The sequence below is a fragment of the Rhinatrema bivittatum genome, chromosome 6 (genome assembly GCF_901001135.1).
Source record: "Rhinatrema bivittatum chromosome 6, aRhiBiv1.1, whole genome shotgun sequence".
NCBI lineage: Eukaryota > Metazoa > Chordata > Amphibia > Gymnophiona > Rhinatrematidae > Rhinatrema > Rhinatrema bivittatum.
This window is the reverse complement of record NC_042620.1, coordinates 285,669,384-285,916,905: the sequence shown is the minus strand read 5'-3', so window position 1 is coordinate 285,916,905 and position 247,522 is coordinate 285,669,384. Positions and strand designations below refer to the sequence as shown.

Here is a 247,522-nt window from a genome sequence, read left to right as displayed (position 1 = left end):
ACGAACAGGGGCCGCTTTCGCCCGTGCAGGCATCCATCTTCGCGGCAGCTGCAGTCGTCCTCGCCGATGTCCGTCTCCGGAGGGGGGGCTGCAAAAAAAGTAAGTCGCTTCGTCGCTTTACACTGCCAGTCCTCTCTCCCCTCCTCATGGAGCAAGGCTGCTTTTCACGCCTTGCCTCGGGAGGAGGGGAGAGGGGATTGGCAGTCCCGAGCGTAGGATTGCCCGTCCTCTCTCCCTCTCTCTTGCAACTTTTTTTTTTTGCTTGTTGCTTCGGGAGGAGGGGAGAGAGGGCTGACAATCGCGACGTCGGAGAACTGTCCATTCCTGGTACCTGTCATTTCAAATGTCATTTGAAATGACATTTGAAATGACAGATACCAGCGTGTCCGTGAAGCGTTAGGCCGCGCACCCAGGTTACTGTATAGGCGCTGTATAGCGCTCTATACAGTAAAACAGGTTGCGCGGGCCTAACGCTTCACGGACGCTCTTAGACGCAGCTTGCATTTGCAAGCTATTTACATACAGGATCGAGCGGTAGGTGAGCTGGACTGTGCGTGCGGCAACCGCGGGTGCGCCGGGCACTAACGCAGCTTCCTACCACTCGTTACTGGATTGACCTGTATGTGTGCTGCACAAAGTAGGGCCCAGCTATCTATGCCTTGCATGCTGTTCATTAATTACCAGACTCCAGGGCTTAATCTGGAAAGAAGAGACAAGCATGATTACACATTCTCAGAAAGGAGTTCCCATGCATTTAAGAGCCACCGCTGTTTCTTGTTGCTGCAAGGTGCTAAGAGCAGAGCCCAGGGTGCAGGTCTGGATCTGGGCAGTAGACCATGGTGACTTTCCTGTAGCACACCTGATCAGGTCTGAGAGCACACTGGGTCGGAGACATTGATATACTGTGAGCACATGGTGTGCATGGCACAGTAGGATTTCAAAGTTTCCTACTTAAGAATAAATTACTAATAAAACAAAGAACATTAAAACAATTACTTGCATTAATAGATTAGTTCCATCAAGCCCCAACTCAAATACAGATTAAGTGAACTTTACAGATCCAGACCTTTTGTTCTTAAATCCATGAGATGATAAAATATCCAGTGCTAGGGATGCATCCTGGCACTTGTCAGGATGTTCAGTACTCAGTGTATATAAAGGCATCTGATGGTGGAGAGAAGCATAAAAGCTGAGTTCGACCTCCTAGAGCAGTGGTTCCCAACCCTGTCCTGGGGACCCCCCGGCCAGTCGGGTGTTCAGGATATCCACAATGAATATGCATGAGAGAACATTTGCATGTTATGGAGGCAGTGCATGAAAATTTTCACTCATGCATATTCATTGTGGATATCCTGAAAACCCGACTGGCTGGGGAGTCCCCAGGACAGGGTTGGGAACCACTGCCCTAAAAGCTCACGTATATTGTATATCACAGATCCAGACACAGTGCAAATAATTACTGTTCTGCTAAAATAGGCAGAAATAAATTAAATAACTTTTTCGTATTCTTCATATTTAGCTGTAGAGAAACTTATTTAACCAACTCCTTCTTCCTCCTCTTCCCCCCCCCTCCCCCCCGTCAAAACAAAACAAAGCTTTCCACTAAAGTTCAGCTGAAAAGTGCACAAAGTCTGTGTATGGACCACTACTGACCAACCTCAGCATTTACTTCATAGTAGATGTTTTTGCTGCAAATGCATTTAAAAAAAATTGCATTGTAAAACCATGGATTAGGAATAGCAATGAGACTAGGCATTTTGTCCTTAATGGAAGGGAGTCCACAACGGGGACAGCAGTAGTCAGATACCGCCAGACCTGCAACCAAAGTCTTTAATGCTTAGGATCTAAATTACACAAGTTCTAAGCACATGTTGTTCGTATTCACACTGAAAGGGGAGGTATCAGCTCTAATCAAAATAACATAAGCAGGTCCATCAGCATGAGCATGCACCCACCTTTTGGGTCTGACACAGGAAGCCGTAAGGGCTGATATTATCTTACTTTTGTGTGTACACCCTTCAGTCAAAGGGCTGAGCAGAAGTACACAACCTACAATCACAAAACTCAGTTCAGAAAGTCTCTCAGAGCCACCATTACTGGTGGTCACTAACTATAAATACCACGAATTGTTAATTTATTCATAACTCAGAATAACTGAGGTTCTAAATCTAAATTTTGTTCAACAGAATCAGCTGCTAAGTCTTAGGGAATCTGTGTACACACTAAGCCCTCTTGAGCACAGTCCACTCCTGTGCTGTCCCTAGCACCATATCCTCTTTGGGCCACTGTTTTTCTTTCTGCAGAACTCATGATTCCACTCTGAAGCACCTTTCCATTTTATTCCTGAATCTCTGGTATTTCCAATTTATTTGGATTCCTGTCCATAATTTCTGGATGTCAGTTTTTTCAGTTCTGAGCGTTCAATTACCTTTTGCTGTCAACACTTCTAAAAATATACTAACGCAGTACCCCCATGCCTCACAAACGACTCTTAGCGTCATGGCTCATGGGTACCTTTTGGGTCGCACTGCAGATCTTGTTGAGCAGTTGGATTCTCTATGTTCTTAAACAAATCATTAGTTCTACATGGTCCGACCAATTTGTATACACAAAAAACTTCCACGTCTCCTCAGATGCTGGGATGTATAGTCTGTTGAATGAAGACGTCATCTTCTCCCATGTGAATCCTCTGATGCCGAATGAGATTGGACTGAACACTAAAGCTCTTCTTACATTCAGTACATTTATATGGTCTTTCCCCTGTATGGGTTCTCTTGTGTAGAACAAGATGTGCGCTTTTGCCAAAGCTCTTCTCACAGTCAGTACATTTATATGGTCTATTTTCTGTGTGGAATCGCTGATGCTGAAGAAGCTGAGAATTTTTACTGAAGCACTTCTCACAGTCTGAACACTTGTATGGCCTCTCTCCTGTGTGAATTCTTAAGTGACGAATAAGATTGGAGCTGTGGCTGAATCTTTTCTCACACTCTGTACATTTGTGGGGTTTCTCCCCGGTGTGCGTTCTCCGGTGGGCAATGAGATTGGAGTTCTTTTTGAAGCACTTCCCACACACAGTACACATAAAAGGTCTCTCTTCCTGGTAAGCTCTTTGTTCTACAATAGGGAGAATGAGTTTACTGAACTCTGTTTCATAGTCAGTAGCTGTGCCTTGGCCCCCTCTTGACATGGTTGTTTCCCGCCACGCTGATTTCAGTTGTCTGCTGATGGACCACTGGATGACATTCTCGGCTGGGATCTCGGACAGTGGCTCATTCATTTTCTGCTTTTCAGCAGACATACCAAGAGGCTTCTCTTTCTCACACGACACAGGTTCATCCTCTGTGGGAATAAGAACCAAAAAAAAAATATTAGCAGTGATCTGTTTCTCAGATATTGGTATTATAAAATTTTATTTAAAACAAGGCACAGTTAATACACAACTTGCGCAGAAAAGAAAATACGTGAATCAGAAAGTATAATACAATATGCACAGGGAAAATAAATACATTAAGATTCAACCCTCCCTCCACACCATTCCCAATATGGGGACCAAATCTCTTTATAGATTATGCTTTGTTCATGCAAACAATGAGTCATTCGTTCCATAATTGCAACTTTGATTTCCCAACACAAAACAGTAGGAGTTTGTTCTCAAAGCTGTGCTATAGTAAATCGAGCAGTATGTAGTAAATGGTCAGTTTTTAAGACCCAACCATACAAGATCTTTCTCTCCAGAATTTCAAAAGACAGATCTTTCTAACAGATCTGATTAATGCAGGCTAGGACTTGTCTCCAAAACTCATCCTCCTTCACACACTCCCATCACACATGGAAGTAGGTTCCTTTTTGCCCGCAACCACTCCAAAATAAGGGACTATATTCCAAATCTGGAAAAGAATAGGGGAGTACGGCATAATCTATGAGTAATTTGAATACAAATTCTCAGCGTTTAATACTAAAGGAAATCATGCTTAAGGCTCAGCAACTTTGCCTCCTGTCTTTCCAATCTAGATCGGAACACAAGTCCAGATTCCAGGCTGAAATGAGACTAAGTGAGGTCTCCTCTGAGCACAACAGATGCCTAAGGCACAAATAATGGTATTATTAGAATGACTGATAGGTTCTTCTAAGACCTTTTCTCTCTGCAAAAGTGCTCAATAGGAATTTTGTCTTACCTCCATATCACACAGGTTATGCCTTCTGTTTTGCAAGTTAAAAGACCAACAAAATCCTCCTCACCACATTATCTAGCCCTGCTGCTCGCCCTCTGGCTCTAGTTGAAAATGTTTAAGCTTCTACTAGGAAAGTAATAAAACAGGAAAAAGAAATATCTGGTTTCAAGAGGTGGCCAATAAGATAAGAGCAAAAAGATTACCATGGAAAAGGTAGAAGACATCTCACAAAAGAAAACAATCAGGCCGATTCAGTAAACTGCGCGGGAGAGCCGGCGCTCCGAGGCGAGCGCCCGCTCTCCCAACGCGCACCCAGGCCACTCTCCTGGGCGTGCGATTCAGTATGCAAATGAGGGCCCGCACTAATAAGAAGGCGCTAGGGACACTAGCACGTCCCTAGCGCCTCCTTATTGGCGGAAGCAGCAGCTGTCAGCGGGTTTGACAGCCAATGCTTAATTTTACCGGTGTCGGTTGTCAAACTCGCTGACAGTTACGGGTTTGGAACACGGACGCCGGCAAAATTGAGCATCTGTTTTTCAACCCGCGGGCTGATTTTTAATTTTTTTTTATTTTTGGGGCCTCCGACTTAATATCGCTTAAAATCGGGTGTACATTTGTGCGCACCTGGTAGCGCGCACAAATGTACCCCACACACGCAAAATTTAAAATCGGCCCCTTAGGGAAGAGTAACCCAAATTATAGCTACATAATGCAAAGTTCCAGATTAGGAGTCATCACTCAGGAAAAGGATTTAACTGATATCGTTGAAAATATGTTGAAATCTTCTGCTAGTGTGCAACAGCAGCCAAGAAAGCAAATAGAATGCTAGGGATTACTAGGAAAGGAATGAAGAAAAAACAGAGAATATCATAAAGCCTCTGTATCGCTTCATGGTGCGACCTCATCTTGGGTATTGTGTGCAGTTCTGGTCACCATATCTCAAGAAAGATATAGCAGAATTAGAAAAGGTACAGAGAAGGGTGACAAAAATGATAAAGGGGATGGAACAATTCCCCAGTGAAGAAAGGTAGGACTCTTCAGCTTGGAGAAGAGAAGGCTGAGGGGAGATATGATAGAGATCTATAAAATAATGAGTGGAATGGAACAAGTAAACCTTAATCAGTTGTTTACTCTTTCAAAAAGTACAAAGACCAGGGGAAAACAATAAAGTTACTAGGTAATAAATTTAAAACTAATAAAAGAAAATATTTTTTACTCAACGCATAATTAAACTCTGGAATTTGTTGCCAGAGGATGGGTGGTCCGGGGGCAGTCCAGGGTCGGAGTGTGCAAGGGGGTGCACACTTGTGCACTTTGCACGCGCCGAGCCCTAGGGGACCGATGGCTTTCCCCGTTCCCTCCAAGGCCGCTCCGAAATCGGAGCGGCCTTGGAGGGAACTTTTTTTGGTCCCCCCTACCTTTCCCTCCCTTCCCCTATCTAACCCACCCCCAGCCCTACGTAAATCCCCCCCCCCCCACCTTGTTTCATAGAGTTATGCTTGCACCGGCTCGCTAGGCCCTGACACAGGTCGCTGTGTCGGGGCACTCGGCCATGCCCCTGGACACGCCCGGACCGAGGCCCCGCCCTCGTACCGCCCATTTTCGAAGCCCCGGGACATACAAGCGTCCCGGGGCTTGCACGCGCCACCGAGCCTATGCAAATAGGCTCGGCGCGCGCAGGGTAGGTTTTTGGGGGTTACGCGCGTAACCCTTTGAAAATCTACCCCTAAGTGCGTCACTTTGCATTTATCCACATTAAACTTTATTTGCCATTTGCATGCCCACTCTCCCAGTTTTGCAATGTCCTCTTACAATTTCTCACAATCCTCTTGCGATTTAACAACTTTAAATAAATTTGTGCCATCAGCAAAGGAAAAGACTAAGGAAAGCTAATTAGGGCAGCAAAGATACAAAGTAGAGGAAAAGATAGCTAAGACAGTTATGCAAGGTGACAAGACTTTTTTTTTAATAGGTTAGCGAAAGGAGGTGGGACTGTAAAACAAAGGTGAAAAGGAGGAAAGTGTGGTGGGCAACAAAGAAAAAGCAGAAATACCGAACAACTATTTGTGTTAAGTGATCACCACAGGTGCTGTCCCACAGATAGAAGGCAGAAGAATAGAGAGATGTTACTGGAAGATGCGTACTTCAAAGGAGCGAGGACAATGAAAATAAATAGAACAATCCAAAACATAAAGCTAAGATATGCTGCACTTGCAGATCTTAAATTCATATCATTCAATATAAACTGAAAACAATAGCAGATGCACAAACGTTGCAAAGCTATGATGAAAACAGGCAAAAATAAATATTTACAGAGAACGCAAAGTGATTCTACAAGGAACTGAAGAAGAGCATTAGTGCAGCTGAAACATCACCAATGAAAGAAGCAACTGAATAGTTCAGGAAAAATTTGTATGAGGGTCATGTAGAGCATAACAGAAAAGCAGAACGGCTGCCCAGCATACACTAGAATATAGAAAAGGAAAACATAAAAAATGCTGAATGGCTTGAAGTTGCAATTGAGTTGGAAACCAGGTTAAGTGGAGCCTCAAATTTGAAACTGCCCTGGCCCTGATGGAGTGCTCAATAAGAACATAAAATTTGCCATACTGGGTCAGCCCAAAGGTCCAGCAGAGGAAGGAAGCACTTAGAAGCAGCCTTAAAGAGGGAGGAGGGCAGAGAGAGTGCTATAAATTGTTTGGCACTTTATAGGGGTGCCTTAAATGTGCTGCTGCAATCTGTTGTCTGTTTGTATTTATATGAGTGCCTTGAAAATGCTGCTAAAAACTATTGTGCTGAGATGTTTGTATATTTATCTAATTAGTCCTGTGCTGATTTTACTGAGATGTGTTCTATTCTTAGTTCTGTTGTTGACTTATTTTGAGTTTAATCCTGTTCTACATTTTACCTAGTTAAGTCCGGTCGGTCATTGATAGAGATCAAGTTTAGTTCTTAATGAAGTCTCCTTCACACTGGTACTGTTAGGTCTCCTGTATGTTACCTTTCAAATATGTCGTACCCCACCCTGGGTGAATTTCTTATTCAAAAGTTGGGTAATGAATCTAAATAAATAAAGAGCACTTGAGATGGGACTAAGGGGAGAGGACCAGGAAGGGGCTGCAAGGGGAAGAGGACAAGAGGCAAGGCACTCAAGAAGAGGCTATGGGGAAGAGAAGACACTTGGGAAGGGATCATGTGCAACACTTGGAACAGGGCCAAAGAAGAAGGACAGGAGGGAGGCAGGCACGCGGTGGGGGAAGCACTCAAGAAGGGGCCTTGATGGGGAGGATTAGGGAAGGGAAGGCACTTGGGGAAGGGTCACAGGAAGAAGGTAGGACAGATAGAACCAGAGAAGGGACTGCAGGGAGGAAAGAGCAGGAGGGAAAGCACTCAGAAAGAGTCTGTAGGTGGAGAAAAGCAGGGCAGGAGTGGGCCAAGGTGGAGATGGGGAGTAGCACTCATGAAAGGACCATAAAGGGAGGGCAGGAGGGAGAGCACAATTTATATCAGAAACCATTCCCTATTTAATATTAAGTTTTAATCATTACAAATGATTATGGAATGTATATTATTATTATCTTAATCTGTTTTCCATATGGCGTTATTTTTTTGTAATTAATTTTATTATCAGTTTCATAACAAGAGGATAATATGTCACAAAACGCATAACTCATATTACCATTAGCCAAAGCAATCCACCGTTTGCAAATAGATAAGTTGCTACAATCTAACATTTTTCTCCACACTTCTTCCCCTCATACAGATCTTGCTGCTGTATTGCCCTCCTACAAAACTCTTGTGGAAAGCTATATATATGAAGTTAGTTAAAGTGGACTGGAAGAACTTTGTATGCACAGCTGGGCTAGTGGAACAAAGCAATCATCAATAAATAAATGAATAAATGTAGGTCAATATGAATTTGCACAAGAGCTTAGTATAAGACATTGTAGCCGTGAAATTATAGTATGCTGTCTTGCCTCTTTTCCTTAGTCTAGTAGTAACAAGCTGAGATAAGAACAAGAAACATCTGTTTTTCTTTCTGATAAAGTTTTTGAACTGTTTGGAGTCACGTAGTACCAGGATGTTTCCTAATTAGGGCATAAATCTTGCTGAAATTGAAAGTTCTAATTAGAACAACTGGCCTTGCAAAACCTGAACCAGAACCAGGAAAGAAGACTATAAAATTGTAATTAATAGTACTCTTCAGATTCATCAGAGAAAGAGCATTGTTAGCCCATTTCTTGATGCTTCTCCAGGCTCGTGTCCCTCGATTTTTTCACAGATATGTTGACTTACAACAGAGGGACTATGAGGGAGGTCTCGCTTATAAATCTTTACTTTCTTTGTATAAATCTTTATCTTTCATTATTGTAATGCTGTTTGTTTTTAGTAATATTTACTGTGATACTATTTGCCTTTACTGAGTTTTATCATATTTTACAATATTTAGTAAACCAAGTATTTGCTTTTACAAATCTGTGTTGTGTGTTCTATGACATAACATACCTTTTCCATGGTTATTCCATGGGAATGGTTAATAAAACGGAAAATGTCATAATGCCTCTATATCGCTCCATGGTGAGACCACACCTTGAATACTGTGTACAATTCTGGTCGCCGTATCTCAAAAAAGATATAGTTGCAATGGAGAAGGTACAGAGAAGGTACAGAGAAGGGCAAAATGATAAAGGGGATGGAACAGCTCCCCTATGAGGAAAGGCTGAAGAGGTTAGGGCTGTTCAGCTTGGAGAAGAGACGGCTGAGGGGGGATATCATAGAGGTCTTTAAGATCATGAGAGGTCTTGAACGAGTAGATGTGACTCGGTTATTTACACTTTCGAATAATAGAAGGACTAGGGGGCATTCCATGAAGTTAGCAAGTAGCACATTTAAGACTAATCGGAGAAAATTCTTTTTCACTCAACGCACAATAAATCTCTGGAATTTGTTGCCAGAGGATGTGGTTAGTGCAGTTAGTGTAGCTGGGTTCAAAAAAGGTTTGGATAAGTTCTTGGAAGAGAAGTCCATTAACTGCTATTAATCAAGTTTACTTAGGGAATAGTCACTGCTATTAATTGCATCAGTAGCATGGGATCTTCTAGGTGTTTGGGTAATTGCCAGGTTCTTGTGGCCTGGTTTGGCCTCTGTTGGAAACAGGATGCTGGGCTTGATGGACCCTTGGTCTGACCCAGCATGGCAATTTCTTATGTTCTTATGTTCTTATGTACTTTTACATAGATGTAAAGTGTCATTATTGTTTTCTTAATGTGTTTTTTTTATGATCCAGACTACAAGGCAAAAAAAAATGGCATTTCTCACAACCCTTATAACTCTGTAAGTCAAATCATTTCAATTCATTTCAAGTCAGACTGGGTAGTCTTCTTGGTTTTCTTCTTTTGTTTCCAATGTTCATATGGTTTCCAGATGTCTTCAAAGGCCTTTTGCCTGCCCCTCTTTATTGCTGTCAGTTTACCCATATAATATATTCTCTCCATACTTTTTCTTCCGATGGGATCGTAGTTTTCCTCCAGCAACATGCTAATTTACATCTGACTCTATAGCAATTTTCTGTAATAATGCTGTCACTGAAGTATCTAGATCCAAGACAGGTATATTTAATAACAAAAACAGGTCCCTTGCTACCCACTTCCCTACAATGCCATATTAACTGCATGCAAAAATTAAAGAGATAGATGTTGGGGTTTGCAAAACTTTTGGATGTTGAAAAAGGGTCTATGCTCCCAAAAGTTTAGGAACCCTTGGTCTAGATTTCTGACCTTCAAAGACCAACCTGAATTGCTATTCTTTGAATCCTGAAAACAATTCCGGGAAGATGCTTTATGGAACAGCTCTTTCAGTTTATCCTCTACAAGCCTAGGCACCTTCAACTCCCCCAAGCTTTCACCATCTTCAACGTCTTCACCAAAGAGTAGATTCCCTTTAAAGGGAAGTTTAGTCACTTACATCTTAGAAATTGAATTTGTTGACTATTTCCGAGCCACAATAAATATCTGCACGTCAACGAAGAGTAAGTCAAAAGAATCATCTGCCACAAAGGCCACTCTGGGTTCCAACTGGGTCTCATCAGTGGCCCCCTTCCCTCTAAGGAACCCTCTTGAACTAACTGAGATAGATGCAAACCTACCTTTGCTACTGGTAGGCACATGCTACCACCTGATGCAACATTCTGGAAGCTTGAAAAGTCTGCTTAAGAACAGTCTCCATCTTCCTATCCTGTACATCTTTAAGGACATCTCCCTCCACAGGGATAGTAGTCCTTTTCATGACAACACAGATCAGAACATCCACTTTCAGGAGTTTCACCTTTTTCCTTTCCTGCGACATAAGCAGATAACTCTGCTGAGACTGTACCCCTTTAAAATTAGCTTCAGGATAGTCCCAGTCCAAAGAGATCAAATCTTTAACTGATCTATACAGTAGAAAGGATTTATTAGACTTCAGTAAACTATTCATAATCAGATCTCAGCAGAACTAAGATCTTCTTCTCCCTTTTCCTCAGCAATATTTAATACCCACAAGGACTGAGAAATTAAGGAAGACAGTTCATCCGTGTGGTAAATAAACCACTGCAAAGCCTCAGGGAGAAATTCCCCTTCCTTTAACTTGCCCTTTTTTGCACTGTCCCGCAGAGCTTTAGAATCCTGCAGGAACCCATTCAACTTAGAGGACCTCACTTCTACATCCTTGTACTCCCTCCTCACTCTTCCATCCTGTTCCCCCTGTAACCAAAAGTTGAATTCTGCCTCATGCAGAAAGCTTAAAGCAAGCACTTTAAAAATTCCAGAGATTGAGGCCCAAGCAGAAGGAAGAACCATCCCTGAAGTACAGGAGGCGGAAGCTGTTCCTTTAAGAGCAGCTGATAGCATGGTCCTCCACCCCCCATCCCACCCCCTGGAGAACATAGTTGCCACCTCCTGAACTGTGGGAAACAACAGGGGGAGGCCCAGGATTCAACTCCCTTCCTTGCCATGGTTCCAAAATGGATGCCGTTCCCAACGCAGCAGCAAGCCCTGACGGCAGGAAAAGTAAAAAGCACCAATCCCACAGATGTAGTCCTCTACCAGACAGATAAATCTATTTGTTGCCCATTCTCCTGCTCCTCCACACTTGCTCTACAAAGAATATGGCCCTTCCCCCCACTGACACATCCTGCAGGTAGTGCAGAGTGTGGTTCTTTTCCGAAGCTTGAAGGAAGAGGCCATTTTTCTTCTCTGCCCCCTTAAACCCAACTGTAAATGGCTTGAGATAGAGGATCCCCTAGTTACTCACCCCAGGGCCTGCTGGTAAACTGATCTGGACAGGGAGTTCCTCTTCAGTTTCTATTTTATTTTTTTTGTAAACTTTACTGCTAGACAAACAGGCAGACAGAGGAGGAAATATCAGGCTAAAAATAAAATACCCCCATACCAAATCTACTTTTTTTTTTTGCTTTCTTGGGAAGGAGAAGCCTGCAGGAGAGCAGAAAAAAACACAGGCAGAAATGGGGAAGAGGAAGGGGAAGAACATAGACCAAGGTCCGACCAGCCCCATTCCAGCACCTGGAAGCCCCCTGATCTAAGGCTATGCTCAGTTTTTCACCTCAGGAGCTGCCCAGTCCTAATTTTAGTCTTCTTCATCTGGCCTTAGCTCACAGCATGGGATGCTCACCTACCATCTGCTGGAGACGGAGAATACTGGCAGGATGAGGTCAGAATGGGAGCCTGTAAGGCAGGGCTTCCCAGACTGTGGGTTAGGACCCCAAATGGCATCATTAAACCTTCAGCCAGAGACACAAGTGCCTCAAATGGCAGTGCTCTTCAGGTGCCAGCAGCAGCATCATTAGTAGTGGAAGTCAGAGTGGGGCCTGCAAGTCAGTACACATTCAGGCCCTGAAGCGACACTGCCCTGGCATGAGTTTCTGTGGCAACAGGAAGCCCTGTGCGAGGAGGGATCAGGGCTGCTAGAGGGCCCTTAAGCTGACTTTCATTAGTAATGCTGCTTCCACTTGCATATCACTGTCTGGCTTGGGATCAGCCATGAGTGAAAACCTGGGCTAGGTGTGCATGAGCTAGTGGAGATTGCTTGAGTTCCTCTCTCCTCACCCATCACTGAACCTACCCAAGAAAATAATGTTACCCCTGTCATTAGTCTGCCTTCTCTTCCCACCAGTTGTCAACCAATTTTGGCCCAAGGCTCAAAGGAAAATGCTGCTACTGACCTTGTCCAGAGGGAATGTTTGAAAGGAGGGATCAGATGCAGGAGGGGTTTGAGGATTGGATCAGGTGGACTGGATGGTGAGAGCAGGAAAGTGACAGTTGACTGAGGGATGTAAGAGAGGAACTGGGATTTAGAGGATATCACTATGGTGTGTGAGAGACAGGTTGGAGGGGGAGAGGGGATGGGGATGAAAGTGAGGAGGGAATGACCAAGGATCAGTTGGGGGTTATAACAAGGGCTTGAGGTGAGAGAGGATCAGCTGGCAGGATGCAAAAAGGGCTGGAGGGAGTGAGAAAGAGGAGATGGATTAGGGAGTTGAGATGAGCTGTGGGATATAAGAGTGGATTACCTAGAGGAATCGAGGCTGAGAGGGGGTTCCTCTAGAAGGAAGGAGGTTAAGAGATGATCTCTGGACGAGGTGGGGACTGAGAGAAAGGATTGACTGAAGAGGTGGAGGTTGAGAGAAGGAATCAGCTGGAGTCAGGGGAAGGTGAGAGTGGAGTGATCGTTAGAGGGGAACTGCACCCCTTGCTAATTTGGTCATCTTCTGGAATCATGTGAATTTTCAAGTGCTAAAAGTTTGGGCAGCCATACTATAAGGAGTGACATTGGCAAACCTGTTAGCCTGTCTCCATCTGCTGGTTGGTGAGCATAACCCATGTGTCTGGACTGGTCTGGCTGGAAGAGGAGGAAACTAGAGTTAGAATGCAAGGTGCTTAAGAAGACAAACATAATAGGCATCAGATATCTGGGCAGGAGAAGATAACCAATTACATCAACATGATCAGGCAGATCAAATTGGTGGAGGGATGGCCTATTTGTTAAGGATGGCAAAGCATTAAGTAGGATAAAGTCCTGCAGGAAACAATCCACTAGTGGTTAGAATAGCAGGCTGCAAACCAGGGAAGCCAGGGTTCAGATCCTGCCGTCACTCCTTGTGGCCATTTCATGCTCCATTCTCTCAGGAACAATCTTAGATTTATAAACCTTCTGGGTACAAGGAAAAAACTTACATCTAGTCCACTTCTCAGCTTTCAGGCATGCCTTTAAAATATGACTGGATCTCACCAGTTATGTGCTCTACCTACTCAAAGCTTCTGAAAAGCCAGTATACACAGCCTCAATCTTCTCATTCAAAACTGCATATGATGAAAACTAGTCTTTCCCCAAGAGCTTTTGCATAAAAATTATTGTAGGGCTTTGTGAGATTCCACACAGATAAGCATTCTTTTGGTTTTCCTTTCAGCTGACAGCACTTTCCCTTCTCTGCAAGGATCTTTCTAGAATGCCTTCCTTACCTGTGCATGGATTATCCATACATTCTTCTCCATCTGAGCTATGGCTATCTCTGAAATATGGCACATCCTCTTGTTTAATCCACAAGGAAAGATCTGGATTGAAAACTGGATGACCTGATGTTAAAACAAGAAACAGATATATTTTAAAAAATGGTTATGGTTTATTGAATTGAATACACCACTCTTCAATACATAACCAAATCTGTTTCCAGTAAAAAAGCATATCATATAAAACAAAAAACACATTACAAATGTCCAAAGGAAAACCCGTATCCTTCAAAAGAATCTATGTGGTTTCCAAAGACTATGAACACCATCTTTGGAGAATTATGTTGGTCTAATATCCTTATTTCATTAAAAAAACTACTTGACTGAAAGCAGATAGATCAGTTGATGTCATTCAGAAAAGTTTTTTTATTCTACAAAAAACAGGGCAGATCCTCCTCAGAGCCTCAGTTAACAAAAGAAGTGTAATTTTTGGACAATCTCCTCCAACTCTGTAGCATCAAAAATGTCCATTTTTCTTCCATGACGCTTCTTCCGAAAAACAGAAAATGAAACTGCATAAACGCTCATTTGGAGCAGGTCCTTGACAGGATGCAGAATGTGTCTCATCACGGAACAGGACGTGCTGCTTCCAGCATTTCTTCATTTTTGACCCTCAACCCTCTTATGCAAAGTCCCATTAATGTAGCATTATTTTTGTAGAACACCGGGCCATATTGTTCATGGCCTGTAGTGAAGCACGGTGCCGATGCATTCAAGGAGGCATTCAAGGAGAACCTTCAGCCTTGTACCAGCCCCCCCTCCCTCCAATTAACTTGCAAGCCAACCCAATGCCCCCCCCTGACATTTTAATAATTGAACTCAATCAACACCACACCACCATCCCTCTTCCCACAATGATCATATTTTTCTTTAATAATAAATTTAGTTTTAAAATATAAATAATACATGTTTAAAAAATCATGTCACATTGTCTAATGAATGTGTCCTCTGTAATTTTGGGGGGATAAACTGCAGGAAAAAAAAAAGAGACGAAATAAATGAATTCACAAATTAAAAGTAATCCATACTGCCCTGGTTGAAGATAATCTTTGAAATGGTTTGCTGGTTATTTCCCCTTACTTCTCACCATACAAAGAAAATTCAAATTCTGTTGTCACTTTAGTAACAGTGTCAACGTCCTTCCATTACCAGGTACTTTGTGAATTAATATAAAACCCTTAAAAAGAAAGACACTCAGAAGCTATAAGCAAACTCACCATACCAAAACAAAACAAATTCCCAGAACTCAAATAGCAGCAATCCTACTTAAGAAAGACAACACTGCAAATATATCTCACCCTAGAACACCAATGCACCTCCTGTTAGGAAAACAAAACAAGCTGGATTGCTTTAGACCCCTGGAAGAATACCTCAGCTTGGATACACAAATACAGAATTAAGGACTACAGACTAGAAATATGCAGACAAAAACTGAACCCTCCTTTGTTCTGCTCGGTCCTCTAAAGCCTCACCCCCTCATTCCTGTTCTCAGCAAGAGAAGAAGGTAGGGGGCAAAGCAGAGAGAAGAGTGGCTGGATTAGGAAGCAATGACTTTTTTTTGCTCTGGTCTGTCAATTTCAGCCTCCCACCTTCACCTTCTGCTTCCTGCATACTGCCTGGGAGGCAGGGGCTGGAGCAGGAAGCATAGGGTTGTTTGAGATTTGGGGCCCTGGCTAAAAGTTATTGGGGTAGAGCTCAGTGTGCCCATGCCTAGCAAAGCCTCTGCTGCTTCCCCAAAAGCTTTGCTCTAGGCAATTGCCTGGTTTGCAATTTGGCCCTGGCTCTAATGGAACAACCTGTCCTGCTAAAGTATGTGACAGCAAGGCATGGGGCTTTAATTGAGACTGTATGGACAGAGATTGTTGCTAAAGTGATGTTATGGCATGCAACCAACCACTTAGGCAGAGGAATAACGTTATGAATCACAATTTTTAGAAAGGCCTCCAGAGATGATCCGGGAAACCACAGACCAGTAAGCCCTGGTGCCAGGCAAAATAGTAGAAGTTATTCTTAAGAACAGAATTGCTGTTATTTGTGTAGGGAATCTTCAGTTTTACTAACTAAAAAGGAGTGTCCCAATTGTTTTGGGAGGTTCTGTGTAGAAATTAGTGAAAGAGGTTTGGATTTTGCTTCCCCGTGTGGGAGCTGCAGATGGTGTCAACTAGCTGTTTATCATCCCAAGGCACCATCTATCCCCGTGGATTTTTAGTTAGTTTCAAGCTGACAGGAGCCCTCTGACTCCTGCTTGCTATTTTTCTCCTAAGTTATGGGAAAGGAGAAAGGGTCAGCCACTCATTGACTTGTCTATCCAGCCTTTATTCTTCTTTTGGACAAGGCCAGAGGCGTTCCTTCTCCTCATCTGATCTGCCTTGTCCCCCCCCCCAGCATATGCTAAAATGGGCACCATTCCCATGTTGACCTGAAAAGCCTGGCTGGTCGCAGCTGCGGAGCGAGTTACACGTCTGACCGCAACTGTGGAATTCCCAGCACTGGAACTGCCTTCATCTACCGACTTGCAGCCCATGCATAGCCCCCGCCATGGACAAGAATGACTGCTGCTCTCCGCAGATGCAGCAGTCCTTCATGTACCCAGAGGCTGCCGCCATCATGTGCATTGGATGCACTACCGGCTCTGTCGTGCTCCCCGAGCTGCTGAAAGAATGCTCCAGCTTTAGCAGCATGATCCCACTCATTACTACCCTCTTAAGCTCTCCCAAGTGTAAGGGCCACTCTCCCGAAGGCACACTGTCCTCCTCAGAGTGAGCCAACTCGTGGTTTATTTGTTTTTTTAACCGGAACAGTAACTCTCAACTGCAGTAACTCTCGGAACTGCAACTCCAATATTTAGAAAAGGCTCCAGGGGCAATCTGGGAAACTACAGACCAGTGAGCCTGACGTCAGTGCCAGGAAAAATTGTGGAAAGTGTTCTAAACATCAAAATCACAGAACATATAGAAAGACATGGTTTAATGGAACAAGTCAGCATGGCTTTACCCAAGGCAAGTCTTGCCTCACAAATCTGCTTCACTTTTTTGAAGGAGTTAATAAACATGTGGATAAAAGTGAACCACTAGATGTAGTGTATTTGGATTTAAGAAGGCATTTGACAAAGTTCCTCATGAGAGGCTTCTAAGAAAAGTAAAAAGTCATGGGATAGGTGGCGATGTCCTTTCATGGATTACAAACTGGCTAAAAGACAGGAAACAGAGTAGGATTAAATGGACAATTTTCTCAGTGGAAAAGGGTAAACAGTGGAGTGCCTCAGGGATCTGTACTTGGACCGGTGCTTTTCAATGTATTTATAAATGATCTGGAAAGAAATACGACGAGTGAGGTAATCAAATTTGCAGATGATACAAAATTATTCAGAGTAGTTAAATCACAAGCAGATTGTGATAAATTGCAGGAAAACCTTGTGAGACTGGAAAATTGGGCATTCACATGGCAGATGAAATTTAATGTGGATAAGTGCAAGGTGATGCATATAGGGAAAAATAACCCATGCTATAATTACACAATGTTGGGTTCCATATTAGGAGCTACCACCCAAGAAAGAGATCTAGGCGTCATAGTGGATAACACATTGAAATCGTCAGTTCATTGTGCTGCAGCAATCAAAAAAGCAAACAGACCAAGCTAGGCCGGACCATGCGAAAGGAGAGTCGCCTAGACCATCTGGCAGAGAAATGGACTACGGAACTTGGCCTGCCCATCACTCCACAATATCTAGAACAATGCTTTACAGCGGGTGCACCGGCAGATCCCAGACATTGGACTTTGGGAGGTTCAGTTTAAAATCCTGCACGGCATTTATTGCACAGATGTCCGACGTTTCCAGATGGGGTGCACGGACACCCCCTTGTTTATAAAGTGCAGGACCGTTGAGGGCACGTTCACACTGTTGTGGACTAGCTAGACAGTGGACCCTTAGACCGGCCTGAGGGAGACCTGGGGTAGTTGGACTATGGTCTCGGGGCAGCAGGCCGGTAGGCAGACCAGGCTGGTGTAGACAGTAGGCTTCACCCGGAAGCTGGTGCTCCCCCGGGAGGAGCCCGTAGGAGCCCAGCCGCTTGGGACTCAGGAGGTTCACCCTGGAAGCCGGTGTCCCCCCGGGAGGAGCCCGTAGGGACCCGGCCGCTGGGACTTAGGTGATCTCTGGTCTGGATCTTGAGTAGGCTGGAGCTAACGCGGATGAAGGAGGCCTGGCAGGAACTGCGGCGGGCCGAAGTCAGGCAGCGTGAACCCAGGCAGGAACTGCAGCGAGCTGAAGGCAGGCAGAGCGAAACCAGGCAGGAACTGTAGCAAGCTGAAGGCAGGCAGAGCGAAACCAGGCAGGAACTGTAGCAAGCTGAAGGCAGGCAGAGTGAAACCAGGCAGGAACTGAAGCAAGCTGAAGGCAGGCAGAGCGAAACCAGGCAGGAACTGTAGCAAGCTGAAGGCAGGCAGAGCGAAACCAGGCAGGAACTGCAGCGAGCTGAAGGCAGGCAGAGCGAAACCAGGCAGGAACTGTAGCGAGCTGAAGGCAGGCAGAGTGAAACAGGCAGGAACTGTAGCAAGCTGAAGGCAGGCAGAGTGAAACCAGGCAGGAACTATAGCAAGCTGAAGGCAGAGCAGAGAGAAACCAGGCAGGAACTGAAGCAAGCTGAAGGCAGGCAGAGCGGGGGCCAGGCAGGAACTGCAGCGAGCTAAGGCAGGCAGAGAGAAACCAGGCAGGAACTGTAGCAAGCTGAAGGCAGGCAGGCAGAGAGAAACCAGGCAGGAACTGCAGCGAGCTGAAGGCAGGCAGAGAGAGAAACCAGGCAGGAACTGTAGCAAGCTGAAGGCAGGCAGAGTGAAACCAGGCAGGAACTGTAGCAAGCTGAAGGCAGGCAGAGAGAAACCAGGCAGGAACTGAAGCAAGCTGAAGGCAGGCAGAGCGGGGCCAGGCAGGAACTGCAGCGAGCTAAGGCAGGCAGAGAGAAACCAGGCAGGAACTGTAGCAAGCTGAAGGCAGGCAGAGAAACCAGGCAGGAACTGCAGCGAGCTGAAGGCAGGCAGAGCGAAACCAGGCAGGAACTGTAGCGAGCTGAAGGCAGGCAGAGTGAAACCAGGCAGGAACTGTAGCAAGCTGAAGGCAGGCAGAGTGAAACCAGGCAGGAACTGTAGCGAGCTGAAGGCAGGCAGAGAGAAACCAGGCAGGAACTGAAGCAAGCTGAAGTCAGGCAGAGTGTAACCAGGCAGGAACTGTAGCAAGCTGAAGGCAGGCAGAGTGAAACCAGGCAGGAACTGTAGCAAGTGAAGGCAGGCGAGAGAAACCAGGCAGGAACTGAAGCAAGCTGAAGGCAGGCAGAGTGAAACCAGGCAGGAACTGAAGCAAGATGAAGGCAGGCAGAGGGCCAGGCAGGAACTGCAGCGAGCTGAAGGCAGGCAGCAGAGAGATACCAGGCAGGAACTGTAGCAAGCTGAAGGCAGGCAGAGAGAAACCAGGCAGGAACTGCAGCGAGCTGAAGGCAGGCAGAGAGAAACCAGGCAGGAACTGTAGCGAGCTGAAGGCAGGCAGAGTGAAACCAGGCAGGAACTGTAGCAAGCTGAAGGCAGGCAGAGTGAAACCAGGCAGGAACTGAAGCAAGCTGAAGGCAGGCAGAGCGGGGCCAGGCAGGAACCTGGACAGGTGCTGAACCAGGCAAGAACTGAGAGGTTAAAAGTGCGAGCAAGTCACGTAGTAGACCAAGCAGGCAGGCAGGAACGGTGTGCGAGGGAGTCACACACTGGGGCTCAGGGCAACTGGGCACCGCAAGGGACCCAGTTGCAAGGCGTCGTAGTGGGGTCCGCGGGGAGTTTAAGTAGGACTGGGCGTCTGACGTCAGGAGCGGGGGCGGAGCGCGCTCTGGCGGGAAACGGGCTATATCAGTGCCGTGACGGCGCGCGCGCGCCTAAGGAGCCCAGAGTAATGGCGTCTCCCCTGCGGAGATGCTCACGGAGCTGGTTCAGGCATCGAGTGGCCCAGCTGGAACTTTGAGGTAAGGGCCGGACACGAGGGTCGCGGAGGGGACCGCAACACACACATCGTCTTTTTCAATGTCGGACCCTGAGTAGTTTTTGGGACTTGATGGAAGATGTCATTGTGCAGTGTACCGCCACCTAAGTGCCAGCAATGGGCCAATTTCTCCTGTCTAGTCCACAGGCCTGTTCTTCTGTCATATGTCACTCCAAAGACAAATTTAGTAGAGTGGCCGTCCTGTCATGCAGCACGGTCCTATCCGACTGGGCGGCCCCGGCCCGGATGCAGTCCCATCCGGGCTGGCTTGGTTCCAACGAATGGCCTTGTTTCTCCAGCTGGAACACTTGGACTTTGTTTTGGGTAAGCGGAAGCTGGACAAACTATACCGGGCCTGTTGACAGACTTGTGTTCCCCTGATGCCGGCAACTGTTCAAGAAGGACTGCGGGCCGGTGGCTATGAGCCCGACTGATGTAACCCCGGGTCTCGGGGGGGGGGGGGGTTGGGGGCGAAGAGATGCATATGGTGGTGTGAGTGGCGTGTGGTATGTCTGGGGATGAATGAGGTGCAGGAGTTGGCAGTATGAGGGGGTGGGGTTTGGGTAGAAAATGAAAACGCGATGGGATGTATGCATGAGGGCAGTTCTTGGTTGTTTGTTGATATAACCAATTTGTACTATAATGGTTATCTAATATGTTGTCTGTTATTTACTCAGTGAGAGACTTACTGCCTGTTCGTGTTTCACCTCAATAAAAATTATTTTGACCAAAAAAAAAAAAAGCAAACAGAATATTAGGAATTATTAGAAAGGGAATGGAGAATAAAACGGGAGGAAATGGCATAATGCCTCTGTATCGCTCCATAGTGAGACCGCACCTTGAATATTGTGTACAATTCTGGTCGCCGCATCTCAAAAAGGATATAATTGTGATGGAGAAGGTACAGAGAAGGGCAACCAAAATGATAAAGGGGATGGAACAGCTCCCTTATGAGGAAAGGCTAGAGAGGTTAGGACTTTTCAGCTTGGAGAAGAGAAGGCTGAGGGGGGATATGATAGAGGTGTTTAAAATCATGAGAGGTCTAGAACGGGTAGATGTGAATCAGTTATTTACTCTTTCAGATAATAGAAAGACTAGGGGGCACTCCATGAAGTTAGCATGTGGCACATTTAAAACTAATCGTAGAAAGTTCTTTTTCACTCAATGCACAATTAAACTCTGGAATTTGTTGGCAGGGGATGTGATTAGTGCAGTTAGTATAGCTGGGTTTAAAAAAGGATTGGATAAATTCTTGGAGAAGTCCATTACCTGCTATTAATTAAGCTGACTTAGAAAATAGCCACTGCTATTACTAGCAACATTAACATGGAATAGACTTAGTTCTTGGGAACTTGCCAGGTTCTTAAAGCCTGGATTGGCCACTGTTGGAGACAGGATGCTGGGCTTGATGGACCCTTGGTCTGACCCAGTATGGCATGTTCTTATGTTCTTATGGCTGTTCAGCTTGGAGAGGGATGGCTGAGGGGAGATATGATAGAGGTGTTTAAAATCATGAGAGGTCTAGAATGGATAAATGTGAATTGGTTATTTACTCTTTCGGATAACAGAAGGACTAGGAGGCACTCCATGAAGTTAGCATGTAGCACATTTAAAACTAATTGGAGAAAGTTCTTTTTCACTCAACGCACAATTAAACTCTGGAATTTGTTGCCAGGGAATATGGTTAGTGCAGTTAGTGTAGCTGGGTTTAAAAAAGGTTTGGATAAGTTCTTGGAGGAGAAGTCCATTACCTGCTATTAATTAAGTTGACTTAGAGAATGGCCTCTGCTATTACTGGCATCAGTAACATGGGATAGACTTAGTTTTTGGGTACTTGCCTGGTGCTTGTAGCCTGGATTGGCCGCTGTTGGAAACAGGGATGGGCTTGATGGACCCAGTATGGCAATTTCCTATGTTCTAGGGAACAACCCACCCCACAGGGAAGAAAGCCAAAAAGAAAAAGTACTTCCCTGCACTGGTCCCTCTTACATGCCTTCGGGAGAGCTCTGTGGGAAGGAGGATGCTGGACCAGTGGCTCTCACCTCCCCACTGGCTCCGGGCCAATACACACAAGGCATACAATCTCCTGCTTGCCCCGCCCGGCTGCTGGTGCTTTACACCTCTACCATCTGCTGGAGTCAGAAATAGTGAGGGACTGCAGGCGGCACACTGCCTAAGTAGTAGTTTTTCTTCTCTGTCTCCATCTGCTGGTAGGGATGCAAAACCCAGACATCTGGAATTGATCTGCATATGAACAGGAACATATTTTTTCACTCAACATACAAATCAACCTGGAATTTGTTGTCCCAGATTGTGGTCAAGGTGATTAGCATAGCTGGGTTTCCAAGGGGTTTGGGCAAGTTCCTAGAGGAAAGGTCTATAAACAATTATTAGCTAGACAGACTTGGGAAAGCCATCACTTATCCCTGGAAGTGTGCAACAAGGAATGTATCTACTCTTTCAGATCTGCTGAGTACTTGTGACCTGGATTGGTCCAACAATGAATTTTGACAATTTTAATGTTAAAAACAATATCCATTATTGTAAGCAAAGTTAAGCCTTTGTGTTGGCAGCTTGCAAGCTTTGCATATGGCAGGATTGGATGTCTGCATGGGTGCAGGCTTTCTATGATAATGACAGTAGAGCTGATTTGGGAGAGGCAATTTTCACACTTGAGGTTAAGCAAACAGGAAACAGCCATCATAAGACCTATTTGTAATGCAGCTTCTGAGCTGGCTACTAGATACTGTGGTTAATAATATAATAATTAAATAAGTAAGAGCAATAGTTGACTCGGTAGCTGCTGTGAGCTCCCATTTGTAACCAGCCATCAAACCCAAATACCAGGCTTCCTGCTTGGCAGTGTAGAGTGATAAGCACTAGGGTGCCACTTATTCTCATACCTTAATAGCTCTGAATGTTTCCTTAGTGTGAGACTGACAAGGTCTCCAGGGATTTGGCATGGTGAGCAGAACTCAAAAAAAGCTTAAAAACTTGGCTCTTCAAAAAAGCATTTCACAGTAAGGTCACTGAATAGCAACATATACATACAGCTGAAAGTCATCTATTAAAAAAGATTTAATTATTTAATTATTTTACTCATAATTAAATATGAAATTGAAAACAGTCTTCACATATATGATTATCCCAGCAATCATATAAATAGTAACTCCAACACACTTCTCATTTAAGAGTATACTATTGAACTTTGTAACCGTAAAATATTGGCACCCTATGGATAACTTAGAAACCAAACCAAACCTATTTCGTGCCTAAATGTAAACCGTTGTGATGGTACATTACTAAACGACGGTATAGAAAAGTTTTAAATAAATAAATAAACTCTAGTCCTCACTGCTGAGTTGCAGTGCAAACATGGCTACCATTACTGTGAATCAACCATGAGCGACTGACTGAGGTCCAAGCAATACCCAAAGTGCTCCTGTTACACTTGCAACTGTTGGAGGCAAAGGGAGATCATGAGATCAGCAGGGCTCTGAACTCTCCTTCACTGCGTGGGGGCTAATCTTAAAAGGAAGACAGCCACCTATAGGCTGCACACATTAAGAGGCCTGCGGAGGCCAAGCCTTCCCATAAAATAAATGTTCCTAAAACATTTTATTTGATTTATTGATACTGATCACATTTCTTACAAGTGTAATCAAAGCAATGTACACATAAAACTGTGAAATATAAATAGTAAAACAAAAAGTACAGCAAAATTTATAAAAACAAAAATGGATAAAACGAAAGAAATTGGAATACACAAAATAATCTTATAATACAAAAATAAAAATAAAAATTTAAAAACAATCTTCAAAGAAAACAAATTCAACAAATGTCATAACAACATTTGATAGTCCAACAGCAAAAGCTAATATGGGAAATCTTGTGTAAAAAGGAAAGTTTTTAGGAATTTCCTAAATTTGTTGTAATCTTTCTCTAGGTACACGGCTAGAGGAAGGGAGTTCCAAAGGCCAGACGCCAGAAAGTTATTCAGTCTAGTCACCTCTGGTGAAGGCAGAGTCATATTCCTGTTGGGAGGAGCGCAAAGTGTACATAATCTGAGAGGGGAATGAGAAGATTGAAGAGATATGAGGGAGTAACCCACCAAAAAAGCTTTGAAGGTTAACAGCCCAGAAACAAAGAATGCATGCAATTAGCATGAGAATGACTGTAAGACTTGGCCAGTGCAGAGAGTGAGAAAATATTTGACCCGGCAAGTTCTAGAGCAGTGCACAGAAGAGACATTAGCAAAACAGGACTGTGTACCACATCTGCACGCCATCTGGAGCCTGCAGGACAGACATCGTTCATGCAAGACATGGACTGCAAGGCTGAAGGATTGGCAGTGGCAGGAGTAGCACTCGAGACTGCCCAGGTGCCTGCCACCAAAGAGAAGAGGTGAGGTAGGGCAGCCTGATGGAGCCAATCCTGTGGCACTAGCCTCAACAGTTTTCCATCTGAACTGTCCAGCACTGGATGAATATTTTTAAAACTCAAGGGTACAATCAGGAAATTAACAATGTGCCCCCGAGTTTTACAAGCACTCGATTCAGTGCCCGGCCAGCTCAACCTCCTTGAACAAGAGACTCCAATACCAGCGAGGCAGTCGATCTTAGAACCGAATCAGTCACCGCCATCGACTTCAATGGTCTCACCCTATGAAACATCACCATTAAAACACCAGAAAAATCTCCCTCATTAGTGGCTCTGCAGAGGTATGGTACAGGGAAAGTGATTAGCCATGGCAGATTCCAGTACATTCTATTCCTGAACAGGGACCCTCACAGACCCCAAAGTCATTAGAACTTCTTACTCACCTGTAGTGATGCTGTTATGGCTTGCATCCCTCTCCATTTCAGGGTTATCTGAATATGCTGCTTCTTCTTTGCTTAATTCTTAACAAAATGTCAGGTTTCCCAACAAAGCGGCCTGTTATTACAGAACACCACAAGAAAGCAAAACAAACGCAGAAATTATGTCCTATTTCTATTAACAAGCCCTGCATACTCTGGCTGGGATATCCATTTACAGCTCATTCCACATTATTGTATGTGCCAGATAAGAAAACAATTTGCCCCATCAAAAAAACCTACAAGTCTTAGGTGGAGGGGGTCAATATTCAAAAGATTTCCCCAGCTAAAAATCTATCCAGTTAAAACTATGGCCCCCTTTTTTTTTTTTTTTTGGTGAAATATGTTTATCGATTTTCCAAACTTCTTTAGCAGGCAAATAGTAAAGTACATCTACAACAACTTGAAACCTCATGCAACCAAACAGATGAACATTGCAGTGTCAACATAGGGAAAATGTCAATCCATAAATAAGGAGCTGCCCAAATTTTAGCTAGGTGAAAAAGGGTTGGAGTCAGAGGTGTTCCTGGGGCACGCTTTCACATTTAGCCAGGTAGCACAATATTCACTTCCAACAGGCTATAAATGTAGGTGGGTAACTCCGGCTACACAAATAGCAAATGTATGTCTTGAGTGGAGGAGCAGCATTACCGATGAGACCTGCAGGCTGACAACCAGGGAAGCCAGGGTTCAAATGTTGCTGCTGCTCCTTGTGACCTTGAACAAGTGGCACACCCCTCTATTAACTCGCATAGGAAAAGTTAGGACCCTATTTACTAAGGGCCGGATTTTAAAAGGGTTACGCCCATAAGGTACGCGCGTAACCCTTTTAAAACCACCCCTGCGCGCCGCCGAGCCTATTTTGCATAGGCTCGGCGGCGCGCGCAAGCCCCGGGTCACGCTAAGTCCCGGGGCTTGCAAAAAGGGGCAGTCGGGGCGTGGCCAGGGGGGGGCGTGTTGTCGGCTCAGGGGCGTGTTCGGGGGGCGTGTGGGCGGTCCAGGGGCAATGGCCGAGTGGCCCCGACACAGCGGCCTGTGTCAGGGCCTGCCGCACCAGCAGACAGCCGGCGCGCGTACATTACTACTGCCCGGAGGCAGGCGTAACTTTTCGAATAAAGGTAGGGAAGGGGTTTAGATAGGGCCGGGGGGGGTGGGTTAGGTAGGGGAAGGGAGGGAAGGTGCGGCGGGGTGGAGGGAACGGGCAGCGCGCGCAAGGCTCGGCGCACGCAAGGTGCACAAATGTGCACCTTGCGTGCGCCGAGCCCGGATTTTATAAGATACGCACGTAGCCCGCGCGTATCTTATAAAATCCAGCGTACTTTTGTTTGTGCCTGCTGCCGAACAAAAGTACGCGCGCGTGTAGATTTATAAAATCTACCCCTAAGCTTTCTTCTCCTACACACAAAATGGGAGAAACAGCTTTAGTAAATAGGCTCTTTAGATTGTAGCCTTCTGGGAACAGGGAAATACCTACTGCACCTGAATGTAAATCACCTTGAGCTACCAGTGAAAAGGTGTAAGGTAAATCTAAAAAATAGCCACACAAAATGTAAGTGAGTAGATTTAAAAAACAGAAATTCAGTCTCACAGTTAAAAAATAACTGGGTAACATTTAGCTGCTATCCTTCCTGTTGTGGATGATTTTTTTTTATTTTGTTTTTTTTTTTAACAATCCCCGAAGCTGGGGTTAAGTTTTAAAGCTCCTAAATTTTGAACTTAAAAGCAGAAAGAACTGCTTTCTGCGGATCCTCCAACTTAATATCGTGGCAATATTAAGTTGGAGGAACCACTGAAAGCAGCAACATGAAAAAAAAAAAAAAAAGAATTAAAAAAAAAAATGTCTTGACGGCACGGGCACAGGTTAGGAAACAGATTCTCAAAAAATTGAACGCCCGTCTTCCTACCCGCACACACACAGCCACTTTCTCCCGGGGCGCCCAATGCCGAGAAGGTGCTAGGGATTCACAATTTCCCCTAGCGCCTCCTTTTTAACACAGTGGCTCATTTTCCTAGTGCGCCACATTCTCGGGAGAGACGGATGGGTGCGCATTAAGAAAAGTTTTTCCCGTGCGGATATTGCATCGGCCTGGTAGTGAGCTACAGACGTGGGCTATAAGCGCAGTGGCTTCTCTATAACATTCACAGCCCTTAAGGAGCCCCATTTGCTTCTCAAAAGTGACACCTACTGTCTGGTTCGCAAGCGTACCTGGGCCAGATTTTGGAGGGAGCCGGGATTTCTGTCTCTCAGAAACAGTGATGATTTGCCGCATCACATCACATTCACATCTATTCCCATATTGCAACAATACATAAGCGAATACACCTTCTTTGCAAAACAGATATGTAGCAAAATAACACAAAACAAGCTCAGAAGCTCCCACCTCTGATATTACAGAGAAAAACGGAAGTATGTCCTGTAAACCAGGCCCTACAATAAGCCAGTAAATAGCACAGAGACTAGGTAAGCAAGGGAAAATGCACATAGGAATAAACACGTTCTAAAATCACCCTCCTGTGGAAATGAAGTTTTTCAGTATCAGGACACTATGCTCAATGCTTCTTCAAGGCCACCTAGGAAACTGTTCCTTCATCACTCTTTGTGGTCTGTGTCTGTCACAGTCTAACAGCAGCACCTCAATCCACCAAACCAAAACTTTCGCAGGTTTATAGCGCTAAATGCAGCACCACAGATTTAAAACTTTGATTAATCTAACCAGCAAGTACCATGGACTGAGCAGGCCACAAACCATGAAAATAAATAATTTTGCTGTAATTCCATAACTCAGTTCCCAGGTGCTCGCTAAAGCTCCGCTGGGCCCACCGAAGTAGCAGCTTTGGGGATCGGGGGAAACAAAGTTCTTAATGTTGAATAACTCCCAAATCCCTTAAAAATGCACTCTTCTCCTGCACAAAGGGGTACAGAGCTGCACTTCAGCACTGTACACCTGTGCGGGAGGCGACTTTAAGACAGCTAGGCTTGTAGTGCTGCTTTCCAGGAGACGTATCGGGACTGTACAGTCTTATAACACTCTAGTTATCAATTATGCCGGCGCCAGGGCCACCAAGGAGCTCAGCTGGAGTCATGACCAGAAACCTAAGGCCTAGCCGAGCCCTTCTGACAGGTCGATACTCTAAGGCCGTGGTAGAAAGAGTGCGGCAGTGCCTGGCGCACCCTCGTTCCCCGCACGCACAGTTCTCTTCACCTACCGCTCGATACTCTCTTCTAACTGCATGCAAATGCATGCCGCGTCTGCGAAGTGTTAGGGAAGCGTTAGGCCCGCGCAACCCATTTTACGGTATAGAGCGCCTATACAGTAACCTGGGTGCTCGGGCCTAACGCTTCACGGCCACGCTGGTATCTGTCATTTCAAATGTCATTTGAAATGATAGATACCAGGAAGTCGGGATTGCCGTCCCCTCTCCCCTCCTCCCGAAGCAAAAAAAAAGTGAAAAAAAAAGTTGCGAGAGAGGGGAGAGGACGGCAATCCTACGCTCGGCGACTTACTTTTGCAGCCCCCCTCCGGACATCGTGGCTTCCCCCGTGCCAGTTCCCCTTCCCCTCCTCCCGAAGCAGGGCGCGAAAAGCGCAAAGCGACTTACTTTTGCAGCCCCCTCCGGACATCGGACGACCTCTCCTGCCTCCAGCTGCTCGCGAAGATGGACGCCTGCACGGCCTCTTCAGGCATGTGACGTCACGTCTTCAGCGGCCGTGCAGGCGTCCATCTTCGCGAGCAGCAGGAGAAGTCGTCCGATGTCTGGAAGGTGCTGCAAAAGGTGAGTCGCTTCGACGCTTTACACTGCCAGTCCCTTCTTCCCTCCTCCCGAAGCAGGGCGCGAAAAGCAGCCTTGCTCCGGGAGGAGGGAAGAAAGGACTGGCAGTGTAAAGCGGGTGAAGCGACTTACTTTTTGCAGCACCTTCCGGACATCGGACGACCTCTCCTGCCTCCAGCTGCTCGCGAAGATGGACGCCTGCCACGGCCGCTGAAGACGTGACGTCACATGCCTGAAGCCAAACGTCGTGACGTCACGTCTTCAGCGGCCGTGCAGGCGTCCATCTTCGCGAGCAGCTGGAGGCAGGAGAGGTCGTCCGATGTCCGGAAGGGGCTGCAAAAGTAAGTCGCTTCACCGCTTTACACTGCCAGTCCTTTCTTCCCTCCTCCCGGAGCAAGGCTGCTTTTCGCGCCCTGCTTCGGGAGGAGGGGAGGGGGAACTGGCACGGGGGAAGCCACGATGTCCGGAGGAGGGGGGCTGCAAAAGTAAGTCGCCGAGCGTAGGATTGCCGTCCTCTCCCCTCTCTCGCAACTTTTTTTCGCTTTTTTTTTCTTCGGGAGGAGGGGGGAGGACTGGGGCTGCCCCGGAGGCCAGCATCCATGGACGCGGCCAGGGCAGGTGAGAGGGGGCTGGGGGAAGCTTGCCGCCTACCCTTACCCCTGCCTCTAACGCAGGGGTAGGGGTAGGCGGTAAGTTAGCAGGTTAAACGCGGGGCAAAATGGCAGCGATAGTCGGGGCGCGCGTTACAGTATCGGAGGGGAATAGCTAATTCCTTCATTATACAGCTAATTCGTTCATTTACATATCATATACATGCTGCGTGCGGAAAGGGTTATGCGTCTGTTTTAAGAAGCGCTAAGGACGTGTGAAACTGGAGACTGTATCGCTGGATCGCCTTACGCGTCCGAATTGTGTGCTCCCAGCACGTTACAGACGGGAAATCTTCAACCGCACGTTACAGTATTGACCTGTTAATGGTCAAAAGGAACATACTCATAGGCTGACAGGGCAACTACAGCTAGAAACAGCTCTTAAAACTGATTAACAGGCTGTTGGCATCAGAATGAATAAGCAGACAAAGGCACATTATAGTTAAGAAATGTCTTCCTAGCTGAGATGAGATTACTTAGAGCAGCTTCTAACAGTCTCACTTACTGGAGGTGGGATCAGCATGATTCGATCTTTCCCTTGGCGGAGGATGCTCTTTAAAATGTTGCTCCTCTTCTGGTTTAATCAGGAATAAAACCTCAGGGCTGAGAATGGTATGACCTGTTATCATGAAAGAGAAGGTAAACCTTTACTCCACACTTGCAGACAAACAAAGCTGGCCAGTTCTCAATCTTGTTTTACCAGACAAGCATGTACATCACTAAGGACGCTTCACCATTTACTATTTATTTTTTTTTTTTTTAAGAATCTCCAGTCAATAAGATGTGTTTCAACTGTTATGGCTTCCAAGAAGTGCGTTTATGTGTATTTTCTTTCTAGGCTGCAATACCTTTCACTGGAAACACATAAGAATCTAGAAAAATGGTGATGGTGAGGAACACGTGCTTTTGAGATCATATAGCTCCCTTCTCCAGCTGTACAGCACTGTCTACCTTTAGTGGCACTACAGAAATGATTACCCGTTGTGGTAGATGTCTGTGTCTATCTGTGACATTGTGGGTGATTCACCCCCAACTGGGACTTAGGAAATTTTCCAGCAAAATACATATATTCACCACCAGGAGCAAATAGCCATATTCATTCAGGGTTTAAAACAACCAAACAATTATGCAGAGAGGCCCAGTACATCTCAGCAACCCTGACTAAACCCTTTTGCACAGGAATTTAGGCCTGCCACCCTCACCCTGCTCCGACGCCTGCTACATTACTGACCTCATTTAAATATGCACGACACCCATCACCCCCTTCTGAGCACACAAAGTTTCTCTCCTGACGTCAGTAACATCAGAATATTACTGCTTCCGGCTATTTGGCTTTGATCTTAACTAGTAAGGTTGCCTTTCTGACGCCGCTGACCCGTGTTAAGCCAGTTTCACATCGGTCAAATCTTATTGGCCAGAGATGGCCCTGCTGCATTGCTGGACTCCAATTCCATATGCGGGGCTTAAAGTTCCAAACCCAAAACAAAGAAATTAAGGAGATGCCCAGCTTGATGAAACAGTTGCGCATGATAGTCATGGAGCCCATGTGATCCCGAAGATGGATACAAGAGGTAGTGCCTGAGAGGGCACTGTGGGAGTGCTACATAAGGCCAAGGGAATGAAAGCAATCCAGGAGCCACCTTGTACAAGTCACCAACTGGATACACTCCAGAAATACTAAACAACTTAACTTTACCCATTGAAACCAGGACTTTGTGGACTTCCTTCATCACGTTCTTGTAAACATCCTTCTTCCACTCCTCTAAGATTGCCCACTCCACTTCAGAGAAATAGACGGCAACATCATGGAACGTGACCGATGCCTAAAAAAGTAAGTGGGACATGCTCAGAACCTTCTCATGCGGTGTCTTCTCTAGTGGGTGCAGCTCACTGCTCAGGGAGGGTTTCCGAGAGAGTAAAATTCACAGCGATCAGTCACCAGGCTCAACAAAATATTGTACGTGTGAGAGTCTGTATGAACCAGACTGTTGGCAGCAAGTGTAACCCTCCTTAGGTTTTCAGGGTTGGCATGGATCCCTTGTGAGACTGAAGTCACTGAAATGGAGCCTCTTAAGAAGAGTTAGCACCATTAAATTTTCATAATTATGTAAGGGGCTACCAAAATCTGCCCCTTACTAGCAGTGGTTGCCCTCATATTTTTGGTGTCACTGGCCTCATCTGGCCTGCTACGCCAGCAGTGCGAGTCAGGGGTCTCAACAGACCCTGCCCCTTTATGTGATGTCTGCCCATGGGTGGGCTAGCGAGGTGGGCCACTGACACAATTTTTGAGACTGTGAGTCAGCACGGGGCTGCAGTCTCTCCATGCAGAGGGCGCTTGGTGGGTGTATCCTATCACAGGACTAGAGCCAGGAGGAGCGAGGCCTCTAACTGAGCAAAGGGGTGCCTGGAGATAGGAAGAAACACAGGAGCCCAGGAAGGGCGAGGTCCTGGGACTCCAGTAGGTTCTGCAGAGAAGTGTATCTGGCAGTTATGAGTCTGAAGGTCCAGGGAAGAAAGGATCAGATCAAAAAGTGAAAAGTGAGAGTATTATCCTTTGGGAGCATCAGAAGCTGCTTGCTAGGGGAAGAGCCAAAGGAGCACCCGACTGACCAGGAATTCAGAAAGAAGCGCCTTGTAGTATGGCTCACAAAAGAGAGACCAGAGAAGATGGCCTGCTACTGAAAAGGTAGAGGGATGGCCCAGGGAAGAAGGGTTCCTGTCCAAGTTTACTATGTGTTGGATTTTACGAAGTGCTTTGAAGGAAGACAATTCATTTTTGTATATTATTTTTGGCATTAAAAAACAGTAATGACTTTTTTGTTTACAGAACTTTTGAGTCCGTGGGCAGATATATAACACACACACATGCACACATATTTAGAACCAAAAGGTTACTAAGAGCCAAGAGTAACAGAAGTATCAGAGAAATTAAAAAAAAAAAAATGCAAAGCTTGCTGGGCAGACTGGATGGGCCGTTTGGTCTTCTTCTGCCGTCATTTCTATGTTTCTATAATTGCCCTGATGAATCATTCCTCATTCACACCGCTTCTAAACTCTCTATATTGTTATGCATTTATAACATGTATATATAACGACATAAAACATTGTCAAAATATAAACAAAGTGCTGGGCTTCAAGAAAGATACTTTGTGAATTGCAAATGAGTCACCTGGAAGATACCTTCATTAAAAAGGGGATATAGTTGAATCTCAGTCCACAAGAAAGGATACTTTGTAATTGTTTCACGGGACTGTTCTTCCAGTGATGTTTCTGTAGTCTCTGATCTACTTCTGCTATATCCTGTATTCTCTCTGTCCCTATAGATGCCTCTGTTTCGCCGTCCAGGCTTCCCCAGGGGAAAATATTGTTCAGAACTATTCTTGTGTTGATACCATGGACTGTATTTAGTGAAGAGAAATCGATCTCTTATTGTTGATTCTACTTTATATGTCGCTTTGTCAATTCAGTGTCTCAAGAGTTCAACTGTTAATTAACAGCTTGCTAAATACAACATAATCATCTGTGAATTTCCACTGTCTTCTTAGCGTATTGAAAAACCTTTTAAGTCTTTTGCTGGAAATGTATTTGGTTCCCTTGATAGTTAGTAGTTGATGATCCTTTAAAAAAGGGGGAACAGAGGTTTGGTTGTTGATGGAACTGTATTTGGAGCAGACTTCAATGGCTCTTTGTAGTACAGATGCTGTGAAACATCATTGGAATAACAGTCCCATGAAACAATTACAAAGTATCCTGAGATTCAACTGTGTTCCCTTTTTAATGAAGATATCTTCCATGTGACTTATTTGCAATTCACAAAGTATCTTTCTTGAAGCCCAGCTTTATTGCAAGTGTGTCAATGCTTCATTACAAGCACTTTGTTTATATTTTGACAATGTTTTATGTTGTTATATATACATGTTATAAATGCATAACAATATAGAGAGTTTAGAAGCGGTGTGAATGAGGAATGATTGACTAGGGCAATTGATAAATATATGTGTGTGTTATTGTGCCAATTTTATTTTTTGAAAATGTTTTTAATAGTTTTAATAGTCTTTGCCATTGTGTAATAAAACTTGAAACATTAACCATCTTTCAAATCATTTAAAACATTAGTGGTGTTACTTACCCTATTTTAGGGTTCTCTGACAGATAGATATATATATATATATTATTAAAACTGGCTATGCCTCTTTGTCCCAGGCCAGTTTACAATTTGCTGGGGAACAATCATCGTCCTGCAGCATCAACATCCCTGCTTATTATTCTTGGGCATATGAGAAAAAATAAAGGTTGATTTTTTTGCTACTGACTGAATTGCACTGTGCTTATGTCTTGGAGAAACTTTTAAGATTTTTCGGTGAAATGTGCTGTTGTGTGCAACTTAATTGCAGCACAGATAAACTGTGGATAGAAAGATTTCCCGAGGAACATTGATTCTAAAGTCATTTCCATAATCACATCTTAAATAATCAAATCAGTTGATATTTCCAATACTACACATGTGTGCCTGAGAACACTCTATAAATTATACAATATTAAGAGCCCCTGATGCAGCTGAAAGGGTGAAACTCGGCCAGAGTTGGACAGGCATTGTTGTATTGAATACATTTTCTTTCCAAGGCATCGGTTTTGTTTTTGTTTTTTCTCACATCTGTGGCTACTCTAGACCGATTACCGCTTTGTTTTTTGGGTATTATTCTTGGGCTACATTTAAAGAATAATGTACAATTCTTTTTTTTTTTTTGCATAAACATTTTTATTGGTGAAGAAAATGTATTTATTTTATTTATTTTAAAGTTTTTTTTATAACGACATTCGTTTGCACATCACATCGGTTCAGGGGGCATAGAGTTCCAGATTGAAGGTCCTGCAATAGATATTTATTTGCTGTTTGAATCCAATTCCCCGTTACCCCCATGCTTATCAGTTTCCCACACTAGCCCTTATTGCTGTTGAATCCAATTCCCCATTATGCCTTGCTGTTGAAGCAGAGTGCATCAAAGTATCAGTCTTATTGGTTAAGGATAGTAACCATCGATTAAGCAAGTTACCCCCATACTTGTTTCCCCAGACCGTAAAAGTAGAAGTCCTTGGTTGCTAAACAAATCCAATTCCCCTTTTCCCCCTGCATTAAAGCAGAGAGCAATGATAGAGTTGCATCAGCAGTATCAAGGCTTATTGGTTAAGGGTAGTAACCAGAGCATCAAGTGACTTCATATATTCTTTTCTTCATTTTCATCCCTTAGCCTTTAGGGATCTAAAACCTTTAGGTTTTAAATTGATCACGGACAAACCAACACACAAAGCAGGCCACTCATTAGATCTAACCTTCATTAACAGTAGCCTCCTTGAAAACATAAAAACCGAATACACACAAATCCCATGGTCAGCCCACTTCCTCATTAACTCCCAGATCAAGTACACAGGAACAATAAAAAAACAAAACATGGAACCAGCTGAATTCTCATACCGCCCCCCTTACAATACAGATATTCTTAAAGACAAATTAACCGATGAAATAACACACATCAACTACATAGATAGCCATAACGCTACAACTGACTGGCTAAACAGAATCACTTCTTTAGTGAACGAACTAAATCCTCTCAAAATGGCCCACATTAAAGAACCAAAGTTAAACAATCCATGGTGTAGCGAACAAATTAAAGAAGTAAAATAGATACTTAGAAAAAAAGAAAAAGAATGGAAAAACAACAAATCAACTGAAAATCTAACTAAGTACAGAAAACAACTAGCATACTACAAAAAAAACAATCTTAGACACCAAAAAGAAATACTACAGCTCAAAAATAGAAAAATTTGCAAACAACGCCAGAACCCTATTTAATATAGTAAACAACCTAACATGTGATAATACAAACAATCACTTAATCCCTACAAGAAAATCAATGCAATGATGTAGCCCAATTCTTTAAAGACAAAATTGAGAATCTAAGAAACAAAATCCCCGTAACTACAAAACAAAAGATTAAGATGCCCACTAGAGATGTCAGTATCTGATAAGAGTTTGAGGAGGTGTCACACCCTGAAGTAGAAAAAATGACTAAGCAATTGAACCCTGCTACCCACATAATCGACACCATACCCATTACAGAATTAAAAAAACTAGCGGACACAATAACCCCAACATTAACTAAAATCATCAACCTCTCACTAGATGAGTAATGCCGGACACCTTGAAAGGAGCCATAATCAAACCAATTATTAAGAAAAAAAACCTCGACCCCTTAAATCTTAGCAACTACAGACCCATCTCCAACTTACCCCTAATAGCTAAACTAATCGAAAAAACAGTTCAAAAACAACTATCAAACCACCTTGAAAACAACAACATACTATACCCAGCACAACATGGATTCCGCAAACACTACAATACAGAAACACTGCTATTAGCTTTAACAGATAATATCTTAAGAGGATTCGATACAGGAACACACTACATTCTGGTTCTATTAGATCTCTCTGCAGCATTTAACACTGTAAATCACAGAATACTAATCAATAGACTAAAAGAAATAGGACTCACTAATAAAACAATTAAATGGTTTGAGTGATACTTAAACAATAGATGTTTCCAGGTACAAATCAAAAATACACTTTCAGATAAAGTCACACTGCTAACTGGTGTCCCACAGGGATCAGTCCTGTCTGCAACACTCTTTAACATTTACCTCCTCCCAGTATGTCATTTACTAGCAGGACTGGGAATCATACACTACATTTACACAGATGATATACAATTACTGTTATCCATTGTAAACACCATAGAAGAAACAATGAAACTAGCCAATATGTATCTAGAAATAATCAAACAGCTCCTAAACCAGATGGAATTGGTCATAAACATTGACAAAACTGAATTCTTATACCTTGAACGTAAAAACACACACCATACACAACCAACATTCACAATCAAAAATATTCAAGCCGCTGAGTTAGCAATAAAAGTTAGGAATCTAGGAGTAATAATTGACCCTGAGCTAAACATGAAGCAACACATCTCACAGAAAATAAAAGAAGGATACGCGAAACTAATGATCCTGAGAAGACTAAAACCTCTACTAACGCTTAACAATTTTCACACAGTTCTACAGGCAATGATATTCGCAAGCACAGATTATTGTAACTCCCTGCTTTTAGGACTACCTCAATCTACAATTCGGCCTCTGCAAGTATTGTAAAATTCCGCTGCCAGAATTTTGACTGGCAAAAAAAAGAGTGACCACATTACAGGAACACTTGCTGAACTTCACTGGCTTCCAACTGAACAAAGAATACAATACTTTGTATTGTATAATCCATAAACTAATCCACGATGAAAAAGCAGACTGGTTTAACACTGCTCTGCGCGTGCATGTACTACAAAGAAACCGGAGATCTGCAAATAAAGCTCTACTAACTGTCCCCTCTGTCAAATCAGCACATCTCACGCAAGTAAGGGAACGAGCACTGTCCCTCGCTGGTCCCGTACTATGGAACACCATGCCACTCGAAATAAGACTACAGACAAATCTGAAATTATTCAAAACTAATCTGAAAACCTGGCTTTTTAAACAAGCATTTTATAAGATAAAGAGAAGGAGAAAAATGGTTGATAGATAAGGATGCACCAAGCTGAAGTTGTTATTATTAACCTACAAAAACATATTAATGTTAAATCCAAACCGCCTTATTTGTACCTAACAATCAGGATTAACTTATACACTTAGGGGTAGATTTTCAAAGGGGTACGCGCGTACCCCCCGAAAACCTGCCCCAAACACCCCCCTGCACGCGCCGAGCCTATGTTGCATAGTCTTCCAGCACGCACAAAGCCCCGGGACGCGTGTAAGTCCCGAGGCTTTCCTGGGGGGTGCGTGTCGGGGGGGGGGGCGTGTCGCGATCCGTGCGTCATCGGGGGGAATGACGCAGCCAGCGCGTCATCCGGGGGTGGGGCCGCGGGCGTGGTTTCGGCCCACGGGCGTGGCCATGGCCTCCGGACCAGCCCCCAGAACGGAACATGGCGTGTACATGGTAGGGGGGTTGGGTTAGGTAGGGGAAGGGAGGGGAAGGTGGGGGCAGGCCGAAGGAAAGTTTCCTCTGAAGCTGCTCCGATTTTGGAGCGGCCTCGGAGGGAACGGAGGCAGGCTGCGCGGCTCGGCGTGTGCAGGCTGCCGATTTTGGGCAGCCTTGTGCGCGCCGATCCCGGATTTTAATGGATACGCGTGGCTACGCGCATATCTATTGAAATCCCACGTACTCTTGTTCGCGCCTGGTGCGCGAACAAAAGTACGCGTTTGCGCAAGTTTATGAAATGTACCCCTTAGTTTATTATTTTAAATCGTTACCGTACTATGATGGCACACGATTAATTTGTAATCTATACCACCCATATTTCTCATTATCGTGCCCTTCTGTAAACCGTTGTGATGGTTATTTAACTTAACAAGGGTATAGAAAAGTTTTTAAATAAATAAAAAATAAAACAGTATTTATTCCATGCCTTTTTGAATTCTTTCACTGTTTTGATTTTCACCACCTCCTCCGAAAGGGCATTCTAGGCATCCAATACCTTCTCCATGAAGCACTCCTAACCTTATTGTAATCTGCTTTGAAGTGGCAGTACGAAAGCAGAGCAGAAATCAAATATGCATGTCCCACCAGACAAAATCCCAAATTCAAGCCTCTTGCTTCACAGCGCAGCAGCCACATGCTATTTCAGGCTCCAGATTTAGTTACAAAAATGAAAAGAATAGTGGAGTCAGAAACCTGTTGGCCATTATAATGTAGCCCGATTTTTGTATTCCTGGACCATGGAGCATAATCTTAACCCTAGGAATTGCCCCACTGGTACGTTATCCCTCAGCCACCTCGGATGATGACTGGTGAATGTTACGCTTAGGCTGTGTTCAGGGGTAGTGAACACCACCCAGAAGGGTGGCTCCAGGTGGAGAGAGACAGGAATGGCTAGAAACGGTGTCTGGGTCCAGGCTGGGTCAAGGCAGGCGGCAAGTAGCAGTGTCTGGGTCCAGGCTGGGTCAGGGCAGGCGGCAAGTAGCAGTGTCGGGGTCCAGGCTGGGTCAGGGCAGGCAGCAAATAGCAGTGTCTGGGTTCAGGCTGGGTCAGGGCAGGCGGCAGAGCAAGGCAGGTCAGAAGGCCCGTAGGCCACACACACACAGAAGACCCGTAGGCCACACACACACACACACACACAGAAGGCCCGTAGGCCACACACACACAGAAGGCCCGAAGGCCACACCCAGTAAGCGGCAAGGCAGGTCAGAAGGCCCGTAGGCCACACACACACAGAAGGCCCGTAGGCCACACACAGTAAGCAGGGCAAGGCAGGTCAGAAGGCCCGTAGGCCACACACACACAGAAGGCCCGTAGGCCACACACAGTAAGCAGGGCAAGGCAGGTCAGAAGGCCCGTAGGCCACACACAGTAAGCAGGGCAAGGCAGAAGGCCCGAAGGCCACACAAGGCAAGGCAAGGCAAGGAATAAGGCCCAAAGGCCGCGCAAGGCAAGGCAAGGAATGAGTCCCGAAGGCCGCGCAAGGCAAGGCAAGGAATGAGGCCCGAAGGCCGCGCAAGGCAAGGCAAGGGATAAGGCCCGAAGGCCGCGCAAGGCAAGGCAAGGCAAGGAATGAGGCCCGAAGGCCGCGCAAGGCAAGGCAAGGCAAGGAATGAGGCCCGAAGGCCGCGCAAGGCAAGGCAAGGGATAAGGCCCGAAGGCCGCGCAAGGCAAGGCAAGGTCCAGGGACCAAACGCACAGCAAGCAAGGAAGGAAGGCTAGAGCAGGGAGCCCAGGCGAGCTCGATGCCGAAGCACCGAGGGAACTGTCAGGCAGGGTTATAAAGGAAAGCCCAGAACATAGAGTGGACAGGGGAGATGGACTGGGCCTGCCAGGAGAGCCAGCACTAGAGGGACCCCTGGTGGTGAGGCGGTTGCACAGCAGCCATAGCCGTAACAGTACCCCCTCCTCAAGGCCTCCCCCTCCTCCTGGGTCCCATCTTTGCAGGAGGTACTCAATAATAACGTGAGACCCCTCCGGGGGCGATGCGGCAGGTTCAACTCCTTCCCGAGGCAGTAAGACAGTCCATAACCCCTCCTGGGGTGATAAGGCAGACACAACCCCAACCTGGGGCAGCAAAATAGTCCATAACCCCTCCTGGGACAAGGCGGCAGGGTTAGACCCCTCCTGGGGTAGCAGAAGCGGTGCAGATTCCCATAACCCCTCCTGGGGTGACAAGGGGAACACAAACCCCAACTGGAGCAGCGAAATAGTCCGTAACCCCACTTGAGGCGACAGGGCAGGTGCTAACCCCTCCTGAGACGACAGCAGGGCCGGTCCGGACCCCTCCAGGGTCGGCATCAGGACCGGTATGGACCCCTCCAGGGTCGGCAACAGCAGAACCGGTTTGGACCCCTCCGGGGACGACATCAGGTCTGGTATGGGCCCCTCCAGGGGCGGCAGCTGGACCGGTACAGCAGGCTCAGATGGTTGAGTAACAGAGTCTGTTGGCAGGCCCGATTCGGACCCCTCCGGGGACGGCAGCAGAACAGATTCGGACCCCTCCGGGGACGGCAGCAGGGCCGGTTCGAGCCCTTCCGGGGGCGGCAGCAGGGCCGGTTCAGCAGGCTCAGAAGGCTGAGTCAGAAAGTTTGTTAGTAGGACCGGTTTGGACCCCTCCGGGGACGGCAGCAGGACCGGTTCGGACCCCTCCAGGGACGGCAGCAGAACCGGTTCGGCAGACTCAGATGGCTGAGTCAGAAAGTCTGTCAGTAGGACCGGTTCGGACCCCTCCGGGGACGGCAGCAAGACCTGTTCGGACCCCTCCGGGAACAGCAGCAGTACTGGTTTGGACCCCTCCGGGGATGGCAGCAGGACCGGTTCGGGCCCCTCCGGGGATGGCAGCAGGACCGGTTCGAGCCCCTCCGGGGGCGGCAGCAGGACCGGTTCAGCAGGCTCAGAAGGCTGAGTTAGAAAGTCTGTCAGTAGGACCGGTTCGGACCCCTCCGGGGACGGCAGCAGGGCCTGGTTCGAGCCCTTCCGGGGGCAGGCAGCAGGGCCGGTTCGAGCCCCTCCGGGAATGGCAGCAGAGCTGGTTCGGCAGACTCAGGCTCTTCTCGGGGTAGTGCAGCAGGCCCGGACCCCTCTTGGGGCGAAACAGCAGGCTTGGACCCCTCTCGGTGTAATGCAGCAAGCTTGGACCCTACTCGGGGTGATGCAGCAAGCTTGGACCCTACTCGGGGTGTTGCAGCAGACTCGGACCCCTCTCGGGGTGATGCAGCAGGCTTGGATCCTCCTCGAGGTGAAACAGCAGGCTCGGACCCCTCTTGGGGCGATGCAGCAGGCTCGGACCCCTCTCGGGGCGATGCAGCAGGCTTGGACCCCTCTTGGGGCGATGCAGCAGGCTTGGACCCCTCTTGGGGTGATGCAGTAGGCTCGGACCCCTCTTGGGGCGATGCAGCAGGCTTGGACCCCTCTTGGGCTGATGCAGCAGGCTTGGATCCTCCTCGGGGTGAAACAGCAGGCTCGGACCCCTCTTGGGGTGATGCAGCAGGCTCGGACCCCTCTTGGGGCGATGCAAGCAGGCTCAGATGGCAGAGCAGCAGGTTAGAAGCAGTGCACATGGAAGACACAGATTGCACTGCTGTGGGCTTGATACCTCGAGCCAAACTCTGAGGCTCCTTATTTTGTTTCTGGAGGAGCAGTTTAGAGAAGGCACAGGCAGTTCTAGGACGTCTAGGGAAAGTGCTCGTTATTGTCTCAACAGCAGCTGTGGGAAGCAGAGCCCTGCTAGAGTTAATCAGCTCTCTCCGTTTTAGAGAAACCTGTTCCCGAGGGTCTAGCACTGGTATCACAGAAGCCTTCTTGGTCAGGTAAGTCCTGGGTTTTTCTTTCCACAAACTGCCAGCTAAAATGTCTGTTTTAGTTGAGCCAGAAGCAGAATACCGGTTAGGAGAGCTGATTATTTTTTCTAATGGAACAGCTGGTCCTAGAGCAGAACAACAGGGGCAGGGTTTGCCTGGTGGTAACAGACACGGAACACAGGAGCATTTCCACCACCCTGGTTTTGGAGTTAGACAATTTAAACATTCCTGATAGACCGAGACGTTCCTCTTATGACAACTGCTGCAAACCCAGTGCTCTTGGTCTGAGAGTTGACATGCAAGACAGTTCTTGTAACTGAGATAGTTCAAAGTCTGGCAACAGGCACAAACATAAAAACTTGGAGGCTGAGGCATAATGTGAGTAGAGGTAAAAGAAAAATTGGCTCACCGGTAGTACCAAGACCTATCTCTTCCCCTGGAAATTGGTGGCTTCGGCATACTGTTACGCTTAGGCTGTGTTCAGGGGTAGTGAACACCACCCAGAAGGGTGGCTCCAGGTGGAGAGAGACAGGAATGGCTAGAAACGGTGTCTGGGTCCAGGCTGGGTCAAGGCAGGCGGCAAGTAGCAGTGTCTAGGTCCAGGCTGGGTCAGGGCAGGCGGCAAGTAGCAGGGTCGGGGTCCAGGCTGGGTCAGGGCAGGCAGCAAATAGCAGTGTCTGGGTTCAGGCTGGGTCAGGGCAGGCGGCAGAGCAAGGCAGGTCAGAAGGCCCGTAGGCCACACACACACAGAAGACCCGTAGGCCACACACACACAGAAGGCCCGTAGGCCACACCCAGTAAGCGGCAAGGCAGGTCAGAAGGCCCGTAGGCCACACACACACAGAAGGCCCGTAGGCCACACACAGTAAGCAGGGCAAGGCAGGTCAGAAGGCCCGTAGGCCACACACACACAGAAGGCCCGTAGGCCACACACACAGTAAGCAGGGCAAGGCAGGTCAGAAGGCCCGTAGGCCACACACACACAGAAGGCCCGTAGGCCACACACAGTAAGCAGGCAAGCAGGTCAGAAGGCCCGTAGGCCACACACACACAGAAGGCCCGTAGGCCACACACAGTAAGCAGGGCAAGGCAGGTCAGAAGGCCCGTAGGCCACACACACACAGAAGGCCCGTAGGCCACACACAGTAAGCAGGGCAAGGCAGGTCAGAAGGCCCGTAGGCCACACACAGTAAGCAGGGCAAGGCAGAAGGCCCGAAGGCCACGCAAGGCAAGGCAAGGCAAGGAATAAGGCCCAAAGGCCGCGCAAGGCAAGGAATGAGGCCCGAAGGCCGCGCAAGGCAAGGCAAGGAATGAGGCACGAAGGCCGCGCAAGGCAAAGCAAGGAATGAGGCCCGAAGGCCGCGCAAGGCAAGGCAAGGCAAGGAATGAGGCCCGAAGGCCGCGCAAGGCAAGGCAAGGGATAAGGCCCGAAGGCCGCGCAAGGCAAGGCAAGGTCCAGGGACCAAACGCACAGCAAGCAAGGAAGGAAGGCTAGAGCAGGGAGCCCAGGCGAGCTCGATGCCGAAGCACCGAGGGAACTGTCAGGCAGGGTTATAAGGGAAAGCCCAGAACATAGAGTGGACAGGGGAGATGGACTGGGCCTGCCAGGAGAGCCAGCACTAGAGGGACCCCTGGTGGTGAGGCGTTTGCACAGCAGCCATAGCCGTAACAGTGAACTGGAGCAGATTATTTCTATCAGTAGTATTTTTGTAGATTGTAGTAGAGAAACCATCTTTTGTTTTACCAACCATAACATCTGTTCCCTACTGCTCTGAAACAGAGACCACAAATATTCCTTCCTTATCGTTAAACAAAAAATATTCCTGCAAGGCAATTTTTCACAGATTTGGGGATTATTCGATAAAGAGTAATTCAAGCGCCCCCAAAAATTCTAATGTTCGAATAAGTGTCATGAGATTTAAAATAAAAAGTATAATCCCTTGTAGATGGATTATAAAGTCTCCAATCATTAATAAAACCCAAAGAAGAGCTAAAAACCTTAAGATTACATCTATGTAATTTCAAAAGATTCCTCCTCCACCCCCACCCCTCCCAATTATAGAGTGGACAAGTATTCCAGCTAAGGTTAGTGAGATAACTTGTCCCATATATTCAGCAGGATAAAATGTCCCCTGAATATACTTGCTTAAAGTTAACTGGCTATATGTAGCCAGATAAATGGCTATGTTGAATACAGCCATTTAAGTTTTTAAGTTATCCAACCTTGTGTGGCTGGATAACTTGCTACGTACCTGGATATAGTTTGAAGAGTGCACGAGTAGCCTAGTGGTTAGATCAGTGGGCTGAAAACCAGGGTTCCAATCCCACTGCTGATCCTTGTGACCTTGGGCAAGTCACTTTATCTTCCTTTGTCTCAGGTACAAACTAAGTACCTGATTCACTAAGGGTTTTTCCCATTGACGACAAAATGGGAGAAAAGCCTTAATGAATCCCTTAGATTGTAAACTTTCTGGGGACAGGGAAATACCTGAATGTAATCCACTTTGAAGTGCCAATAAACAGAAAATAAACAAACTCATAAAAAATATCCCGGTAAGTAGCAAGTTATCCAGCCACACAAGGCCAGATAACTTTAGACCTACTCGGAAGCAGATCGAAAGTTATCTAGCCAACTTAGCCAGATAACTCAGCTCCTCCCCAGAACGCCCTCTTTTCTATCTCACTATAATTTAGTTGGATAAGAGGCTGAATATGCCAATTTTTTCATTTAATTGGATAACTTTTGAGCTATCCATTTTAAATATGGACCTCCTTATTACCAGATAAACTGTTCAAGACAGATAATCTTTACTAACTCACTATCTATCTATATATATATCTATATATATATATCTGTATATATGATACCCCCCTGAAAAAGCAGAATAACACGGCCCAATTCAGGAAGCTTTGCAACCAGGAAACTCTCAGCAATAGGCTATCTACAGAACTTAACCACCTAGACCTCTCGGACGCGGACTCAGCCGCAGCCTCCTGGACGAACATCACCAAAAAAGTGGCAGATACCACCTGTCCAACAATCACCAAAGTCACTCAAGCAAATAAAGACAACAAAAAACCGTGGTACACATCAAAACTAAAATCCACAAAACAGGAACTCAGAAAGAGAGAACATCTTTGGCGCAAAAACCCATCAACTACCAACCTCACAGCTTTTAAATCCATGATGCACCAATACAGAATCTCCATCCTCCACTCAAAAAGAGAATTTTACTCACAAAAAATTCACCACTTTCTCTTTGACCCTAAGGCGCTTTTCTCCTTAGTTTCGTCCCTCACCAAACCACCCTTGACATCTATACCAGATGATAAGCTGCAAGCAAAGCTGAGGAACTTGCTACCTACTTCAAAAACAAGATCCCGAATCTATTGCCTCCCGCCAAGGAAAACAAAGATACTATTCCTTCAATACCCCTCGCTGACACATCACAACAAAATGCAAGCCTTGGGGAATTTGAGCTTACCTCGTCTTTAGAGATCGAAAACGTTCTAAAAAAACTAAAACCAGCTTCTCATCCTCTAGATGCCATCCCAACCAACCTCCTCATCACCTGCGCCAAAACCATCTCCAAACCTATCGCCCAAATTATCAACTGCTCCCTATCTCAAGGGCTAGTTCCGGACCCTCTTAAACTGGCCATCCTAAAACCTCTCCTAAAAAAACCAAATCTCTCTCCAGATAACCCGGCCAATTTTCGCCCAATAGCAAACCTGCCCCTCATCGCAAAAATTCTGGAAAGAATTGTAAATAAACAGCTAACAGAATACTTGAACAACAATAACATTCTTTCCTCTTCGCAATTCAGTTTCCGCCAATCCCGAAACACAGAAGCTCTTCTTATCTCATTAACGGACTCCATTCTACTGAACCTTGAAAAAAAAACAACTTTCTCTACTCATCCTCCTAGACCTAACAGCAGCATTTGACACGGTAAATCATAATATAATGGTAGATCATCTGTCAGACATTGGCATCAAAGGCATCGCCCTCAACTGGTTCAAATCTTTCCTTCAGAACAGGCATTTTAAGGTCAAGGTCAACAGGTAGGAATCTCAACCAGTCAACTGCAGTCTGGGAGTCCCACAAGGCTCTTCACTATCACCAACTTTATTCAACATATACTTGCTCCCACTCTGCCAGCTCCTCCTCAAGCTAAATCTAATCCATTATTTATACGCTGATGATGTTCAGATTCTGATTCCAATTACGGATTCACTTCACAAAACACTGGACTTTTGGAACTCCTGCCTACAAGCCATCAACAACCTGCTGACAAGTCTCAATTTGATTCTCAATCAAAATAAGACAGAGTACCTACTCATTACCCAAGATGGAAATCACCTACTACACAATACAAACCTCGCCTCCCAATTAATCCTATCCCCCCAAGTCAGAAACTTGGGAGTCATCCTAGATAACCAAATGAACTACAGATCTTTCATCAACAACACCGTAAAGGATGGATTTTTCAAACTACAAGTCTTAAAAAGATTGAGACCCCTCCTTCATTTTCAAGATTTCCAATCAGTATTACAAGCAATCATTCTCTCTAAAATTGACTATTGCAATTCACTGCTACTCGGCCTCCCCGCTAACTCCACAAAACCTTTACAGATGTTGCAAAACGCTACAGCAAGGATTCTAACCAAAACAAACAAAAGAGACCATATAACACCCATCTTAAAGAACCTACATTGGCTACCCATCAAATTCAGAATTCTTTTCAAAGCCCTCTCATCAATCCACAAAGCAATACATAACATCACCCCACTCAAACTCATGATCCCACTTCAACCTCGCACCTCCGCCAGACCGGTGAGACAAGCATATAGAGACAATCTTCAGGCCCCACCGATCAAGACAGCATTAAGTAAAAGAGCTTTCTCCACAGCCGGTCCTAAACTTTGGAACTCTCTTCCATCAGACCTCAGACTAGTACAATGCCCAACCACATTCAAAAAAAGATTCAAGACCTGGTTGTTCAACCAAGCATTCTCATAACTTCAGTATCTTATTAGAACCCCAACCAATGAATCCTTTCATTGGTAACTCCCCCAAGAGAACGTTCTATCTATTTATCTCTATGCAGTCAAAACTTAAAAACCATGTCCTACTCTTAACATCTGGTCTTAACTCCAGCCTACATTAGGCTCCTTAACTATTTTATTTTATGTTGTTATTCCCAGTTATTTGTATCCAAGTTCGAATCATCCTGTTTTTTGTAAGACAACTTATTGTCATGGTTATTGTTTTGAATGTAAACCGACTTGATTAGTAATTCTGTTACTGGAAAATCGGTATATAAAAGTGCTAAATAATAATAATAATAAATGTATCTGTGGTCTAGTGCAGTAATTTATTTATTTATTTATTTAAAAATATTTCTATACCGTCTTTTCAAACTAGTTTGATCAAGACGGTTTACAAGTATCAATTATATAGATCGAGTTAACCAAAAGATAATTTAAATAAAATAAAATAAAATTAAAATTAAAAAATAAAATCAATCTAATCAACAAAAAGTTAAAGAGAAGCACAGAAAGAAGAAAAATACATTAAACCATCATAATCCCTACTCATAAAAATAAATATACTAATTTTTTTACAAAAACAGATAAAGAAAGAAAGGAAATAAGTAACCCTAAAACTTTAACTTATACAATCCAGATTCCTGATAAGTGTATAATCAAACAGTCAATAGCTGCAGAGTACGTGGCTTGTAAAGGTGGGATGTTCAATTTTCAAGATGACCATATGCAATCTTAAATAGGTAAGTTTTTACTGCCTTCTTAAATTCATTATGACTGGAGATTTGCCTTAAGGTGTTAGGGAGAGAATTCCACAACAGCGGCCCTGCCACTGAAAAGGCCCTTTCCCTAGTCATATTAAGTCTTGCTAATCTAACTGTGGGGACATCAAGCAAATATTGCGATATTGATCTGAGATGTCTCATTGGTTTGTACAATCGTAAAGATGTACAAAGCCATGTTGAATCTTGATCATGAATTAATGAATGAATTATAGAAAGAACCTTATATTTTACTCGAAATTTAATCGGGAGCCAATGGAGCTTATACAGAATAGGAGAAATGTGATGTCTCAGAGGTAATCCTACTAAAAGACGGGCCGCTGAGTTCTGTATTTGCTACAATGGTTTGATCGCAGAATCTGGAAGACCCAAGAACAAACTGTTACAATAGTCTAAACCAGAAAACAGAAGAGACTGAAGCACAGTTTGAAAATCATTTTTGAAAAGTAAGGGTTTTAGTCTTTTTAAGGTGTGCAGCTTGAAAAATGGTGATGGCATGAATAGCAGTCTTGATGAGAAGATGATGCTTGCATGAAGACATTCCCCTGAAGCAGAAGTATGGACTGCTGGGCAGTTTATTGGTGGAACTTCGGAATAGAGTTAATAAGTGTGTTTGGGTTGAAGATCTTTTTTTTTTTAATTTATTTATTTAAAGACCACATTGTGATACTATTGATTGACTCTTTGGAAGTATATTTTTGAGCACAACTGTTTTGGAGCACAAGTTTATTTAGTAAGCCACAAATGTGACCTGCGACTACTACCACGAAGACTGCGACACTACTTAGGTACTTCCAATAAGTGTCAAGTTGTACCTAAGTGTATGAGGGCACGTGGTTTTCAAAAATTGTAAATGTGTCCTTTTGGGGATCGACTGGTTAAATAGAAGAAACCAGTATGTGCCAGTACCACAGACTGCCGTGTAGGTGCAGATAGGCATCACTAACAAAATAAGGCAAAGACGTCTAACTACTCATAAGGCAATTCCAGGTACTTTCATGGCACCCAGAAAACACTGCATAATGCTCTGTTCCCTCGCTCCCATACATTTTTCTTCCTCACTTTCTATGACCCCTCTGCACTATCATCGCCCCCTTTGCTTTCCAGCTTTCATCTGCCTCGGGTCTACTTGTATCCCCTCTTCAGCATCAAGCCTCCAAAATTCCTCCTGCAGCTGTGCAGCAAGGAAGGAGGATCAGGTGTTCTCTTTTGCCTCCCCCTCCCTCCTTTTTGTTCTCCTGCTATTTAAAGAGGTACCGCACATTTATCTCAAGCCCTGCTACTGCTGCCTCCTCTTGCAGTCTACTGATTATTCACACTCACAACAAATAAACAGACAAGAGGAGAGGAGAGGATATAACAGCTTGGGAGATTAGCACTTCCTAAAACTGCAGCAGGCAATAAAGAGCCATTATGAAGTTTCTCTTTTACACCTGACCATCAACATTATCCACTCCTCAGGGCTATAAATTTTAATAAGGTCCAAATATTCTGGCATCAGATGAGCTGCCACTTTAACAACATAAAAATACACGTGTGAACATCAGAGAAAATCTCTTACCAGGGCAGGCACTGTCCCACTAATATTCCCTATATTTAATTCCAGGTGCTGCATGGGTGTCCCAGTTGTCAGGCATCAGATACTGAGGAGGAATAAACACACAGGGGCATTGTCAGTGTCCCAGCTGAAATGCAGCTGATGCTGAAAATGGGAAATAAAGACATAGGGGCAGTGTCAGTATCCAGACAGACTGTAAAATGAACTTACTAAAATTTGCCAATCCGATTACTGCAGTTTGATTACAAACACATTGGTTATACCCACTTTACCACCTCTATATTTATTTAAAATAGTATTAGAAATTGGTAGCTTAAAGTAACAAAAATCATTGTGCTGCTCAGTATCAAAGCCTCATTTAGAAGTCACACTGATGCATGGAAAATATGAGCACAGCAGAATGATTTTTTTCAAAATAAGGGGTGCGATCCCGATAAACTGTACACTTGGACTGCCATCACTGACTGAATCTGTTCCTGGAGGTTTCATCATATGATATGACAATTAAGGGCTGGGCTTATTGAAACTTGTTTACCAGAGAGCAACATACTCACAATCAGGCCGATACAGTACGGTGCGCTCGGACGAGCACACCATTTAACACCCGTTTGGACGCGTGTTTTTGAAAATGCACAGCCAACCCCCCCAGCGGCAGGCATTAAGTTTGAAACAACCGGGAAAAGTGTACAAAAAGCAGAAAAAACTGATTTTCTGTACACCCTCTGACTTAATATCATTGCGATATTAAGTCGTAGGAACCTAAAATTTAAAATAAAAAAAAATCTAACCTGCCGGTGAGCGGGTTAGAAAAACGGACGCTCAGTTTTGTTGGCATCTGTTTTCCTAATCCATTGCTGTCAGCGGGTTTGAAAACCGATGCCGGTAAAATTGAGCATTTGTTGTCGGACCTGTTGACAGCTGCCTCTACCACTAATAAGGAGGTGCTAGGGCGTTATTATCCCTAGCACCTCCTTAGTAGCGCGACACCTAATTTGAATAGTGAATCGCGTGCCCAGGAGAGAGGTTCCTGGGCACGCGTCGGGAGAGCGGGCGCTCAACACGGAGCGCCGGCTCTCTCCCGCACATTTTACTGAATCGGCCTGAATGTGCTGCCAGTAGAGAGCACCTACAGTGTCTACAGTGTGTGTCAGATTTTTCTTGTGTATGCAAAGTTCAAGCATTTTACATAAAACAAAACTGAAAAAAAAATCATTAGTAATCCTGTTAATTTTTTTACTCTCTTTATTCTATTTTTCAATATTAATAAGTAAACATGAATATCAAATAGTATGAGAGATATCAAGGCAGACAAACAGAAAGATAATATGAAACAGAGTTATACAATCTAGATTAGACACTAAGGGGCCAATTTACTAAGCAGCAGTAAAAATTGATCACTATAAGATTCATTATTACTGCACGTTAACTGCTCATTTTAATGAAGCCTATTTACAAAAGCATGTTAATGCATGTTGTTGTCATGCAGTAAAGCACTTTAATAAATCAGTTCCTAACGTTACATCCTCAGATTGAGGGAAGAAGCAAAGTAGATAGACAAAAATATATTGCAAAATCCAATCACAAAATGAGCAAAAATGCTACCCCAAAGCAAGCCTTGTTAACAAGAGTCTCTTAAACATAGTTGCTTATAGAATAAATATCATTCTAAGGCGGAGGTTCCATAGGATTCTGCCTCAGAGACCTTGGAAATGAAATCAGAGCTGATCTGGGTTCTAAGAAAACATATATATTTATACTCCAGCCTCCTAAACTTAATACATTTTTCAGGGTCATTTAAAGTACACCTTGTACCTCCCTTAACAGCCAGAGGAAAACTTCGACATTTTTCCCCCTCCTAAATTGGATGAACCCTCTGGGCACAGGGCGATACCTACTATACCTGAATGTAACTGGCCATAAGCTACAAATGAAAGGACATGAGCTAAACCTGACAATTTTAAAATCAGCATATCTGTGACTTATTTTTAAAAAGCTGACATGGTTTACTTTATTGTTTAGAACATATTAATGGTATGTATGTGTGAATAATTATCTAAAAAGCATTCACTTATTCAAATTTGTTGTTTTCTCTCATAAATGCAAACTTAAGCCAGAAGTATCTATAACAAGACTACTCATACCACCCTTGCATTTTGGTAACTTGTTTACTTCATATACTTCGGGTCACCTTTAATCATTAAGTATTGCTATGAGTTCCTAAAAAAAAACCAAAACAACTTTTTAGAAACAGCACATACAAATTAAAAATCATAGAAAGAAGAACCAATTACTTCTATCTGCAAAGAGATGTTTTTTCAATGCGCCATATTCATAAATTGGTTCTTCTTCCTATGATTTTTAATTTTTATGTGCAGTTACTAAAAAGTTTAAAAAAAAAATAAGACACACAAAGCAAGACTTTATGATTAAAGGTGACCCGAAGCATATGATGTAAACAAGTTTCCGAAATGCACTGGTGGTATGGATAGTCTTGCTATAGATACAATTCTTCTGGCTTAAGCCTGTATGTAGGAGAGAAAACATCAAACTGAACAAGTGAATGCTTTTTTAATGTAAATATTATACAAGTGCATTTCACATTTTTCTGACTCCGTGGCTGGGGTAATTTTATAGGGTACGTGTTCATATAATTACACTGCTATAAAACAGGTAAAAATAAAAACCGGATGTAACTCACTATTTGATATCCCCTCTTTTATTGAGAATCCCCTGGGAATTTTCTCCAGGATTGCTCCCAACACTGCCTTGGAGGTGGATCCTAGTTACTGGACAGTTGCCAACCGGTCCGAACCGAGAGACTCAGAGAAGGGGCAAACACTAAGCCTAACCTGCTGCCGAGCTCCAGCTGCACTTTCCTGGATGTCACTTGGCGAGGGCCAGATTTCCTCTTATCCGGATTCCTGTCCCCACTAATCTGCAGCACATCAGGCCGGGAATCCAAAAACTGCAGTCACTGCTATGGACGGCGGGAACTCCACGAATTATAACAATTTTCACTGGAAAATGGTTTCTTGCTTTTCCGTTCCCTTTAAGGAGGAGGCAGCTCCAGGCACAGAATGACATCACCATGGCCATGCGCACGCGCAAAATTAGTCTGGACCCTTCAGTCCGTGCACTTTAGGAAGCAAAGACACGCGCGTATTTCGCACAATAACATAACAAAAGGTAGTGGCATTTTCTTAAAAAATGACCGGACGTGATGACGTTCATCATGCTCCCAGCATGCCACGTGTGTGTGTGTGTTCATGAGAGAATAATAATTTGATTAGGAGGTATATAGGGGTGTAATATGCATTAGGTAATTTAATTTGTCATTTTTTTTTATAATATATGGTATTTATGGATAGTGTATTGTAATTATTATACTGGGATTTATATAAATCATAGGGATTTTAAGAAAAACCTTTATTATGTGATGCCGTACAGTACACCAAAATCATAGGGATTTTATTCAAATAGGCTGTTTATATATAGAAAAATGTATGACTCGTATTTTCACAGGAGAGAGAGAGAGCGAGACCTCTTTACAACTCTCTCAGGTCAGGCAACTATTTATACCACTATAGGAGGGTCAACTAGTAAGTCGAGGTGAAGTTTTGGTGGGGCACTCGCTACCTAGGTGCTATTAAGTTTGGGCGAGAGTACATTGTAGAAATTTCATCTTTGTGTTCCTTTTCTTGTTCCAAATCACATCAAATATTCACTAATGTGTACTCTGCTGTTCGTACATCTGGCTGTGCATGTAAAACTGGCCCCCAAATCCTAGATCACCTCCAAAACCTCACTTTTTGGCTGATTCAGTAAAACATGCAGGAGCGCCCGCTTTCCCAACGTGTGCCCAGGCACTTCTCCTGGGGGCGCGTTTCTCAATTTAAATTAAGCATCGGCACTGACGGCGGCTGTCAGTGGGTCCGACTGCCGATGCTTAATTTTACCAGCAAAATTGAGCATCCATTTTCGAACCCGCTGACTGGCGGACAGATTTTTTTTTTTATTTTTGGTGCCTCCGACTTAATATCACTATGATATTAAGTTGGAGGGTGCACAGAAAAGCATTTTTTTATGCTTTTCTGTACACTTTCCCGGTGCTTTCTAAGGTTAATGCCTGCCCTTGGCGTTAATTTCCGAGAGTAAAATGTGCGGCTTGCTCCTGATAAAATCCCAAACATAAACAAACATACAAAAAAATCTCTCAAAAGCATCATAACTTTTACCTGATAGCAAGGTTAGTAGCGTTGACTACTGGTGTTGTTGTTAGAGCAATCCAGAACACCTCCAGGAACATGGTACAGACCTCCAGACAGGGTTTGGTGAGGGTTTCAGGTGGGGCGGGTTTGTGGTAGGTGGGCCAGATGGAATGGGGGAGAAAAGGCCTGGATCCATTCTTTAAATTTTAAATTGCTTTGGGGGCGGGGGCAGCAGAGGTATTGTGCTGCTATGGCCCACGGTGTTTAATTCTTTTGCGGGTAGAGGCCAGGATCAGAAGATATATTCTCACATAGTTTTTATTCTTGTAGTGGGTTGAGGACGAAAGGCCTGCTGGCTATTTTTTTTTTCTTCTTCTTCATCGGCTATATTAAGTATATAGCCAGTTAAATTCTAAATCAGGGCTTCCCAAACTTTTAGCTAATGTGACCACAAGACAATAACCAAAACCAATCAGCAGGGGGTGGTCTGTCTCCAACAGTTACTCCACGATCATGCTCTCCATACTCCAGGAGTACTCTTCTCTCAACTTCCACCCATTCCAGAGGACCTCCTCCCATTCCAGCTGATCCTCTGTTGTATCCCCCAGCTCCTCTCACCCCTTCCCACCTTTTGTACATCCCTCCAACTGATCCCCTCTCACACTAAAAGCCTTCTTTTAACTCTCTACACCTGATCTGTCATCCTCTCCCTGTTATCGCCTCCTCCTCCTTACCTCTATCTTACTTCTTCCTCTTCAACATTTCTTCCATTTCATCCTGCCACACCAGTTGCAACTGTTGTACTTTGGACATTGAGGCATGGGCCCTTGGTCGCTGCAAGAGATGGCACCTCCCCAGGGTGGAGCCCTGCAGGGAGGCTAGCTCCGAGCAGAGATGGACACAGAGAAGTTAGTTTTTATTATACTGCAATGTAGATGGTAACCCGAGGAACGGGTAATGATCCCAGCCAGAAGAGGAGATGTCTGATGGCAATGTTCCATCTGAAGGCTGCAGAGTGGAAAAGGCAGTTCCACAGTCTCACCAGGTCCCGAGAGGGAGATGGGTCCGGTAGTGGTCCATGAAGTGGGGTAGGCCGAGAACCCAGGCCTAGATGGAAAGGCCAGTGAGAGAAGATCCGATAGTGGTCCACAGTGCGGGGTAGGCCGAGGATCTATGGAGAGATGAGACAATGCAGAGACAGAACTGGAGCGGTAGTACTCACTCTGATGCTGGCAGTTGTAGTAGGAGAGAACCCCTGAGGAGCGGCGGTTCAGGATGAAATAAGGCCCCCGAGGAGCGGGTACCTTAGGCATCCTTGTAGGTGGTAGGCAACCCCAGAGGTTAGACAGGAGCGAGGCAAGGTCCCCGAGGAGTGGGTACCTTAGGCATCCTTGTTGGTAGCAGATAACCCTGGAGGGTGTAGAGGAGCGAGGCAAGGCCCCCGTGGAGCAGGTACGTAAGTCGTCCTGGAGCAAGAGTACACAGAGCGGAAGCGTCTGGTAACATAGAGAGATCAGCATGGAGGATTCCTTGCTAACTCGTATTAGGAATCTTTTTTTTTTTTAATTTATACTTTATTGATTTTTCATACATATAACAAACCCAACAATGCTGTTTAGTATATTAACAATAAATCATTGAACAAAACAATCGTCGGCCTGTCATGTCTTTCAGTGGTATGCCAAATGTCCATTCACGGTGTTCTTCATCCACTGCTCTTGCTCTTTCCGTTCCCTTTATTTCCTTTATACCCCCTCCCTCCTTTCCCTCCCCACTCCCGAGCTCTACCCTTGGTTATCGTTATAATTACCCATGGATATAAACAAGAAGATTAAATACCATTGCATAATACAACATAGTCATTCATGTAAGTGGTATATAGGCAGATTAATCAAATCAGATGAGGAGAAGTATCTTGATAAGGAAAGGACCCTTGTGGTTCTTCCTGGCTCCTGACTCTGGTTTGGCTTCGGTGACTTCTGGCTCTCGACTCGGCTTGGCTTTCGGTACTTCTCTGGCTCTTGACTTGGACTGGCTGACGACGATCCCCTGGCTCTAGACGCGGACTGGCTGACGGCGATTCTCCGGCACCTGACCCTGGCCTGGTGAGCAACGACTCCGTCGGTAGAGATCTCCTAAGTCCCAGCGGCCGGGTTCCTACGGGCTCCTCCCGGGGGGACACCGGCTTCCAGGGTGAATCGCCTAAGTCCCAGCGGCCGGACTCCTACGAGCTCCTCTCGGGGGAGTACCGGCTTCCAGGGCGAAGATCCTCTTCCACCGGGTCAGCCTCTCCTCCTGGCCCTTGGTCGCATAGGGCCCTTCATGTCTTCCTCTCAGCTGTCCGCGAGCCTATCTTCGCCGCCTCCCGGTTGGAACCGGTGTCTCTACCTCTCTAAGGTATTCCATCTCCTGGTTCCGATCGGCCCAAGGGTCTATTTGGAGAGATAACCAACATATTCTGGTCGGATGTGCCTAGAAAAAACAGGGCAAAGTAGCTACCATCAACATCATCGGGTGAACCATTGCTCCAAGGGATCCCATATCTTCACACTCCCCTGTTTAAGGTTTCTTAGCGTAGCTATCCCCAAGTGAGTCTTCCATAATTTGTGTAATCTTTGCCTTACACTATCCTCAGAAGGTAGATTACTAGTTTTCCACAATTTTGCCAGCTCACACCGGGCTCCAATTAAAATAAGATGTGCCAATTTCCATTGGTCAGGTGTAATAGCTATGGGTAAATTTAAGAGAACATTCTCAGGTTTCAGTACAATTGAGGTCCCTATGATTTGGGTGAGAATTTGCATAATGCAGGACCAAAAATTGGCTACCCTGGGACAGGACCGCCACATGTGATAGAATGTATCTATTTGTCCGCATCCCTTCCAACATAAGGGACTATGGGAGGACGCAAATTTGTGGATTTTATCAGGAGCAAGGTACCACCTAAGCAATATCTTATAACAATTTTCAGCTAAAGGAGTGTATTCAGATCCTTTCTTAATAGCCATGAAAATACTATCCCAGATATCCTCTGTGGCCAATTTACCAATGTCAGCTTCCCATGCTTTCATGTAGGCCGGCTTGACAGTGGGTTCCTTATTGAGAAAATTGTAGGACCGGGAGATTCCCTTTTTTAAGGAGTCTGCATGGTCACACCAATGCTCAAATTGGGTTTTCCCCAACTCTAGGTCCTTGCTAATCCCCTCCATTAAAAATAGATGCCGGACCTGTAGATATGCAAAAACATCATTTGGGGATAGCTGGTATTGCTCCTGCAACATCTGAAACGAGATTATAGTTCCCTGCACCCAGAGATGTCCGAAGCTAGTGATTCCTCTTGCTTCCCATGTTTGAAAAGAGTTCAACTGCCCCCCCCCCTTCTGTAAGAGGGTATTAGCGACAATACTGGAGCTATAGAAATATTTTCTGTCCCCCACTAAATGTTTCTTTCACGTCTCCCATATGGAAAGTGTGGTTTCGACTGGCATAGGAATGTGTCGTAATGGGATCCATGACTCCCGAGGCAGCCACATGAGGGTACGAAGTGGCATTCTACCCACCAGAAACTGTTCAACTACCCCCCATTGTTTTTTCCCCCTTTCTATGCCAATCCAGAACCGCCCTAAGTTGAGCTGCTGCATAATACCATCGTAAGTTGGGTATGCACAGCCCGCCCCTCAACTTAGGACAATACATAATCATTTGGGATACCCTTGGTGGTCGACGCCGCCAGATATAGGAAAAAATCTGTTACCATTTTTTAAGAATCACATTGGATATAGGTATGGGAAGAGATTGAAATAAGTATTCCAACCTGGGTAGGACATTCATTTTGATGGATATAAGACATAAGACATAAGAAAATGCCATACTGGGTCAGACCAAGGGTCCATCAAGCCCAGCATCCTGTTTCCAACAGTGGCCAATCCAGGCCATAAGAACCTGGCAAGTACCCAAAAACTAAGTCTATTCCATGCTAAAGAGGTTAGGGCTCTTCAGCTTAGAGAAAGGAAGATATGATAGAAGTCCATAAAATAACAAATGGAATGGAAAGTGTGAATGTAAATTGGTTTACTCGTTCAAAAAGTAGAAAGACTAGGAGACATGCAATAAAGTTACTAAGTGGTACATTTAAAACAAAATGTTTTTTTTTCACTCAGCACATAATTAAACTCTGGAATTTGTTGCCAGAAGAGATAGCAAAAGCTATTAGTATAGTTGGATTTAAACAAGGTTTGGACAAGCAAAGTCCATAAACCATGACTAAGGTGGACTTGAGGAAAATCACTGCTCGCTCTTGGGATAAGCAGCATGGAATCAGTCCACCCCTTGGGATCCTGCCAGGTACTTGTAACCTGGATTGTCAACTGTTGGAAACAGGATACTGGGCTTGATAGATCTTTGGTTTGATCCAGTATGGCAAATCTTATGTTTTTAAGGTTACGCGCAGATCTTCCCAGTATGCAGTGCACCTGTTATGTGCACGACCGGCAGGGAATGCTATATTTCTGGTAAACCCAGCCTTAGGATCTAGTCACACAGGTTTATTTGTTTATGTATTACTTAAAAATGGTCCATAATACTGTAGTTTAAATTGTATTAGGGCGACTGTGTAAGAGGTACTTGAATTGGAGTGCTACTTGATGGGGTTAGTGATGCGCTGTCATAGTACTATTTAAAAAAACCCAAAAAACAAACGAGACAAACACTTAGTGTGGCGATATAAAGCAAATAAAAAAATTTAGTATGTAGATGCCACTGGATCTACTGAAGTGGAAAGAAAGACAGGCGAAAACAATCAACCCTCTTTGATATCTATATCTGTTATGTCCAAGCAGGAAGTGACAGGGGTAGCCAATCAGACTTGATATTTGTGGCGACCAATCAAGAGCTACTCTGATGACCAATCAGGAATCTTGTTGTGAGGCCTACCTCGAGGGAAAATCTGTTGCGGCCAATCGGAAGCTACGTTTCAAGGCTGTTTTCGTTTTGATACGGTGTGGCGTCAGGGTTTAGCTGTGTTCTCGATTATGCCCCCCAAAGGGAAGGGTGGTGGTAAGGCCGGGAAAGGTAAGATGAATGCCGAGGTGAGGCCTTGGAGTTGTAGTTTTCTGACTGGTCTGTTGCTGGGGTAGAGGAGATGGAGGTTTATTCCCTGCAATATTTAACGCCGATCTGGCAGTAGAATCCTCCCCTACTAAATTCCATTTTTCTTTTCAGAACAGACTGATCAGGTACTGGTTATAAGATCGTCATCCGCCTGGAACTGTAGTCCTGCTTTCCCTAAGAAAATCAGAACTAAAAGTCTCAGTATGCCGCTCAGATAAAACAAGGACTGGCCTAGTTTATTGTGAGAAAATAATTACACTAGATGGGAACTCTAGCGAGAAGGGGTAAACGTGGTCGCAGCAGCAATAATGAGGGAGGTGGTTAAGAGACAAAGAGTTTCTGAAAATAGTTGACCAAAGCAAAGCTCCTAGACTCCTTTTCTCTGGAAGATGCAAAATAATAAATGTATATGTATGCATGTATATAGATATTAAACCACTATTTTTTAAAAGACTTTTCACAAATGATCTGCCTCTTCAGCTGTTATCATATCATGTGATGTCATAAACCTATCTAAACACTGAATAAACCACAATTGTGAGGAATTTCAAAATCTTTAATAATTTTTTCTTTTTATATGAAGGGAATTAGTATCAGATTTTAACGTGCTCACATATATACAGTCATTTGGCTCATGCAATGAGCGGGCAAGAGCCAAATGACTGTATATATGTGAGCATGTTAAAATCTGATACTAATTCCCTTAATATAAAAAGAAAAAATTATTAAAGACTTTGAAATTCCTCACAATTGTGGTTTATTCAATGTACAGTGAGGATCTGTTAGCCTAATTTGAGAGATTGATAGGTTTATAAAAAAAAACTATGTAGGACATCAGCATAAATTATTAGGTTAGTCCGAAAGAGTGGGCAGAGATGGTCTGCATAAGTAAACAAAGGATTTCTTAGGACCCTTAGTAACCAAAGAGGGCTCCCAGTCATACTTTTTGTTATTTTTCACTGGATTTTCACCCCTATAGCTAAACTGGGGGAAGAGGTAGCAGTTAGTGAGCAAATGCCATGTGAGCCAGGGTCCACTTAGTCTCCACCCACTCCTGCATGGCTGCTGCTTCCTGCTTCTGCCGATGTCTTCTTAACAGGAGTTTTGGACAACACCTCCAAGAGTTCTGTTTAGGGTCCCCATTGGGCTACCACCACCTCTGGGAGTGGGACCAAAGAGCTTTCTGAAATTTAAGTTACAGTTTGTGTCAGGAGTGAAAAATGAAGCCAGACATAAAATGGTAAAATGGACAAGCTGATGGGTTTAACTATTGATAGGATTATTTTGATAATACTGCAACTAATGCTGCTGCTTGTAAGTAACGGAGATATGTTATGTTTTGGGAAGGTGGCGCATCAGGGAGCGACAGCGCTGATAAAAAGGCACAAGGTCCTAAAGGAGGTGGAAATGCAGTAAAGGTAAGTGGTGGTGCACCATTGTAGGCATAAAGCATGGTGGTAATGGGCTGGTGAGTAGAAACAGGAAGAAGAAATAGAAGGATATATGTAGCACAAGTTAAATGTAAGACATTGATAAGACAGGCTAAGAGAATTTGAAAAGAAGTTGGCTGTAGAGGCAAAAACTCACAGTAAAAACTTTTTAAAATATATCCGAAGCAGAAAGCCTGTGAGGGAGTCAGTTGGACCGTTAGATGATCGAGGGGTTAAAGGGGCACTTAGAGAAGATAAGGCCATCACGGAAAGATTAAATGATTTCTTTGCTTCGGTGTTTACTGAAGAGGATGTTGAGGAGGTACCCGTAATGGAGAAGGTTTTCATGGGTAATGATTCAGATGGACTGAATCAAATCACGGTGAACCTAGAAGATGTGGTAGGCCTGATCGACAAACTGAAGAGTAGTAAATCACCCAGACCGGATGGTATACACTCCAGAGTTCTGAAGGAACTAAAAAATGAAATTTCAGACCTATTAGTAAAAATTTGTAACATCATTAAAATCATCCATTGTACCTGAAGACTGGAGGATAGCAAATGTAACCCCAATATTTAAAAAGGGCTCCAGGGGTGATCTGGGAAACTACAGACCGGTTAGCCTGACTTCAGTGCCAGAAAAATAGTGGAAAGTGTTCTAAACATCAAAATCACAGAACATATAGAAAGACATGGTTTAATGGAACAAAGTCAGCATGGCTTTACCCAGGGCAAGTCTTGCCTCACAAATCTGCTTCACTTTTTTGAAGGAGTTAATAAACATGTGGATAAAGGTGAACCGGTAGATATAGTATACTTTGATTTTCAGAAGGCGTTTGACAAAGTTCCTCATGAGAAGCTTCTAGGAAAAGTAAAAAGTCATGGGATAGGTGGCAATGTCCTTTCGTGGATTGCAAACTGGCTAAAAGACAGGAAACAGAGAGTAGGATTAAATGGACAATTTTCTCAGTGGAAGGGAGTGGACAGTGGAGTGCCTCAGGGATCTGTATTGGGACCCTTACTTTTCAATATATTTATAAATGATCTGGAAAGAAATACGACGAGTGAGATAATCAAATTTGCAGATGACACAAAATTGTTCAGAGTAGTTAAATCACAAGCGGATTGTGATAAATTGCAGGAAGACCTTGTGAGACTGGAAAATTGGGCATCCAAATGGCAGATGAAATTTAATGTGGATAAGTGCAAGGTGATGCATATAGGGAAAAATAACCCATGCTATAATTACACAATGTTGGGTTCCGTATTAGGTGCTACAACCCAAGAAAGAGATCTAGGTGTCATAGTGAATAACGTATTGAAATCGTTGGTTCAGTGTGCTGCAGCAGTCAAAAAAGCAAACAGAATGTTGGGAATTATTAGAAAGGGAATGGTGAATAAAACGGAAAATGTCATAATGCCTCTGTATCGCTCCATTGTGAGACCGCACCTTGAATACTGTGTACAATTCTGGTCACCGCATCTCAAAAAAGATATAATTGCGATGGAGAAGGTACAGAGAAGGGCTACCAAAATGATAAGGGGAATGGAACAACTCCCCTATGAGGAAAGACTAAAGAGGTTAGGACTTTTCAGCTTGGAGAAGAGACGACTGAGGGGGGATATAATAGAGGTGTTTAAAATCATGAGAGGTTTAGAACGGGTAGATGTGAATCGGTTATTTACTCTTTCGGATAGTAGAAAGACTAGGGGGCACTCCATGAAGTTATCATGGGGCACATTTAAAACTAATCGGAGAAAGTTCTTTTTTATTCAACGCACAATTAAACTCTGGAATTTGTTGCCAGAGGATGTGGTTAGTGCAGTTAGTATAGCTGTGTTTAAAAAAGGATTGGATAAGTTCTTGGAGGAGAAGTCCATTACCTGCTATTAAGTTCACTTAAAGAATAGCCACTGCCTTTAGCAATGGTAACATGGAATAAACTTAGTTTTTGGGTACTTGCCAGGTTCTTATGGCCTGGATTGGCCACTGTTGGAAACAGGATGCTGGGCTTGATGGACCCTTGGTCTGACCCAGTATGGCATTTTCTTATGTTCTTATGTTCTTAATTGTGGAGGGTGATGGGGAGAGCAGGGTTGAAAGGGTAAGTGGGGGCTTAGGAGAAGATGGTGTTGGTTTGGGAAATGGGAATGTGTATGCTCATCTACACAATGGAAGAGACCAGAGATGAAGAGACTCAAATTGAGCAGAGTGAATCTGCCACTTGGTCTTTCTCTGCTGTTATTTTGTGATGCCTCAGTAATAGGTATTCTTGCCTTGTTTGCAGTACATGTTGCTAGTTCTTTGTGCCTTACCTCACTGTCTTGCCCTGTCTGTCTGCTTTGATCTGGTTATTGGAGTCTTGCCTTGCCTTGCGCGTCTTAGCCCGATTCTACGGTTCTGACCTCTGCCTTGAATTCTGATTTCTCTCCTGGATCACTACCTGCCTTGACCGCCGCCTGTATCTTGACTTCGTCTGACCACCCCTTACAGGACTTCTGCCTAAGACTTGTCTGCCCCCGGAGCGCAAGGGCTCAACCTGTGAGGAATAGGGTTGGTATAGGTGAAGCTCCAGTTCCTGTCCCAATAAAGGCGATTCCACTAGCTGTTGGCATGGCGTAGCAGGTTAGCCTGCTAGGCTGCGTCAACCACGCCACAGCCCAAAGGCTCACATCCATGACACTTTATAAAAGGGCACTTTCTGAATTCCATGTTGGATCTCTTGCATTCAGATTGGAGCATTCATCACTTCTAGCTGTGAAGTCATGAGTTGCAGACGAGTGATCTTCTGAAAAAAGTATTCCCTAGCATCCTATGGCTGCTGAAAGTGATCAAGGAATATATTCTGAAACCTCTCAGTTGACTATTTCAGTCCCCTTGTCATGAACTACAGCGATGTATTTGGTGCCTAATTTATGCTTGGCCAATGAGGCCAACAGTTTACCTGTCTTGTTATCATATTGAAATAATTGGTATTTATAATAAAACATGAACTTCTGTCTTTGATGGATCAATGAATTGAGAGCCATCAAAGATGAGAGATAATTAGTCCTTAACAAATCTGTTTGCTGTTTAGCAAGGAGCTTTCTATCTTTGCAAACCTTCTGCTCCAGGCATAGTACTTTAGAATCCATAACCTCACATCTGTGTATCAAAAGGCAGCTTTCTCGCCCCAGAGCACTAACTTTGCTGTCTCTCTTATTATTTTCCTGATGCTCCAGCAAAGCCTGAAATCCAGGATCTCTGGCTACATAAGCTTGGAACTTCCATTGTCTTTTTCCTCTCCAAATGTCTGCCCAGATAAACGTGTGGTCTGAGATCTCAAGGGTTCCAATTTTAGTGCCAGATGCTTTGGAAAATATTGTGGAGGTAGATAGTAGGAGGTAGTCAATTCGACATTGAGGTGCATGCGCCCGTGAAACATGTAATTAAGCTCAGTTGGAAAAAGGATGCACCATGCATCCAGTAGGTCCAAATATTTACATAAAAGGGGTGTTCCTTTGTGACCATTATCTTTCCAGCTGTCTCAGGTTGAGATTTGTCCAGTAGCAGGTCATGCACTAGATTTAAATCACCACCAAGGAAATGGGACCACACTATGAATCTCGGATTGTGCGAGAGATTCATAAAAAAAAAAAAATGTGGCTATAACTGTTAGGAGCATAGACATTACAAAGGGTTAGAAGCTTCCTTGAGAATAAGGAATCGACTTCCCGGGTCTTTGATGGTTGCTGTAATCTGGAAGGACAGGGTTTTATTTACTAAAATTGCAATGCCAGCTTTGTGTTCCCAAGGAGGCCCAATAGGCTTCTCCAACCCACCACCTGCACAACTTACTATGCTTTGTCATTTAAATGCATTTCTTGTATCAGAGCTATGTCTGTCTGGGGTCTCTCTTTGAATTTTAATATCTTTTGTTGTTTAATTTGGGAACCTAGACCAGAAACATTCCAAGAGACGATTCCAATACTCCTTTTACTAATAGAGACACTTTCTTTAAAGTGATCTTCTCAGCAGTAACCTGTGCTGAGAAGGGACACCTTCAGCCCATGGCAGCCCTCTGGACTTCACCATTGGCCCTTTGTCCCTATAAAAACAATCCGGGCAGACAGGTGGTATCCAGTATTTGAAATCTTTCCCTCACAAGATATCAAATCCATACAACCCAACTCCCCCTCCATGTTCATATTTAGCTTCCTCCATCTCTTACCTGCCCTGTTGCGCATCCGCCATCCCCATTGCTCCTCCTCAGTCAGGACATTCTCCTTCATGAGGTGAACACGTACATGATGCTAGGGGGGGCTCCCTACCCCCAACACCGCAGTATCAAAAAAAGCATTCATACAACAGAGCGTGCAGTGAAAACCAGAAGTTTTTCCCACAGTATGGGAGCAGTGCTGCAGCTGCCCGCTCCTGCAGGTCCAAGAGGAGACAAGTTTGTGATGCCATTTCTGAGGTATATTTTTGTCGTTTTTAAACGTATGGTACTATGATACAGTGATGAAGAACTGAAACTATGATATTCACAGTCATAGCAATAAGACCAGCCACCCCCCCCCCCCCCCCCAACTGCTCAAAAGAGAAAAGTGAACACAGTTACCAGGGATAGGGAGCAAAACAAGGCCAAACACAGCTTTGGAGCCCCTCGCAACTGCAGACCACCATGGGCAGCCGCTGTTGCGGTTGGGCCAGCCTATGATTCTTTGTCTCAACTCGTCCCCATGTCCTGCATTTGTTCCAGTCAGGTAGAACACTTCAAAAAGTAAGAGAACACACTGGATGGGTAGCTTCTGAGAGTCCTAGAATATTATTGTCTCATGTAGCTCTTTTAGGGCCATGAATATAAATTTGTGTTTAACTGTGTAACTCAGACTCAAATGTTCACTGGCATTGTATTCCAAAACCCAGACGTTTAATGATAATGCTACCATACCCCCTAACAGTTGTAATTATAGTCAGTGATGGAAGCCACGTAGACCCTGTTCTTGGTGGCAGTTGGTCAATCCTCTCTTTCCTAGCGTGTAGACAGATGGACTATGGACCAGTGGGTTATGCTCCCCTGCCAGCATATAGAGAACAGAGCAAGCTCATGTCACAGTATTTATAGCCCTGCAGTGACCCCAGCATGCCAGTATTTTCCGTCTCCAGCAGATGGTCGATGTGCATCTTCCTATGAGGATTGCTTCAGATTTTGGAAGGAGAATTTTAAATTTAAATGGAGAAAAGCTCTGCTCTCATGCGGTGATACCAAGGGTTCTCTCTCCCAGTTGAGAATTTCTGAGGTGATTTCCATGGTCCCTCAGATGTGTGCCTTGGTCTGGTAGCTGGGTTTCCTGGCGTGGACTTAGGTGATTGTATAGCTTAAAGGCAGCGGGTGCAGAAGGCACCCGCTGCCTTTAAGCTATACAATCTCTGTCTAAGCCGGTAGTGCTGAGTTTTGTTTTTTTGGTTTTTAAAAAAAAAAAAAAGGGAAGGAAGAAGTTTTACCTTTGGAAACAAAGACATTCAGAGGGCTTCGTAGGACTTCCTTCAGTCTCTGCTCGGTGTGCTGTTCTGACGTAGTTCCTGCTCCTGTTGGTACTTTGGGAACTGGGCAGCCTGGCGGGTTGAGTGGTCCTGGTGGCCTAGGCCCTGCAGTTAGGCTATTTGCCTGCGCGCCTCATGGTAGGCTGAGGCGGTGTTTTCATGCGCTTCTGTGCATGCGACCACATGAAGAAGAAGATCGGTAAACACCAAGGAATTTATTAATATTTCATAGTAAAAAGCCCAACTCAGGCCGAGTTGTGCTCTATCTAGATGCTTCAGGGGCGGTTGAATAATGAAAGCGGTGTTGCCTGTATACAGCACCTCATGCGGATGTAAGGTCCTTATATTCCATATATTGTACTAAATAACTCTGTTTAAGCACGCTTATGAAAAAGCCGGAGGTAGTCCATTAGATGTCCATCCGAATTCCTTGCTATAAGACTTAGATTCCTGCAAAAAAGCATCCTGCGTCCACTGCAAACACAACATATTTGGTTTTTACTATGAAATATTAATACATTCCTTGGTGTTTCTTCTCCTCCTCCTCCTCCTTCTGTGTTTGGAAGGGATCTGGCTGCTTTTTCTTGGGTGGAGTTTTTTTTTTTTCTCCAGAGTTTACAAGCTTTTCTTTAGGAACAGTCTTCAGCTTCGCCCAATCCTGTCAGGTCGGATCCTCAGCTGGTGGACCCTCCCTCTTCCAGTCCTATGGTTAAGCGCCGGGCCATGCCTCTGTGTATTGTGGATATTCCCAACAGGAACCGGATGGCACTGATGAGGCAGATCCTGATTCCCTTGAAGATGGGGAAATTCCTCTGGGGCTGGAACGTTATCGGACCATGTTACATTTCTTTCATAGAAATGAGCTGCCAGTCCTGATTTCCCAGACTTTGAAGATACTGGGTATTGCTGGTTCGGATTCCTTGTCTGAGCAGAAGAAGAATCCATTTTGGTTTCCTTGCATAAAGCCTCTTGTTTTTTCCCTGTTATGGACACCATTCAGGAATTGAGTGATCTTGAATGGGACACCCCAGAGGCAAATGTCAAAGGGGGTAGGATGTTAGAAGGCCTGTACCCCCTGGATCCAGCTGTGAGAGAGGGTTTGCGTCTTCCCAAAGTGGATGCTCTGGTATTTGCCATCTCTAAGCGGACGACTATTCCCGTGGAGGGAGGAGCAGCCTTGAAGGATGTGTATGATAGGAGGATTGAGGCCATCCTTAAACAAGCCTTTGAGGCAGTGGCAATGACTTTACAGATAGCTTCCTGTTGTGCCCTTGTGGCATGATCTTGTCTGCTTCTCTCTTAGGAAGTTGATGATGCTGGAAGGAATTCCAGAGCGGTCATGGAACCCGCTGCTGGTTTATTTTTTTTTTAGCAGACACGGGTTGCAATTTGGTCCATACCTCGGCCAGAAGAGTGACTTCGGTAGTAGAGGCCTGGCGTCAGCTATGGTTGCAAAATTAGTCAGCTGACACAGCCTCCAAAGCTAATCTTATGAAAATGACTTTTAAAGGCTTGCTTGTGAAACTGGCCAGTAAGTGGGGCAAATCACCAGTCCCTCGGTTGCCAGAGGTTAAGAAGCAAATGCAGCGCCCCTTTAGTATGAGGGATCATCTCTGGGGTTCCAGGCGGTTTTGTCCCTACAGAGGACACGGCCTTTTGGTAGGTCTCAGTCCTTTTGACCCAGACAGCCCAAGAGAGGAGCGGGCTTGTGTGGTAGATCTTTCTGAGCTTCCCAATGAAGGTTTGCTGACCCACCTTTGGGAACAAGAGATAGGGGGATGCCTTTCTGTGACGGGGTCACTATGCCAGTCTGAGTAGGTAGAATAACGCCAGGAACAAAAAACTCCCTGGAACCAAAGTTCTAGAAGGAGGGGGAAGAAAACCCAGGTGACACAGAGTCAAGGATATACACTGGCTTCCCCTGTAACCATAGAGACAAACACACAGGTGTGGGAGGTTAAGGGTGGGACTTCCTCAGAGCCAATCAGCTGGCAGAGGAGGAGGAGTTACAGAGTATAAAAGAGACTCCCTAACCCAGCAATTTCAGTCTCCTGCTGGGGACTGAAGGAGAAGGACCATGCTACCTGCCGCTCTGCCAGACTGGAACTTTGGTGCTCCTGCTTAGATGGAAGATGGATGACTGGTGTGACTTCCAGGAAGGTGAGCCGGGAGATACAGGCTGTGTGACTATCTGGATGTGCCTACTTAAGGATATTGTTTGAGAGACTGCCAGTGGGTGGTTGTACCTTTGGGGAAGAATTGATATCCCAGAGGTACGGAGGGAGGTGGCAGTTAGGCCCATGGGGCCAGACTTTGGACTTGAGATGAACTTCTGAAGCCAGCCTTTGGAGATTGAGTCGCTGGCTCAGTGGGGAGGGCTTCTGCCTTCCATCCAGGCCGGGAGGGTTCAAACCCTGCCTGAGGACTGGGAAAGATAAATAACCTTGAACTTCTATTTGAGTTTTTGAGTGGTCAGGAAAGCTCATTCAGGGATTGGACCCTGGAACTGATGCAATTGACTGTGTACGGACCGGTGAAAGCGTCACACTCTCTCTTATTAGAGATGGGTCGAGATTACATCGGACCAGTTGATCCTGTAGGTGATACAAAAAGGAAATGCCCTGGAATTTTGCAGTATTCCTCTGGACATGTTCATAGTGTCTCTTTGCCACTCCCCGCAGAAGAAGTAGGCAGTAGAGTCTACGCTTCAAAGGCTCCTCAGGCTGAGGACTGTGGTTCCAGTACCCACGTCAAGTATGAGGTGCTATTCCATTATCTTGTTGTGCCCAAGATGGAGGGTTTGTTTCATCCCATCCTGGATCTCAAAAGTATCAACCGTCATTTGACGATGACTCATTTTCGCATGGAAACCTTATGCTCTGTGATAATGGTAGTGCAGTCGAATATAATTTGACTTCCCTGGATCTGTCTGAGGCCTACCTTCATATTCCTATCCATCTGGAACACCATTTTCTCTGTTTGCGGTGTTGGGGTGCCATTATCAGTTTTGGGCACTGCCTTTAGTCTAGCCACCACTCCCAGAATGTTTTCCGAGGTTATGGTGGTAGTAGCAGTGGCGTTGAGAAGAGAAGGGATCCTGGTGCACCCTTACTTAGACGACTGGCTGATACAAGCCAAGTCTCAGGAAGAGAGCCACCTGGTGATGCACAAGTTGATATCCTATTGCAGGAGCTCAGTTGGGTGGTGAACCTGTCCAAGAGCAGTCTTCAGCCTTCTCAGTCTTTGGAGTATCTGGGATTCAGTTTGACACAAGACAGGGCAAAGTTTTCCTGCCAAAAGTTTGAATTCAGAAATTGATGTCTCAGGTGGTGAACAATATACGCCCGACAGTATGGTCCTATCTACAGGTTCTCGGTTTGATGTCAGCAACCCTGGAAGTTGTGCTGTGAGTGAGGGCATATATGCATTGTCTTCAGTGCTCCCTACTGTCTCGTTGGAACCCGCAGTCTCAGGACTGTTCGGTTCAGCTCCACTTGCCGATGGCAATATGCTCTCATCTCCAGTGGTGGTTGCAGGAGCCTCATCTAAGGGAGTTTCTTTGTCCTTCCCGACCTGGTTGGTACTCACAACAGATGCGAGTCTCCAAGGTTGGGGAGCTCACTGTCAGGAGCTGACGGCCCAAGGACATTGGAATGCCAGGGAGTCCCTCTGGAACATCAGTCGCTTGGAAGCCCAGATGATCTGGTTGGCAAGCTTGCAGTTCAGCCACAGGTGGCAGGGTCAAGTGGTCCACGCTATGTTGGACAACGTGATAATGATGGCCTACATCAATCGCCGGGAAGGAACCAAGAGCTAGCAAGTATCACAGGAAATAGACCAACTTATGGAATGGGCGGAAGGACATCTACACATGATCTCAGCCTCTCACATTGCAGGAAAAGATAACTTAAGAGCACACTTTCTCAGCAGAGAGAATCTGGACCCAGGAGAATGGGGGTTGTCAGCAGAGGCATTTCAGCTGATATGGATCAGTGGGCCTTCCGTTCCTAGACCTGTTGACGACTTCTCGCAGTGTGAAGGTTCCTTGATTCTTCAGTTGTAGGAGAGAACCGTGGTCCTTGGGCATAGATGCTCTCATACAGGTCTGGCTGGAAGACAGATTGCTTTATGCCTTTTCTCCGTGGCCCTTGTTAGGCAAGATAATTCGCAAGATTGAAGGCCACAGGGGGCTAATACTCCTGGTGGCACCAGCCTGGCCCAGGCATCCCTGGTATGCAGATCTGCGAAGACTCCTGGTGGAGACCCCCCCCCTTCATTTTCCTCTGCACATGGATCTGTTGCAGCAGGGACCAGTTCTTCACGAGGATCCAACTCTGTTGTGTCTAATGGGTTGGCCCTTGAGAGGGCTCGCCTGTTGAAGCGTGGATATTCTTCTGAGGTGGTTGCCATCTTACTCTGAGCTAAAAGGTTCTCCACTTCCTTAGCCTACTTTGGAGAATATTTGAGGCCTGGTGCGAGGAGAGGGGTATTCTTCCTCGTTCAGATCCCGATCATTCTAGACTTTTTTTGCAGGATGGATTGAATAAAGGTTTGGCCCTTAATTCCTTGAAGGTACAGGTTGTAGCTCTTGCCTGTTTCCGAGGCCCATTAAATGGTGATTCCTTGTTGTCTCATCCTGAGTGGCCCATTTTTTTGAAAGGGGTCAAGCATCTTCGGCCTCCCTTGTGGTTACCGGTTCCTTTGTGGAGTCTTAATTTGGTGCTGGATTTCTTGGTGGACCCTACATTCTGACCGCTGCATAGCTTTTCCTTGTGGTTATTATCCTTAAACAGTGTTTCTGGTGGCTATATGTTCTGTGTGTTGAAATTCCAAGCTGCAGGCCTTGTCTTGCCAGGAGCTGTTCCTTCGGGTGACTCCAGGAGGGTTGCAGCTGTGTACTGTTCCATCTTTCTTGCCTGAGGTGGTCTTGAATTTAATTTGAATCAGTCCCTTTCCTTGCTGTCCCTTGATAAGGTCAGGGACATGAAGTAGTATTGCCTTCTGTGTCCCTTGGATGTCAGGAGTCTTGTCGTGCGGTTTCTGGAGGTTTCTAAACCTTTCTGAAAGACGGATTGCCTGTTTGTCCTTCATGGTGGAAGGAAGCGGGGCGAACCAGCTTTGCAGGCTACTATAGCTAGCTGGATTAAGGAGGTGGTCACAGCCGTGGATGTGGAAAAGCCGTTGCCTACTCAGGTTAGGGCTTATTCCACTAGGGCTCAGGCAATGTCATAGGCGGAGGTTTGATTGTTGTCTCCCATCAATATCTGCCAAGCTAGGATGTGGTCGTTCTTACATACTTTTTTCAGTTTTTATCATCTGGATGTGCAGGCCTGGGAGGATGCAGCCTTTGCATGTGTGGTGTTGACTGGCCCGCAGGCAGTCCCTCCCCCACCCTGTTTGGGAGTAGCTTTGGTACATCCCACTGGTCCTGAGTCCATCTGCTACACGCTAGGAAATGGAGAAATTACCTACCTGATAATTTTGTTTTCCTTAGTATAGACAGATGGACTCAGCTTCCCGCCCTTGGGTGCCAAATCATTGGGTCAATAGTCCTCCTGTGGGGTTCCGGGTCCCAAGGGATTCTTGGTAAGTGTTCATCCAGTCCCTAAATTGGGTACCTATGTTCTTACTTGAGTTCAGTGTTTTTGTTGGTTGAGTACAGTTTTGGTTGCCTGTTTTTAATCAAGTTTTTTTGCTAGTCTGTCCACAGTTGCTTTTGAAGAGAATATTGGCAGGCTGAGGGCACTGCAGGAGTATATATACTGTGATGTCAGTTTGCTCCATCTGCTGACAGGGGAGCATAACCGACTGGTCCTGAGTCCATCTGTCTACACTAAGGAAAATTATATTCAGGTAAGTAATTTCGCCACTAATGACTGTAGAAAATGCCATGCTTCCTCCAGTGTGATTATATATTGAACTGCTGCCAGCATGGGTTACTCTGTTTAGTTGGACATTGGAGCGAGAAGCGAACCTTTTTCTGAAAAAGAATACTGCAAATAAGGGAGAATGCTCTGCACAGCCCAGCTAGTTTAACTGAGTAATCCTGAAGAGAAGGATTTTTCTCTCTCCTATAGCAAGCTGGAGGCCCTTACGTATCGCCTATAGAACTGCAGTCTTGTGATTGAAGTTTAGGAAATGGGCGATTTCCACCCGAGACTTGTCTCAATTTTCCTGCCTGGGGCCAATACGATGTGCTCTATCAGGAGCGGACCCAGCGACTTGTGGAGCTGGAGCACTGCCGGCAACCACTTCTCTAGGAACTCCCTCGACTCGTCCAGTGTTTCTGGGAGCCCCACAGATCTTAAATTGTTTCAGCGAGAGTAATTTTTTTTTATATCTTCTATTTTGGCTTCTATCACCTCAAGCCGCTCCCCTGTTTTACTCATGATTGCTGTTGTCCCACAGGTGCCATTTTCTAAGTCAACCACACACTACTAAATCATGTCCAGCCTCTGCGTAGCCATTTCAAGGACACCCCAATAGTGCATTGAGCTTGGGGAAAATCGTCTTGAATTTCCCGTCAAACTTGGGATCAAGAGCCACTGCTCCAGTGACCGCTGCAATCAAGGCACCTCTGTCTATGGTTTTAGCTGTATTCAGTTTTACTGTTGTCTGCCATCTTGGATTCTCCCGGTTTAGCCTTATCTTTATTTTAGCTAATCTACTTGACATGACCCATTCCAAAACCCTGTAGATCTGTGCTATTTTCCACCTCAGATGGTTTAGTGCTCAATTCAAAGTCCATCGTAGCAGGATGAGGTCTGTCGGAGTGGGGGGGGGGGGGGGGTGCTGGAAGAGCACAATGATAAAATGTCTGCTTCCTTTCACAGTGATCTCAAGTGGCTTGGATAATTTTTATGTGGAATTTCTAGATTGTTAATGAAGTATTTTTGTCTTATGGAATTATATGGTGGGGTTAGTTGTTGGGATCGATTTTACAGGCTGGGTTTTTATTTTAAATATTTGTTGTTATTATAATTCATTATGGGAGATTTTGGATGAAAAATAGACAATTTTAATAAATTAAATGAATGCTAGAGTATCATAGGACCAGCTCTACGGCACACAACTTACTCGGTCTGGAGATACAGGAAATTTATCTGCTGGCAAGAGCAGAGCTAGCATGCAAGGGATAAAATCCCTTTAAAATGTTATTTACCTTTCAAGTGTGTTAAGCTTGTAAGTAACTCCCTGGGTTGCTCTGTGTTTGTCATGTAAGGAAAATAGGGAGCCATGTTACATTGTCTCTGCCCTTACACAACTTCCCTTTGCTTAAGAGAGAAAAAAAAAAAGGTAGGGAAGGCAAAAAGCCTCCAGGAAAAAACTTTAGTGTTGCAGATCTACTATTTAATTTTATCTGTCTGTCAGTATATAAAATGTCTAAATAAATAAACAGTTGTTCCATGTATAGATCACAACGGTTTACAAAGTAACATTCATAATTATAATTCAACAAAGAAAGATTGGTTACAGGGTGTTCATTTCTATCAAGTGAAACTTTCTAGTACATATTAAAATTGATCTAGTACATATGACAAAGAGTACAGATAAAAAAAATTATATTTTTCACATCTTAGTCAGTGGGTTGTTTTGAGAATCTTACATTCTCTTGTTTAATTTATTCTTCATGATTCAATTATTCTCTTTTGTCCTTTTTGTGTTTGTGGTTCTGTATATTTTGATGTTTTTAAGTTAAATTATATGTTTTTTAATAGCTATGTTTTTTTTATTTTTTTTATTTTTTTTTTAATTTTTTTTTTAATTTGTAACTTTTATTGGCAAAATATAAAACAGCTGTGCAACACGTACAAAGTCCAATGTAATCATAAGTGAACAATGTGTGCCATTATACCAGCGAAGAAGCCATTTCACTCTAGTATATCCCCTTGGATTCCCCCCCCCCCCCCCCCCCCCCCCCATATAGAGTAAGCTAGCCTATATCATCAATCATATAGCAGAAAGACACATGGTCAGCAATTCGCCTGATAGTGAACAGAAAAATGCAAAGGCGTGATTAAGAAAACATCGTGGCAGAACAGCGGACCACCAACAGCATAGATTCCCCATGACATCTGCGTTCCCAGACCAGCTACAGAAACACCAGAAAACACCAGTCCTGAGTTCCACCAATAGGAGTCACTGTGTTTATCCATGATTGGTCACTGCGAAACCATAGGATGTCGTAGCCAGTGTTCGTAGCGACCCCAGACCTTGTGAAAATGCAGGGACGATTTGTTGCGAAATGCGGTAATCTTTCCCAGGGTGTGCGTATGAAGAACCAACGCCTGAACCATGGGTAATGTTGGCACCCCAGGGTCCTTCCAACACCGTGCTATAGCACATCTGGTCGCAGTCACCACAAACGTAATAAAATAATTATGAGATTTAGATCTATCTTGGAGTTCAGCATTCAGGAGTGCTTGTGCTGGTGTGAGTTGAATACAGTCATGCAAAATCGTAGAAATCCAGGTCGATATCGTTGTCCACAGCTGTTGTATTTTGGGGCATTGCCACCATAAGTGGAAAAAAGTGCCCCGCTCCCGGCAAAGTTTCTAGCAAAGCCCTTGTGTGTTTGGCGCGTAATGCTGAATGAGACTTGGGGTTACATACCATCTGTAGTATAATTTGTATCCATTTTCGATATGTTGTGTTGATATAAATCCCTTCCGTAAACTTTGAAAAATTGTCAGCCAGTCCTCCCTTGTCCAGGTACATTGTAAGTCCGATTGCCATGCTCGTATATGTGACGCAGACTGGTCAAAGTCATCGCTCAATAATCCATAGATATTAGTAATATGTTTGGTTACCATGTGGGGATGTCTACACATGCTCTCAAATGATGAAATACCCTTTGCAAGGTCAGCTTCAATCCGATTGCTAAGAAAAAAGTGTCTAACTTGGAGATAGCGGAAAAGTTCCGCATGACCCAGCTGAAATTGGCGGCCAAGGGTAGGAAAGGATAACAATCCCCCGGGGGACCAAACATGTGACCATTGGGAAACACCCTTATCTATCCAAAATTTAAACGCCCGCAGATTGCCAGCGGGCCGAAACCCCCGGTGGTAAAATAAGTGGGTGCTATGGAAGAAGCCTTGGGAACCCACTAGGGCTTTCTTCCACCGGTCCCATACGGTCAGAGTAGCTTGCACTGTCTCTGGTAAGGGCAGTCTGGGAAACCTAGAAGCCTGGGTCTGCCACAACAATGCGGAAATCGGAAAAGGTCCTATCAGGGCCTGCTCCAAGCGTACCCAAGGTTTGCTCCTTTTGCTGTCATGCCACTCTATGGCTGCTTTCAAATGGGCCGCCCCATGGTATCGAGCTAAATTAGGCATGCCTACCCCTCCTCTATATCTGGGCAGGTACAACGTTTTCAGAGCAATCCTAGGCCTTTTTCCCTTCCATAGATATTTGTTTAGTCTCCGTTGCCATTTATCCAATAGCTTAACAGGAATGACAATGGGTAAAGTCTGCAGTAAATACATAATCCGGGGCATGACATTCATCTTCAGGACAGCTAATCTCCCCAGCCAAGAAATGTGGTATCTGTCCCACTCCTCCAGGTCTTTATATATCCTCCTCAAAAGTGGGGCATAGTTTAAGTGAAAGAGATCGTGCTCCGTTCCCAGATAGATCCCCAAATACTTTAACTGGTGCTTGGCCCATTTAAAGGGAAAATCCCTTACAATTTGGCCTATTAATTCTGATGATGCAGTAACATTTAGCAATTCTGACTTTTCCCAGTTAATCGAAAACCCCGAGACCCTGCCAAATGCGGCCAGCTCCTCCGAAACTGCCCGCAAAGATTGCAGGGGGTCAGTGAGAGTAAACAAAATGTCATCTGCGAAGAGAGACAGTTTTGAGGAAAAGTCTCCCACACTCACTCCAGAAATTGAAGTATTACTCCGGATACGGTGCGTGAAGGGTTCTAGAAAGAGTGCAAACAGCAGTGGGGACAGTGGACACCCCTGCCGGGTACCTCTTCCAACCGCAAACGAAGAGGAATATCCCCCATTAATTTTGAGACAAGCCGTGGGCGCTTCATACAGTTTTTGAATCCATGTAATAAACTTATCTCCCAAATTAAATAATCGCAAGGTATGGAACAAGAAGGGCCAATGCACATAGTCGAAAGCCTTTTCGGCATCGATGGCTAATAGCAGCAGGGGGACTTGATGGGAACGGGCCCACCCCATGATGTCAACCGTTTTGCGGACGTTGTCCGACGCCATTCGGCCCGGTATAAAGCCAGATTGATCGGGATGTACCAGGTCCGGCAGAGAAACATTAAGCCTGTTGGCTAAAATTTTGGCCAATATTTTCATGTCTAAATTAATTAAAGAAATGGGTCGGTACGAACCGCACACCGTGGGGTCCCGGCCTGGTTTCGCCAGGAGTGTCACCCCGGCCATATTATCTTCCGGGGATATCGAAGCCGCCCCCTGCAGGGAATTAAATAAGGAAACCAGCGGGGGCACCAATAGTACCAAAAATTTCTTATAAAAAGAGGCAGTATAGCCATCGAGCCCTGGCGACTTGCCCACTTTCATGGATTTTATGGCCCAAGTCACTTCCGCCGCAGTAATATCCCTGGTAAGAAATACCTGGGTCTCAGGGGGGACCTGGGGTAATGTAAGATGGTGAAAATAGGCTTCCAGCTCATCGGGATTTATGGTGGTTTGTGCCCCATATAATTCCGTATAGTAACGGAGAAAGCGTTGCCGGATATCAGCATTAGAAGTTAACATTTTTCCGCTTTCATCCTTTATTTTAACAATATTTGACTGGGCCTGACGGACCTTTAATTTTCGTGCCAACTGTTTACCCGATTTGTTACCCCCTTCATAGTATTGCTGCTGACTGCAAGTTAGCCGATGCGCGATTTGAGCCGCCTCTAGATCTGCCAAATGCTTGCGTAGCGTGTCGATTTGCAGTAATAAATCGGCCTCCCCAGTAGTGGAATGCACCCGCCCTAGCCTCTGTAAACGCATTAACGTATCAACCTTGTCTTGCTGTTTGCATCTCTTTACATAAGCCCCCCTAGCAATAATGCTTCCCCCTCATCACCGCCTTCAAGCAATCCCATAAGGTAGTGGGAGAGGTGTCAGGATTATCATTAAACTGCAGGTATTCTTGAATGTCCCCGTATAACTGTGTACAGAACGCCTCATCTTCGAGGAGGCTATCATTAAGTCTCCAATATTTTCGCCCCTTGTCGTACCCCGAGAAATGGAAATCTAAATACACGGGACCATGATCAGACCAAGTAATTGGGCCCAGGGACGGATCTAGAACCTGGTTACAACAGCCCTTATCCACCAACAGGTAGTCAATACGTGAATAAGAGTTATGCACCCTAGAGTAGAAGGTATAGTTCCTGGATGTGGGGTGCCATACCCGCCATACATCGACCAGGCCATGATGTCGCAGAAAGCGGCGAAACGCCTGCCTGTCTGAGCGCCTGGTGGGAGAGTTCTGATGGGAGTTATCTAGGCGGGGGTCCATTGTCAAATTAAAGTCCCCACCGAGGATTATATAACCCTCTGCCCACAAATCAAGTAGCTGAGAAAGACCTTCCATATAGGCGCCCTGCCCCGCATTAGGTGCATAGGAACTGACCAAGGTGTATGTATCCCCTCCAATAGCAATGACCAGCACTAAGTACCTGCCTTCTGGGTCTGACTGGCAAACCAATTCATCAAATATCAGATCTTTATGGATAAGTATTCCTACCCCTAGATATTTATGGGCCAACGGCCTAGCAGCCCAATATTGTCTGGGGAAACTAGGGTGTTTAAGTAAGTACTCATATCTCCGCTTCAAGTGTGTTTCTTGCACAAAGGCAATCATGGTATGCTGAAGAATCAAATCGTCAAAGAGGGATTGCCTTTTTAATGGGGTATTTAGTCCCTTCACATTTAGGGACAGAATGTTAAAAGTAGTCATGGGGATAGATATGAGAAAGTTATCAGCCCAAGGGGCAGTGTCAGCCGTCCCAACCACTGCAAGGAGCTGCCTGGTTTACCCGCCCTTGAGTACCATGTGTACACTATAGACTGAAGTCGATAATAGCCGCTACTCTCTAGCTTCCCCCCCCCGCTTTCCCACCTCCCCCACAGCTTGATCCCTTTGCCAGGGCCACGCTGTCTGGTTAAGGGAGGAGTCAATCATCCCAGCATTAGTCTACCCCTAATGACATCCTATATGCTAATGGTAACAGTGTTTGACAACAGAGCATCACTAACAGTATAACAGTTTAGCTCAGGTCTTTACGCCTTAACAATAATACAAACAGTAACCATAGGTGAATCAAACTTAATAGCGAACAATGATGTATACCATAGAAACCAGAGTCTAATCCACAGGTCCAAAAGTAATGGCCCAGCCTGGGCATTACCGCGGATGAAAATCCGGCGAATGAAAGAATCCCCTGCAGGAACTCCCAAGCTCTCACCGGTCCGAGGCACCGCGCTGCGTGGGTGAATCAGTTTGTCGCCGCAGCCTTTTGTCGCCTCTGGTCACACGTTGCCAGCGCGGCGGTCCCTCCCGCCGCACGGTTGGTTTTGGGGCGGCAGGTAGGCCCACGAGCTCCGGGTAACCCACGTCCCGCAAAATATTGGAGGCCTCAGCCGGTGTTTTCGCCCGGAATGCTTCGCCTTTCAAGGTGAAATTGATCCCAAAGGGGAACATCCACCTGTATCGAATAGTTTCCTTTCGTAGAAAATCAGTAATCGGCTTGAAATCCCGCCTTTTCTTTATCGTTGTGGGCGAGAGGTCCGTAAAAATCATGACCTCATTGCCCTGCCACTTCCAGCTATTCTGCTGCCTAGCTATATTCGCAATTCTGTCTTTAACGGCATATTCATGATAGCAGGCGATTATGTCTTTGGGCAGGTTATTAACCCGGGGACCAAAAACTCTATGGGCTCTTGCAATTTTTACCTCCTCCACCTCAGGCGCCGTGGAAGTAGAAGTGGAGCCCGCTCCGGAAGACAGAAGCATGGCGCTGATCTGGGCCACGGTGGCTATACAATCTGCATATTCCGGGCCCTCCGGGATGCCCCTGAAGCGGAGATTCTGTCGCCTTGACCTGTTTTCTAGGTCTTCCATCTTCTCTTGCATACGTTCCATTTCCTCCTGCATGCTATGGATTTTATCGTGCTGATCCTTGAGGTCCGCGCTGTTAGCTTCCGCCCGGGTTTCGACCTCAAAGATGCGGCGGCCATTTTCAGCGATATCCCCCTTCAGCTCCTCTATAGAGGACATAATGATCGCAGTTTTCGCCGCTATTTCGGATTTAATTTCGTCGACCCAGCCCTTCATCTCCGCTTTCGTAAGGAGCACTGTATCGGCTGTGGAGTCTCCCGCGGCCATCTCCCCGAGATCCGCGGGCTCGTTGCATGCCCCCGCCATGTTGTCACCCGGAGGCTCACCTTCCAGCGGCAGTTTACTATATGAAAACTTTTTTAAGTCTACCGTTCTTCGTCGGTGAGACATCTGCCGGGGAGCCCGAAGTTAATAGGCGTATTTTGGCCACTGATCGCTAGTTAGGACGCCCGATGTCAGAGGATTTAGCTGACGCCGAGGGGGAGATTCAAATTTAGTCCGCCATCTGCTGGGATGACGTCACATCCTCCTTAATAGCCATGTTTTTAGTTCTATTTAGTAAAATACATAATGTCTCAGGCATAGAATTCCAGAGCTTTGGACTTGCTATGGAAAATACTCTTACTTGCATCAGATGTGTGCTCTATATTGTGGGATTAGTCAGTAGTCCTTTATTTTGAGATCTTAGTGTTCTCTGAGGATTGTAAGTTTGTAGTGTAATTCCTAACAAGCCGATGTTGAATATTAATGTTGATACATTACAGTAGATTCTGGGATTGTACAGGTAACCTATGCAGTGAAATCAGCGAGGGTGTAATGTGATCATATTTCCTGGTCCTAATAATATTCTTGCTGCAGCATTTTGTAAGTGTTGTAGTGGTTTTAAGTAACCTGCTGGAAGACCTAATAGTGAGTTACAATAGTCAAGATTTGAGAAGATTAGAGTTTGCAATACAGTACAGAAATCTGCAGAAGTTGTCTGTGGTTTCAACTGATGTAATATATACAACTTGGCATAACCTGTCTTAATTTACTGATGTGCATTTTCATTGTGAGGATCTTATTTAGCTGTGTTTCTATTCAGCTAAATGATTTCAGCCTTTATTTAATATTAATTTTATTCTATTTTAATATTCTTATTTTTCAAATGATAGTAAAATTGTCTGAAGGACATGTAGCCAGAATTACTGGTATGATACATGAAAGACGTTCTCTGTGAGCAAACTAGTCTGGGGTTTTGTTTTTTTTAATTTATTTTATTTCTCTTATTGGACAGGTGAGACACATCCTGTGCGAGAAACACAGCAAAATCACCGAGGCCATGGAGAAGCTCAAGTCTGGAATGCGGTTCAGTGAGGTGGCAACACAGTACAGTGAGGATAAAGCCAGGCAAGGGGTGGGTAGCACACCACAGGGCAGAGAGAGGGAGCTGGGCAAAGGAGGTGAATCACTGCACAGGGGCAAGGAAAAGGAAAGAAATGAGCTTGGAAAGTTGGAAGAGTGAGAGGAAGTTTTTCAGTTAGTGGTTCTCTACCCAGTGCTTGGGATGCACCCAGCCAGTTGAGTTTTCCAGATACCCACAATGGATATACATGAGGTAGATTCACATGCTTTGCCACCATTGAATGCAGATCTCTTTCATGCATCACATTTATTGATATCCTGAAAACCTGACTGGGTTGAAAACCCTGGTTTAAGGCATGGGGGTGGTAGATGAAAGGAGGTGGACATCTTTATAGGAATGCTTGAAACAGCTTTTGAAAGAAGTGAGGAGTTAGCAGGGGTGGCAAGTTGTAAGCAGAAGTGATTTCAGACTTTAGGGCTTCAGGCTTTGTAATGTGGGGTGTTTAAATAGTTATTGGATAAGCTTCTGTTAATCATAAGAAACTGTTGTATATGTTTCACTGTTTATAAAAGTTGATGTAAAATGTACTCAATAGTTATTAGATAAGCTACTGTTAATTGTACGAAGTTGTTGTATCTGTAAACCGGAGTGAAGGCATCTAGCTATACTTCGGTATAAAAAAACTCTTAAATAATAAACAGGTCTATCCAGTACTGAGCGGTAGGAAGAGCTGCGTTAGTGCCCAGGGCACCCGCGGTTGCCGCACGCACAGTGCAGCTCGCCTACCGCTCGATCCTGAACAGTAATTTTATGCAAATGAAAACTGCGTCTAAGAAGGGTCCGTGAAGCCTTAGGCCCGCGCAACCCATTTTACTGGATAGAGCGCCTATACAGTATCCTGGGTGCGCGGGCCTAACGCTTCACGCCACGCTGGTATCTGTCATTTCAAATGTCATTTGAAATGACAGATACCTCTCCCCTCCTCCCGAAGCAAAAAAAAAAAAAAAGCGAAAAAAACGTAAAAACAAAAAGTAAAAAGTAAGTCGCTTTGCCGCTTTCCCCCAGCCCCCGCTCACCTGCCCCGGCCGCGATCTTGGGTGCCGGTCTCCGGGGCAGCCCCAGTCCTCTCCCCTCCTCCCGAAGCGCAAAAAAAAAAAAAAAGTCGCTTCGCCGCTTCACTGTCTCTTCTTCCCTCCTCCCGGAGCAAGGCTGCTTTTCGCGCCCTGCTCCGGGAGGAGGGGAGAAGAGACTGACAGTGGCGAAGCAACTTACTTTTTGCAACCCCCGATCGGAGCTCTCCTGCCTCCCGCTGGCGACTTACTTTTTTTGCAGCCGTCCGGCCATCTGGAAGAAGGTATCGTGGCCTCCCGGGGAAGATGGATGCCAGCACGGGGGAAAGCGGCCCCTGTGCATGCAATTGGCTGCTCAAGACGTGACGTCACATGCCGTGAAGCCAAACGTCATGACGTCACGTCTTGAGCAGCCAATTGCATGCACAGGGGCCGCTTTCCCCCGTGCTGGCATCCATCTTCCCCGGGAGGCAGGAGGAGGCAGGGGAGCCACGATACTTTTTTTTGCGGCCATCTGGAAGAAGGTAAGTCGCCAGCGGGAGGCAGGAGAGCTCCGATCGGGGGTTGCAAAAAGTAAGTTGCTTCGCCGCTGTCAGTCTCTTCTCCCCTCCTCCCGGAGCAGGGCGCGAAAAGCAGCCTTGCTCCGGGAGGAGGGAAGAAGAGACTGACAGTGAAGCGGCGAAGCGACTTACTTTTTGCTTTTAAGTTTTTTTTCGTTTTTTTTTTTTTTGCGCTTCGGGAGGAGGGGAGAGGACTGGGGCTGCCCCGGAGAACGGCACCCATGATCGCGGCGGGGGCTGGGGGAAAGCTTGCCACCTACCCTTACCCCTGCCTCTACCGCAGGGGTCAGGGTAGGCGGTAAGTTAGCAGGTTAAACGCGCGACAAAACGGCAGGGAAAGATAGCGATAGTCGGGGCGCGGGTTACGGGATGCTAGGGAATAGCTAATTCGCTCGTTTGCATGCAATATACATGCCGCGTGCGGAAGGGGTTGGCCGGGGATTTTAGGACGTGGTAGGAGTAGGTTAAAGTGGATTCGGGATCGCAGGAAGGGATAACGCGGCCGGAAAGTGAGTAGAACGCGGCTTAGGAGCAGGGTAAACGCGGCCGCACTTTACAGGATAGACCTGAATAGCAGCAGGTTCGAGGTCACTTCAGTAGAGAAGCATAAAACAGAGCTGTTTTATGCTGTTGTATTTAGCATGAATGCAAGATAGCTGGGAACCAGTAGCTGTTAAAGGACTGGATGTTCGTTAGAGTGTAGCACTATGCTGATGAGATTCTCAGCAGACTTGGCTGATCTAACACTGTCTGTCTCTATCCTGCAGGGAGACCTGGGCTGGATGACCCGAGGATCCATGGTTGGCCCTTTCCAGGAAGCAGCGTTTGCCTTGTCAGTTAGCACCATGGACAAACCTGCGTATACAGATCCACCCATCAAAACCAAGTTTGGATACCACATCATCATGGTGGAAGGGAGGAAATAACTCCTCACCAAGGACATTTAATAAGCAGCTTTTTATACTCCTGTGTGAATGTTAGATCCTAAACCAAATGTGTCAGCCTTCAGCCCAGGACCCGGATTATACTACCTTTTCTTGTTAGCATACTTGGTAGGCAAGGTCTGAGAGCACATCTTGCATTCATAGTCTGAATTAGAGTGGAGGGAATGGGCAGACTTGTAGAGGTTTCTTCTGAGCTGTCTGTAATCAGGCAGGGGAGATTGGAAGAAGGTGGGATGGCAGGGATTAGATGTTATCACCATATCACCCCCATCATGTAAATAATCAGGGGAAAGCCCTTCCACTTCTAATTATCTCTTTCAAGACGGTGGACTAGTGAGCAGAGGTGGCTGGTTCCCATGGATCACAAGGTGACATTTTTCTGCCAGGTTTGGTTTGGTATAGAATGTTCTTGTCCTCTGAGGATTGCAGGGTTAGCTATTTCTTGCCAAGTTTGATACATAGCGTTGCCTTGCCTGCGGATCACATTTGCCAAATTATTTGGGTATTGCTGTGGAGACTTTGTATTCTGGAAGTTAATAGTGTAGTGCTGTAATGAGCTGGGGCCAGTAGGATGGATTGCGACTGTATTTCCACATCACAGGAAACTGCTGCTAGCCTCTGTACTGCACATAAGAGAAAATAAAAACTGCCTCTCTTAGTATGAGTCCATTCATGAACAGTTCCAAGAGGGAGACCTACGGCACTAGAAATTCTCTCACCTCTGATTTCTAGCTCTCGGGCTATTATTTTAGCAGCATATAGAGCTGCCATTCACATCCTATGAGAGCAAGTTCTGACCTACAAGCAATAACCATTTCAGTTGAAAAATCCTTGGTGCCTGTGAGTTGCTGATGTTTGCTTAAAAAGAATGCTCGTTTCCGATTGACTGCAGCTATTGCAAAGGGAATTACTGTAAATGCTGAAAATCAGGCTAGGATTATAGCATCTCCACTGATAGGACAAGGGAACACACACACACACACGAACACACACACACCCCTTTTCACACACACACACACACACACACACACACACACACACACACACACACACCCCTTTTCCTTATGTTGTAGAATTCTTTTACATAATCCACAAAATACAAAGGAGAATAAACTCCACACTTAGCATGTAAACCGCAGAGAGAATGAGTGCTCCCTGTAAGCTTGTATGACTACTGATACAGATTTGCTACCTTCATCTGTTTGTCCCTCCCGACGCAGCCTTGTGGTGAAAGACAGGGTCCGTGTTGGGGGACTCTTAAAAGTCAAATATATACTATATAACGGTGGAGTTGCCGTATGAAGTAATAAATTCAGCTATTGATAAGATATGTGTGGACTGATAATCTTCTCTGCGCTCATTCTCTCTGTGGTAGAATTATTTTACAGCATTTTTCCTACTAAAAGTCACTGTCAGGAGTCCTTTGAACACATGCAGCAATATATTAAACTAATGCAATTGTGCACAGAAACCATAGAACAGGTTCATGTAAATCCACTGCTGCTGCCTTACTTGTAGAGTAAATCATTTTGAAAATTGTATCCCACCTGTGAGATGCATTCATCCTTCCTGTGCCTGGTGGTGGGAAATTGTGATGCAATTTGCTTCAGCAGAGTTTGGGAAGCAGCGCCCATCAGTGGTGACTATGTGCTTCCCACTTGGCAGTGGCACAGTGCAATTTCCAAGTTGGTTTACCGACAAACTCTCTTTAAAAATAAAATGTCTAGCTTGAAAGGCACTTGTATCCAGGGGTAGTCGAAGGTGGTCCCTTCCCTCCCCTTGAGATTAACAAGCAGTTTCTGCCATCATGAGGGCTACCAAAATCCCATCCCATCAGTATTCTGGAAGAGGAAATGATGGCACGGGCCGAGCTTCCTGACTGCCCTCCCTAAGAATGACCATGCTTGCACCTAGCTGGACCCCAGAAATGCCTTTTAAGGTAATATAAATATATGGGCTACAAGAGTGTATTATTCTCCTGCTTTTCTGAATCCCCCCCCCACCCCCATGCATGTTCAGCAGATGCATTTGCATACCTATAACCAAAGCCCAAGGCTAATTTGCAGCATGTGATTACTCTGAAAACTGCAGTTAAGCATCCTGCCCTCCTGTATGTTCTCATGTAGCTCGTTACTCAAAAAGGGGAAAAAACAAAAAGGGAATCAGGAATGGTGGAAAAACTTCCTTGTTTCAAACTGAGGAGATAATCTCTTCAACAGGATACTTAAATTTGAAACTCTTTTGCATTGGGTCACCAGACAGATATATAGGTCTATCTAGGTCAGTGGTTCCCAACCCTGTCCTGGGGGCCCACCAGCCAGTCAGGTTTTCAGGATATCCACAATGAATATGCATATGAGAAAATTTGCATGTTATGGAGGCAGTGCATGCAAATTTTCTCTCCTGCATATTCATTGTGGATATCCTGAACACCTGACTGGCTGGGGGGGGGGGGGTTCCAGGACAGGTTTGGGAACCACTGATCTAGATAGAGGTTTGCTAGAGTCTTCCCTACCTATCTAACATATGCTCTAATCATACAGAGGGGGTACCAAGGCTCTCACAGGAAAGTCTACAAAACTAGGATTACCAGAGCAAAATAACACCAAACTGGCACACAGATCCTCAAGAGAAAACCAGATTCCACTCCCTTCAAGAATTAGGCAAAACAATGGGCAGGAGACAGTGTACCTGTCCTCTTGAAAGGTTGTGGATTTTTAGTTAGCCTATCTAAATAAAAGGGAAAATTAAATCCACCAGGATTGATAGTGCATGAAGATGATGAACAGCAAGACCACCCCATCTGCCACTCCACATGAGGGAGTAAAACCCAAACCTCTTTTCACTAGCACTGCCTTTGAACCTTGCCATGCTTGTTCATACATTCCTTTCAATAAGAGAAACCAGAGGTTTCCTACATTTATTTATTTATTTAACACTTTTCTATACCGACCTTCATGGTAGAGATCATATCAGATCGGTTTACATCGAATTGGGGAACTGAACCAAGAACAGTAACCAAAAACAATAGGTTGAACATGAAAAAACAAAGTTACATTTAACAGGGAAATTAAACTTGGAAGCATAGACTGCTGGAAGGAAGGAAAGGCTTGAGATAGCGGAGAAATTATTAGTATAAACAAGGCAGAGTCAGGGGGCTCTTAATCTGGACTTAGGGGTAATATGGAGATCCATTGCTCCTGAAGGAAGTTCTGTCGGCTATTGTGTGTCATGGGTATCTGAGAAGGCTTGGCGGAAAAGCCAGGTCTTAAGTTTTTTCTTAAATGTTGGTAGGCAAAATATGACATATTACAGCAGTATTAGAAGTGGAATTTGTTAAAAGCATCAAGGCACAGTGTGGCCAGATTTTAAACAGGGTTTATAGCCCAAAAATAGCTCAAGGAAAGTGGAGTCCCAAGCCCAAAAGTAGTCAAATCTTCAAAAGTCCAAATAAAGGCTAATATAAATTGTATTTGCAATAAGAACATAAGGCTTGCCATATTGGGTCAGACCAAGGGTCCATCAAACCCAGTATCCTGTTTCCAGCAGTGACCAAGCCAGGTTACAAGTACCTGGCAGGATCCCTAGGGGTAGACATATTCCAAGCTGCTCATGCCATTGATAAGCAGCGGATTTTTGCAACTCTACCTTAATAATGGTTAATGGCCTTTTCCTTCAGGAACTTGTCCAAACTTTTTTAAAAATGTGGCTACTCTAATAGCTTTCATCACTGTGTCTAGCAATGAATTCCAGAGCTTAATTATGTGTTGAGTAAAAAACAATTTTCCCTTATTAGTTTTAAATGTATTATCTAGTAACTTCATTGTGTGTCCCCCCTGAACTTTGTACTTTTTGAAAGAGTAAATAATTGTTTACTCATTCCATTCTACTCATTATTTTATAGACCTCTATCATATCTCCTCTCAGCCGTCTTTTCTCCAAGCTGGAGTCCTAATCTCTTTAACCTTTCCTCATAGGGGAATCATTTCATCTCCTTTATCATTTTGGTCGCCCTTCTCTGTACCTTTTCTAAGTCTGCTATATCTTTTTTGAGATGTGGTGACCAGAACTGCACCCAATACGTAAGATGTGGTTACACCATGGAATGTTACAGAGGCATTGTGATATTCTCTGTTTTATTCTCATTCCTTTCCTGATAATTCCTAGTTTTCTTATCTGCTGCTGCACACTGAGCAGAAAATGTAAACGTATCAATGGTGACACCTATTCTTTTCCTGAAAGGTGACTCTTAATGTGGAACCTTGCATTGTGTAGCTATAATGTGGGTTACTCTTTCCTAACTGCATCACTTTGTACTTGACACATTTAATTTGCCCTTTCCATGCCCAGTATTCCAGTTTTGGCAGGTCATCTTGCAATTTCTCACAATCCTTTTATGATTTAACAACTTTGAATAATTTTGTGTAATTGGCAGTTTGGATCACTACACTCATTGTTTCCATTTCCAGGTCATTTATGTATATATTAAAAAGCAGTTGTCCTAACTGTATCAACTGGCTCACCTTTATCCACATGTTTATTTACACACTCAAAAAAAGTAGCAGATTTGTGAGGCAAGACTTCCCTTGGCTAAATCCATGTTGGTTTTGTGCCATTAAACTATGCCTATCTATATGTTCAGCAATTTTGTTCTTTATGATCATTTTACATTGGCAAACCTCCAGTCTTCAGACACCATAGACCATTTTTTAAAAATGTTTTATTTATTACACTTTAATAATACATACAAGTAACACTTGCTTTGAAATATAAAGTACAAGAAGAAATAAAGTAATAGCTATATTTAATTACATTGGTAATTATTAATTTGTTTTTTAACTAAATAAAAGAACCATTTTAATGATAGTTCACAAATTACTATTAAAGGTCTGCAGTCTCTCTTTTTCAGTTCTTTCAGCACGCTGGCATGTATACCATCCAGGTACTTTGTTATTCTTTAATTTGTCAGTTTGCCCTAGTACATCTTCCAGATTCACTGCGATTTGTTTCAGTTCCTCATACTCATCACCTTTGAATATCATTTCTGGCCTGGGTATCACTCTTACATCTTCCTCCATGAAGACTGAAGCAAAGAATTACTTTTGTCACTCTGCTATGGCTTTGTCATCCCTAAGTGTCCCTTTTACCCCCTTAATCATCAAATCGTCCAGCTGACTCCCTCTTAGGCTTTTTACTTTGAATGTATTGGGAAAAGTCTTTATTATGAGTTTTTGCTTCCACTCCAAGCTTCTTTTCAAATTCTCTCTTTGGTTTATCAATGCTCTGCATTTAACTTGCCAGTGCTTATGCTGTTTCCTGTTTTTCATCACTTGGATCCCTTTTCCTTTTCTTGAAAGATGTTTTTAGCTCTTATAGCCTCTTTCACCTCATTTTTTAACCATGCTGGAAGATGTTTAGTCTTCCTTCCACCTTCTCTAATGTGTGGAATACATCTAGTCTGAGCTTGACCTTTGCAGCTGCTGCTTTGTTTTTTTCCTAACCATTTCCCTCATTTTATCAGTCACCCTTTTGAACATTATCCCACTAACACTACCTATCCACACTTAACGCTGCTTGTGTGTGTGTCTAGGTTTTGGGGAAAGTTGGATGCATACCTCCAATATGGAGATAAGCTTATTGGCATATGACCTCTATGCACATAGGTTTACCCATAGTAAGAAAAGGCATGCCCAGGGTGAATGGGAAGGGTTTGCACATAAATAGAACAGGAGAGCAGATATGCCTTTCTGTCCCGTCCCCCAACGTTTGACCAGAAAAGCTGTATTCCACCCCTGCAGCATTTGCCCAGGAAAGGAAAGCAAAGCAATACATCCCCCCCTCCTCCCTCAGTACTTGACTAGGAAAACAAAACGATGTTGCCCCTCAGCATTTGATGAGGAAAGCACTTGTAGGAAATTATTTTAAGCAGTAGTTAGATTGCAGAAGAGTATTGTACAGTGATAGAGAGGAATGAAGCAGAGGAATCACTGATATTATTAGTGAAATTATTTGATATAAGGTCTATAAGTTCTGAGAATAAGTATGCCATTTTTCTTAGCTTGCTTGTAAGAAAACACAAGTCCTGAGATCATATGTTGAAAGAGCAGTTACTCAGAATGGCTAACTTAGTAGATATCTGAGGAAAACAGGACATTAGCCTCTAGGTCACCCCTAGTTGTGTGTTGCTGATGTGATAATGGATTTGGGGCCTCAAGAACACATGGCAATGGTCCAGAGAAGAAACTAGGACAAAGGTCAGCAGAATCAACCTAAAAAGACCTAGTGGTACTTCAAACTAACCCTTTGAAATCAGAGTACCAACAGTTTAGAGGAAAAGCTTTTTGAACATTACCACTGGCTAATGAAGTGACCTATAAAGGAGGGAAAAGTTTTTTTTTAACATTACCAGTGCTGAATGAAGTAACCAATGAGTTGTTGCTGATTTTCCAGCATGTTGTGTTCTCAGGTTTCCAAAATATCTCACATTGGGGCAGTGTGAGGAAAGCATTTTGTTGTATGTATTCTTTAATCCAATCTCTAATCTTGCATATCTTTATTCCTTATTTTCAGACTTAAGTGTTGTGTAATCTATGACAAAATAATCAATATATTCCTTTGTACTAAAGCACCTCACCCACCCCACCCCCCTCTCTCTGCCTCTCACCCCTTCCTACCTCTTTGAAACCCACCCCCTCTCCACATGCTCCTTTACCTCCCATATGTCATCCCTCACTTTTTCTTCCTATCCTGTTGCCTCCACTCTCCCCTCAGTTCCCCTCTTCTACTCCTGCCCATCTCCCCCTCTTCTGTTATCCCACTTTCTACATGGCAGCAGTATCCCTCACCTTACCTTCTCTATTTCTTCCCTTCCCAAGATGTTCAATATCGTGCCTTCCGCCCCTCCTTGTTCCCTACCCCGTTTCTGTTCCACAGTGCTACTTTGTAACTCTCCCAGTACCCCCTAGTAGGGTAATCCGCAGGCTTGTCTCGAAAATAAAAGTCTCTTCCTAGCCTTGCCTCCTGTGGCTGTTTAGATCCGTCAGGTATGAGGTAGAGGGGGCGGCGTGGGGAAGGATTCAGTGCCAATAGCTTCCGCAAGTTTAGAAGACCTACAGAAAGAAAGCAGCCTGCTGTCAGTTAAGGTAGGTGAAACAGCCCCCCCCCCCCAGCACTTGGGATGGTGCGGCGTAAAAATATTTTAAAATAAATGGCCTACAGCAACCATCGGTGCTGGCTCTACAGCTTCTGCCGCCTCTTACTGACTGCTCAGCTCCCTACAGCAGCAAAAATAATTAGTGCTGGCAGGAGAAAATGCCGGCGCACGCTACCTGGGCTGAAGGCTGAAAAATGTAACGCAACCGGCAAGAGAAATTTCCCCCTGCACAATGGGGAAAAAGTCGCCCAATTTGGGTCTGGCAACCCGGACGTGGCAGAGTACAAGCCGCGCTAGCACCCTCCTACCTCTCACCTACGCAAACGCAGCTTCCAAGGACGGACAGCGCTTTCAGCTCGGCGCCAGCAAGCTCCTCCCTCAGCGGGGCAACATCCCGCCGCCCCCCAACTGTCGAGTCTCCGCGCGAGCGCAGTCAGGAAAACGTCACTCTGCGCATGCGCATTCAGGCAGGAGAGCTGGTTCGCGGGAAGATGGAGGTGTCCGGCCTGGCTTGTCAGGTGAGTGGGAAGGTGGTGGCGGCGGCAGAGTTTGTTACTGGTTTTTTGTTTTTTTTTTTGGCGAGCGGGGCTTGGGCTCGACTTCTCTAGCTTGCTAGTCTGTGTTTCCGTACGGTGAGCGCGAGGCACGTTGGAGCTTCTGTGTCCCAGCTTCCCCCCCCCCCCCCCCCCATTCGTGTCTCCGTAGATACCTTATGAGAGGGAGGCGGAGTTACTGTTTATTATTATAAGAGGTTTCTTTCTCGTCGCGGGGATGTATGAACCTTCCCTGTCCCAGCGGTTGCTGTCCTCAGAACTGTTGTTCTCTGAGGACAAGCAGGATGGTAGTTTTCGCACATGGGTGATATCATCCGATGGAGCACGGCATGGAGAATACATCTCAAAGTTTCAAACTATGACTTGGCCTGCGAAAATATCACGCATCGCCCTTCAGTTTCTCTCTTTCTAAGGAACCCATTGGTTGCAGTTCTTTCCATGGGGTGGTTTTTTTCTTTTTTCGCTTTTCACGTTTTTCTCTCAGATCAGGCTGACTGTTGTGGGGTCCTGCAGTCTCATCCCTCTTATATTCCTCAGGTAAGGTTTTTTATGGTTCTCTAATTTTCCTTTCACTGTTGTTCTCCATGGCAGTGAGGCCCTCAAAGACCACTGGCCATTGACCTGTTGCAGCTATAGAGTTAAATTTTGCATCCCATTTATTTTGCTTTGACTTATCTAGCGGGTTCCAGCGGTGCCTTTGATGTGATAGGACCATGTCTGTCACACATCCTCATAATAGATGTGTCCTGTGCTTGGGGGCATCTGATGTCGGTGTGCTGTAAGTATGTGGAAATGACCTCAAAAGGATGACTATCCTGACTGGATCTCATAGAATATCAGTTTTTGGGTGCTGGAAAACTGATCCAGTGGCATTTGAGGCATTTAGGTTGGAAGGATTCTAGAATTGCACTGATGGCAGGAAAGCTGTTGGCATCGGGGAGGAGGGAACCATTGATGGCTGGTAGGGAACCCAGCGATAGACCATTGTCCAACTCTTTCGTTTTAAAGAAGGCATTAGGGTTCCACCTATTCAGCTGAAAAAGCATTTGTCTCCATAATGCATGATGCTGGAAGCAGGGAAGGTCCAGTTGCAGCTAAGGAATCCCCTCCCCCAAGTGGTCCCATGGTGAGAGCTCATCCTCTAGACATGCTGGAGATGTGTAATAGTCTTCACCAATCTACCTCTCAGTTCTGAAGAGGATATGGCCACTTCTGTGCCTCTGTCTGTGTTGGAATTGCAATTTTTGAGTTGGACCTGTTGAACAAAATCTAGCAGGTCTTGAATATGATAATTCAAGGCCTTTGTGCCGGGGCATCAATGGCACCAAGGCATGCACCGGCATGCACAGGCAGCCCTTCAGGGGCTCACCAGCAGTGCATGGACACTGTTGCCCATTCTGTCATCGATGCCTGGAGCGGTATTGGGGTTGATGGCTGCCAGCCCGTTGCTTATCTCTGGCTCTTCAAGAAAAGCTTCTCTGAGATGTTTTAGTTCCTTTGGGTCCAGGCCCAAACAGCCAGCTGTGCCAGTCTGAGACCCACTGCCTGAGGACAGAGCACCAAGAGAATCCTTACCTGCAGACCACAGTATACTCAGTATTCATGGGGATATGGTATGACTCTATGGTCATCTCTGAAGAGATGTCTATGGGTCTCCCTTCAGGCCCCTCTCCTCTGTCAGACAGAAGGAAGTCGCTGCTGGAGGACCTCTCCTTTGCCAGTTTTTGAGGAAAATGGCAGAAACCATTCCATTTATGTTATAGACTGAGATATAGTTCAGGGCCAAGATGCTGGGCATCCTCCAGTTCATGGCACTCCCTGAGGAGATCATGAAGTCCCAGTGCACAAGATCCTTCAGGAAGTGCAGATGAGGATGTGGTAGAACCCCCTATTTGTGGCTCCCGTGAATAGGAAGATGAACATAGTCTATCTTGTCCAAAAGGATCCTGGATTTGACAAGTAGCTGCCACAAAAATCTGTGGTTGTCAAATCATATCCGATAGGCCAAGCCATCTAGAACTCACTCCTCAGTGCCCCTGGAGAGGGATTCTAGAGCTATGGATACTATTGGGAGGAAAGTGATTCCCTGCATAACATCCTATTAGCTGTTCATGAACCAGTACATGCAGAATGTTCTGAAGCAGATGCAGGGACTGGCTGAGCAGCTTCCTCAAAAGTAGCAAGATGTCTTCCAGTTGCTGGCAAACAAAGGTTGGAGTGTGAAAAACATAGAGTCCATTCAACCTATGATTTATTTATTTTTTATTTAAAACTTTTTATATAACGACATTCGTTTGCACATCATATCGGTTTACATGGAACTGTAGTAACAAAGTAATAAGAGAAATACATGGAACTGGTGGAGAGAGAGCAAAAAATAAAAAAACAGATTTAAAGGTAAATCAATAGCAAGGATAATAGTTGTTAACAAGAGAGGTAATTTAACTGAGAGTTAACAATAAAAAAGTTGCAATATGATTTCAAGATGTTGAGAGTCTTTGTTATGGGGATAGGGGCACACAGACTCGTCTGGTTGTGAATCTCAAACTCCGTCCAGAAGTGCAAGAGAGACTTGCTGATGTGCCATGTACAAGAGAAAATCTCTTTGGAGATAGTCAGGGATGCAGTAGCACAGATTTGTGATCAATGTGCGACACACCAGCACCTCTCCTCTGCCACTTTTACCCATCCTCCTCCTCCAGAAGTTGCCCTAGATTGGGACAGAAGGCATGTCTTTCACCCAATGAGATAACTACCCTCTGCTCTCTCAGGCCTGTTCGCATTAGGCCTGTCGAGCCCGTACAAGACAGTAGAAGGCACCAAGCCCCAGCCGGCAACCCAGTCAAGACCTGAACAGGGTTTTGACGGGATCACTGAGAATATAGCCATGAAAAGACTGAAAAAATACTTATCTTGCACACTGTGCAGAAACTGAACCCTGACATGAGTTCGTTTTGATGGTCATCTGCTTCAGGGGGCTTGCTCTTTATAATAGCGTTACTCACAATTAATTGGTCTTGCTAAAGACTATATCGCTCACCACAAATCTTTCCTCTTGGTGTCTTAAAATTTTTCGCCAGTCGGTCCTCAAGGAGAGAACCACAGGGCTGCGATGTGAAGTTCTTTCCATTCATTCACTTCTCATTATTGTTTAGATAGGGGTGCCTGATGAGATAGCAGGTTTGGCCAATCTCTCCTTTGGAACTTGTTTGAGGTGGAGAACCCAACTCTTTTTCTTGCCTAGGGGCCTGTTTTTGTTCCAGACTCTTCCCCACCCCCCATAGGTTTAAGAATAAAATACAAAAAAGGCTTGTTGCCAACAAAACCATTGTTGTTGTACCTGTCGGCACTGGTTTGTTGCCCCTTTTTTGTTGGGGCAGCCTGTAGCTAGGGATTACCATGTGTGAGGACTGCCGTCTTGCTTGTCCTTGAGGAAGTACAGTTGCTTACCTGTAAGAGGTGTTCTCCAAGGACAGTAGGATGTCCTCATCCACCTCCCCGTAGAGTTGGTTTCTGCAAAAACTTTTCTTTGCTAATTTACGAGTCTGAAGGACCCTGCGTGGATGCGTGATGATATGGCATCTGTGGGCTAGCACAGGGAGGCTCAATCAAAATTCTGGAAGCTGTCACATAGTTTTTCTATGCCGGGTGCCATTGGATGATGTTGCCCATGTGTGAGGACTTAAAATCTGCTCTCCTTGGAGAATACCTGTTGCAGGTAAGCAACCCTACTTTACCTGCCCTTGTGGCAGCCTCACTGTTCCTTTCTTGCTTTTCTTGGGTTCCTGCAGGTTTCTTAAATATATATACATGCTGATTTAAAGTCTTCCTCTTTATTATGCTGTTCTCAAGGTTGTGAACCAGTTTGATCGGTGTAAATATTTTTTGGATTATGCAGGTGGCCTTAATTTCATGCTCCACCCTACTTATTTCATCATCGTATGGGTTTTCCTGACTTGACTTCTATTCATACATTTGCCTGTACAATTGCACTTTGGCTGTTAAAATCCTGTTTGTCAGGCCATCAGTTTTATGAGTCAACCAGGAATCTTTAGCAGCTGTTGCCTGACAGATTAAATTCACTATAAAAAAAAAAACCAACTCCTTTTGAATCTACAGCTTTATGGCAATTACTAATATTCTCGAAATTGTCTTGATTTAGAGATCAACCTGAGTGCAGTGGTTATTGCAGTGCACTTCCATACCATATTCATCAACCGCTTTAGTTTTTGCTCCTGATTGTTGGTTGGGAGCATTGTAGAGGTAATGCTTTCAACCCTTACAACTATTAGTATTTATTTATAAGTCATTATTAGACAAATGCATTGCTGTATAAATGCACAAGTGTATGATCGGGAGAACCAAATTAAAATTGAAAAGCAGCCTCAAAAAGGTGGTATTATAGACTGGATTTGAATAAAGCTAGAAAAGAAGCATGATTGATATATAAACTCTGAAAGTCTGTTCTGGCTCTTAAGGGAAGTGTATCATGTCACTGTTGGTTGGCCAAGAGTGACTTTAATGTTTGGAGAATTTCCTTTTTTTGGCACTAGAGGGTATACCTACATGTGGGATGAGGAGAAATAGAGAGAAAGGGAGTCAAAGAAAAACACACTACATGACACACCTCTTTTATGACCTCACTCTGGCCTATAAGAGAGGTGGTGTTCTGGTCCAATCCAGTAAACTCTTGTCTCCGGTAACTGTGGACACATGAAGAGGATGTTAGGTCCCAGAACCATGGTTAAGTCCTTGTTGCTCCTGGGATAACAACCTTTAGAGGTTGATTTTCCTAGTTGGGAGTGTTTCTCCCAGAGCCTGCTCTGTTTGAGCTTTGGGTGGTTGTTCCTTACACCTAGAGGTCTGTGGAGTCCCCAGAGAACGGTTCCTGGAACATGACTTACTTTTGCAGCCGTCCGGCATCGCTGCTCCCCCGCCTCGTCCGGCATCGTTGCTCCCCTGCCTCGTCCGGGAAGATGGCTGCCAGCACGGGGGAAAGCAGCCCCTGTGCATTCAATTGGCTGCTCAAGACGTGACGTCACGATGTTTGGCGTCACGGCAGCCAATTGAATGCACAGGGGCTGCTTTCCCCCGTGCTGGCAGCCATCTTCCCGGACGAGGCGGGGGAGCAACGATGTCGGACGAGGCGGGGGAGCAGCGATGCCGGACGGCTGCAAAAGTAAGTCGGGTCGGGTCCCCTTTTGGTTTTTTCGCTTCGCCGCTGTCATCTCTTCTCCCCTCCTCCCGGAGCAGGGCGCGAAAAGCAGCCTTGCTCCGGGAGGAGGGAAGAAGAGACACTGACAGTGAAGCAACTTACTTTTAGCTTTTTGAAAAAAAAACAAAATTGCTGTCCGTGTCTCTTCTCCCCTCCTCCCGGAGCAAGGCTGCTTTTCGCGCCCTGCTCCGGGAGGAGGGAAGAGTGAAGCGATGAAGCGACTTACTTTTTGCTTTTGGTTTTTTCGCTTCCTGGTATCTGTCATTTCAAATGACATTTGAAATGACAGATACTAGCGTGGCGTGAAGCCTTAGGCCCGCGCACCCAGGATACTGTATAGGCGCTCTATCCAGTAAAATGGGTTGCGCGGGTCTAAGGCTTTTCGGACGCGGTTTACATTTAAATAAAATTAGTGCTCAGGATCGAGCGGTAGGTGAGCTGCACTGTGCGGGCGGTAACCGTGGGTGCCGTAGGCACTAACGCAGCTCTTCCTACCGCTCGGTACTGGATAGACCTGATGGGGATCTACAGCAATCTGGTTTGTTTTGTTTCCTCAGTAGGTGGTGTATAGGTATTCTAGGACCCAGTGTAATATTTACCCTTGCTTTTTCACAGGTAGGGTTATTGTTGTTTGAGTCCTTGGTGTTATTACTGTTATGTTACAATGGGATTGCAGTATAGATTTTGAGTGTCTTTTTTGCGAGGTTTTATTTTAGTTCACAATGTGCCTGGCAGTGGAAGGTGTTTGTGCTGCTGTTACTGTGAGGTGACACCAGCATTTGAAAATATCTTTTAGTATGATGAGCTGTAAGGGAAACATCTAAGCTCCATTGTTTGGGGGAATTTCAGTGGATGCACAGAGTTACAGAACTGGAGGTGCAGGATTTATATTGACATTCTGTCCCTTCCTATAAATTCCAGTCTTCACTCTCATAGCCTCATTCAACTAATTCTATATGGCTATCAAATAATTATATAGTGTGAAACTGGCCAGCTTTTTAAAATTATGCAGAAGACCCTTTGGACTTTAACACCAAATATTCAAAAGCTGTGTTCATCCCATCAAGCTCATATATCCCATTAAAGAGGTAAATTGAATAACACAATAACTTTGTTTTATTATTGTTACTCATAAATTATAACAATAACATTAATCTTGGAATATATAATATTTTTAATATAAACGAAAAGTTTTCACAAGATATGTTGTGTCGTGAAACATTTTATTATGTATATATTTAAGGAAATATACATAAATTGTCGAAATACATTTAGTTCGTTTAACCTTTAACCTCTGGTTTGCTAGTAGACTGAATTACTGTGTCCCGAAATTGTTTGTCTAAAAAGTGTGTCACCAACATGAAACGTTTGGAAAGCTCTGCCCTAGATGGTAAGTAGCAGCTGTGCAATTTGTTGTTCAGGGGAGGGAAACCTATCTCTGGGAATATTTGCAGTGGTAACACTGAGAACTGAAAGTGTTTTCAGCTTGCTTCAGCACAGCTCAGAGAGGGCAGAGCTTGTTAACCACAGGAGAGGGGAAGTTTATTCACTATAGTAGTGTTTGCGTTTTTTACTATAGGCTCCTTTAGAAGCTATGCATAAAGAGATAAGTGTGCCATGTGCAGGGCAAAGCAGGCCCCTAGTGTTGTGGGTTCTTTCTGCCTGGTATGTGAAGGGAAGATAAGTAGAGATATTAAGGTAGACAGTGGGACCTCAGTTCCTCATCCAAGGGAAGAGCAACTGAGAGCAGATTCCTTGATTGAAGCAAGACTGCTGCCTTTGAATTAAGGCTGTCCTGATCCTTGGGGGGGGGGGGGGGGGGGGTTTGAACCGTACAGCCTTTGAAGTCATGCTGAGTAGCCCTGCTAGGGATTTTTTTATTGGGGGGGGGGGGGATTTACGTTTTTTTGACTATGCGGTAAGATTGTCATTGTTGCTTGTGCCTGGGGCCAGAGCATGACCAGACATCCTGCAAAGATTGTGGTCAGACTGTGAAAATTGCCCAACTCCAGGAGAGGGAAGATCTACTTCACCCATGCCTCTACCCAACGATCTACTCAGTCGTCTCTGGGACAGTGGCCCAGATGGAAGGAAGAAAAAAGACATTTATCCTCTCTTCAGCCCTCTTCCAAGACTAAGCTCCTGAAGGAGGCCGGAGATAAGACCGGGAATGGCCACCCTCATCCAACCCCCGATGGAAGGGGCTCTGTCTTCGAGTGTGACGTTTGCGCTGAGGGAACAGGTTGAACGGCATGGTGCCGAGGTGCCTGGTGTGAAACTCAGGCTCAGGCATTGCTGCTGCCTGAAGCGGAGTTGCGACCGCACTCCAAGCGGACATCTGCTGTTTTGACCCAATCGATGCTGAAGCACGCACCAGTTGACAGTAGACCACAACTGGCATCGGATGGAATATCTATGCTGCGGCCATTGATGCACATGCCATCCAACAAATCGTATACGGTGCCAATCACTGCATCGCAGCATAGTGGAAAGGCTAAACGCAAGTCTCAACATGTTGCACCGGTACCATCGATGCACAAGCGTTACCTCTCCCATGATTTAGCCAAAGATAGCTCCCACCACTCACAGGACTCGCCCACGCCTTTCTTCAATTCCACCGCAGAAGCATCAGGGGATTCGGAAGGGGAGGCTCCACAACCTTAGGGCCACTCTTCCTCCTCTACCTCAGACAGAGACAGTCACGGAGGACAATTATCTGCCCAGAAACCAAGCAGCTCTTGGCTGCTAGATTTGCCGAGCCCCTCTAGACTGAGCCGTGACCTGAGCCATATGGATCGGTTCATCTGCTCTCCACCGGCCAAGAAGAGAAAAACGCCCATGCCTGCCGCCCAAAATTTGAAAGGGGCAGCTTCTCAAACCATGTCTCAGATTACGGGACTCCTGCAGACCACCTTTGATTTTGTGGTGTCTGCCCAACCTCTGCACTGCTTAAGTCCATCACCAGAGGGTTTGGCACGCTCCCCTCCTTTTTCCCCACTGGAAGACCCATCAGAAGGGGAAGACCCAGGGATGGGGTTGAGTCCGCTGGCTTCTGAACCTGACCCAGAGTTTGACTACTCCTGTCCATCCTCTTTGGGCTCCTCCACAGGTATCCCCTCAGACCCCCTGGAAGGTCTGCTCGAACAGTTATCATCCCCAGAGGATCTGTCTTACTCCAAATTTATGGAGAAGCTGGGTTCAGTGCTGAACCTGGAGACCAAGCAGTTTCCTGATCCCAGGGATGAGCTCCACAGATTGTTGAAAATTTTTGATGTCCCAACAGAGCCATCAGCCTTGCCTTCCCACTCCATTCTGGATAACATCATGGATAAGGCTTGGGAGTCACCCTTTTCGGTGCCCACCACCTCCCAAAAATCCAAATTTAAAGTTTCAAATGTGGAAATACATCCACTATGGTCTGATGCAACTGCTCCATGCATTGATGGTGGTGGAGTCTGCCATGAAGAGAACCAGGAAGACCAGGATTTATTCCAATACCCCTCCGGATAAGGATAGTTGCTATTTGGATGACTTCGGCAAAAAGGTATTCGAAGGGTTGATGCTAGACGCCAAGATTCAACAACACCAGTTTTACATTACTCAATATCTCTACGAATGCCTTCAGTCACTTAAATGCAGTGAGGAGCAGGCTATGGGCGATAACCAGCAGAAGCAGGCTATTACCGACCTAGAGGAGGGATTGAGATGACATCTCAGAACCATCTACGAGGGATTTGAGATCTCCACCCATACATCAGCGGCATCCATTGTGGCCTGGGAGATAGCTTGGCTGAGAGCGAGTGCCATTCGAGAGGATGTGCATGAAAAGCCGGCAGACTTCCTGGGCAAAGGGGTAATTTTGTTGGGGGACAAGTTACGTGAAACAGTTTCGCAACTTAAGGAGCAGAGCATCGTGGTATGTTTGTTGCGTCCCCCCAACAGAGCAGCCGGGCATGAAGTATTACTACTCCTATAGGAAGCCCTTTTATCCCAGGCGCTCTTACAAGTTGTATCCACCTTATAGGCCGCCTCCATACCAGCAGCAAAGGCCACAATCGCAACTTTCCCAATAGAGGGACCATGGATGATCCCAACATCCCCCCCCCAAAGCTGGTGCGGGCGGCTACCCAGAAATCATAAAGGTCTTTTTGAGACCACCACAGCTACACAACGCAGTAGGGGGTTGCCTTGTGTCTTTTGCTCCGGCTTGAGATCAGATCAAATCAGAGCATTGGGTTCTCAGCATCATCCAAAACGGCTACCACCTGAATTTCTGGAGAGCTCCGTCCATACCTCACCTTGTCCCCCTGTCCAAGGGAGAGGGAAACATTCACCTCCTGCTTCAGGAAGTTCACACCTTGATTCTGCAGCAGGCTGTTCAGTAAATCCCTCCCCACCACCACCTTCAAGGATTTTATTCCCAATACTTCCTGATTCCCAAGAACAGCGGAGGGTTGCGACCGATTTTGGACCTAAGAGCTCTCAATCGCTTCATTGTGAGAGAGAAATCCAAAAAAACCTTTCAAGCCTGTCTTGCCCTACCTGCAACCCGACGATTGGATGTGTTCCTTGTATCTCAAGGATGCTTGTGCTCACATACCAATGCACTCCTGTTCCTGGCGCTACCTCTGTTTTCAAGTCTGCACCCATCACTACCAGTACAAGGTTCTAACCTTTGGCCTCTCGTCAGCGCCCAGGGTATTACGAAATGTCTTGCAGTAGCTGTGGCCCATCTGCGAAAGCGGGGAATAAAGCTGTTTCCTTACCTGGACAATTGGCTGCTCATAGCTCCGACTCTGGAGCTGATTCGTGCCAATCAGCTTCGAGTTCTGACTTGCCTGGAAAACCTAGGCTTCCTCAAACTACAAGAAGTCTCACCTCGACCCTACTCAAAACCTATAGTTTATAGGTGCAATCAACACACGACTTTACAAAGCTTTCCTTCCGGAGGACAGGATTTGCACCTTTCAAACCTTAGCCTCTGCATTAATGCTTCTCTCATGACCCACAGCCCATTAGATCCTCACCCTACTAGGCTACATGGCGGCAGTGAAGTTTGTTGTCCCCCTTACGCGCCTTAACATATACCGGTTACAATGGGGCCTAAAATTTCAGTGGTCCCAGAGATCTCATCCTGTGTCACGACCAGTTACCCTCACCCAAGCGATGATTTCAGATGTGGACTGGTGGCTAAGTCCGGGCGTCCTGCAGTCGGGTGCCCCCTTTCGGATTCCGACTCACCAGCTGGTCCTCACTACAGATGCTTCCACCAAGGGGTGAGGAGTGCATGTCCTGCATCTGAAAATGCAAGCTCTCTAGTTGCTGACCGAGCCGAAATTCCATATCAACCTGCTGAAGTTACAAGCTGTCCGGTATGCCATTCACACACCTCCTTCAGCACAAGTCAGTCATGATGTACACAGACACCCAAGTGGCCATGTTCTACATAAACAAGGAAGGCGGGTCTGGTTCCAAGATTCTTTGCAGGGAATCGGTACGGCTACTAGAGTGGGCAGTAGCACACTCCATTCGGTTGTAAGCCACCTACCTACCACACATAAGGAACACGGAAGCTGACAGGCTCAGCAAGATCTTTCATCGCCACGAATGGGAGCTGAGCTTGAAGGTGGCGTTGTCCCTGTTTTGCTGGTGGGGGATGCCCCGGGTGGATGTCTTTGCAACCAAGAACAACGCGAAGGTACCGTAGTTTTGTTCCCTTTATCCAAGTGACCGAAGAGTAGCTCAGGATGCCTGCCTTCTGTTGTGGACGGGGCACATGTTCTACACTTTCCCTCTGATACCTCTTGTTGGCCGAGTAATTCAGAAATGCATCGTGGACATGGCAGACCTTATCCTGATTGCCCCAGTGTGGTTCAGGCAACCGTGGTATGCCTACCTAATCCACCTCTCCATACAGTTGCTGGTCTTCCTCTGAGGCGAGAGAAATCTCCTGATGCAGGAAAGGGAGACTCTGCTGCATCCCATGCACGACTCCCTTCATCTGACGGCGTGGAGATTGATAGGGAAGTACTGAATCACCTTCCCATCCCAGCGGAGAATCAGGACGTTTTCATTTCATCCAAGAGACCCTCTACGAGGAAAAATTATTCAGCCAAGTGGCATAGATACTGTCGCTGGTACTCATTGGTGTCCCTTGACTCCTTCCAGTCCTTGCCGGAACAGCTGTTTAATTACCTGCATTTGCTTTTCAGATCTGATCTGGCAATTTCTTCCATCTGAGTTCACCTCAGTGCCATAGCGGCGTACCACCCGCTAACGCAGGGCACCTCCATCTCTACACACACTTTGATGTCTCGTTTCATGAGGGGAGCTTTACAACTACATCCCCTGTACTTGCATCTAACTGTGCCTAGTCCTAGAGACCTTGATGCTTCCTCCGTTTGAGCTCATTCATACGTCTTCATTGAAGTACCTCACATGGAAAGTCCTAATTCTTGTAACAATCACCTCTGCATGGTGAGTTGGTGAGCTGCAGGCATTGGTGCACTATGATCTTATCTTCAATTCTACCATGGACTCACCCTTTCTTTCTTCTTGGCCTTTCATTTAAACCAGACCATAACATTACCAGCCTTTTTCCCTAAGCTGCATGCCTCCAGCCGGGAAGCTTTACTGCATACGCTGGATTGCAAAAGGGTGATGGCGTACTATAAGCAAAGGACCCACACCCCTCAGGCATTCCCATCTCTTCCTATCTTTCAATCCGAATGCGCTGGGTTTACCGGTACCCAAACGAACACTTGCTAACTGGCTAACTCAGTGTATCCACTTCTGCTATTCAAATAGGTCAGAATGCCTTACATCAAAGGTGAAAGCCCATCAATTGCGAGCTATGGCGACTTCAATTGCTCATCTTTGGCAAATACCAGTTCAAGCCATATGCAGAGTGGCTACCTGGTCGTCGCTCCATACCTTCACGTCTCACTGCCTGCAACAGCAAGTCAGTTCAGATGCGGGAAGGGAAATACTATGTCTTGCCACTAATTCTTGAGACTGTCCACTGTATTTGGGATCCTCTGCGCGGCCAGCTCTGTTCAAACCTGGATGTTCAGTCTTCATTCCTCTGAGACTGCAATTACTGCTGTGCTTCAAATCCTTGGGGCTGGGGACCCCAGACAGCATGGCTAATTCAGCCTGCTTATCTGCGGGGGAAAAAAACAAGTTTGCTTACCGAAAACAGTGTTTTCCGTAGATAGCAGAATGAATTAGCCATGCGTTCCCACCCTCTTCCCTGGACAGTCTCTAACTTCTGTTGCTCCTGCTCTTCTGATACTTCATTTTTCTGTGCTTTGGGATCAACTGAAGTGATGGGGGCAGTCGCACGGCAAGGCACCGTGCAGGAGCAAAGCTCTACACATTCTTGGAGAAGTTCCCGCCTTGAGCCCTAGACAGCATGGCTAATTCATCCTGCTATCTATGAAAAACACAGTTTATGATGAGCAAACTTGCTTTTCCCCCCCACAGACTTAAAAAAAAAAATGGCCGTGCATAAAGCATACATGGCCATGTGCAGACCTGCAAAACCAAGGACATCTGAATCCCCAAGGGTCAGCTTTAACCCCCCTCCAAGGGGCAGCAGCCAAGAGGCCTGGGGAAGATTCAGAATCTTCCCCTACAAGGCATTTGAGCACCCATGCCACTAGGGAAGCTTCATGATCTGGGGTGGACTTCCTCCAGAGGATTCACAGGAAGAAGGGGAGTTCTTGGAGGATGATGTCACCAAAGTCCACTTATTCCAAAAAGAGGAGTTGGTAGCCCTTTTATCTAGTGTGTTTGAAGCATTGGAGATGTCAAATACTTCCACTAAAGAACAAGTCGAAGTGGATCCTATTCTCCAGGGCATCAGAAAGCCACCAAAGGCGGTCCCGTTGCACAACAGCCTTAGGCATATAGTTCTTATGGAGTGGATCACCCCACTGGGGAGGGGGAGGGGTTTAAAAGGGGGAAGATCTTTGAGTAAGATTTACTCCCTGCCACTGAAGGTGAAATACAGCCTCCTGAGAATTAATTCCTTGTGCCGATGCTCTGTTGTACCAGTTATGCATAAGACAAGCTTTCCCATAGAAGGCGGGTCAGCGCTGAAGGATCCCCAAAGCAAGAAAATAGAGGCAATTCTTTTTTTTTTTTTTAAATTTATTATTTATCATTTTAACACACAATTTTACAAGAATAGATCTTGGTTAGAATATATGGCATACAGAAATTTAAAGCACCAATTTCCACAACACACTAGAAAAAAATTTTCCTTTCCTTTTTAACATACAGTCTACAAATAAGGATCCATAATTGAAAAATATCCAAAAATATTCTTTTGTAACATTTCCCATAAAAAATATTTTAAACAGCTTCCCTGACTGAGCATATTTACTTTATTTGGGAGACTCGCTCATTGAAGGTGTAGCTCGATATTAATAACTAAGTCACAGCAATTTTATTACTTAAAGAAAGTTAACTGAGAAGGTGAGAAGAAAACACATGAATTACCCTTATAGCTGATACAGCACTTACAGGGGTGTTTAAGAAAAAAAGGACGCTCCAATTTGGAGAACCCTCTGTTTCATAAGAAGACATTGTCTCCTCTTGCGTTGTATCTGTTTTGAAAAATCAGGATAAATTCTGACATTCAAAGCTAGGAATTTTTCCATACAGTGATTATAAATTAACCTAAGGACCGAAAACGAATGTAACTAACATAGTTGCCCCTTGAACTATCTCACTATCAGATGTTTCTAACAATAGGGATACATTTAAAGTTGGGGTCAATATATATCCATTGGTTGTACATTTTGTTTTTTTACATTTTCCTGCTTTTTATATGATGGTATATAATATACCTTAACTAATGGTGGTATAACTGCTTCTTCAACCTTAAGCATCTCCAACATATATCTTTTAATCATCTCTTTTGGGGATATATATGGCAGTTTTGGAAAATTTAATTAAACGCAAATTTCTTTTTTTATTTGCATTTTCTAAATTCTCCATTTTTATTTACAATTGTTGATTTTCTTTCATCAAAGTATCTACTGTTTGAATCTTTAATAAAACCTCTATTGCAACATAAATCTTGTGTGCATGTGCTGCAGAGTCTTCAGCCTGGCCTTAGGAGTAGGGGCCAGAAGGCTTCTATGACTGTGCAGTTGGGCAATAGGTTCACTGTCAATCACGCCTTTATAAATTACCTTTCAAAGATAATATTTTTGGAGAGGACTTGGAAAAACTGTTGAAGGACTTAAGGGAATGAAAACTTCAGAGACTTCCCAGGGATATGACTCATTCAGGGGCATGGATTTTGAGGACTCAACACGTCCAAGATTGGTGCAAGTACAAAACTGCAAAGCAGCCCTCTTCGGATGCTCGAAGTAGGGGCCAGTTCTTTACCTGGGCAAGAAAGGTGAAGACAGAGCATCAGTGAAGGCAGGAGAATACATAGCAGCGCTGGACCTAGTAGAAACTTGCTTTCACCTTCCCATCTGTCTATTTCAGCAGAACCTATTAAGGTTCTGTTTGTTAGGGAAGCATTTTCAGTTCACGTTTTGCACTTCAGTCTGGCAACAATCCCCAGGACCTTTACCTATTTGTGCTATGGGTCACCTGCATTTGAATAATTGACTTATAAAAGTCAAATCAGCTGAGGAGCGCAGACAGGCCTCCAAAGCAGTACTTTATCACCTCCAGCAGTTAAGCTGGGTTGTAAATTTCTCGAAGAAGAACTCCAGTCCTCGAGGGCCACAAATAGGCCAGGTTTTCAGCATAACCACAATGAATATGCATGAGAGAGATCTGCATGCTCTGCCTCCAATGTATGCAAAACTATCTCATGTATATTCATTGTGGATATCCTGAAAATCTGGTCTGTTTGTGGCCCTCGAGGACTGGAGTTTGCCACCTGTGGTCTAGACCCATCGTAAACACTGGAGTTTCTAGGGACCCATTTTGACACAGAACAGAGGTGAGTGTTCCTGACATCCACCAGAATGTCCAAACTAACACAGGAGGTATTAGGTTTCAGGCACAGAAGGCTCCCAGAACTTGGGACTACCTCCATCTCTAGGTCTTATGGCATCAACGCTGGGCCTGGTTGCAAATGGCCTTGCTTGTGTGCTGTTCATCTACCTCCCTGGACTACCAGTGTGGGCTCCTAGTCACCTCGGGGGTCTTGAACAGCCTGGATTGGTGGACACAACCTTTTAAACCTCCAGAAGGAAATAGCCCAGGAACCCCCCTACTTGGGTGGTGGTTACAGTGGATGCCAGCGTGAGGGGGTGAGGTGCTCATTGCCAGGGACAGTTGGCCCAAGGGCACTGGATACTACAGGAACAGTCAACAGGTTAGAAACGAGCCATCAGGCTGCTCCACAGCAATTCCTTCCCCTAGTAAGAGAGAAGGCAGTCAGGGTTTGGACATATAATGCCATGGCAGTGGCTTATACCACCAGACAAGGGGGCACCCACAGCATTCCAAACTCATTCTAGAAGGTCACAAGCATCATCCTGGCCAGAGACAATCTCAGCCTACATGGAGGAAATCTGTATGGCAGCTAGTGTTCATCCTTGCATTCTTTCATTAAGCACTACAAGCTTGGACATATACATATGCTGCCTTTGGTGCAGGAATTATCAAGGCAGCCTTGTTTTCCTGCTGTCTCAGCAAGGAGTAGCTTTTGCAACTCCCATGTGTGATGATGTAGCAGGAAGAAAAGGGTTAAACTATTCTTACCTGATAAATTTTCTTTCCTTGAGTTCTGTTAGACCCAGAACCCACACAGGAAGACAGGGTTAGGGGGGGATCAAGCATGAAGTACATTTCCTATCTCTCTGAAGGGGTCTCCTCTTTCTTTTGATACTTGTATCCTTGCTGACTCAGAATAGTTTTGTGCACACCATGATGTTTTTATTGCTGATAAGGGTGTAGAAGCACCTGCCTTAGAGCCCAGAGTGAGGTCATAAGAAGTGTGTCCTCTGTCTCTGTCAGCTGTAGAGGAGGGAAATCCATGCCTGATGACTGATCTAGAAGGATTTAAGGAAAGAAAATAATCAGGTAAGGATAATTTAACCTTGTTTTCTATGTATCTAAAAAAGTAACACTACTGAGAGAGTGCTGCAGTCAGCAGAATCTGAAGATGTATGACTTGTTGTTCCAGGCTTTACTTACATTCAGTGATGTCGCCATCTATTTCTCTGAAGAGGAGTGGAGGCAGTTAGCAGAATGGCAGAAGGAGCTATACAGTAATGTGATGAAGGAGATCCATGGCATCCTAATTTCACTGGGTAAAGAAACTATTTTGTGAAGTTGTTCTTTATACTGAGAGAGAAATCTTTAATGTAATGTCTAGAATATTTTGGTATCCTCAAACCTTGTGAGTTAGAGAATTAGATGGCCATGTGATAATTTTGGTCTTTTATTCTTTTTGTCTTTGTAAAGTTTTGCAGTTGAGACAATTTTACTAGTCACTGAATGACTTCTGTTGCTTTGTGGAGTGACATTAAGGCACATAAGATGTTATTACAAGATAGCATATAAGTGAGCTAGCTTAACATTTGACAGGCTTTTAAAATCTTATAACATTTTACATGGCTATTCTGGGGTTGATTTACCCTGCCATTTTAGGCCTCTACTCGAATACTAGCAGATATTTGGGTTTTGCCAAATATCTACTTTCTTAAAAGGTTTATTCAAAAGATATTCAGGTTATATGAATATCTGTTTCATGAGGTCTGTAAATAAAAAAAAAAATAAAAAAAATGTGTGGCCTATAGGCAATAGAGCCAACTTCTTTAAAGTTGTGTTTTTTTTAATTGCATTTTAAATTACATTCAAGCATACTTGAAGACATAACCAGTATTACTATTAGAAAAATTCAAAATAGTGCAATTACAAAAGAAAAAATATTCCTAGCAAATACTGTATTGATATTCTATAAGGGGAGACTATATGAAGGAAAAAATCTAATATCTATTTATTGGGCTTCCATCACAGGTCTAACTTGAATGTTAATGTTTTAATTAGGTAAGGTTTGTGTGGTGTTTTTTTTTTTTGTTTGTATTAAAAGATTATGGTTTGCAAGTGTGTAGTTGTACCTCACCAAGAGGACTTTTTGGGTAGGCAAATAATTAAATGACCAAAATCAATAGATAACTTTTTCTCCCATTCCCTTCCCAGCATATTCCTTTCCCCCCCTTCCCTCACTAATTCCCAGCTGCTCTCTACCTACTGTGGTTGCTCTCCTTGCCCTGGCTAGGCCTTGTGACTGCACTTTTGTTGTATTAGCACTAGTTGTCAGATTGTAGACACCCAAGCGACCTGGTATCCAGGGTTTTTCTAGCCATGATTTTAGTGATTATCTTTTCCTCTCATAAAAGATGATAAAAGCTTTTGACACATCGTCAAGGTTTTTGTTTCAAAACACTTTCACTGCTTGTAAAGAAACCGTAGCATTTTCTCTGCCAGACTTGTCTTAATAGGATTTGCTCTACATTGCTAGCTACCAAGGATCCTAACATACAGGCCGATTACAGTTAACCCGCGTTTGGACGCGCGTTTTTGACGCGCTAGCTTTACCCCTTTACGACAGCCAAGTTTTAAGTCGCTTTTGAATTTCTTTTTATCAGTTAGTGTTTGAAGTTCTTCTGGCATAGAATTCTACAGTTTTGGGCCGGCAATTGAGGTCACTCTATAGTTAATGTTACATGAGAGCCTCTTAAGTTCGGAATTTCTAGGAGGCCTTTGTGTTGTGAACTGAGAGTTCGTCAGGGGATGTGATGTTTAAATGTTATTCCTTGTAGATTATTATTGTTCAGGTTAATGTTGTTGTGTATTATAGTTAGAACTTTATAATATATTGTTGACTGAACAGGAAGCCAGCGTAGAACCATCAGAATAGGGATGGTGTGGTCAAATTTTCTTGCTCCAGATACGTCTGGCTGTGGCATTTTGCAGAAGTTGCAGGGGTCTTAAGTAACTAGTCAGAAGACCTAGAAGTAATGAGCTATATATGTATATGTACTTGCATAATCCATATCCATCATACCCATACATCTCTAAACCTAGCAATAAAGACCAAGGACATCAAAGTTAAGCAAAATAAATATTTACTGAAAATCTTAACATTACTTTTTTAACTTTTCTATTGATAAGCAGGCTGAATTAGCCATTACATGTGGGTGATGTCATCTGGTGGCACCGAATGAACTAGTCTCACCAAACTAGTACAGCTTTGAGCCTCTGCTGAGCATTTGCTGGAGTTCCCATGTGGGCCTTACCTTGTGAGCCACCTTAGTCATTTTTGTGCAAACTCAATCTCACCTGATATTTTTTCCTTTAAAAGTCCTTAAAATCTTGTAAAATTAATAATTTTTCTTTAGTCTATTTTTCTTGTCACCTTGATGTTTCTGCAGCCTAACAACATTTTTGCGGTGCTCTAAACCCCCCCCCCCCCCCCCCAGATACATGGTCTTCCTTTCCATTATGTTCAGCCAGAGGAAGTTTTAAAAGTTGTATGTGTGGAAAGATTATATCCCTCACCGGACATGAACTGTTACTGATACCTCTCCCCGGAACACGACCAGCAGAACTGCTATGCTTGTGGATGGATGTCCCTGCTCTTGCTGCGTTCTAGGTTGCTTTGCATTGAGGAGCTGCGTAAATCTCTCTGGAGTCACAGTAACTCCTCGTCCCGCAGTACAGCCTCATTTTCCTTGCCGGGAAAAGAGTTGAGCCAGAACTCCTCTATAACTCCTCTGTCTACTTGGAACTTGATCCTGTAGCTTCAGTCTATTAGTTGCCCTGTGTTGAAGACTTAGTGGCATCAATTGCTGGAACCATCGCAGCCTGCATTGAAGAAGCACATTTTAAGCAGAGTGCATCAGTACCGGCATCAATGCATTCATTGGCACCATTGGCAAAAGCAACATTGCATTTTCCACCGATGCACACAATGCGCTGGGATGCATGATACACCAAAGCACTCTATGCATGTTCCGCTATGTACTTCAGATGGACATGGCAAACACACAGTACAAAGGGACCAGAATCCAGGAGCATCCCTCTCTGAAAGGCTTTGGTAGCCTCACATCATACACTGCACACTACCTCACACAGACACCTTCAGCCAGAATATTGGCAGATCCCAGAGCAATTAATATCAATTTATTATTCGGTGATATTTATATATACTCAGAATATATATAATAGGCAATAGGAATAATAAATGATACAGTGCAACATGACCTTGTGTGTGGTGGAGGTCAAAAAAGCAAACATAATCCTAGGAATTAGGTAAAGAATAGATAATAAAATGGAGAATATCATAATGACTATCACTGTATGGTGAGACTGCACCTGGAGTACTCTGTGCAATTCTAGTCACCGCATCTCAAAAAGATACAGTTGCATTGGAAAAGGTACAAAGAAGGGCGAACAAAATGATGATAAAGTGGATGGAACGACTTCCCTATGAAGAAAGGCTGAAGAGGTTAGGGCTGTTCAGCTTGGAGAAGACTGCTGAGGGAAGATATGATAGAGGTCTATAAAATCATGAGTGGAATAAAATAGTAAATCGGTTATTTACTTTTTCAAAGAATATAAAGATCAAGGGTCACTCCATGAAGTTAGTAGCGCATTCAAAACAATTTGGAGAAAATTCTTTTTTTTTTTCCATATAATGTACAGTTAACATCTGGAATTCATTGCTGAAGGATGTGGTTAAGGCAGTTAGCATAGCTGGGTGTAAAAAAGATTTGGACGCGTTCCTGGAGGAGAAATCACCAAACCATTAAGTAGACTTAGGAAATAGCCACTACTTACCACTGCATGTTGGAAACAGGGTATTGGGCTTGATGGACCCTCGGTCTGACTCAGTATGGCAATTCTTATGTACATAAGGGTGCAGGGGCACAACATTTTCCTCAGTCTCTGTATTCTTCTTTCTTCCTTGTCTGTCTGTCAGTCTTTTATGCTATATTGCTTAACTGCCATATAGTAAGTGATTGTATCAGAGGTCTATAACCTTATGTGTGTACCTGTCTTTCTGCTAGCAGAAATCAATTGTGGGATTAGGTGGTGGGGACAGTTCTCAGCAGCACTGCACATTTGTAAATTCAGTTAACCAGTTCCAAATTGGCCAGGCCCAGAACCAGTTCCCTTAAAATAAAATGGGGCCAATGGCATGCCTCTACATGCCTGTATATTTTCACAGTTGTGTGGGGAGGATGTCTTGTGTGTGAGACATCTAAGATCACCAAAGAGTAGTCACACTCATGCTAAATAATCCTATTACATATTCCACCCCCTGGACTCAGAGGACTCAGACACCTGTTGGATGAAAGGTTTCCTAATCTATGGTTACGTTGATGTTGGCACTGTTCAGAGCAATGTGAATAATTTATGTGGTACATGAGTACATTAAACATCAACAAATGTAGAACATAAGATATGCCATACTGAGTCAGACCAAGGGTCCATCAAGCCCAGTATCCTGTTTCCAGCAGTGGCCAATCCAAGTCACAAGTACATGGCAAGTACCTAAACATATTAGATAAATCGCAAGCTACTGTTGCTTATTAATTACTGTAATCGTTTATGGATATTGCCTCTAAGAACTTATCCAAACCTTTTTTAAATTCAGTTACACTAACAGCTGTAACCACATCCTCTGTCAATGAATTCCAGAGCTTAACTGTGCACTGAGTGACGAAGAATTTTCTTCGATTTTGTTTTAAATGAGCTACTTGCTAACTTCATGGAGTGCCCTCTGGTCCTTCTATTATCTGAGAGTAAATAATCAATATATTAACTTGTTCAAGTTCTTTCATGATTTTGTAGACTTCTGTCATATCCCCCTCAGTCGTCTTTTCTCCAAACTGAACAGCCCTAACTTCTTTAGCCTTTCTTCATAGGGAAGCTGTTCCATGCCCCTTAATGTGGTTGCCCTTCTCTGCATTTTCTCCAGTGCAGCTATATCCTTTTTGAGATGAGGTGAACAGAATTGCAAACAGTATCCAAGGTGCGATCTCACCATGGAGAGATACAGAGGCATTATGACATCCTTCGTTTTCATTTGCCATTCCCTTCCTAATAAATCCTAACATTCTGTTTTGCTTTTTTGATCGCCACAGCACACTGGGCCGACTATTTCAATGTATTATTCACTATGATGCTTGGATCTCTTTCCTAGGTGGTAACTCCTAAGATAGAACCTAACAATGTGTAACTACAGCAAGGGCATATTTTTCCCTATATGCCAAGGTTCTCCTGCAATTCATCACAATCCGTTTAAGATTTAACTACTCTGCATAATTTTGTGTGATCCTCAGATTTGATCACCTCACTTGTCGAAACCCTTTCCAGATCATTCATAAATATATTAAAAAGCACTGGTCCAAGTACAGATCCTGGAGGCACTCCACTGTTTTACCTTTTTCCGGTGTGAAAACTGACCATTTAATTCTACTCTGTTTCCTGTCTTTTCACGTAGATAAGCAGCTGAATTAGCCATGCTGTCTGGGTTCATCTTCCGTGCCACTAGGTGGCGGAGCTCTCTAAGTCTAGCAAAGTCTTTCAGCTAGGTGCTCCCTCTTATATCTTCTCTGTTCCACCTCAGGCTCCTCAGTCAGTTTTTTTCCGCGCGGCAGTTGACACGCGGAGCTCTTCTCTCCTGTGAGAGAACTTTGTGAAGAAAAGAAAATTTACATAAACTTAAAGGTTTGGTCAGAAAATCTTCTTCAGCAGACAAAGAATGCCACGTCTTGGCTTTAAATTTTGCTCCTGTGGCAAAATTTGTCTGCCACGGATGGCCACAGGTTGTGCTATATCTGTCTGGGACCATCCCATGACCAGTTCAATTGTGCGGACTGCGGACGCATGTCCCCACGCGCCCAGCGTCAGTGGGCTGCAAAAATGCAGGAGCTACAACTAACTGCTTCAGGTTCTTATGTCCCTTCTGAGGCCTCTGTGCGATCCTCCCCAGGCCAAAGAGAAAAAGAGCCACCCCCTCATCGAGGAGGGCTTCTTCTGTCAACCCTCCTTCATCAGGACACCCGCAGTTGCTCCCCCGGCTGGGATCAGAGCTCGGAGCGGGCGATGCGTCGGCGGCTTTGCGGCCGCATGTCTCACCGATGAATTCACTCCTGGAGGACAGATGCATTGAAACTGCTTCGAAGCGTCGACTCATCAAAGCAAGGCCAAGCGGTTGACGCACCGGTGCAAAGAGGATTCTGCGCCGAAGCTTTATCATGCCGGCGCATCGTCTAAGCATTCGACACGTCGACGCAGGAGCGCCACTGCGACGCACCCTCGACTCACCGCACCACCGACGCAGACGATGCACATCGGTGCACAACCGACGCAGATTCCTCTCGGTCAAGGGGTTCCACAGAAGCAATTAACATCTCACAAAGAACCTCTGTTGAAAGAACTTCAAATGCTTCTGCACACAATTGCATTCAGAAATTACCTTCCGAAAGATTCTGTCAGGGATTCTATTCCCAATAATTCCTAATTCCCAAGAAATCGGGAGGTCTGCGTCCAATCTTGGATCTGCGATCCCTCAACAAACATCTCTACAGGGAGAAATTCAAAATGACTTCGCTCAAATCCATCCTTCCCTCCTTCCCTATCTTCAATCAGGGGATTGGATGTGTTCGCTAGATCTGAAGGATGCGTATGCTTCCACGTGGACAACCAGCATTTTCAATACAAGGTCCTTCCTTTTGGCCTTTCTTCTGCCCCCAGAGTTTTTACCAAATATCTCGCAGTGGCGGTGGCGCACCTTCATCATTCTGGGGTGCAAATATTCCCTTATCTGGTCGATTGGCTTCTAGTAGCACCCAATCAAGACCTATTGAGATCCAATCTTCTCCTCACAATCTCTTGCCTCGGCAGCCTAGGTCTTTTCATAAATTATGAAAAGTCGAATCTGGAGCCCACAGACTCTGCAATTCATAGGCGCCTTCATAGACACAATTCAGAACAAAGCTTTCCTCCCTCAACCGAGAGCTCTAGCCCTCTCCTCTCTGGCTACAGATCTACTGCACAGCACATACACGACAGCTCACCAGATACTAACTGTTCTGGGACACATGGCAGCAGCCATATATGTTGTCCTTCACACATGCCTACACATGTGTCTGATGCAACAGGATCTAAAGTCACAATGGATCCAATTACTTCATCCACTCTCTACTCCAGTTACCTTGACAGACAGTATGAAAACAGACCTCCTGTGGTGGCTTTCTCTGTCAACGCTACAGATGGGCTCACCCCTATGACCCCTTCGTCATCAGATAATACTCACCACAGATGCGTCCCCCAAGGGTTGGGGAGCTCCTCTGGATCACTTAACGACTCAAGGTCTATGGACTGCGTACGAAAGGACACAACACGTAAACCACCAAGAATTCAAAGCAGTGAAGAACGCCCTTCAAGCCTTTGAAGAATCTTTACGAGGGAAGAATGTAATGATTCACACAGACAACCAGGTAACAATGTTCTACATAAACAAGGAAGGAGGGTCGGGTTCATGGAACCTTTGCTAAGAAACTGTCCTGATCCTGGAATGGGTTCATCAGAGATGCATTTCTCTTCAAGCAACTTATCTGCCCGGCATCCAAAACTCCAGAGCGGACAAGTTCAGCAGAACTTTTTACCCCCACACATGGGAACTAGACCAGCAATAGTTCAACAAATCTTCTCCATAAGGGGTCTCCCTACTATAGACCTCTTTGCAACAGAGAACAACAGGAAACTGGAAGTCTTTTGTTCAGCATACCCGAGCCCTCATCGATTTGCTCCGGACACTTTTCTAGTGAGTTGGAAGCACGACCTCCTTTATGCGTTCCCTCCGATTCCGCTCATATCCCGCAGGATCCAGAGATGCATAGAAGACCAGCGGATTTAATTCTAATAGCACCAGCGTGGCCAAGACAACCCTGGTACAGCTACCTATTGCACCTATCAATTTGCGACCCCCATACCCCTGGGCAGCAGCCCCCAACTACTCACCCAGGGCAAGGGATCTCTTCTTCACCCGCTTCACTCGTCCCTACATCTTACGGTGTGGAGATTGAACGGATCGCATACCAACACCTAGATATTTCACCTGATCTTCAGGATATCTTACTGTCTTCTAGGAAACAGTCCACAAGACTTAATTACAATAGGAAATGGAACCGCTTCCAAACATCAATAGTTCTGTCTTCCATTTGTTAGTATTGAGTTCAAGAAATACTAGTGAGATGGACCATTTTATTAATTACTCTGGTATAGAGGTATGAAAAGGTTGGTCCTTTTTCAAGTTAGTAAGAATTATCATTCATTTTAATTTACAAAGGTTAAACTGGATTAGCAATATGTGTTCAAATATGTTGTAGAAATTTGTTTTATGTATATCTTATTTTATGAAATGTATTTTTCTATAAACTGTCTAGGTCTGGCTTTTGTTTTTTATAGGTAGTCTATCAAGTATGAATAAACATGCTGACATTCATAAAGCCTGGTCTGTGCACCTCCTTGTATGTTTGAGAGGATGAGGCCTATGCATTTTTTAATAAGGCTGATAATGCGTTCTGTGGCTCAAAAGTGAGTTGGTACCAAACGCCTCATATGCGCTTTAGCAAACTATTAGACCTCCTGAAGAGAGAATTTTCAAATCTAGGGCAGCATTTTAAACTATTCATTTGACTCACCTGAATAACAATTCACCCCTTTGTTTTTAGAATGAATGATATATACATAGGGACCTTCATTTCTAGCTTTTATTTTGTTTTTCCTGGGAATTTCAATGTTATAACAAAAAATCAGCAGGAAAAAATGACTGTTATAATACAAAGGAGAAAAATCAGTGGAAAAGTCATTTTTCCACAGAATTTTTAACATTGAAATTCCCAGGAAAAATAAAGCAAGACAGCCACCTTCTAGACACACAATTTCTTGCATCCCTGTATATATTGTCAGTAGTAAATAATTTTTTTAATTCTCTTTTGAAAATACATCTATCAGATAGCATGGTAGATTCTATGCATTTTCACCTGTTCTGCAGACATGGTTTCATTTGATTGTTAAACTAGATTTACCCTTGCTTAGTTTTAACCCGTGTTGGCTGGTTGTACCAGTTGCATCAGTTTTGAACAGTCCCTTTAATGACACAAATAATTGTGATCTCATATCATTTTCTTTAAGCTGCATAATGAACATTGTACATCGTCTTGGTCTCACCTGATAATTGCTCCATCCTCTTGCAGATTTTTTTTTCTTCTTTCCAAATACCTTGATCTTCATCCATACAACCCTCAAGAATACTGCTTGCAAAATGTGAATGGTATTCCTGAGATTGCAGGATGGTTGCTGCTGGATAGAGCCAGAAAGAACAGTGACTGGGTGTTGACACAAGTTTATAGTCCTTGAGGCAATCCTGCTCCTCCCTCCTCCTGTGAAAAGAAGAGGTGGAATTGCCATGGGAATTGGGAGCGTACCTCAGCTCGCAGTCCCACACAACTGTATTCTTTTTTTTTTTTTTTTTTCCTTGGCTGTTTTCAGCAGCACCCATACATTTCTGTTGGAGGAGGAAAGTGGTGAAGGAGCCAAGCAGAATTAATGGCTAAGGCTGGTATGGTGGAGGTGGAGAAGTGATGATCATGGTGGGTGGGGGAGGGCTTGAGTGGAAATGTGGGGATGCAAATTGGGTTTGATGTTATTTGTTGAAGTTTGAATTCATATTCTTCTAAAACTGAGGCAACCAAAACGGCACACCCTAAATGAATTATGAATGTTTTTTTTTCCAATAGGCTATAAGATTGTCCATCCTGAAACTTTGTTTAGGATTCAGCAGAAGGAAGCTGCATATTACAGTGGTCCTCATGCCTTTGATGAAAGAGAACATATTAATGAAGCCATCACAAGTGAGTGAAATTGATATTTAAATCCTTTGTATTTGAAAGGACAGTCAAGAGATCTCTCTGTCACTGACATCCTTTTAATTATGCTAAGGATTACAGTGATATCTATTCTTAGACTCTGTTGTATAACTTCTAGATATATAGAAATCCTTCTCTGAATTCCTTGTGCTGTACAGAGGTACAAGAAGTAGGACCAATAGGAAATTGAAGAAAATATTCATAAAAAAATGAACAGTACTTTATTTAGACTATTTTGTTGGAGAATGGCACTGGAATGTTTCTTTACGGCTAACATCTATCTGCTTCAGCACAACTGGGGGTCTTGGCCTCCCTCTCTATTCAACTTCAGGCAGAACAGATGGTCTAAACCAATTGAGTCCACAGGCGGCTTCACTTATCTGATGCTTTGCTGCCGTGGCTGAACCCATCTCGGGCTCCCTTGTAGCAGCTGGGAGCCACCGCAGCTGCCCCTTACCTTTGCCGCAATGAGTGCCAGTGCCACTGCCACCATCGAACCACTTATGGTCCCATGCGGCTCTGGGTGCCGCCGACGCTGGGGAATTCCGCCAGTGTTGTGCTTCTGCACCCAACCTCCTAGGCTGCGCGCACGCGCCTCTTTTCAGAATTTAAAGGGCCTGTGGCGGGAAAAGCCCCACGGCCCTTGCTGATGACATTTGCCATAAGAACGTGCCATACCGGGTCAGACCAAGGGTCCATCAAGCCCAGCATCCTGTTTCCAACAGTGGCCAATCCAGGCCATAAGAACCTGGCAAGTACCCAAAAACTAAGTCTATCCCATGCTACTGTTGCTGGTAATAGCAGTGGCTATTTTCTGAGTCAACTTGATTAATAGCAGTTAATGGACTTCTCCTCCAAAAACTTATCCAATCCTTTTTAAAACCCGGCTACACTAACTGCACTAACCACATCCTCTGGCAACAAATTCCAGAGTTTAATTGTGCGTTGAGTAAAAAAGAATTTTCTCCGATTTAGTTTTAAATGTGCCACATGCTGACTTCATGGAGTGCCCCCTAGTCCTTCTGTTATCCGATAGAGTAAATAATCGATTCAAATTTACCCGTTCTAGACCTCTCATGATTTTAAACACCTCTTATCATATCCCCCCTCAGCCGTCTCTTCTCCAAGCTGAACAATCCTAACATCTTTACTCTTTCCTCATAGGGGAGCTGTTCCATCCACTTTATCATTTTGGTCTCCCTTCTCTGTACCTTCTCCATCGTGACTATATATTTTTTGAGATGCGGTGACCAGAATTGTACACAGTATTCAAGGTGCGGTCTCAACATGGAGCAGTACAGAGGCATTATGACATTTTTCTGTTTTATTCACCATTCCCTTTCTAATAATTCCCAACATAGTGTTATCCACTATGATGCCTAGATCTTTCTTGGGTGGTAGCTCCTAATATGGAGCCTAACTTTGTGTAACTATAACATGGGTTATTTTTCCCTATATGCATCACCTTGCACTTACCAATATTAAATTTCATCTGCCATTTGGATGCCTAATTTTCCAGTCTCACAAGGTCTTCCTGCAATTTATCAAACTCAGTTTGTGATTTAACTACTCTGAATAATTTTGTATCAACTGCAAATTTCATTACCTCACTCATCGTATTCTTTTCCAGATCATTTATAAATATGTTGAAAAGCATGGGTCCCAGTACAGATGCCTGAGGCACTCCCCTCCACTGAGAAAAGTGTCAATTTAATCCTACTCTGTTTCCTGTGTTTTAGCCAGTTTGTAATCTACGAAAGGACATCGCCTCCTATCCCATGACTTTTTAGTTTTCGTAGAAGCCTCTCATGAGGGACTTTGTCAAACACCTTCTGAATATCCAAATACACTACATCTACCAGTTCAACTTTATCCACAGGTTTATTAACCCCTTCAAAAAAATGAAGCAGATTTGTTAGACAAGACTTCCCTTGCGTAAATCCGTGTTGACTGTGTTCCATTAAACCATGTCTTTCTATATGCTCTACGATTTTGATCTTGAGAATAGTTTCCACTATTTTTTCCAGCACTGAAGTTAGGCTTACTGGTCTATAGTTACCCGGATCGCCCCTGGAGCCTTTTTTAAATATTGGGGTTACATTGGCCACCCTCCAGTCTTCAGGTACAATGGATGATTTTAATGATAGGTTACAAATTTTAACTAATAGATCAGAAATTTCATTTTTGAGTTCCTTCAGTACTCTAGGATGCATACCATCCGGTCCAGGTGATTTGCTACTCTTTAGTTTGTCAGTCTGGCCTACTACATCTTCCAGGTTCACAGTGATTTTCGTTCAGTTCGTCTGACTCATCACCCCTGAAAACCATCTCCGGAACTGGTATCTCCCCAACATCCTCATTAGTAAATACTGAAGCAAAGAATTCATTTAGTCTTACTGCAATGGCCTTATCTTCCCTAAGAGACCCTTTAACCCCTCGGTCATCTAATGGTCCAACAGATTCCCTCACAGATTTCTTGCTTTGGATATATTTTAAAAAGTTTTTATTATGAGTTTTTACCTCTATGGCCAACTTCATTTCAAATTCTCTCTTCGCCTGTCTTATCAATGTTTTACGCTTAACTTGACAATGCTTATGTTTTATCCTATTTTCTTCAGATGGATCCTTCTTCCAATTTTTGAAGGATTTTTTTTTGGCTAAAATAGCCTCTTTCACCTCACCTTTTAACCATGATGGTAATCGTTTTGCCTTCCTTCCACACTTCTTAATGCGTGGAATACATATGGACTGCGCCTCTGGGATTGTATTTTTAAACAATGCCCAAGCCTGTTGAACACTTAATCTTTGCAGCTGCACCTTTCAGTTTTTTTCTATTTTCCTCATTTTATCAAAGTTTCCCTTTTTAAAATTTAGTGTTAGAGCTGCAGATTTACTTATTGTCCCCCTTGCAGTTATTAGTTTAAATTTGATCATGTTATGATCACTGTTGCCAAGTGGCCCCACCACCATTACCTCTCTCACCAAATCCTGCGTTCCACTAAGAATTAAATCTAAAATAGATCCCTCTCTTGTTGGTTCCTGAACCAATTGCTCCATGAAGCAATCATTTATTACATCCAGGAAGTTTGTCTCTAGCAAGTCCTGATGTTACATTTACCCAGTCAATATTGGGGTAATTGAAATCTCCCATTATTATTGCACTGCCAAATTGGTTTGCTTCCCTGATTTATCTTAGCATTTCATCATCTGTCTGACCATTTTGTCCAGGTGGACGGTAGTATACTCCTCTCACTGTACTCTTACCCAACACATATGGGATTTCTACCCATATAGATTCTACTGAGCATTTAGTCTCTTGTATGATCTTTATCTTGTTGGACTCTATACTCTCCCGGACATAAAGTGCCACACCCCGCCAAGTTGATCCTCCCTATCATTGCGATATAATTTGTACCCTGATATAGCACTGTCCCATTGGTTATCCTCCTTCCACCAAGTCTCTGTGATGCCAATTATGTCAATCTCATCATTTGCTGCTATACACTCTAACTCTCCCATCTTACTACTTAGACTTCTGGCATTGGCATACAGACATTTCAAAATGTGTTTTTTGTTTAACAACCTGCTTTTCGGTTGTTTGGGATAATTCGGAAATCATTAGCTTTGGTGATTTTTTTTTTTTTTTTTTACGTATAGGCATATGGACTATGTTTGCTTTTAATGGAACCTCTCTGTTGGGATGCCCTAACTCTCCTGTTTCATTAGTATCCTTCAAGGATACATTTCTCCGAACCATGCACTGCTGAGTGACTGCTTTCCCCCTTGTTCTAGTTTAAAAGCTGCTCTATCTCCTTTTTGAAAGTTAGTGCCAGCAGCTTGGTTCCACTCTGGTTAAGGTGGAGCCCATCCTTTCGGAAAAGTCTCCCCTTTCCCCAAAAGTTTCCCCAGTTCCTTACAAAGCTGAATCCCTCTTCCCTGCACCATCGTCTCATCCATGCATTGAAACTTTGGAACTCTGCCTGCCTCTGGGGACCTGCACGTGGAACAGGAAGCATTTCAGAGAATGCCACCCTGGAGGTTCTGGATTTTAGCTTCCTACCTAAAATCCTAAATTTGGCTTCCAGAACCTCTCTCCCACATTTTCCTATGTCGTTGGTGCCCACATGTACCACAACAGCCAGCTCCTCCCCAGCACTGTCTATAATCCTATCTAGGTGACGTCTGAGGTCTGCCACCTTCGCACCCGGCAGGCAAGTTACCAGGCAGTCCTCACGTCCACCAGCCACCCTGCTATCTAAATTTCTAATAATCGAATCACCAACTATGATGGCTGGCCTAACCCTTCCCTCCTGGGCAGTAGCCCTGGGAGACTTGTCCTCAGTGCGAGAGGACAATACATCACCTGGAGAGCAGGTGCTTGCTACAGGATCACTTCCTGCTACACCAGGGTGATGTTATCCTACCTAGAGACCTTTTTGATCCAAGGCAGCACTAGGGCTGCCAGACTGGATTTGGGACTTGGCTACTATGTCCCTGAAGGTCTCATTAGGGGGTCTGTTTAGGGGATCTCAGGGGGTTTATTTCCAGGGACACCTGTTGGCTTCTGGTTCTTCTCTGGCGGTTGATGTAGGGCACTGCTGTGGCGTTGTCCGACAGGACTCTGACCGATTCTCCCTGGAGTCTGTGGCTGAATCACAGGCAGGCTAGTCTGACTGCTCGGGCTTCCAGTCGGTTGATGTTCCATACCGACTCTTCCTTGTCCCATTGCCCCTGGGCGGTCAGTTCTTGGCAGTGGGCTCCCCATCCTCGTAGGCTTGCATCCGTGGTGAGCAAGACCCAGGTCAGTGGGGATAGCCTTACTCCCTTGCTCAGATGGTCTCTTGTAGCCACCATAGGAGCTGGATCCGTACATCCGCCGGTAGCTGGAGGCAAACGGTGTAGTCCTAGGACATCGGGTTCCATCATGATAGTAGGGAACGTTGTAGCGGTCGCATGTGGGCCCTTGCCTATGGGACGACTTCTAGGGTCGATGTCATGAGGCCGAGGTCTTGGAGGTAGTCCCATACCGTGGGGCGAGCACCGTTCATCAGTTTTCTCAACTGGTCCATCAATTTCTTTCTCCTTGTAAGGGGAAGGACAACCTTGTCTTGCTGGGTGTCGAAACAGACTCCCAGGTATTCTAGTGATTGGGAGGGCTGCAGGCAGCTCTTGGTTGTGTTGACAGCCCACCCGAGATCCTGTAGTAAGTTCTCGACTCTGGTGGTCGCCTGATGACTTTCTTCTGGAGATTTTGCTCTGATCAGCCAATCGTCCAGGTTAAGGGTGTACGATGATTCCTGCTTTCCTCGGTATCAATGCCACTACCACCATGATTTTGGTGAACGTCAGAGGGGCAGTAGCTAGTCCGAAGGGTAGCGCCCGGAACTGGTAGTGGTGGCCCATGATCATGAAGCGTAGGAAGTGCTGGTGGTCGTGATGGACCAGTATGTGCAGATATGCTTCTGACAGATCCAGGAAGGTCAGAAATTCTCCCGGCTGTACTGCCCTTATGACCCGAACATAGGGTTTCCATGTGGAAGGTAGCGGTTGACAGACTTTAGGTCCAGGATGGGCTGGAACGTTCCCTCTTTCTTGGGGACGATAAAATAGATGGAATAGTGCCCAGTATTTCGTTGGTGCATGGGCACCGGTGTGTTAGCCTCTAGGGAGAGCAATTTTGTCAGTGTGGTTTCCACTGCCATCCTCTTGGAGGGGGAGTGGCATGGGGATTTCTCTAGTTTGTCTGGGGGGATGCTGTGGAAGTCCAGATAGTATCCCTCTCGAATGATGGTTAGGACCCACTTGTCCAATGTTATCTTGACCCATCTTTGGTAGAATAGGGCAAGTCTGCCCCCTATGGCTTCTTCCTGTGCATGGGTCTGTTGATTCTCATTGTGGGGTGCGGCTGGGGCATGGACCTGAGTCGGCTGCCCTCTTGTTGTGTTTGTTCCGAAAGGACTGGCCTCTGCCTGTGGGGCAAGGTGCTTGTATGCATTCTTGTACGGTCTGAAGCGCTGTGATCCTCTGCCCTTGCATGTTCGGGGAGAGGGGCGATGGCTTCTTTTGTTCTTGTCATCCGGTAGCCGAGGTACTGGGGTTTCACCCCATTTGTCGGCTAATTTCTCCAGTTCGCTTCCGAACAGAGAGGCTCCTTTAAAGGGCATTCTCGTGAGTTTCGTCTTGGAGGTCGCGTCTGCTGACCAGCTTCAGAGCCAGAGTTGTCTTCTGGCTGCCACAATGGCTGAGACGCCCCTGGCTGAAGTGAGCACCAGGTCGGATGTCGCATCCGTGAGGAAGGATATCGCTGGTTCTAATGTTTTTTGACGGGTGTGGTAGCGTTCCTGGCAAGTGATAAGTAGGCCCGTGTCACCACGGCACAGCAGGCAGTGATCTGTAGTGTCATAGTTGCTTCATCAAATGACTGTTTAAGGATGGATTCCTGACGTTTGTCCTGGGCATCCTTGAGTGCTGCTCCTCCTCCCTCAACTGGAATGGTAGTGCACTTCATGACAGCGCAGACCATGGCGTCTACTTTGGGGGAACACCAAAGAACACCACCAAAGAACACCAGGAGTTCTTTGGCTGAGGGCTTCCATGGATATAGGGCTTCTAGGCCCGTCCTCCTTTGAAACTGGCCTCCGGGGTGTTCCATTCAAAATCGATCAATTGTACGGCCTCTAGCAATGGGAAATGGCGTGAGGCCTGAGGGAGACCAACCAGAAGGTTAGTCTTTGGCTCCGCTGTGGCGCTTGTGCCTGGGATGGCCAGTTCCTTCAAACTCAGAGACACGAGGTGTGGTAACTCGTCTCTGGAGAAGAAACGCATCATGGTTCGGTATGGTTCCGTTCCTGGAGGGATTTCTCTTTCCTCCAGGGATTCTGGTTCTTCCTCAGAGGTGTCTGTGTCCCCTAAGAGGAGGCTTTTGTCCGGAGGGGGCACGTCTTGGGGAGGCCGGGAGGGGCCTGGAAGGTTCTGGTCTTCTGGTGGAGGCTGTGGCACCGGTGGCACTGATTGTGCCTGGACAAAGGTTTGCAGCCCTTTAAAGAATTCTAAGCAGGAAAAGGTTCCTGGGTCCATATTGAAGCCAGCGGCTTTCCCCGAGGTGCCCAATTGAGTAGGGACCAAGCTGGGGATAGAGAGGTCCGGGGTACTGTCGGTGGAGCACTCGCCCTAAATTCTTACCTAAGGTAGTCTCGGATTTTCACCTCAATCAATCCATCATACTACCTACCTTTTTTCCCAGGCCCCATTCCAATCCAGGAGAGCAGGCTCTGCATACCCTTGACTGTAAACGGGCTCTAGCATTTTATCTAGATCGTACAGCTGCCCGCAGGAAAAGCACTCAATTGTTCGTCTCTTTCCACCGTAACAAATTAGGGCAGCCTGTGGGTAAGCAGACTCTCTCCTCCTGGTTGGCGGACTGCATATCCTTTTGCTATCAGCAAGCGGGCATTCCATTTCAAGACCGTGTTAAAGCACACTCTGTGAGGGCCATGGCGGCTTCAGTAGCGCACCTACGCTCAGTGCCACTTCCTGACATTTGCAGGGCTGCCACCTGGAGTTCTCTCCATACCTTTTCAGTCCACTATTGCTTGGACAAAGCTGAAAGACAAGATTCCATCTTCCAGTCTGTCCTTTGTAACTTATTTCCAACGTGAAGTACCAACACCCTTCTGCCTGCCCGGTTGGGTTCAGGATGCCCTCTACCAAATTCCACCCCAGTTTTTGTGCCTGTTGCATGCCTTTGGGTACATTTGGTGCATGTTCGGACATCCTCAGCTCGGTACTCACCCATATGTGAGGACTACCATCCTGCTTGTCCTGTGAGAAAGCAAATGTTGCTTACCTGTAACAGGTGTTCACAGGACAGCAGGATGTTAGTCCTCACGAAACCCGCCCGCAGCCCCGCGGTGTTGGGTTCGTAACGTTTTATTAATTTATTTTTCGGCACTGCCTGTAGCTTTCAAACAAGATTGAAGGGGGACCCCCTGCTGGCTGCAGGGTTAGTGCTATGCTGGGCATGCCCAGTAGGGGCCAGTCAAAGTTCTGGAAACTTTGACAAAAGCGTTCCGTGATTGGGCTCCATCCTGTGATGTCACCCATATGTGAGGACTAACATCTTGCTGTCCTGTGAGAACACCTGTTACAGGTAAGCAACATTTGCTGTCTCATCTATGTATACCTCTGTCTGCCTCAGCTCCTCCAGGTCTGCCACTCTAGCCTCCAAAGATCGGATTCATTCTCCGAGAGTCCGGAGCTCTTTGCATTGGATGCACCGTTACAACTTCTCACCGGCGGGTAAAAAAATCATGCAAGTGACACTCAATGCAAAATACTGGGAAGCCCCCCTCTTGCTGCTGGACTGCTGCCTTCATCTCAGATTTGTTCAGTTCCTAGTTAATTTTTAGGCTGCTATGGGAGTAGGAATATGTTTAATTAGTGTCCTTTAAGTGTATTGGTGAATTCACTATATGTCTGATAGTGGCTTACTGGGGAATAATCAAACTCTCAAGGTGTAGGGAATTCATGAAGTTGAAAGCCTGATTTGATTTTTTTTTTTTTTTATAGTGTGAAAGTGGCACCTGCCTATAAATTAAAGGATGAGTTGTTTGGTCGGTGAGGGGTGGGAGGGTTGGAAATACACACACTCTTAACTTCTGTTTATTAGCTGCCTTACTGACTATTAAAAGCACAAACACTAAATAATATACCCCAATAGTTTGCTTCTCCCCAATACTTAAATTCTTTTTTTTTTTTTAATCAAGCAAAACTTAGTGATTCCTTTCAGCCACCTCTCCTTTCTGTGCTCCCACTGGATTGTGCCCTGGGACTGTTTAAGGCTGCTCCCTGCCTTCAGCCTTTGCCTTGGCAATAGGTCTTCTCCTTCTGAAGCAGTGGTTTGCCTGAGTTCCTTCCTGCCTTCTGTGCTCCTTGCCTTCTTCCTTCCTTCCCTTCAGACTCATCTTGGCTTGACACTGGTCTGGACATTGACCTTTGCTTCTTCCTGCCTGCCTAGACTCTGATCTTGAGCTTCACTGCATGCCCCTGACCTTGGCCTGTATCACCTCTTCGCTGTCTTCTCTGAACCCCTGACAGTTCCACAACCGACCCTCTGGCATGCTGCCTGCAAAGCTCCAACTTCCACCTCCACAGAGTCCCCACCTAAGACCAGCCGGCCCCGGCACCCGAAGGCTCAGCCTAAGGGGATTTGGGCTGGTATTGGTGAAGCTCCATTTGGGCCTCTGCTTCCACCAGCCTCGCCTACTGACAGTGGGAACCTGTGGTGCTCCTCCGGAGAGGTAGCATCAACTCCCCATTGGTCCAGGGCCCACCAGCACAGATTGCCAAGGCCATGGACCCAGCGGAGGTCTCCACCCTGCAAGCCATTCCATGCCTGGCCCAGAAACTTCAGGAGCAGCAGCTTTTTCTGGAAGTTCTAGCAGCCTCTATGAAGCATCTCATTGCCCACCTAGACTCCTCTATTCCTTTGGGAATACCCCCCATCAACACAGGTTCCTGTGGCTCCTCCGCACTCCGTCATATCGCTTCCACCTCCTCCCCACTATTCTCATGAGCCTCAACTTTGTGGAGGTTCCTCAACTAGTGTAACACATTTTTGCCTCCAATTGGTGTTGCTTCCGAATGAAGTTACTACCTACATTCTCCCCTTTGTGGGAACGTTCCAACCCCATCCTGCGGGACCTTCAGCGGTTTTTGGAAGTCTTCAAGGCTGTGTTCGATGACCCGGGCCATAAGGCTACTTCTGGTTCTGATCTCCTCCATATCCATCAGGGCAATCGTTCCCTCTCTGACTACACCACAGAATTCTGTACCTTGCCTATGGAACTCTATTTGGGGTGAGGATTGTCTCCATTCCATTTTCCTGCATGGACTATCATCCCATATTAAGGATGAACTGGCAGCTCACAATTTTCCTGGCTCCCTAGACTCCCTCACTGACTTGGCCAGGAGGATTGATCATCAACTCCAGGAGTGGAATCGGGAGTTACACTCACAGGAGACTCACGACCGTCGTACACCATCCTCTGCGTCCTTCTCCTCCGAAAGCCTTCTCTTCTCCTGGAACCCTGATGGAGGAGCTAATGCAACTGAGTCATGGCCGGCTAACACCTGAAGAACACCTCCGGTGCCACCAGGCCAGACTCTCTTTACTGTGGAGAGGCAGGCCACGTAATAGCCCGCTGCCCAGTAAGGCCGGTAAACTCTCATGCCTAGGATGCAGTGGGGGACTGATTCTAGGCCTCACCTCTCCAGCTCCCCTATTTACACTTCTTGTGACACTCTCGGTGGACAACCAGGACTTCACCATGCTAACCCTAGTAGATTCTGGGGCAGGTGGAAACTTCTTTATGAAGGCTCTTGTGGAACACCTCCAGATTCCCATGTCCTTTGGTCCTCTCTTCTAACCTTGGGGATCCCCTACTAGGGAGAATTACCCACATCATGGCTCCTTACTGGATCCCTGCATGTGGAACAGTGTTCCACGTCATCGATAAAGCGTTCTTGTACATACCCAGACCAGTCCAGACCAGTGGGTTATGCACTCCCACCAGCAGAAGGAGTCAAAGAACAAAGCTTCGAAGCACTGGTATCCCACGTGTGCCACCTGCGGCTCATCTGTATTTCTATGACTCCAGCAGATGGTGCTCGTGTATAACTGCAGCTCTGTGTGAGATGGATTTTTCTTGCTCCCTGAGGTGCTAGGTTCAGTGTCTGGACCATCCCTCAGGTAGAGCTGGGCGAACTAGCGGTGCTAGCCTGTGTGGTTCCGGGTCCCCTGATAGCCAGGTGACTGGCTCCCTCAGCGACCTGAAGGCTCCCCCTTAGTGTCTGCGGTACAGGGAAGTAGCCCCTTTGGGGATTTTTTTTCTATTATTCCTAGCTTTAGGTTTTATTTTTTTCTGTTACTAGAAGTTAAAGGTTTTTGTGTAAAAACAAAACCAGCTCCAAGTTCACTGTGGTCCCGGGGTAAATGTCTGCCCGGTGGTGCAGAGCCAGTCAGACCCCTGAAGAGGAGGGGAGTGTGTTTCAGCCCTGGTAAGAACCCCCGAGGACGTTTTTAGGTTCCCTGCCTCATTTTTACCGCCGGCTCCGGAGCTATTTTTACCGCGGTGGCCATTTTGTTTTTTGGGGGGGAGGTTTTCTACCTCTTACACGGCTCTCCAGCATTCTGGGGCTGATTTTCGAGGCATTTTTGGTGGGTGTCACCAGGGCTGGGTGGCAGCACCTGTTTTCTTCCGGGGCGAGGGGGGGGCAGTTATATGCCCCTTTTTGCAGGAGGAACATGGCAGAAACTCCTCTGGAACCCTGTAAGGCTTGTGGGATATGGTCAACTTATTTAGACCCCCTTGTCACTGTGCACTGGGTGGAGAAGGGGCCTCAGACAAGAGGACCAAGCCTAAAAAGGCTGCATGCAGGTCAGCTCAGCGGCTGGGTCTAACAGAAGGAGCCCAACCCCCACTGCGCACCCTGTGGAAAAGGTCTCCCAGGATGACCCTCCCCCACTGCGCGGACTCCAAGACCAGAGGAATCGAGAGACGCAGACACTGATTGTAGCAGAGACTGGACTGGGGGGATTTTCACCGGAATTTGTGCTGCTCATGCATGAAGCATTTCTGGCTCGGAAGCTCGCGAAGTGCAGAGCCCAGGATGGGAGCATGGGAGTTCCCAAGCATCCCCATCTGCGAACTGACAGTCGTCCGTCCTGGGCATCTTTGGCTCTGGAGGATCTAGCAGGTGCAGTCGACTAGCAGGAGAACAACTCCACTCCGTCCCTGAGGGACACCAATGCAGATCAGGGTGAGGTCCCTCCAGACGTAGATACGGGCGATGACAATCAGGATCCGGTGGAACCTAATGCAGAGGGGGACGACCCCTGCGTAGTCTGGTTGTTTAAGAGGGAGGAATTGCGCCCCCTTATTCCCCAGGTGCTTAAGGAATTGGGGGTGAGACCCTCGCTGGAAGATTCAGACAGCGAGGGAGTGAACCCAGTTCTGGACTGTCTCAGGGGTCCACCTAGTGCTTTTCCCATCCCAAAGAAGATTCAAAAGCTCATCAGCCGGGAGTGGGAAGCCCCGGAGGCGGGGCTTAAGGTTGGCCAGGCGATGCAAAAACTCTACCTGCTAATGGAGGAACATTTAGAGCACCTCAGGGTACCTAAGGTGGATGTGTGTGTATCAGCGGTGACCAAGAAGATGACCATTCCAGTGGCGGGAGTGGCTGCTCTCATAGATGTGCAGGACTGCAAGCTGGAGCTGCATCTGAAGCGGGTGTTTGAGGTGTCCTCCTTAGGACTTCGGGCGGCGGTGTGTGCCAGCATGATGCAAAGAGCACGTTTATGTTGGATTAAAAAACCACAGGACCCATTATCTTCTGGGACTTTGTTAGCTTTTCAGGCGGCTCGTCTGGAGGCAGCGGTAGCATATGTGGCGGATGCCTTATATGACTTGGTGCTTTCGGTGGCCCGGACTATGGTCTTCTCGGTGGCGGCTCGGCGACTCCTATGGCTCCGCAATTGGGCAGCAGATGCTTCCTCCAAGTCGCAACTGTGCAGTCTGCCTTTTCAAGGGAAGTTTTCAGGATTTCCAAAAAAGCAGGTTGGGGAGGAGTGTTCCACCCTCTGGTTCCAGACAGACCTCTTTCCGTACACAGTCTTCATGGCTTCAGTCGTCCTGCCAGAGATGGTTTCGGTCAGGGAACTGGGAAGTCTGCCCAATGAAATCAAGCCCGTCCACTCCTCGAATGAGGAGTGGGCCAGGATCACCTCAGATCGCTGGGGGTTAGAGGTGGTAAAAGAAGGTTACGCCTTAGAATTTTCTTGGTCTTTCATGCCGGCCTTTGTGGAATCGCGATGAGTTTCCCCCAACAAGCGAGCCATGGCAGACACTCTACAAAGATTGCTGGCCCTGAAGGCAATCGTCCCCATGCCGTCCGGGGGGAGGGGATGGTACTCCATTTATTTCATGGTTCCCAAAAAGGGAGGGCACTTTCCGACCCATCCTGGACCTACAGAAGGTGAATTGCTGCTTGAAAGTGCCCCATTTTTGAATGGAAACACTTCAAACAGTCATCGCAGCGTTTCGAAAGGGAGAGTTCCTCGTCTCCTTGGATCTCACCGAGGCTTATCTACACATCCCGATTCGCAGCGCTCACCAGAGATACCTATGATTCAAGATCCAGGATCAGCATTTTCAGTTCTGGGTGCTGCCGTTCGAACTGGCGATGGCCCTGTGCACCTTTACCAAGGTGATGGTCGTGGTGGCAATGACCCTCTGGAAGGAAGGGATAATGGTCCATCCTTACCTCGACGATTGGCGGATTCGAGCCAAGTCAGAACAGAAAGGCGAGCAGATGGTTCTTCGTGCGATCCATTGTCTCCAGACCCTAGGCTGAGTAATCAACGAAGCGAAAAGTCATCTGACTCTTGTCACAGTGTCTGGAGTATTTGGGAGCTTGTTTCGACACCCTCCAGGGCAGGGTGTTTCTCATGAACGACAGGATGTACAAGTTGCAGCAACAAGTGCATCTCTTGTTACAGCTTCCCATCCCCAGAATGCGGGATTACCTACAAGTTCTGGGGTTCATGGCTTCGACATTGGAATTGGTGCCTTGGGCCTTTGTTCACCCTGAGACTGTTGCAGAGAGATCTACTGTCGCGGTGGGACCCAGTGTCGGAGCAATACCAGTTGCCCCTGCCTTTGTCGCAGCGATTCAGGTCCAGTCTGCGATGGTGGCTGTCGGAAGACATCTTACAGAAGGGGATGCCCCTCGAAGTCCTGGATTGGGTGATCTTGACAACGGATGCGAGCCTTCAAGGCTGGGGAGCAGTGTACCTCAGTCATGCGGTGCAGGGAACCTGGTCCTTACATGAACGGTTGTGGTCTATCAATCGCCTAGAGACAAGGGCAGTCCGCAAAGCGTTGTTGCCATTCCAGTCCCTGGTGCAGGAGAGAATGGTTCGAGTCTTCTCTGACAACGCCACCACGATGACACATCTCATTCGCCAGGGAGGAACCAGGAGTCCAGCCATGGCACAGGAAGCACACCTCCTCTTCGCTTGGGCCAAGCTTCATCTGGAAGGCATCACGGTCTCTCACGTGGTAGGCATGGACAACGTGCAGGCGGACTTCCTCAGTCGTTAACAGCTGGATCCCGGGGAGTGGGAACTGTCCCAGGAGGTTTGGAATCACATTTGTGCCCGATGGGGAGTTCCCCAACTGGACCTCATGGTGACCCGTGTCAACACCAAGATGGACCGGTTCTTCAGCCGAAAGAAGGAAATCAGGGTGATAGGAGTAGACACCCTAGTCTGCAAGTGGCCAACCGGAATCCTCCTGTATGCCTTTCCTCCATGGCCCCTGATCGGACACGTTCTTTGGCGCATAGAGGACCATCCTGGTTCAGTAATTCTGGTGGCACCGTGGTAGCCGTGGTTTGCGGACCTGGTACGGTTGGCGACAGATGGCCTGCTAAGCCTAACTCATCTGCCAAACCACCTGCAACAAGGGCCTATTTTTTTGGATCAGGAGGATCACTTCTCTCTCGCAGCCTGGTGTTTGAGAGGTGGCGGTTATGGATGAACAGGAGATTTCCACTCTGTTTTAGTCCAGGTGGCCCTCGATGTCTATAGCATACACTCAAGTGTGGAAGGTATTTGAAGTTTGGTGTGACCAGCAGGATGTAGTGCCGTTGTCAATGGTCATTCCTCAGGTCTTGGGGTTTTTGCAGCAGGGATTATCTAAAGGTTTGGCTTATAGTTCCCTGCGTGTTCAGGTTTCGGCCCTGGGATGTCTCCTAGGGCGGGTAGGTGGCTGGCCTCTAGCCAGCCACTTGGACATTGTCCGTTTGCTGAAAGGGGTGAAGCACCTTCATCGTCCTCTTCGTAAATTACGCCCGGAGTGGAATCTTAATCTGGTGTTGAGGGTGCTTCTGATTCCCCCCCCCCCCCCTTTTTGAACCTCTTAAAGGACCTCACCTTGAAGATGGTGTTCTTGGTGGCCATCTGTTCCGTGAGGCATATTTCAGAATTGCAGGCTCTTTCCTGTAGGGATCCCTTCCTTCCCATCTTGGCTGATAGGGTGTCCCTGCGAACGGTCCCTTCCTTTTTGCTGAAATTGGTGTCTGCCTTTCATGTTAATCAGTCCATGGAGTTACCCGGGTTCCCTGATTGGGTTCGTGTCCCCACTATGGGAAGAGATCTTCATTTGTTAGATGTCCGCCGGGTTCTCCTTCGGTATTTGAAGGTCACTAACTCTTTTCGAAAATCTGATCATCTTTTTGTGCTCTTTGAAGGTCCGAAAAATCATCCCGTGTACCTGGAGACTGAAGACTGGAGGATAGCAAATGTAACCCCATTATTTAAAAAGGGCTCCAGGGGCGATCCGGGAAACTACAGACCGGTTAGCCTGACTTCAGTGCCAGGAAAAATAGTGGAAAGTGTTCTAAACATCAAAATCACAGAACATATAGAAAGACATGGTTTAATGGAACAAAGTCAGCATGGCTTTACCCAAGGTAAGTCTTGCCTCACAAATCTGCTTCACACTTTTGAAGGAGTTGTTAAACATGTGGATAAAGGTGAACTGGTAGATGTAGTATACTTGGATTTTCAGAAGGCGTTTGACAAAGTTTCTCATGAGAGGCTTCTAGGAAAAGTAAAGAGTCATGGGATAGGTGGTGATGTCCTTTTGTGGCTTGCAAACTGGTTAAAAGACAGGAAACAGAGTAGGATTAAATGGACAATTTTCTCAGTGGAAGGGAGTGGGCAGTGGCGAGCCTCAGGGATCTGTTTTGGGACCCTTACTTTTCAATATATTTATAAATGATCTGGAAAGAAATACGACGAGTGAGATAATCAAATTTGCAGATGATACAAATTGTTCAGAGTAGTTAAATTACAAGCAGATTGTGATAAATTGCAGGAAGACCTTGTGAGACTGGAAAATTGGGCATCAAAATGGCAGATGAAATGTAATTAATTTATTTATTTAGAATTCTTATATACCGACATTCTTGTAAAATTAACAAATCATATCGGTTTACAATATAACAGAACAATCGCGGCTAAGGCGTTACATTGAAACAAATCTTCTAATAGAGTATAAAGAACCATATAACAATAGCAGCAAAGGCATTACATTAGAACATAGGGTCTAATAAAGTATAAATATGAGAACAAGTGAACAAGTATAAATATGAGAACAAGTGTAAATGAGAGAACAAGTGAACATATCAAAAGGAGTGTAAAGGGGACCCTGAAGGACATAGGAGAGATCTTGAATCCCAATTATATTCTGTTATGTCCTTTGACCTGTGTCAGAATGGTCTTGGGAATCCAGGAAGGCTTGTCTGAAAAGCCATGTTTTGAGGTGTTTCTTGAATGTTTGATGACAAGGTTCTTGACGAAGCTCCGGTGGCAGAGAGTTCCAAAGGATGGGTCCAGCTGTCGAGATTGCATGCTTTCTTAGTGAGGTTTTGACCGGTGGGGCATATAATGAACCTTTATATGCATTTCTGATTGGTCTGTCTGATGTATGCAGACGGAGTTGAGAGCTTAGATTGAGATGGGCGATGCCGTGAATGTCCTTGTGGGTCATCATCAAAGCTTTGAAGGTGATCCTAGATTTTATGGGAAGCCAGTGAAGGAAATGCAGGATGGGTGTGATATGGGCTCTTTTATTAGAGTTGGTGAGAATCCTTGCCGCGGCATTCTGGACCATCTGTAGGGGTTTGGTAGTTGTCGCCGGGAGACCTAACAGTAGAGAATTGCAGTAGTCTAACTTTGTGAGGATAATTGACTGAACTACTAAACGGAAGTCATTAAAATGCAGGAGAGGTTTCAGATTTTTGAGTACTTGTAGTTTAAAGAAACACTCTTTGGTTGTGTTGAGGACGAAAGATTTTAAGTTGAAGTGGTTGTCGAACCGAACCCCTAAGTCTCTGACGGAAGGTGAGTGGTTGATGAATGCTTTGGCGAATTGGGATGCGCTTTGAGAATTGAGGAGAACGTGGTTTTCGTCTGGTGATATGATGAGGATCTCAGTCTTGTTAGAGTTAAGGATAAGGTTAAGGCTGGTAAGCAGACTATTGATGGATTGTAGACAACTGTTCCAGTGTGACCACGTTTTTTGCAGGGATTCTGTGATTGGTAGGGAGGATCTGTACGTCGTTGGCGAATATGTAGTGCTTTAGTTTGAGGTTGGAAAGTAATTGGCAGAGTGGCAGTAGATAAGAACATAAGAACATAAGAAAATGCCATACTGGGTCAGACCAAGGGTCCATCAAGCCCAGCATCCTGTTTCCAACAGTGGCCAATCCAGGCCATAAGAACCTGGCAAGTACCCAAAAACTAAGTCTATTCCATGTAACCATTGCTAATGTTAGTGGCTATTCTCTAAGTGAACTTAATAGCAGGTAATGGACTTCTCCTCCAAGAACTTATCCAATCCTTTTTTAAACACAGCTATACTAACTGCACGAACCACATTCTCTGGCAACAAATTCCAGAGTTTAATTGTGCGTTGAGTAAAAAAGAACTTTCTCCGATTAGTTTTAAATGTGCCCCATGCTAACTTCATGGAGTGTCCCCTAGTCCTTCTACTATCCGAAAGAGTAAATAACCGATTCACATCTACCCGTTCTAGACCTCTCATGATTTTAAACACCTCTATCATATCCCCCCTCAGTCGTCTCTTCTCCAAGCTGAAAAGTCCTAACCTCTTTAGTAAAATTTGCTTTCTCGACCATGAAGGTACTTGAACCCTTAATCTTCTGATCCGAAGTCAGACGCCTTATCCATTAGGCCACACGGCCAGATAAATGTTAAAGAGTGTGGGGGAGAGGGATGATCCTTGTGGGACTCCCAATTTTGATTTGATTGGGTGTGATTCCTTGTTATTAATCCTGACCTTGTAGAATCTGTTCTCAAGGAACGATTTGAACCAACTAAGTGCCTCTCCTTGGATACCGATATCTAATAAGCGCTCCAGTAGGATGGAGTGATTAACCGTATCGAAAGCGGCCGATAAGTCGAGAAGTGCGATAAGGTAAGGTTGTTTTCTTTCCAGATTAAGAAGGATGGTGTCAGATAAAGAGGATAATAGGGCTTCAGTATTTTGCGATTTTCTGAATCCGAACTGGAATGGTGAGAGAATGTTGTTTTCCTCAAGGTAGTCAGACAGTTGTTTGTTTACGATTCTTTCCATGACTCTGGAGATCAAGGGTAGGTTTGCTATTGGTCGGAAATTAGCAGGGTCAGACGTCGGAAGGTTAGGTTTTTTTAGTAAAGGTTTTAGAATGGCTAGTTTTAGTTGGTCTGGAACCCTTCCTTGTGAGAAGGAGCAATTAATGATGTCTGCTAACGATTTTGAGATGGTGTTTGGGATGGAGAGAAGAAGATTAGAAGGTATTGCGTCCAACGGGTGAGAAGAGGGTTTTAACTTCTTGAGGATGGTTTCGATTTCCAGTGAAGATGGCGTCTCGAAGGATAATAGTTTGACGTTCCGAGTGGTTGTTGAAGTGCTGGAGGGGAGGGTAGTCAGTTGGGAGGTGGAGAGAGGCTTGAGGAGGTTGGTTATCTACGTATCAAAGAAGATAGCTAGTTCTGTGGCTTTATTAGATGCTTGCTCGTCGGGAATGATGGGGGGGGGGGGGGGCGAGGGTTTTGTGAGAGATGCAACGAAAGAGAATAAGGCTTTAGGGTCGAAAGAGAAGTTATGGATTTTTTTGGAAAAGAAGTCTTTTTTTGGCTTTGAGGATGGCATTCCTGTATGCATTAAGGTGGGCTTTGTAGTTGGATAGGGTTGAGGTGGACTGGGTCTTGCGCCATCTGAGCTCTTTACTACGAAGTTTTTGTTTGAGGGCTTTGAGTTCTGGGGTATACCAAAGATTCCTGTTATCTTGGGGTGAGTGCAGAGATTTGGTGATGGTTGGGCAGGATTGTTCTGCAGCCTCATTTGTTATCTTGATCCAAGAGTTAATAGCCGAGGAAGCATCCGTGAGGTCAAGTCGATCTAGCTCTTTTGAGAGCAGTTTGCTAAGTTGGTCTGTGGAGCAAGGTTTCCTGTATTGTATAGTAGTTTTAGGGAAGACAGGCCGAGGATGATGTTTGATTTGAAGCTCAGATGAGATAATATGATGGTCTGACCACGGGACTGAGACACAAGTTGGGTGAGTGGCGGATGATAGACCATAGTTTAGGAAGATAAGGTCTAAAGTGTGGCCCGCTTGATGCGTGTGGCCTTTAACAATTTGTCTAAAGCCCAGGTGGCTGAGTGCTGTAAGTAGGATTTCACAATTGTGGGATAACGGGGAAATGTCCACATGGAGATTGAAATCACCCATCAGGATGGCTGGTTTATCCCTCTTGACATGTTTGGCTGTAAATTCGATTAATGGAGAGGGATCAGAGTCTAGGGTTCCTGGAGGTGAGTAGACCAGAGCGATTTGGAGATGGTCCGAACTGAAGAGAGCTAGTTCAAGGTTGCTTATTCTGGTGGATAATTGCAGGGAGAGTCCAAGCCCCTTTTTTGCAGCTAACAGTAGGCCTCCTCTTTTTTTTGAGTCTAGGGATTGAATGGATATCATATAGATGGTTGGGGAGATGGTTTAGTAGAACTGTGTCCTTTGGTTTCAACCACGTTTCAGTAATGGCGCAAAGGTCAGAGTTAGAGTCTGTCAGGTGGTCATTAAGAAGGTGAATTTTTTTAGTAATGGACTGAGCGTTGAATAAGGTTAGTGTGAATAGAGTGAGACCGAGCATTTGGGAGATTGGAGAGATCGTGATTGGGATCAATCTTTGATGTCGAATACCTAGTATCCTCGGTCTGTTGGACATGAGCTTGGGAGAGTAGGGAATGGTAGGTATGGGGAGTGAGTGCATCTTGAGTGAATGGAATACGTCACTGCGCATTTTGGGAAGTCAATTAGTCCAGGAAAGGGATGGGAGCCGGTTGCAAATAGTTGTAGGGATGGCCGGATTGTGAGGGAATGAAGTGCGAGCCTGTTGAGAGGGCGCCGAGATGTAGAGTCTCTGAGACAAGAGCAAAACAGTGCTTTGCTGAAGAGCTTTGCTGAAGAGGTGCAGGCGAATAGAGAACAGTTGCTATGAGGGCAGGTAGCCCAGTACCATAGAATAGGATAGGGATGCACGCGAAAGGGGTTGGTGGTTGCCCGGAGGGGCGCACAAGGACGAAGGTTCTTGCTAGATGGAGTCAGGATGATCTGCGGTGCGGTTGTTTAAGAGTAGATGCTGGAGTGGATGGATGAGTGCTGGAGTGGCTGGATGCACGCTGACGAGTGCTGGCGTGGCTGGTCGAGAGCTGGCATGGCATTGTGAACTTAACTGCATAGAAGCCCTACTGCTCTGATTCTTATCAAAATCCCATGTGGACTCATGCCGATATTGGTCAAGGATGAACTCAGCTCAGCCACCTGAACCGCAAAACACTACTATGTTTTCAATGCTGCACAAGGGAAGACGAAGCCCTGCTGATGAAGCTGCTCTGTGCCTGGCCGAAAAGGGATAAGTGCAAGGTGGATAATGTGGATAAGTGGAAGGTGATGCATATAGGGAAAAATAACCCATGCTATAATTACACAGTGTTGGGTTCCATATTGGGTGCTACAACCCAAGAAAGAGATCTAGGCGTCATAGTGGATAACACATTGAAATTGTCGGTTCAGTGTGCTGCGGCATTCAAAAAAGCAAACAGAATGTTGGGAATTATTTATTTATTCGCTTTTATATACCGTCATTCGGTTCAGCCATCATAACGGTTTACAATGTCAAACAAAAACAGATAAATTATACATAGTTACAAAAAAGTAACAATGGGGGGGGGGGGAATGGAAGGAAGGGGAAGATGGTGGGGTGAAAAAGGGAGGAAAAGGGAAAAAAGGGAAGTAATAGTATTAATTTATCACAAAGGAGGGATTCTATTATTACTTCTTATAAGTTCCGAATTGTAATGAATATGGTTGATGCTAGTTGTAGATACTTTTTCTTTCGTGCCTGGGTTTGGTTGGTTGAGTTGATTGTAGATGGATTGTTGATATAGATGATCATTAATGTAGACTGTATGAAAAAGGAAAGTTTTTAGATCTTTCTTGAACTTTTTGATATTGGTTTGAGTTCTCGAATAAAGTGGTAGAGAGTTCCATTTTTTTGGACAAACAATGGAGAAAGCTCTATTTCTAGGAAATGGTGAATAAACGGAAAATATCATAATGCCTCTGTATCGCTCCATGGTGAGACCGCACCTTGAATACTGTGTATAATTCTGGTTGCTGCATCTCAAAAAAGATGTAATTGCGATGGAGAAGGTACAGAGAAGGGCTACCAAAATGATAAGGGGAATGGAACAGCTCCCCTGTGAGGAAAGACTAAAGAGGTTAGGACTTTTCAGCTTGGAGAAGAGACAGCTGAGGGGGATATGTTAGAGGTGTTTAAAATCATGAGAGGTCTAGAACGGGTAGATGTGAATCGGTTATTTACTCTTTCGGATAATAGACTAGGGGGCACTCCATGAAGTTAGCATGTGGCACATTTTAAATTAATTGGAGAAAGTTCTTTTTTACTCAACACACAATTAAACTCTGGAATTTGTTGCCAGAGGATGTGGTTAGTGCAGTTAGTATAGCTGTGTTTAAAAGAGGATTGGATAAGTTCTTGGAGGAGAAGTCATTACCTGCTATTAATTAAGTTGACTTAGAAAATAGCCACTGCTATTACTAGCAACGGTAACATGGAATAGACTTTGTTTTTGGGTACTTGCCAGGCTCTTATGGCCTGGATTGGCCACTGTTGGAAACAGGATGCTGGGCTTGATGGACTCTTGGTCTGACCCAGTATGACGTGTTCTTGTGTTCTTATGAAAATGCATCCTTGGCTCACTGGCTGAAGGAAACAATTTGCTTGGCCTACATCGGGAAGGGTCACCCTGTCCCAACTGGTTTGAAAGTTCACTTGATGAGAGCGCAAGCGACTTCTTGGTCGGAGTGTCAGTTGTTGCCTGAGGAGATTTGTAGAGCCGCAGTCTGGTCTTCCCTGCATACCTTCACAAGGCATTATCGTCTGGATGTCAGGGGTCCGGACCAAGTGCTTTTTGGGGAGAGCGTTTTTCGAGCGGGTCTCCGCCCGGTGAATTGTGGCTTTGGTACATCCCACTGATCTGGGTAAGTACAGGAAAGGAAAATTGGTTCTTAACCTGCTAATTTTCATTCCTGTAATACCACAGATCAGTCCAGGATCCTGCCCAGGTGCTACTGCCGAAAGACTGATTTACCTAATGTACATAGGCAATCTATCAGAATGATTCTATAATATTTTGGTTTTTGTTATGAACCGTGGTTCAAACCTGATTTTCAGGTATTGGGGTCATTTGTTTTGGACCCTTGAGGGAGTTTTTTTCCTGTTTGCCCTTGTTTTGGGAATTAGATGATTTTTTTGTCAATTATACTTTGCTTGGGTATCGATAAATACTGATGAGCTGCAGTTGGCACACTTGGATACCAGTGCCACGAAGCTTTGTTCCCTGACTCCATCTGCTGGTGGGAGTGCATAACCGACTGATCTGTGGTATTACAGGAACGAAAATTAGCAGGTAAGAACCAATTTTCCTATTCATCCCATTGTCCTGGGGTTACCCTGGCTCCAGCTACATTCCCCGCAGTTCGATTGGGCAGGACCCCACCAGTTGTTCCGGTGGGGTCCTGACTGCTATGTTTCCTGCCTAGGGAAAGTAGCTATCCTGTAATCTCTCACGACCTCAGTTGTTCCAGCTGGCCTTCCTCCGCAGTATGAGCAATTAGCCGATGTTTTCTCTTTTAAAAAAGCCCCAAAAAGCTGACACTTTGCATTCTCATAGGGAGTTCGATTGCGCTATAGATCTGCTACCCTGAGCCAAGCCCCCTCAGGGAAGGATTTATCCCCATCCCTACCAGAGACAAAGGCCATGTCCAAATTTATACAAGAAAATCGGGACAAGGGATTAATCTGACATGTACTTCCTCAGGAGACACTGGGTTTTTTTTCATGGCTAAGAAGGATGGGACTCTCTGTCCATCTATAGACTATTGAGGCCTGAACGCAATCACCTGGAAAGATAGTTACTCCTTGCCTCTGATTTCAGAGCTATTTGACATTCTGCAAGGAGCAAAGATTTTTTCTAAGTTGGACCTCCGGGGAACCTATAATGTGATCTGGATCTGACACTGGGACGAATGGGAAAACTGCTTTCAACACCAGAAATGGTCATTGTAAGTACTTTGTCATGCCGTTCGAATTGTGCAACACACCAGCTGTGCTTCAAAACACGATGAACGAGATATTCAGAGACCTCCTCTATGACGGCGTAGTTGTATACTTGGTCTGACCCAGCATGGCAATTTCTTATGTTTGTCTAAGGGTCCATTAAACCCAGCATCCTGTTTCCAACAGAGGCCAAACCAGGCCACAAGAACCTGGCAATTACCCAAACACTAAGAAGATCCCATACTACTGATGCAATTAATAGCAGTGGCTATTCCCTAAGTAAACTTGATTAATAGCAGTTAATGGACTTCTTAGCCTTCTCGAAGGATCTGGTTACCCATCACCAAGACAGCTCCCAAGTACTCCGTCTCCGTGACAACTGGCTTTATGCCAAACTCGAAGTGCTTATTCGCAAAAGCCTCCCATTTCTGAGTTACGTAGTATCCAAACGAGATTTTCACATGGACCCCGACAAACTCAAGTGAATACAAGATTGGCCTCAGCCTACCAGGTTCCGAGCTCCACAGAGATTCTTGGGATTCACCAGTTATTATCGTAACTTTATTAACTACTCCAAGTTGGTGGTTCTTCTCACGGCCTTGACCCACAAGGGGGCCAAAGTCAAGCTCTGGCCACCTGAGGCTGTGACTCCCTTTCAGGCGTTAAACAGCCTTTCTCTGGGAACCCTGCCTCCGTCATTCAAACCCACAGTGTCCTTTTATTGTGGAAGTGGATGCTGCTTCTAAAGGAGTAGGGGGGCAATCTTGAGCCAGTACTCTTCCACTGGAACCTAGCACCTCTGCTCCTTTTCCTTGAAGAAATTCTCTCCAGCTGAGCGTAATTATGGGATCGGTGACAAAGAACTATTGGCAATCAAGCTAGCACTGGAGGAATGGTGCCAGTGGTTGGAGGGGGCACATCATCTTAGAACCATCTATACTGACCAGAAGAACTTGGAGCACCGCCACCATGCTCAGTGTCTAAATCCTCAGCAGGCCCACTGACTATTGTTTGCTCTCTTCGACTTTGAACTCAGATATAGGCCCGCAGCCAAAAACGTATGAGCAGATGCTCTTACTCGCTCATTCCTTACCTAGGACACCACTGAACCACTCCGGTACATCATTGACGGCCCAAGTTCTCCTCCACCTCCACCATGACCATCCCTCCAGGGAAGACTGTTCTTCCTCACAAGCAGCATGAAAAAGTGTTAAGTTGGTCCCACGATTCCCACGTCTCAAGGCCACCCTGGACAAGCCCAGACACTTGCATTGCTCTAGCAATTCTACTGGCGACCCAACATGCAAAAGGAGGATCGTGCTTATGTGGACTCTTGTCCCACCTGCTCGCAGCAAAAACCATTGGGGGACGACCTTGGGGGCTATTACAGCTTTTGCCAGCCCCCAGGGAATCCTTTACCCATCTCTCAACCAACTTTGTCATGGATCTCCCCGTCTCTAATGGCAATACGGTCATTTGGGTAGTGGTTGGCCGCTTCTCTAAAATGGCCCACTTCACACCATTGCCTGGTCTCCCCACAGCTCCTGAGCTAGCTCAACTCTTCATCCAGCATGTGTTCCCCCGTCACAGACTTCCCAAGCACATAATCTCTGACCATGGTACGCAGTTCACCACAAGGTATTGGCAATCCTTATGCAAGAAATTCAACATTACATTGGACTTCACCACAGCGTACCACCCGCAAGCAAATGGTCAGTTCGAATGAACCAATCAGACATTAAAACACTTACTATGGGCTTATGTCAATTCCCAACAAGTTGACTGGGCAGCTCTGCTTCTTGGATGGAGTTTTCATATAACTCTCATCCTTGCACTGCCATGGGTTCCTCACCCTTTCAAATCATCTACGATAAACAGCCGGTTCCCTCTCCAGCAGCTCAACTGCTGGTGCAAAAACTCTGGGTCCATACTCAACAGATGCTAAAAGCCTAGAGATTAACGGACTTTCACCATAGACCCGCGCCACAGTTCAAATCAGGGGAGAGGATATGGCTCAGCACACATCATAGCAGATTGAGTCCCATCCGTGCGGCTCACTCCTCGGTACATCGGGCCATTTACGGTGCTGCGAAATAACTTGGGCCAGTAACCTATCAACTTCGGTTACCGGCATTCTTGAGGATTCATAATTCATTTCATGTCTCTCTCCTGAAACCCTTGATATTCTCATGGCCCTCTCGGAAGCCACCTCAGCTGCAGGCAATTGCCTCGGAGAGTGATATCATGTACCAAGTACGAGAAGTCCTGGACGTAAGGAGAAATACATTTTAAGTGTAGTCACTGTTTCTAGTGGGAAAGGGGGGGGGGGGGGGGGAGACCTGGTTTCGGCTAGCCATAAGGTTGGTGGGTTATGTAACAACTTTGTCTTTCAACTACAAGGCTTCCTTCAGTCAATGGGCTTCCAGATCTGGCTGGGTAAACTTTTATTGATTTATATAGAATTAGATTTGTAGAAATATTCAACCAAGGATACTAGTAGCGTGCTTTGGCTGTAGGAGGGGCAGACATTTTTATTTAACTGCAGCCAAAAGGTGTCTTTTGGGTCTGAGCAGAGGGAAATAAATTTTAAGTGCAGCCACTGTTTAGTTCTCACCCACCCTTGAGTCTACTTTTCATATATAGTCTCCCCAGGACTCCTGGATAATTAGATTCAATTAATTCATCTCCCATTACATAGTAGTGCAATGCATTTTCTACCAATTAATCTTTACTGGCTATTTCAAATATCTATTAAAATTCTTTGCTAGAGCCTTAATTTTACCTTAACTTATCTATAAAACTTTAAGGGTTCAGTGAGTATTTAACCAAATTTCTCATTCAATGCAACATTTGTGGTGCTTATGTCCCAAGGCCTATCATTTGGAGAATAAAACGGTGCCCCTTTTGCCTTCAGCTGAATGCAATTAAAATGGAGCAGATTCATCTAAGGGAGAAATGGTCCACCTTTCAGTTAACCTCTGAACCATCCAAAATCTCTCACACCCGCACAGAGGGTACAAAAACACAGGAAAAATGTTTTTCAGTGTGCTCTGGTAGAACAAGAAATGACACACCCACCTTCCCAACTTTGCAGCACTCAGAGCATCAATCCCCACTCCCACAAAGAAATCAGGTTTCCAGAATTTAAAAAGCCAGGAACAATTTGATAACTGTGGGCTCTGGCAGAATAAGACCTGTGAAGCAGAAACACCCACTCTCCCCTCTGCTACCCCTACAAAATGCATTTTCTGCATTGGAGAATATAGAAACCTCAGCAACAGATTTTGATTGGATTTCTAAAAGTGAAATCACCCAATGTACCCAGAAGCCCTTCAACAGAATCAAATGTCAGAGAAGAAAACTTTCTGCTGGGAGATTCAATCAACAGAGGATCCAATTTGGGAGTACATTTTGATGGGGACATAAGTTAAATGCCTTCCAGGGTCATCAGCTAGAAGAAATTCTAACCAGATAGTCATTCATTGAAGAAGAAAGTAGAAACTTTATCAGTGTTGTCATCCATCTTGGAATCAGTGAACTCAATAGAAATGGTATCCATGAAGTGCAAAAAGATTTCCAAAATCTAGGAAAGATAAGATACACTGCAAAGACTATTGCCTTTTTGGAAGTATTGCCTGTTCATGGAAAGGGTAATGAGATGCTAGGCCCATATTGGTAATTTCAGTTCCTTGCCTAAAAGCTGGTGTACAGAAAGTGGTTTTAGATACATTGAAGGATAGGGATAGAGTATGGAGCAGTAAAAGACTATATGGAAAGGATGGTCTACATTTATCAGTAGCAGGAAGGAGGATACTATCTGAGAAATTCAGAACATATATTACCAGGCATTTAAACTAAAAAAAAACAAAAAACAACCAAATAAAAAACCGGGGGTGGCAGGAGACGAACAATGAGTGACATGTCACTCCCAAGCAGTAAGAGCTATAAAAGATGTGGGAGGAGGAGTCAGTTCCAAAAAGTGGAACAGGTGTCTTAAGAAGTGATACAAATCAAGGGAAATAAAGTGGAAAGCTCTAAGAATGCTTGTAGTTTGGGCAACAAAATCCCAGACTTGCAGGCCCTAATGGTGGAGGCGGACTTGGACATTGTTGCTGTCATAGAGACATGGTTCAGAGTCTCACAATTGGCATGCGGCCATCCCGGGCTATAACTTGTTAAGGAAGGACAGAGAGGACAGGAAAGGGGGAGGAGTAGCTATTTATATCAAAAGCAATATTCAAGCAACTGAACTGCAAGGAATGAGGGGTAGAGAAGAAGCATTATGGGCTGTCCTTTTTAAAATAAAAAGGTGCATCCTTTTTTTTACTGGAGTGGTATACAGGCCTCCAACTCAATCAGAAGAACTTGACAGAGATCTGGTCAAAGACATCCAGAAGGTGGAAAAGAAGGGGGAAGTGTTGATTGTTGGAGATTTTAATCTGCTGGACATAGACTGGAGAATCCCTTCTGCGGAATCTACCAGAAGTAGGGAGTTAATGGTTGCCCTGCAAGGGCTCTGTTCAAACAAATGGTAATAGAACCCATGAGGAAAAATGCGATACTCGACTTGGTGCTCCCTAATGGGGAAAACGTGTCTCATGTCTGGGTGGAAGCCCACCTCAGCACTAGTGATCATACGGTATGGTTTGATATCGCAAATAGGATGCAAATAAGTCACACGAAGAGCCGGGTTTTGAATTTCAAAAATATGGACTTTGTCGAAATGGGGACATACCTGGATATGGAATTAGAAGACTGGGAGAAAATGGGTGAGGTGGAACAACAGTGGGCCAAACTAAAAGGAGCATTTATAAAGGCAACAAATCTATATGCTAGAAGAGTAAACAAAGGTAAGTGAAATAAGAAACCAATCTGGTTCTCAAAGGAAGTAGCTGATAAAATAAAAAGAGCAGCTTTCAAGAAATATAAAGGATCCCAGAATGAGGAACACAGGGAAGAATATTACTTGAAACTGAGGGAGACGAAGAAGGAAATCAAGAAAGCTAAAAGTCAGGTAGAAGAAAAGATTGCCAAAGAGGTAAAGAGATGAGACAAAACATTTTTCAGATATATCAGAGAAAGGAGAAAGATCCAAAGTGGTATAATGAAATTGAAAGGTGACATGATCAATGTGTGGAGAGAGATGAAGAAAAGGCAGAAATATTAAACAAATACTTCAGTTTGGTGTTCACTAAAGAAGACCCTGGAGAAGGACCTTTGCTGGTTGACAAAATCATTAGTGGAGATAGAATGGATGAAACTCCATTTTACAGAAGAGAATGTATGGGAAGAGCTAGGAAAAATGAAAGTGGACAAAGCTTCGGGGCCAGATGAGATATACCCAGGATACTGAGGGAGCTCAGAGATGTGCTGGTGGGTCCGCTGTGAGACCTGTTCAATAGATCCCTGGAAACGGGAGTGGTGCCAAGTGATTGGAGAAGAGTGGTGGTGGTGCCGCTCCACATAAGTGGGAGCAGGGAGGAGGCTGGAAACTATACCTTGGTGGTGGGTATATTAATGGAGACTCTGCTGGAGGAAAGGATAGTGAATTATCTACAGTCAGATGGTTTGCTGGACCCCAGGCAGCATGGATTCACTAGGTGAAGGTCCTGTCAGACAAATCTGATTTTTTTGATTGGGTGACTAAAGAACCTAGATCAAAGAAGAGCGCTCAATGTGATCCACTTAGATTTCAGCAAAGTTTTTGATACAGTACCACATAGGAGGCTTGTGAATAAAATGAGAAGCTTGGGAATGAGCGCTAAGGTAAATAAGCTAAATAGCACACCTGAATACAGTGAGACAAAGAGCAATATCAATAGCAGGCCCTCTACTATGGAGCCAATTACCTCAAGAATTAAGACTAGAATCTAACAGCAAAATGTTTAGAAAAGCCATTAAGACCTGGTTCTTTCAGCAAGCCTTCTCTTAACACAGGAAACAAATGACCTCTAATCATTTTATTCATGATACAGTTATCTATTTTTAACTTTAACATCGAACGCTAACAATACTTGATTGCATTTTAGATATTTTATTTATATTCTTATGACTCAAATTTTATTGTATTTTAGGATATTTAATAGTATTTTAATGAAGTTTAAAGATTTTTAATGTATATGTCTGTATATTGTCATTTTATATAACTGAATTGTATGTATTGTAAACCAATGTGATGTACCATACGAATGTCGGTATATAAAAACAAATAAGGTGGTGGCCTAGATTATAAACTGGTTATTGGACAGAAGACAGCGTATGATGGTGAATGGAACCTACTCTGAAGAGAGACCGGTGTTAAGTGGAGTGCCACAAGGATTGGTGTTAGGAACGAGTTCTGTTCCATATCTTTGTGAGCTTATTGCAGAAGGGACAGAAGGTAAAGTTTGCCTATTGGCGGATGATACTAAGATCTGCAACAGAGTAGATACGCTGGAAGGAGTAGAGAGAATGAGAAGTGATTTAAGGAAGCTTGAAGAGTGCTTGAAGATATGGCAGCTGGGATTCAATGCCAAGAAGTGCAGTGTCATGCATCTGGGGTGGCGGCAATCCAAAAGAGCTGTATGTGATGGGAGTGAGGGGCTGTTGTGCACAGAGCAAGAGAGGGACCTTGGGGTGATAGTGTCTAACAATCTGAGGAAACAATGTGACAAGGGGGTAGCTAAAGCCAGAAGGAGGCTGGGTTGCATAGAGAGAGGAATAACTTAAAAAAAAAAATTATAATAAAATCCCCTTATACAGGTCCTTGGTGAGGCCTCACCTAGAGTACTGTGTTCATTTCTGGAGAACGCATCTCAAAAGGGACAGGGATATGATGGTGGCGGTCCAGAGAAAGGTGACCAAAATGGTGGGGGGTCTCCATCAAACGACTTATGAGGAGAGGTTGAAGGACCTAAATATGTATACCTAGGAGGAGAGGAGGTGCAGGGGGGATATAATGCAGACCTTCAGATACCTGAAAGGTCTTAATGATGCACAATTGACAAACCTTTTTCCTTGGAAAGAAATCATTAGCATGACTCAGAACCAATGTCAGGAAATATTTCTTCATGGCGAAGGTGGTGGATGCTTGGACTGCCCTTCCAGAGGAGGTGGTGAAGACAAAAACAGTGAACGATTTCAAAGGGGCATGGGATAAACACCGTGGATCCCTAAAGGCTAGAGAGCATAGAAACTAAGAAATGAGTACATGGGGATAACTTGCTGGTGTGGTGGTTACTACCCTTAACAAATAAGCCACAACTTCATCATTACTCTCTGCTTCAAGAGAAAGGAGGAAAAAGGAATTAATTATAGACAGCAAATAACTAGGACATGAATTTTGTGGTCTGGGAAAAATAAACATAGGGGTAACTTGCTGATGTGGCTATTACTACTCTTAATCAATAAGCCTGAAAATCTTGATGCAACTCCAACATTACTGTCAGCTTCTATGGCAGAAGGTAACAGGGAATTGGAATCTAACAGCAATCAAGAGCCCTCACTTTGACGGCCTGGGGGACTTGTATGGCTCAACAGAAACTACTATAATCTTGCTGGGCAGACTGGATGGACCTTTGGACCTTTTCTGCCGTCATTTCTAGAAGGAGATGCTGCAAGAAGTGGGAGTACCTCCTTTCTTGGGAAGGATAAGGCCCAGAGGAAAATACCTGGGAACTTGCTTCCAATTTATTGGATAAGAACTTGCTCAGACAATTCCACACATCTCATTCCAAGAAGCCTAAACCCTCAGGAGGGGATTTAGAGGAGGTGGTATACTGTTGAGTCTGCTGCCCGCAGAGCCCCGTGGGAGGCTTCACTCACTAGATGCTGTGCTGCTGCAGCTGAGTCATTCCCGGGCTCCCTCTTAGCAGCTGGGAGTCGCTGCCACCACTGCCCCTTATCTTTGCAGCCCTGAGTGCCACTGCCAACATCAAACTGCTGCTGCTCCCATGCGGCTGTGCCACCACTGTCTTTTTCTGCATTGGTTGGAGAACGCGGCATATGTCCTGCTCCTGCATCCGACCTGCCGCATGCAGGTCGGATGCACGCACACCTCTCTTCATAATTTAAAGGGCTTGCAGCAGGAAAAGCCCTGCGGCCAATGCTGATGACATCATCACCCTGGGACTATTTAAGGCTGCTCCCTGCCTTCAGCCTTTGCCTTGGCAATAGGTTGTCTTCTGGAGCAGTGGTTTTCCTGAGTTCATTCCTGCCTTCCCTTCGGATTGATCTTGGCTTGACACTGGACTGGACTGGACATCGACCTTCGCTTCTTGCTTACCTGCCTTGACCTTTGCCTGGACTCCGATCTTGAGCTTCGCTGCCTGCACCTGACCTCGGCCTGTATCACCACTTTGCTGTCTTCTCCAATCCTCTGGCTGTTCCGCAACCAACCCTCCGGCATGCTGCCTGCAACACTCCAAATTCATGGACTTACACCTCTGCAGAGGCCCCACCTAAGACCAGCCAGCCCCAGCACTCGAGGGCTCAACCTAAGGGGAACGTGGGCTGGTATTAGTAAAGCTCCAGTTGGGCCTCTGCTTCCACCAGCCTTGACTACCAACGGTGGGTACCTGTGTGGCTCCTCCCCACAGGTAGTGTTAACTTCCCATTGGTCCAAGGGTCCACCAGCACAAGAAAAGCTTGGTTCGATATGTACAATATGGAGCTGTCAAATTTTTTTTTTAATAAGAAAAGAAGCAAACAAATCCAAAAGAAAATACAAGAAACTGTTCTAATATAAGAAAATTGGGGGTGGGGGGCACAGTGGGATTTGAAACTCTTGCAAATGCATAATTATAGTGGCTTTAATTATGAGCTTAGCCATTGTGGGAAAGATCACCATGGAAACTCCGGTCTCCATGGAAACCATACTGTTGTATCCTAAGCATTAAAAGTGCATACTATAAAACAGGGGTTGGTCTTAGTACCACCACCTGGCATGCATACCACTATATTTGTGCAATCTCCCTTTTGTTTGTGGACCTCAGTTTCTCCCTCACATGTATATCATTGTAATAGTATTAAAAGCAAGAGGTGAGCACTGGTCTAAGACAATACACATTCAAGGCTTAGAGTGAATCCTATTTTGATAGCACCACTGCTGTTGGGTATGTGGGAGGAAGGAGTGAAGCAGGGGTTGAAGTACCCTCCCCCTTTGCTAGCAAGAACAGACAACCCACTCCCCCCTGCCTCCAGCTTGTCCTTGCACATCAATATTTCTTAAGATGCTTTTTTGTTTGTTTTTTTTATTGGGCAGGGGGAGTTGTCACTTGGCCAAAAAATGTTGTTGATCCTGCTATATAGGTATTGGAGGACTGGTTACTCATTGGAGTTTACTTATAGATAGACAGCTTTAATAAAAATTTCATTTGAATCACTACTTATTGACCGGCTTGCATGGGATATGGTACATACAGAATTTCAGGAAAGCTATCTCCTGGTTTTATCACCTTCCCAACCTGCCTGTAAAGTATGTATGCTTATCTTGCATCTGAAGCATTAGAAGATGCAGGAGCTGAGAGATTCCTGATAAGGCTTAGGGCTTGCTACTTTAAAGCCGTTTTATCGTAATCTATCAAAGATACAAAGGAGAAACCACACTACATAATGCCAATATATCAAAATCAAAAAAGAATGACTGTCAAAACTAATCACATTTAAACATAAACCAAAACATTTCCGTGTGTGTGTGTGTATGTATGTATGTATATATATATATATATATATATCTCCCCCATGTCATCATATGCCAGTCTTTTGTAGTTGTATTTTTTTTTTTAAGTGAAATAATTAAACATATGAAAAATATTTGAAAAACTTTTGAAAAAGTGTCACTTTTTAAGAAATATCACTTCATACTAGTGCAAAAAGCTTAATTCTGAATCTGATGCCCACAATATCAGTCAACATACAGTTACTTAACGTCTTCAAAATTTCTTGCATTGCTTTCATGCATTAAATCCAACAGTTTCAAAATATCTGGTGTATAGTAGCATTGGCAAGAAATGCTCTCTTATCAAATACTGAATTAACCATAAATTGTCTACAGTTCCTAGGTTTTCTCATAAGCTACAAGAAACCCATTCTATAACCTACTCGATGTCTTCGGTTCATAGGTGCGCAGATAGACTCCACACTGAAAAGGGCATTTCTTCTCAACAAAGTAGCAGTCATCAGGAAATTAGCAAATATATTGCTCATGAAAACTTCAACAACTTGCATATTAGTATTTTTGGGACACTTTGAGGAACCATGTGAATCGTCGCAGCTAACGTACCTGCACCTGTATATGCCTCGCTTACAGTGGGGACTCAGGAACTAATGGAATCAACCCCAGGGTTCTGAAAGAACTAAAAAATGAAATTTCAGACTTATTTGTAACCTATCGTTCAAATCATCCGATGTATCTGAAAATTGGAAGATGGCCAGTGTAACCCTTATATTTAAAAAGGGATCCAGGGATGATCTGGGAAACTATAGACCGTGAGCCTGTCTTCAGTGCCAGGAAAAATCGTGGAACCTGTTATAAAGAAGAAAATCACAGAACATTTAGATAGACATTGTTTGATGGGACACAGCCAGCATGGATTTACCCAAGGGAAGTCTTACCTCACAAATTTCCTACATTTTTTTTGAAGGGTGAATAAACGTGGACAAAGATGAACCAGTTAGAGGTGGTGTGTTTGGATTTTTAGAAGGTGTTCGACAAGGTCCTGCATGAGAGGCTTCTAAGAAAACTAAAAAGTCATGGGATAGGAGGTGGTGTCCTTTTGTGGATTGCAAGTTGGTTAAAAGACAGGAAACAGAGGAGGATTAAATGGTCAGTTTTCACAGTGGAAAAAATGTAAACAGTGGAGTGCCTCAGGGATCTGTACTTGGACTGGTGATTTTTAATATATTTATAAATGATCTGGAAAGGGGTATGACAAGTGAGGTGATCACATTTGCGGATGACACAAAATTATGCAGAGTAGTTAAATATCAAGCGGATTGTGATGAATTGCAAGAGGACCTTGCAAGACTGGAAGATTGGTCTTCCAAATGGCAGATGAAATTTAATGTGGACAAGTGCACTGATACATATAGGGGAAAAATAAACCTTGCTGTAGTTACACAATGTTAGGTTCTATCTTAGGAGCTACCACCCAGGAAAGAGATCTAGGTGTCAGAGTGGATAATACATTGAAATCGTTGGCCCAGTGTGCTGTAGCGATCAAAAAGCAAACAATCAGGTCGATACTGTAACGTGCGGTTGAAGATTTCCCGTCTGTAACATGCTGGGAGCGCACAATTCGGATGCGTAAGGCGATCCAGCGATACAGTCTCCAGTTTCACGCGTCCTTTGCGCTTCTTAAAACAGACGCATAACCCTTTCCGCACGCAGCATGTATATGATATGTAAATGAACGAATTAGCTGTATAATGAAGGAATTAGCTATTCCCCTCCGATACTGTAACGCGCGCTCCGACTATCGCTGCCATTTTGCCCCGCGTTTAACCTGCTAACTTACCGCCTACCCCTCCGTTAGAGGCAGGGGTAAGGGTAGGCGGCAAGCTTTCCCCCAGCCCCCTCTCACCTGCCCTGGCCGCGTCCATGGATGCTGGCCTCCGGGGCAGCCCCAGTCCTCCCCCCTCCTCCCGAAGAAAAAAAAAAGCGAAAAAAAGTTGCGAGAGAGGGGAGAGGACGGCAATCCTACGCTCGGCGACTTACTTTTGCAGCCCCCCTCCTCCGGACATCGTGGCTTCCCCCGTGCCAGTTCCCCCTCCCCTCCTCCCGAAGCAGGGCGCGAAAAGCAGCCTTGCTCCGGGAGGAGGGAAGAAGGGACTGGCAGTGTAAAGCGACGAAGCGACTCACCTTTTGTAGCACCTTCCAGACATCGGACGACCTCTCCTGCCTCCAGCTGCTCGCGAAGATGGACGCCTGCACGGCCGCTGAAGACGTGACGTCACATGCCGTGACGCCAAACGTCGTGATGTCACGTCTTCAGTGGCCGTGCAGGCGTCCTTCTTTGTGAGCAGCTGGAGGCAGGAGAGGTCGTCCGATGTCCGGAGGGGGCTGCAAAAGTAAGTCGCTTCGCGCTTTTCGCACCCTGCTTCAGGAGGAGGGGAAGGGGAACTGGCACGGGGGAAGCCACGATGTCTGGAGGGGGGCTGCAAAAGTAAGTCGCCGAGCGTAGGATTGCCGTCCTCTCCCCCCTCTCTCTCGCAACTTTTTTTTTCACTTTTTTTTTTTTTGCTTCGGGAGTAGGGGAGAGGGGACGGCAATCCCGACTTCCTGGTATCTGTCATTTCAAATGACATTTGAAATGAGATACCAGCGTGGCCGTGAAGCGTTAGGCCCGAGCACCCAGGTTACTGTATAGGCACTCTATACCGTAAAATGGGTTGCGCGGGCCTAACTCTTCCCTAACACTTCGCAGACGCGGCATGCATTTGCATGCAATTAGAAGAGAGTATCGAGCGGTAGGTGAAGAGAACTGTGCATGCGGGGAACGAGGGTGCGCCAGGCACTGCCGCACTCTTTCTACCGCGGCCTTAGAGTATCGACCTGAATGATAGGAATTATTAAGAAGGGAATGAAAAATAAAACGGAGGATGTCATAATGCCTCTGTATCGCTCCATGGTGAGACCATACCTTGAATACTGTGTGCAGTTCTGGTCACTGCATCTCAAAAAGGATATAGCTGCACTGGAGAAAGTGCAGAGAAGGACGACCAAAATAAGGAGTATGGAATGGCTGCCCTTTGAGGAAAGGCTAAAGAAGTTAGGGCTTTTAAGTTTGGAGAAGATGACGGGGGGGGGGGGGGGGGGGTATGATAGTCTACAAAATCATGAAAGGACTTGAACAAGTTAATGTAAATCGTTATTTACACTCTCAGATAATAGAAGGACCAGGGAACACTACATGAAGTTAGCAAGTTGCTCATTTAAAACAAATCAAAGAAAATTCTTTTTCATTCAGTGCATAATTAAGCTTTGGAATTCATTGCCAGAGGATGTGGTTATAGCAGTTAGTGTAACTGGGTTTAAAAAAGGTTTGGATAAGTTCCTAGAGGATAAATCCATAAACTGCTATCACAGTAATTTAGATCACATGCTATTATTGCTTATTATCTAATGTTTGGTTACTTGCCAGGTACTTGTGACTTGAATTGGCTACAGTTGGAAACGCAGTATGGCATTTCTTATATTCTTAGGTTCTATGTTCTTAACCCCTTCACACCAAGTTTATCATTATGACAGAAATGAAGCAAGAGATATGGTGGCTGCAACCTCTGGTATTAAATAGTGGTACATCTCTGCATCCAACTCCGTTCCAAATAGTATTAACAACAGATACCTCCACCTTAGGCTGGGGTGCCCACATAGATCAATACAAATCTCAGGGAGTCTGGTCGACCAAGGAAAGATGTATATAAATCAAATTATGGAACTCAGAGCAATGTGCAATGTTCTAATTGCTTTCCAGCCCATTTTGCAGGAAAAGTACTACTACCCACAGCTTTCAAATTTGTGCTAATTCATCCCGTTTTTGTGTCCAGTACAGAAGGCTTAATTTATGACAGAACAATCCAGAACAGCATTCTGCTGCCTTTATTTTGGGACCAGAGAAAGTGGAGCAGAGCCGGTTGTGTATATCAGTTCTGGCTGCCCTGCAGAATCAGAACAGAGCCAATAGTTTCATGGATCATTTATGGCCTCCTCCAGCACTTGGAGGAAGCAGAGAAGAGCTGCTTACCCCTCGACAAGGCAACCACATGGTTTTGATTTTTGTGCAGTTTCCTAGCACAATTTAGGAGGCTTTGGAGAGACAGGATACAACATGGACTTGGGTAAATTCCTGTCTGCCTCACTGCTTCTGCCACTCCTGGATGTGTTGGCTTCCTGCTTATCATGCCATCATCCCATGCCCTGCTACCTCTTCTGCTAGTGGCCACACTGGTGAGAGCAAAAAGACCAAGAGAGTGAATGATGGGATACTATTCCATTTCTTCCACTTCCATGGAGGCAAAAACAGGCCCTTCACCTCTATCCTTGGAAACTGAGGACAGCGGATAGTGCACCCCAGGCTGCTCTCGCCATCCCCAGAATCAGCTGATTCTGGCTTGAAGAAGAGGCTTGTACTTTACTGACTGAGGAGGAGAGTTGCTATATGATAAGGATTTTCTGATGGTTGTACGGGCACTTATATTTCCTCACATTGATTATTGTAATGGACTTTACATTGGTTTACCCAAATGTCAAATTCATTCGATGCAGCTATTATTGCACTCTGCTCCCAGGCTGGTTTCTAACTCAAAGCGTTTTGATCGGATTTCGCCAGTTTTATGTAGGCTTAACTGGCTACCAGTGTATGAATTTATTTATTTATTTATTTCGAAGTTTTTTATATGCCGCGGCACGTTAATAACATCACCTCTGTTCACAATCAACAGTAAATTAGCAACAAGCTTTACAATCGAAAAGAGAATAAACTCGTGAGTACATAATAAATCAATTAAGAACAAATTTAGAGACATAGTTAAGCACTAATCAAATTAACTTAAAGATAATCATAATCTATTGAAAATAATGATAATATAATCCCAAATATATATATTTAAGAATATATATATTTTTTATATATATATATATATATATGTATATATAAGAATGTATAGTCTTCAAGATAGGGATGATAGTCTTTAAGCTTCGTATGTCTAATTCTGCTTATTGGTTTAATGCATTGTTGTGGATACATAAACCAGCGAGATGCTTGAGATCGTCTCAATTAAATTTGTTAGAGGTTCCTTCGGTTCGTCAGGCACAATTATTTAGTACTAGGGAGACTTCTTTCTCGATTGCAGCACCCACTCAATGGAATCGTATTCCTTTTGATTTAAGATCCTTGGAAGATGTTAAGAAGTTCAAAATGTCTTTTAAAGAATTTCTGCTTAGTCGTGCGTATAATGTGTAACATGCGGTATGAATGTGCTTGATTGTTTGACAACATAATACAGATATGTCAGTAATATGGATTTTCTCTTTTCGGAGATTATATCAGGATGTCTAAATTCTACTATTGTTTATGTATATGATATACTATGATATGGAATTACCAATTATGTATGGTATTTTGTTATTTAGTTTCTGTGAAACTAAAAGTGTTTGTATTTAGTTAATTTTATTATGTATGTATTCATGTACATCGCCTAGGCCTTTTAGTGTTAGGCGATTAATAAATTTTAATAAATGAAATGAAAAAGGATGGTTTTCTAGAGAGGAGGGTCTTGAGGATCACCAGGGGTAATGGGTTTAGACTTAGGAACTTAAGGACCACTGGGGAATTTATGGTGGTGGTGGGGGGGGGATGGGGATGGAGGATCAGGATCACCAGGGCAAAGAGGAGGAGGAGTTAGAATGGGGCTTTATTTATTTATTTATTTATTGTTTTTGTTATACCGAGTTTCATGATAGGCATCACATCAACCCGGTTTACAAATAACAAGGAGTGTAAAGCATAACGTAACGTAAAAAACAATATTTTCAATAAGAACCTTGAACTTTAAATACAGTGAATCAGAAAAAGGGAGAGGGAAAGTTACAAAAAACAAGGAAAATAAACTTGGGATGGAAGGGGAGAAATTGAACAGCACAATATTTACATTTCAGCCTATTGATACATTAGAATAGCAAGTGAAAAAATAAGACTTTTTCTCTCTATCTGCCTTCTCCTCCTTACCTGTTATCCTGTAGCCCCAACCCCCAGCCGAGTATGTTAAGTGTGTGAAAAGTATGTTTGGGTATACATATTTGAGAGATTCCACTCCCAGTCCTGACCCCGGCCTTGGACCTGTCCATGTTACCCCCTCTACAGTTCCACTTCCTTTTGTCTATAAATTAAACCCTGCAAAAGTCATTTATCTGGGTAAATGGGCTTTCTAGAATTTGTCCAACCTTTCCCCAGATCAACGCCAACATACTTACATTTACCAGGGCTTAATTTGTAGGGAACTGGACTAGAACAGAGTATCCCCACTTCTTTTCAGACTTAAGTAGAGCAGCCAGGGGTATTCTGCTTCAGCACCTCCCCTCCCGGCAGTTTGCAGGTAAGAAGGGAGGGTGGGTGAAGGATGGCTGGGAGTTGTGCACTTGTGGGGACTGGGAATGGAGGATCATTGGGATAAGTAAGATGAGTGTGAAAAGGCGTATTTTCATATTTGGGTCTGTGAGAGAAGGAGAGCGTGTGGTTTTTTTAAGAGAGAGTTCACACCCAGCCCTGGTCCTGCTTCCTCTTCCCCTCCCCCCACCACCACTCCTGTTCCTCAGTTCCACTTCCTTTTTTTCTACAAATTCAGCCCTGGAGAAAAGTAGGCAGTCTCGAATGCAAAGTTGTCGGAAAGGCAACAACTCACATAGTTTTGCAGAGAAACATTTCTGCAGAAAGAAGACGCAAATCTCTGAAGGTACTTTTATCTTAAGTAGTTTTCAAAGGAAAAGTATGTGAATATCTATGGGTTTTGCAACTACTTTTGAAATTTGTTCCCTAGCTGTCTTATTTACATAAGAACATGCCATACTGGGTCAGACCAAGGGTCCATCAAGCCCAGCATCCTGTTTCCAACAGTGGCCAATCTAGGCCATAAGAACCTGCCAAGTACCCAAAAACTGTCTGTTCTATGTTACTGTTGCTAGTAATAGTAGTGGCTATTTTCTAAGTCAACTTAATAGCAGGTAATGGACTTCTCCTCCAAGAACTTATCCAATCCTTTTTTAAACACAGCTACACTAACTGCACTAACCATATCCTCTGGCAACAAATTCCAGAGTTTAATTGTGCGTTGAGTGAAAAAAAACTTTCTCCGATTAGTTTTAAATGTGCCACATGCTAACTTCATGGAGTGCCCCTAGTCTTTCTATTATCCGAAAGAGTAAATAACCGATTCACATTTACCCGTTCTAGACCTGTCATGATTTTAAACACCTCTATCATATCCCCCCAGCCGTCTCTTCTCCAAGCTGAAAATTCCTAACCTCTTTAGTCTTTCCTCATAGGGGAGCTGTTCCATTTACTTTATCATTTCGTCGCCCTTCTCTGTACCTTCTCCATCACAACTATATCTTTTTTGAGATGCGGTGACCAGAATTGTACACAGTATTCAAGGTGCGGTCTCACCATGGAGCAATACAGAGGCATTTTAACATTTTCTGTTTTATTCACCATTCCCTTTCTAATAATTCCCAACATTCTGTTTGCTTTTTTGACTGCCGTAGCACGCTGAACCGATGATTTCAATGTGTTATCCACTATGACGCTTAGATCTCTTTCTTGGGTGGTAGCTCCTAATATAAGAACATAAGAAATTGCCATGTTGGGTCAGACCAAGGGTCCATCAAGCCCAGCATCCTGTTTCCAACAGAGGCCAAACCAGGCCACAAGAACCTGGCAATTACCCAAACACTAAGAAGATCCCATGCTACTGATGCAATTAATAGCAGTGGCTATTCCCTAAGTAAAATTAATTAATAGCCATTAATGGACTTCTCCTCCAAGAACTTATCCAAACCTTTTTTGAACCCAGCTACACTAACTGCACTAACCACATCCTCTGGTAACAAATTCCAGAGCTTTATTGTGTGTTGAATGAAAAAGAATTTTCTCCGATTAGTCTTAAATGTGCTACTTGCTAACTTCATGGAATGCCCCCTAGTCCTTCTATTATTCGAAAGTGAAAATAACCGAGTCACATCTACTCGTTCAAGACCTCTCATGATCTTAAAGACCTCTATCATATCCCCCCTCAGCCGTCTCCTCTCCAAGCTGAACAACCCTAACCTCTTCAGCCTTTCCTCATAGGGAAGCTGTTCCATCCCCTTTATCATTTTGGTTGCCCTTCTCTGTACCTTCTCCATCACAACTATATCTTTTTTGAGATGCGGCGACCAGAATTGTACACAGTATTCAAGGTGTGGTCTCACCATGGAGCAATACAGAGGCATTATGACATTTTCCGTTCTATTAACCATTCTCTTCCTAATAATTCCTAACATTCTATTTGCTTTTTTGACTGCTGCAGCACACTGAGCTGACTATTTTAAAGTATTATCCACTATGATGCCTAGATCTTTTTCCTGGGTGGTAGCTCCTAATATGGAACCTAACATCGTGTAACTACAGCAACTGTTATTTTTCCCTATATGCAACACCTTGCACTTGTCCACATTAAATTTCATCTGCCATTTGGATGCCCAATCTTCCAGTCTTGCAAGGTCCTCCTGCAATGTATCACAGTCTGCTTGTGATTTAACTACTCTGAATAATTTTGTATCATCTGCAAATTTGATAACCTCACTCGTCGTATTCCTTTCCAGCTCATTTATATATATATATTGAAAAGCACCGGTCCATGTACAGATCCCTGAGGCACTCCACTGTTTACCCTTTTCCACTGAGAAAATTGACCATTTAATCCTACTCTCTGTTTCCTATCTTTTAACTAGCTTGTAATCCACGAAAGGACATCGCCTCCTATCCCTTGACTTTTTAGTTTTCGTAGAAGCCTCTCATGAGGGACTTTGTCAAACGCCTTCTGAAAATCCAAATACACTATATCTGCCGGTTCACCTTTATCCACATGTTTATTAACCCCTTCAAAAAAAATGAAGCAGATTTGTTAGGCAAGACTTCCCTGGGTTAAATCCATGTTGACTATGTTCCATTAAATCATGTCTTTCTATGTGCTATACAATTTTGTTCTTGAGAATAGTTTCCACTATTTTTCCCGGCACTGAAGTCAGGCTCACTGGTCTATAGTTACCCGGATCGCCCCTGGAGCCTTTTTTAAATATTGGGGTTACATTGGCCACCCTCCAGGTACAATGGATGATTTTAATGATAGGTTACAAATTTTAACTAATAGATCAGAAATTTCATTTTGAGTTCCTTCAGAATCCTAGGATGCATACCATCCGGTCCAGGTGATTTGCTACTCTTTAGTTTGTCAATCTGGTCTACTACATCTTCCAGGTTCACAGTGATTTCGTTCAGTTTGTCTGACTCATCACACCTGAAAACCATCTCTGGAACTGGTATCTCCCCAACATCCTCATTAGTAAACACGGAGGCAAAGAATTCATTTAGTCTTTCTGCAATGGCCTTATCTTCCCTAAGAGCCCTTTTAACCCCTCTGTTATCTAATGGTCCAACCGAGTTTTTGCCTATGAAACCTAACATTGCAAAACTATAGCATGGGATATTTTTTACCTTATATACATCACCTTGTACTTATCCACATTAAATTTCATCTGCCATTTGGATACCCAATTTTCCAATCTCACAAGGTCTTCCTGCAATGTATCACAGTCTGCTTGTGATTTTAACTACTCTGAACAATTTTGTATCATCTGCAAATTTGATTACCTCACTCGTCTCATGTCTTTCCAGATCATTTATAAATATATTGAAAAGTACGGGTCCCAATACAGATCCCTGAGGCACTCCACTGCCCACTCCCCTCCACTGAGAAAAGTGTCCATTTAATCCTACTCTGTTTCCTGTCTTTTAGCCAGTTTGTAATCCACAAAAGGACATCGCCTATCCCATGACTTTTTACTTTTCCTAGATGCCTCTCATGAGGAACTTTGTCAAACGCCTTCTGAAAATAGAAATACACTACATCTACCGGTTCAGCTTTATCTACATGTTTGTTAACTCCTTCAAAAAAGTGAAGCAGTTTTGTGAGGCAAGACTTGCCTTGGGTAAAGCCATGCTGACTTTGTTCCATTAAACCACGGCTTTCTCTATGTTTTGTGATTTTGATATTTAGAGCACTTTCCACTATTTTTCCTGGCACTGAATTCAGGCTAACTGGTCTGTAGTTTCCCGGATCGCCCCTGGAGCCCTTTTTAAATATTGGGGTTACATTACCCGGTCCAGGTGATTTACTACTCTTCAGTTTTTCAATCAGGCCTACCACATCTTCTAGGTTCACAGTTATTTGGTTCAGTCCATCTGAATCATTACCCATGAAAACCTTCTCCAGTACGGGTACCTCTCCAACATCCTCTTCAGTAAACACTGAAGCAAAGAAATCATTTAATCTTTCCGCGATGGCATTATCTTCTCTAAATTTTCTCTAAATTTTTATCTAAAGGATAAACACTGTGGATCCATCAAGTCTAGAGGACATGAATAAAGAGGGGGTGGCTCGCATACAGAATGCTGAACAAGCAGCAGCCCTCAAGATAAAAGGGCTCAAAATAGAAGAACAACAGGAAGCCGCTGATGCCACAGCCACCGCCGAAGATCGCAGAAAGGCTGAGCTAGAGATCGCCTCAGACGTGTTGCAGTAAAAGGGAGAAGCAGCAGCCCTTGAAGCCCTAATTAAAGGTCTTGTTGTGGGGGGGGGGGGGGGGGGGGGCAGTTATCACAGCCACGAAAAGTAGCAGACGCAGGGATCAATAACCGGGGCCCACAAGCCCAAAGGTGGAAGGAGGCAGCAGAACACTGCACGGAGCGGCAGTAGCCACAGAGGCATTCACGGAGCGGGATGCCAGTGGTCGGTGTTCCACCTTCACGGAGCGGAAGGATGGAGGGCTGCCATCTCCAAAACCCCCCCCCAAAAAACAAGGGTGGGTAAGAGTATGTAAAATTACCGGTGAGGTAATAGGCTATAGGTATTGCCAATTATTAGGCTTGTTCAATATTTGTTGTTTGTTAATGTGGCTCGCGGAAATGGGGGCTACTACCTGGAGATAATACCCTTGTTCAGTGTACATACACACAGTTGATGAGACTCAATCATTGCTCTGGGCTTCAACGGCAAGAGGTAATGTGGAAGAAGAAAAAAAAAAAATTCACAGGGAAGCGAGGTGTAGCTGGGCAGATACTTTACTTTCAATGCATGTCCAGCATAGCTCTTTGCTTCAACGACAGGGGGAATGAGGAAGGGAGGATCTGTATGTGGATTGCATAGTCTTGGTAGACAGGGGCAGAGGTGTGGCCTGCTTGTTACGGCGGTTGCTACCCCTAATTGAGCTGGATATTTGCTTGGATGCAGTTCCAGCGCTGCTCTCTACATTGATGGTGGGGGGAGGGGAAATAGAACTAGAGAGTACTAGAAGCCAAGCGTAACAAGTATGAGAGAGAGAGAGAAAAAAATAAAGTACATAGCTTGCTGGGCAGACTGGATGGGCCATTTGGTCGTCTTCTGCCGTCATTTCTATGTTTCTATGTAAATGCCCATTTAACACCTCGATCATCTAACAGTCCAACTGACTCCCTCACAGGCTTTCTGCTTCAGATATATTTTTAAAAATTTTTACTGTGAGTTTTTGCCTCTATGGCCAACTTCTTTTCAAATTCTCTCTTAGCCTGTCTTATCAATGTCTTACATTTAACTTGCCAACGCTTATGCATTATCCTATTTTCTTCTATTGGATCTTTCCAATTTTTGAATGAAGATCTTTTGGCTAAAATAGCTTCTTTCACCTCATCTTTTAACTATGCCGGTAATCATTTTGCCTTCTTTCCACCTTTATTAATGTGTGGAATTCATCTGGACTGTGCTTCTAGGATGGTGTTTTTTAACAATGACCACGCCTCTTGCACACTTTTTACCTTTGTAGCTGCTCCTTTCAGTTTTTTTCCATTTTTCTCATTTTCTCAAAGTTTCCCTTTTGAAAGTTTAGCATGAGAGCCATGGATTTGCTTACTGTCCCCCTTCGTTATTAATTCAAATTGTAATTTTTGTAATATGTAGCTATAAAATGATACAGAAAAATCACATTCAGGTCGATACAGTAACGTTGAGTTAAAGATTCCCGGTCTGTAACGTGCTGGGAGCACACAATACAGACGAGTAAGGCCATCCAGCGATACAGTCTCCAGTTTCACGCGTCCTTAGCGCTTCCTAAACCCTTTCCTAAACCCTTTCCGCACCCAGCATGTAAATGAACGAAAAAGCTGTATAATGAAGGAATTAGCTATTCCCCTGCGATACTGTAACGGGCGCTGATATTATCTCCTCCGTAACCCGCTGTTCTGCCGCGGCCTTAACCTGCTAGTTTACCGCCTCCCCCTAGTAGGAGTTAGTGTAGTGTAAAAACATTGCTTACCCGCCCTGGTCCCGTCCGGTCTCCTGCAGCCCCGTCCGGTCCCCTCCTCCCGAAGCAAAAAAAAAAAACAAACGAAAAAGTAGCAAGGCTCGGGCCTGCTATGGTAAGTGTAAAAAGTGTAAAAAGTGTTAAAAACAAAAAACCTGTGTGTTATATAAAAAAATAAAACAATTTTAAATACCTGTCGGAGGGCCGTGGGTCCAGGCGGCCGGTGGGCGGCGGGCAGCCATCAGCGGCATCCGGTAGTCCCTTCTCCCTTCCTCCCTCCCTCCCCTGCCTGGATGAGCGCCAAAATCGCACGGGCGGGGCGGCAGCGGGGGGGGGGGCGGCAGCAGGATCCGGGAGTGGCGGGTAGGCAGCAGCGGGGTCCGGGGGGGCAGCGGGGTCCGGGGGGGCAGCGGCAGCAGGATCCAGGGGCGGCAGCGAGATCCGGGGAGCGAGTAGTGGCAGCGTGTTCGATCGGGCAGGCAGGTAGGTGGCAAAATAAAGATGGCCGCCTGCACGGGAAAATCGTGCAATTGGCCGCTGAAGACGTGACGTCACGACGTTTGGCGTCACGGGGTGTGACGTCACGTCTTCAGCGGCCAATTGCACGATATTCCCGTGCAGGCGGCCATCTTTATTTTGCCACCTACCTGCCTGCCCGATCGAACACGCTGCCGCTACTCGCTCCCCGGATCTCGCTGCCACCCCTGGATCCTGCTGCCGCTGCCCCTCCGGACCCCGCTGCTGCCTACCCGCCGCTGCCGACCCGCCCGTGCGAGTTTGGCGCTCATCCAGGCAGGGGAGGGAGGGAGGAAGGGAGAAGGGACTACCGGATGCCGCTGACGGCTGCCCGCCGCCCACCGGCCGCCTGGACCCACGGCCCTCCGACAGGTATTTAAAATTGTTTTATTTTTTTATATAACACACAGGTTTTTTGTTTTTTACACTTCCTGGTGCCTGTCATTTCAAATGTCATTTGAAATGACAGGTACCAGCGCACCCAGGTTACTGTATAGGCGCTGTTACAGCGCCTATACAGTAAAATGGGTTGCGCGGGCATAACCCTTCCCTAACGCTTCACAGCCGCGGCATGCATTTGCATGCGATTAGAGGAGAGTATCGGGGAGTTAGTGAAGAGAACTGTGCGTGCGGGGAGGAAGGGTGCGCCTGACACTGCCGCACTGTTTTTACCGCGGCCTTACTGTATCGAGCCGATTGTAATTTGTCAGACAGCATCATATGACCATGTATCATGACAGGAAGGTTCTTACTGACATCACAATGTGCTGTAGCTCCCTTGTTTCAACTGAGTAACCTGAACAAACAGTAACAAACAATGAACTAAAATGTTTTTCTTTTAAGCAATATTTTCTTTTATTTCTTTTATCTTAATAGACAATTATTCAGTTGTCGAGCCTGAGATTTTGTTAAGAATAAAGCAGGAAAAGGAAGCATATCTCCAAGATCAGCACAACTCTGAAGAGAGAGAATGGATCAGCACTGCCATAGTTAGTAAGTGAAAAACTTCTTAACACTTTTATTTATTTATTTAAAAGTACTTATTTCCTGTGCCCTCCAAAGTTTGGGGTGGGTTACAGCTAAACATACATAGGCTCTTTTGAGCCTTAGCACAGAGATAGACAACTCAGGTCCTGGAGTGCCACACACAGGTCTGGTTTTCAGGATATACATAATTAATATGCATGACTGAGAGAGATTTGCATACAGTAGAGCAAGGTTGAGCAAACGTTACAGGTAAGCAACTCTGCTTTCTTTTTTTTTTTTACTTTTTATTTTAATGATTTTAACATTACAAAAACAAGAAAAGATAAAATAACATTCCAACATTTGCTGTACCGAGTAAAATAACCCCCCCTCCCATCCCCCTGGAGAAAAGACAGATGCCCCCATATGAGCATAACAGATATAGTGTGAGATTATGGCAAAACCCCACAAGGCAGCACTTACATTAAATAATAATGAAAACACTTCAGTTACACAAGCAATGTGCTCCTATATTCCCAATAAGGTGACCAAATTTTATTATATAAAGGTAAATTTCGTTTGAGAGTGTGAGCTTTTCCACAGTAGCAATTTCGTGTACTTGACTCAGCCAGACTTCCAAAGTGGGAGGCAATTTCCACATAAGGGCAATTGTGAAGTGACCAGCATGTATTAAATGGTCTGCCAATTTCTTCTGTGAAGTAGTAAGAATATGGTTCCTCCACAAACCTAACAGACATATTTCGGGAGTCAAGGCTATTTCTTTTCCCGTTATAAGGAGGCAAATCCGTGAAACGGATTTCCAAAAAATCCCAATGAATTTGCAAGACCAAACGTGGAGGTATGAACCAGAGAGGCCACAACCACGCCAGCATAGGCCAGTGGAGGTAGGAGAAATTTTAGTATAAAAGAGAGGATACCTGTAAGCTATGTGGAGAAGCTTCACCATTATTTCCACCTGCCTGACACACAAGGAAATCTTGTGGGCTGTTTCCCAGATGAGTTTCCAGTGCTGGCTATTAAGTCTAGATGTAAATCCCTATTCCATTGTTGGATAATATGAGAAGGTGTATCTTGTATATCTTGGACCTCCAATAAAGCTTATTTAAAAAATAAAAGAAAAGAAAAGGGCAATACCTTTACGGGGCAGGGTGTCTTGAATAAGCACTCGTATTACAGGATCCGGGAGCACTGGTTGCCATCCCTTTTCCTGTAAGAGAGGGAGTTCCACTAGTAATTGGTCATGAAACACAACAGAACTTTCCTCTATCAAATTCATCTTGGAAGTCATGAAAAGACCTAAATTGCGTAGTGTCCTTTTCCCATAATTGACCCACAAATTTTAAATGCAGTTTCCACCACCTATTTGGGTCTGTATACATCATAGCTGTGATCAGACTATGATTCCCTCGCAAGTGAAGTAATACCCTGAAGGTAGCTTTTTGCATAGCACTTTCCATAGCTGTAGGGTGAAAAGTATGGGAGGGCTGGCTCACCCTGTAAGTCTAGCACTATTAAGTGAAGGCTGGTGCAATAACAACGTGGATAAGTCTACATCCCCCATACTTTTTCGCTCTTGAGTACCAAGAAACGGTATGCTCCCGAAGGAGCCATGCCATGGTCCCTGTGAATCTGCAAGCCCAGTGATGGCTTTGTAAATGTTGCAGAGCCATCCCCACTACCGCCTTGGACCTCCACGGCATGTGTATTTAATACGAGCAGGTTTCGCTTGCCAGATAAACTGAGACATAGCTATGTGGAGCCTGATGAAGAAACTTGTGGGTAAATAACAAGGTACATGCTGAAAAAGGTACACAAAAGGGGCAAGCTGTTCATTTTAAGGACATTAATTCTACCCACCCAAGACAGAAAATGATCGTCCCATCTTTCCATATCCTGTCTTATCTTTGTTGACAATAGGAGCGTAATTAAGCCTCTTTAACTCAGATGTCTGACGTGGGATCCAGATACCCAGATATTTAAAACCGGCCCTGGCCTTTTTAAAGGAGGAAAAACAACTGGGTATTCCGTCAAATGGAAGTGGACCAAGTGGGAACACCTCCGATTTAGAGAAGTTAATTTTATAACCGGAGTGTCTACCATACAGTGATAAAACCTCTAAGAGGGAAGGCCCAGATTGTTTAGGACTAATAAGGAAGAACAAGATGTCGTCTGCATATAAAGATATAACACGTTTAGTCCCATCGCACTGAAACCCCAGCACTCTAGGGTCGCTCTGGACCTTGTTCGCCAGGAGTTCAATAGCTAAATTAAACAGTAGTGGGGAAAGAGGGCATCCCTGTCTAGTTCCACTAAATATGGGGAAGAGGCCAGAACAATAACCGTCAGTATGGACCATGGCAAGGGGGTGAACATATAAAATATTCACTAAATCCCAAAACTGTGTAGGGAGCCCAATCTTTTCAAGGACCTTAAACAAAAAGCTCCGTTGAAGGCGATCAAATGCCTTCTCTGCGTCCAACGTGACCACTAGGCTAGGGGTGTTGGTACTTTTTGCTAAGGCCATGATGTTAAAAAAAAAAAAGCAGACTAGTATTTGTAGTCGAGAGGCTTCTTTTAATAAAGCCAGTTTGGTCATCACCAACCAAGGCTGGCATCACTTTTTCGAGGCATAATTGTAATATCTTGGCTAGAATGTTCCAATGTTTCTTTAATCAATGCAATAATGGCTGACATGAATGTGCTCTGTAATACACACACCAACTTATCATTTTCTTTCTTGGCTTTGTAATTTAACAGTTCATTACGGTCATAATATTGAGCTCGTTTACAAGCTTGCATGACAACTACTCCAGCAGCAAGGTTGCTGGTGCTTCCTTTTGCTGTAAGGACCACTGATGACGCCACCTGCTGCTTGCTCACACAACCTCTTGGTTTTGGCCATGCGGGTCAGTGACTAATTTACTTCCAGTTTTCATCCCACACAGCCAATGATGAGGTCGCTTTCTATTTTTGGCTGTGCCTACTGATGATGATGCGCCACATCACTTCCTGTGTTTGGCCAATTGGGCCTGATAATGATGCTGCTTTTTTTTTTTTTAAACTGCACAGACTAGTAATTTTACCACACCTCCACTTGTGTTCAGAGAGCTAGAGCTGGCCACCCCTGAAGTAAAGGAATAAGGTAGCTAATGGTATTAGGAGGTGATACATTCAGATGATTTTTTTCTGTGACATTAAGAGATACAATAAAGCTTACTTAAAGCTTTATTGTATCTCTTACTTAAAGCTTACTAATTTGAGGGGCCAGATCGTGTGTATTTTTCTGCACTATAGAGGAACAATAAGTTTTCACATATCTGGGAGTAAATGCCTCCTACTATCATTTCATAAAAAGCAATGAGGAAGACTGTAAAATTAAATTAATTTCTTCCTCTGTTGCCAGGTTCTCCAGGTTTAATTCCAGAGGTACCTTCATTTATTAAGCAAGAGGAAAATGTTGACTTAAATCATTGTGATGTCTCAGTGGAAAGTGAGTGTGTCACTACTCTACATAAAGGTAAGACCCTCCACCTCGCTCCCAGCTCCTAGTTTGGAATTATTTACTGGAATACCTGAGCACCTGAGAATAGAGTTTTAGTAATGGATCCCAGTCTTCTAAAATGAAATTTACTTATTGTATTGCCAGGTTTTCCAGTTTTAAGTCCAGATGTACCATCATCTATTAAGCAAGAGGAAGGTATCCACTTAAACCATTGTAGTGACTCGGTGGAAAGTGAAAGTGCCACTACTCTCCAAAAAGGTAAGAGACTTCCTCCCCCCCCCCCTTAACGCCCCATAGCGTCTTGTTTGAAACTACTTACTGGAATGGGACTGGAATTCCTCAGCAGTTGGAGAATGGCGTTTTAGTAATGGATCCCCGTCTGGTACTGTAAAATTGTTTACTTCTTCTGATGCCAGGTTCTCCAGTGTTAAATCCAGATGTAACTTCATTTATTAAGCAAGAGGGAGATGTCCACTTTAACCATTGTGGTGACTCAATGGAAAGTGAAAGTGTCAATACTTTTCAGAAAGGTAAGATTCTCCTGCCTCTCCTCCCGCCCACCCCATGTTTGCGATTACTTGCTAGATTGGGACTGAAATAGCTCAACAGCTGGAAAGTATTAATAATGGATCTTAGTCTACTGTAGCTCTGTAGTTGTGGCAACTACTATAGATTGTTCTTGGCTACAGAACTGTGGCAGATCACTTCTGCTGTTGAAGCCCAACACACTGCTTGTTGCTATTGCATTCCCTTTCTCAGCTACCATTGTTTTCTCCTTGTCCTTCCCTTACAATTACTACTGCTGTTCTGTATACTCAGCATTTTCCTGCCTCCTCTGCAACAACTGTTCACTCTTCCCCCCTACTCCCTTCATCTGCTGCCATGCTTTTTTTTCTGGTCTTCTGCATATACTGCTTTCCTTCTCTTTGCTTTACTCTGCCCTTGCTCACTCACCTCCACCTCCACCCTAACCTGCACCCATTACTCTTTGCACTGCATTCTCCCTGCTATCATCTTGAAGGAGAGAGATGGGAAGAGAGGAAGGAGAAAAAGCATGGTGGAGGAGGAGGAGAAAATGATCAGGCATGTGATAAGAGTGAAGAGGCGGAAGAGTTCTCCATGGACAAGCAGGAACAAAACAGCAATCCAAGTGAATGACGATATCTGAAGGCACAGACAATAGTGTGCTCTTCCCAAGCTTAAAAGACTAAAAAGAATCTTATGAGTGCATGTAGATTTTTCTTCTTTGCCGCTGCTGCACGAGTCTTTCTTTTCATCCACCTCGGCATCAGTTGGAGATTTTTGCACGTTTCCTGTTATTACCTTGACAGATTTGGGTTTGGCTTCCAGCGCTTTTATTTTTTTCTGTTTTTGTTATAGTCTCAACCCCCCCCCCCCCCCCCCCCCCAAAAAAAAACAAACCAAAGTTTATTTTTGTCAAACATTTCTCTTTATAATGTCTGGCAAATCACCAAGAATGGGTAAGAAATTCTTTAAGCTATATGCCAAATACTGTCATAAGATTCCAGTTTCATTTCATGCTCTATGATTTGAGTTTGAGGTGTTTTGTATCTTCTCACAGGACAAGCAGGATGGTTGTCCTCACATATGGGTGACATCATCAGGATGGAGCCCAGTCACGGAACACTTTTGTCAAAGTTTCTAGAACTTTGACTGGCACCTACTGGGCATGCCCAGCATAGCACCAACCCTGCAGCCAGCAGGGGCCCCCCTTCAGTCGTCTTTTTCTGCGCAGCAGTAGCCACGTGGGTTAAGGAGCTCTTCAGACATTCCTGACAGGAATTTTTCCTCATGGAACTTCATCAAAAATTTCAAAAAATTTTACCCCACAGGGGTCCCCTTATCGATATCTTTGCTCCGTGGTTGAATGGTAAGTTTTTTTTTACCTGTTTGCGATCGATTCCCGTCAAGTTTTTCTCTCGCGGACATCAACCGTACCGCAGCCAAATTTTGTAGAGGCCATGGCGTCGGGTTTCCGTCTGTGCCCTGACTGCACTCAAACGATGTCCATCACTGACTCTCACACGGTCTGTGTGATGTGTTTGGGGTCCGATCATGATGTCCTTACTTGCACCAAATGTGCCCAAATGACACCAAAGGGTCACAAGGCTAGGCTGGAGAAGATGGGACTTCTTTCAGCCAAAATCCCGGACGCCATCGATAGCTTCGTCGTCTGAACCAGTCCCGTCCACTTCGCGCCAGCACCGGGAAACTGCTGGTGCATCCGAGAGAATAGATGTCCCGATTCCTTCCTCACCAATTCCCTTGTCATCGGAAGAAGAAGAATCACCGATCTCTATTCTGCCCTCTGGAGTGCTAGCACAGACACATCCATCGATGTCACAGATTCCATCGGTGCCTCCATCGATGCCTTCAGTCCCACTTCCAAAGCCATCGTTGCCTAGGCCCGGACCTTCCGGAATAACACAGTTACTCCCTTCTGATAAACATATGGGAACTAGTGATGAGCCATACAATCCCTGGACCGATGATTCGTCCCAGGATTCGGACAATCTGCCTTCACAGCCCTCTCCTCCTGATGAAAGGAAGCGTTCTCCTCCAGAGAACTTGTCCTTTATCAACTTTGTTAAAGAAATATCTGAAACGGTTCCATTCCAGCTTCAGACTGAAGAGGACTCTAGGCATCAGATGTTACAACTTCTCCAGTTTCTCGATGCTCCTAAGAAAATCATGTCTATCCCTATTCATGACATCCTTTTGGACCTTTTAAAGAGAAACTGGGAGCACCCTAGCTCTGTGGCACCTGTTAACCATAAGGCAGATGCCACCTATCTAGTTCAGCCAGCCCCTGGCTTCCAGAGAGCTCAACTAGATCATCATTCAGTAGTTGTGGAGTCAGCCCAGAAGAGGGCACGATGCTCCAAACCCCACTCTTCCATTCCCCCAGGAAAGGAACAGATATTTCTGGATGCGTTTGGAAGACAAGTATTTCATGGGTCAAAGCTCATCTCTCGCATTGCTTCCTATCAATTGTACATGACCCAGTACAATAGGGCCCTGTTTACGAAGATTCTGGAATTTGCTGAAGCCTTACTTCTGCAATTCCAGTACCAACTTAATGCCCTAGCACAAAAGGGTCTAGATGCTGCCAAACATGAAGTACGTTCGGCATATAACATCTTCAACACCGCCTCCAGAGTTTCGGTGTCAGGAATTAGTACGAGGAGATGGGCCTGGCTAAAGTCTTCAGACCAGAAGTACAGGACAGGTTAGCTGACTTGCCCTGTGCTGGGGATAATCTTTTCAGAGAAAAGATTCAAGAAGCAGTGGCGCAGCTCAAGGACCACCAAGAGACTCTGCGCCAGCTCTCCTTAATGCCTTCTGATCTCTCTTCCTCTTCCAAATGTTCTTTTAGAAGAGACTCCAAGAGAACATTCTACCGGCAAAGGTGATTCTATCCCCCAGTGTCCAGGGCTCGAGCTTCCAAGCCTTACCAAAATGGCCAATCCAAGCAACCTCAAGTACAAAAGTCACAGCCAGCCTCCCAGGCAGGTCCAGCGTCTGGCTTTTGACTTTTTCCTAGAGGAGCAGTACCCAGCCTCCACTTCAGACTCTTTCCGTCGGAGGCCGGCTGTGCCACTTCTCCAAACCATGGCACACAATCACCACAGATCAGTGGGTACTCGCTGTAATAACCCAGGGATGTTCCCCACCTTGGCTGACGTGGGGAACATCCGACCGCTCCTGGAGCAGGAGGTCTCCCTTCTCCTCCAGTCCCGAGCAATAGAACCAGTGCCCCTCTCCCAACAGGGGCAGGGTTTCTATTCCCGGTATTTCCTGATACCAAAAAGTCAGGTGGTGTTTGCCCAATATTGGACCTTCGCACCTTAAACAAATACCTTCAAAGAGAAAAGTTCAAGATGGTGACCTTGGGTTCTCTTCTTCCCCTTCTCCAAAGGGAAGACTGGTTCTGCTCTCTAGACCTCCAGGATGCCTGCCTACACATTTCCATTACTCCGTCACATCGCAGATTCCTGCGGTTCCTAGTAGGCCCAAAACACTTCCAATATCGAGTGTTACCATTCAGCCTAACATCTGCCCCACGAGTCTTCACCAAGTGCCTCGTAGTGGTAGCTACCTTTCTCAGGAGTCAGTGTCCACGTCTACCCCTATCTCGACGATTGATTGATCAGGGCTCCTACTCGGCAAACTGCACTGACATCTCTATGTCTCACGTGCCATACCCTGATCTCCCTAGGGTTTCTCATAAACTATCCAAAATCCAGGCTAGTTCCCTCTCAAACCCTATCGTTCATAGGGGCCGACTTGGACACTCTAAAGGCGAAAGCCTTCCTACCTCACGATCGAGCTTTCACTCTTGCCTCTCTGGCCCATCGACTGCAGTCTCAACAACACTCAACTGCACGTCACTTTCAGATCTTACTGGGTCATATTGCATCCTCGGTGCATATCACTCCCATGGCCCGCCTGGCCATGAGAGTAATGCAGTTGACTCTAAAATCGCAGTGGATTCAGTCTTCTCAGCCAATGTCCACCATTGTCCACATCACCAACCAGCTCCGCTTATTGCTGGCTTGGTGGATAAATCAATCCAATTTGCTTCAAGGCCTTCCATTTCAAGCTCCAGAACCTCAAATAACCTTGACAATAGATGCCTCCAACCTTGGCTGGGGTGCACATGTTGCAAACATGCAATCTCAGGGCATTTGGTCTCCAGAGGAAGCCAAACACGAAATACATTTCCTGGAGCTTTGTGCAATCAGATATGCTCTCAGGGCTTTTCAGGATCACCTTTCTAACCAGGTCATCTTGATTCAAACAGACAACCAGGTGGTCATGTGGTACATCAACAAGCAAGTGGGAACGGTCTCCTACCTCCTGTGTCAGGAAGCTGCACAGATATGGGCAGAAGCCCTTTCCCACTCGATGTACCTCAGGGCCACCTACTTGCCGGGAGTGGACATTGTGTTGGCAGACAAGCTGAGTTGCACTTTTCAACCGCACGAGTGGTCCCTCAACCCCACTGTAGTGGACTCAATATTCCAACGTTGGGGTTACCCTCACATAGACCTCTTTGCATCAATTCATAACCGCAAAGAAGGGAACTTCTGCTCTCTCACTCGCAGCCAACGCTTTCTCCCTCTCGTGGGCCAGCAGTCTCCTTTATGCGTACCCTCCATGTCCATTCATTTCAAAGACTCTCGTGAAGTTCCAAAGGGAAAAGGGACTAATGATTCTCATAGCCCCTCATTGGCCATGCTAGGTCTGGTTTCCAATTCTCCACGACCTATCAGTGCACCAGCACATTCCTCTGGGGAAGGACCCGCTTCTGATCACTCAGAACAATGGCTGCCTTCGTCACCCCAACCTCCAGGCCCTCTCCCTGACTGCCTGGATGTTGAAAGGTTAATACTTCAACCTCTTAATCTTTCAGAGCCGGTTTCTCGTGTCCTAGTAGCTTCACGAAAGCCTTTCACAAGGCAGTCTTATCGTTTCAAATGGAACAGGTTTGCAGTATGGTGTACTTCCATGTCCATCGATCCCTTCACTTGTTCCACACCGAAATTTTTGGACTACCTCTGGCACCTGTCAGAGTCAGGTCTCTAAACTTCTTCTATAAGGGTACATGTCAGTGCAGTAGCCGCCTTCCATAAAGGTGTCGGGGATGTACCTATTTCAGTACAGCACCTTGTAACATGCTTTTTGAAGGACTTGCTCCACCTTAAACCTCCACTGCGCCCTCCTGGGACCTCAACCTGGTTTTGGGGTGGCTCATGAAACCGCCATTTGAGCCTCTCCAATCCTGTGATCTCCGCCATCTCATCTGGAAGGTGATTTTTCTTTTGGCGATCACATCTGCTCGCAGAGTTAGTGAATTACAGGCCTTAATCACCTACAAGCCTTATACTAAACTTCTGCATGATAGGGTAGTACACCGCACTCACCCTAAGTTTTTGCCTAAGGTAGTATCAGAGTTTCACATCAATCAATCCATTACACTACCCACCTTCTTTCTCAGGCCTCACTCAAACCTAGGAGAACAGGCTCTGCATACCCTTGACTGTAAACGTGCTCTTGCATTTTATCTAGACCATACTACTGCCCACAGGAAATGCACTCAATTTGTTTCCTTCGATCCCATCAAATTGGGCAAATCTGTCGGTAAGCAGACTGTCTCCTCCTGGTTAGCGGACTGTATATCCTTTTGTTACCAACAGGCAGGCATTCCGCTTCAAGACCGTGTTAAAGCACACTCTGTCAGGGCCATGGCAACATCAGCAGCTCACCTACGCTCGGTGCCACTTGCTGACATCTGTAAGGCTGCTACCTGGAGTTCTCTCCACACCTTCACAGCCCATTATTGTTTAGACAAGGCTGGCAGACCAGATTCTATCTTCGGCCAGGGGTACAAATTATATCGCAATGACAGAGAGGATAACCCGGGAGCCGGTGTGGCGCTTTATGTCCGGGGTGGCATAGAGTCCAACAGGATAAACATCCTGCATGAGACTAAATGCAAAATTGAATATTTATGGGTAGAAATCCCTTGTGTGTCGGGGAAGACTATAGTGATAGAAGTATACTATCGTCCACCTAGTCAAGATGGTGAGACGGACAGTAAAATGCTAAGAGAAATTAGGGAAGCTAACCAAATTGGTAGTGCCATAATAATGGGAGAGTTCAATTACCCCAATATTGACTGGGTAAATGTATCATTGGGACACGCTAGAGCAGTGGTTCTCAACCCTGTCCTGGGGACCCCCCCAGCCAGTCGGGTTTTTAGGATATCCACAATGAATATGCATGAGAGAAAATTTGCATGTTATGGAGGCAGTGTATGCAAATTTTCTCTCATGTATATTCATTGTGGATATCCTGAAAACCCGACTGGCTGGGGGGGTCCCCAGGACAGGGTTGAGAACCACTGCGCTAGAGAGATAACGTTCTTGGATGGAATAAATGATAGCTTTATGGAGCAATTGGTTCAGGAACTGATGAGAGAGGGAGAAATTTTAGATCTAATTCTCAGTGGAGCACAGGATTTGGTGCGAGAGGTAACGGTGGGGCCGCTTGGCAATAGTGATCATAATATTTATTTATTTAAGTTTTTATATAACGGCATTCATGAAATGATCACATCATGCTGGTTTACAAATAAACAGGGGTGCAATAAATAGATCAAAAACAGAAATAACGTGTCGAAGAAAGCAGTTACAATTAACAAGGACTATTGAACTGGGATCAGAGGAAATAAAGATAGTTTAGCAGAGACTAAATTATATACTAGGAAAAGAGGTACAGCTGCTGTGTTGGATATGTTGATGGCGAGGTGCATTAATTTAAGTCCAGGAAAACTTGCATAAACAGCCAAGTCTTGAGTCAAATATTGGGGGGGGAGTTGTCACAGCCACAAAAAGTAGCGGACGCAGGGATCAATAAGCAGGGCCCGCAAGGCCAGGGGTGGGAGGAGGCGGCAGAACACTGCACGGAGCAGCAGTAGCCACAGAGGCATTCATGGAGCGGGATGCCAGTGGTCGGTGTTCCACCTTCACGGAGCAGAAGGCTGGAGTGGCATTCACGGAGTGGGATGCCAATGGTATACCACCTTCATGGAGCGGAAGGATGGAGGGCTGCCATCTCAAAAAAAAAAAAAAAAGCAGGGGTGGGTAAGAGTATGTAAAATTACCGGTGAGGACATAGGCTATAGGTATTGCCAATTATTAGGCTTGTTCAATATTTGTTGATTGTTAATGTGGCTCGCGAGAATGAGCGCTACTACCTGGAGAATGTACATACACATGGTTAATGAGACTCCATCATTGCTCTAGGCTTCAACAGCAAGAGGAAATGTGGAAAAAAAAAAGGATTTGCATTCACAAAAAAGTGAGGTGTAGCTTGCTTGTTACGGCGGTTACTTCCCCAAAACCAAATAAGCCGATACTTTACTTTTAATACATATCCAGCATAGCTCTCTGCTTCAACAGCAGGGGAGAAAATCTAATACTTCACTTTCAACGCATAGCTCTCTGCTTCAATGGCAGGGGGAATGTGGAAAAGAGGATCTGTATATGGACAACAACCAACAAGGTCTGAATTACATAGTCTGAGTGGACAAAGGCATGGGTGTAGCCTGGTTATTGCTGAGGTTACTACCCCTAATTAAGCTAGATATTCACTTGGATGCGGTTCCGGCACTGCTTTCTACATTGGTGGTGGGGTGGAGGGGAAATGGAACTAAGGGGTACTAAAAGCCAGGCGTAACAAGTATGAGAAAAAAAAAAAAGTGCATGGCTTGCTGGGCAGACTGGATGGGCCGTTTGGTCTTCTGCCGTCATTTCTATGTTTAAATTTGAATTAATGACTGGAAGAGGAACAGTATGCAAATCCACGGCTCTCGTGCTAAACTTTCAAAAGGGAAACTTTGAGAAAATGAGAAACATTTTTAGAAAAAAACTGAAAGGAGCAGCTACAAATGTAAAAAGTGTGCAAGGGGCATGGTCATTGTTGAAAAATACCATTCTGGAAGCGCAGTCCATATGTATTCCACACATTAAGAAAGGTGGAAAGAAGGCAAAACGATTGCCGGCATGGTTAAGGGGGGAGGTGAAAGAAGCTATTTTAGCCAAAAGATCTTCATTCAAAAATTGGAAGAAGGATCCAACAGAAGAAAATAGGATAATGCATAAACGTTGGCAAGTTAAATGTAAGACATTGATAAGACAGGCTAAGAGAGAATTTGAAAAAAATGTTGGCCGTAGAGGCAAAAACTCACAGTAAAAACTTTTTAAAATATATCCGAGCAGAAAGCTGTGAGGGAGTCAGTTGGACCGTTAGATGATCGAGGGGTTAAAGGGGCACTTAGAGAAGATAAGGCCATCGCGGAAAGATTAAATGATTTCTTTGCTTCGGTGTTTACTGAAGAGGATGTTGGGGAAGTACCCGTAATGGAGAAGGTTTTCATGGGTAATGATTCAGATGGACTGAATCAAATCACGGTGAACCTAGAAGATGTGGTAGACCTGATTGACAAACTGAAGATTAGTAAATCACCTGGACTGGATGGTATACACCCCAGAGTTCTGAAGGAACTAAAAAATGAAATTTCAGACCTAGTAATAAAAATTTGTAACCTATCATTAAAATCATCCATTGTACCTGAAGACTGGAGGATAGCAAATGTAACCCCAATATTTAAAAAGGGCTCCAGGGGCGATCCGGGAAACTACAGACCGGTTAGCCTGACTTCAGTGCCAGGAAAAATAGTAGAAAGTGTTCTAAACATCAAAATCACAGAACATATAGAAAGACATTGTTTAATGGAACAAAGTCAGCATGGCTTTACCCAAGGCAAGTCTTGCCTCACAAATCTGCTTCACTTTTTTGAAGGAGTTAATAAACATGTGGATAAAGGTGAACTGGAAGATGTAGGATTTTCAGAAGGTGTTTGACAAAGTTCCTCATGAGAGGCTTCTAGGAAAAGTAAAAAGTCATGGGATAGGTGGCAATGTCCTTTCGTGGATTGCAAACTGGCTAAAAGACAGGAAACAGAGTAGGATTAAATGGACAATTTTCTCAGTGGAAGGGAGTGGGCAGTGGAGTGCCTCAGGGATCTGTATTGGGACCCTTACTTTTCAATATATTTATAAATGATCTGGAAAGAAATACGACGAGTGATATAATCAAATTTGCAGATGATACAAAATGGTTCAGAGTAGTTAAATCACAAGCAGATTGTGATAAATTGCAGGAAGACCTTGTGAGACTGGAAAATTGGGCATCAAAATGGCAGATGAAATTTAATGTGGATAAGTGTAAAGTGATGCATATAGGGAAAAATAACCCATGCTATAGTTACACAATGTTAGGTTCCATATTAGGTGCTACAACCCAAGAAAAAGATCTAGGCGTCATAGTGGATAACACATTGAAATTGTCGGTTCAGTGTGCTGCGGCAGTCGAAAAAGCAAACAGAATGTTGGGAATTACTAGTAAGGGAATGTGAATAAAATGGAAAATGTCATAATGCCTCTGTATCGCTCTATGGTGAGACCGCACCTTGAATACTGTGTACAATTCTGGTCGCCGCATTTCAAAAAAGATATAATTGGAGAAGGTACAGAGAAGGGGGACCAAAATAAGGGGAATGGAACAGCTCCCCTATGAGGAAAGACTAAAGAGGCTAGGACTTTTCAGCTTGGAGAAGAGAAGGCTGAGGGGGATATGATAGAGGTGTTTAAAATCATGAGAGGTCTAGAACGGGTAGATGTGAATCAGTTATTTACTCTTTTGGATAATAGACTAGGGGGCACTCCATGAAGTTAGCATGTAGCACATTTAAAACTAATCGGAGAAAGTTCTTTTTTACTCAACGCACAATTAACTCTGGAATTTGTTGCCAGAGGATGTGGTTAGTGCAGTTAGTATAGCTGTGTTTAAAAAAGGATTGGATAAGTTCTTGGAGGAGAAGTCCATTACCTGCTATTAATTAAGTTGACTTAGAAAATAGCCACTGCTATTACTAGCAACGGTAACATGGAATAGATTTAGTTTTTGGGTACTTGCCAGGTTCTTATGGCCTGGATTGGCCACTGTTGGAAACAGGATGCTGGGCTTGATGGACCCTTGGTCTGACCCAGTATGGCATGTTCTTATGCTTTTGTTCTTTCCTAGGCCTCGTGTTGCATGAAGGCAAAAAAGCCGTACATACTGTGGATTGTAAAAGGGCCTTAGCATATTACAAGAAACATACTCAGCCACAATGCAGAACCTCTCGACTATTCATCTCATACAGGCTAGGAGTAATGGTTGCCAAGGGAATCTTATCTAACTGGCGTGCATTCACCACTTCTACTGCTTAGCAGGACTGCAAGTCACAGACTCTGTAAACACTCATTAAGTGACTAATCGGAGAAAATTCTTTTTCACTCAATGCACAATTAAGCTCTGGAATTTGTTGCCAGAGGATGTGGTTAGTGCAGTTAGTGTAGCTGGGTTCAAAAAAGGTTTGGATAAGTTCTTGGAGGAGAAGTCCATTAACTGCTATTAATCAAGTTGTCTTAGAGAGTAGCCATTGCTATTAATTGCATCAGTAGCATGGGATCTTCTTGGTGTTTGGGTAATTGCCAGGTTCTTGTGGCCTGGTTTGGCCTCAGTTGGAAACAGTATGCTGGGTGTGATGGTCCCTTAGTCTGACCCAGCATAGCAATTTCTTAATGTTCTTATGTTAAACAAATGGAAGCAGCCATGGTTATCTTCAAGAATTAAGTATTAAAGATATCTGCAAAGCTACAATTTGATCTTCCATTCATACTTTCACGTGTCACCACTGTCTTGAAAACCTCTCAAAGACTAACAGTAAATTTGGAAAAGCAGTTTTGCAAAATCTGGTCTTGCTGTAGTCCATGCTTCTCGATGAGGGCTGGGCTGCTTACTGAGTAAAATCTCCAACTCCCAGCTTGGGACTCCCCACATATAATAACTAATTCAGCCTGTTTATTGATGGGAAAAGCAAGTTTACTTACCATAAACAATGTTTTCCATATATGGCAGAATGAATTAGCTTTGGAATAATCTCCTGCCTGCCTGAAGAGTTTACTACATGGCTAGTTTAGCTCTGATGTAGACTGAAGAGACTCATGAGGCAACACCCATGTTGGAACTCCTGCACATGCTCAATAGAACTCCAAAGCTCTATTAGCTTGGAGAGACAAGTCTGATGCCTCCAGATGATGTCACCCACATGTAATCGCTAATTCATTTTGCTATCTATGGAAAACACAATTTACGGTAAGCAAACTTGCTAAATGAAGCAGAAAGAGAAACATGGAATTGCTTGGTTGGATACATGTCCAATCAAGGGGATCCTTGATAGGCATAACCCTGTTACATGGGGATATAGTTTAATGCCACAGGTATGCTTATTTATAGCCGGACACAAAATCAAAGAAGCAAAATTGAAGAACTTGAGGCTCTAATATAACCAGTTGCCTTCTAAAGAACACACTAAGTGAATTGGCACTACCTGTATTATATTGTACTGGTTAAAGTCAGCAATTCCTGTGGTTTCTCTTTGGATAGTGCATTTCAAAACAAAGACCCATCCATGATCACGAACATGCTATCAAAAGAACTCCAGGACAAAGTTGTGAAAAGACAGATCTGGGGAGGAGTATAAAACAGTGAGTCCTTAAATATCTCTCTGAGCACAGTCAAGGTGATTGATTATGGTATCACCAAGACCCTACCTAGATCAGGCCATACCTCCAAACTGGGTGATTGAGCAATGAGAGGAGACTGATCAGGAAGGGAACGAAGAGACCAATGACAACTTTGAAAGAGCTACAGGCTTCCATAGCTAAAATTGGTCAGAGTGAGTGTGACAGTAATATCCCAAGTACTCCAGAAATCTGAAGCCATTTCCCAAACCCATATCAAAGGAACACTCGGGATACTGTAGCTATGTGGCAAACTTTGAGGTCTGAAAAAACTAAAATAGAACATTTTAGCCTAAATACAAAGTGTTTAAGTTTTTCAGAATCCCAACACAGTACATCACACAGAGAACAATATACCTGCTATGAAGCATTATTTTGGTAGCATTATTTTATGGGGCTGTTTCTCATCAAGTCAGTCTGGGAAGCTTGTCAGGATAGAAGGGCAATGAATAAAGAAAAGTATAGAAGAGTCCTTGAGAAAAACCATCTGCACTCTGCACAAAAGCTGAAACTGGAATGGAAATTCTCTTTTCAGTACAATGACCTGAAGCATGCAGCCACTGTGTAGAGTGGCTAAGGAACAAAAGTAAGCGTACTGGAGTGGCGCAGTCAGATCCTAACCTCAATCCAATAGAAAATCTGTGGCATGGGGGATTGCCCTCCGATACCGCAGCTGAGCCTCCGGCCGTTCCAACAGGCAAGGAGGTGGTCATCCAGGGTCCTGTGCTCAACAGGACTTAAGTGGCGTGCCTGTGCGTGCCAAAGCTGCGCGCCCCTTCTGACAAATTTCTCTCTTTTTCGGTATGGGGAAAAAGAGAAATGGGAAGCTTTTTTCAACTCCCCAAATAACTCCACCCATAACTGGACCTTTAGACCATGATTTCACAAGAACAGCTATTTCTAGGGAGCACTGTGAAGTGGAAGAAACTGGAATTTCAGGTGAGCTTTCTTTAAGTTTGGGTGGTAGGACTCCTCTCCCTGCACCTCATTTGGAATCACCTGGGGGTTTGGTGTTATCTGGGACCTCGCCTAATGGATTTGTCCCAACAACCTCCTTAAGTTGATTCTTATATCAACCTCTATTAGTACCCCAATTGCTCAGGGTCAAGATTTGGCTATCTTGATTAATGTTCATCAGCATTTGGAAAATGAAGATCTTGGATTAATGGTCCCGATTCCTAAACCAGTTATTTAGTCTTTAGAGAATAAGTTACATCTACTAGGTGATCTGGAAGAACCAGAGAATGTAGCTCTTAGAGACATTTAGAGAGTAGTCTCATGAATTGAGGCTGTTTTATCCCAACCAGTCTTTCAATTTTGTGATTATTCTATAAAAGCCTCAAAAAAGCTTTTGGACTTGGAACACAGAGTAGCTGCACAGAGGGGCAAATGGCAATCATTAACCAAACCACTAATATACAATCTGTGTTTGCATCAAATATCAAAGATAGCTTATTTCTGTATAATAGAATTGAGCAACTAGATAATGCTATGAGAAATAAAAACTTAAGGTTTGTGAATTTCCTGAAAACAAGATTGTCATCTATTGAGTTGGGTTGTTTAGGAAATATACAAGTGAAGTTTTACAAATTGCTTATGATAAAGAAATTAAATGTTATTACCTTACGGACTTTAAGTGTATACAGGGTCCTGAGGGGGGGTGCGGGGTGTTTGATAATTTAGTTTCAAATAGTCTTGATGTATCAAAGTTTCTCCAGGACTCAGGATATTATATCTAAAAGAGCTACCTTGTTGGTTACTTTTGTAACATATGGATAAGGATTTAATTTTTAAACCATATTTTAAATCTAAATCCATAGAATTTTGTGGTCAAAAAGTTTGTGTCTACCCAGATGTCTCTCGAGAAACGACTTCGTAGAAAATTATTTCTTATAAGCAGCATACGATTTCCCTTGGTGCTACTTTTTTCCTTAAGTTTCCCTCCAAGTGTTTAGTAACTTACCAAGGGAAATCGTATGTGTTCCTTGATCTAGCTCATTTGGAGACTTTTTTGAATGATAAATCTTCTGTGGCTATTACAGATTAAGTTACATAGCAGGGTATAGAAGTCATTGTATGTAATTTACAGCTGCAATGGTTGATATTTCATCTTCTTTTTTATTATCTATCTTATCCCCCTAGATGTGGGCTAGAATTCTGTTACATTAATGGTAAATCATATTAAGATTTAGACCTGTAATATTTCCTGTTGTTCAGAATATACTTTTTGTTTATTCATGAATATGATAATCAATAAAGATACAATTAAAAAAAAAACCAAAAAGAAAATCTGTGGCATGACTTGGAAGACTGCTGTCTGTCAGCACTCCCCAGGGAATCTGACAAAGTTTGAACAGTTTTGTGAAGAATGGTCTAATATTGACGAATCTTGGTGTGCAAAATTGGTGGAGAGCTATCTCACAGCTGTAATTGTTGCCAAAAGTGCTTCCACCAAGTATTGATTCAAGGGGGTAGAGTCTTATACAGTTGTTGGATTTGTTTTTATTTCTTGGATATGTATATGCTTTAGCACTCAATAATAAAACATTTTTGTCCCTGAAAGGTAGGGAATATGGTGGGCCGATGAATGAAAATACATCCACCTTAAATGCATGCACGTCCGTTGTACTGATGCAACAAAATGTGAACAATAAAGGGGCTGTAGACTTTTTATAGCCATTGTTTGAAGGTTTCTATCATTTCTCCTTTTTCTTCCTTCTTGTGAGTACATTTTAAGTTCCTTTAGTTGTAGCTTTGTCTAAAGGTAGATGCCTTTGAACCTTGGGTCAGTAATATAACTGGAAATCTCTGCCTTCCTCTTAATATATTTGTGGTGCAGCAGTGAGTTAATTTTACTTGATGTGTTGACTTCACCTTTTGGCTTCCTTTTATCTCTTAACAGGACACCTTACTCTGAGTTCAGATGTGTTGTCATGGATTAAGCAAGAGGAAAATGAAAATTTTAACTGCCATGAAGAGTCAGTAGGAAGTGAAAGCCTCTCTGCCCTCCTCAAAGGTAAGAGACTTCCTGTACTACTTAACCTGCTATGGTTGGATATGGAATGATTTCTCAGGTCCACTAAATCATTATAGTTAGTTCAAAATACCTCTGCTAGACTCTTACTAGGGACAAGGAAATCTCACCACATCACTCCCTCCTGGCTTGCTGTACAATTCTGAATTCATTATAAAGTATTCTCTAATTTTTAATATTATCAACAACATTAACCCTTGCTTAACCAGGAGTGACACTTCAATCATACACACCACAGAGAGCCTTAAGATCGCAAAACAAAGGACTTCTAAATATGCCTACATCACTGAGAACACACCTAACACAAATAAGAGACCGAATGTTTTCCATAGCAGGGCCCAAGTTGTGGAACTCCCTCCGAGTCATTGCGTCAGATAACAGAAAGAGAAAACTTCAAGCGTGAACTGAAAACATAGCTCTTTATAAATGCATATGACTTAACATAAAATACCTATATGACGACAACTCCACTTTCAATACCAGAGATATTGTCAGTGAAGAATAAACAAGAACTGAACAATGTAACAAGTGCCTCTAGTAGATTTAGAATTTGTAGCTGCTATTGTGCTGACCTAGAAATGTATGAATATGAACTTGGATATATAATTACTGTTGTGCTGACAGAATATGAATGCTGTCCCAGTATGTGAATGTTCACCATGAATATGTATTCAGATTTTGTAAACCGTTGTGATCTTCCTTTGGAACGACAGTATATAAAATGCCTAAATAAATACATGTGGGAGTTCATCTTTAGTTATGAATTTAAAATCAAGTCGGTGGCGGTACTTTGGATTTGTGTGTGCATTGTTTTTGTTTAGAAAAGATATATTATGAAATTTGCAGGACATGACCTTAATCTCCAGGGATTAACAACCCTGTTAATCTTGTTCAATTTAAAGCAGCCAAGTTAGAAATCATAAACCTAAATTTCCTAGCGTGTAGCAGATGGACTCATGACCAATGGGTATAGTGTACTCCTGCTAGCAGTTGGAGACGGATCAGATTTCAATCTAACGTCAGCCCCTAGTACATATACCCCTGCAGGAAGTGCAGCTCTCCAGTATTTTCCGTCTCCATAGCAGTTAAGGACTATCTGCACGCTCTCACAGCGTTAGAACCAAATTTTAAAGAAGAAACCTACCTGAAGACGAGCCCCGCTCTCCTGCGGTGATACCCTCGGGTCCCTCCCCCAGTTGAGATTCCTTGGTCCCTCGGAGGTAAGCCTCGGCCGGCGGCCGAATCGCGGTGAGGACCTAGCACCCGATCCTCGGGCACGGCTGAGAGGCAGCGGGTGCACCCTCGAGCGTGGCGGTGAAAGTATTTGCCCTCTCCCCCCGCAGCCGGAGACTGCCTGGGACGAAACCGGGAAGCGCCGAAGACAAGGTAAGGTAGAAATCTTCTGCTTGAATCCGGTCTCCGAGGATCGAGGAAGAGCACAGGTCACAAACTGGGACCAGTGCCACCAGGTTGATCCACCCTAGCAGGGCCAGGCCCCAGCTATTTCCAAGGGTCTACCCACGTGGAGACCCTCCGAGGGGGTCGCCATATTGCCCGCGTGCTCGCCGTCGCCATCTTGGCCCTATTAGCTGCGCCATTCGGCCCGAGCGCACAAAACCGAGCTAGACGCACAAAGCACTTGTGCGCATAGACTTACACGCACATAAAACTTTGTGCGCATAAGTTGCACGCACAGAGCTGGGCGCATATATACGGCTGGACGCACAGCTGCGCGCACAACTCACACGCTCATCTTAAGTGCACCGGAGCGCATAAGAGTTTACGCGCCGACAGCCATGGCACCACCAGAATCAGGGATAAAGGCTCAAGGCCTCTGCCCAGCATGCCACATCAGAGCCGCACAAAGCGAGGAGGCTGACGCCCTGTGCACGCAGTGTGAGGAGGCCCTGGGAGATCCAGTTCAGGGCCAGTCCCACCCAGGGCCAAGTACTAGCTCCTCAGGGAGTACCCTGGACCTAGCAGATCCCAGTGGGACCTCCCCACGGACGGGGACCCCCAGGGAACCAGCACCCCTCAGCTTGGATCCAGCGTCGATCTCATGGGTGGAGTTCTTCAAGGGGATTCACGCCTTTTGTTCAAATGCAAACTGAACCTTCAGCTGGTCAGCCACATGCTCCGCCGGAGGACCCTCAGGCCCCAGGTCCTTCAAGGCCCAGGCACAGGCTTCCACTACCCAGAAGCCCCACCTATGGGGATTTGGACATCTCTGAAGAGGAAGCTGAGCCCCTAGAAGAGGGGGAGCTCCCCCCGGGGACAGAGCCTCACCAAACCATGAGACGCTTCTTCACAAAGGACGAGCTCCAGGACCTGGTCACCCAATGTCTGACGGAGCTCGCTATCCCGGGCCCAGGTACTTCGGGGGAACCTAAACCGAATCCCCCTGCTGGAGGGTCTTCATTAGACCTCTCGCCATTTCCCTCTGTTACAAACGGCACAACAGCTGATTGACCTGGAATGGAATGCCCCAGAGTCCACATTCAAAGGTGGATGAGCTTTGGCAGCCATGTACCTCCTGGATCCGGCGACCAAAGATCTTCTTTCATGCCCAAGAGTTGATGCCATGGTCTGCAAGGTCTCTAAGCGCACCACTATCCCAGTAGAGGGAGGAGCAGCGCTCAAGGATGCACACGACCGGCGTTTGGAATCCATCCTCCAGCAGTCATTTGACGTAGCCGCTATGTCTCTACAAATTGCGGCCTGCTGCACAGTGGTGACACGTGCCTGTTTATTCCAAACCAGGAACAACACCCCGGGAGAAGACATGGAACCAGCAGTATCGTTCCTCGCGGACGCTGCCTCCGACCTAGTGCGTACAGCGGCCAAAGGAGTGTCATCTGTGGTGGCGGCCAGAAGGCAACTCTGGCTCCGAAGCTGGTCGGCAGATACATCTTCCAAAACGCGCCTCACAAGGATGCCCTTCAAAGGATCCCTCCTGTTTGGCAACGAACTAGAGAAATTAGCCGACAAATGGGGCGAGTCCCCAGTGCCGTGCCTGCCGGAGGATAAAATGAAGAGAAACCAGCGACTCTTCCCCAGGCCCTCCAGGGGCAGAGGTTCACAGCGCTTCAATCCTTACAGGAACAACTATCAAGCGCCCTGCCCTACGAGCAGGAACCAGTCATTTCGGAACAAGCACAAGAGGGGTACCAGCTCGGGTACAGGCCCCAGCCGCACCCCACAATGAGATTCAGCCGACCCATCCAAGGGAAGAAGCCATAGGGGGCAGACTAGCCCTATTCTACTGCAGATGGGTCGCAATAACGACTGACAAGTGGGTCCTAGCCATCATTCGGGAGGGGTACTACCTGGATTTTCTACGTACCCCTCCGGACAAGTTCGTGGAGTCCCCCTGCCATGATCTCTTCAAGAGGGCGGCAGTGGAAGCTACACTGTCCAGACTTCTGGCCCTCGAGGCCATAACCCCAGTGCTTCCACAAGAAACAAATACTGGACATTATTCCATCTATTTTATCATCCCCAAGAAAGAAGGAACATATTCAGGCCCATCCTGGACCTCAAGTCTGTCAACCGCCACCTGAGGATTCCCCGCTTCCTCATGGAAACCCTGCGATCCAAAATAAGGGCGATACAACCGGGAGAGTTTCTCAAATCCCTGGATCTTTCGGAGGCATACCTACACATCCCAATTCATCAGGAACACCAGCGCTACTTACGTTTCAAAGTCCTGAACCGTCACTACCAGTTCCGGGCACTACCTTTCGGGTTAGCCACAGCACCCCGGACGTTCACCAAGGTAATAGTGGTGGCGGCAACACTGAGGAAGGAAGGAATCCTCGTCCCCCCCTTACCTAGACGACTGGCTGATCAGGGCAAAGTCACCGGAGGAAAGCCACCAAGCAACCAGCAGAGTCATATCTCTACTAGAGAGCCTAGGATGGGTGGTCAACACAAACAAGTTTCCTACAACCCTCACAGTCGCTGGAATACCTAGGAGTCCAATTCGACACCAAAGAAGACAAGGTCAGCCTGACCCCCACAAGGAGATTAAAACTGAGGAACCGGCTACAGACCTTGCTTGAACGATCCTCGTCCCACAGCATGGGATTACCTGCAAGCCCTCAGGCTGATGGCATCCACACTGGAAGTTGTGCCATGGGCGCAAGCCCACATGAGGCCCCTACAGCACTCACTTCTATCACAGTGGAGCCCACGGTCCCAGAACTACACCGTACGTCTCTCGCTCCCAGGCAGAGTCCAGAACCAGCTATGGTGGTGGCTGCAGGCCAACCCACATGAACAGAGGATCAAGACTATCCTCTCCAACCTGGACCCTACTCACCACAGATGCCAGTCTACGAGGATGGGGAGCACACTGTGAGGAGTTAACCGCCCAAGGGCAGTGGAACGCAGAAGAGGCGGGATGGAACTTCAATCGCCTAGAAGCGCGGGCAGTCAGACTAGCCTGTCTGTGGTTCGCTCACAGACTTCGAGACAAAGCGGTCAGAGTAATGTCAGACAACGCCACAACAGTGGCCTACCTCAACTGACAGGGGGGAACCAGAAGCCAACAAATGTCCCTAGAAATAGAACCCCTGATGGCGTGGGCGGAAGAAAATCTCCAGGAGATCTCCGCCGTCCACATCGCCGGGAAAGACAACATTACGGCAGACTTCCTCAGCAGGGAAAGTCTAGACCCAGGAGAGTGGAGGCTGTCGTCCGCAGCCTTCCAAATGATAGTGAATCGGTGGGGGACACCGGACATGTATCTTCTGGCAAACAGATCCAACGCCCAAGTGTCCAGAAACTTCAGCCACAGGCGGGAACCACAGTCCCAAGGGATCGATGCCCTGGTACAGACCTGGCCACCGGGGACCCTGCTATACGCCTTCCCGCCGTGGCCCCTATTGGGCGCAATCATTCACACGATACAACTACACAGGGGGCTAGTTCTTCTGGTGGCTCCGGATTGGCCAAGAAGACCCTGGTACGCAGACATGAGAAGGCTGCTGTCAGGGAACCCCCTACCCCTGCCTCCACACAGGGACCTGCTACAACAAGGTCCGATCCTCCACGAGGACCCAGCTCAATTCTCTCTTACGGTCTGTCTATTGAGAGGGCCTGCCTGAGAGAGAGCGGATACTCGAGGGCGGTAATAGACACCCTCCTCGGAGCACACAAGTTCTCCACATCGTTAACGTACATAAGGATGTGGAGAGTATTTGAAGCCTGGTGCGAAGACCACAACATCAAGCCATGCTCATTTAAAGTTCCCGTGATCCTGGAATTCCTACAGAACGGACTTCAGAAGGGACTGTCCCTCAACTCCATCAAGGTACAGGTGGCTGCACTGTCAAGCTATGGCTCCAAGAGCGAGGGCGACAGCAAAGCCTCTCACCCGGACATGTCACGCTTCCTAAAAGGAGTCAAACACATTCGTCCACCACTAAAGTGGCCGGTACCTCTGTGGAATCTCAATCTCGTTTTGGATTTCCTAGCGTGAACCGCCTTCAGACCCCTCTGAGGACTGTCCCTCTGGCTGTTAACCTTAAAGACTGTGTTCTTGCTGGCAGTTTGTTCAGCCCGCCGCATCTCGGAACTACAAGCACTGTCCTGCCGTGAGCCATTCCTCAGGTTCACCCCGGGAGCCATCCAACTACGCACGGTTCCCTCCTTCCTCCCTAAAGTGGTCTCACGCTTCCACCTTAACCAGATCATCTCGCTACCAACGACGGATGGCTCGAAGAATTCGGAAGAAGCCACCTCAATATCGGCAGACTCCTATCCAGATACCTGGAAATGTTGGAACCCGTAGGAAAAACGGACTACCTTTTCGTCCTTCACAGCGGAAAGAGACAAGTGGAAGCGGCCTCATGGGCAAGCATTGCCCGCTGGATCAAGGAAGTCATCAAGGCGGCCTACGTAGAGTTGGCAAGCCACCACCTCTACAGGTCAAGGCCCATTCTACCAGAGCCCAGGCAGTAACCTGGGCAGAAACTAGAATGCTGTCGCCTGAGAGATCTGCAGGGCAGCGATATGGTCCTCCATCCATACCTTCCCCATATTCTACTGTCTGGATGTTCAGGCTCGGGAGGACACAGCATTTGCAAGGACAATTCTAAGTGGGTCACGGGCAGCCTCCCACCCGGTTCAGGAGTAGCTTTTATACATCCCATTGGTCCTGAGTCCATCTGCTACATGCTAGGAAATGGAGAAATTACTTACCTGATAATTTTGTTTTCCTTAGTGTAGACAGATGGACTCAGCATCCCACCCTTGGCTGCCTTTACGCATGGTCTTTCAAATGATTCAAGGGTAAGCCACGTTTTCATTTACCTAGGGCATCCACCCTGCCGGGTGTCGACGCTTTCTGGTTGAGTACACTGGCGGTCTCCAGCTATAGTCAATCAACCAGTTATCAAGTTTTAACGTTTAACTAAGTTATGAAGTTATTCAAGTTAATCAAATTATTAAGTTAATCAGTCAGTCACACACATATCCACAATGCTTTTCGAGGAGAATACTGAAGAGCTGCACTTCTTGCAGGGGTATATGTACTAGGGGCTGACGTCAGATTGAAATCTGATCCGTCTCCAACTGCTAGCAGGAGTACACTATACCCATTGGTCCTGAGTCCACGCGCCTGTCATCGGCCTGCCTTCTCTTCTTACCAGTTGTCATCCACTTTTGACCTGGGGCCCAAAGAAAAATGTTGCCATTGACTTTAGCCAGGAGGATTTTTAGAGAAAAGCCTGTTTGAATGGAGAGATCAGATTCAGGAGGGTTTTGAGGGTTTGGCTATAGAGGGTAAAAGGGGGGGGGGGGGAATGAAATAAGATTGGTTGACAATATAACAGAGATGGTGTGTGAATGAGATTTGATCAAGGGGATGTAAGAGAACAGGAGGGGAGAAGGGGAGGCTTGGAAGCAAGAGAAGAGATGGGGGATGAGAGGGAGAGGATGACAGAGGAAGGGCTTGAGAGTGACAGAATCATCTGGAGGAGGTAAGAGAGCAGCTGGGCTGGAGAGGAGCTGAGAGATACCAGCTTGAAGAACAGAGGTTGAGAGGAAGAGTATCGGGCCGATTCAGTAAAATGCACGGGAGAGCCAGTGCTCCGATGCGAGTGCCCGCTCTTTCGACATGCGCCCAGGCCACTCTCCTGGGTGCGCGATTTTGTATTCAAATGAGGGCCCGAGGTAATGAGGCGCTAGGGACACTAGCGCCTCCCTTATTGGCAGAAGCGGCGGCTGTCAGCGGGTTATACAGCTGATGCTTAATTTTACCAGCGTCTGTTGTCGAACCCACTGACAGCCACGGGTTCAGAAAACGGACGTCGGCAAAATTGAGCGTCTGTCCTTCCGAGCCGTGGGCTGGTTTTTAAATTTTTTTTTTATTTTTGGGGCCTCTGACTTTATATCGCTATGATATTAAGTCGGAGGATTTACAGAAAAGCAGTTTTTACCGCTTTTCTGTACACTTTCCCGGTGCCGGCAGATATTTTAATGCTTACCGTTGGGTAGGTGTTAATTTCTGAGAGTAAAATGTGCGGCTTGGCTGCACATTTTACTTTCTGTATGGCGCAGGAATAACTAATAGGCTCATCAACATGCATTTGCATGTTGCAGGCACTATTAGTTTTTGAGGGTTGGACACTGTATAAGGGATAATAGCACGTTGAAAATGCGCGTCCAGACAGGGGCTAACAGTGCGCTTGGCCTGAGCGCACCATACTGAATCGGCCTTGTATGTTAGGGGCACTTGATGGGGTGGAGTGGAGCTTGAGTGTAGTGAGGGCGAGAATGGGAGATTGTTGGACGGAAACTGCACCCCTGCTAGTTTTTTGGTCATCCCCGGGGATATGCGATTCTTCAATTGCTAGAATAGGGTTACATTGGCTAAAAGATTGGGAAGCTCTGGGTTAGAAATTCTTATCTTAATTTAAAAATTTGGAAGCCCTTTTTAGATTGGTAAGAGAAGGTTGGATCCATAATCAGAATATATTTTTACCATTCATTTTCTGTTTGCTTTCTATAATTTTTGTTTTGTTGTATATGCTGCTTTTAGCTTGTGATAGTCTATTTTGAGGATTTAGGTTGTTATGATGAGTTGGTCTCTCTTCTTTTTGAGGAGAGGGCGGGTTGGAGTTATTCATAATCTTGCTATTAATGGATATATTTGAACATCTTTATCAATTTGTTCTTTTGTTGCCTTTTTATGTATCTGATATTATGCTAACTTTTTTCATGATTATATATATATTTTTTAAATATCTTTATTACAGTAATGCATAAGGGCAGGATACAAAATAAGCACATGAAAAATAATTTTACCATGCATTATTATTTTGTAGATTAATAGACAAAATTGCTTTAACAGCAAACAGTACAAGAGACAAACAATGTTTCACACACCTTTCATCCATCTTCAGCAATGTACATCTCATCCGAACATGTTTCTTTTATAAATTCGTAAGTTGCATGAATTGTTCCCAGGCTAATATGTATTGTGCATTCAACACCCTATGTACCAATTTTGCATTTAATTCTTCAATGGATTTCCATTCTCTCATTTGGTTGACCCGTACTAAAATAGGGGGTGATTGGGCATTTACCCAATATTGCAATATCACCCATTTAGCCAGCAACAGTGCAGTTTGAGCAAATTTTTTTTTCTTCCCCTGAGATAGGGATAGAGTCCAAGTGACATCGTCTAACAGTAATACTTCCCCCAGGAATGGTGGCCACTCATCAGTTATCATGGTAATCTTATCTAGTACTGTTGACCAAAAAGAATATAATCTAGGGCATAACAGGAAACAATGAATCAAATTGGCTCAAGAGATTGCACATTTCCGGCATTGAGTAGAGAATAATAAACCCATCTGATAAAGTTTTGTCGCAGTGAAATAGCTTCTGTGAATAATACAGAATTGTAGTTCCCGCAGTTTAGTATTGACAGTCACCTTATTCAGTTCTTTAAACATTTTATTTAATTGTTCACTGGTGACCTTAGTACCAAGTTCAACAGACCATTTAGTTAATTTGGTCATTTATTTATTTAAAATGTTTGTATACTGCTTTCTCTCTCTCCCTTCAGACCTTAGGCTCGAACAATGCCCAATAACATTAAAGAAAAGACTCAAGACCTGGCTTTTCACCCAAGCCTACGCCTACGCCTGAGTTGGACTTTATTTACTCTCCCTCCTGGACAATCTCTTTTATGTTCTCCCACTGTTTAACAGTCATAAAAACATTTACAATCTCCTCCTACCATCAACCGACCACTTGTTATATATTTGATCCTAATCTCTAGATTCTTAAATTTCTGCTATTTAAAATTTTTGTATTTCATAATGTGTTAGTTAATTTAATTTACCCAAGTTCCTCCTTTCCTTGTTTCGCTGTAAGACTCTCATGTTAAGTCATTTCAATGTTATATGTAAACCAAAGTGATTAGTAACATTCAGGCCTATCCTGTAAAGTGCGGCCGCGTTTACCCTGCTCCTAAGCCGCTTTTAACTCACGTTCCGGCCGTGTTAGCCCTTCCTGCGATCCCGAATCCCCTTTAACCTACTCCTACCGCGTCCTAAATTCCCCAGGTAACCCCTTCCGCCCGCGGCATGTATATTGCATGCAAACGAGCGAATTAGCTCGATATTGCATGCAAACGAGCCAATTAGCTATTCCCCTAGCATCCCGTAACCCGCGCCCCGACTAACGCTACCTTTCCCTGCCGTTTTGTCGCGCGTTTAACCTGCAAACTTACCACCTACCCAGACCAGGCGGTAGAGGCATGGGTAAGGGTAGGTGGCAAGCTTTCCCCCAGCCCCCGCTCACCTGCCCCGGCCGCGTCATGGGTGCCGGTCTCCGTGGCAGCCCCAGTCCTCTCCCCTCCTCCCGAAGCCAAAAAAAAAAAAGCTTTTTTTTTTTTGGCTTCGGGAGGAGGGGAGAGGACTGGGGCTGCCACGGGAGACCGCTTTCCCCCGTGCAAGTAAGTTGTTTCGCCGCTTGTCTCTTCTCCCCCCTCCCGGAGCAGGGCGCGAAAAGCTGCCTTGCTCCGGGAGGGGGAGGGGGGAGAGATGACAGCGGCGAATCCAAAAAAATAAGCGAAAAAAACTTAAAAGCTAAAAGTAAGTTGCTTCGCCACAGTCATCTCTTCTCCCCCCCTCCCGGAGCAGGGCGCGAAAAGCAGCCTTGCTCCGGGAGGGGGGGGGGAGAGATGACAGCGGCGAATCCAAAAAATAAGCGAAAAAAACTTAAAAGCTAAAAGTAAGTTGCTTCGCCGCTGTCATCTCTTCTCCCCCCCTCCCGGAGCAGGGCGCGAAAGCAGCCTTGCTCCGGGAGGGGGGGAGAGAGATGACAGCGGCGAAGCTTTCCCCCAGCCCGGACGCCGGCAAAAACTTACTTTTTTGCAGCCATCAGCCCTGAGCAGGAACACGATCTGGCCTGCCTTAGCTCCTCCCGACAAGATGGCCACCTGCATGAGGAAAGCATGCAATTGGCCGCTGAAGACGTGATGTCACGACATCACGTCTTGAGCGGCCAATTGCACGCTTTCCCCGTGCAGGCGGCCATCTTGTTGGGAGGAGCTACGGGAGCCAGATCGTGTTCCTGCTCATGGCTGGCTGCAAAAAAGTAAGTTTTTTGCCGGCGTCCGGTGCTGGGGGAAAGCTTCACCGTTGCTAGTGTCCCCCCTCCTCCCGGAGCAAGGCGGCTTTTCCGCCCTGCTCCGAGAGGAGGGGGGACACTGAAAAGTCGTTTCGCCGCTGTCTTCGCCGTTGCTTTCGCTGCTGTCAGTGTCCCCCCCTCCTCCCGGAGCAAGGCGGCTTTTTCGCGCCCTGCTCCGAGAGGAGGGGGACACTGACAAGTCGTTTCGCCGTTGCTTCTGCGCTGTCAGTGTCCCCCCCTCCTCCCGGAGCGGCTTTTTTCCGCCCTGCTCCGAGAGGAGGGGGGACACTGAAAAGTCGTTTCGCCGCTGTCTTCGCTGCTGTCTTCGCCGTTGCTTCGCCGCTGTCAGTGTCCCTCCTCCTCCCAGAGCAAGGCGGCTTTTCGCGCCCTGCTCCGAGAGGAGGGGGACACTGACAAGTCGTTTCGCCGTTGCTTCTGCGCTGCTTCGCCGCCGTTGCTTCCTGGTATCTGTCATTTCAAATGACATTTGAAATGACAGATACCAGGTCCATTTCCTTCCCACTTCCTCCTCCCCCCCCCTCACCTCCCCCCTCTAGTCTCCCTCCCCCCTCTCTCTCCTCCCTCCCACCTCCCCCCTCTATTCTCCCTCTCCTCCCTCCCCCTCACTCTCTTCTCCCTCCCTCCCCTCCTCAGCTCACTCTCTCCTCCCTCCCCTCCCAGCTCATCCACAACCGACAGACAGGGGGAGTCCCTCCCTCCCGTGCGTCGCCGCCGCCGCTACTGCTCCTCCCTGCCTCGCGCGTGCGCCACCGCTACTGCTCCTCCCTCCCTCCCTCGCGAGTGCGCCGCCGCTGCTACTACTCCTGCTGCTCTTGCTTGTCGCCGCCACCGCTCCTGCTGGTTGCTGCTGCTGCCGCCGCCACTCCTGCTCCTAAGGAGCAGGCGCCATTTTTTTTTTCCGGGCACGCTCTGCTCTGGCCGACGTGCTCGCATGCGCGGTAGAGCTGCTCTCTACTGCACATTTGCGGCACGTCGGTCCGGGCTCCCTTATCTAGTAGATATAGTCATTCATAATAAAATTAATATTCACAGACAGTAATAAAAGTTTAGACAAAAATAAAACAAAATAACATAAAAAAAAAAAAACCATTGAGGTTAGAGACGAAAGCAACCTAGTGCTGGGTGATTAGTGAAGGGTAAGCCTGGGCCATGAGGTGGCAAAGAGATGAGCGAAGTACCTGAGGGGTGTTTACGCAGCTAGAAAAAATTTAAGATGCCTCGGTATGAGGGTTAATTGAAAAAAAAATGTGCAAGGTAACCGAAGGGAGTTTGTGCAGTTGGAAAAATTTGATTTAAGATGCCTGGGTATTATTAAAGGTAATCAAGAAAAGAGGTTTTAATTGTACTCCTAGCTGATTTCTCCAGTCGTAATTTGTACCAGTAAGAAATTTTATTATGACTTTTGCTAACCCCCAAACATAGTGAGTGTATTGATGTAGCTTCAGAAAGATTCGGATTCTGGTGTAACAATAAAGAAATATAATGTCGAGCTTATAAATAAGCATACAAATTTGAAGTGGGCAGTTTATATCTTCTTTGAAGTTGTTCAAAAGAGAAAATATAATTATCAGCTTTAGAGAAAAGGTCTGAAATATTTGTAAGCCGATTATTACTCCAGTCTGCATTCCCGGTTCAAATCCAGGATTCCCAACTAATGGTAAATAGCCAGATATTTTATAATCTGATCCTCGCCATGAATTTAAAAACTTCCAAGGAGTGCGAACACATTGAAACAAAGGATATGGTCACACTTTCATGGGAATATCTGAGTTTGGTGAATGCAAAGCAGCCCACAGAGAAAAAGACATAACTGAATCAGTCAGATGTGGCGTACAGAACTGTTACTCGTTAATTTCCTATTCCCTTGCAAAACGAAATTGACAAGCAAAGTTACAAAAACAAAAATCTGGTAAGTTTAGACCCCCCTGCTTTACAATCTTGTTGTAATGTAGAATAATTGATGTCTAGCTTTGTTCAGCCATAAAAAAAACCAAAAACAACCCTAGAATGAAGGATTGTAATCGCTTCACATGAGTCATTCAAAGCCAGCATAACATATATGGAGCTTATACAACAATTTTGGGAAAAGAACCATTTTGAAAAGTGCTGCTCTTCGAAGTAAGGGAAGTTCCATCCAGGTCTGTATGGAATGGAATCAAGCACTGGTATTATATTCAACCTATACACTGCTCGATAATCAGAGGAAAAGTTTAAACCTAAATATGAAAAGCTAAAGTTAACCCACCATAAGGGAAATTCCCCTGGCCAAGAGTTTGGGATAGAGGGATACAGAGGCAGCACTTCTGATTTAGTATAATTAATGGATAAACCTGCGAATATATGAAATTCATGAATCACCTTCATAATAGTTGTCAAACGCTCAGATTCGTGATAAAAAGTAAAATTGTCATCAGCAAACATACATATTTTTTGTTCTACATCTCCAGAAAAAATATACAGTGAAATTCTGTATGGGCATGCAGTGTAATAGCCAGTGGTTCAACTGAAAGAACATATAGAAGGGGGTGATAAGGTACAATCTTGTCTTAATTCACCTTGCAAAAGAAAAGGGGCTGAAATCTGACTATTCAGATGCACAGGTGCTAGAGTTAGCATAAAGTAATTTTAACCAGCCTAAAAAAATCGCCCTCAAACCCATACAATTCTAGAAAATATTGCCATTGAACCTTTATCAAATGCCTTTTCAGCATCTAAGGTAACAATCATATTATCTGTGTCCCCAGATGCTGAAAGCCACAAAGCATGTAATAATCTTTGAATGCTGCCAACACTATCTCTATCCCTCACAAAACCAACCTGATCTGGAACTACTAAATTAGAAACAACCAAACTAAGCTGCCTAGTCAAAATTAGAGGTCAGCAGCTTAAGGTCTACATTTATAAGTGAAATGGGCCTATAACTTTCAGGCTTCGTTAAATCCTTCCCTTTCTTTGGAAAAACTGTGATTAACATTGCTTGATTAGCAATGTCAGGAAATGCACCTATTTCCAAAGAATAGTTATAATATTTCAACGAGGGGGTTGTAATGTTTGGTCTTAGAATTTTGTAAAACTCAGGGCTGTACCCATACAAACCTGGATATTTCCCCAATTTTAATTATTACAAAATCTATTTCAAATAGACTAGTTGGTTTATTAAGAATAGTTATATTCTTAATACAAAGTCCTAACACTCATCCACAAAAAACTATACACTGAAAAATTTGACTGGCTGAGCCCTGCCCCCCACTTCCAAACCACTGAGAACCCTCCGTTCCACCAACACTGGACTCATTTCAACCCCATCACCAAAAATGACCCACCTAACCTCAAGGGAGCGATCCCTCACAGTTGCAGGGCCAACACTCTGGAACAGTCTACCACCTCAACTCAGACTTGACCCCACAACCCAATCATTCAAAAAGAACCTCAAAACTTGGCTCTTCAAAAAAGCATATTCCACATGGACACATCACTCACCACCAGCCACACTAAGATGAGCCCCCCCAATCCACACATACTTCTCCCCTCCCACACCCCACAGCAGAATCCCATCATGGTCAACCCAATGCAAATCAAGTTACCCTGCCACATCTGTAACTAACTTATAAGGATCTCACTACTTCAATGTCAACTTCACTGTGCCTGTGATGAACTAAAAGTCCTCACTACTCCTGCCATAATTTATATCGCCAACTTCTCAAATTGTTAATGCAAACGATACAAAACTCTAAAGCCTGCACCCCTTCCACTCTAAGACATAGGCCGGATTTTAAAAGGGTTACACGCATAAGGTACGCGAATAACCCCTTTAAAACCCCCCCTGTGCGCGCCGAGCCTATTTTTCATAGGCTCGGCGGCGCACGCAAGTCCTGGGACACACGTAAGTCCCGGGGCTTGCAAAAAGGGGCGGTCGGGGGTGTGGCCAGGGGGCGTGGTTTTGGATCTGGGGTGTGTGGGCGGTCTGGGGGCGTGGCTGAGTGCCCTGACACAGCGGCCTGTGTCGGGGCCTACCGTGCCGGTGCACATAAGTTACTACTGCCCGGAGGCAGTAGTAACTTTTAAGATAAAGGGGGGGGGGTAAGGAGGGGAAGGTGGGGGGGGGGGTGGAAGGAAAGTTCCCTCCGAGGCCACTCCGATTTTGCGCGCAGGGCTCAGCGTGCGCAAGTTGCACAAATGTGAAACCCCTTGCGCGCGCCTGATGTGCGAACAAAAGTACGCGAGCGATGTGTTTTAAAATGTACCCAGCATGCGCCTTAAATCTCTCCACAATCCAAATGGTAACTCTGATTACAAAGTTACCCTTGCTACAAAAGTACTTTGTTACAAATTACTCTTTTTCACAAAGTAACTTTTGTTACATAATTACTCATGTCACAGTGTTTACCCATGTTATAAAGCTAATCATGTTACAATGTTTCAATGCAAAATACGAAATCTATTTCAATAGATTTCCTTGTTAAGCTGTAAATTGGTGTGATAATACTAGTTGAACATCGGTATAGAAAAACAAATAAATAAATACGAGCTTGAGATAATGATGGTAAAGACACTGTCAAATGTATTGCAAACTTCCACATTCATAGGCTTCCTAGAATACAGTGACTGATAGTAAGCCACAAAGATCTGTAATAATCCTCTGTGTCTGTTACATTGGCCACCGTATTACTACACATTCTGGTCACATAATGTTTACATTGGGTAGATTTGATTAATCTGATCACTTTATTGGCTTTGCATGCCAAAACAGTCTCGCTTTAGTCTATTGTAGGGAGCACTGTGCCCTCTGAAATAAATGATTTAACTGATTCTTAATGCTTACTAAAGTTATCCTATCAGCTTCCAAATCAGATTGAATATGATGCCTTTTAGCTATGGAAAGTTGTTGGGTAAGTTTTAAAATGAGAGCGTCTTTCTTTATTCAGGTGACTCTGGTAGGAAATAATTTCTCCTCTTAAAAGCACTTTACCTGCCTCCCATAGGGTCCGCAGGGATATATTAACTGTAGAATTCTCCTTTAGGTATTGTTGCATTTTCGCTTCTAGAAGAGACTTGAATTTAACATCTAGATATAAATGAGAAGGGAAACACCATCTGGGGGAGGGGTGACCCTAGAGAAACAGCCATGTCAATTGTAATGGAGGCATGATCTGAGAGAATCATTGACCCAGTCTTAGCTGATGTGCTTAGGAAATAAAAAGCCAGATAATAGAATATAATCAGTTCTAGAGTGTGCACCAGGAGGTGCTGAATAAAATGTAAAATCAACAGCCTCTGGGTTTGACTCACCAAATATGCATTAACTGTAATTCTTTAAGCAAACATGGGATCCCCATTCCTTTATCCATTAAATATTGTGCCCTAGAGGGCTTTGCATCCAAACTTGGATCCATCACTACATTAAAATCACCTCCTAATATTAAAGCTTGATCTGAAAATTGGCTAGTAATGTCACTATTTCTGAGAAGGTGGCATGACTATAACATTAGGAGCATAAATATTCTCCAGTAAATACTTATTATATAAGGATCCTGCAATGAACACTTAGTGACTGCATCTGCTATAATCTTGTCCAACTGAAAAGGTAGGTCCTTATTGATTAAAATCAAGACCCCACTTTGTCAAGCTGAAAAGGAAGCAGAGGCTATTTGTCTCACTCAATCTCTCAAATTTTTTATGTTCTTTTAGAGGCGGATTTTAAGAGCCCTGCTCGCCTAAATCCGCCCAAATCAGGGCGGATTTAGGCGCGCGCAGACCCCGGGACTCGCGTAAGTCCCGGGGTTTGGCGAGGGGGGCGTGCCGGGGGCGGGCCCGAGCCGCGGGGCGTTTAGGGGGCGTGTCGGCAGCATTTTGGGGGCGGGCCCGGGGGCGTGGCCGCGCCCTCCGGACTCGCCCCCCAGGTCGCGTCCCGGCGCGCTAGCGGCCTGCTGGCGCGCGGGGATTTACGTCTCCCTCCGGGAGGCGTAAATCCCCGACAAAGGTAAGGAGGGGGTTTAGACAGGGGCGGGTGGGTTAGGTAGGGGAAGGTGAGGAGAGGGCAAAAGGAAGTTCCCTCCGAGGCCGCTCCGATTTCGGAGCGGCCTCGGAGGGAACGGGGGTAGGCTGCGCGGCTCGGCGCGCGCCGGCTATACGGAATTGATAGCCTTGCGCGCGCCGATCCAGGATTTTAGCAGATACGTGCGGCTCCGCGCGTATCTACTAAAATCCAGCGTACTTTTGTTTGCGCCTGGAGCGCCAACAAAAGTACGCCAACGCGCCTTGTTTGAAAATCTACCCCTTAGTGTCAAATGTTTCTTGCAAAAAAACCCCAAAAAACTATTTGAGAAGCTGATTTTTTGAAAAAACTTAGAATCTTTTTTCATTTGATAGGAGAATGAACTCCATCAACATTAAACGAGCTAATTCTTAAAGAATCCATGTTTTGGGCTCTAGGGGGAAAAAAAACTTAATGGCAGAACCATCAGCAAAGAAGACAAAAATAAGGTAGTGTGTCCCTCAGCTTAAACACTCCATCATAGGCAGCCCAAAGAATAGAAAGAGAAATGCCAGATACTAACAGTACGAGTTCAATATACCAGTAATTACTTGCACGATTCTTAAGACGAAAGTTGAATCTACTCTCACACTCATACACACATACCAACCACAATGGAACAATTGCAAACAAACATGAAAAGGGACCAGCCAAAAAGATCTCAAAGGGTCTGCATCTCCTTCCTGATTCTTCTTCTGCTGCAGGATATGCACCCAATGAGGGCATCACTCAAATTCCCAAAGACATCTGATGCAATGCACATGTAAAGAGAATCTTCAGGTCTTTGTCAAGTTAATGTAGAATTCTAACCATGTAGTGTTTTCCTTAAAGTAAGAAGACTCCAATATCAAGATGTCAAATATAACGGCATACAGGTAATTCAAAATATCAAAGTTCAAGGGAAGGTTTTTTGGTCTGAGAATTAAATGTTGTTGATCATTTCAAAAGCAAAGTGAAAAACTGCTGATACTTCACAGCTTTGCAGTGGCTGAAAAGTGATGAACCACACACCTCCTGATTTCTCCCAAGTTACACATTTTCCAGTCTTCAAACGAAGATGTCCATCTTCCTGTGGTATGACCACTGAGGAACATCTGAATAACAAACTTAAAAATATCAGTAGTCTTCTCAACCAGAGCTGCATAGAGCCTTCAGACCCCCACAATGACTGATACAGACTATCTCTCTAATTCTGACATTTCTCACCAGTGAAGCACAAGGCATAAAAATAAAAATGCTGGCAGAAGTCATTGAACAGAGAGAAGGAAAAAAAGAAACAAAGAAACGTAGAGAGAAAACGCAGGCATGATCCGTTCAAAAGGACCCAAGTTTTTCTGCGCTTGATCTTTTGTTTTCAACATTACTATGTCTTGTCCATTGAATACTTTTATCGTAGCTGGAAATAGAACAGAAAACTGAATGCCCTGCCGGTAGAGTTCTGAACAAATTAGTGCCATTTGTTTGCATGCCTCAGATACTTTCTGTGAGAAGTCATTAAACAGGATCTACTTCTGACTCTCATATTCGAGAACCCTCTTCTTTTTTTGATATGCTTGTATTAAGCGAGCCTTGATGGCAAAATTAAGTATGTGAGCTATGACCAGTTTTGCTGCTTGTGCATTTTCTGTCACCGGCCTATGCGATTTGCACGTTCCACTACTATGGGCTTATTTTCCATGGACAACCCCAGGCCTCGGGCAGCCAAACTTAGGAAAAAAATGTATAAATTCATCGTCTTCCACTCCGTCAAGCTAATGACCCATAAATTACATCGTGCTCTGTTCTCTTGGTCTTAGATTCTGTTGTGTAACACAGCATTATCTATTTGGAAAGCAGTTAGCCTCTGACCAGCTTTTGATGCAGTTATCTCCTGTGTGGCAACTCTGTTTTCCAAATCTGCTAACGATTCAGAATGCTTCTGCATATCCTCCTTGATCTCAGTTAAAGAGGATTGCAGTTTAGAGAGATGATCCTTCAAGTTTGCCGATACCAGCTTTGAAATATTAAATTCCAGATCATCTTTCAAGTAGGAAATTCCTTTCTCAAGGTCAGCCGCCAAATTGCCTTCCAAGGGCTTCACTTTTTCCTTCTCTTTTTTTTTTTTTTTTTCACCAATCTCGTGGATTCCACCGACATTCCAACTAACAAGCCACCATTGTGGTTTATAAAGGTAAAAAGTCTTACGCAAGTGCGAAAATAATTTCAGCAGGGGCACAAAATTGACAAAATGAAGTAGGCCCTCCGGAACTCTTACAAGTGCGACTTCTCAGTAGACAGACATCACTGGAAGTCTATTGTATTGTTTATATTCTGGTTAAATAAAAAAAGGCAGTACTAATATTTTAAGATTCTGCAACAATTGATTACATTTACATCTTGTATACTACTTTATGTGCAAAAAATAAAATTTTATTAGAAAGTCAGAGCTGGTGAGTGACTTACTAGTGCTGGTATAACCACTACATTTTAAGTGGGTTACAGTAGGTAGGCAAGAAGTGCATACTTCTTGGGCTTTTGGGAAAAGTCCAAGTGAAGGATCTGAGCTATGATCTAAGACCAGCTCCTTAATAGAACTTTAGTTGAGACTGAGAATCTATGTATTGTGTATATATATTTGTTCACTTTTATATACCGGCATTCGTGTTAACTTCATGTCAGTTTACAGGGCAAAACAAATACAGACTGAATCATAAATAGAAATACAATATAAAACATTTCAACAAATCTTAAAACTTAGGCAAGATAAGATTCTTCAAAAACAGTTCATCTAAACTCATTGTATAATACAAATAAATCACATACTTAAATCACTATAAAAGTAAAATAAAATAACAGAATAAGATAAAATAATACTATAAAAAAGTAAAATAAAAATGGAGACTGTTTAGAGTTGAGCAAATGCCTGTTCAAAGAGCCATGTCTTCAACTTTTTTTTTTTTTTTTGAATGAATGGGTGTTAGTCTCTAGTCTAATGCCTAACGGAAGTGAATTCCATGCTTTTGGGCCTGCCAGTGATAATGCCCTCTCTTGGACCATGATGGAATGGATAGAAGTGCTTTGCCTGCAGATCTGAGATTACATTGAGGTGTGTGGATATGTAAGGCTGCATGCAGCTATTTGATGTTTTCCCCATTTTTGTGTATGAGAGACAGACATTTATACTGAATTCTATAGTGAATAAGAAGCCAGTGAAGCTCTTTCAAAACTGGGGTGATGTGGTCATATTTTTTGCAATTGGTTAGGAGCCTGGCCGCAGCATTTTGCAGCAGCTGCGGAGGGTGGATGGAAGAAGAAGGGAGACCTAGTAACAGCGCGTTGCAATAGTTCAATTTGGATAATAAAGCTTGCAGGACGGTCCTAAAATCATTGCTATTAAGCAGGGGCTTTAGTTTTTTTAAAACCTGTAATTAATAAAATCCATCTCTTACTGTAGCATTTATTGATGTCTTAAAGGTGAGTTCACTATCTAGAATACATCCTAGATCTCTTACTTCGTGAAGGATGGTATGAGATGTAGATGTTGCTTTGACTTAATTTGTTATTTATCAGTGACTTTATTACAAATGAGTAAGATTTCTGTTTTAGTGTCATTTAAAGAAAGAAACATTTGGGTGAGTAGCTGTTGTATCGATGTAAAATAAATGTTCCAAAGCATCAAGGTTTTTTTCAGTGGCAAGTTTTTTTCAGTGGCAAGATGTTAACCTACTATATAGGAGTATGTATGTATATATATATATATATATATATATATATATATATATATATATATATATATATATATACATACTCCTATATAGTAGGTTAACATCTTGCTACGTGAGCCCACTGGGGACACAATGTTCTGATCATTACCAAAGCAGGAAGCTTAAACCACCTGATTACATTTTTTAAAAACAATGTTTAACTACTAATAACCAATAGGCTACAGGAGAAGATAGGAATAATGGCCTCATGTGGCCTGCTCATGTTGTAGTGGCAGCACTGAGCTGTACTAAATAGCATAAGAAAAAAATGGGTGGTTGAGTTTTTTTTTGTTTTTTTTTATTTTTATTTACCCTAAAATTTGCAGAAGTGTGGGTGAGTTGGTTGGGAGTAGGACATTCACTCCCACACAGTGATTGTTGGTATTATCATATGTGTGTGCTGATGCTTCATTCTAGTCGTTAGGGGTTGCCAACAAAGTAAGCAGAAGGAAAGAAGAAGAGACCCACTTTATTGGTAGCACCAACCTCCAGGAAAGGCCCTTTTGGCATAAATATGGAAATTTTTGATGTTACTGTATGTGTCAAAAACTTCTGAATTTCTTCCTCCTACCTTACATTAATACCATACTCTCTGGATAAGCAAGTCCAGTGAGTGTATTTATTTGTTTTTTTGGGGGGTTTTTGGCTACTGTAATTGGTCATGAAGTTTCATTCCTTTGTCTCCCACTTATTCTGTCCTTTTATCACACATTTACTAAGTGTATCTCTCCTTTTTAAAAGTTTCTCTTTCCTCTTGTCTGTGCTGCCCAGTCTATACTTTCCCTCCCCTCCAGCTTTTCCTGATTTTCAGCTTTTCTCTTCCTCATTCTCATCATCTCTTCCATTGTTATTCCGTCTTCTGTTCACTATAGTCTTTTTTTTTTTCTGTTGGTCACTTACCTCTCTCTTTCCTCCTTATTAATGCTAATCCTATGCCCACTGCTGATACGGTTACTTCCATCTACTGGCACATTCTTTCCTATCTTTGCCTGCTGTTTTTTCTGTTCCCATGTCCCCTTCCTCCATAGTCATCTGCCTCTACTACTGCAGCTACATACTGCCCAGTGACACTGAGGCCCACAATGAACAATCACACAGTAGTTGGTGGGGGGTAGGAGGAGAGGTGATTACTATAGAAAGGTAGGTAGGCATCAACCAGGCAGGGAGGAAGGGATGCAAACAGCTTTCAAGGGAATCAGCAACCTGGGTGGGGTAGTGAGTTGGCTGAAGGAAATTCTGAGGCAATTGCCACAGCTGAGTAATTCCAATCAACTATTAGCCCTGTCTGTATTTGCCTTATAATACAGCTGTAAAACTGCAGGAAAAAAGGAAAATGGAGTTGCTACTTAAAAAAAATATTTTGATATAAAACATTAAAACTCTGCAAATATACAGATCCTTTTGTTAACTAATGCAACTACTAGTAGATTTGACACTCTAGCATTTCAGTTCTTATTTCTCCTTGTCAGTAGCATATTAACAGGAATCTTGTTTTATTCATCAGAAAACACAACTGAGGAGGAGCTATGTCCTGAAGAGTGTAATGAGATGCTGGAACTACATAAAACACCATCAGAAGAAATCACAGAGATCAGCTGTCAACAGGCTGAAAAGAGGGACAACTGTAACAGGTTATACAAGTTTGAACATGATCAGAGATCCCCAGCACATACATCAGATGAAACCTATGGATGTGAAAGAGTATTTGGGGTGTTAAGTCCCAGTGTGACGCAGAGATCTCCTGCAGAAGAGGGACCATACATCTGGGCTACATCTGAAAGAAATTCTGCTGTTACATTAAAGTTTATTCCGCAACAGAATAACCACAAAAGAAAGGGGTCATACCAGTGTCCTGAATGTGGGAAAAGCTTCACTGACAGCTGGGCACTTCAGATGCACCTAAAAATCCATAGTGGGAAGAAACTTCATAAAGATACTGAATTTGAAAAGACGTTCAGTGATATATCAGCCTGTCTGAAACATAAGGAGCTTCACAAAGAAGAAAGTGAGAAAAACTTTGATTATCTTCCAACCAATCACAAAAATCATATACAAGAAAGACCATATAATTGTACTTCATGTGAGAAAAGATTTGGCCGACGTGCACATCTTGTCCAGCATCAGAGAATACACACTGGAGAAAGACCTTACAAATGCACTGAATGTGAGAAAAGCTTCAGGCAAACATCAGCACTGAAGGTACATCAAAGACTTCACACAGGAAAAAGGCCTTATCAATGTACACAGTGTGGGAAAGGCTTCATTCAGAGTGGCGATCTTATTAAACATCAGAGAATGCACACAGGTGAGAAGCCCTTTACATGTGCTGAATGTTGTAAGAGCTTTAGTGTGAAATCAAAACTGAAAAGACATGAGAGGATCCACATATATGAGAAACCACATACATGTACAGAGTATGAACAAAGCGTCAGGTGGAAATCCCAACTGAAAGAACAGCAGTGGATCCACCATTTTAGGTGTTACATTATGAATTAAAATGGTCCAGCATAACATCCATAATCATACTTGGATAAGCTTTTCTAAAAAAAATGAAAGTAATGTATGATAACCTATCAACATGTGGAAAAAGAAGCAACAGTGTTTGCAAAACAAGGGAAACTGAAATGTATAGCAGCAAAGAAAGAAAATAGTGATACCTCATGTACTGTGAAAAAAAAATCTACCTGTCACATGCAGACTAAAATATGACATAGTAGTTAAGGGAAAGTCAGTTCAGATTTTAAATATTATGCTCCTAACCATAGTAGAACTTGCAAATGGCAGTGTTTGTTTTGCTGAGCAGTTTATTTTTAAAATTGCTTTGTTTTTTTGTTTCTAAGCCTGATGATCAGCATGGTTACAAACATCTTCTTCTTTGCCAGTGTCAGGATGTATGGCAGAGTGCACCCCTCAATACTATCAGAGGGCGATTTCTTCCGAGATCTGACTGTGTTCATTGGAAAGCATTGCCAGTGCTAGGGCAGCACCTATTTTTAATACCCTGCATTCTTTCTATTATATTGTCAGACTTGTTGATTTTGACTCCTCTAGGAAAACACCATTCAGAAGTCTGTTAAAACGAGAAAAAAATATTAAACACTCACAAAACAGCAAATACAGTCCCGAAAAGCTTTAACAAGGACTCTATCTCCATAGCATCAACTTAAAATCACCATATGCTTTACCTTAGCCTGTTTCTGTCCCTTAGCCTCTGCAACAATTCAGCAACAGTTGATAGGCTCATTGCGGTATCAGATTACACTCAGCTGCTTTTGTTTCAGTATTCAGTTTAGTCCTTTAAAAGCAATATTAGCTGGTCTAAATGCAATAGTCTCACAGGAAGTATTTCCTCCTTCTCATACACATTTTCCCCAAAACAGATTATTTGTGGCAACATTGTACCACCCACCTGCAGTCACTTGTGCAGTTATTGCTTATCCATCCTCCTGCAGCTCCAGCAACTGCTTTTCTTGCCACCAAGCTCCTTCCCTTCACTCACTTTAAGCTACTGCTGTTCAGGTCTTTGTTCCCTTCAACCTCCTAAGCTGCTACTGAACTTCCAGCCATCCCCTTCCCAGTTTATCTTGTTGCCATTTCTCCTCAGATCCCTATTAAACCTTTAGCTGCTGCTATCACATTTTTAGATCTCACTGTCATGAAATGGATGTAACAATTGGAGCCTTCCTTAATTGCCACCTAACCTTTCCCCTGAATCATCCCCTAGTGCCTGCCTCAAAAATACTTTTGGCCCTGGCTGGCACCTGCTGCTTGCCTATAACTCTGGTCCAAGTTTTGTACAAGAAGCTTCCCTGGTGAAGCCAAATGCGGGTGTGTGTATGTGCGCCCCACAGCACTATAACCTCACATCAAGGAAACTAAGATGGTGACTTCAAAAGTATGTTTGCTAGCCAGATACTAACAAATCAGCAATATAAAAAGTCAAAAAGGGCAGATTTGAGGTAAGTCAGTAACATGCTATTTAAATCTTGAAGAAAAAAATGATACTTCCCCCTTAAAGCTAAAGTGAAACTTCAATAGGAGAAAATGAGTAATAGCACATAATGCAGACTACAAAGTGGTTCACTGCAAGCACAAGGAAAGCAGATTACAAATTCTTGCCCCTTGTTTCTTGGTACCATATCTAATATACTGGAAACACTATAAACATTAAAAATCCCAGTACCAGACAGTGAGATTATGACCCAGATAGCTTTATAGAGAATGAAGTTGTGAGCACAAAGGACATCCTCCTACCAATAGATAAAGTTACATATGTGGTTTTCTGAGAATTTATTTTTTGCCTCATTACAAATGGACACAAGATACAGCACAGAAACCAATGTTACAGCAAACATACTAAAAAAAAAAAAAATCCAATAAATACAACCCTATGCATAGGAACAATAAAATCAAACTGAGATCCTTTGAATAAATACAAGGGCCTAAAGGCATGTTTATAAACAAAAATATAAACTGATCTAGCTTCAAATAATTATAAATTACAGTAATAAACCCAAATTGAAAAGATTTTTTTTAAATTGTGATGTAAAAAAAAAAAATTGAAAAGTAACAAAAATCCTTTGTACCATCCTAATGATACATAGTCAAATCAGAGATTAGACACTAGAACAATAACGTAAAAGTCTGAAAAACTGGAGTCCTACAAACTCTTAACTTTCAGTATACCTTATAGAGAGTCAAGATGAGTATAAACTTTCTGGAAAAAAAAAACAGGTAGGGGTACACATACTGTATACATTTCAGAGTTGCTATTAATATATATTTATTTATCAAGCTTTAATTAAATTTACAAAGAACAACTTTGCATTGAAATCTAAGAGAATGGCATTAAGAAATCTCGAATACGATATGATCATTAAACAATAAGATTAACAATATATCTCTTGCATTCATAGGAAACAGAGAGAAGGAAAATCTGAGAACAATTCAGAAGTCAATAATAAGAGAGGCTGCGAGATACACCCAATTTTTTATAGATCCTTCCTTTCTATAATTGAAGATTATTACACCCACCCATCCAAAAAGGCCTGTAACTGCTCAGGACTGAAAAAAGTGTTCCCAGATAATTTAATTATACACCTACAGCTCTAGCATAGTAAAAAAAAACTAGCCCCTAACGCTAATGTTTCAGACGTATTAATAGTAAATTCTTTCTACGCTGCTGCGTAGTTTTCGAAAGGTTTGGATATATACGAACTAGACCTCCGATACAAAACATTTACATTTTTAAAGTAACTTTTCATAATTATACTTATGCTCAGAGAAAAAGGTGACAGAGAACAGCTCTTTCAGTAACCTTTAAACTAGAATTTTCTAGGTAATCAGATTTGAACTCTCTACCCTTTCATTATTAGGAAATGTTGAAATAGAGCTATTTCTCTGCGGTAAAAAGAGTATTTTCTTCACAGCAGGAACATCTGCCACTGATATTTTAAGTGTCTCTTGCACATATCTCTTAAAAGTTATTAAGGGTAGCTCACCCATTACTTTGGGAAAGTTAAGAGGTCTCAAATTAAGATGCCTCAGGTAATTCTCAACTGACTCCAGTCTTCTTAATGAGGAAATCCGTTCACGCGTAGAAGTAGCATTCATATCCTGTAGATTTTTAATATCATTAGTTATCTTTTGTATGGAATTAGCCTGTTCTTGAATTATCTGTCGGTGGTCATGTTCGATTACATCAATCCTTTGTGTTACAGCCTCTAAGCGTCGGGTCTGTTCATTGGAAGTGAGTGCAATGCCTACAATTAAATCCCAGAGGGATTCCAGGGTGACTACCGCTGGTTTTATAATCTCCTGGGGTCGAAAATGGCAAGCCCCCAATTCAGTAACATTTCTGTTCTCCTCCGGTAGTCTCGAGGAACTGGCTCCTCTGCTCAATCCTCTCCCCTCTGGAGCTACAGCCTGAGAAGGGGCCGCCTCCCCATCTGAACTGACGCCGGCAGAACCTCCTGACTGAGTCTGCCCGGAGATGTCATCCACCGGCGACTCAGCTTTGTCGACGCCATGCAAGGGAGAAGCTCGCAGCGGTGCCCTAGGATATGGTGGACTTAGATAACTCCCTGGGTGAGAACGGGGCTCCTCTCCCCAACTTGCCAGTGGGACTAGACACCCTCGTTTTGGGAGTTTGAGTCGCAAACTCAGGTATCAGCCTTTGTCCTGAGGGAATATCTGAGTCAGGAGGGAAAATTCAAATTCTCCCCTTCCTTTTATGTGGCATATTTAATTTCAAATGCTTTATTCTCAAAAAGAGGAGGTTTAGGAGTCAGAGCAACTTGAGCAGCGTCCTCTGGCAACCATCTTGTTTCTCTCCCCTTCTGCTATTAATATTTATTAAAAAAAACCCCTATGATTAAAAGCTTGACTAAATAGCACACATACTCCTAGCATTCAGTCCACTTTACAGAAAGTCACAATTAGCATAACCTATCTAAAAGAATCAAGCTGATTCTGAGAACAGCAAACTTGAAAATACAGTGGGAAAAAAATGTGAATGGCTGTGTTTATAGAAGCTTTAGTTCCAAGTGGCTATTCTATACTATATGTGGAGACACAAGATACAACTGGAGAACAAAACTATTTGGTTTTACCCGTTAACTTTTTGATTTACCAAAAAGAATGTCCAAGCCTACCTTAATATGTTGTCCATAACTGTGAAATCCTATAGACTTCAGAATGATACTCTCTGGCACAAAACAAGAATTAAGAAAATCATAGCTGTAACTATGGAAAGACAAATATTGTACCTAACACCTTGACTCAAGTGACTCAGTTGGAGACCAACAAAAATATATAGAAAACATAGTGATAAAAGAAAAACAAGCAAAAATGACGTTACTGTCAAAGTATCGCTTTCAAATAACTATTCTATAGGATTTATCTTCAAGATTTTCTGTTCCATTAAATTGAGAAAGTGTTCTAAGCAGATTACAGGTAGAACATACAGTTCATTAACTAAACAATGCAAAAGTCATGGGATAGGAGGAGATGACCTTTTGTGGGTTGCAGATTGGTTAAAAGATGGGAACTAGAGTAGGATCAAATGGTCTGATTTCCAAGTAGAAAAAGGAAAATTGTGGCATGCCTCAGGGATCTGTACTTGGACTGGTGCTTTTAAATATATTTATAAATGATCTGGAAAGAGGTACAGTGAGTGAGTTGATCAAATTTGCAGTTGGCACAAAATTATTCAGTGTATTTACATCACAAGCGGATTGTGATAAATTGCAGGAGGACCTTGGAGACTGGAAGATTGGGCATCCATATGGCAGATGAAATATAATGTGGACAAGTACAAGGTGATGCATACAGGGAAAAATAAACCGTGCTGTAGCTACACAACGTTAAGTTCCATTTTAGGAGTTACTACCCAGGAAAATGATCTGGGCATCATAGTTGATATTACATTGAAATCATTGTCTCAGTGTGCTGCGGCAGTCAAAAAAGCAAACAGTGTTAGGAATTATTAGGAAGGAATGGCAAATGAAATAGAAGATGTCCCTAATGTCTCTGTATTGTTCAGTGGTTAGACCACACCTTGAATGCTGTGTACAGTTCTGGTCACCGCATCTCAAAAAAGATATATTTGCGATGGAGAAAGTACAGAGAATGGCGACTAAAATAAGGGGCATGGAACAGCTCCCCTATGAGGAAAGGCTAAAGAGGTTAAGGCTGTTCAGCTTGGAAAAGAGATAGCTGGGGGAGATATGATAGAGGTCTAACAAAATCATGAAAGGACTTGAATTGGTAAATGCGAATTGGTTATTTACTCTTTCGGATAATCCAAGGACTAGGGGGCACTCCATGAAGTTAGCAAGTAGCACATTTAAAATAAATCAGATAAATTCTTTTTCACTCAACACAATTAAGTTCTGGAATTTGTTGCCAGGGGATGTGATTAGTGCAGTTAGTGTAGCTGGGTTTAAAAAAGGTTTGGATAAGTTCCTGGAGGAGAAGTCCATTACCTGCTATTAATCAATAGGGAATAGCCACTGCTTATTGCTGGCATTAGTAGCATGGGTTCTATTTAAGGTTTGGGTACTTGCCAGGTACTTGTGACTTGGATTGGCCACTGTTGGAGGCAGAATATTGGGCTTGATGGACCCTTGGTCTGACCCAGAATGGCATATCTTATGTTCTTATGTAAGATATACAAATTATTACAAAACAAATTCTAAAAGTTATCAAAATTAGAACAAAGTTATATCCTCTAATAGTACATCATACAGTAAACCTTAATCTAATAAGTTTTAGTATAATGCAGTCTAAATATGGGAGAAGAGTAATGGTTTCATGTTCTCCCTAAATATCAGAAAATTAGATTCCGCTCCGATTGTCAGTAGAAGGGAGTTCCACAGGATAACGACCAGCCACAGAGAAAATGTAACTGCCAGGTTTCTGTAAATAAGTATAAAAGGAAGGAACTGCCATCAATTTTTGGTAGAACAAAGTGAGCATTGTGGAAAATTGTAATGAGATCCACTAAATATTCTAGACCTAAGAGCTTTAAAAACTAAAACCAGTATCTTAAAATTAAATCTAAAGGCAATAGGGAAACTGAGAATATGTACGTATTGAAAACGTTTTACCAGCATATCAATTCAGATACTGTTTTAATTGGGTTGAATTTAATATCCATTTTATCATTTTTTTTAGAAACTGAAGGTATATTTGAAACTATGCAATAATATGATGAAATAATGACACAGAAACCGAATATAATGATAGAGTGCAAGTTCTATCTAATCTGCATATTATTTCCTTCCTGCATAAGTACTATACTCTTCTGGATGTCTGACTTTAACCTGGTTTTCCTGTAACTAAGGATCATTTGTCCTTGTTCCTCACTTTCCTAAATTCTCTGTTCTCTTTGTGAAGAAATGCTTTGTTGCTTCCAAGTCCAAAATTTTCTTTGTTCTGAAACGTTTGCTGCTTTTGTATTTATACCTTTGTATTTCAGTGTTTGTATCATATAAGCTTTCTGTCATCCAGTATATATGTATTTAGGTCCTTTAGTCTCACTTCATAAAGTTTATGGTAGTTAACCTTTACCATTTTTCTTTTTTTGGAGTTAATTTGTGAAATTGGACAAAGTACTTCAGATGAGGTCCCACTAATGAGTTGTATAAAGTTACTAGCACTTTTTTTTTCTGCTGAATATGCTTCCTTTGTGCACCTTAGAAGTCCACTATAGGTATTGATATCTTGGCATGGCCATTTATCCCTGCCTATCGAAACTCCATTTTCTACCTACTTTGATCTCTGGTATGTGTATCAAGCATTTTTTAAATTCTTGGTGTGTTAATTTCTACCACCTCTATTTGTCAGGCTGTTCCAGATCTGAACTACCCTCTCAGTGATATAATATTTCCTCTGTTTCTCTTTCCAGCTTCATATCATGACTCCTTTATTTTTGAGTCTCTCTCTTTATGGAAAAGCTACAGATTACTTTATTGAAGCTTACTGTTTATTTATTTATTTTTATTTTTCATTTTTATATACCGTGTTCCTGTATGACATACAAATCACATCGGTTTACAATGAAACATTGAAATAAAGCAAAAGAGCTTTGCATGCAGGTGGTACATGGAGCAAGGAATACAAACTGGGATAAGGGAGACTATTCTGGTTAAGTTATGGAATGGTCCTGAAAACCGATAAACAGCTAAAAACAAATCAACAAATCAACAGATAACTATAACTCGTAGTCAGTACAAAGAATGGGGAGAAGGGCCAATTTACAGCTTGTAAGAGATACTAGATATTTGAATATTTATAGAATAATCCCCTTTCTCTTCTAGAGAGTGTATGTTGAGTTCGTCAAACTTCTCTGTGTAGAGTTTGTGATACATAAGAACATAAGAACATAAGAAAATGCCATACTGGGTCAGACCAAGGGTCCATCAAGCCCAGCATCCTGTTTCCAACAGTGGCCAATCCAGGCCATAAGAACCTGGCAAGTACCCAAAAACTAAGTCTATTCCATGTAACCATTGCTAATGGCAGTGGCTATTCTCTAAGTGAACCTAATAGCAGGTAATGGACTTCTCCTCCAAGAACTTATCCAATCCTTTTTTAAACACAGCTATACTACCTGCACGAACCACATTCTCTGGCAACAAATTCCAGAGTTTAATTGTGCGTTGAGTAAAAAAGAACTTTCTCCGATTAGTTTTAAATGTGCCCCATGCTAACTTCATGGAGTGTCCCCTAGTCCTTCTACTATCTGAAAGAGTAAATAACCGATTCACATCTACCCGTTCTAGACCTCTCATGATTTTAAACACCTCTATCATATCCCCCCTCAGTCGTCTCTTCTCCAAGCTGAAAAGTCCTAATCTCTTTAGTCTTTCCTCATAGGGGAGTTGTTCCATTCCCCTTATCATTTTGGTAGCCCTTCTCTGTACCTTCTCCATCGCAATTATATCTTTTTTGAGATGTGGCGACCAGAATTGTACACAGTATTCAAGGTGCGGTCTCACCATGGAGCGATACAGAGGCATTATGACATTTTCCGTTTTATTCATCATTCCTTTTCTAATAATTCCCAACATTCTGTTTGCTTTTTTGACTGCCGCAGCACACTGAACCGACGATTTCAATGTGTTATCCACTATGACACCTATGACACCTATGACACCTATGACACCTAGATCTCTTTCTTGGGTTGTAGCACCTAATATGGAACCCAACATCGTGTAATTATAGCCCCACCCCCAGAGTTGAGCACAGTATTCCATAGCAGTCCATCCTCTTTTTTTTTAACCTTCAAGCAAACATTGGGGGCAAAATCCTATCCCAGGTGCACTTCTCACAGAGTACACACAAATAAGTGGCTCTCCAACTTCTTCCTTTTATGGAATTGTCACCTGTACATTGGTAAATGTCCCCAAAATGGAGACACTTAACTGTTTATAGGTTTCCTGTAAATAAAAAGCACGTGATTTAAAATAAAACCAGAAATCTATTAATTTTGCCATTGGGGTGTTTTTGCCCCAGCCAGTGTGACACATTGGGGTAAAAAAAGTCCCATCAGTTTTAGCAAAAAAACAAAACAAAACCTGATTCAAAAAAACATGAACTGTTCTGGAGAGATACAACCACTCCTCCTTTCTATAAAGAGAGAACTTGATAAAATTCCACAGTTAACAGCTATTTAAATATTTGTTTTGGTTGGGAAATCCAAGCCAGATTTGCCTTTAGTTTGCAATCACATGACAAAGATCATATTTTGCACTTGGAAATGCAAAGAGATTTTACAGAAGAAAACCATGACTGTTTCATCAACAGTAAGTATTCTAATTTTCAAATGTTTTGCCTGTATGTAGGCCTCTTTGCTGGGTGGGATGCTTTAATAGTGCCCAGGTTGGTTGCTGGAGCTGGCCAGGGATGGGGAAACTAGCAGCCTACTGACAATCCTTCAGGAGAAGGGAAGAAAATAACCTTCTCCCAAACATCCTGTTTGTGTATTACTTAGTACTCTAGGCTGTATTTTATTTGTTTTGCAGGCTGTTGGAGCAAGCAAGACTACACACTGAACTTCAGATGAAGTTCTTTAAATGTTATTCTTTAGTGACAGAGCATGATGATGCCACACACTTATAATGAAGAGTGTTCACTATACAAGGAAAGCTACTTGGAACCAGAAGATTATATTCCTTTAGAGTATTCTTCAAATATATCCACAGATGAGGAGCAATCTTTGGAAATGCTTACAGCAAGGTGGAAGAGGCAAGTCTCATGACCAAGGTCTTTCAAGGTAGGGAGCAGCAACAGAACCTTCAGCTGATCCTCTCAAAGCTAAACCTGGAGAAAGTGGTGATACCGATATCATAAGAATGGAAGGCCCTGCTACAAAAATCCACAACAAACTCTCCCTAGAGTAGCCAGAGACATTATCTATGAACAACCAGGGTCAAAGAAGTATGCAAATAAAGATAGTGATGAAAACTTATAAACTGCTTATTGCAGAAAATGTTTTTGATCTCATGGGTTATCTAATTTTGCTCTCTGCCATGAATTAAGGAGCTAATGCATCTGAAGGAGATATTATGCAAGATTCAAATAACCTCCCCTTCTCTGCAGCATCCTGTATATCTCTCTCAACTCTCACAGAGGATTCAGAAATGCAGGTATAAATGGTTTACAGTTGGCTCTGGTAGAACAAGACCTATGACTGAGACACCCAGTTTCCCCTACTTTGAAGCATCCTGAGTATCCATCCCACTCCCACAGAGAAGCTTGACTTCCAGGACTCAGAATCTCAGAAATAATTGGATTACAGTGAGCTCTGGTAGAACAAGACCTATGACAGACATCTCCCTGATGGTATCCTTACATGTCAGTGAAAGGGAAGTAGCCATCCAATGTACCCAGAAACCCTTCAACATGATTAAATGTCCTAAAAGTAAGCTGCTTCTGCTCGGAGATTCAATCATCAAAGGAATCAACTTGGGAACACATGATTGGGACACAATAGTTAAATGCCTTCAGGATCCTCAGCTAATAGAAATCAAATCAGGTGGTCAACACAATTATAGAAGTAAGTAAGAATTCTGCTATCACATGGCAAAGATTATTGCCTTTTCAGAAGTATTACCTGTTCATGGAAAGGGAAAGGTCATGCCATATAAAAATTTCAATGCCTGGCTCAAAACCTGGTGTAAAGAATGTGGATTTGGATACATTGGAGGCTGGGACCATGTATGGAGCAATAAAAGATTATATGGTAATGATGGCCTACATTTGTCAATGGCAGAAAAGAGTATGTTAAGTGAAAAAGCATACGTTATCAGGCATTTAAACTAAGGAACGGGGGTGGCAGGAGGTGCAAGGGAACTTGGCATGTCACCCCCAAGCATAACAGGAAGAGAGAAGAGAAAGTAATAAAATCAATCAGTTAAAAAAAAATGCAGAAAAGTTGACTAGGAAGAGCACCTGGAAAGCTATGACTACAAATGCTCGTAGTCTGGGTAACATAATCCCAGACCCGCAGGCCCTAATGGTAGAGGTGGATGTGGACATTGTTGCTTTACAGAAACATGGTTCACTGATTCTTATGATCGAGATACGGAGACATCCCCAGCTGTAACTTGCAAAGAGAGGACAGAAAAGGGGGAGGAGTAGCTCTTTATGTCAAAAACAATATCCAAGCAATTGTACAAGGGACATGAGATAGAGAAGAAGCATTGTGGACTGTCCTTTAAAAAAAAAAAAAAAAAAAAAAAAAAAGGTACTTCCATTTTTACTGGTGTGATCTACAGGTCACTGACTCAAACAGAAGAATTGGACAGAGAACACACAGAATACTTCCAAAAGGTGGGAAAGAAGGGGAAAGTGTTGCTTGTTGGAGATTTTAATCTGCCGGATGTGGTTTGGAGTATCCCTTCTGTGAAATCTACGAGAAGTAAAGAGATAGTGGATGCCCTTCAGGGGGCTCTGCTCAAACAAATGAGCTTACTAATGGTGATAATGTCTCTAATGTTCAGGTAGGAGCTCACCTGAACACCAGTGGTCATCAGATGGTATGGTTCGATTTTGCAAATAAGATACAAAGACCCAAGTTTTGAATTTCAAAAATAGACTATCGAAATGGGAATGTCTCTGGAAGAAGAACTGGAAGACTGGGTGAGGTGGAACAGTGAGCCAGGTTAAAAGGAGCTATTACAAAGGCAAAAACTCTATATGTTAGAAAAGTAAACAAGAGTAAGAGGAAAAAGAAACAGATCTGGTTCTCTAAGGAAGTGGCTGAAAAAATAAAGGCAAAAACAGCATTCAAGAAGTATAAAGTATCCCAAAAAAGGAACACAGAGAAGAATATCTTTTAAAACTGAGGGAGATAAAGAATTAAAAAAAAGCAAAAGCTCAAGTGGAAGAAAGGATGGCCAAAGAGGTAAAGTGAGGAGACAAAACATTTTTCAGATATATCCGTGAAAGAATGGAGATCAGAAGTGGTATAATGAAACTGAAAGGTGGCAAGGAGCAATGTGTGGAGAGTAACAAAGAAATGGCAGAAATTTTAAACAATAACTTCAGTTCGGTATTCTCTAAAGAAGATCCTAGAGAAGGCCCGTTGCTGATTAACAAGACCACAGATGGGGTTGGAGTAGATGAAACTCCATTTACAGAAGAGAATGTATGGGAGGAGCTAGGCAAACTGAAAGTGGACAAGGCCATGGGGGCCGTATGAGATACATCCCAAGATACTGAGAGAGCTCAGAGATATGCTAGTGGGTCTGCTGAAAGATCTGTTAATAGATCCCTGGAAGCGAGAATGGTGCCACAGAATTGGAGAAGAGCGGTGGTCCCACTTCACAAGAGTGGTAGCAGAGAGGCCGGAAACTAGGCTGGTTAGCCCTACCTTGTTGGTTGGAAAATTAATGGAGACTCTGCTGAAAGAAATGATAGTGAACTACCTACAATCCAGTGGGTTGCTGGACTGAGGCAGCTTGGATTCATCAGAGGAAGATCCTGTCAGACAGATCAGAGGGGTTTTTTTTATTGGGTAACTAGAGAATTGGCTCAAGGAAGAGCGCTAGATGTGACATACTTGCATTTCAGCAAAGCTTTTGATAAAGTCCCGCATAGGAGGCTTGTGAATAAAGTGAGACGTTTTGGGAGTGAGTGCCAAGGTGATGGCATGGATTACAAACTGGTTGACCGATAGGAGACAGAGTGTAATGGTAAATGAAACCTACTCTGAAGAGAGAACCATTTTAACTGAGTGGCACAGGGATCGTGTTTGGACCAATTCTATTCAATATCTTTGTGAGTGACATTGTGGAAGGGATAGAAGGTAAAACTTGCCTATTTGCGGATGATACTAAGATCTACAATAGAGTGGACATGCCTGAAGGAGTAGAGAGAATGAAAAGTGATTTAAGAAAGCTGGAAGAGTGGTCTAAGATTTGGCAGCTGGGATTCAGTGTCAGGAAGTGCAGAGTCATGCATCTGGGATTTGGTAATCCAAAAGAGCCACATGTGATGGGGGATGTAAGACTGATGTGCACGGACCAGGAGAGAGATCTTGGGTTCCTGAACATACCCAGATCAGTCCAGAGAAGTGGGTTGTGTATCCCTACCAGCAGATGGAGTCAGAGAACAAAGCTTTGGGCACTGCTATATATATACAAAAGTGCCACCTGCAGATCTTCAGTATTTCTCTGACTCCAGCAGATGGAAGAGATGCACTCCTGCAGTTTTTAATTTGATTTTTTTCAGTAGTTAGATTTTGTTTTCTTTTACTTGTGGTCGCTTCCTGAGGTCTTAGGCACCTTCGTGGGCCATCCCTCCGTGGAAGCTGGGCATCCGGGGGATTGGATATCCCTGTCAGGGTCTCGCCCACTCTGGGTCGGTGTGTGAAGGCCAGGGGCTCCTGGTTACTCGCCACTGACACTGCTACAGCTGCTCCCTTGATCCCTGCTAGAGCATCCCCTGTTTTGCCTCAGTAAAATTTATTAAAAAAAAAAAAAAAAGCAAAGTTTCTTGGCTTGCGCGTCTGGCCAGATGCAGTCGGCTTTGAGGTAAGGAGTCGATGCAGTGGGATCGGGCCCTCGGAGACCATGTGGGGAGGCTGTCAGCTTCTGGACCCCTCAGCTCCGGGCTGCCGTGGAAGGGAAAGGGGTGAGTTTCCTTTTTAGACCAGCTGTTTTTGCTACTTTGCGGCGTCGTTTTCAGCGGGGACAGGCTGTGTTTGCCGCAGCCCAGCGGCGCACGGGTTTTTAAAATCTATTTTTAGGACTGGTTTGTTTTCGCCTTCCTCACTGAATTTTTCCCACATCGCAGCTGCGAGCGGTGGTGCGGAAATCGCGGCCTTCTCCCTCTTAGATCCACAAGGTGGTGCGCTTTCATAGATGGGGCTGTGCTCAAAATCGCTGGCCTGCCGCATGTGTGGCACATGCGGTCAGACACTTGATGCGGCCTTTTTATGCCCCGATTGTGCTCAGGAGGTAGAATTGTCGGGACCGGAAGCCCCCCCCCCCCCCCGGGGATGGCCCAGGTGCCCCGGACCTAGAATCGCGGGAAGAGTATCCCCCCTGCCCCCCCCCCGTGGGGTCCTCCTGTAAGGGAGGACCCCACGGGGGGGGGCAGGCGCTGCATCTCCAGTGATTTCCCCGGAAGGGGAGGGATTTTCCCCAGAATTTGTCATCCTCATGCACGAAGCCTTCTTGGCTCAAACGCTCGGCGGTGAAGAGACCCGGAATCCCGGGAGACGTAGGTCATCCTCCTGAGAAATTAAATAGGGCCACAGATCCTGGGCAGCGCCCAATGGATCAGGTGCGACCGAGAGAGGAGGGCGCTCAGGGCCCTCAAGGCTCACTGCCGGGATCAGGATCGGCTCCGCCTGCGGGAGCAGGGACGTACCCAGATCAGGCGGATGTGGATACGGATGATACAGATGACCCCGATACACCGCCTGCGGAGAGTGACTATCCCAGTGTAGTCCGCTTATTTAAAAGGGAGGAACTGCGTCCCCTTATTCCTCAGGTCCTGGAGGTCCTGGGCCTTAAGGTGTCTCAGGAGGAGTCTGACAATGAGGGGGTTAATCCCATCCTCGATGGCATTAGGGGTCCCACTACTTCTTTTCCTCTACTGAAGAAAGTACGCAAACTGGTGACCCGGGAGTGGACGGCTCCTGATGCCGGTCTGAAAGTGGGCAGAGCGATGGCTAAACTATATCCCCTATTGACGGATGTGTTAGACCTGTTGAAGATCCCGGAGGTGGATGTTGCTGTCTCGGCGGTCACTAAGAAGACCACTATCCCGGTTGCTGGGGTGGCCGCCCTGAAATACATGCAGACCGGAAGCTGGAAATACAGTTGAAGTGGGCATTTGAGGTCGCAGCTCTGAGTCTTCGAGCGGCAATCTGCGCCAGCCTGATGCAGAGAGCATGTCTGTGTTGGGTTGAGGAGGCATTTGCCAGTACCGGAACAAGCGGCAGAGAGGAAGTTACAGTCCGCCCAGTTGGAAGCGGGTGTCGCCTATGTGGCAGAATCTCTGTATGATCTGGTGAGGACCTCTGCGAGAGGTATGGTCTCCATGGTGTTGGCGTGGCATCTCCTCTGGTTGAGGAATTGGGTGGCGGATTTGTCCTTTAAATCCCAGCTGTGCAACCTGCCTTTTAAGGGCAAGCTTCTGTTTGGAGATGATCTGGATCAGCTGGTACAACTGCTGGCGGAATCCAAGGGCAATCTGTTGCAAGAAGACAGGAGATCGTCCAAGAAGGCCTTTCCCCCTCGCTCGTTTCCGGGACACCCATCGATACAGGACTAGCAGATACACCGCACCGACCGCTTCTAAATCGGCTTTAGGGCGCCAGCAGTCCTTTCGCGGGGGTCGCTGACCCGGTAGGGACTCGGGGCAACTGGGTGCAGGAATCAGTCTCTGGACTGATCTGTGGTATTACAGAAACGAAAATTAGCAGGTGAGAACCAATTTTCATATAATAGTGTCTGGAGAGCTGAAGATAGCGAAACAGTGTGACAAGGTAATAGCTAAAGCCAGAAGAATGCTCTGCTAAATAGAGAGAGGAATAAGTAGTAAGAAAAAGGTGTAATGCCCTTGTACAGGTCCTTGTGAGGCCTCATTTGGAATACTAGGTTCAGTTCTGGAGGCCGTATCTGAAGGGGATAAAGACAAGATGGAGCTGGTCCAGAGAAGAGACACAAAAATGGTGTGGGGCCAGTATCGGAAGACCTATGAAGAGAGGCTGAAGGATCTTAATATGTATACTCTGGAAGAGAGGAGGTGCAGGGGAGATATGATACAGATCTTCAGATACCTAAAAGGTTTTAATATACAAACAAACCATTTCCATTGGAAAGACATCAGTAGAACTAGGGATCATGAAATAAAACTTCAGGGAGGATGACTCAGAACCAAAGTCAGGAAATTTCTTCACAGAGAAGGTGGTGGATGCCTGGACTGCTCTTCCGGAGGAGGTGGTAAAGATAAAAACAGTGAAAGAATTCAAAGGGGCATGGGATAAACACTGTGGATCCATAGAGTTAGAGGATGGAATTGTTAATGCAACTTCATCAGTGCTCAAAGGAAGGGAAAAAGGGGAATGGGATTGAAAGGTATTGGAGTCGCTGCTGAAGGAAAGAATTGTGAGCTATCTACAAGCAGCAGAATTGATGGACCAGAGGCAACATGGTTTCACCAAGGGAAGGTCCTGTCAGACAAATCTGATCGACTTTTTTGATTGTGTGACTAAGGAATTGGATCAAGGAAGACCGCTCGATGTCATCTTCTTGGATTTTAGCAAAGCTTTTGAAATTGTCCCACACAAGAGGCTGGTGAATAAAATGAGAAGCTTAGGAGTGAGTGCCGAGGTGGTGGCCTGGATTGCAAACTGGTTGACTGACAGAAGACAATGTGTGATGGTAAATGGAACTTACTTTGAAGAGAGAGTGGTGTTAAGCGGAGTGCTGCAAGGATCAGTGTTGGGACCAGTTCTGTTCAATATCTTTGTGAGCGACATTGTGGACGGGATTGAAGGTAAGGTTTGTCTTTTTGCGGATAACACTATCTGCAACAGAGTGGACATGCCGAAAGGAGTGGAGAGAATGAGACAGGATTTAAGGAAGCTGGAAGAGCGGTCGAAGATATGGCAGCTGAGATTCAATGCCAAGAAGTGCAGAGTCATGCATATGGGGTGTGGAAATCCAAAAGAATTGTATTTGATGGGGGTGAAGGGCTGATGTGCACGGAGCAGGAGAGAGACCTTGGGGTGATAGTGTCTAACGATCTGAAGTCGGCGAAACAATGTGACAAGGCGATAGCAAAAGCCAGAAGAATACTGGGCTGCATAGAGAAAGGAATATCGATTAAGAAAAGGGAAGTGATTATCCCCTTGTACAGGTCCTTGGTGAGGCCTCACCTGGAGTACTGTGCTCAGTTCTGGAGACCGTATCTCCGAATGGACAGAGACAGGATGGAGGCGGTCAAGAGAAGGGCGACCAAAAAGGTGGAGGTTCTTCATTGAATGACTTATGAGGAGAGATTGAAGAATCTAAATATGTACACCCTGGAGGAAAGGAGGAGCAGAGGTGATATGATACAGACTTTCAGATACTTGAAAGGTTTTAATGATCCAAAGACAATGATGAAACCTTTTCCGTTGGAAAAAAATCAGCAGAACCAGATGTCACGATTTGAAGCTCCAGGGAGGAAGACTCAGAACCAATGTCAGGAAGTATTTCTTCACGGAGAGGGTGGTGGATGCCTGGAACGCCCTTCCGGAGGAAGTGGTGAAGACCAAAACTGTGAAGGATTTCAAAGGGGCGTGGGATAAATACTGTGGATCTATAAAGTCTAGAGGATGTGAATGAAGAGAAGAGGCATGGGGGGTGGCTTGCGGGAATGACAGCTACTACCTGGAGATTAATACCCTTATTCAATAAACATACTCACTGTTAATGTGACTCCAACATTGCTCTATGCTTCAACGGCAAGAGGAAATGTGGAAAAAAGGATTTGCATTCACAAAAAAGCGGGGGAGTAGCTTGCTTGTTGTGGTGGTTACTACCCCAAACCAAATAAGTCTGATACTTCACTTTCAATGCATATCCAGCATAGCTCTCTGCTTCAACGGCAGGGGGGATGAGGAAAAGAGGATTTATATTCAGGCAACAACCAACAAGGACTGAATTACATAGTCTGGGTAAACAAATAAGCGTGGGAGTAGCTTGCTTATTGCGGCAGTTACTACCCCTAACCAATTAAGCTAGATACTTCACTTAGATGCAGCTCCAGCACTGCTCTCTACATCAGTGGCAGGGGTGGAAGGTAACTAGAACCAAAAAGTTACTAATAAGAGCCAAGAGTAACAGATTAGTATGAGAAAAAAAAAGTGTGAAAGCTTGCTGGGCAGACTGGATGGGCCATTTGGTCTTCTGCTGTCGTTTCTATGTTTCTAATGAGGGCCCTGACTTTTATGGTCTGGGGAAACAAATAAACATGGGGGTAACTTGCTGGTGCGGCAGTTACTGCCCTTAACCAATAAGCCTAATGTTAATGCAACTCCATCAATGCTCTTTGCTTCAACGGCAAGGAGTTAGAGGGAATTGGATTCAGACAATAACCAAGGGCCCTGACTTTTATGGTTTGTGAAACTGATAATCATGGGGGTAACCTGCACGGCAGATATTACCAGAAGCTTGCTGGGCAGACTGGATGGACCATTTGATCCTTTTCTGCTGTCATTTCTCTTTGAAACAAATGGGCAGAACGTGTATTCAGGGAATAGAATGAGAGCAACACTACCAGTGGCAAAGCATGGAAACTCTTTGCCATTATAAACTTGAAGGCATACATTGGCCCCACTGCTTTTGCTGCGGTATGGCATGCCCCTCATGAACCCTTCAAGGAAATGTGGGTTGTACCTCAGGCTGCTCCTACTTCCAAATAGTGTGCCTTGATAGAGGTTTGATGATAAGGTTCTGAGAGAGATCTTTATATAAATTAGCTGTCTTTTTAGGACATATGCACTATGTCTGAGCAGCTTCCACAGTGCTGTACACCAGGGATGAGGAATTTGGGTTCAGAGGTCAATCTCCATTCAGATGGTATTTGTCCAGTAAACCAAGTAAATATAGTTTGAAAATGTGGTGATACTACAATATCATGTTCTCTGAAGCAAGAAATTTACCTGGGCAGGTAGTTTGGAATGCCATTGGAAACTCAACTGGATTAACATATAGTGGCAAAACTGATTGAAACAAGTAACCACAGTGGAAGAAATGTGAAGGATAGTTTTTTTTCGTAAGAACAGAAGTGTCAGAGTCTTTGCAAACTATAGTTACAATAACTGAGAAACACAGTCATTGGTCTTTAATTTTGACTGATGAATATAGTCATTTCATATGTACCACAGAAAGGCAATGCTGTACTTCTCCTTTCCATGGTTGTAACTGGGGAGAAAAGGAAACTAGATTATCACATGTTACCATGCCAGCAAAATCAAGATGGATCATCTTTATCAGCTAGTCAAGTATTGCACATGTATGTGGAAAGTTAACAGGTGGCCAATGTCACTGTTCTATATGCTAGATAGTGCTGCCATTGCCAACAATGTTTTTGGGGTCAGCACCCATCCTGAGTGGAAGTAGAAATTTCCAAGCCTAAGAAAGTTCTTATTCCTGGCAAGTTTGGAAAAGACCTGATCAATTCCAAGATAACACCATGTTGCAAATGTTACTAAAACTCAGATCAACTGTAGCTACCCTGGGTTATATATTTCAGCCTCTGCCTGTATAAGTTGCTGCATCTCAAAGTGCATACTGTTTCTTTTGCGCTAGGGCAGCTGATTTAAAAAAAAAAACCAAAAAAACAAAACCCCAGCAGATGGTGTATCAGCTGAGGGAGCTGCTTGCAAAGCCCATTCCAGCAATGAAGTGAAGAGAAGTGTCATGGTTGGCGCATACAGTGAACTTTGGTGAAAATTTTACCTTACTACAAATATGTTTTTGGGATAGAAAACTAGCTCACAATACTAACAGCACTAGTGAATCATAAGGATATGCTTTCCATTAAAATTTTGTTGGTTTTCTAATATCTTTAATTCAAAATATAGTTTGTTTTTTAAAGTGAAAATACAAATAGCTTTAAATAGAAATTATGTTGGTTATTCAAAATACAAAAAGTAAAGGAGCAACTGTTTACTCAAAAGAAACACTTCAGGCTTTGGATGTTTAGGCATTATGAAACAAACTGACTTCTGTCATCACAAACGGCTTTGCCTGGAAACAGTTTATTGCCAAAAGATACAGTGAAATTTGGCTTGGGGTAATATACCCCAAATACAATTTGTGTACATTTTTAAACAAAACACTGGGTGGGGAGTAAGGATATATGAACCCTTCTTCCTGTGTTGTAAGTAGGATCATCTATTTAGACGTATGCTTTGTATTTCAGTAACAGAACAGTATTATTCTTACATTGTCTACAAAGATCTTGGTTTCTTCTGGCTTAGATTATTGTTGGATGGTTAGTCACAACCAGTCTACTCTCTATCTGAACACTTTAAGTTGACATGCTACACACGTCACAAAATCCAATGAACCAGCATTTCTATTTTTCAGTATTATAAGAACACATTCATGAGTGTCCATTGTCAAATGCTATTGCAGCAAGGCCAGCTTCCATCTGTCATCCCATTCTTTGTCATTAGTAAAATCATTTGCAAGTTTACCTTTTGCACAATGCTTGAAGATGAGTTCAACATTAATGTTGCATTAAGAGTTCCATCAACTCTGCTTTGGTGTATTAGGCATTTTCTTTTTAATAGGTGCCCTATCTTGAGTACCGCATGGCACAGCTGATGCTTTGTGATCAGCATTTTGAATTTTATAACTCAATTTGTCCTACATTACAGGAGCTTCTAAGAATAAATGCATGCATTTTCTTTTACATGATGATAAATACAGTAGCATTTCAGACTGTAGAGACTTTTCCTAGGCTAATTCATAATGAAGAGGTATATCCATTACTCTCCGTTACTTATCCCCACAATAAAAACTAAACCCACACACTACCATCCAAATACTATGTCTTAACTTCAGTGAGGTATTTTGGGGACAATAGTCAACACAATGCACATAATTGCAATGTTCATGGGTATCTTAATTCTCAGGCTTTGCACCTAATTCTCAAAGAGGAAGTGTACATCCACTTTCCCTTAGAAAACTGTCTAGGGAATAAGTACTTAGAGTCTTGCACCTGCTTTTTCTTCAGGTACTTTTTCCCTTCCAACGATGAGTAGTTTTGAAAATGTAAAACTGCAGACAGAAAGGTATATAGATAAGACCTTCAGGGACATAGTAGCCAAGTCCCAACTTCAGACTGGCAGCCCTGGCGCTGCCTTGGAGGAAGAAGGTCTCATGATCGGAGAGCATCAACCTGGTGCAGCAGGAAAGGATCCTGCAGCAAGGACCTGCTTCCAGGTGGTGCATTGTCCTTTTGCACCAAGGATGTGTCTCCAAGGCCTACTGCCCAGGAGGGGAAGGGTTAGGTCAGCCACCATAGTTGGTGATTCGATTATTAGGAATGTAGATAGCTGGATGGCTGGTGGGCGTGAGAATCGCCTGGTAACATGCCTACCTGGTGCGAAGGTGGCGTACCTCACGCGTCACCTAGATAGGATTTTAGACTGTGCTGGGGAGGAGCCGGATGTCGTGGTACATGTGGGCACCAACGACATAGGAAAATGTGGGTGGGAGGTTCTGGAAGCCAAATTTAGGCTCTTAGATAGAAAGCTTAAATCCAGAACCTCCAGGGTAGCATTCTCTGAAATGCTCCCTGTTCCATGAGCAGGTACCCAGAGGCAGGCAGGGCTCTGGAGTCTCAATGCATGATGAGACGATGGTGCAAGGAAGAGGGATTCCGTTTTGTTAGGAACTGGGGACCCTTTGGGGAAGGGGGAGTCTCTTCCGAAGGAATGGGCTCCACCTTAACCAAGGTTGAACCAGACTGGCGCTAACCTTTAAAAAGGAGACAGAGCAGCTTTCAAACTAGAACAAAGGGGAAAGCAGACAGTCGCTCAGCAGCGCATAGTTCAGAGGGAGGTATCTTCAAAGGATACTAATGATGCATTAGAATTAGGGCATCCTGATAGTGAGGTACCAATAATAAGAAAAGTAATCCAAGTGGCTGAAAACAAAAACTCACCTGAGCTAAACAATTCTAACTTATCCTTATCAATTAAAAAGCAGAATGAAAATACAAACAAAAAACAAACTTTGAAATGTTTGTATGCTAATGCCAGAAATCTAAGATGTAAGATGGGAGAATTAGAATGTATAGCAGTGAATGATGACATAGACTTAATTGGCATCTCAGAGAAATGGTGGAAAGATAACCATTGGGGGTACTAATTATATCACAATGAAAGAGAGGAGCATCCGGGAAGCGGTGTGGGGCTTTATGTCCGGGATGGCATGGAATCCAACAGGATAAACATCCTGCATGAGACTAAATGCACAATCGAATCTTTATGGGTAGAAATCCCTTGTGTGTTGGAGAAGAACTATAGTGATAGGAGTCTCACCCCTCAACCCACCCATACCCCCCCTCTCCCTCCCCTCACCCTTCCCTATACCCCCGCCCACCTCTCACCTCGTCGCCACCTATTTACCGTGCTCCACTGTAACTCCAGTTAAAACTTACAACCTTTATGTTTAAATCAAGATACCTTTATTACCTGCTGTAACTGCTTAAATAAGCTAATATTTTAGATATATGTGTTTAATTGTTTAATTTGTTTGCTTAAATAAGTTATCAATATAATCCACCATAACTGCTGTAATTAAGCTTTCATATATATCATTATATAATCTATTTATCCTTCATTAACCGCTGTAACTAATCAACCATGTTCTAACCTCGTTAAGCAACCTCTCTTGTAAATACTGATACGTTCCTTTTACCTTTCTCAGCTGCTGTCTTTCCTCCTTTACCTCTCTCCCCCCCCTCTCCCCCCCCCTTTTTTCGCTCCTGCTCCATCCCCCACTCCCTGTTTTTTGTAATTTCCTCCTTTCTCAAGTTTATTGTAAATCGGCGTGATGTGCTTGCACGAACACCGGTATATTAAAAGCTGTTAAATAAATAAATAACAGTTTTATTGAGCAATTGGTTCAGGAACTGACAAGTGAGGGAGTAATTTTAGATCTAATTCTCAGTGGAGCATGGGATTTGGTGAGAGAGGTAACGGTGGTAGGGCCGCTTGGCAATAGTGATCATAATATGATCAAATTTGAATTAACGACTGGGAAGGGGGACAGTAAGCAAATCCACGGCTCTCATCCTAAACTTTCAAAAGGAAAACTTTGAGAAAATGAGAAAAATAGTTAGAAAAAAACTGAAAGGAGCAGCTACAAAAGGTAAAAAGTGTGCAAGAGGCGTGGTCATTGTTAAAAAAAAAAAAAACCATCCTAGAAGCACAGTCCAGATGTATTCCACATATTAAGACAGGTGGAAAGAAGGCAAAATGATCACGGGCATGATTAAAAGGGGAGGTGAAAGAAGCTATTTTAGCGAAAGGATCTTCATTCAGAAATTGGAAGAAAGATCCAACAGAAGAAAATAGGATAACTTGGCAAGTTAAATGTAAGACATTGATAAGACAGGCTAAGAGAAAATTTGAAAAGAAGTTGGCCGTAGAGGCAAAAAACTCACAGTAAAAACTTAATTTAGTCAAAGCAGAAAGCCTGTGAGGGAGTCAGTTGGACCGTTAGATGATCGAGGGGTTAAAGGGGCAATTAGAGAAGATAAGGCCATCGCGAAAAGATTAAATGATTTTTTTGCTTCAGTGTTTACTGAAGAGGATGTTGGGGAGATACCTGTATCAGAGAAGGTTTTCATGGGTAATAATTCAGATGGACTGAACTAAATCACTGTGAACCTAGAAGATGTGGTAGTCCTGATTGACAAACTGAAGAGTAGTAAATCACCTGGACTGGATGTTATGCACCCCAGGGTTCTGAAGAAACTCAAAAATGAAATTTCAGACCTATTAGTAAAACTTTGTAAACTTTCATTAAAATCATCCATTGTACCTGAAGGGCTCCAAGGGCGATCTGGGAAACTAGAGACCAGTTAGCCTGACTTCAGTGCCAGGAAAAATAGTGGAAAGTGTTCTAAATATCAAAATCACAGAACATATAGAAAGACATGGTTTAATGGAACAAAGTCAGCAAGGCTTTATCCAAGGCAAGTCTTGCCTCACAAATCTGCTTCACTTTTTTGGAGTTAATAAATATGTAGATAAACGTGAACCGGTAGATGTAGTATATTAGGATTTTCAGAAGGCGTTTGACAAAGTTCCTAATGAGAGGCTTCTAGGAAAAGTAAATAGTCATGGGATAGGAGGCGATGTCCTTTCGTGGATTACAAACTGGCTAAAAGACAGGAAACAGAGTAGGATTAAATGGACAATTTTCTCAGTGGGAGTGGGCAGTGGAGTGCCACAGGGATCTGTACTGGGACCCTTGCTTTTCAATATATTTATAAATGATCTGGAAAGAAATACGACGAGTGAGGTAATCAAATTTGCAAATGATACAAAATTGTTCAGAGTAGTTAAATCAGAAGCAGATTGTGATAAATTGCAGGAAGACCTTCTGAGACTAGAAAATTGGGCATCGAAATGGCAGATGAAATTTAATGTGGATAAGTGCAAGGTGATGCATATAGGGAAAAATACCTATGCTATAGTTACACAATGTTAGGTTCCATATTAGGAGCTGCCACCCAAGAAAGAGATCTAGGCGTCATAGTGGATAACACATTGAAATCAAAAAAGCAAACAGAATGTTGGGAATTATTAGAAAGGGAATGGTAAATAAAACAGAAAATGTCATAATGCCTCTGTATCGCTCCATGGTGAGACCGCATCTTGAATACTGTGTAGAATTCTGGTTGCCGCATCTAAAAAAGCTATAGTTGCGATGGAGAAGGTACAGAGAAGGGCGACCAAAATGATAAAGGGAATGAAACAGCTCCCCTATGAGGAAAGACCAAAGAGGTTAGGACTTTTCAGCTTGGAGAAGATGGCTGAGGGGGGATATGATAGAGGTGTTTAAAATCACGAGAGGTCTAGAACGGGTTAATGTGAATCAGTTATTTACTCTTTTTCAGGTAATAGAAAGACTAGGGGGCACTCCATGAAGATAGCATGTGGCACATTTAAAACTAATCGGAGAAAGTTCTTTTCAACTCAACGCACAATTAAACTCTGGAATTTGTTGCCAGAGGATGTGGTTAGTTCAGTCAAGGGTACATTTTAAAAAAACAGCACGTGCGTACTTTTGTTCGCTCAACCGGCGCGAACAAAAGTACACCGGATTTTAAAAGATACGTGCGTAGCTGCGCGTATCTTTTAAAATCCGGGGTCGGCGCGCGCAAGGCTGCGCAAAATCGGCAGCCTGTGCACGCCGAGCCACGCAGCCTGCCTCAGTTCCCTCCGAGGCCTCTCCGAAATCGGAGAGGCCTCGGAGGGAACTTTTTTTTTTTGTCCTCCCCCTACCTTGTTCGATGGAGTTTCGCCTGCCTCTCGCAGGCGTAAATTGCGCCGGCTGGCCAGGCCCCGACACAGGCTGCTGTGTCGGGGCACTCTGCCAATCCCCCGGATCGCAGACACGCCCCCCGGACTTCCCATTTTAGCAAGCCCCGGGACTTACGCGCATCCCAGGGCTTTGCGCGCGCCAGCAGCCTATGCAAAATAGGTGCACTGGCGTGCGAGTGCCCTGCGTGCGTAAATCCGGGAGGATTTACGCACGCAGGACTTTTAAAATCTACCCCTTAGTGTAGCTGTGTTTAAAAAAGGATTGGATAAGTTCTTGGTGGAGAAATCCATTACCTCCTATTAATTAAGATGACTTAGAAAATAGCCACTGCTATTACTAGCATCAATAGTGTGGGATAGACTTAGTTTCTGGGTACTTGCCAGGTTCTTATGGCCTGGATTGGCCACTGTTGGAAACAGGATGCTGGGCTTGATGGACCCTTGGTCTGACCCAATATGGCAATTTCTTATGTTCTTATTGTAGCATTCCCTAACCTCACCCGCTGGAATGCCTCTGCTTAATGCAGGTAAAAGTATATGTGTATACATGGGCAGTTTTCAGACAGCTAACTTGGGAGTAAATAACTTTCGGAATTGATCTGGAAGTTGCAGCAGATTAAGCTGGACAGTTCCTTCTGACTCATCAAAGAGAGAAAGGTACTTCTGACTAGACCTGCAGTCTGTTCAAGCCACTGTTCTATCCTCTGAGCTGGTATTGTTAGTGGGAATGTCACTTCCATGACAAGAATAGGAAGGTTATTGGAGGTAAGAGCAACTATAGAACATACTGGATCCGAAGTTTCTAAGCAGAAGCCTTCCCCAAACAATCTAGAAAGTATAAGGGCTCTGGTAATTGAAGGGGGCAGAGGTAATATGGCCCACTGGGCAAGGGTGACCTGCATAAAGCTGTGTGGGCAATGCAGCCTGATGTCTCTGATCTGGGGCTCAGTGCATTGATTGAAGCTTCCAGGCATTTGACTTCAATGAAGCAGACAGATGTTGCATCTAGCATTGCAAGGGATCTTTCACCAGATGTGTCTATGAAGTCTGGTGCGATGATGCTTCGATGATGCATGCATTGACCGCATTAAGATTATTAACTAGGTTAGGCAGCGACACCATGTATTCTCGTGCTGCGCATCAATGGGTCATGCAGATGATGCATTGATATGCATAAAAGGACCGTAGGCTGAAGTGCGTTATGCATTGGGTGCACTAGAATGAAGTGCATTGTGGGTCGAGTGCTCCAACTCATTTTGCTCAGATTGTGCCACTGCTTTGTGCCTAGACCGTGCCAGTGCACCACACTTTGAGCTTATGTTTCTTTGACACAGGCTCTGATGGCCCTAGCAAATGATGCCACGTCTTCAATGCAGGGCAGCTTGCACTACTCGACCCTGTGGCTTCGGCCTGAGCTGATAGGGAAGTTTTTGAGGAGCTCTTGCTCAACTCTTTTCCCAACAAAGCAGATGATGCTGCACTGTGGGATCTACTGTGAATCCAAAGAGATTTATACGGTTCCTCTATTCTACTTGCCCTGGAGAGCTGGAAACTTGGAGACAGCAGTTTGCCTGGTATTGATCTAGGCCAAGGCAGCAAAAGCAAAGCTTATGCCTGTCCATGAGAGATATTACCTTGGTATAGAAGCAGTTCTTGAATCCACTTATGGCAGGTTTTTTTTTTCTGCAGAGGCAAAGTTTTATTATCTTTTTTACCACTGAAAAGTGCTGTTACGGGTGCTGCAGGGGGTAGCAAGGCAACTAACAAAAAATAATTCTAAGGAAAAAGTATTGAAAAATTACATTTTACGTTTTACAGAAAAGATATAGACTGAGTGCATAATCTGTGCTTGTGTTTGGAGAAAAATGACTGAGAAGGCTTACAAGGCAACTCTTGCTCTACTAGCTAAGAGATGAATCTGTTTGGTACCATCAGATGATGTCACCCACATGCCAGAAAAATGAAGCTCCTTCCATAATGCTCCTCTGATTTCTAGGATTTGTCATTTCAAAGATCTCTTCGATGGAGTATGGGTCCTTTTTGTATATTATTAAATGACAGTAATGTGTAAAGATTATAAAAAAAAAGTATGTGTACCAAATCTAGCTATATTGAAAATTTCTAATAAAAATGTTTTTAAAAAATCAGTGTGTAAGATACAGAATCCCCAATAAAAGCTTTATTGAATGAGTAGCTAGGCTCTATTCTCTCTGTGGCTGTCCAGAGTTACTGTTAGGGTTAGAGAGATTGCCATGAGAGTTTCTCTTTCCCTCCATTATATTTGAAATGAGTGAGGTCATGGTATTCCTAGAGCTTCTGGGGGGTGACACACCACGGACCTGGTTCTAATAGCTTTAAGAATGGAAGATGAAATGGATTCACAAGCAAAAACACCGATGTGTGTGTGGTGTGAGATGTTATGGGAAAGGAGTATATTATACCATCCATGGCTGAATTAAGATACCTTGTAAAAGGAAATATTAAAAGCAGAGTGAGATTTTGGGGTAGACATTGGTTTGTTTTTACTTCACTATGGAGGAGCACTAAAGTACAAGTACACTGCTGAAGGTAGGCAGCAGCACAGTTCCATTACATTCTAGGGAAAAAAATGCTCCTGCCCCACTGGAAAACATCACACTTTCCACAGATAAACTCCTGCTGCTTTACAGCAAGCAATGAGTGGAGATTATTAAATGTAATTTACTTCTCCCTCTAATGCCAGGTCCCCTATTTCTGAATCTGGATGCACCTTCTTGGATTAAGCAAGAGGACGAGAGAAAATTAAAACACTATGGTGGCCCAGTGGGAAATGAATGCATCACTGATTCCCACAAAGGTAAGAGACTCCTCACATTTCCTCCCCCAATAGTGAGTAACCAGCTGGAATGGAATAATTTCTCAACAGTTGAGGAATTTCTTTTTTCTGAATAAAGTGTAATTGCCATGTTTTGTAATGTAGCAGCAATTTTGGTTTGGTTCATTGTGGGTGTGGCTGAGTCAACAATAAAAATTACCTCATCCCTCTGGAGCAGTGTGTTCAGACATGTTCTTAGGCTGGTTTGTCTTCCATCATTTTCTTCCTATCCTCCTTCAGAGGATAACTTACCCTGTCAACACAGAAGTCTGCTTGGTGGCTGAGGACTAGTGAAGCATACTGCACTTGAGCCAGAAGGAGTTGTGCAACCAGAGGCAATGTTCCCTCCTACTGTTTTGGCTGTTACTCCTATGAAAAAGCTCTCTCTCATTTCATAAGCAAACATCAAGGATAACTATATATTCATGATTATGCACATTCATTATACCACATTCAATTTCAGAAATGGTTGCTGCTGGAAAAAGTTTGATCCATCCATATGGTTTTTTTTTGTGTGTATATTGAATGTATGATTGTGTTAGTTTTATTTGTGTAGAGAAAATTGTAGGAGCTTCTCAAAAGATGCAAGATGTCAGCAAATAAAATGCAAGTAAGTGTATGAATCATGTGCCTACAAATGACATGACATATAAGCTAGTATGTGTGAAGTCATTTGGGACTTTTGTTTAAAAAAAAACACCCCAAAAAACCACTTTAGAAATGACAACAAATTATAACATGATAGAGTAGGGATTACTGGTGGTAATGTACTATAAACTTTAAGAAACCTGATTCTGCATGTAATGCAGCAGTAGAGAAACAGAAATACATTTGCTCTTGTACTGCACAGACTAAAAAGATAGAGGAGATACCCATTCCCAAAGCTGAAAGAGTTGTCAGTAAACTAAAAAAATAAAACTTTTTATTTTTATCTATGTGGTCTGGGCATTTTATTTTTCTAGTCATGTTGTCCTAGCTCACTTTTCCACTTTCCTCTTATTGATCTTCTAATTTCTTTATCATGGTTTCCTTTCAATTTTCCATTTTATTTATTTATTTATTTTTAACTTTTATATACCGATGTTCCTGTATAGGATACATATCGCACTGGTTTACATGATAGGATACATATCCTATGTATCCTATCATGTATCTATGTATGCTACCAGTTGTATATGAACCTATGTATCCTATCATGGTTTACATGATAGGATACATAGGTTCATGTATAGGATACATATCGCACCGGTTTACATTTTGTTTCTTCTCCTAGTGCTGCCCCTATAGACAGTGATCTTTCCCATTTTCTCTTGTGTTTGGCTTCTCATCTGTTCATAACTAGGTTTCTCCCCCTCCTCATGAAGTGCTCTCCCTGTGTGAATACCTCATCTCCCCTCCTCAGCCTTCTATGAGCTGTCTCCCTTCTGCTTTAACAGCTGCTGCCTCTTTGTCTCTCTAAACACTGCTTATCTCCATACTGCTTCTCTCAACCATTCAAGTTCACTCACTGTCACATTCTCTAATATCTTCCACTCTGACTCCCTCACCTCCACTCATCTCCTTGCATACTCTTCTCTTCCCCCAGTACTCTCTATGGCTGTCTATACTACAACCTCTCCCCTCACCCCTCTCTTTTTGCTCTAGCAAACCCTTTCAGCATAGCTCTGGCTCTCTTCTCACACCCAACCCTTTCACTCTTCTAATTTTGTCACCTCTCCCATTTCACTGCCTTTCATATGCTTTTGTTACCCTCCTCCACTACTTCTGGTGCTGACACACACAGACAGAGACAGACACCCCCCCCCCCTTACACTACCATCTCTGCCTTACCACGTTATACAGTCTTAGGCTGTCTCACTTGTGTTCCCCAGACCCTTGTTCTCATGCATCCTATACCATCTCCAACAGCCAAGTTTGTATTGCTGCTTTCAGGCAGATAGGAGAAGAGTCTGCATTCAAACACACTTTTTCTGTACTACTCCTAGTATTCATTCTCCTAGGACAAGCAGAATGGTAGTACTCACAAGTGGGTGACAGCATCAGATGGAGTCCACCACAGAAAACTCCAGAGACCACTCCCATAGCCGATTCATTGGATAAGGGAGTACCATCGGGCCCAGTGGTACCTCTTCTGAGGCAGTCTCCACAGCCAGCATTGCCCGAGCGCCTACGGGGCCATTGAAGCACTCAGGGCCCTGTGCCAAGAGCATAGTGAGAGTTCCCACACCCGTGTCTCCTGGTGATCTCAGTGAGGAGGATGCCCATAAAGCCTATGGAAAGATGATGCCTCAGTGTAGTCTTCTGCTGACACAGAGGAACTACCCTCTGAGCCATCTTGTTCTGAGGAGAGACATAAATCCCCTTCCAAGGACTTGATGTTTGCAGGCTTTGTGCTGGCCATCGCGGAATCCGTCCCCTTCCAGCTCCTGACCGAGGTGGACTCCATGCATAAGATGCTGGAAGTCCTCCAGTTTGTGGATGCACCTAAGGAGGTGGTAGCTGTCCCAGTCCATGACATTTTCAAGGAATTGTTTGTCTGGCTCTGGGAGCACCCCATTTGGTATTTCCTGTGAATAGGAAAACCGATTTGATGTATCTTGTTCGGCCTACCATCAGGTTTGAAAGCCGCCAGCTACCGCACCAGTCCATGGTGGTGGAGTCCACCCTACTGAAGGCAAAACATTCTCGCACCCATGCCTAGGTTCCCCTGGGCCGAGAACACAAGGCTCTGGCTGCCCTGGAGAGAAAAGTCTTCCAGGGTGCCATGCTGGCAGCCCACATTGCCTGCTACCAGTTGTATATGAGCCAGTATTCCAGGAACCTCTGGAAGCAGGTTCAAGATCTGGTTGAGAACCTGCCTCAGCACTGCAGAAGGACATCTCAAAAGTGGTCCAGCAAGGCTTGGAATGTGATAAGCATGAGGTCCAGTCCACATACGTTTTTGAGATGTCTGTGAGAGTGACCACAGCGGACATTGAAGCCTGCTGCATGGCCTGGCTCTGAACCTCCGACCTCCAGCCAGAGGTTCAGAAGTGCCTCACAAACTTGTCCTGTACTGGAGAGAATCTCTTCGGGGACAGGATTAAGGAGGCAATAGCACAGCTGAAGAATCATCATGAGACCCTCCAGCATCTTTTGGCCAGCACCTCGGGATCCGCACTCCTCAGGCTAGAAGCCCTCATGGCAGGGGATGAGGCACCCCTTTTACCAGCCGCACAGGTACTACCCACCGGTGACCAGAGCAAGCTCTCAGCAGGCTGGTCCCAGGGCTCGCCCGAGGCAACAACGAGCCTCTAGGACTCTGCTAGTACCCCAGCAAAGCCCCACCATGGGGTTTTGACTGGCTGAGAGGGCGTGTAAGCCAGCCACCTCTGCCCTCGACAGGAGACCCTCCAGTCTGAGTTCAACTGCGGTTCTTTGCAGACCGTTGGCCATCCGTCACCTCGGACCGCTGGGTCCTGTCCGTCATTTGTCGCGGATACAAGTTGAACTTTCAGAGCATCCCTCTGGACTCTCCCCCATGCCCCAGGTGGGGCCCTTCAGTGAATCAGGAGGTATTCTTGACAGAGCTCTCCTCCCTCAAAGGCCAGGTCTGTCGAGCCCATCCTGCCACAGCAACAAGGGAGCAGGTTCTACTCCAGGTTTTCCCAATTCCAAAGAGAATAGGAGAACTCTGGCCTATTCTGGACCTGAGAGCCTTGAACAAATTCTTGAAGTGGGAAAAGTTCAAAATGGTCTCGCTGAGCACCCTGATTCCACTCCTACGAAGGGGGGATTGGCTTTGCTTCTTCAATCTAAAAGATGCCTATAGCCACATCAGGATTTCCCAAGTGCACAGGAAATATCTTCACTTCGTGGTGGGTGAGAAGCACTTCCAGTACAGGGTACTTTTGGCCTGGCGTCTGCACCCCGCATCTTCACAAAGTGTCTGGCTGTGGTAGGGGCCTGCCTGGAGCGGCTGAGAGTGCAAGTTTTTTTTCCTACCCAGATGACTGGCATATCAAGAACGCCACCCAGGAGAGAACACTGCGGTCCCTGCACTACACCATTCTGGTGTTGGAGACCTTGGAGTTTCTGGTCAGGTACCCAATGTCACAGCTCATGCTGTCGTCTCAGCTGGACTTTATTGGTGCCAGGTTTGACACGGCTCAAGCCAGGGTGTGTTTGCTCTGGGATCGTGCACTCATCGTAGTGTCCCTGGCGAGAGTGAGCTCTGTCGCCAGGTTTCAGCACACCGTATGCTCCGCCTGTTGGGACACATGGCTGCAACCGTCCATAATCATTCCCTTCACTTATCTACACATGTGCAGTGGACCCTGAGGTCCCAGTGGCACCAGGCCTTTCAGGACCTTCGAGTATGCATCCATATTACTCCACCACTCCAGGACTCCTTGTCGTGGTGGTAGAATCTGTCCAATTGGTGATAGGCCTGCCCTTCCAGGCTTCCCCTGCTCAAATTGTGCTCACCATAGATGCTTCCAATCTGGGTTGGAGTGCCCATGTGGAGAGTCTCCGCACCCGACCCTGGGTCCCAACCCGACCATGTGTCCCAACAGGCGGATCGGATTTCCAGGATATTTATCTGACACCTTGCTTCCTGCACAGACCATCGACCCTGATGGTCTGTGCAGGAAGCAAGGTGTCAGATAAATATCCTGGAAATCCGTGCAATCCAATACGCTCTTTGGGCATTTTGAGATCACCTGGCCAACAAGGTGGTCCTGATCCAGACTGACAAGCAGGTGGCGATGTGGTACCTCAGCAAGCAGGGAGGCATGATATCCTTCATCCTCTGTCAGGAGCCAGACCAGATCTGGTCTTGGGCTCTGTCCCAGGGCATTCTGCTACGAGCCATGTACCTGCTGTGGACAGAGAATGCGATGACACTTGACCTGAGTCATTTCTTCCGCCCCCACGCATGATCCCTGAAGCAGGAGGTTGCAGATTGGCTCTTCCATTGCTGGGGAACCCCGGAAGTGGACCTACTCATTTCCCCCTGCAACAGGAAGGTAGATCAGTTCTGCACCCTGTTCAGAGAAAACGGGAAAACTAGCAGCAGAAGCCTTTGCCCAACAGTGGGCCATGGGCCTCCTCTATGCATATCCTCTGCTTCCGCTAATGTCAAACCTCTTCTGAAGCTCCAACAGGCCCAGGGAACCATGATCCTCATTGCTCCGTATTGGCCGTGGCAGCTCTGGTTCTCCCTCCGGAAGCTGATCAGTGTGGGGACCTCCCCAGAACTCATGATGCAAGATCAGGACAGACTGTGCCATCCTAGCCTCCAAGCCTTGTCCTAATGGTGTGGATGTTGAGAGGGTGATTGTACAGCCCCTAGCCCTCTCAGATGATGTGTCTCTATCCTGGTGATGTCCAGGAAGCCTTCCACTAGGAAGTCTTATGGCCTGAACTGGAGGAAGTTTTGTTTGATTTGAGTGCCCCAGCTTGGATCTGTTCACTTGCTCTACACCAAAGCTACTTGATTACCTCCTGCACCTCTCAGAAGCTGGCTTAAAGACAAACTCCATGCGGGTGCATCTCAGTGCTATTGGGGACTACCAGCAAGGGGTGAATGGTTTGCTTATCTCGCTGCAGCCCATAGTGGGGTGCTTTGAGAGGTCTGCTTTGGCTGAAGCCTCCCTTAAGACCCCTGCTGTGTTCTGGGACCTCAATGTGGACTTGTCCCAGCTTATGAAGGAGGGTCCCTGTGAGCCTTTGTGCTCCTGTGACCTGAAGTCCCTGATCCAGAAGGTCATCTTCTTGGTGGTAGTCACATTGGCATGCAGGGTCAGCGGATTTCAGCCCTTGGTGTTGTATCTATCTTGCATGAAGTTCTTCCACGATAGGCTAGTCCTCCGCACACCGTAAGTTCTTGCATAAGGTGGTGACAGATTTTCATCTAAACCAGTAAATGGTCCTACCCACCTTTTTTTCTAAAGCCTCATTCTCACCAGGGCAAATAGGCTCTACACACTTTGGATTGCAAAAGAGCCTTGGTTTTCTACCTGGTGTGGACAGCAGGCTATAGGCAGTCCACATAACTCATCGCGTTAGACAAGAACAAATTGGGAGTTGCGCACGCTACATAGACTCTGTCCAACTGGGTAGTGGATTGCATCTCCTTCTGTTATGCTTAGGTGGGACTACAGCTTGGGGCCCATGTCAAGGCTCATTCGGTCAGAGCCATGGCAGCTTTGGTGGTCCCTGTGGACGAGATCTGCAAGGCTGCGACATAAAGTTTCCTCCACCCCTTTGCCTTGCACTACTGTCTGGACAGGGATGGCTGCTGTGACAGCAATTTTGGCCAGTCCGTCCTCCGGCATCTTTCATTTGTGAAACCCAATTCTTCCTACCTCAGGCCCTTTTGTTCGGGTTCATGCACTCTCCCTGTGTTACCAACAGCACCTCCGTTGTTGTGCACGTTGGCACCTGGTTAGGTGACTGTTTGTCCCCTTGTTTTGGGAACAGCCTGTAGCTAATGATTCACCCACTTGTGAGGATGACCATCCTGCTTGTCCTAGGAGAAAGCAGGGTTGCTTACCTGTAACAGGTGTTCTCCTAGGACAGCAGGATGTTAGTCCTCAGGAGTTGGGTTTTCTCCTAGTTTATTTTTTTGTAATTCTATATTACAAGAATGAAGAGGGACCCCATCTGGATAGTGGCATGTTGGGCATACTCAATGTGCCAGTCAAAGTAAGCAACTCTATGCCCTTACCTCCCACCATTCAACCCCAATAATGTACCACACCTTCCCCTTCCAATACTCCATGGGGTAGATTTTATAATTTTGCGCGAGCGCGTACTTTTGTTTGCACACCAGGCGCGAACAAAAGTACGCTGGATTTTATAAGATACGCGCGTATCTTATAAAATCCAGGGTTGGCACGCGCAAGGGGGTGCACATTTTGTGCAACCTGCGCGCGCTGAGCCCAGCGCGTGCTGCCTGTTCCCTCCGAGGCCGCTCCGAACTTTCCTTCGCCCTCCCCCCACCTTCCCCTACCTAACCCCCCCCCCCCCCATCTAAACCCCCCCTTACCTTTGTTGGCAGATTTACGTCTGCTGAAAGCAGACGTAAATCTGCGCGCACCAGCGGGCTGCTGGCGTGCCCTCACCCAACCCGGGGCTGGTCCGGAGGCCTTGACCACGCCCCCGGGCCGGCGCCATGCCCCCGGGCCCGGCCCCGAAACGCTGCATCATTTACGCAACACCCCCGATGCCCCTTTTATGAAATCCAGCATACTTACGCGCGTCCCGGGGCTCTGCGTGCGTAAATCCGGCCAGATTTATGCACGCAGGGCATTTAAAATCCAGCCGCTTATGTATTTATCCTGTCAACATTTTTTCTTTTCTCCCTTTTCAATCAAGCAGGATCCCTGCCATGGTTTGGGAGCTCTTTTTCCATCTTACCTCCTCTTCTTTTAGCTGCTTCCCCATTAACATGTGCTCTGAAGACAGCGGTTCTCTAGTCACACCTACTCATGTCAGGTGGTGAGCTCCTTAGTTTACGTCCATTCTAGAATTAAACTATGTCTATGAATATTACCACACCTGCGCAGAGGGCCATTTCATTCTTCACTGGAACGTTCTGAAAAAGTGTTCACTCTCAATGTCCTCAGCTGATACCCCTCTGTGTGACTGGTGAACTGATATATTCAGGGAACATTATTATAGGTAAGTAACTTTATTATACCATCAATATTATATTCTTGACTGGACTTAAAATTTGATGGTACAAGACTGAATACTAATCACAAAATCTGCCCACCATACAATCAATGTATTGCAGAAACCCTGACTCGTCACACAAGCATAACATAAAATGGTCTACTGCTATATCCTTCAATGCATTCAAAATAGCCATATTTAATATACAATATGTATAGTATATTCTTTTTGAAGGACTCACACTTCAGGAGAATGTATATCAATCAACCCCCAAATGGTAATAGGTCTCTCTACTTTCATCAATTTTTTATCTTTAGACCATTTTTTAAATTTTTTAAAAAATCATTGCAATAAAGTCTCTCGGTGTACTGATGAACTTCAAAAGCAATGCTCAATTCCAATTGGTAAATACTCATCTCTATATAGCTAGCATCAGCTCAATATCAGACTGGCTATCTTCTTATTTTTCTTGTTTTTCTCTCGCAACCTTGAATTTCGATCACGGGAGCAAAACAAGAAAAATAAGATAGCCAGTCTGATATTGAGCTGATGGAACGCTTGTGAAGATTCAAGGGGGTTGGACTTTTGCTAGCTTTATAGAGATGAGTATTTACCAATTTGAAATGAGCATTGATTTTGAAGTTCATCAGCACACGGAAAGACTTTTACAATTATTTTTAGAAAAATTTAAAAAATGGTCTAAAGATAAAAAATTGATGAAAGTAGAGAGACCTATTACCATTTGGGGGTTGATTGATATACATACTCCTGAAGTGTGGGTCTTACAATATGGCTAGTATATTCTTTTTGTATATTAAATATGGCTATTTTGAATGTGTTGAAGGAATATATAGCAGGAGACCATTTTATGTTATGCTTGTATGGCAAGACTGAATACACCATCTTTGAAGACAGGGTCCCTGTTATAAACAAATGACTATGCTTTATTAGGTGTCTATTTTGGTAGTTCAAAAAACAATCATGAGTTGGGGTAAGGGAGGTTAGAAACTGACATAGGCCTATTTGTTTATTGCTACTTTTTTTTCTAACTCTACTTGTATGTTGTATTCCTAAACGTATTAACTGGTAAAACCTATGACAAGAATCTTATCTTATTCATGCAGTAAATTCCAGCAGAAGTGCAAGTGGGGTGTTGTATCCTGAAAGATACTGTGAGAAGCTGGAACAACCAACTGAAGCATCTACAGCAATCAACTTTCAACATTCTGAGACAGGAACTATATGTAACTTACTGTGCAAGTCTGAATGTTATAACTACCACACACACATATCTAATGAAATCTTTGGCTGTGAAAGAAGAGGTGGGGTGTTAATGGATCCCAGTGTACAGCAGCTGTTTCCCACAGAAATGGGAACATACAGTTGGGATACTTCGGAGAGAAATTCCATTATGAGGTTGCAGTTTATGCAGCAACAGAATAACCATACTGAAGAGAGAACATATGATTGTACAGAATGTGATAAAACTTTTACCTGCAAGTCAAAACTTATGCGTCATAAAAGAACACACACTGGAGAAAGACCATATAAATGTTCTGAATGTGAGAAAAGTTTTGGTGACAGGCGTGGTATAAAACTTCACATGCGAAGCCACACTGGAGAAAGACCATATAAATGTTCTGACTGTGAGAAAAGCTTTCGTGACAGTGCATCCTGCTTGAGACACAAAAATATCCACAGAGGAATAAGGCCTTATAAATGTATTGTATGTGAGAAAAATTTCAGTCAGCGCACACATCTTCTGAAGCATCAGAGAATACACACAGCTGAGAAACCATATAAGTGTACTGAATGTGAGGAAAGCTTCAGGTACACATCAGCACTCAAGGTACATCAGATGTGCCACATAGGCAAAAGGCCACCTAAAGGTACAGAATGTGAGAAAGACTTTACTCAGGGTTATCATCTCAAGTATCAGAGAAATCACACTGGAGAACGGCCATTTAAATGTGATGAATGTGAGAAAATGTTTGGTCGGCGTGCACATCTTCTTCAGCATCAGCGAATACACACAGGAGAGCGGCCATATAAATGTGCTCAATGTAACACAACCTTCAGGCAAACATCAGCACTCAAGGTACATCAGAGACTCCATACGGGTAAAAGACCATATCAATGTTCTGACTGTGGGAAAACCTTTACTTTGCGTTTCCATCTCATTAAGCATCAGAAAATTCACACTGAAGGGAGGGCTGAGGGGCAGAGAAACATTGCATAGAGAAAAATTTTCTTGCCAAGTCTTGCTGGTGATTTTATTGAATATTTATACCAAATCTCATCAAGGTGACCACTCTATTGGAAAAAAAAATCCATCTTGACCACATATTGCCGAGGATAAACCATTGCCACCCATTACCTCAGAAATAAGGCTAAAGATAGTAGTAATGATATACAGAATATTCAGGTAAAAGTAACATCTCCACTACAGTTATAGGCCAGGGTGAACCTGTTCATGGACCCACTACCAAAGGAAATTGACCATAGGAGTTAAATTTTTCATTACGAGGACCAAATACACAACACTGATCTTCTATTATTCTTTAATTGGATTTTTGTGGTGCATTACATAAATAAAGTTTAAAAAAAGGACCAAATACAGGCATATGATTCTCTGAAGATACAAAGGAGATAATATATTGCTACTTCTATGCAATAAACCTGAGATTTAAATAGAGTAAACAAAAAAAGCCCACTAAAAATTGGAGAACAAAGCAATAGAAAATAATTAATGCTAATTTAAGATCTTTAATTGGACAAATAAGAGCAAATAAATATGTTAGTGATATCTTAAAACAAAGTGATGCTGCAGAAAGAGAGAGTGAAAGAGGAGACCTGGAGAAAAACAACCAGTGGCGGTAACAGGCTATAAGCATAAATAGTGAGATACTGGTGAATGAGAAGGAAACAACACAGAGAAGAACAATATAAGACAGGCCAGGCAAGATGGAAAATAAGGGACAAGGAGATGAAAGAAATAACACATGGAGCTCTTAGATTGTATGGAGGACTACAAGAATGCTGAAATTCAGGAGAGTGAAAGTCTACCCAAGATAAAACTGATACCCAAAATTAAACGTATGATCAGTAGTCAATGAGATTATAACCTATATAAAAAAACATCTATTGATATTACAGAAGTATATCATTTACTGAACAGGGCAGTGAAAGTTACTCAAATTTTACTACCAAATGTAGCACCAGCAGAGGAACATTTCCAATTCATATCATTTAGCAATAAACTTAAAAGCACAGCAAAACAAAATTTATGGAGCTGTGAAGAGAAAAGAGAACCATCAAAATAAAAAGGTTATTGAGAAAAAAAAAATTTTTTTTTACAGGGAATTGTGTAAGCATAGTTAAAATATCATCAAAGCTGAAATGAAAATGTTCTTGAGATATTTATATGACGATCCTTTAGAGCATAATAAAGAATCTGAATGGCTACCCATTATACAGAAAAACACGGAAAGGATAAACAAAATAAAGAATGGCCAGAAGTAACAACAAAGGAAATGGAAACCAGGTTAAGGGTCCAGTCATGATGCAGTGTCCAGTATTTGGCTCAAACTAATGTTTCTCCACCCAGATCTGGCAAAATGTAAAAATCAGTTAGACAGCTTGGTTAATAACAGCAAGTACATTCCTCCAGCCAAAGGGAGACCTAAGTAAAGTCCTCAAAACTACCAATCAATAATATGCCTTCAAAGATTAAATAAAGGGGAAAAACTGAATTCAACAGTCATGGGACAAATAAAGGGACTTTAGTGGTGGACAGAGGGAAAACCAGTGACAGCACAGTAAGAAGGTACAAATGAGAAGATTAGGTAGATCATAGAAAATAATGGCAGAAAAGTATTATAACAGGCCGATTCAGTAAGAAATGGGGGAGAACGGGTGCTCCTTGTTGAATGCCCATTCTCCCAACGTGTGCCCAGCCACCTCTCCTGAGCGCATGATCCTATATTTAAATGAGGGGTCGCACTAAAAGGGGGTGCTAGGGACAATTACATGCCTCCACGGCCCAGAAGAGGTGGCTCTGTCAGCGGGTTGAGGAAACAGACACTCAATTTTACGAGCGTCGGTTTTCCGAACCCACTGACAGCCATTGGTTAGGGAAATGGATGCGTTAAAATTGAGCATCCGTTCTAACTGGACCAGCAGCATTTTTTTTTTTTTTTACATTTTTCGTTCTTCCGACAATATCGCTAGGATATTAAGTTGGAGGATGTACAGAAAAGCAGTATTTTCTGCTTTTCTGTACACTTTTTTGGGCTGCTCATAAATTAACGCTAGCCCTTGGATTGGTCGCACATTTTACTTTCGGTAGCCCGAGTGACTAACTAATAGCCTCATAAACATGCATTTGCATGTGTTGAGGACTATTTATTTCCAGGATTTTGGCCGAGCATTAAGGGGTAATAAAAACGCACATCAAAAACACGCGGCCAACCGTGTGTAAAAAAGTGTGCACAGCCGAGTGCACTTTACAGAATCGGCCTGCATGTGACTGTCTTGTAATGAAAATGTACCAGAGAAAACACATATGAGATTAGGAGCACCATAGAAATATTTCAGATATTATGAATCCCAGGTGGAAAGATTATTACTAGCAATTTCAAAGAAAATAGCTTTTAACAGCAAACTACAGCAGCCACTGAGAGACAATTGCAATTGTGGAAAAAATATAGAATATAACAATAAGTAAAAATAAAAGCCCAATGTTGTATTAGAAAACTAAACTACAGAAGAACATGATTTTTTTTAAACATTTGAACCCCTTCTAAGGACTTTGGAATCTCCAATTTTGAATTTGATCTAGTTCAACCACAATGCAGCACGTGGGAACCATAGTGGATTAGTTCTCATTCCCCATGAAGTAGGTATTGGGATAGGGGAAAAAGATAGGGGGACGAATGCTAAGAATAAAGGGTGGTGTTTTAGTCTAGTTATGGCTCTGAGTGTGAGACTTGGTGCATGCACAGTGCTGGTGATCCCTGATGCCCCTCATTTTACTCAAGTGCTTCCTGTTCAAAGCAGAAACACATGGGTAGAAGGGCCACAGCAAATAGCACTACACCTACATTGAGTCCCTACAGTCCATACTTTTGGGAAGAAGCAGAGCATGCTGCAGTGGGATGTACTAAGAAGGAAGAGGCACAAGGGAAGTAAGGTAGCAGCAGCAGTGGGTAGAAAGAAAGAACAGGGAATGGCTGGAGGAGAAGATAAGGGAGGGATGGGGAGGAAGATGTTTATAGTTGTTCTTTCTAACATTCAATGCATAAATCATAGAATATAATTATTCATTCCCAGATCAACCAATAAAATGCTTGATGACAACCAGACAGTGGAATGAAAAAACAGTAATAATAATGGAAGCATTAGTATTAAGTATTTTGTATTATATATGGAGAGAGAGATCATCAAGGAGCAAGAGATTTAATCAGATATCAAGAAAATGTGGACTAAAGATACAGAAACTGTCATAATTCTTTGGGCACCACTTGCCAGATTAAAAAGAAACATGATTTTACTTAAAATTTATTTAAAATATTTGTTTCCTGCCATTCTGTGGTTCATGGTGGGGTTGACAGCCTATCTGGGCTGCCTACCCAAAAAACATCTACTCAGCTCTATAATCCCCATCAGTCCCTCAGAGATGTGACTCCTGGGGACTTGAATTAGCGCTGTTGCAGGCTGCAGTGGCAGTATGCAGTTGGCCCTCCACTTGGTGATCTCAGACTGTCCTTATCTCCACCACCTCCATTGGAATTCTGTTTCATCCATTTACCACACTTTCTGTAAGAAATACTTAGATTACTCCTCAGTCTACCCTTTTACCTTCATCCCAAGACCCCTTTGTTGCAGTGCCTCCTTTCCATTGAAGGAGGCCTGTCTCCTGTGCATTGATACCTAGGAGGTACTTAAACCTCTATCATATCTCCTCATCCTACCTTTCCTCTAGAGTATATTATAGTTACCAAGAGCTTCCAAGCTCACCTCGATATGCTGCCTATATATATTTACACTATATAAGTTTCAGAAAGAAGATTTTTTGGCACAGTGCATGTATTGAGATCACTAGCAGTAAATCTGAGAGATTGAGATCATACCCTGATTTAGGAGTTAAATTCATACTTGTCATGGTATAAGTAAGACAAATACAATATAAACCCTGTAAATATATATATATATATATATATATATATATATATATATATATATATATATATATATAGTCAGCATCCAGAAACATCCACCCAGCCACTCCACTACTGGGTGCAAAGCATTTCCTTTGTACAACACTCAATACCAAACTCCCTCAGGGAACCTTCCACTTGAAATCTTCATGAAATCTGACATCACTATTAACACCTAGGCAAATCACTGTTACCAGGTTCTTTGGAGGTAGGACTGTTGATCCACTGGGTGGAGCATTTCCTGTGAGCTCTATCTACTCGCATGTCGGCAAGATAGAAAATGTGCAGGCAGATTTCTTGAGCAAGCAAAGATTAGAGAATGAGAGGTGACAGAGGAAGCATTTTCCCTCTTTAGGGCAAGATGGGGGAAGTCCCCAGCTGGATCTGATGGCAATGAGAGTAAATGCTAAGGCCCTGAGATTATTCAGTCGCAGACGGGAGTTGGACTCAAAAGGTATGGGTGCTTTGTCTGTCTCCTTCTGTATGTGTTTTCCCCTTAGCCTCTCATAGGCAGGGTAGTGAGCATGTGAAGCAGCTTCAAGGCCTGTTGATTATGATTACTCTTGAGTGGTCCCAAAATCTGTGGTTTGCAGATCTAATGAGTCTCAACATATAGGGGCCATTACAATTCAGTCATGTACCCGGTCTTCTGTGGCAAGTTCCAATCTTCTTGGATCAAGTGGATTGTTTTTGTCTTACAAATTAGATCTTGAAAGGAGAATGTTGAGAGTGAAGGCTAGCTCTGAGGAGGTTATTATGGCATTGACAGGCTAGGAAGGTGTCCTCTTCCTTGGCTTATATACCAGTCTGGAAGGTTTTTGAGTCCTGGTGTCAGCAGACAGAGTGCCCTCTGCTCAGTACTTCAATTCCTTGCATTTTTGCAGAGAGGTTTCAAAGAGGTTGGCCTTGAACTATCTGTAGTGCGGGTGGCCGTGTTGCCCTGTTACAGAGATAAGCTGTACAGGTTATCCATAGCCTTGCATCCAAATGTGGGCAGGTTTTTGAGGGGAGTACAGCATTTCTGTCCTCCTTTGTGGCATTTGGTCCCACCATGGTACCTCAGTTTGGTCTTGAAAGCCTTGTGCAAGCCTCCCTTTTAGTCAATAGAGAGGACACTTCCTTGAAAGATCTCACTCTTAAAGCGTATCTCTGAGCTGTAGGTGATATTGGGCACATATTATTTCTTCCAGTTTACAGAGGGTGAGATCTCTTTGTACAGTACTGTCCTTGCCTGAGGTAGATTCTGCTTTTCATTTGAGTCAGTCAATTGAATTGCCAGCCTTTCGGAAGACATGGGCAAGTTCCTCAGGGAAAGCTCAGGAACTTCTTTTGGAAATGCATAGGACTCTTCTGAGGTATCTGAAGGTTTCTAATAGCTTTCTTAGACTGGATTATTTTTATGTGTTGTTTAGTGGTCAGATCAAAGGACAGAAGGCATCTGTTGCTAAATGGATCTAAGGAACAATTGCATCAGCATATATCTGCAAGGGCCTTCATGTGCCCTATAATGAATAAATGGTAAGAACCTTTTCAAGTGAGACATGTTAGAAAATTGTAGGAAACATATTTGTCCAGTGATTGGCTGTTTGTGATTGGTAGCAGAACTATAGCTTAGTTTAGCTCAGGAGGTTAGACCCAACACTGCAAAACTATATTTAAAAATAATATTCCAAATGCAATAAAGTTCTCCGTAGTCAAGTCAAGGGCAGAGTTGTGCCAGGAGTCTCTGGGCCTGCTGCTTTCAGAGAATAGCATTCTCATAGTTCCTGCAGCAGCACCTTCACCATGAATTTCCTTGTCGAACAGGAAACCCACTCAGGAGGAGGAGGAGGGGCTGTAGGAGGACCCGTGAATTAACACCTGTTCATTATCCCCACAGGCTCAATGATTGCAGCTCCTGCTATTTCTTGATAGCAGCAGGACACAGCTGAGCTGGTATGAGGAAGAAAGTTGAAGTCTCAGAGCAGATAGAGGCTTAGTGCCAAATATGCATCTGCCTATGAAATACTGGCCCTGCAACTTCATATTTTAAAACTTTTGACCTCTTTACTGTAGGTAATGAAAGAGTTGATAGAGCTCACCTAACAAACCACTCAACTTCATAAGCTACTAAGAGTTTTGTGACTTTCAATAGTTATATTGGAATTTAAAAGCATTATGTCCTTAAAGTCTATGATGATGAATAATGTGATTAGGAGGATGATGTCATTGAAGT

The 247,522-nt window shown here is 44.4% G+C and overlaps 4 protein-coding genes and 1 non-coding gene across 5 annotated transcripts; 2 read left to right on the top strand and 3 right to left on the bottom strand.

The window, feature by feature from the left end:
* Window positions 1–2,624: 2,624 nt before the first annotated feature.
* Window positions 2,625–24,637, bottom strand: LOC115094357 (zinc finger protein 354C-like). Its single transcript, XM_029607329.1, has 4 exons — window positions 24,575–24,637; window positions 13,688–13,801; window positions 13,007–13,067; window positions 2,625–3,339 (listed from the first exon to the last, which is right to left on the bottom strand). The coding sequence occupies exons 1-4, from the start codon at window positions 24,599–24,601 to the stop codon at window positions 2,630–2,632; spliced, it is 912 nt and encodes a 303-aa protein (XP_029463189.1). The 5' UTR covers window positions 24,602–24,637; the 3' UTR covers window positions 2,625–2,629.
* Window positions 24,638–24,645: 8 nt separating this feature from the next.
* Window positions 24,646–51,378, bottom strand: LOC115094713 (zinc finger protein 398-like; the record flags this gene model as incomplete). The annotated part of the gene is made up of 5 exons (XM_029607968.1): window positions 51,146–51,378; window positions 48,300–48,440; window positions 30,725–30,851; window positions 29,534–29,647; window positions 24,646–24,686 (listed from the first exon to the last, which is right to left on the bottom strand). Coding segments are annotated over exons 2-5 (336 nt in total), but the record flags the coding sequence as incomplete, so codon positions are not given.
* A 6,049-nt stretch (window positions 51,379–57,427) lies between these two features.
* LOC115094359 (peptidyl-prolyl cis-trans isomerase NIMA-interacting 4) lies at window positions 57,428–82,922 on the top strand. Its single transcript, XM_029607333.1, has 4 exons — window positions 57,428–57,574; window positions 58,961–59,031; window positions 78,954–79,073; window positions 81,420–82,922. Exons 1-4 carry the CDS (start codon window positions 57,535–57,537, stop codon window positions 81,576–81,578), a joined length of 390 nt encoding a protein of 129 aa, XP_029463193.1. The 5' UTR covers window positions 57,428–57,534; the 3' UTR covers window positions 81,579–82,922.
* Window positions 82,923–89,068: 6,146 nt separating this feature from the next.
* LOC115094346 (zinc finger protein 271-like) lies at window positions 89,069–243,229 on the top strand. The gene is made up of 10 exons (XM_029607298.1): window positions 89,069–89,267; window positions 105,683–105,809; window positions 115,320–115,433; window positions 162,182–162,298; window positions 165,696–165,809; window positions 165,939–166,052; window positions 180,915–181,028; window positions 202,996–203,796; window positions 231,296–231,409; window positions 240,214–243,229. The coding sequence occupies exons 1-10, from the start codon at window positions 89,205–89,207 to the stop codon at window positions 241,326–241,328; spliced, it is 2,793 nt and encodes a 930-aa protein (XP_029463158.1). The 5' UTR covers window positions 89,069–89,204; the 3' UTR covers window positions 241,329–243,229.
* TRNAR-UCG lies at window positions 133,208–133,280 on the bottom strand. The gene has a single exon. It is a non-coding gene; the product is annotated as a tRNA-Arg (tRNA).
* Window positions 243,230–247,522: the final 4,293 nt, after the last annotated feature.

What these genes read in the sequence shown, in the direction of transcription:
- LOC115094357 (XM_029607329.1), bottom strand. Translation starts at nt 24,601, where the DNA reads ATGCAAGCCATAACAGCATCACTACAG. An exon ending in TATGGATAATCCATGCACAG is followed by an intron (nt 13,068 to 13,687) that starts GTAAGGAAGGCA and finishes CTCCTCTTCCAG; the next exon opens with CCAGACCAGTCCAGACACAT. An exon ending in AGATGGAGACAGGCTAACAG is followed by an intron (nt 3,340 to 13,006) that starts GTTTGCCAATGT and finishes TTATTCCCACAG; the next exon opens with AGGATGAACCTGTGTCGTGT.
- LOC115094359 (XM_029607333.1), top strand. Translation starts at nt 57,535, where the DNA reads ATGCCCCCCAAAGGGAAGGGTGGTGGTAAGGCCGGGAAAG. An exon ending in GAGGTGGAAATGCAGTAAAG is followed by an intron (nt 59,032 to 78,953) that starts GTAAGTGGTGGT and finishes CTTATTGGACAG; the next exon opens with GTGAGACACATCCTGTGCGA. An exon ending in AGGATAAAGCCAGGCAAGGG is followed by an intron (nt 79,074 to 81,419) that starts GTGGGTAGCACA and finishes TCTATCCTGCAG; the next exon opens with GGAGACCTGGGCTGGATGAC.
- LOC115094346 (XM_029607298.1), top strand. Translation starts at nt 89,205, where the DNA reads ATGCGCATTCAGGCAGGAGAGCTGGTTCGCGGGAAGATGGAGGTGTCC. An exon ending in TGCCACTACTCTCCAAAAAG is followed by an intron (nt 166,053 to 180,914) that starts GTAAGAGACTTC and finishes ATCTCTTAACAG; the next exon opens with GACACCTTACTCTGAGTTCA. An exon ending in CCTCTCTGCCCTCCTCAAAG is followed by an intron (nt 181,029 to 202,995) that starts GTAAGAGACTTC and finishes TTTATTCATCAG; the next exon opens with AAAACACAACTGAGGAGGAG.